Consider the following 248,768-nt stretch of genomic DNA (forward strand, 5'->3'; position numbering starts at 1 on the left):
GTCTCCCTAGGTCTGCCCCAGGGTTGGTTTGAAGAGGGCGCCTAGCAGTCCTGACGTTTGGCTATCATGTGAATACTCAGTTCCCATGGTTCAGTGTGTGCTCTTGCCCCACCCATTTCTCTGTGTCTCTCCCACTCAGTGCATTAATATATGTGTATACATAGATTATATGTATATAATCTATCTATACACATAACCATATACAGACAATATATCGGGAAGGTAATTGAGCCAAGCATGAGGAAAGTGAAATAATAGTTACAAAAATTGACCTAAAATCAAAACAATCTTGGGGAAGTCGGCTTTAGGGCTAGGGGCTGGAGCTTGGGGGGGGGGGGGGTGTTGGGCGGGGCGAGGGGAAGAGGTCTGCTTTGGAAGACCCTCCCTGGGACTGAATGTGGCTCAATGTGGAGTGTGTCCAGAAGCCCTAGGAAGAATCCAGAGCCTAAAAATGTGATGTGGAAAAAAAAAAAGAAGGGGCGGGGGAATCGGACAGAGAGAGGCCTTGAATTGGAAAAACCTCCATTAGAAGGAGGAAGAAGAAACCAGAGACAGGGAAGGGAAAAAATTCACACACACACACACACACGTACATAAACACGGAGGAGGAGGAGGAGGAGGAGGAGGAGGAAGGACCCCACCGCGCCCAGGATGGGGGGTGCGGGACTGAGAGGACGGGACAGCTACAATCCGGCCTGTGTCACCCCCCCACCCGCACCCCACCCCCGGTGGCCGTGTTTGCTCCATAGCCGGGTGGATTTGCTGAAGTTATCTGGGGGAGAGCTGCATTTTGCTTCTGGAAGCCCGGTGTCACTTCCATGTGTGCACACATACACACACACATACATGCATGTGTGTAGACATAGACATAGACATTTTTTCCGGGGGGTTGGGAATCTGTTCCTCTCCCCGCCCCGAGCAAAAAGGAAAGGAAGAGAAATTGCCACCGAAGAGGAAGCGGCGGCCCAGAGTTGGATGTGTGGATGACTCTAGGGGCAAAAGGAGATTGATTTAAAAACATTTTTTTCCGCCCACCCAACCCCCACCCGGACCCCCGCGAAGAGCCGCGGAGGGTGGGGGGAAGCTCCGCGGACCGGGGCGAGCGTGGGGGGGTGGGCTTCGGCCGCGTCCTGCCCAGAAGAGGGGTCGTCGAGAGCGGGCAGGCAGACACCCTCCCCGGGCGGTGGATTTTTTTCCGGGGGGGGGGCACCTTTTTTCCGCTTCTGCCGCCGCCGCCGCCGCCGCCGCCGCCGCCGCGGCCACGGGAGGGAGAGCGACTCCCCCTCGGGCGGCCCCGGGGATCGCGCTGGCCCTCGCCCTCGCCCTGCCGCGGCGCGGAGGGAAGCAGGGCTCAGCGAGGGCGCTCTGGGCGGCGGCGGGGCCCGCGGCGGAGCCGGGCAGCGGAGGCGGCGGCGGCGCGGGCAGCGGCGGCCCCGGCGGCAGCGGAGCAGCCGCCGCCGCGGCGCCATCGGCCCCCTCGGCTCGACAGGGCTTCCACAGAGACGGGGGGCGGGGAGGCGGCGGCCCCCGCTCCCCCGCGCCCGGGAGACGATCCACACGCGCGCCCTCACCCACACGCAGCGGCGCGCGCTCACACTCACACACACACACACTCTCACACTGATATTTTTGGGCAGGGGAGGCTGATTTTGTGAGGTAATTTTTATTTTTGCCTCCCCGCCCCCCCAGTTTCCTCGTCCTCCCCCTCCCCTTCCTTCTAATCCCCCCCCACCCCGGTGACATTTTTTTTTCACTTTCTTTGGGGTGGGGGCGACCGGGCCGGGCGGGTCTGACGGACCGAGGCCGCGGGGTGGGGGTGGGGTGGGGTGGGGGGGGCCGCCGCCGCCGCCGCCGCCGCCATGGGGTGCCTGGGGAACAGCAAGACGGAAGATCAGCGGAACGAGGAGAAGGCGCAGCGAGAGGCCAACAAGAAGATCGAGAAGCAGCTGCAGAAGGACAAGCAGGTCTACCGGGCCACCCACCGCCTCCTGCTGCTGGGTAAGGAGGGCGGAGGCAGGGGCACCTCGTCCGGCCGGCCCGGCCCGGCCCGGCGGGGGCCAGCGCGGGGCGCAGACGCTTCTGTCTCCCCTCCCCTCGCGCCGAGGGAAGGGCCGGGGCCCTGGGCTGCTGGGGGGGGGGGGCTGTTATTTCCTGGGGGGGGGAGTTGGACGATATTCTATTGGGGGTAGGGGAGGCAAAGACCTTGGGGAGGGGCTGAGGCTGAAGGAGGGGCCTAGGAAAGCGAAATTGGGGAAGGGGGGAAGACGAGAGGAAGGCGGAGGGAGTGAAGGAAAGGGACACCCCTCCAGGGCCCCCCACCTTCTGGATTGTTTTAGCGGCCTGGGTGCGACTGGGGAGGGCGAGCTTGAGGTATGATTCTTAAAAACCGCAATTTTTTTTTTGTTGGGGGGGGGAAGAAGAGAGGAGAGATGTGTGAGAGTGCGACGGGGCTTGGGGAACAGGAAATGGGGTGTCAAGGCGTGAGGGTGTGAGGGGGAACCCGCCATCGGAGAGAGATGATTGGCTAGGGAAGGGGGTGTCACTTCGGGGCGCCGTGGAAATGAGGGGGACTAGGAAAAAGAGGATTTGACAAGGGAAATGACTTTGTGAATGGGAGTGGAAGGGGGGAGGGAGTAAAGGTGGAAAGACTGACATAAGGGCCTAGAGAGGGATTGGGGTAATAAAGGTGTTGGTTTTTCCTGGTTGAGGGGTGAGCCGGCTGCTCTGGGCTGAAAAAGGGTGTTTATAACAACTTAGTGCATTTTATTGTAGTGTGCCTTATGTGTCCTGAAGGGGATATGCACTTGTATGTATGTGTGTGTGTGTGTATATGTACGTGTGTGTAAATATAACTAAAATATATGCATGTACACACATAGTTATATCGTTATTTCTAGACTAATAGGACAAAATTACAATTTTACTTACAACCTGTTTTCCCGCCTCAAAATGTGCAGTAATTTAAAACCAAATGCCAGCATTTGTTGTAGCAGCAGGTGAAGCCCCCCTCCTCTTCCTCCCAGCAAATCAAGTCTTTAAAAGCGGTAGGTTTTTGGGGTCCTTTATAAGTCAGAAGAAAGAAATAGCATATTTCAAATGTCTGGTTTATCTTGGTGATTATTTCCCTTGGGTGAAAGTGATTAGTTCTTGTTAACTATTAGGAGAATATCATCATTGTTACTTTTTTAATTTCTTTTGTGAAGAGAAGAGGTCTAAAATAAAGTATAGACATGATTAGGGGGATTATACTAGAATGCATTAGGATGGAAGTTTCTTATTTAATAGCATAACTTTTCATAAATACATTTATTCAACCGAGAACTGAAATGCCTTTTTGCTCCCTACTTCCCCAGGTAATTGACATTTCAAAAGAAAAAAATCAGATTGATGAAATAACATTTTAAAAAACTTTTTACTTATTTTCATGGCCTACCTGTTTTGCTATTTAAGTGCAGCTGTTTGTGAAAACCAAAAATTCTTAGCTTAGGTGAAGAGGTTTTACTATTATTTATGTGCAATTTTAAAAAAATCAGTATTTCATATTTTCAATAATACATTCTGTAATGTTGGGACTTTAGCTCAAGCTAATATACACATTAGCACCATTTATTAAAAGAATAAACCTTAACAACACTAGAATCTGCCACTGAACAATAGTAATTTGTTAAAGTGTAGAGATACTTTGTATATGGAATCATGATTCCGAGAAGCCCAAGCTCCCAACCCCCCCTTAATTTGTTAGAAACTTAAAAACATCTTGTATCATTATGGGCAGTAAGTTGTCCCTTAGGTGAATATTTTGAAGGTGGTGTATTCCATGACTATATTGTGATTTGACATGGCATATGATTCAAAATTTCATTCATTCTAGTTAAAATTATAGATTTTTTATGTGGTTTTTACCAAATAGCTAAAAAAATAGAAAACTAAAATGCCCTTTATTCTAAGTACTTCACTTAGTCCTAGCATAACAACTTAGAAATTTTATAAATAGCATTCTCCATTTTATTTTTAATCTAGATGATATATTTATGTTAATGTTCCTAAAACTTATGACCATAAACATTCCTAGTATTTTTTCCTTTCTAGTGCTGCTTCATCAATTTTTAAAAATATTTTGATATGTTGGCAGAAGTCCCTAAGGTACATGGTCTGCTTGAAAAACTTATTCATAGAGACTGTTTTTAACTCTTACAAATATTGATTAGTGGGTTGGTAGAAAGGAAAGAAGAGAAAGAGGCCTTGGGGGTCAGAGTAGTTAAAAGTTGAACAGGTTTGTGTGGGAGTGCAAAGATCTGTCAGGGCAGAAACTCTTTGATTGACATGTATATATTTACAAAAAGCAAAAAATAACAAAAAACCCATCATCTAGGTTAGTAGAGAATATTTCTTCAACAATTTGCCTTTTATAAGTTGAAAAAGATGTTCAAAATGGAAGTAGGTATCTGTAGGGTCTAGAATCCTTGAAATGCAATGATTTCCAGAAGTACTTTACTTTCTTATGATCAAAGTGCAGAATATATATTGGTACTAGGTACTAGGAGGGAACTTTGGGCAGGAAGACTATGAATGAGGGAAATAAGAAAGTAAATCTTTCATTTTTAACTGAAACTGAATTGTTTTCTTGTCCAGAAAGACCTAAACCTGAAGCAGTAGTTGTTTAATTTAATGGGACCCTGGTGGAAGCATGGGTAATTGGGTAGATGTTGAGGTGTTAGAAGAAGGTTCCTATTGTAGCCCAGAGATACGGAAAAAAGCAAAGTGAAAGACTGCTTCAAGGTACTAATAGTTAAAATGTGACATTTGACATGTGTCTGTGTGTGTGTGTGTGTGTGTGTGTGTGTGTGTGTGTGAAGAGAACTGCAGGTATTGGACTTTGTTTTTGGAGGAGCAACTCCTGGGTGTTTTGACTATTATATAGTTTTTTCCTACATATGCATGTGAGTTATTTCATAAATTAATATATTTCTTACACACTTATAAATTTTTATTTAATGATATACTTAAGAAGTAGTTTCAGTAATTAACTTTGAGTTTTCCCTAAATGACAGAATCATCCTATTATTTTCTTATGCCAATGAAATTTCCTTGAGGTTCCCCCCCACCCTATGACAAATTGATGGGGAGATACTTGAAGAGGACCCAAAGCTAATAATTACTTCAACTATGCACTTGTTTTAATTTACATTGCAACTGGTGTTTCAGGGATGATTACTTTTTACATATCCATTATTATTTTTTAATCATGTGTATGGAAAAAAACAGCCCTATGTGTCCTGAGTGCCTTTTCGAGCTTCCTTCATAAACTGATTTACTTTCATTTTCTAGGTGCTGGTGAATCTGGTAAAAGCACAATTGTAAAGCAGATGAGGATCTTGCACGTCAATGGATTTAATGCTGAGTAAGTGCCTTTATTTCTTAGTCCTATAGTATATTTAGTAACAGTTATATATTTTGTACTTTTACAGGATGTTCAAAAAATGTTTATGAGATTGAGTAGCAAGATAGAATTAAATTTACCAGCCTACCATTAAAAGAATTAGTCATCTTTTCCCCCTGCATCTTGTTCTTCTTCTTCTTCTTCCATTCCTTCTTTCCTTCCTTCCTCTCTCCCTCCCTCCCTCCCTTCCTTCCTTCTTTCCTTCCTTCCTTCCTTCCTTCCCTTCCTTCTTTCCTTCCTCCCTCCCTCCCTCTCTTCCTTTCTTCCTGAAACAAAAGCAAAACTACAAATGGTTTTGTAAAAATATTTTCAAGTTAAATATAATTTAGTTGGACGATAATTAACTCTAAAAAACATTTGGCCTCATCATAACCTTAGTCACCTCAAAATTCTATGTAATAAACTTGAACAAAAGTTTTGATTGCAATTTCTTTCACAACATAACTGACAATAATTTACTTCTTCTGTGGCACATTGATTCCTCAAGCTGTCTTATAGATTTCAATTTATAAAAAATATAGTTTTTAAATGTTAATAAGGAAACTGTTTCAATATCATTTTTATATAAAGCCTTTCTATTTTTAAGGTATGAGAGGGCTTGTTAAAAATTTTTCATTTGTAGCTGAAGTTATTTGGTTGAATATTTTCAGTTGAATCTTTTGATAGTTAAGTTGCAGAGTATTAAACCTGAAAATCAATTCTTACTGTCAGCGAATCTGTTTGTGGAATCTTTAGATTCCATAGTACCATGATTACATTATGTGACTTGCCCTTTACTTGTTCTCCTTGCTATTATTTGTTTAGTAAAGGACTAGAATATTTCACTTGGATCAGAAAACAATTCTTTACATAAAATCTTCATTTTTCAAAACACTGGGGAAAAATCTTTACTGTTTGCATGTAGTGTCTTTTATAAAATATCTTAATTTTCTGAAAATATTTTAATGAAGTGTTGAGAAAAACATTAAAATGCTAATGTAATTTTAAATAATTGTCATTTTTCAAAAGCTTTTGTTTATGTTGCTTCTTCCTCATCCCCTTGATGATTAGTGGATCTCATTTAATTGTGATTATACTTTGACTTGCAATAATGTTTAGGATCTCCATTTTTTAGATCTTGTTGTTTGGAACATATTTGAGAAGCTATTTACTACTTTATTAGTGTAGTATGGTTATATCAAAAAGTTTTGAAGGTCTTTGTAGTTAAAAAGCTTTTTTTCTTCAAAATATGAATTTACTGTAGTCTGTCCTTGGAAGAAGTATTGAATTCATAATTTTCTCAGAAGTCTAGCATAATACATCTTAACTTTTGTTTGTAAGGAAAGTTAAGGCTTTTACTTGAGAGACAGCATTTTCTTTTTAAAATTAGTACTAAGAATATTCAAAAAACTTGTAATAATTAAAATGAGATATTCTTTATAAATATGAATTTATCTAGTTTTCTCTGGCTATAATGGAAATAAATTGAGCATAACATGTGCAATGAAGGAAAATATGTAGAGTATTATCTGATTTTGTTATTTATGTTACCAAAACAAATAAAAGAGTGGATTATAGTAATGTAATATATACAATACCTTTCTCCCATGAATATAAAATATTTTCATATGTATAATTCTGTTATCACAAACAGGGTTACTCACCATTTTACAAACGAAAAAGAGGTTTTACAGTTGAAGGTTAAATGACTTTCCCCAAGTCATACAGGAAAATCAGTGACATTGTTAGCATAAGAAGTAATTTGCTGACTCATTAAACTACCTGTTTTTTCTTTAAACTGAGGCATAATTCATCTCTCCTTTAAAAATAATTACTTTCAAGCATAGAATTTTAAGCTGTGTAAGAATAATAAAGTAAGATATTTAATTGGTCATAGTTTAAAATTTATGATTATATTAGTGTTTTAATGATTCTTTAAATATTAGAAATTAACAAAATAGTTTTATTAATGCATGCAAAAATGCTGGCTTAAAAAAACAAAAAGCAGACATATTAGCAGTGGTTGTGTGACTTTGTGAGGTGAGCATGTGAATAGTATATGGTGAACTGAGTTAGTTTTGGCAGCTTCTGGAATCACTCCATAGCTGAAGTATGACTACATTGAACTTTTATATAAACAGAAATCATAATGTTTCTACTGATGAAATAGAAGAAATTCAATGTAGGTATTCTGTTTGTCAGATATTACTTTCATGACATAAATCACAATTATTTTTTGTATCCTTGATAACCACTTTAACGTCCTTTATTGATAGGTCACATCTGTGATAGTTTCATGTTAGAACTTACTCCACGTGTTGTATGCTGTTTTGTTTAAAAATAGTTTTAAGGTATCCAAAGTCCTCAGCTTTTTTCATCTGTAAAATGAAGGGATTGGTTGGATTAGGTGATCTTCAAAGTCTTTCCAACTTTAAGTCATCCTTTAATTTGTTCATAAATGTCTTTTGTAAGGCGACAGCGTTGTGTAATGTAAGAGGTTCTGCATTTGGAATCAGGAGGTCTGAGTCTGTGTAATGATTCTGACATCTCACTTGATGGATATGCAAATAAAACTCAATTTCTTCACATGTAAAATAAGAATAATAATACTTCATTGTCTACCTTCTAGAGTTACTATAAGGAAAGGGAATGTAGATCTAAAAATGCTATACATGTGTGAGTTGTTAGTATTTGTTCATATAAGTGTTAATATTTTAATCATTTATGTATTTAAGACCCAGGATTTTGTAAATGCAGTGCATATTTTTAGCAACATTAAATCAGGTGATCAAATTTATCATCTAATACTTTCCTAAATACATCTAACTTCATATTTGAAGTTATGATGCGTATCAAAAAATCACAGTGTATCTAGTTGCCTGTTTATGGTGCTTCCAAAACTATCATTACATTTGCTAAATTCTTTAAAATAGAAAAAGCCCTTTTAGGTTTAAAATGGTAGATTTGTCTTTCCCTTTTTGATGTAACTTGATTATTTGACTCATAAAAGTGAGAAAATAGGTTTATAAGTTAGTAATGAAACCTCAGAATGAAACTGTGTAACTACATGGCAACTTCAGAGTAATTTAAATTTTATATTCTATCATCCTTAAGACATGAACTTGAAACTTCTAGTAGTGCTTATAAAGAGTTGAACAAACAAAAAACAAATTATAACTTTCCCTCCTTCCAAAAAACCACACATGAGACTGTATACACTGTAATGAACTTTGAAAGGATATTGCATTTAACAGTATTCATGTATATTGCTTTTGGGTGATTTTAAATGATTCAACATTTTAGTTATTTTAAGGTCTGTACTTAGTGTGACTTAACAATTCATTGTAAAGTTGGCAAATTTTGTTAAATTTCAGAGGCTAAAAATAATACTGCATTCTCAAATCAAAATCTTTTATTGAAATTCTAGAATTTATTAATATATATGTATATAATCACAACAAGTTTAGAGTCTTCACCCCCCCCCCTTTACATAGTTATTTATTAGCTTTTACCTGTTTGGATATTTAATCTTAAAATCAGGAAGATTAGTCTATATGATTTGGTTGATCTTTTTCTATTTTATGAATGATTTGGAATGAGTCATACATATGTTTATGAACTAACTGCACATATGTTGTTCATGTTACCTACATTTGCCACAAAATGATTCTAAAATACTTAACTCTTGACACATTTATGAAAATTTTACAGATGTTATTATCAGTCAACAAGTAAATCATTTTAGAGTGTTACTTATTTTAAAATAATGCTGCTTCAGTTTGGTTTTTCTGGTCTATACATATGTTTCAAGGTTTGCTATATGGGAGGGATTAATCTTTGGAGTTGGTTCATTTTCATTACAATTTCTAGAAGTTGCAAAAAAATACTTTGGACTTTAGTCTTTAGAATATAAAAGAGGATAGTTATCATGTGAACATGACAGCTAAAAAAAGGCTTACTTTTGAGTTCTGTAAAGTACATTAGCCAGGATACTATTGAGAAAACTAATTTTAACCAAACTAAAATGGACTCTACATGTTTATGAACCTTCAAAATTATTTTATTTCTGTAGTTTATTCACTTTTGCTTCTTCCCTATTATTTAGGAATAAAAAAAAGACACACTTGATAGAATTGTACAGAATGTGAAAATTAATGTACTATCTTAACAAACACTAGGTCTGTCAGACTATCTTGTCAGGTTTTGTTTTGTTTTGTTTTGTTTTGTTTTATTTTGTTTTGTTTTGTTTTGCATTGCTTTGATTTGTTCTGCCAGAAATAGAAGTTGTAGAATCCATCTTCAGAGAAAAACTGAAAATAGTTCTTTCTGGTCATTGGGTAAAGTTGGGTCTTTTCTTTTTTTGAGACAATTTTAAATATAGGTCAATAATTATAAACTTTTTGAGACAAACTACATATTCCCCCAGAAATAATACTCATAATAATATTTTAAATCTTAGACATTTTATTTTTCATAAGATTCTGAAAGTTTCATTTGTTTCATAATTTATAGTATCTGTTAAAGTAATCTGCAATAAAAAGAGAAAAGTACTAAAATGGACTTTGGATGCTTTAGCCATGAAGGAAAGTTCATTTCTATTTTAACTTTTGCCCCAGCACTTAACAGAGCAATGTCTTTTTACAAGGTTAGTTAGGCAATAATAATCTACAGTGTACCCATTGGGTAAATATTATGCTTAAAACTGGGCACTGCATGAATTTTTAAAGGATGCAGCGATTGTGTATTAGAATTTTTTAATCTTAGTTTGGTAGATAATTACATATTTATTTTATTTATTAATTATATATTTGTTTTGTACACTGAATTAAAAAATTTTGTTTGGAGTTTTTTAATGAAAATATATTGATTTTTAATTTTTGGAGAATCAATATAGATGAGCTCATCTGTGGTACAGATAAGATATTTAAACCACAACTTCTCTTTTCTTCTATTTTTAAAAAGAGGAAATGAAATCCCCAGACTAGTTCCTTTGTGGAAGAAGCCATAGGTAATCTCAGAGATTTCTATATTTAGACTTTGAATGACATACAGGGGAATTCTTTATGTGGGTCATAGTGTCTTTTATTTTTATCTATTCCAGTCTTTTCATTTTCCATACCACAGTGGTATCAGAAACAATGATTCTTGAACTCAAGAGGAAATATTCATACAGTCTTAGATCTACAAGGGACCTTAGAGATCATTCAGGTCACTCATTTAACTGATGATAAAGTTGAGTCTTTGAATAGTTGAATTACTTGCCCAAGGTTACCCATGTGGTAAGTGTCAGAGCTAGTAGGATTTAAACTGAAGGTTTATAACCCCAATTCAGTACTCTAAATGATACCCTTCTTGGGGGTGTTTACAGACAGATGGGATAATTTATTAAGTTGGTAAATTTGGATGTTTTCTGGAGCTAGGTGAAACTATTAGTTTACACTAAACAAACTGGTAAACAGGTTATCTAATGTCATATTTCAAAATATTGTTAAAATTTTAACTTTCATCAAAGGGGAGGTTTGTTTTTACCTGAAAGCTAAACATCTAGATTTATTTCTTATGTTTTGAGTGCAGGAAAATACATTAACTTTGATTAAATTACTAAAGAGCAAAATAATTAAAAAAACACAGGAATTATTTCTTTTCCTAAATAAAGTTTTGTTAAGATAATTATTACTTTGTAAATATGCCCAAGGTAGTGTAGTCCTGTGGAGAGAAACCTGTATTTAGAGTCAAAGGTTCTAGACTTATGTTCCAATTCTAGTTCTACCTCTTGTCTTTTTTGCCTTTGAATAGATACTTAGTACCTCTGAATATCACTTCCCCTCTTCAACAATATGAAGAGGTTTAATGAGAAAATTTCCTCTTCCTATTCTAAATCATTTGATCCTTTGATTTTACTATCTTGTTTATCTTTCATGATTTGTCACTAAACTGTGAATAATACCAATAAAGATCTTGTTTAGTTACAAGAAGGCTGTTTTCATCCTATCTGAAAAATAATACCTGGTCAATTTTCACATAATTTAAAAGTTGTTTCTAGTACCTCTCTATGTATTTTTTCCTTGGGTTCTTGAAATTTCTAGATGTTGAATATACTAATTTAAAGTTAATGAAGATGATTACATATATAACTTAAACAGGCATAATTTAGTTGTTAATATCTTTTAATATCTTAAGTTTCTCTAGGGACAATTCTTTTTTTTTATTTGAGTATTAAACTTGTGTTAATAAACTGTTTTTGGCACTTAATAACTGTGGCCATAGGCAATCACTCATCCTTCTGAACTTGTTTCCTGATCTATAAATTGTGAATAATTTTCCTAACCCACAGAGCTATTGTAAAGTTTAACTTTTAAATGATATAATGTACATAAAATGCTTTGAAAACTTGAAAGCACCATCTATTTGTCATATGTCATATGTTATTTCTTCCTCATCTTCTTTCCCATATTTGTGGTGTGTATATATATATATATATATATATATATATATATATATATATATATATATATATATATGTATGTATATATAACTATGGAAAAGTTTATTTTTAGTTTATACTTTTGTCATACAGAAGACATAATGGCATATTGGTTCCAACTTAAAACCAGAATAATCTGGTCTCAGATTCTGCCTCTGATACATACTTCTAAGTATGAACCTTGACAAGTCACTTAACTTCATAGTGCTCTAAGCCAGAGATATCAAATATGCAAATGGGAGCCACAAGCAATCTATAACTCTTCTGATTGCAGAATAAGATTAGAAGGCAATTAGAAAAATTTAACAAAATAAATATGCAATAAAACATTATTTCAGTTAGAAATAAGTCCTTATTTATGGTTTATTGTCCTCATTTTCTATTTTATATTGATGCCACTGCTCTAAGCAACAATCTTAACAGAATATGGTAGAAAATGTGTTAATGTGCTTTTAGAGCAGGAGTTCCTTAAACCAAGGAAATTACAAGTCTATTCCCTTTTTCTTTTTTTATTATTACATGTATATAAATATATATGTATATGTATATAAAACTAAAGCTAGAAAAGACCAGTTTGCTCCTTTTGCTGAGGAGAGGAGGATATATCAATGTTCATTCCAAACATATATGAATGAATTTTACTGCACTTAGTTTTCCCCCAGCAACAACTAGTGGTTTCACACTCTTGATAGAAAATTATTTCAAGTCTATGCAGTTTTAGACAATAGAACAAAGTACTTAACTTTTAAGATCCCAGATATGTGTTACATTACCCTATAGGCTTTTTTAAAAAAAAATTTTTGCAAGGCAGTGGGGTTAAGTGACTTGCCCAAGGTCACACAGCTAGTTATTAAATGACTGAGGCCGGATTTGCAGAGCTGGTGCTCTATTCACTGCACCACCTAGCTGCCCCCCCCATAGGCTTCTTAAGATTCTATCTTACTCTATATTTTTCCCTCTCTCCCTCCTTTCTTCGCTTCCTTCCTTCCTCTTTCCTCTTTGTTTCTTACTTTTCTTGTTCTCCCATATATGTGTGTGTGTGTGTGTGTGTGTGTGTGTGTGTGTGTATACATAAATATTATGGTTATAATAGATGTAGAATGATATTCTGAAGTTTTTGTTCTACATTAAATTACCAGAGTGGCATATTTTCTTGAAAAGAAACATGCACAAATATTAAATTATTGTATCTATTTTTGGAATTATTTTGAGTTTCTTTTGTGATCAAATTCTTTTAAAATTGCTCCTTTTCAAACTTTTTTTTCAAAATTTATTTTCTGAAAATTAACAGAGTATAGTTTTAGCTTTAGAGGTATGTTTGCCAGATTCTAGTTGTCACACTCCTATTTCCCTCCTGGGCACACCCTAACTGCAGGAGTAGTGTTAGAGGAGGATTCTAACAGAAGGTATATATAGCTTCTGCTGAACCTGAAGGCATGTGAGGGGCATCACAGATTACCCCAAAGTAGTATTGACTATGCTGGGCCTCTGGCAAAGGTTCAACTTGGGAACACTTATTGTAGTGCTATGCATCTATTCACAGAATTATGAGGCCAGTCTCACATATATATCAGCAATAGTTTCTGATTAAATGCACTAACTTCCTATTGCACACTGTACTCCTGGAATAATTGCTACATTCCCTGTTTCCTGCTTTGGGGACTCAACTTTGTCATCTCCTTTGTAGTGCTAATACCAAACCCTACTTATAAGGTGGAATTTATATACTAATTTTTTTAGGGGAGAGATGAACATATGCTCCTTGAGAGAAGTATGTGGTGATAAAATTCATGGGTATTTGAGGCTGAAAGTGACTCTTCAAATATTATTATTATGGTGCCGGTTGGCCAGTATATTCCTAAAATTTGCCTATTTATCTTCTTTAGTATATTCAGGTAGTTTGAATTCTTCTGAGATTTCAAATGTTTTCATTTTTAATGATAGCTCTTTAAGTTTGGTTTTAGTTTTCTTGAGATTTCTTAATATCTGCTCATGTTATTGTTGTCCTTTATAAAACTTCTCGGATTGTGCTCCATTAGATAGATGTAGTATCTCACATTACACAATTAAAAAGGAAATAGAAGATACAGTATTTTGAGCTTTTAAGTAGTTTGTAATTTAGGAGGCAGAAATAATTTTTGGTGCAAATGTTGCTATTAAACCAGTATTTTTTCATCATTTTCTTCATTTGGAGTATGACAACATTTAAATAGGAATGATGTTTTATCATTTTTCCTCATAATATTTGCTATTTTCTTGTTGAAATCATATTAATCTTAGAGTTTTATTTATAATTCCTTTTTTCTCAATCTAAAATAACATTTTTATATTTGGATATGTTTGTTGAATAACTAGAAAATTTTTTTTAAAAATTATAATTGTTCTAAAGTGAAAAAGGTATATAAATATTTGCATTAGCTATTTATGACCTTTTGACTTTCACTCCAGATACTTTAAATAGAAAACTAATCATATTGAACTTATTTATTTTAAAATGTTGTTACAAGTATTTTTCTGATAGTCATAAAAGGAGAAAATATTTTTATACCAGGAAACTGTGGACAAAACTCATCTTCGTTTTCCCTTTTGTTTGTTATAAAGAGAGTTATCTGATGGGATTAGCCACCTATTCCTTTACCATATTCTCAATGGGACTGTGAAATAAATCACCATAGAATCTACCTGCTGATGTTCATTTAGTGTAGGTCCCAGAAAACAATTATCTGTCCCTGCTGTATCTCTCTAGACTCCCAAGAGCAATGAGCTAATTATTTAGACAGAAATGTGGAATTCTTTCTTCTAACTACAGATAATCTCGATAAATATTCCAATTTAGCCATAGAGTAGTAACCTTAGAACTAGTTGTATGATTTTCCCCTTAGGTATGTGAATTATAGCTTTTTCTTTTAACCATTTATTAAATGTAGAGGTAAAATAATACATATACAGATTATAACATGGATCTACTTTATTATTCTCATTTGTTTTATGTTGGAAAAACGATGATGTAATAAAAGGGATAAAAATAAGGAAACAACTCAAATATAGCCATTGACTTTAATTGTGTGACTGAACAAAATACTTACTTTTTATACTATAGGCAACTCCTTAGTATTTATCTACTAAGTCATAGCCAAGGTTTCAGTTTAACTATATTTGCAAAAAAGGATTTCTTAACCTTTTTTTGACATGAATATCTTTGGTGATTTGTTGAATCCTACAGATGTTTTCTCAGAATAACATTTTAAAATACATAGAACTTCGAAGGTAAGCAATTATATTGAAATGCCAACACAGTGGATAGAGTACTGGCCCTGGAGTCAGGAGGACTGGGTTCAAATCTGGCCTATTGATACTTGATAATTACCTAGCCGTGTGACCTTGGGCAAGACTTAACCCCATTGTTTTGCCAAAAAAAAAAAGAAATACTATTATCAAAATCTTTTTTTAAAAATTCATATGTCCCAGGTTAAGAACCACTTAGCTGCAGTGTAGTGAGAGCTCCTAATACTGGTGAAATTATAGATCCTTAATATCCATATTATTATATATGTGCACATATTTGTTTATATTCATATATAACTTACAATATGTTATGAATATAGATTGTAACATAGGAATTCATGCTTAAGAATCGCATGACATATTTAGAACATGTTTCAAGTTGGGAAGTTTATTTAATTGTAATTTTCAAAATAGATACATCTTCAGAAGTATTTAAAAGTAACCTAAAGAGTGGCCAATCTGAAAGAAGATGTAATTGGGCAGGATCATCAACATTCAAAGGACTAGATGACACAAATTTCATTATATCATTGTAAATTAGGGTAGTTTAGGGAGGAAATAGTTATGAAATATTTGAAAATTTGCTCCTAAAAGTAGCATTCTTGTATATATGACTGTAAATAACATACATGTATTAAAATAATCTTCTCAGTTTTATTATGACTTTGTTATTGTAAACTTCTTTTGAGAATGTAAGGGGATCGATGAATATCTTCTTAGTTCAATGCAGTATGGATATATTTAAATTCTGAAAATTTGTCTAATGTGATAACTAAATTTGGTTTGTTCAAAAAACTTACATTGTTTAATATTTAGTTATATGACATTTAAATTGAATTGTATGACAGTAAGTCATTAGCTCTATTCTAGGTTTGTTTCCTGAACTATGAAATCCCTCTCCCTAACATATTTCTATTCACTCCTGCTTTCCATACTGAGTCCAAAGGAATTATCTAATGTAAAAATGATAAAAACTTTCACCTATTTATACATTATAGATAAATTCAGTTGAGATTCATAATAGCTACCATAGCAAAAAATAGAATTTCCTTTAAAAATTTAACTTCTACTGAAGAAATGAATACATTTATACTACATAATTTCTAAAATATTCTTTTTGACCTCTTATGCTTAACCAATGCAGCTGTTCATTTTCCTTTTTAAAATTCATTTTAAACTGAATATAAAATGACAGAGAAGAATTTCATGTATACAGTTTGACATAAAAAAGATTCAGTATGAAGCTATGAATCTCCATTTCACACTGTTTCTTTAAAAAAAAACTTTGTAATAAATAACTACACATCATTTTCAAAGCTACTCTGCTTTTCTGTACTTCTGTCTAAATTTTTTTCTCTGCTTTGAATTTTTTCTTCCTCCATACTAGAAAAGTATCCATTAGAAACAGATGAGTATGCATGTGTGTATTTTATATACATACATATATATTTATGTATGTATATATTTATATATATTTATGTATGCACGTGCACATAGACATGTATATGTAAAACCATACTACGCATACTTCCATATATCAGTTACTTCTTTGGAGGTAGATAACATCTTTCTTCATAGGTCTTTTGTAGTTGATTTGAATATTTATAATACTCAAAATAACTCAATCATTCAATTGTTCTTCGAATGAGATTACTGTTACTACATGAAACATTTTCTTGATTCTACTCATTTTACTTTAGATTATTTCCTTCAACAATGCTATGTGTTTTCATATTCATCTTGAGAGGTTGGTGCTTTATTTGCTGTAATGCAATCCTTGTATTTGCAAGAGGAAGTTTAATTATTCTGTGGGTATTTATTTTGGTTAATGTTTGCTAAGTAGTTATTGTGGAAAAAACTTGAACTTAATAACTTCCCTAACTGCAAGAGCCACTCTGTTAACTATCGAAATTCATTTAAAAGATATTTTTAAAAGGAGAATTTATTAAATATTATTACTGAACTGATTACTTTTTTGAATATGGAATTTCACATGAGAAGGTGTTTAGATTCAAATCCTATTTCACTCTGATTTGTGATTGGGAAGTTCACCATCATCAAACATTTATTAGGAGTTTACTAATTTGTTGAGGGTTTGCTAGAAAATACAAAAATTAAATATATCTGTAAGGGGAGAGGATGTCACAGATACTTAACTAAGATTAATTTAGATGAAGCATAGTATCTTTTAAACTACTGGGTTTAAAATCTAATCTATTCACTTGGTGTCTGTGATTTGGGACAAGTCACTTGGTATCTCTGGACCTCACTTTTTGCTATCATATAGTAAAAGGGTGGAGCTAGATCATCATTAATATGGAGCTAAATCATCTTCAATATCCCTTTCATTGCCGAATCTTTAATCCTATGATGTATGCCTGCTATGGAAAGTCTGGGGCAAAGAAAATGTTTCAGATTGGGGGGCTTCATTGCGATGATATATTACCCTGGGCTTAAAGAATAGGTAAAATTTTGATGGGATTTCAATTCAAGAAAGTACATTCCAGCCATAGGGAAAAGCATGACATAAGATACAAAGGCAGTATGCCATGGAATAAGTACAGAGAGGCAGCAAGTAAACTCTTTGGGACAAAAGTGCATGTAGAAAATATTATTTGTGAGATTAGGTTGGAAAGTTACAGTAGTGCAAGATTATGGAAGACCTTGAATGCTAAACCTGAATGATTTGACTTTATTTGTTAGGCAACAGGGAGTCATTGAAAATTTTTATTAAAGGAGTATCATCAATTCAACATACATTTGTTGAAGTACTTATGTGTAAAGGCATTCAGAATTCAAAGAAAAACAATACATTCTGTTCAAAGGAAGTTCTGTTTTCCTTAGTGGTGAGAGGAATGAACAAATCAACATATACAGAAATAGCTATAGTACTGGGAAATGCCAAAACAGTATTAGTAATTGGGAAGGCTTCGTGGAGTATTAGGCTTGAAGAATCCTTCTTGAATCCTGTTTGCTCCTGATTTTTCTCCTGTTTGAGTAGTGCTCCTTTCCTTTGCTGGTTCATCTTTCTCCTTATTTCTGAACATACTCTCTCTTCCCCGCCCCTCTCTCTGTGTGTGTGTGTGTGTGTGTGTGTGTGTGTGTGTGTGTGTGTGTCTATATCTATCTGTCTTTCTGTTAGTTATACGGATGACTCCCAAATCTATATATGTGTCAAGACAGCTAAGTAACTCAGTGGATAAAGTTCCACGTCTGGATTCAGGAAGATCTTAGTTCATATTTGGCCCCAAATGCTTTATTAAAACTGGGTGACCCTGGGCAAGTCACTTAACTTTTGTTTGCCTCAATTTCTTCTGTTTAATGAGGGTAATAATAGCACTTAACTCCCAAGGTGATCATGAGGATCAAAGCACATGTAAAATGCTTAGCTCATGGACTGGCACATATTTGCTGCTATATAAAAGTTAGAATTTATTATTAATTGAATTCTAGTCTTCCATCTGTAAACTACACTTCTAATATTGTACTTTTAATGTTTTGTCAGTATTTCAAACTGAGTACATCCAAAACTGGTCTCATTTTTCCATTCTGTTTCTCTTCACATCTCTATTACAATTAGGGACAATATCATTCTCCCAGTTAACCAGAGTCAAAAATCTTTTGGTCATCGTTGGACTCTTCTTTCATATCTAGTTGGTTGTAAAAATCCTATATATGATTCTCTCCTTGTATCATTCCCATCTATTTTCTCTCCACATACCACTATTCCTCTATTTCTAGCCTTCCTCACACCCTGCTTTGATGATTGGAATAGACTCTAAACTAGTCTTCCCTACCACTCTTCTCTACTATGTAGCTTCCACATGGCTGCCAAAATAATCTTACTAATGTGCAGACTGGATCATGTCATTCCTCTATTCAAATTCCTCTATTTTATTGCATTGCCCCCTAAAATAGGATGAAACTTCTTTGCCAGGCACTTAGAAGCACTATATATATATATATATATACACATATATATATATATATATATACACATACACACACATATACATACACACATACATATATGTATATATATATATACTTTTTGTACTTTCAATATATTTTATTTTAAATCACTTCTTTTTTGCACGTTTCAGTCAAACTGCTACTTTCCTTGTTTTCCTACCTCACTTGACTTCTCCCAACTCTATGCATATATGTAACAGCTCCTTTTCCTAATCCTGGAACACTCCTTCCTATCTCTACTATACTCTATTATCAACTGCGCTTAGCACAGTTCCTGGTCTATAGTAGGTAATTAATAAATTTCTATGGATTTGACTGCCTAATTGAAATCCTTCTCTTTCAAGGTTCTCTCCATGGCAGTATTCTCTTCCTCAGATTTTCCTAGAAGACTTTAGATTATTTTACTTTATCATATCATATCATAATATGCTACTTACCAGTGCATATTAGGCCTGATAATAATGTAAGCTCCTTGAGAATAAAGATTAGACTTTTTTTTTCATTTTTCTATCTCAGTGTTTCCATAACTTCCTATACAAGTAGGTGTTTAGTAAATGTTAAATGTATGTGAGAATAAGAAAACAAAATTAATTTTATTATAAAATATTGAATTTCATTATATTGGTCACAAGATCAGACTGGATATTTAAAATATTTGGTAGAAAATAATCATGATGTTTTGCAATAACTTTTTTTCCCCTTAAAGGCTATTAATCAAATTTTAGACGACAAAGCCTTTTAAAAGGACAAAGTCATTGGAGAACCCCATTCACAGAAACAATAAAGCAGATTAGGAGCAGTATGCACTTTTTAAAAAATGCAAATAGAAACAATTTCTTAGGAAGATTTCCAGAGCAAATTAAGTGTCTAATATGTGATTTGTTTTTTTTTTTTTTGGCTATATTTGATCTGTAATTGGTTACAGCTGTAGAAAAAATGAATTTTAGATTTCAAGATTGGAAATATCAATTTTAGGATTATGAGAATAGGGACATTTTACATGTGATTTCAATTTTTTTTGTATTAGTTCTGATTTTGAATTGGTTCTTTATATTAAAATTTATCTGTTAAAATTTAGTTGATTGTAGTTACTCATAAGTAGTCCTAGTTTTCAATATGTAGATCTTTTTGAAAATACATTTCTTATTGACAGTTCTTAGTTGGATCAATGTAGAAGTTGGATCAATATACAACATGGAAATAAAGTAAAGATTGACAGATTGCTTTCTGTGGGGGGTGGAGGGAGGGAAGTAAGATTGGGGGGAAAATTGTAAAACTCAAAATCTTTAATAAGACAGTTCTTCCTTTTAAGAAATTCTAGGACTCTGGAGGATAAAATTTAAAAAAAAATTTTCCCTTCCACATCATGGAGGTTGGGAGCATGACATCCCATGGTTTGGAAAATCCATGTAAAATTTTTTGGTCTTCCCTTAATTCTGAAGAAGTCTGAATTGTTATGTGCAATAAAAATGAAATATGTTGATATTATACAAAATTATACACATATTTTATGTTTTTCTGAGTTTCTAAACTTTTGCTGTGTTCTGCAACCCCCCCCCCTCAAATTTCTACTTAATTTCTTCTACCACCAGTGATATATTAAAACTATGATAGGGAAAGTAATGAGGTAGAGCGATAACTTTAGTCTTAAAAAGGAAAAATGATTCTTCTGTCATCTTAAAAAACAAGAAAATTTTTGTAACTTTAATGGAAAAATATTTTTCTTTTGTTTAAAAAATTATATCTACTATAAAATTTTATTTAATTTAGGAGATTGTAAATTGGTGGAAGGAAATTAATGGAAGCATTGATCTTTTCTTATCACATTCCCTACACTTTCTGGTGTAACTATACTAAGTAATTTGCTTAAATTTGTTTATATTTGTGTAGCAGTGAAGTAGTTTGTGGAGATCATGGTTTTTCCAACCTCTCCTATTTGCCCCTCATCCTACCTATTTATCACCCAGATGGTATCAAAAGCTGTAATTTTCTTTATCTTTTTTTCCCCTCACTCCTCAATCCCCAAGCCAAAGAAAGCACTTTTGGCAAAAACACCTTAGTTTAATCTCTATGTCTATCTTTTTTTGAGGAGTGTTTCTCCCTGAGTTGCCTCCTCTCAACTTCATTTCCAGTAAGTTCACTCAAATTAGTAAAAGCCTGAGGTTAATACTGTTTATGAAGATAAACTATTGTATAAAACAAATAGAGGTAAATAGACTTTCCTTGCACTTAGAAAGAAAAGATTCAGTCTTCTGTAAGAGAGCCCTTGAGTAGAAAAGAGAGCTTTTACTTCCTTGAGGTCTTTAGTCCAGGGCTTTTAGCAACAAAGTATCCACCCAATATTCCTGATGCCCAATTAATTGTCTCAACCAATCTCACTTATAATGATCTTGCCTCTGCAGCAACTCCCTCTACTTGCTAGATGCTCTTCAGCTCCATCTGAATTATCATGCCTTTTCTTTTTTTCTGCGCCATGAGTCTTCTCTTCACCCTGTAGGAGCTGGATTCTTCTTTGAATTTGTCTCCTGAAATTAGTGAATTAATTTTTAAAACAGCCCATCACCCTGTCAGATTTGTCTCATTTTTGATTCATTCAAACTAATGTAACCCTTAGGCAAGGATCACTGGATGTGTCTGAGTCTGTTACAGTTAATTGGTGGTCTTATTGTTGGTACTGTTTCTGCAAAGGTCCTAGCCTTTAAAGTATCATTCCTAAGTATTTATACTTTAATAGCAAAATGGATTTGTGATCTCATTGACTTTGGTACTTCATTATATTTCAGATGAATTTTGCAAGAAGCTTGTAGTTGGATTTGGGATCAAGCTGGCAGCCCTTGCCTCTAGTCATCCCCTGAATGGTCTTAGTTGAGTGTCCTGTGGGTTCAGAAGCATTTATTTTGAAAAAAATTAAGAGTTTTCAAAGCATATCTGAGTCACCAGGATACCCCAGCTGGGGTTCTATTTGGTTGGATTTTCAGAACTGGGGTCATGATTAAGAAACCTGGCCAGGGACATTCATATTGTGCCACTAAAGCAGCTTAATCGGTGCAAGATGGACTGGAGCAAAAGCATTTGCCAAGGATGTTTTCGTTAATTAGGAATGAAAGTCAGAGGTTCGAAGATGATCAGATACCATCATAGTTCCTACCATGAATGATGCTGACTAGCCACCTAACAGAGTTATTCCCATGACCCACTAGGCACCTTCTGGGAAACCAAATTCTTTCATTTCAGAGGTAGTACAGAATAAACTGATCATCAGCTTATTGGCGACACATTTGGATGTCACCAATTTGTAGCCTGAAAAACCACATGCTGAAGCTTTGCCCAGCATTGCTAGGATGCCATGGTGACTGGCTAACATCGGAGGAAAACCATATCGACAAGGCCAACGATTCCCATAGCATCGAGACCTTCACCAGAAGTCCTGTTTTCTGTTAAATCAAGTCATGAGGTGAAATAGTTCTGGAAAAGGCAGTGAGAAGGATTTCATTGCAAAACACTCACCCTATTATAAGAAATGTATAATGTGCAAGTCATGGCATCATGTGTATGACAAACATGGTCCTTTTCAAATATTAAGATTTTTTTTATTATATGGTATTGCTATTACCATATACCATGTTCTCCTGATTCTATTCACCTCATATAACTCTTTCTAGGATTTTATGAAATCATCCTGTCTTCCATTTCTTATTGGCACAATAATATTCCATTACAATCATATATCAAATCTTGTTCAGCCATTCCCCAATTGATGGGCATCCCCTCAATTTCTAAATCTTAGCCACTACAAAAAGGGCTGCTATTAAATATTTTTTGTACAAATAGGTTTCCTTCCCTGCCACCTTTTTTTTGAATATGGACCAAGAAATAATAATACAATTATTTTAATTAAATAATTTATTATTGATTTTAAATTTTAATTATTTATTAATTAGATTAAGTAAGTAGTAATAATAGTTTAACAATTATTTTTAATTCTTTTAAGTTTCACAACATATGGTTTTCAGGCTACAAATTGGCGACATCCAAAATTCTTTCTCTCCCACTACTCTCCCCTTCTTGAAAAGACAACTACTTTGGTTTGACATGAGTTCATGTCAAACATGTTTCCATATTAGGCAAGTTAGAAAAGAAAACACAAACAAAACAAAAGAAAAAAATATGGAAAGTTTAAAATGTATGCTTCAATCTGTATTCAGAGTTCATCATTTGGAGTTGAATAGCATTTTCATCATGGATCCTTTGGAATTGTCTTGGACCATTATCTTGATCCAAGTAGCTAAGTTTTTCACAGTTGATTATCATTAAAATGTAGCTGTTGTTTTCCAGTTTTTAATGGCATGAGGAGGTATCCTCCAGGAAATCAAGGATATCTCCATTATCCATTTCCATTAAGGTAAAGAGGATATATTGTTCTGTGTTGATCACAGGGGTGTTTCTCTCTTAGTCATTGCTTGCAATATTTTTGCCAGAGTCCTCTTTAATAGACTGATCCTTCACATGAAAGTTGTGTCACCAGTGTGACAGAGTTGAGGAATCTGTTGTTTTCTGCCCAACAACTCCAGGAGAAATTCCAGGAGCAGAACAAAGTTCTGTATACAACATTTGTAGATCTGACCAAAGCCTTTGATACCGTCAGTCATGAACTTATGGAAAATCATGTCAGAATTTGGAACTCAGAGAAGTTCATCAGTATTGTATGTCAAATTCCATGACAACATGCTTGCCCAGGTTCTGGATAGTGGACAATGCTCTTGCAATTTCCTAGTCACCAATAGAGTGACTCCCATGCTTTTTAGCTTGATGTTTTCAACTGTTATCAAACACTTTCACCAAGCATCAGTGTGGCATCAAGGTCAGCTGCCATACTGCCAGTAAATTCTTCAGCTTGAAGAGGCTTCAAGTCAAAAGCAAAGTGAAGGAATTTTGGCACATAATTTCCCATTTGTAGATGATTGTACCATGAGATACAGCAAAGTATGTATCTGTTCCCCTGCTTCTTGTGCTAATTTTGACCTAACAGTTAACACCAAGAAAACATAGGTGCTCCATCAGCCAACACCACATCATCCATATGAGGAACCATTGGAGAAGTTTTGAATACTTGTTGATATGTTTACTTAGCTGGGCAATGTACTTTCCAGGAAGATACCCATTGATAAGAGGTTGACACATGCATTGCCAGAGCTAGCTCAGTATTTGGGAATAAAGTATTAGATAGAAGAGGTAATAGATTGACTATCAAACTGAAGCCATTGTGCTGACCTCATTGCTGTATGCCTATGAAACCTGTACAGTCTACCAGAGCCATGCCAGGAAACTGAATCGTTTCCCATTTAAATTGTATTAGGAAAATTCTGAAGATTATTTGGAAGCATAAGGTAACAGACAGTGAGGTTCTTCCTTAAGTTAAATTGCCACGCATTCATATGTAACTACAGAGAGTGCAATTCCAATAGACTTGCCTCCACTGTTCAAATGCCAAACATATGCTTGAAAAAGACTTTTATGGAGAATTCACATAGGGCAAGCACTCGCTGGGTGGGGGGGAGGGGGTGTTGTCAGAAAAAGCAATACAAGGACACTCTCAAGGTTTCTCTTATGAACTTTGGAATTAATTATGCAACATGGGAAGTACTGGCAGAGAACTGCCCAGCATGGCATGCCTTCATTAGAAATTGTGCTATGCTTTATGAGCAAGACAGAATTGATGTAGCTTAATGTAAAGGTGAAAACCACAAGCTTAGAGAAACTATCCTCCCCATATATTCATATGGACTATTTGTCCCTGACCTGTTGGTAGAGCATTCCAAGATTGAGTTAATGTGATCAGTCACAATGGATACACTGTAACTTGTTGCTAATATAGTGATGTCATTTTTGGTCTTTGATAAAGGACAAAAACCTACTAGCAACTATGTACAATATTCTGGTCCTGCTTATTACTCTTTGCAACAGTTCCTGTAAGTCTTCTCAGGTTTTTCCAAAATCATCTTGCTCATTATTTCTTATAGTACAATAGTATTCCATCACAATCATTCCTCAGCTTGTTAAGTCATTCCACAATTGATGGACATACCTTCTAGTTTCTAATCTTTACCACTACAAAAAAGAACAACTATATGTATTTTTGTACATAAAAATTATTTTTCATTTTTCTTTGCTCTCTTTGGGATACAAACTAAGAGTGTTATTGCAGGGTCAACCAGTATGCACAGGTTTGGGCATAATTCCAGATTGTTCTCCAGAATTTTTGACTCAGTTCACAATTCCATCAACAGTGTTTAGTGTCTCAGTTTTTCAGCATCCCCTCCAGCATTTCTCATTTTCCTTTTCTATCATGTTAGTCAATGAGATAGTTCTGAGATAGGGTCTCAGAGTTGTTTAGTTTGCATTTTTCTAATCAGTAGTACTGTAAGAAATTTTTTTTCATGTGATTCTTGATAGCTTTGATTTCTTCCTCTCAAAATTGCCTGGTCATATCCTTTGACCATTTATCAAGTGGGGAATGGCTCTTACTTTTATAAATTTGGCTCAGTTCCCTACATATTTTAAAAATTAACCTTCATTAGAACAACTTATTACAAAATCTCCTCCCCCTTGTTTCCCATTTTCCTTCTCATTTTGGCTGCATTATTTTTACTTGTGCAAAAGCCTTCTTCATTTCATGCATTGAAAATTATTTATTTTGATTCCTACTGTAATCTCTCTTTATTTTGTTTGGTCTCAAACGCTTCCCTTTACCATAGATCTGATAGATACATTTTCCAAGCTCTTCGATTGTGTCTAAATCATTTATCTATTTTAATCTTATTTTTGTAATGGTGAAAGATGTTGGTCTGTGTTTAGTTTCTGTCAAACTGCTTTCTATTTTCCCAGCAATTGTTGTTGAATGTTGAGTTTTTACCTCCCAAAACTTGGATCTCTGGGTTGGTTAATCAAACAATAGATTACTATGGAAATATACTACAGTATATTGTGCACCTAATCTATTCCACCTGTCTACAGAGCTATTTCTTAGCTAATATTTGGTTGTTTTGATGATTAGTACTTGTAATATAGTTAGTAATCTGGAACTGTTAGGCTGCCTTTGTTAACAATTTTTTTTAATCAAAACCCTTAATATTCTTGACCTTTTATTCTTCCTGCTTAATTTTTGTTACAATTTTTTCTAGCTCTGTAGAATTTGACCTTGATAATTTGATTGTTATGGCACTGAACAAGTAAATTTACTTAGGTAGAATTGCCATTTTAATTTTATTAACTTGGACTACCATGAGCAATTAATATTTCTTCATTTGTTTATATTTGAATATGTGTGAAAAGTGTAACTGTGTCTATGTAATCCTGGGGTAAATTCCCAAGCATTTTATTGTTTTAAATGGAATTTCTCTTTATCTCCTCCTTCTGGGTTTTGTTGTTAGTATGTGGAAATGTTGATGATTTGTGTGGGCTTATTTTATATACTGCCACTTTGCTGGAGTTAATTGTTTTGACAGGTTTTTTATTTGATTCTCTAGGCTTCTTTATGTATACCATCATATGCAAATAGTAATAGTTTTGTTTCCTCATCCCTATTTTTATTCCTTCAATTTCTTTTTCTTGTCTTATTGCTATACTTAGCATTTAGGACAGTATTAATAAATAGTGGTGATAAAGGATATCCTGGTGACACCCCTGATCTTATTGGAAAGGCGTCAGGTTTATTCCCATTACAGATAATGCTCGCCTTTGGTTTTAGATGGTTGCTGCTTGTCCTTTTAAGAGGTTCCATTAATTCCTGTGCTTCCTAGTATTTTTTTATTGGAAAGTGTGTTGTATTTTGTCATAGCTTTTGTTCTGCATCTATTGTCATAATCATATGTTTTTTTTAGGTTTTTACAAGGCAAATGGGGTTAAGTGGCTTGCCCAAGGCCACACAGCTAAGTAATTATTAAATGTCTTAGACCGGATTTGAACCCAGGTACTCCTGACTCCAGGGCTGGTGCTTTATCCACTACGACACCTAGCCACCCCCCCTTTTTTAATTTTTTAGTATTTTTTTATTTTTTAAATCATGATTTTTGATAGTTATTATATGATCAATTATGCTGATAGTTTTCCTAATATTGAACCAGTATCATATTCCTGATGTAAATATCACCTAGTCATAGGTGAGTCGAAAGTTTTTTTTTCTCTGTTAGGTCTCTAAACCATGTTTGTGTCATAAAAGGAATTTGGTAGGACTCTTCACCTGATTTTTTTAAAAAACTATCTTTATTAATTTTGTTAAATATTTCCCAATTACATGTAATTTTTTAGTATTCCTTTTTAAAATATTTTAAGTTCCAAATTTTCCCTCTCACCTGCCTTTCCCCCTCCTTGAAAAGACAAGCAGTTTAATTTTGATTATTCATGGGGTGTCATGCAAAGGTATGTTGCAAAGGAAAACCATGAAAGATAAAGTTTAAAAACCTATGCTTTAATCTCCTTTCAGAATCCATCAGTTCTCTCCCTGGAGATGGATAGTTTCCCCTACTTTTTCAAATACTTTGTATGGTATTGTTAAATGTTCATAAGAATTTACATATGAATCTGTCTGGTCCCAGAGAGTTTTTCTTCAGGAGCTCATTAATAATTTGCTCAATTTTTTTTCTAAGATAGGGTAATTTAGGTATTCTATTTTCTCCTTTGTTAATCTGAGTAGTTTATATTTTTATAAAAATTCATCTGTTTTACTTAAGAGAGTTTTACTGGCTTATAATTGAGTAGAATATCTCCTAATATTTCTTAATTTCAACTTCATTGGTAGTATATTATCCTTTTTTAATTTTGATATAAGTACTTTGGTTTTCTTCTATCTTTTTAAATCATTTAACTAACATTTTTCCTGTTATATTTTTCAATAGACTAGCTTCTGGTTTTATTAGTTAAATATTTTAAATTTTTAATTTTATTTATCTCTTTGATTTTCAAGATTTCCATTTTGGTGTTTAATTGGGCATTTTAAAATTTGTTTTTTCCGGTTTTTATTTGCATATTCAATTTATTGATCTTCTCTTTCTCTCTTTTATTGATATATGCTTAAGAGATTTCATTTGTCCTTTAAGTATTGCTTTGACTATATTCAGCAAATTTTGGAATATTGTCTCTGTGTTATAATTCTCTTTAATGAAATTATTATTTCTATAATGTGTTCTTTGATTCATTCATTTTTAGAATTAGATTATTTAATTTCCAACTAACTTTTAATCTATATTTTCACTACATTTCCTTAAATGTAATTTTATTACATTGTGATCTGAAAAGGGTGTGTTTATAGTTCTGCTTTTCTTCATTTGGTTGTGAGATTTTCCTGTTCTAAAACATGACCAATTTTCATGTAAGTACCATATAAAGCTGAGAAAAAGGTATATTCATTCCTTCCTTCTCCCATAAATTTTTCTCCAGAGCCCTATCACATAAAAATTTTCTAAGATTCTATTCATTTCATTGATTTTTTTCTTATTTATTTTATGGTTACATATATCTATCTCTTAGAGGAAAAATTTGAGGTCCTCCATTAGTATGGTTTTGCTGTATATTTCTTTCTTCCTATAACTTATTTAACTTTTCCTTTAAGAATTTGGATGCTCTCTATTTTGGTGTGTATGTGTACATATATATATTATATATATATATATATATATATATATATGTATGTATGTATATATATATACATATATATATAATGTTGATATTACTTTATTATGTATGATTCCTTAGCAAGATATAGTTTTTCTGCCCATCCCTTTTGATTAGATCTATTTTTGCTTTTTTCTTTTAAGTTCATGATTGCTATTCCATGCATTTTATATTTCAGCTAAAGCATAATAGGAGGTAGAGACATAGGGACATTTTGGTCGCTTTTTAGCATGATTCTAAATTGTTCTGTAAAAGTATTGGACCAATTCGTTTGCTTCACCATTACAGTACTTGTTTACCTTTCTTCCTACATATCCTCCAACACTGACTATATGTATTCTCATTGTTCGATGATTTTGTCCATTTGCCAGATGTAAACAAGCTAGAGACTTCTTCCTGTCCCTAGGTGGATATTAGAATTTCTTTAATTGTAACAATTGCCCATGCAACATATAGACCTTTCCACATTACATAACTGAAGGCAATCTAATAAAAGGGATTGTACTAGTTAAGTGAAACCTCAGAATTATTCTGACATCCATTTTCTTTATTATTAGTAGTATTAGGAAATTTCTTGGTTGATAATCTGTCTTCTTTTGGAAATTATTCTTCTTAGATCATCACTTAACCATTAGGGAAAGGCTTTGGTCTTGATATATTTGTGTTAGTTCCTTATATATGAGCTAATCAATCAACAAAATAGGACCTGCCCTTAAGGAGCATACATTCTGCATGGAAGACAACATGTAATAATTGGCTATATGCAAGATTTACATAGAATAAGTGTAAAGTAATCTGAGAGGGAAAAGCACTAATAGCTTGGAGAAGCCAAAAACTTTTGAAGGAGGTGAAGGTAAAGTGATGGAGCATTCCAGGCATGGTTATAACCAGTGAAAAGATATAGAAGATGGAATACTATTGTATAAGGAACTATACAAGCAGTCTCATGTAGTTGAACTTTTTATACTGGAAAGCTAAGACAAGGCCATGTTATGGAGAACTTTAAATGCCAAAAAGAAAAGTTTATATTTGATTCTTCATGTAATAAGAAGCCAGTAGAACTTACTGATAATGATATAATCTGATTTGATCAATTGTTCTCCTTTGTAATCAAAGAAGACCATGACATCAAATGAATGATGTCATGCCATGCATATTAGGTTGATTAAAGAATGGACAATGTTGTACAAATCACCCTTTCCAGAACCATCTTAACATAGTGATCTGATAGTTATAGGAAACAGGACTTCTGGTATTGGTCTAAATACAGTGACAAATCTTGATGTCTTTGATGTAGACCTTTCCCCATGTCATCAAGTCATCGCAGCATTATAGTAATGCCTGGCAGAGTGTCAGTATGGTATTTTTATGGTGACAAATAAATGACAGTATGGTAATACTAACGTGTCTCTTGATGGTCTAATAATCAGTGCTGTTATTTTATGGGGACAATCTTTCGACAATAGGGTAAAAGCTAACCTGTCTCACAATGAACTAATCTTCAGTTTGGTAATATTTGGTGACAAGTTTTCTACATGAATAAGAAGAAATTTGTATCAGGGAGATCAGCAAGAAGGCTCTTTCAGGAGTCCAGGTGAAAGACAATGAAAATCTGAACTGGAGTTGTGGTTGTGTTAGTGGAAAGGGATGTGAATGAGAGGTGGAAGTAGTAAAGATGAGACTTAATAGATTGGGATATGTGAGGAGAATAAGTATGAGGAATAGAAGATAATTGTGTTTTGAACCCTGGGTACCTGGGAAGTTGGTTATGGTCTTGACAGTAGTGAGGCAGTTGGAAAGAAGGATTGTGTTTGTCCTTTGTTCTCAAAGAGGAATATCAGGGAGGTGATGCCATGACTTGCTAGTGAATTGGATTTAAGTGAGGGAGGGCTGTGCAAAGTCACAAGTCTTACTTTCTCTGAAGATGGCCTCCTGGGAAGAAACAAAGATTTTGGATATATAAATTTTTATATGTGTGTGTATATGAAAAATATTTGGGGCAAGGAAATTTTTCCCCAGCTGACTACTACTGTTCTTCTTTGGATAATTTGTTTTTCTTGTATGAACTGATGCTGAGCAAGATGAGCAAAACCAGAAGAACATTATTAAACACCCTAACAGCAACTTGGGGTTGATGATCAACCTTAATGGACTTGCTCATTCCATCAGTGAACTAATCAGGGACAATTTTGGGGTATCTGTGGTGGAGAATACCATCTGTATTCAGAGAAAGAACTGTGGAGTTTAAACAAAGTCCAAAGACTATTACCTTCAATTTTTTTAAAGTTGTCTTATGTACTACATAATTTTGCTATCTCTAATATTTTACTTTTTTCCCCCAGGGTTATGTTTTTCTTTCAATACATTCAAATTTGATCATTGTGTAGCATGGAAACAATGCAAAGAATATCAGATTGCCTTCTGTAGGGAGGAGCGGGGGAGGGAAGGGAGGGTTGGGGGGAAAAGTGTAAAATTCAAAACCTTACCAAAAAAGATAGGATAATTTGTCTTTAACATACTTAAATGAATCTATGATTGCAGTAATTTCCATGCTCCTTCCAATGATGTGGAGAGCTAATCCCCCTGTGACTCTTCATTCTAAGCAATTCTTGTTCATGTCCTCCCCACAGATTTTTTTTTGGCAAGGCAATGGGATTAAGTGACTTGCCCAAGGTCACACAACTAGGTGACTATTAAGTGTCTGAAATCAGATTTGAATTCAGGTCCTCCTGACTCCAGGGCTGGGTGCTCATTGCACCACCTAACTGCCCCCTGTTCCCACAAATTCGCTAATGGAATGCTGGGCCCATTCCACACTTTCTCCTGACATTGCAAGGATACACTTGGAACATTGCTGCCTACTGGTTATCTCTGTCCCTTGCTTTAAAAATTCTAGACATGACTTCAGGTGAATGAGGAGCACTACTATTCTACTTGTTCAGGGAAAAAAATTTCCCCTTTTATTCCCTTCTCCCCAGATTATCCTTATAGTAGACCTTATGTCATTGCTGGGATGGTGGACAAATGCTGCTCATATCTTAAGACATACCCTTATAGTTTACAGAAGCCTTCAACTACACTCATATAAATCAGAACAGTATTATGAATATAGGGTAAAGCTATATGCATGGGTAGGCTCCTCATTCACTGCCTTTTGAGGAAAGAAAGGGATCAATGACCTCCTTTGAATACTATGGCAAAGACATATGGTCATATTTCAAAGGATTCTACTTTTAAAAAATATGTGAACTTTTTAAGAAGTGGAGCTGAATATGAAAATATGTCCTACAGTACATCCCCATCCCAAGGAACCAAGAATCTGTTGATTTTAATGATGAGCTACTTGTCTCGTGACCATTTAATATAGAATTTCATATATATATATATATATATATATATATATACATATATATATAATATTGGTATTTAAAATTTAGACTTTTGTTTCTGGAAAAGTTTGGTCTCATTAAAGGAGCTTTGCAGTTTTTGGATGATGATCTAGCCCAATTTCTTTATCTGTAATTTGGGACCGAACTTTTTGTCTATTTGTACTGCCCACAATAAGGTGACGGAAAAACTCTCTAGGTTATCAGTTTGTCATCCATTTTATTCTCCCTCTACACAATTTTACATAATATTAATATCAGTTTGTAATAGGTTTAGTTATCTTGAAAGATGATTCTGATATCTATGTAACTAGCTGTATTCTCTAAAGTTATAGTTACTACCTTTTGAACCTATCCAGTTGTATGTTCCACAGACTTCTCAAAGTCAACATTCCCTTCCCACTTCCTCTCCCAAATCATCTTTAAGAGCAGAGACTGTTTTTGCTTTTCTTTGTATCCCCAGTGCATATCACAGTGCCTGAAACATAGCACTTGTGTAATAAATGTTGATTAATTCAATGCCTGGATGTTTAGGCCAAACCCCTTTGATTAGTTTCAAATCTATTCCAGGGCTTGATAGAACCAATGTGATATCATTTGAAAATAACACCATCTGGAGGACCTCACTTTGGAGGAGAAGGGAAAATCTTTTTTTAATTTAGATTCTTTATTGAACTCCTCCATCAGAGCAATAGATACCTTTGACGCCTTTACCTCTCCATGTTTTATTCCTGGCATAAATTTTGTGATTAGAGGTTCTTTGAACAAGATTTTCTTTGTTATTATGCCTCTCAATGAATCTTGAATGATCTTGAGCTGGGAAATATTTTGTAGAAACATGTCATTTTGCTCTATCAAATTAGTTGCTTTTTTGGATGTTATATTTGGACATTACAGTCATAGTCCCTAAACCTTCATTCAATTGTGGTAGTAAAGTTATTTCTGTTGGGGAATATTGCTTGCAGAAGAAGCCTTCCTATTTCTAATCTCATCAAGGATGCCCTCAATGAATGTGCAGGTGATTTTCATTTAAATTTATATTGATATGAAGTCTCTACTGGATGATATGTTGGGCTTATTTTGATGTTAATAAGGTCTAAAATTTTTCCTCATCCTTTCATGTAGGAAAAGATGAGACTGAATATGAAGAATCAAGGACAACAATGGTTTGGACCCTGGATGATTGGGAATATGGTTGTAGTCTTGACATTCCTTCCATTACTTTGTAAATCAGTACTCTTATAATTTCCCTCTTGTACAGATTTCTTCAACTTGATCTAATTTTACTACTTTTCCTGTCTCTGTTCACTTTAATGCCATGATAATTTCCTCTTAATGGGCACCTAGAACTGTGATATTAAAATACATATATGTTCTTTCCCTTGTCCTTCACAGTGAGAAATTATGAAAATCTGAGTAGACTTTTTCCACTTTTTTCTTATTTAAGCTGTCTTCCAATTCTTGTCATTAAATAACTTGAAGACTTAGTTTGAGCTCTTGACAAGTTTACCTTATTTGGTTATACCTTCCACTGCTTCTTGCTGTTTTATGAGATGATCTTACTATTATTCTGCCATCATCCATTTTAAAAAAAAGTATAAAATTTAGCTAGTTGTTGCTTTTGGCTGCTGTTTTTCTCTGCTTCGTAATTAAGTCAAAGTGTTTGCTGACTAAAGCATTTTTTTGGATCTTTCAGTCTTTTAGATATAGCCTCAGTTATTTACATACTTATAGTTAGTTATTTATATCACTTGAACTTCTTTTTGAAAAATCATATCAGTACTCTTCTACTCATCCAATTTTCATTTATTAATAACTTGTATGTCTAGGTCAGGATTGAATTGTTTCAGTTTTATTTTTTGTATTTATTTTGATATTTACTAAATCAGTCATTGTGTGACTCTACCTAGTTAGTGGATTCAGAAATGACTCCCACACAAGCAACAGTTTGTTTCCTGACAGAAAAAATAATTTAATTTCTTTGGATATTTTTTGAAGGGGGAATATGCTTATTATATCCAGTGTATACAAATTCTTTTCTCTAAATAAAAGTATTGTTGATGTAGAAATATGAAGCTTCTTAGCAGTCTAAACATCTTTGCCCTCTCTCATTCCTTATTTCTGACCCGTGTTATCCAAAATATTTTTCACCATCTTTGCCTACTCTCACCTTTGACTGTCAAAGTCCCTGAGTTTCAAAGTTTATGTTGATTTCTTTTGGAAGATTTTATCATATATTTCCTAGAATTCTCTGAGGTGTTAGAAAACTATAATTATTTTGTGGTGGCTTTTTTGTAACTACTTATCATGAACCCTGCAGTAGGAGATGAACAAATTTTCCATGAAATAATGTTTCTTGTTGCATTCAGGAGGATGATATTAACTCATACAATTCCTTCATTTGTCTCTCCAGAGTACATGTGAGCCAATCTTTGGTTTAGTTATAACTTGTTTCTTTATTTTGATTTTATTTGTGATAAGAATGTCAAGATGAATATAATTTATTTCTTCCAATAATATGTTTACTTGTTGATCATTGAACAAAAATCTCATATTTAAAGTATCAATAGCCATATTAAACTTATAGGTGATGTATTTTGTAATTCTTACTCTTTTCTACTCGTGTTTCTACAACTCAGTCACCATCATTCAAGTGAAAGGGGGCCATAAAGGATTAGGAGAATTTTGAATTTTTTTCATGTCATAGGGTGTAATAGCCATAGAATGTATAAAGTTGCCATCTTACTGATAATGAGTTTTCTTTGTATAGCTAGGGTGATCCTTAGAATGCAGAGACTATATGCAAAGCCCTTTAGCATAGTGAGACCTGCCAAAGCTTGCATTCTAAATCACAATAAAACATTAGAATTTGTGCTTTTTTGTAATCTCAAAATGGGATTATTGTAAAGGGCAGGGTAAATATAATGGTTTGAAGACAATCCTGACAGTTCTTTGCATATGTAACAGTAATGAGATTTTTGAGTAAAATGTCAAGAAGTATATAGGAATAAGCCTGGAGTCCAGAAAGATCCAAATACATAATAGAAAGGATAAATTCAGTGAGATGAGAGAAGGCTTGGGAGCAGCTTTAGGCCAAATTCTTTAAGTATACTAGTTTAAAGATGAAGAAAAAAATAATCTTTAAAGGCAGTGCTTGTAGGATATCAGATAAGTTGATAGAGATTGCTTCTTAAAAAACAATCAGCATATTCTTGGGGCCTTGATAATAAAAAGCACCATAATCCACCAGAAGATAAAGATAGGCTAAAGGTAAGTGAAGTTAAGGGAGTGAAGAATTGAATAGTAATGTTAGATTGCATTAGCCTAAAGACTCTCCCTTGACCATTTGTCAAGATGTAAAACTAAGGGCCTTTGGAATAAAATTAATGGTTATGGGAATTGTCCAAGAAGGATCATATAGTGCCCTGGCTTATATCTGGCTTCCTCTCATGACCCCAGACTTCTTCCTCTCATCCTGTTGCAAAGTTTAATTGTATACTTGAACTTTTTGTTATTAATTTAAATGCAGTGGTCTAGGTGAAGAGATAGGAAAGGTATTGAAGAAAAAAGAGAATTGAGAGAAATACTAGGACTCAGAGTCACAGTTTTTGAAGGAAAAATCTCCTTGCTTTGTGTTTGATATTGAAAAATGACATCACTTCTCCCTCCCCCAATTCATTTTGGCAAGTCCCTACTTTGTCATTTAACTGTGACTTTCTGTAATTCACTTCCCCTGTTGGGCCCTCAGTTTTTCTTATCCTTATGATGACTAGATTATTTCTTCAGTCCCTTTTATTTATTACTTTATGTGAGAACTTCAGTTTAACTAAAGGGGTCAATTTGCTTCAGTATTGTGTCAAATAACAAATCAAAATAATTTCTCAGTCTATTCAATAATTGTAAGTACATTCTGAGCAATGTTTTGTTTTGATAGAGAGAATATTTATAAAACACTAAGCACAGTTTCTGGTACATCGTAGGGGCTTTGTCAAAGCTTATTTTCTTCCCTCTCTCCTCTAAACCCCCTACTTCCCTATCTCCCATGTTCTGTTCTCACCTTAAACCAGTTTAAGTAGTTTCTAGATGAGGGAAGAAAGTTGATGCTAACAGTATTTAATGACATTTGTCTGCTTACTTATTAAGACAGTTGTCAGTGAATTATTTTTTGAAATCCTTCACTGTCAGAAATTAGATATTTGAAAAGTGACAGGAAGACTTTAGAATACAAGGAGATAAATCCTGTTGAGGAGCCTTTAAAATATACATCTTTGATGGTCATATATTAGTGTTTCTCCTCCCCCTTTTCCCACAGGGTCTCTTTAAAAGACCGCTAGCTAGTAACTGTCAGGGAATTCTGCATCAGGTAAAGAATCCTGAATCATTTTTGCAAAGACTTAAACTTGGCTTTTCAGGGAACACAGGTGCTAAAAACCTAATCGGAAGACTATCATTTCACATTTCTAACAGTGATTATCCTTAAAAACCTAACAACTTGTATTTAACTTGTTTTTTACAATTATTTTATGTTTTTGTATTTTTATTCCTTGTATTTTTTAAATAACTTACTAAATGCACTAGAGCAAAAACTGAAAAATATAAATGTGCATTATTGCAACTGAGCCAAAATAAAAAAAAAGTTGTAATTCTATGATTTCAGTTAATCTTTTTGGTCTATGGTGTAGTCTTTTTTATTTGTCAATAGTAGAACTATTTATGTGCTTATAATGAGATTGGCTCCAGGAAGATATGAAAAAAAAAGACATTTCATTCCATGCAAAGGCAGGGGATCAACAGGGGTGGAACATTATCTCTAATGTCAGACTTGGTTGATATGTTAAGTTAATTTTGCTGAATTGATTTCCTAGTTTTTTGGTTTTTGAAATTCTTTTAATACAAGAGATGTCTTATCAGTATGGTAGCAGAGAGATATATATTTGGAAATGAAGATGATATAAAGTCAAAAGATATCAATAGCCTACTTCGTCTTCTGTGTCTTTTCTCCACTTTCTTTTGTGTTCTCAGTTGCTATAAGTGGTACTTATTATGAACTATAATTTTTCAAATTTTTATGTCAGGATTTGCAGTTAGTTTTGTAACTGTGTGCTCTATCTTTTAACATTTACATAGATTAGATCAAATAGAAACATTTTTATCTTATTAAATTCCTCAAATTTTTCATTTGAAAAAGTTGCTTATTTTTACTGACAAATTATTTTTAAATGAAGAAAGAAAGGACTTAAAATTACTTGTCATCCAATCTAATCAATTTCTTTGCTGGCAGAATTCAAAATATAAAATATAAATAATGGTTCATCTTTTTCAAAAAAAAAGCCAACTCATAAACTATTTTATAGGGAGTATTATTTTAAATTCTTATAGGAGAACCTTTGATGTTGCATGATTGCCTTTGGATACTCTCTTATAACTTTTATATTTACTTCCAAATTATGAAAAACTGCTTAATATCCAGGTTATACCCTTCATCTTCAGAGGAACCTAAGGTCACTAGGCTGTTGTATCTCATTTTCCATCTCTTTTTAATTTTAAAATTTTCTTTTTTCTTGTGAATTTAACAATCAGAAAGCATGATTATTTCAGTATATTTCTTTTTAAAAATGATAGTGAAGGGTAGCTAGGTGGCACAGTGGATAAAGCACTGGCCCTGGAGTCAGGAGTACCTGGGTTCAAATCCAGTCTCAGACACTTAATAATTACCTAGCTGTGTGGCCTTGGGCAAACTACTTAACCCCATTTGCCTTGCAAAAATCTAAAAAGAAATAAAAATGATAGTGACAAAATTATCCAATTTGTATTCCCTTCTAAATGTTTTTTCCCCTCTTCCTTGTGTATTTTCAAATTTTTTGCTTATCACTATCTTTCCTATCCATCAGCTCTTTTTTTTCCAAGTGCCAAAAATAGATTCTATCCTTGGTAACAAATAAGTATCAGACAAAATAATTCAACATATTGGACCTATAAAAATGTATTTCTCACTTTGTACTTCTAGTTCATAACCTCCCTGGCAACAAGTGGGTGATATCCTCAATTATCAGTTTTCCAAAATCATGTTTGTTATCTGTTGATTATAGTTCTGAATTATTCCTTTTGGGGGAATTAAGTTTTTTAATTTATTTTAAACTTAAATACAAAAAAAAAGAAAAAATTACCATATACTCAGTAGACATAAAAGAAGACTCAGTATAAAACAATAAAATTCCATTTCAAGTAAATGTATAGAATAAATTCTACACATGGTTTTCAAACATGCCCAACATTTTTTTGCTTCCTTGCAGGTTTTATTTGTTTTCTGTTGTGTACGTTTTACTTTATTTTTTTCTCCTCCTTCTCCTGCCTTCCAAAGAAAGCTACAATGAAGCATGTATATATTATCCAAAAGCATGTTTTTTTCTGCTTGTCATATCTTTCTTTGAAGTTATATAGCATCTTCCTTCTAAAGTCCAAGTCTTTCCATGTTTTTTCTGAATCAACCAGCTCATCATTTCCGATATTGCAGCAGTATTCCAACTCAATCATATTCTGAGAGATTGTGTGTAAAAGTCTTTTCCCAAATTTTTTTGCATTCCTTCTGGTTTTGGCTGCATAGGTTTTATTTATGCAAGCAAATATTAATTTAAAGTAATTAAAATTATCCATTTTACACTTCAGCAATGTTTTCACCTTATAATATAGCTTAATGTCTACTATTACTGAATGTGCTTCCTTTATATCTGTTTTCCTCTAATTTATTTTATGTTCCTGACCTTTTGTTCTTCCAAATTAAATTTATTATTTTTTCTAACTCAGAGTATTTCTTAGCAATTTAAGTGGGATGGCATTATATAAATAGATAAAATTGTCATTTTTTATTATATTAACTTTACCTACCCATGAACAATATTTATAACTTCAGTTATTTTAGATCTGACTTTATTTTATATAAAAAGTGTTTTATGTGTATGCTCATATAGTTTTGGCAGATATTCTCAGATATTTTATACTGCCTAGTTATTTTAAATGATCTAAAACAATATTGAATAATATGGCTGACATAATGTAGTTTCCCATTTTTTTCTTTTTAATTAACTCTATTTTATCTTTAATTTTGCCTGAGATTGTTTACTTACTACTACTTTTTTCATCATAAATTCTACTCCAGATCTTTATCTTTGTGTGTATCTCTCATTTTTATACCTTTTCCAGTAAGTAAATGAATTTATATTTTTAATTTGTTATATTTTATATTTATATATTTTATATTTCATATATAAACTTTGTAGTTTATATTTTATATGTAAATTCATCCTATTCACATTCAAAGCCATAATTACTTGTTATGTATTTTTTTCTTCTTCCTTTTTTCACTATCCTTTTCACCCTGTTCCTGTCCCTCCTTACTCCTCTACTTTATTTGTTTACTTGCTACCTTGACTTCCTATTCCTTAACCTACCATGCTTCTAAGGTCCTTCCCTTTACTTCTACCCCTACCCTATCCCTTACCCTCTTATTTATTTCTGAATTCAAAAGACTTTTATACTATTCTGGATAAATATGTTGTTCCCTCTTTAATCCATTCTTGATAAGAGTCAAGTTTTATCACTACCCACCTTCCCCCGCTCTAGCTTCTTCTGTATCAGTTTTTCCTTTTATGCTTCATTTGTATGAAATAATTGCTCCTTTTTATTTCTCCCTACGGTTTTATTTTTTTTAAATCACTCCATCGTATATATCTCACCTAACCCTTTGTTTCAAACCACCCCCCCCCAAACAATTTCAGTCTTAAATAACTGATATTTTCTCATATAAAATGTAAAGAGTTTGAACTTATCCAGCCTCTTATAATTGGTCTTTGATGTTTACCTTATATTTTTCCTGGTTGTTATATGTCGAATTTTCCCTTAAATGCAGCTGTTTTTGTCAAAATATCATAAAGTCTTTCAGTTCATTAAATACCCTTTTTTTAAATCATTTGGGATCATATTTAACTTTGCTGGGTAAATTACCCTTAATTTTAACCCCAATTCTTTGATTATATAAAGTATAGTATTCTAAGACCTACAATCCTTCAACAAAGTAGCTGCTAGATCTTGTGCAATCCTTATTGTAGCTCAGTGATATTTAAGTTGTTTTTTGTTGTTACTTCCAATATTTTCTCCTTCACCTGGGAGTTTGGCTATGATATTCCTGTAGTCCTTCCAGTATCTTTTTCAGGAGGTGATTGGTGATTTTTTTTTTCTATTTCTGCTATGCCTTCTTGTTCCAGAATTTCAGAGCGATTTTCCTTGTTAATTTCCTATAATATTTTATCAAGGTTCTTTATTATCATAATTTTCAAGTAATCTGACTATTCTTATTTTTTTCTCCTCAATTTCTTCTTCATCCATTTTTTCTGTTGAGATGATCATTCTCTTCTTTTTTTCATTATTTTGATTTTGTTTTGTTATTTCTTGTTGTCATCATCAGCTTCATTTTATTATATTATAATTTTCAAGGAATTATTTTATTTCTTAAGTTTTTGATTTTCTATTTCAAGTTGTTGACTTTCTTTTCATAATTTTCTTAGATTACTCTTATTTTTTTATTAAAGTTCTTTTGAAGTTCTTCTAATAACTCTTTTTGTACTTGGGATGATTTGACATTTCTCTTTGGAAAAAGTAGTGGCTTTTTTATCTCCATTTATCTCCACTTCTCCATTTCCTTCCTCTGAATATGAACTCAGATCTTTATAGTTATAGTAGCTGTCTGTGATTGAGTTTTCTCCTTTGCTTACTCATTTTTATTTTATTTTATTTTGGGCATCTATTAGTGTAATCAAGTTATAGTCCAAGGTATGGGGAATGATGCCCCAAGCCTCAGGTCCTTCTTACTAATTTTTTCTGAGGTCATGTCCCATGGCTCAACCTAAGACTTTTCTAAAGATCTCATCTTGCTGTCCAGCAAATGATCTTATTCCCTGCAATCCCTCCAGTGACTGCACACTACAGCTGTCCTTTCTGTCCTGGAAGGATTCTGCCCTCTTCCAAGTATCTACATCCAGCAGTGTCCTCATCTCTGCTGCTGCTCTGTTGATTTGTGTAAATATACTATTCAGACTGAGAAATATATGTTCTTCCTCTTATTATCATTCAGTAATTATATTTGACTTTACTAGCAATGATCATTTTGCTGTTTATTTCTACCTTTATTTCAGTAAGCTTTTCCTATAAATTTTTATATTGATACTACTTAATTTCCTTTTGGTCTTTCATTATAATGCAGGTTCATTTCTATTTTCACTCTCATCTGAAATCATGATTGCCACCCTTGCTTTTTTTGATTCACCAAAACAACCATAGATTCTATTCCAAGCTCACATCTTAAATGAATGAAACATTTTATGTTTCAGGTATATTTCTTATAAACAGCATATTGTTGGATTTTGTTTTCTAATCTAATGCTGCTACCCTTCTCCAGCTTATAAGTCAGTCCATCTTGTTCATATTCAGTAAGTATCAAGCCCCTATTACATTGCTAGATACTGTATTAAGTGCTGGATTATGAAGAAAGGGAAAAGGCAATCCCTGCCCTTGAGAAGTTCACAGTCTAATGAGAGAAACAACATGTAAGCAGCTGTGTACAAACAGCTATGTAATCAGGAAATAATCAACAAAGGGAAGGTGTTAGAATTAGGAGGGATTGAGAAGAACTTCTTAAAGAAAGTGGAATTTCAACTGAGCCATGAAGAAAGCCAAGGAAGCGAGGAAGAAGAGCATTCCTGAGAAACAATCAGTGAAAAAACCCCAGAGCTAAGAGATAGAGTGCCATTTTCAAAAATAGCAGGGAGGCCTCTGCCACTAGATCCAGTAGGCGATAGGGAATTAAAAGAGTACTGGAAAGATGTGGAGTGGGGCAGGGCAATAGGTTAAAAAGAACTTTGAATGTCAGAGGATTTTGTATTTGATCTTGGAAATGATAGGAAACTATTGAAGTTTTTTGAGAAAGGATAGTAACTTGGTTGGATATATGCTTTAGGGAAATCACTTTAATGGCTAAATAGAGGATATACTGGAGTGGGGAGACTTTTGTAATAGGCAAACCAACCAATAGTCTCGTGGAATAGTTTACATATGAGGAGGTAAGGCCCTGTACTAGGATGGTATCTGTGTCAGAGTAGAAAAATGGGGGCATTTGAGAGATGGTGAAATTGGCAAACCTTGGCAATGGATGCCATCTGAATCTCTGCTTGATTTGAACTCCTTGGAACATGATGCCATTGCACTATCATTGATGTCTACCTCCACCCCCCACTGCAGTTTTTCAGCTCCCTTTTGTGTGTTGTCTTCTGTCTTTAGATCATAAACTTTTTAAGAGCAGATACTTTTTTTACTTTATTTTTTGTATTACCCAGTGCTTGCTTTATAGTAGATATTTAATAAATGTTTATTAAATTGAATTGAAGATTAGATATGAGTGAGGTGAAAGAAATTGAGAATGACCCCAAGGTTGGAGAATGGTAATACCATTGGCAGAAATAAAGAAGTTTGAAAGAAACTGGTAGTGAGGGAGGAAGATATTTCAGTTTTGAATTTGGTGAGTTGAAGATGGCTACAGGATATCCTTTTTAAGGTGTCTAATAAGTAATTGGAGATAAGAGACTAGAGGTCAATAAATTTGTGGCTCAACAGCCTATATATAATAAATTAAATCCACAGGAGCTAATGTCACTAAGTACTATTGATGTATTGATGGAGGGAAAAAAAGGGGGTGAAATTCAGAAACCTCTGAGACTTTTAGTGTTAATGGAAATGACCTGTATGAAGATCCAACAAAAGAGGTTGAAAAGAAATGATCAGATACAAAGAGAACCTAGAGAATACAGTGTCTTGCAAATTGAGAAGAGAATTTCAAAGAAAGGTGGGTGATCAGCAGTGTCTAAGATGGCAAAATGTTTTTTTAAAAAAAGGATGAAGATTGAGAATAGGTTATTACATTTGTCAATTAAGAAACCATTTGGGGTAGCTAGGTGGCACAGTGGATAGAGCACGGATCCTGGAGTCAGGAGGACCTGAGTTCAAATCTGGACTCAGACACTTAATAATTACATAGCTGTGTGACCTTGGGCAACCCCACTGCCAAACAAAAACAAACAAAAAAAAGAGATCATTAGTAATTTTAGAGAGAGCAGTTTTTGAATGACTAGACTATAGAGAATTAAGAAAAGAATGAGAGGTAGATGGCCTTCTCAAGTAATACTTTAGCCACATTCATGATGATTGTTAGTTGTATTTTTCCTTTCATAATATCCTATTATGATGTTTCCTCAAATTTTCATTTAGCCTAATCCTTACACAGCTAAAGGAGCAGAAAGGGGACTGGGATGAATCTGTATTTGGAGATGTCTATAATTGAAGAAGTCCTACTCCTGACTTCCTTTCACCCAGGCCAATCTCAGATTGCTGCGTTTTGCCTCTTTTTTCCTCTCCTTTTAATCTTCCCAATTTTTCTGTCCTTCCTATTTTTCTTATTTTATTCCTAAGGATCAAGAGGCAGATTTTTTTAAAGCTTATAATCCCTTTTGTGTAAGAATTTCCTTTCCTCTTTCAAATTTTTTTTAAAAAAATTAAACTACCTGAAATTAAGGTTTGACAATAGAAATTACAAAGTATTTCAAAGTTAAGAGCAATTTCACTATTTTTTTGCAAGGCATTGGAGTTAAGTGACTTGCCCAAGATCACTCAGCTAGGTAATTATTAAGTGTCTGAGACCAAATTTAAACTCATGTCCTCTTGTACTTTATCCGCTGCATCACTTAGCTGCCCTGGAGCAGTTTAATTATTAAAGATTGGCTTCTCAGAGTTTAATATTGAGATAAAGGATTGATGGAATAAATAAAAGTCTGAGACAAAGAACTGATATAAATTTTAAAACTATATGTTATATTTTGAAAATTCTTGGTTCTTAATCAGTATTGGTCAAAATTGAGAGAGTAATTAGTAGAACAAAAAATAAGGTAATTGATATAAAAAATTGATAACCCCATATCATTTCCAAATAGGGAAAACAACTTGCTTTTATGAGAAGCAGCTCTTTGATTCATACAAAGTCATATGGAATCATAAAAGTACATCAGACACAATGTAATCCAACACTGAGCAAAATGCTACCCTATAAATATGTGAAGATCTAGCCTTTCCTTGAACATTATCAATGAGGAAAGAAAGGACACTATATTCAAACTTCCAATTTAAATACAGTTCCAGATGTTATATTAAGCCTTGATAGACTTATTTGTAACTTCCTCCTACTTCTCTTAGTTCCCCCATCTGGAGATGACCAGTACAAGTTTAATGCTTCTTTATCATCTTTTCAACAAATTTAGACCAAGGCAAGTGAAAGTTTGACTTCCTGTTTGAACTTTGCTGTCACAGAAAGACAATAAATATCACTCAAAAAGTCAGTAAGGGAGTAGATGAAAGAGGAATACATTTCCTATGAACAAATTAGAAGGACAATAATGCCTTTGGAATCTCCTAAAGAAAGTCACATAAATATAATAGCTGATCAATAAATTTTAAGTGCTTACTTGCTATGTACCAGGCATTGTTTCATGTACTGGGATAGAAAGACAAAAATGGAATAGTTTTTACCCTTTAGTGTCTTAAATTCTACAAGGGGAGAAAGTATATCTATAAACTTATTAGAATATATGCAAAATAAATAGAGGATGTTTGGGGAGAGGAGTGGCATTATCATTGGAGAAGATCAACAAAGCCTTCATGAAGAAAAATGATAGTGCTTGAAGGAATTAAGGGATTTGAAATGGAGATGATAGGAGATTCCCATTTAGACATCAGAGAGATGGGAATGAGAGAGGACTGAGTGTGAAGATCAGCTGAGAGACCAGTTGGCTGTGTGAAGGGGAGAAGCACCTATTAAGTACTACTTAGTGCCAGACACAAAAATTATCTCATTTAATTCTCATAATTCTGAAAAATAGGTGCTGTAATGATCTTCATTCTACAGTTGTGGAAATTGAGACAGACAATAGATTTGAGTGACTTGCTCAGGATCACAGAGTCAAGTGTCTGAGGCTAGATTTGAACTCATATTTTCTTGACTTCAGTCCTAGCGCTCTATCCACCAAATGCCAGATTATTGATTATGAAGAATTTTAAATGCCAGTGCAGTTTATATTTTCTTCTAGAGATCATTAGGAGTTGAAGGGATTTATTAAACAGAGTAATAAAATAGTTAGAACTACCCCAAGGACACTAATACATTGTTGGTGGAGCTGTGAACTCATCCAACCTTTCTGGAGAGAAATTTGGAATTATGCCCAAAGGGCAACAAAAATATGTATACCCTTTGACCCAGCAATACCACTCCTGGGTCTCTACCTTGAAGAGATTATGAAAAAGGGTAAAAACTTCACTTGTATAAAAATATTCATAGCACTCCTGTTTGTGGTGGCAAAGAATTGGAAATTTGGTAAATGTCCTTCAATTGGGGAATGGCTTAACAAACTGTGGTATATGTATGTTATGGAACACTATTGTTCTATTAGAAACCAGGAGGAATGGGAATTCAGGGAAACCTGGAGGGATTTGCATGAACTGATGAGATGAGCAGAACCAGAAAAACATTGTATTTACACCTTAACAGCAACATTGAAATGATTATCAACCTTGGTGGACTTGCTCATTCCATCAGTGCAACAATCAGGGACAATTTGGGGGTATCTGCGATAGAGAATACCGTCTGTATCCAGAGAAAGAATCGTGGAGTTTGAACAAAGACCAAAAACTATTACCTTTAATTTAGGAAAAAAAAAAACACAAAGCAAAAACCCGTTATCTTATTATGTAATTCTGCTGTCTCTTATGCTATATTTTTCTTCCTTAAGGATATGATTTCTCTCTCATCAGCTTAGATCAATGTATGTCATGAAATCATTGTAAAAACTAACAGACTGCCTTCTGTGGAGGTGGGGGGAAAGAAGATTGGGGGGACAATTGTAAAACTCAAAATAAATAAAATCTTAAAAAAAAGAAAAGAACTGCCCCAAGGTAGAGGACTTGAGCAACTAGATGGAGGATGAATTGGAGTTGGGAATGTCTTAGGTCATGGAAGACACTAGTTAAGAGTCTATTGCAAGATAAGATATGATGAGAGCCTGAATTAAGGTGATGATGGCTCAATGATTAGTGAGAATATGTTAAGTGCAAGAGATGTTGTGGAAGAGCCTTTCCACCTTTAATTGTACTATGCTACTTCAAGGATGAAATAATTTATAGCAAAATAAGGCTTTGGAGATGTTCGGCCAGTGCTCAGGCAAAGGCCCAGGATGAATATATAGTATCTGTAAATCATTTGCATAAAAAGTTAACTGATGAGGTCACTGAGTGAGATAGTATAGAGAGGGAGATAAAAGGGGTCTGGTCTGATCTTTGGATATGCCTGTAGTTAGGGAGCATGATATAATTCAGTGGTATCCAAACTTTTTTATAGCACACTCCTAATAATAAATTTTTAGTATAAGCTACTAATAATATTTGCTTATTCATAAATTATAGCTCTCCATATTGATAATTATGTATATTTTAAAACATATTCATTTCAATTTAAAAAGAATGAAAATACCATGAAGTACTGTTTCATCCTAGAGCAAATAAGGGAGCCTCTGAAGTTTACTGAGTTAAGAAGTCATAAGACCTGTGCTTTAGGAAAATCCCTTTGGTTATGCAGAGGGAAGAAACTTGAAGAAGGGAGGCTTATTAATAGACTGTTGTAATAATTGAGCTGAAAGGCCATGAGGGCCTTACTTTTAAAAGTTTTTTATTGAAACAATAGGCAATATATTTTGATTTGCCATTTTAGTGAGAGCTCTGCAATAGCTAGGCTTTGTTTACTAAAGCATTTATTAAATCCACAGAGGGCACATAAAATTGTGCTGCAGCTGTCTGGGCTTTATATTGGACATCCCTGACTTAGATAATGGCTATGTGTATAGATAAAAGCAGAGAGATTGAAGAGATGTTGTAGAGATAGAATTAGTATTTGACAAATGTTTGGATATGTAGAATAAGGGATAGTGAAGGGCCAAGGTTAATATTCAGGTTGTAAACCATTGGTACTAGAATGAATTAATGATCATTTATTAAGCACTTACTATGCACATAGCACTGTACTAAGCACTGGGGAAACAAATAGAAAAGTAAGTCAGTCTGCTTTCAAGGAGCTCCCTTTCTAAGATGGAAGACAATGCTTAATAGAGGATTTTAGTTAAAAATTGAATGGAGGGGCAGCTAGGTGGTGCAGTGGATAGAGCACTGGCCCTGGAGTCAGGAGTACCTGAGTTAAATCCGGCCTAAGACACTTAATAATTACCTAGCTGTGTGGCCTATTGCCTTGCAAAAAAAAGAACAAAAACAAAAACAAAACAAAAAAACCTAAAAAAATAGTTGAATGGAAAGGTCCCATGGTCTTTAGAGTACAGTGGCAGAGCAGATGGTAATATATTACCTTTCATGTCATTTCTAATGAAAAAAATCATATCTTCTTCAGGTGCTGAACCATTTAGCAGTACCAGCAGTTTTTATGGCAATAACTTTGTTTTTTGAATTTTCAGTTGCTGTGGTTGCAGCACCTGCAGGCCAGGCCACATCTTCATGGGCTTCTATCCTAGAATGATGGCCACAAGGGCTTGATTAGAAGCAGAGTTGGATGTCTGGATGTTGCTTCTTTTCCCAACACTCTTGGACCTGCCCATTAGTGGCATTTGGTCAGCAGTTGATATTGGTTGAAACAAGGAAAATTGACCCCTTCTTCAGTGATTTTCCCCTTCAGTGATAGCTGTGAGGCATAAGAAACAGAATTGATGCTCTTGTCAGTACTTTTATTCCCAAAGCTCTTGAGTTCAGCATCTTAGAGGAGGATAGAGTAGATGGTGGAGGTGACATGACTTGTCTGGCCTGAGTTGCCTCTTGCTTTTCCCTCAGGGTGCCTTGTTGTTTCAACAGTGATGGTAATGCCATGGTAGGAAAGTCTGGTAAAGGAAGTTTGCTAGTGAAATAATTACTTGTTGTGGATACATTGTTTGATATGCATATGAGATATCTGGTTTGGTGATGAGGGACTAAAGTTCAGAGAAGATGGAGATAGAGACTTAGAGATCTGTGAGTCATCTGCATTTAGATAATAATCAAAACCATGGGAACTGATAAAGTCATCAAGTGAGAAAGTATAGAAAGAGAAAAAGTATCTAAAACACATCAGAGTCTTGGGGAATAGGGGCCAGAATATAAATGAAAAATCTAGCCTAGGAAACTGAGGAAGTGGTCAGAAAGGAAGGTGAAAACTGACAGAACTGTTAGAACAACTCAAAGTTAAAATTAAGGATTCAAACACATTATGATGCAGACTTCTAGAAGCATAAATCTGATTAAGAATCTTGTAGCCAGGGGTCACTAGGTAGTGAAGTGGATAGAGCACTGGCCCTGGAGTCGGGAGGACCCAAGTTCAAATGTGGACTCAGACACTTAATTATTGCCTAGTTATGTGACCTTGGGCAAGCCACTTAGCCTATTGCCTTGCCAAAAAAAAAAGTCAAGAATTCTGTAGCCTATAGCTTGTTTTATATTGGTTCTGAGGACAGACATTTCTGATATTTCACTCCTCTTGAACTTGTTCCCATGGAATTTGGAACCAAATCAAATCACTGTTACCATCCTTAAAAATTTTTTTCTACAGAGAGCCCATGAAGGAGAAATATCCAGGAGGAGATGATTGTCAGCAATGTCAAATGCTGTAGCGAAGTCAAGAACGATGATGAGAAAAGGTGTTTATATTTGGCAATTAAGTAACTGTTACAGTGGAACATTTCAGCTTAATGAAGAATTAAAGATATAAAAGAGGTAGAGATCTTCAAACTAAACTTCTAGCAAGCAGAATAAGTAAAATGCATCAAAGGTTCTTAGTCATCATGTGTGATGAAAAATGCATGGACTTTTTGACTTGCTGAATTTGAGTATCAAATAGATTTATCCAAAGTCATAGATTAGATTGTCATTGACTATGACCTTAAGGTTCCAGATTGAAGAATTGACATTTTGTGATTATGTGAGCATTTGTTAAATGCCTATTACATTCCTATAGTCTTTTTTTATTTTATTTTTATTTTAGGGGTTTTTTTTGCAAGGCAGATGGGGTTAAGTGGCTTGCCCAAGGCCACACAGCTAGGTAATTATTAAGTGTCTGAGACTGGATTTGAACCCAGGTACTCCTGACTCCAAGGCCGGTGCTTTATCCACTACACTACCTAGCCACCCCTTACATGCCCATAGTCTTGTGAGATACTATGTATGTTACCCCAGAATAGTATACTATATAGTCTTTAACACTGAGGACTTAACAAACTAAATGAGAACATAAGATCAACAGAATAGAGAGTGTAATAAACCTGCAAAGAAATTAGTGTAGATTGCTGAAGGTACCTAAGCTTTCTGAGCATACATTTCTAGATAAGTACTAAAAGTATATTATACACTGTTATACTTTATATTTCCTTAAAGCCTTAACAATAAGCTCTGCTCATGACAACTTACAAATTGATACAGGCCTCTTACAGTACAAACTTTTCCTCTAGTGTTCTTGTCTATATTTCACAAATGAGTAAACTAAAATATCTATGAAATAATTTTCCCAAGGTCATACCAAAGAGTGCACAGTAGAAATTTGAGGAATTGGATTTGCTAGTTTTTAAAGTCCCTTCTGGGGGGGCATCTAGGTGGTACAGTAGATAGAGCACCAACCCTGGAATCATGAGGACCTGGGTTCAAATTCAGCATCAGATACTTAAAAAATTTTTTTATTTGTTATTTAAGGCAACAGGGTTAAGTTACTTGCCCAGGATCACACAGCTAGGCCATTATTAAGTGTCTGAGGTCAGATTTGAACTCAGGTACTCCTGATCCTAGCTGCTAATTGCCTTGTTGTGTGACCTTGGGAAAGTCACTTAACCCCATTGCTTTGCAAAAAACAATAACAAAAAAAAATCCCTTCTAGTTCTGAATCTGTGCTCCTTCCTTGATAGATAAATGAGCTTTGGGTCCAATTTAAACCCAAGCTTTATGTTCCCAAGCGCTCTTTCTTTCTGCTACGCAAATATAGTAGCAATGTAGTCTTATTGTGATTGGGGGCTGAGGAGAGCTTGGCCAGAGATTGAGATGTGATACTGCCAATGGCTATTACCAGAAGGAAATGGGAAAGACCAGCAAAATTTGCTCATCCCTTCCAAAGCCCTATAAAGATGGGTCAATAAATATGTCTAATTTTAAAAAAATATTTTTTATAGTTGTGGCTCTCTTTAATAAAATGTGCCTTAATTTTTTTTGTTTTTTCTTTAACTATTAAAATAGAGTATCAGTTACTTATATTAATTTCTAAACTCATCCTTTTACTCTCTTATAGCATACAATTGAGAAGTGTTTATTGTGCATCTGCCATGTTCCATTCCCTTCTGCAAAGGAGCATGTGTGAGAGCATTCTCATTTTCTTTCTTTTGGTCTGTGCTCATTCTTTGTAATTTTGCAACATTCATTGCTCTGTGATTTTTCTTTCTTTCCATTTACATTATTTTCTCAGCTCTGCTTACTTCATTTTGCATCAGTTCATATAAATCTTTCCCTTCTCTAATTTTATATGTATAGTTTCTTGCAACAGAGTTGTATTCCATTACCTTCATGTTTCTTATGTTTACTTATTCTTCAGTAAATAGGCATTATGTTTGTCTCCAGTTCTTTGTTACATTAAAAAGTGCAGTGCAGTTATAAATATTTTGGTGTTTATGGGATCTTTCTTTTTATTACTGATGTCTTAGGGTATATGTTTAGCACTTGAATCTTTGAGTCAAAGGACATGAACATCTGAGCCATTTTATTTTCATAATTCCAAATAGCTTCCAAAATGGTTGAACTTATTCACAATTCCATTAACAATGTACTAAAATGCCTATCTTTCCACCATTTAAGTGCAGTAGTCTTTTGTTACTTGGCTATTTTCCTGGGTGAAATCATAGCTAAAACCTCTTAAATCCAAGTCTTATAACTTGAAACATAAAAAGAAAAATTAAAAAGGTTATTATATTATGGTTAGTATATGAAACTACCCCAGTGACTTGCCTAAGGTCACACAGCTAGTTATTTACTTTCTTTTTGGTATCATATTCAAGTTCTTTGAATTTACTTAAATTCTTAATTTATTTTTCTTTCTTTCCTATTTTTCTATTTTTCCCCCATTTTAATTTACCTCTGACTCTACTGGTTCAAAATTATTCCTCCTCTCTGTCTAATCATTTATTTTAAGTAACACTTTCATTGTTTCTTTTACTTTTTCTCATTATTTCTCTTTTATAAATTTTATTTTCTGATTTATGGACAGTACCCTTTCTCATTCTCCTTTATTTTTTCCATGATGCTAAAACTTTTTTTTTGCAAGGCAAATGGGGTTAAGTGGCTCGCCCAAGGCCACACAGCTAGGTAATTATTAAGTGTCTGAGGCCGGATTTGAATTCTGGTACTCCTGACTCCAGGGCCAGTGCTCTGTCCACTGCGCTACCTAGCCACCCGGTAAAACTTCTAAAGAACTAGTACCCTTTTCTATTCCATTTCAATGTTGTTGTCTTTGTATGTCTTATACCATCCTCTCTATTTTCACCTATGCTTTAATTTTAGGCATTTTAATTCATGGGATCATATTAGATGGAAACAATGTTATATGACAGGAACCACTCAGTGTTCCATTATAAAGTTTGTACCCCTCTCCTCCACCTCCACTGCCCCCTACTGCTCTTTATATTATTATCAGTTTGCATTCCTGAGATAGTCTTATGCTGTTTTTGATTGTGTCCCTGTTACCATTCCAGATGCTGGCTGCCCTCAGGAACTTAGACTTTCATCATCTAGGTTGTATAAGGTGTTATAACTCTTTCTCATAGAAGGTGGTTTTCTAATGTGCAAACTCCTCCCAAATGAAACCTATTATATGGTAGCTATATATAGTTTTATATGTATTCCTCCTTTCCCATAGGAATGATCTTTATTGGGACATTTTCCTTTCACTCGTAGAATACAACTGTTCTATATTGCTTCTCTTCCAGTTCTTTCACACCTTTGTTTTTGTTCTATTCTCCCTCAGAAACCCCCACTTTGTTGAGAAACCAATGAAAAATATCCACTCACTGTTCATCTGTGGATTTGGTGGAATTTATTTTCTTTCTTCCCTTTTAATCTACCATTCTGTCATTCTCTCCACAAAAAAGATCAAGTCACTTTATATAGGGGATGAGGGAATTTGGTCCATGAAATATTAATTAAACTCAACTTTCCCTTCTGCAATTTTTTCAAATTTGGATGTGTAGTTCCTTAGGTCCATTTTCTCCTATGATGATATCTTTGTTGTTCCATTCCCTTTCCCCACCCCCAACCAGATCTTAAAAAAAATCAAGAGAATTTATTTCATTCCTTAGTAATGTTTGTCTTTCATTCTCAAAGAAGACCATTATATCAGGGGTGGGGAGTAGGGAGTAGGACTGTACTAGGTCACCAGCCTCATTTTCCCTTCCAGAGTAATCTGGATCCAGTGGCCAGATATGTATTTCCTTGATCATTGAACTTATTTTACAAATTTGTGTTTGTTGTTTGAAAAATTTGCAAGTCAGATTTTCTACAACACTCTCTGCATCTCTTTAGAGTTATCTTTCTCTTTTTCTCTCTCCTCCTGGAATGCTTTTAACTATCTTTATTTTGTTAAATATTCATCTTTTTTAAAATTTGATGATTAGCCTCAGGTTTATAGAACATTGTTTTGTGAAGCAGCTTGAGGGGTTTTTTTTGCTTTTTTTGGAATGTGTTATTCCATATCTCATCATTTTTAGTGAATGTGGAATAATCCTGTGGTATTTAAACTACATTTCCTTCATATTATGAGGTCTTTCTACTGACTGCTTACAAAATTTGTATTGCTCTATTTAATTGCTACATGCCTTAGAATCTGAGGTTTGAGATTTTTTTCCCTTGCAATGATTCTATAGTTTGATTCAATTAGTGCTTTATTGTCTATATACAGTGGTCTAAAGTCGTATTTTATTTTTCCTCTTGCATTGTAATATTCAGGTTTTTCATTTGTTATGCTTTTGTTTGGTCACTGAATAATCCCTGCAACATTCTGTCTTCAGGGTCAGTCACTTAGGAGGTGTTCTTTTAATACTTGTTATTTTTTGCTTCTCTTCTGCCTAATTTTCTTCCATATCAGTATTTTGGTGTTCCAATTTCTTTCTCTCTCTCTCTCTCTCTCTCTCTCTCTCTCTCTCTCTCTCTCTCTCTCTCTCACTTTTAGTCCTTTGGAGAGATTCTCTATCATATATTTTTCCAATCATTTTTTTGTTTTAATATGCATTGAAAGCTCAGATTTCTGATCTAAATTTATTCCAAGTTTCTTCTTTTAAAAAGTTTATTTCTCTTTTGAACCATTCTGAAGTTTTGTTGTTCTCTGATTTCTGGGGTGTTTGCAAAATAATACTGGTTTATTTTATTTTGTGTTGTTATAATACTTGTTTTATATGTTCTGGTTGTTTTTGAAGTTTCATGTATTCCTTTTTTCCCATTTTTATGAATATTTTTGTTGATTTATCTGCTTCTTCCATCTTTCATCTTAAATTTTTAGTTTTTCAACCTTTCTCTTCTATTTCCAATATCAGGCTTCCTCATAAGTTAACCCCTTCCTAGTGTACTATTGACCTCGTGGCTAGATTATTGAAGAACTTCAACCTCTTCATGCTCAGGATATGGAGCACAACTAAACCAGGTCCTTGTCTTAAAAAATTTTTTCCATGAAAAGGCCTGACCACAACTGGATTTGAAGTCTACTTTTTTTAGGTGTCTACATTTCCAACACATTCCGACAAATCTGTGGCCCTAACTCCCCCTCCCAGTTGCTTTTCCTTTCCCTTTTCCAATTGTTGTTGGGCAGAATTTGTGTCTCTAAACTTTTGTGGGTTGTAGAAAGGTTTGAAACTTAGTCACTACCATGGAAGATCTTTACAGCACAATACTGTACTAAATAAACTTGTTTTGTGTTTCTATACCTCAGGGACTGAATGGGATCTCTCTGCCTGTTCAAGTGATCTCATTCCATACTGTCTCCTTCAGTTGATTGTCCCCCCTCTGTCCTCCCTATTTTTCACTTAATTTTAACCTCTCTCCTCTACTGACTCATTTCCTAAAGTCTATGAACATATTCATATTTCACTATCCTGAGAAAAAAAACCCTCTTTATCCTTTCCTCTTCTCCTAACTATAGTCCTATATACTTTCTGCTCTTGAAAAGGCATTCTAAAGTAGGTACCTCCAGTTTTTTTCCTCACATTCATTTCTTTCTTTTTTTTTTTGATGGGACATCCAAGACAGCCTGTCAAGTTTTATTTTATGAGCCAAATAGAAAGGTACTATGTACAGAGGAGATAGGGGAGAATCATGTTTTAGTCTCCTCCTCCTTGGACAAAGTCTTGATAATCTCCTCTTTCTTAGCCTGCAAATGCTCTATCCCAACACTTCCATGCTTCTTTGGTCTTAGAATGGCAAGCTTCAGCCTGGTCAGCCAAGAGTTTCTTTCAGGCCCTGTATGCCTTCAGTTTATGAATGTGCTCCATGAGGATCTGCTTATTCTTGAACACATTTCCATTCACCTTCAAATAAAAACTGTGGTACATATGGCAGTTTATCTTTTTTGGATTCATGGTATCTTCAGAGTAGATGGCACAGAATCCTCATTCGCCACATTCAAGTCACCTTCTCAGGCATATGAGCATTGGCAGTACCCTTTCTCTTACTAATGCCCACGTGCCTGCCCTTCCTTTGAGCCAGAGTATTTTTTTTGAATCTGACTTGAAAATGCACAGTAACAGGCTTTCTGATGAACAGCCCTTCTTTAATTCGCCTCTGGATCTGCTGATGGGAATTGATGTTGGCAATTTCATTGGTCTCATTGGGGTCAAGCCATACCTTCTTCTTTCCACATCGAAGGACACTAAGTCTCTTCTGAAGCCTAAGCATACTCATGGCTTGCAGCTGCAGCATGGAAAAGGAAAGGAGAGAGCCTCACATTCATTTCTTAATGGCCTTCAAGTCTGACTTTTGATCTTTTCATTCCACTGAAACTAGATCTCTCCGAAGTTACTAATGCATTAGGCATTAATGCAATGTTTTTTGAGACACTACTTTCTCTTGGTTCTCCTCCTCCTACCTATCTGACCATTCCTTAGTTTCCTTTGCTAGATATCTTTATCTTCTAAAATTCTTAATTATCGAATAGCCTAAAATTGAAATTTGAATATCTAAAGCAAAGTTTTTATTTGAATTAAGGTATAAGATAGCTCAATATGGTAAAAAAAATTGGAGTAGAGATAATACTTCAAAAATGTTTGGATTAAGTTTTCACATATTTTTATCTTTTCTAACTTGAGTTTCATTGAAATCCACTCAGAGTGCTCTGCTGAATTTAATTTTGTCAATCTTTTAATTAACAACTACTTGTTTCCCTAAGTGAAAAGAATTCACTTTGTCTCATAGAGGCAGAAAGCAATGCATATATAAATTTTGCTGATGGATATCTTGAGTATTGAAAGCGACTATTCAATATATGCTTCAATTAAGTCGTAATGTATTTATTTAGGAAAACATCTATTTTGATTCTGTGATATCTCTTAAGTATAATAGTGTATGATATACTTTTAACATTTTGTAGTATAAATTCAGACTGCCTAAGCTGGTGAGACTTAAGCAGACTCTAAAGATATTAAAGAAGAATCAGCTTAGGCAGGAAAAAGATCAAGAGGAGCCTAAGTAGGAAAGAGTCTATAGAGACTTCCATTAGCAAACTGGAAAACTAAGATGAGTTCCAGAGCTAGGGCAGAAGCTATTTTTATTTTTTTCCTTTTGAATAAGGGTAGTCCTAGCATCACGAATACTAGTTTTAGTCAGGAGACCAATGGACCTCTCATTACGACAGAAGCAAAGATAGAGTCTTTGGGAGGATATTCTGGGATGGTAGAGACTCTCAGATGTCCCCAGGTTACATTTTAGTATATATTTTAATTGACTTCTCATATTAATAGTTCTGTATGTAATAAGCTTCTCTACTCTATAAAAATATTTTAATAGACATTAATCTAATTTGAAAATTATTATAAAATTTGATAGGAATAGATTATCAGATTAGAACTTGTAAGGAAAAGAATTTCAAATGCTTTATTAGAAGCTTAACATAAGAATACAGAATTTTTTCTAAAAATTTGCAAAGTATTTACTTAATTTAATGTTGACACAAAGTATCATGTCAGTTTTTAAAATTAATGTTTCAAAATCTTCAATACTATTCTTTGTTTATTCTTACTCACTTTTCTTCTTGCCTAGTTAATGTATAATTCTTCCAATTCTGCTTTTTTTCTCTTTCCATTATTTCTTAAAGATCTTTCTAGATTTTTTTTGGTAATCCCAGTACTTTTTGGTTTTAACTACAGTGTAAGTATTTTATCAAGTTAATGTACCAGAATTAGTTAGTCAAATTGTTGGCTCTTTTTGCTGTTTTTAGTTTATTTTCTGTGTGATTACATTTAATGCTACTTAGAAAAATGTTTGAAACCATGGTTCTTTTTTTAAACATCAAATTCAGAGTATAGTGAAAGTGTAATTTTTTTATAGAAAAATAATTTAATTCATTTTCTTTTAACCAATGAATTGTCTTTCTAAAACATCTACTAAGTGTTTGGAAATTCTAATGCTGAAGGAGAATAATAGGGGAATGAAGTATTTGGGAGAGATTAATATAAATATACTTACTATATAAATACATAAATCACTGATTTATCAATATACAAATCAAAATCAAAGCATTTAACTTTTGAGGTTTTATAAATTAATTCAGAGAGAATCAAGCAATTTTCCTCTTGGTTTCACAACTTAATCTTTATATTATTCAAACCATAGTAAAAAGAAGATAAAAAAATTCTGACAACCTGCTAACCTAATAGATTATCTACATTTACATGGTAATTACTTCAGAAGTCTTTCACATTTTTGGTATTACATTCTTGAATTAGAGTGTGGGTTTTGTTTTAGCAGTTCTATAGTCCCACACCTATTCACATATAAAGATAAATGAGGAACGTGCTCAAATTATCTATACTTAGACTGGAATTTTTCCAAATGTTCTAATACTACTTAGACTAAAAATAGCAAACTGAATTGGAAAACATGTAGTTTCGAGAAAAAATTTTTCATACCATTTATAGACTTGAGGATTTGATATGCTGGAATGCAGCATAATTTTTACATTGAGTCCCCTCTTTTTGACTTAAGAATGAGCTAGGTAGCGTAGTGGATAAAGCACCGGTCCCGGAGTCAATAGTACCTGGGTTCAAATCCGATCTCAGACACGTAATAATTATCTAGCTGTGTGGGCTTGGCCAAGCCACTTAACCCCGTTTGCCTTGCAAAAACCTAAGAAAGACAGAAAGGACGAAAGAGAAAGAAAGAAAGAAAGGAAGGAAGGAAGGAAGGAAGGAAGGAAGGAAGGAAGGAAGGAAGGAAGGAAGGAAGGAAGGAAGGAAGGAAGAAAGAGAAATATAGATTTTACTACCTATAAAGTTATGATTTTTTTGCATTTGTATTCATTGAAGGATATGTAAAAACCTTCCCTGGAGTTGAATCATTTTACAAATAACACTAGAGGTGTGGGGGCAACTAGGTGGCATAGTGGATAGAGCACCCAACCCCAACTGCAAAGACCTAAGTTCAAATTTCACCTTAGATACTAACAATATGATGCTGGATAAGTCACTTAACCCTCATTGTCTCCTCTCCCTCAAAAAAAGAGGCCAGAACTGTTAAATTTATAGCTGATCAGACCCAGCACAACATAGATAATAGATTAATAGATGATAGATAATAGATAATAGATAATAGATTAATTAATGGTTTTCATGCACAGCATGAAGTAATACCTTTCCATAGATCTAGCCCAAATTCATAATTTTACTGATGAGAAAACTGAGACCCAGGAATGGTAAGTGACTTTTCCCAAGGTCATACAAGTAGTAATAGAGCCAACTTCTCTAACTTCAAAATCAGTGCTGTATACATGGAAAGTATTTGTCTTGGTCATGGTGTCATAACTAGAATGTGTCAGGGATAAGGCATTCCCAAAGATATATATACAGTGAATATCAGACTATAAGTGAATAAGTGGAGTATGAATTGCTGCAAGACTTGAAAGATGCAAGATAGTTGGGAAAGATATTGTGAAGTGGATGATTTTGAGCTGGGCCATGAATAATGGAGATAGAATGTTACCAGGGGAATTTTTGGAGGTTGGGAAGCACTGCAAAGGAATAGCGATGATAAAGTGCAAGAAATGTTTTAGGGAAGAAGAAAAGTGGTTTTTAATCTTGGTTTCTTACAATATTAATTTGTTTTCTGTTATAACTTGTTGCTTTGCTATCTGTGAAACTTGCTAATTTTATTTTATAAGCATATTGATAATTAAGAATTGGAAGCAAATGAAAATCCTAATTCTAAAGTGGCTTTTTAGAGAAATCTCTTGTCAATTTTTTTAAAATTTTTTTTAGTTAGTTTTTTTTCCAAGGCAAATGGGGTTATGTGGCTTGCTCAAGGTCACACAGCTAGGTAATTATTAAGTGTCTGAGGCGGGATTTGAACTCAGGTACTCCTGACTCCGGGGTCAGTGCTCTATCCACTGCACCACCTAGCTGCCCCTCTTGTCAATTATTTTTGAAAAAAAATTATTCTAAGCTTAATCATCAAAAAGAACATTTCCATACATGCAAAAAAATTCCACATGAAATTTCAAATATTCATTTTATACTACTTGTTTTTATATTTTAAATTATATGATAAATTATTGACATGACTTTCAAAATCGTCATGTGTTTGTGTTCCTTCTGAACTTTCTTCTGATGTCTTCTGTGCTGATTTTAAAATATTTCATTGGCCTTCTTTTTTGGCATCCACATTGCTTTCTCCTCTCCTTTCCAAGTCTTAGTCTCTCCCCCCAGTTAAAAAAAATAGAAAAGAAAATGAAAAGAAAAATTCTTCTAACTTATGAACCTGATTAAATAAAACAAATTCATGTAGTTGTATGTCCAGAAATTTATTTTTCTTCACATCTTTCACCTTTTGTCAGGAAATAGTAACTTGCTTCTTCATAGATTCTCTGGAGATGTAGTTTATCTTTGCACTGAACAAAGTTTTTAAATCCTTCACAGTTGTTTCCCCATACAGTGTTGCAGCCCTTATGTAAGCTGTTTTACTGGCACTTTACTCTGTAGCAATTGGTCTACTACAGATTTTCTGAATTGAATTTTTAAGTGCTCAAAAACTATCCCTTTAATGATTTGTTCTAGAATTTTACCTGCAGTGAACCAAACTAGATTATGGATTTGAAAATTTTTGAGCTTTTGTTTATTTCTGGTTCTGACACATACTGGCTTTGTGACCCTGAATAAATTATTTAACCTCTCAGTGTCCTGGGTGACTAAAATAAATTTTAGAGGTGTTAATCTACATTCATAAAGAAAATTTCTTTATACCTAGGAATTCCCTGTACTAGTGAAAACTTGGGTCTAGTCCCCAGGTAGCATATTACTTTCTTTTTATAAAGTCCTGTAAGATTTTATAAAGTCAGGGAATATAAAAAGATATTTTACTGTATTCATGATCAAAATATATGTTACTGAATAGCATTACTGACAGTTCATACTAAATTTTCAAAGTCCTTGAATCTGTATTAAATTTCTTTTTGATAATTTTGACAAATGGACAGGAATTCTTTTCTTATTCAGTCAGTCAATAAGCATTTATTAATCTTTTTATTATCTTCCATTTACGAACCACTAATTACCCTCTAAAAATATGATCTTCTAAGTTATTCCAGATATATTTTCAGGATTCATTTAGCATTTTCTCTTCTAGAGTCATCTGGGTTCAGTGACCAGATTTGAATCAGGACAACTGGAGATGGCCTTGGATGAGAGGCAATCAGGGTTAAATGTGTCCATGGGTGTTTGTTCAGATACAAAGGAGAGTGTAATGATTTCAGATAAAAGGTCATAGCAAAATTCTATGAGAAACTTGAGAAGGGGGAAATCACTTCCCTTGTTGACAAGGGGAAGAGAAAATTTCATGGAAAAGGTGATGGCTGTGGTATGAGAGAAAGAAAGAATCATAAGTAGATGGTGATGGCAAGAAATCTGTTCCAAGTACCTAACACAGATCTGCTTAAGAGAATAAGAAGGGGCTGCTGTATAATTTTTGTTCCTAATAGATTTATACTTCTCAAGGATAAGGATTCTTTACTTTTTGTGTGTTTGCCTCTCTAACTAGTGTCTTGAAGATTTTGTCAATTGGTCACTTCAGTTGTGCCTGACGCTTTCTGAGCCAATTTGAGATTTTCTTGTCAAAGATGCTGGGGTGTTTGCCATTTCCTTCTACAACTCATTTTACAGATGAGAAAACTGAAGCAAATAGTGTTAATTGACTTGTCCAGAGTCACATAGGCTAGTAAGTATCTGAGGCTGAATTTGAACTCCAGTCTTCCTTGTTCTATGGCTAGGACTCTGGCCATTGTACACTTAATTGTCCCAGTATATGCTCATTAAATTGTATTGAAAATCCAGTTATTGACTTTGTAATTTGGTTGACATTCCATTCCCCCTTTATGTGCTCTGTCCAAGATTCAGATATCACCCAGCCCAGTGTATGACTTTTTTCTAGAAAGATACAAAGCACAGGAAAATACATACACAAACACATGGGGGAAACCTCCCGGATAAATAGACCCCCCCAGAAATTAATTGCTCCAACTTTTTGAAATCTCATGTTTATGTTTTACATCCCATCTTTCCAGTACAGTTAACTCTATAACCATAGAATAAGATTCAGTTTAAGGACATCAGTCAAGAGACCTAGACTTGACCATTTTATATGCTATCTAAAAATAACATCTGAGAGGAAGAGAAACACATACTCTTTTTTCACTGCCATGATCATAGAATCATAAAATTTTAAAGTTATAAAGGGCCTCAGAGGTCATCAAGGCCAACCTGTATGAACAGGAATTTCCTTTATAATATACCTAACAAGTGGTCATGGTACCTTTACTTAAAGACCTTCCCCAATTAATGGTGGTGAAGACAACACCTGTCAAAGCAAAATATATTATTATCTGCATTTTACAGATAAAGAAATTGAGAAAAATTAAATGACTTCTCTGTGGCCATAAATCTAACTTGAGAATTGAGATTAGAAGATAAATTTCTTCTGACTTCACATTCAGTGCTCTATCCACTTTATCACAGTGTCTAAAACTGAACTGGTTTTAAAGTCACAGAACTATTTCACCTTTTCATTTAATAGCAAATGATTGGATATGGATGGCAGCTAATAGAGAAGGAAGATGACTGGGAAGATAGTGAGAATCATCAGAAATAGAGAAGCTGAAGGTGGAAGGGTGGAGGGGGAAGATTTCAGTTTGGGACGTAATGAGTTTGAGGTGCCTAAGACATCCAAGTGGACATATACATAGGTAGTTGGTGCTATGATCCTAGAGCTCTGGAAAGAAGATGGAAATAAAAAGACTAGGAATTCATTTATATAGACCTGATGATTTAAACCTTGGAAGTAGTTGAGATCACCAAAAAAGAGAGTGCAGAAAGAAAAGTGGTTCATGTACAAAACCTTACAATCACCATGAAAGCTAGTAGAGCATAGTGAAAAGAGGATTGAATTTGAGCTCTGAGACCTTAGCCAGATCTTTTGACCTTTCTGGGTCTTTGCTTCTTCCTCTAAAATGAGCAATTTAGATGAAATGATCTTAAGCTCTCTTATAGTTTTAAATCATTTGAACCTATATTCATAAGATGAGTAACTATGAAAAGAGATGTCAGATATAGGAGGTAAATGAGACTGTAGTAACATGAAGGTAAGAGAGCTGATGCTCTCAAGGAGAGAGATCGAGTATGTATATGATCACTAGTGTCAAATATGTTAGTAGTCATATGAAAGATTAGAATAGAAACAGAATGATGCAGTGAAATTAGTGATATACTGTAACCTTAGAAATAGTTGTTTCAGTAAACTAGTGATCACAGAAACTAGAACACAAAGTTTGAGGAATGATTGAATAGTAATAAAATAGATTTAACAAATTTGGTGTTATTATTTTTTCTTAGAGATTTGATAGTCACAGGAAGGTGATAAGACTTAATATGATGGGATGGCAGGATCATAGGAAAGTGTCTTTTAAAGCAGGGATGTCCAAAATTCAGCCCCCCTGTGAGTTTACTAAATGCTTTAGTAAACAAAACTGAGCTACCACAGAGCTCTCACTAAAAATGGCAAATCAAACTATATCATCTATTGTTTACATAGAAACTTTAAAAAGTAAGGTTGAATAACCCTGTTTTAAAGGATAGGGGTGAGCAACTAAGTTTTCTTTTAGAAAAAAGATCCATAATCAAGGGAGAGACTGAAGATGCGTAAGAAAGTCTTGGTTCAGCTTTAAGAGAACATGCAGGGGGATTTTAATGAGGGTTCAGGTGGAAGGGTCAGGCTAAGCAAGAAAGAAGGACCATCTTTTCCTCTTTGAAGGAAAGAAGAGATGTGTCCTAGTGCTTTCAAAAGTTTAAGAATTGAGGGAGTTCCTTTTAAGTTAAATAATTCTTTAGTTAAAGCTCCTGAAATTCAAACATATTTTTCCCTTAAATTATCTTTTGTTTTAACATCAGTCATTTCTGGATAAATTTCTCCCTATCTTCCCCAAATTAAAAAAAAATTAAGTAGAAGCAATCTGACACGAACTGTCTGATAGCATGTTCATCATTCCTTGCTCATAGTTACCTATCCTCTCCAAAGAAAGGAATGAAATGAATTTTCTGATCTTTTAAACCATTCAATTTTGTTTTAGAGCTCTTTAAATTTGTATTTTTTGTTGTTGTTGTACATATATTTTTCCTGATTCTATTTACTTCACTTTGCATCAGTTCATAGAATTCCTATGTTTCTCTAAATCCTTATGGTACAATAATATTCCACCACATGTGTATCTATTTTGTTTTTAGTTTTTTGCTACCACAAAAAAGTGTTCCTATGAACAGTTTGTTATCTTTTGAGATGTTTGAATTTTAGCTCTTTAGATTCATTGGGCATGAATATATTAATGACTCTTCTTGAGTAATTCCAAATTGTTTTTCAGAATACAGACTAATTCACACATCTCTTAATACTATATTAGTATTAATGGGTGGCTAGGTGGTGCAGTGGATAGAGAACTGGCTCTGGAGTCAAGAGTACCTCAGTTCAAATCCGACCTCAGACACTTAATAATTACCTGACTGTGTGGCCTTGGGCAAGCCACTTAACCCCATTGCCTTGCAAAAACTAAAAAAAAATACCATATTAGTATGTTTGTCTTCTTGCCACACAGTTGTTAGTGATTTATATTGTATCATGTTTTCATATAATTTTGATAGTTTTCAATTCTTTTGAAAGCTATTCCTGTGTTTTCACACTTGGGAAATAACTCTTAACTTTAATCTGTTTCCTGATTCCCTGTATACCTTGGATGTCCAAATTTTATCAGCTATTTTATGAAAAGACTATTAATTTCTCAAGTGACAGCTTTCCCTAGTTAGCTGCATTGATTTTTGTTTGTAAAAACCTTTTAAATTTTACATAGTTGAAATAGTATATTTCTGTTTTATAAACTCAGTCCTTTAATTAAGAATTCTCCTCACTGGAGGTGATACTAGGAGAGATTGAGGCTGGTAAATCACTCAAGTCAATGGAATTCTAAACTACAGTGGGCTAAGACAGTTAAGTGCCCAAACTAAGTCCTGCTTCAGTTTGGTGAGCCTCTGAGGGGACTACCAGGCTTCCTAAGGAGGGGTAAATTAGCCCAGGGCAAAAGTGGAACATGTTGAAGCTTCTGTGCCATTCAGCAGTGGGTTGTGTAGATCAGGCATTCACTTGAAACCTTTGTGTTCTGTGATTTTACATATTAATTACACCTTATTTTCTGCTTAGCTGCTTTCCAATTTTTCTAGAATTTATTATTTTTATTTAGTTTTTTATTGCAAGTCAGTGGGTTTAAGTGGCTTGCCCAAGGCCAGACAGCTAGGTAATTATTAAGTGTCTGAGGCTGGATTTGAACTCAGGTACTCCTGACTCCAGGGCTAGTACTCTATCTACTGCACCACCTAGCTGCCCCCCCCCTAGAATTTATTATTAAATTGACAGTTCTTCAGTAGCTTATGCTCTCAGGATAAATATTTATTTTCATTATTTCACATCTATCACATTAAATTTAAGTATATTTATGTTCCATAAGAAGAATATTTTAGGTACTATTAAGTCTTAGATTCCTAGTTCCTAGACTATCATAATTATTTCTTATAAAATCTTACTTTCAAATTATTAATTTCCAGTGCATATAAAGACCTTACTTATTTTCAAATTTAATCCTTAAAAAACTTAATCCATAAAAAATTTCAGTATACTTGACTTAGACTATTCTTATAATACTTGATTTCTGTTTTGTTATAAAGACTTATTTAGGAGGGTTTGTGCTAATTAAATTTGAGAATATTATACTTCACTCAGTTTTGATATAATAAAACAATCAGCCCTCATAATGAAAGAGTGATCAAAATAACATTTGATCTTGAAATTTCCATTTTATAAGATGAGTAGATTTGACTGTGGCAATAGATTGCTTTCTCTTCCTCCTCTCCCCCCCCTTCCCCTGCCCACCAATCATTTGATACAGTTGGGTGTATCAGATTTAATAATAGAACTGAGACTTGAAATCCTGAAAGAAGTCAAAGAAAAGATGGAAAAAAAATTGGTTTTAGGTCAGAGGTATTATATATTAAAGGATTTTTTCCTATCTTCTTGTAATTTGCTCTTTCATTGTTTGATGTTGGAGAAAATAATGCTTTCAAGACATTCATTCATTTAGCATTCTATAATCCTGATGAAACATGGCTTGATCTAAGGAAAATAAAAGTAGTTTAAACTTGAATTTAATTTTAATCTGTTGTTGTTTTTACTTTTGTACTCCTCTAATGTCCATAGCTTTAAAAACAAATCTGAACTTTGAAAGCAAAAGATTTGAGGGATTTGGGTTGTTACTAATCTTAAAAAAAAACTTTTTTTTGGATATGCTACTTTTTCATTGGTTTCATACCACTAGGAAATGTAATGGAGTATTGCTTTTAGTGTAAATTAGAGGTAGGAACCTCAGTAATTTCACTGATATTGGAAACTCACAGATGAGGAAACTGCCTCTCTGAATGTACTTTCTGTGCAACTTACAGTCTAATTAGAAAGTTGCTTAAGTGTTGAGATGTTATATGACTTGCCTAGAATCTCACAGCTAGTAGTGCTGTATATGCTATGACTTGATGCCTTTCACTTTTAGTATATAGTTCACTGGAAAGTTCATTCTGAAATTCATTTATAGACATGATGGACCTTTTTTTTAAGGATGAGACAGATAAGCTAAAATGAGTGTACAGAATCAACAGGTTTATTTGATAGAGTTCTGATGGAGTTTATTTTCTCTTATGCTTATGTTTTTAGGGCTAGGTTCTTAGTGAATATATTGGTGTGCATCCTGCTTTAGATATATTAAGAATATTTTTGGTATAGTGGAAAGATTTTTGAAACTGGAACCACAGGACTTGAGTTTGAATTCCAGCTCTATTACTTCCTGTATAACTTTGGACAAGTAACTTAATTTCTCTGAACTCAAGTTTCCTCATTTATAAAGTTGGATTAGGTGACCCTCTAAGATCTTTTCCAGCTTTTACTCTAAGTTCTATTATGTATGTCAAATCTATTTTCCTTTTGCAAATTTCTGTCAATTTGAACTATCCAGGAAATAGTATGAAAAGAATTAGAATTAATGTGGTAATTGTTTCCATGAACATCATATGCTATAAACATGAAAATTGCTTAGGGAAAGGTCAATTATGAGCTGGTTAGTAGAATGAGAAATATTACCACCAATTTCTGTCAACTTTTCTTAAATTGCCTTTTCCTGATAAATATTGTTACATTTCTCATTTTAAAAGTTTTCTGATTTAGATGCAGAGTAAAATATACATATATATATATATATATTAATATGGCCAATGTGAAAGTCTGCTTTGACTGCATATGTATATTTGTTGCAAGGATTTTGTTCATTTATTTTTTTAAAGTTTGTAGGTAGGAAGTAGGGACAAAGTAGTCAAAACAAACCTCAAGAAATTAGAAAGGAAAGGAGAATGAAAAAGAGGGAAACTAGAGCATTTTAAAAAATTCACAGACAAAAACAGAAGTCCACAATTAAATTTAGTCAAGCAGAAAAAAATTTTATATATCTTTTTGTTTTTTGCAAGGCAGTTGGGTTAAGTGATTTGCCCAAGGTTACATAGTTAAGTAATTATTAAGTTTTTGAGGTCGAATTTGTACTCAGGTCCTCCTGACTGCAGGGCCAGTGCTCTATTCACTGTGCCGCCCAGCTGCCCCTGTAATATTTTTTTAAAAGAAAAGGAAGAAGTTGTAATCAGGTTTTGCAGTTGTATCCTCTTTTTCTATTATATTACCTCTATGAAAATGCTCGTTTTATTTGGTATTAAAAATAAAACATTTTTAAAACTGCTTTGACTTACATAATTGCATTATTCTTATTATCCCATCCCTCTTTTTACTAACTCTATCTTTTACTGATTCCCCTTATTCTTCCTGCTACTTATTTGAAATCAAATTGAGGCTTCCTTCCTTAGATAGTGTTTTGAGAATTTTATGTATTCCCAGAGCTTTCTCATCTTTGGAGATGATTTCCCAAATTCTTAGGACTTTACTAAGCTCTATATATTGATCATCATTCTTTTTTTTTGCATTTAGACTCATAGTTCTTTTTTATATTCTTTTTTTAATTTACTTTTTATTCTCATTTTCTACAAATGTTTTTTACATTAATAAAATATTCTTGTTCATGAGTAAACAAGATACCCCTCCCCCCATGAATATAGACTTGCTTGGGTGAAAAAAGTAAAGGGGAGAGAAAAAAAATTAAAATTAAAAAAAATAATGGTAATAATTGTAGGTATGGCCAGGTGGCGCAATGGACGAAGCACCTGCCCTGGAGCCATGAGCACTGGAGCCAACATCCAGCCTCGGAAACCCAACAATCACTCAGCCATGTGACATGCAAGCCACCTGATCCCCAATACCCTGCAAAAAACAAAAAGAAGAAAAAAAAGACCCAAAATAAAATAAAATAGTAATAATAGTAGGGGTGGCTGGGTGGCAGACAGAACATTGGCCCTTGAGCCAGGAGCACCCGGGTCCAAATCCGGCTTCAGACACCTAAAGATCACCCTGCTATGTGGCCCCAGGCAGGCCACCCAGCCCCATTTGCCCTGCACCCTCCCCCAAATAATAATAACGAAAAATGTGCTTCAGACTTTGTTCCAACACCAACAACTCTGTCATGGGTGGATCACATTCTTTATGATAAGTCCATTGCAAAAGTTACTTCCATATTTTTCCAAAGTTGCCATTGCTAATCGCAACTCCCTCCTTTCTTATTTCTCCACTACCATGTACTATATTTTCTCTTTCCTTTCACTCTGACCCTGCTGTAGGGTAGCTGAATGGCACAGCAGACAGATCCCTGGTCCTGGGGCCAAGAAGCCCTGAGCCCCCATACCACCCCTTAGGCCCAGAATCCACCTGGCCCTGTGGTCCTGGGCAGGCCTTCCAATCCCAGCCCCTTGCAAGTAGTAAAAAAAAAAAAGAAAATGTGTTATATCTGACCACTCTCCCCCCATGGTCTATCCTCTCCTCCTTTATTCACATCCTCACCCCTTCCCCCTGCTCCCCCCTCCTTCTTATTCCAGATGCCTATACCCCATTGAGTATATATGGTGTTTCCTCTCCTAGCCACCTCTGATGAGAGCAAAGGTTCCCTCATTCCCCCTTGCCTCCCCCTTCCATATCATTGCAATAGCTCATTGTAATAAAAAAAATCTTATTATGTGAAATATCTTGGCCTATGCCCCCTCTCCTTTTTCTTTCTCCCATTCCATTTCCCTTTTTTTCTATTGACTCCATTTTTACACCATATTTTATCTTCGAATTCAGCTTTCTCGTGTGCTTCAACTATAAAAGCTCCCTTTACCTGCTCTATTAACTGAGAAGGTTCATATGAGTATTATCAGTGTCATTTTTCTATACAGGAATACATGCAGTTCATCATCATTAAGTCCCTCATATTTTCCCCCTCTCCTCCAATCTCCATGCTTCACCTGAGTCCTGTATCTGAAGATCAAACCTTCTGTTCAGCTCTGGCCATTCCAAAAGGAACATTTGAAATTCCCCTGGTTCATTGAAAGTCCATCGTTTTCCCTGGAAGAGGACATTCAGCCTTGCTGGGTAGTTCATTCTTGGCTACATTCTAAGCTCTTTTGCCTTCCGGTATATTGTATTCCAAGCCCTACGAGTTTCCAATGTAGTTGCTGCTAAGTCCTGTGTGATCCTGACTGCAGCTCCACGATATTTGAACTGTGTCCTAGCTGTTTGTAATATTTTCTCTTTGACTTGGGAGTTCTGGAATTTGGCTATAATATTAGGAGTTGGTTTTTTGGGATCTCTTTCTTGGGGGGATCGGTGGATTCTCTCCATTTCTATTTTGCCCTCTGCTTCTAGAATATCAGGGCAGTTTTCCTGTAGTAATTCTTTGAAAATGATGTCAAGGCTCTTTTCCTGATCATGACTTTCATGTATTCTCCAATAATTTTAAAATTATCTTTCCTAAGTCTATTTTCCATATCAGTTGTTTTTTCAATGAGATATTTCACATTTTCTTCTAATTTTTCATTTTTTTGGTTTTGAAGTATTGATTCCTGATTTCTGGTAAATTCATCACTCTCCCTGAATTCTATTCTTTGTCTGAAGGATTTGTCCTCCTCAGAGAGTTTTCTTATCTCTTTTTCCATCTGGCCAATTTTGCTTTTTAAAGCATTCTTCTCCTCAATAACTTTTTGAACTGTTTTATCCATTTGACCTAAGCTGGTTTTTAGCATGCTATTTTCTTCAGCATTTTTTTGGATTTCCTTGACTAAGCTGCTGACTTCATTTTCATGTTTTTCCTGCATCTCTCTCCTTTCTTTTCCCAGTTTTTCTTCCAACTCCCTCATTTGATTTTCAAAGTCTTTTTTTGAGCTCTATCATAGCCTGAACCCAATTTCTGTTTTTCTTGGAGTCTTTAGATGCAGGAGCTTGTACTTCCTCATCTTCAGACTGAGTATTTTGATCCTTCTTGCACTTATTTGCAAAATATTTCTCAATGGTCTTCCTCTTGTTTCTCTGCTTGCTCATTTTCCCAGCCTGGGCCTGGTTTTGGGGTGCTTCCTGAACTTTTGGGACACTCCCACAAGGGTCTCAGTGAGGCTCTGTCCTCCCTCCTGATCTGTGAATGACCATAAGTGCCCCCTTTGGCCACGGGGCTGAGGTGGAGGGGGCCCATGCTGTTCTATGGGGGGGCCTAGACTGCGATCAAGATCTGAATGTGGTCAGAACCCCAGAGTCCTGTTCCAGAGGCAGAGGACAGAGCTCTGCAGTCTCTCTTCACTCCCCTCCCTCAGCTCTAGATCATCATTCTTTTCAGTTGGATGTTCTTTTATTGCTTCAAACTCAGTATATTTCAAATCAAATCATTTACCCTCCTTAATGATCTTTCCATTTCTAATAATTGTGCTATCTGTTTGAACAGAATGAGGTAGCCTAGCCTTGAAAGCTGAGTCAATTTTGATCATTTCTTTCCCTTATTCTCCACATCAGTATGACCATCAGTTAGTCCTTGTGATTCTTTGATATCTCTTATATCTCTCCCTTCCTTTCTGTCACCACTGACAACATTAGTTTAGGGATTTATTTCATCACTTCACTGAAAAAGTTTCCTCTGTGATCTCCCTTTCTTATTACATGTAGGTAAAAAAAAACTCTAAGAATCACAGTATGTGTTATAATTTTATTGCTGGCTGTGACTCAAAATTTAAAGCATTTAAATGGAGAGACTCTATTACACATATTTTGCCACAGCAGAATTAAGGAGAGTAAAAAAATCAAATTTGTTTTAATTGAATACACTATTGATGTCTAAATAATTTTTTTCTGGAGATGAGTGTCTCATATATTTTTGTTTAGTTGCTCTCAACTGTGTAAGATAAGATTGTCATTAAATTAAAGAAGCTATATCTTACACATTATAAAGCAGTCACACATGAAATTCTTTTTCTTTGTGAATCTAAGTAGATTTACAGAATTTCTGAGGCTGTACATGATGAAAGGCTCTTTAATGTACCCAAATGTTGTTTGAAGATCACTGTTGCAGAAAAAGTTACTATCAGCAGGGAGGAGTGAACATTGATCTTGTCCTTGTCATATAGATGGAAGATGATGGAAGTAGGGAGGGGGAAAGAAAGAGGGAGAGAGGATAAGGGAAAGAGAGAAAACTACTATCAGAATTCTAGGAAGAAGATGATTAAACTGATTATTTCAGTGATTGACAAGGAGGAATACAGAACTCCTTGATATTCATTCAAAAAAGACATTGAATCTCTGTGTTCCAGGCATTTTAACTGGTTGCCCCTCATGCCTCACATGATCTCTCTCCTCATCTTTATCTCTTGGCTTTCATATCTTCATTCAAATAACAGTTAAAATCCCACTATCTACAGGAAACCTTTCCTTTCTCTCCACTGATTACTTCCTATTCTGTTTATAGCTTGTTTGCACAAAATTTTGCATGTTGTATCCCTGATTAAATGCAATTCTAATGAATATCTCTAATTGTTAGGAAGTAATTTTCTTCTCTATTAATGCAAAATATGTCTCTCTTTTCTATTTCCACCCATTCTTCTGGTTCTACTAAATGAAATAAAGCAAGTAAACCCATTTTTTTTCATGTGATGGCTTTTCAAATATCTGAAAACATCTGTATCTCTCCCAACTTTTCTTAAACCTAAAATGTTCTCAGTTCCTTTATCTGAATCTCCATGGCATGATCTCTGTTTCCTTTACCTTACTAGTGACCCTTCTGTGATTACTGTTCAATATATCAATTTCTTTCTTATACAGTGGTCCCTAGAACTGAACATAGTTCTGTCTGACCAGAGCAGAAGATGGTCCCTAATACTGAATACTTTGTGCCTCTTCAGTTTATATTTCAAACTGAGTATCACATAGGAATCTCAAAATAAATATGATCAAGAGATTGATCATTGTAGGCTCATTCTAAACCCATTAACATAGTAATTCAATTGCCAAATCATTTATATCTCCACAACATTTCTCTCCTTTATACTAACACAGCCCACACCTAACTTCAGATCCACATCACCTTACTTCCTAAGCTGGTCTCCCAGGCTCAAGCATCTCCTCACTTCAATTCATCTGCTGATTAACTGCCAGTGATTTTTCTGTAGTACAGGACTATGTCGCCTCTTTGTCAATAAACTCCATTAACTATTCCTTACCTTTAAAATCAAATATACTCTTTTCCATTTGACATTTAAAATTAATCCTAATTTTCCAGCCTTCTTACACATTAATCTCTGCTCCACACCCTGTTTCAGCTATACTATTGTTATTTCACTGATTTGACACTACATCTCTCATCTTCCATCCCATTTTCTTCATATGTCAAATGTTCTCTTTCCTCACAGTTTCTTGGAATACCTAGTTTCTTTCATGACTCACCTCAAATGACCTTATTCATGAGACTTCTTTTTAGTCTCCCAACTAAGAATGCTTTATTGCTCTTCCTCACAAGTTTACCTATTATCTATTTTGTATGTGCAATATATATATATATGTATATATATATATATATATAATCTGTGTATATGTATATATATATATATATATATATATATATATATATAAAATGTATATACATGCTCATGTTGTCTCTCCCATTAGAATATCAGGTCCTTGAAAACAGAGATCATTTCTTTTCCTTCTGTTTGTTAGCACACTCCCTGTTACATAGTAGGCACTTATAAATGCCTAAATTTGCATTAGGTTTGTTGAGTACCATGTAACATTTTTTATTCTTTTTGATCTTTTAGTCTATTGGAATTTATTTTTTTAAATAAAATTCTATTAAGCCACATAAAATGTTCATATTTTTCTTTCTAATATTGACTTCTTTTGTAGATCAAGAAACCAAGGTTAATTGAAATTTAAAAAAGGTTAATTGAATTTTCCAGGGTCACATAGTTAGTGTCTGAAGCAGACTTCAAACTTAAGATTTCTTTACTCTAAGTCTCGAACTCTATCAAATGTGCCACCATGCTTTCTTCACAGTAGTCATTGGTGTTATCCAGGGCAGGAAGGTGGCATAGTGGAGTCAGTAGGACAGGAGTTTGAATCTGACACTTGACAGTTACTAGTTGTATGATCCTGGGCAAGTCACTTGACCCTGATTACCTCACATCCAAGGCTATCTCCAAGCAGTCCTGATTGATATCTGGCCAACTAGACCCAGATGACTCTGGAGAAGAAAGTGAGGCTGGTGACTTAGCACAGCACCCCTTCACTCAAATCCATAATGCTTGTCATGGCATCACTTCCCTGATGTCATGGTCTTCTTCGAGAATGAAGAACAAACGTTATTATTGTTATTGTTGTTGTTATTGTTGTTGTTGTTGTTGTTATTATTATTATTATTATTATTATTATTATTAGCACTGGTGTTATGTCTCAGACAAGCTGATGTGTTTTTGGCTTTCCTGAAGAAAAGCATAGCTTCTAGGAATAAGAGATGATAGTTTTACTTTTCTCTATTCTGATTAAATTACATATAGAGTATTGTGTTGGACTCTGAGTGGTGATTTTTTTTCATATATGGTTTGCTCAATGGTTACTGAGATTCAAACTAAAATTCTGTAATTCCGAGTGATTCATGGGAAAATGAAAAGCTAATTAAGGAGGAGAAAGTTGAGACTAGGAAGAAGAATGCTAAAAAGAAGAAGCTTATGATTTCTTTTTTCTTATTTTTAAAAGCAAAGTGAATGTCAAGATAGCAACAAACCATTAGGTACTTTAGTATTATTATAAAGTTTTCTCTTGTGAAAGACTATAAAATGTATTGGTATAGTCACAAAATTATGTCATGTGAGAACATTGTTAAAGTAAGACAGTAAAGACCAAGTTTATTTTTATTATAAAATAATTGCTAAGTGATTTGTTAATTAAAGGTTTCTCATTTTTCAAAGGAATCTGTCATAGAATTGGGTTCTATATGATGTCAGCATATAACATTCATTTGTCACCTAAAAATCTGTAGTACTTTTACTATACAGCATTGTTAAAATAATCATTGTTTATAGCTGAACTGATTTGGTAGCCTGAGGTAATTTAGAATAGCCTAAGTTTACTTTTTGGGTTTAGTCTTAAGAAAGATATGCATTTTATTTTGGTGTTGTGTGTAATTTTTCAGTTGGGTCCTTCTCCTCATGATCCCAATTGGGGTTTTCTTGGCAAAGATACTAGAATAATTTTTTTGTCTTTTCTTCTTCAGCTCATTTTACAGATGAGGAAACTGAGACTAGGAGGGCTGAGTGACTTGCCTAGATTCAAAAAGCTAGCTAGTCAAGTGTTTGAGTCCAGATTTGAAGATGAATCTTCTGACTCCAGAGCCAACACTCTTTTCACTGTGCCACCTAGCTAGTTTCCCCATATATACAAATTAGTTTAGTTTTTAAAAAGTTTGAAACTGGCTTATACAGTGTTTCTCTTTCCTACCTCCTCTCATTTATTCTAAAACCACTTTGTAATTCTTCACACTCTGTTCTTTCTGATAGAAAGATCCATGGATGGATGGATGGATGGATGGATAGATAGATACATAGATAGATTCATAGATAGATACATAGATAGATGAAAAGGATATTCTTCTTGATGGAAATACAGCAGACAAGCAATCATGCCTTGGATTAGTGGTATGATCTGGGTCGTCATGGTCTGATTTATTCTTGCCTATTAATCCATATTACATGGGAAATTCTTTGTTTTCTGCATCTATTTATAACTTAGTTCATCTACCTCAGATAATCTCTCAGGAGAGATTCATATAACCCTTTCTTCTCCTTAATTTAACACCCTAGCCAAAGAGTGCTTACTTGTCTTGCTTTTCTGGCCTTCTTCAATGGTAGTGCTTAGATTATTTTTCTCTTATTTTTTACAAACGTTTTCCCCTTGTTTAATTATTTCTCATTTAATATAGATGATAGCTTTGTGTGCTAATCTGAAAACATGCTTTTGTGTGCTAATCTGAAAAATCTAACTAGTAACTTTTCCCCCCCTGTGGAAATCTGTCTTCAGAATTTGAAAGAAAAACATGTTGACTTACAGATATACTTTTTCGACATAATCCATAAATCAGAACTCACTGTAAATATATTCTTATTTATCCATAATACCTAGGTGTCCACATTGGATCTGTGGTGGAATATTTAAGTTTTTAAGTTTAAGCTTTCATCCTTTATCTCTTTTTCTGCCTTCTTTTCATCTGCCTTTCAATGATGATATAGGACATTTAGTTCGGTAAACTCTTGAGTGTCCATGAATAGACTTGGCAAGATTTGTGTGTGTGTCTGTGTGTGTGTGTGTGTTTGTGTCTGTAAATACCTTCAAGGCAATGAAATGGGATTACCAAAGTTTCAAACCTACTATTTTTAAAGAGAAGGAAAATGTAAATAACAGTCCTGTTAATGGTTCTATCTTCCTCACACTCTGGTGTTAATACTTTTACTAACACACTCTCTATGTTGATTTCTTAGTCTTTCTCTTAAATTGGCATTTAGTAGGTTTGTAACTTTTAGAATAAAAGAAAAGAAACACAGTGTAGTAGAAAGAGTAGTAAATTGGGGTGTCAGGAATACTAGATTCTTGTTCCTATATCTGTTAGAGCAGTGACGTGTATACTTAAATTTCCTCTAACTAAAGGTTTCTTATAGTGTAAAAAAGAAATTTGGATTAGATAGCTTTAATAATATAATAATATAATGTTTACAGCACTTCAGAGTATTTCATGGATATTAATTTCATCTGATCATCCCAACAACTTGTGAGGTAGTGTTATTATCCCCATTTTACAGATGGGGAAATCAAACCTGAGATGTTAAGTGCTTAACAGGGTCATACAACTGAATGAGTGTCTGAAGCAGGATCATTCTATAATCTCTTATTTCTCTATAACACTGTGTCACAGTTTTTCAGTGAATGAGAGAAAAAAATCTCAAAGTTTAATAAAAGTAGAAAAAGATAAAGGTAGACTAGTCTGAAGGATTACTTGAATTCTTTTTTTCTGTCTTGAGTGAAAATACCAAAAAGAGAAGAAATATTATGAATTCATATCATGATCAATTTTTTCCTTTTTCCCTAGTTTTTAATTAATATTTTAATTCTTTTTTCTATCTTGAACTTTGAAGTTAAAATATCAATCATATTGGTTATAAAATGAACTCTATCTTCATTAAACTGTATGTGTTTTCTAAAAGATTCCTTTGCATTAATTTTTTAATGTCCATAATGTTTAGAGAATTAAAATAAATGGCATTTTAAATACCAGTTCTTGAAAGCTATTAGTGTTCAAGTTGAGAACAGTTTAAGTAGAGTTTAAATATACTCTGAGAGTTTTTAGCCCTGCAAAATTCTATATCCAGTAGGAGGATCTTTTAGGCTTAATAGCTAAGACTTCTGTTCATTAAGAACAGCAACCATATCTTATTAATCTTTGTTTATTACCTTTAATACTGGCTAATGAAAGACCAAGGAACTAGGAGATGCCTATTTGTTGACTAAATTAATTCCCTACAGCATTATGCATATGACAGGTGCTCGATAAATATTTGTTAAAAGAAGACATGAATGAAAGTAAAAATTTGAGAATGACTAAGAACAAATTCATTTTTTAATTCTTAAAGGGATATTTATCTTTTCATTTCTTGGGAAGAATGGGATCCAAAAAATCTCCAGCTTATTATCTATTTTCATTTGTGTGAAACAAGATTGATAAGGCAGAGGATATTTTATATGCAGTTATGTCTAGTGGTCATTCTAATAGTATCGTTTACCTTTGAGATACTTTCATAGCCCCAGAAAAAGGTTTCATGTAGAAAAATGAATCCATGTTTTAATGAGATTCACATATAACTTGAAAGAAAGTCATTTCTTTTTCCTATATAAACATAGATTTTCACTTTAAAGATCATTGTTATTGATATATTGTTTCTTTTCATCTAGAGGCTTCCCTATGTGTTTTGTGATTATATGTTTTCTGAATTAAATTAAATTAAATTAAGACCACAAATGGAGAAAAACTTTTTATAAAATGCAGAATTGTTGTTTCTTAGTGGCAAAGGAAACAATTACTTATCAGATTTATTCATTAAAGTCCAATCCCTCATCATAAGAACAGTTGAAAACTACTGTATGTAAACATGGAGGGTTTAAACAAGATAAAATGAAATTTTAATTTTGTGCTATAATCATTGTCAGTTTGTGATGTTATATGAATAATGTTTCATGTGATTTTATTTGTATCTTCTAATTTATAAAACCTTTGGTTTTGAAGCATACCTGTTTTCTCTCAAGTTTTGAAAAGCTAAATTCAAAAGGATTTTTTAAATCCCCCCAAAAAACTTCACCCTAGTTGTCTGTATTAGTTTAGAAATGCTAGCATAAGTTTTTATGATACAAAATAGAATTTTTAACAAAGTCACACTTATCAGAAAAAGGGAACAAAGTCCAACATGTGATGTTATAGCCTTGATTTTTATCTTTTTTTCTATTTAGCAATTTGTACTGGTTCTTCACAGTCTTAGGAATAATAGTAAAATTATATCAAAATCTCATTTTAGAAACATTTTTATTGGAAACAATATATGGGTTCATGTTGTACAATAGACTCTTCTCCATTTATTTTTGTTTTCATTTCTCTTTTTAGTTTACTTTATTAATATGTGATTTCCTTATTAATCTTTGACTTCTCCCCACAAAATTGCCCTTCCCTTTAGTCTTTTCTATCATGAAAATCCATGCTCTTGTCCTCTCAACTTTTTTGTGAGTTTATAAATAACCTGTACATATTAGACTTTTACACACAAAAACAAAAATCTCTTTTAATAATTAATAATAATAATAATAATAATAATAATAATATTTGCTGTTACCCCTACTACAAATTTCTCATTCAAGGTGAGTAATTTTTATATGATCATTTTATTTCATACATTATTAAAGAATACCATATATATATTGGAGTGGTTTGGTCTTATAGGTCAAGATAATTTTGCTTTAAGTTCTTAGTCAAACATGCAGATATTTATTGGCAAAAACAAAATGAAATAATTTGTATTATGTGCCTTTTCCTACTTCACAAAGAAAGCCTCCTATAACAAAGTATTGCAATTATTTTTATTATAGGGAGAAAAAAATGAAGATTCAAGATATTAAAAATAATATTAAAGAAGCTATAGAGGTAAGTACACAAACTATTCTTATTTATTTCAAGCAATGCTATTAAATGATTGTCTACTGAAATGTTTGTTTTGCCTATTTTCAGACAATAGTGACAGCAATGGGAAATTTGGCACCTCCAGTTGAGCTAGCCAATCCAGAGAATCAGTTTCGAATTGACTACATTTTAAACTTAGCTAACCAGATAGACTTTGACTTCCCACCAGTAAGTAAAGCTTTTATTTCATCTATTTCAGAACTTCCATTGGTTATATTACTTTTTTAAAAAATTTATTGTGCAGTTTTATAATATATTTTGTTAATTACTCGACCTATTATTTTATTTATACAGTGAACTTCCAAGAAAGAAAATTACTTCTGCCCATACAAATCAGCACCTTCTCTAAAACTTCTGGTCTCTTGGCTTACTGAGCTGTTAAATGATGTGCTCAGTGTGACATAGTCAGTATGTCTCCTAGGCTCAGTTTGAATCCAGGTCTTCCCATTCTAAGACAAACCTTCTAGTTACTTATTTCTCTGTGATGACATATCTGCTCAAATTATTGCAATCTGAACCCCTTGAGAAAATTTTTTAGAGAGAATTTGTTTAGTGTTTTAGAATTTGCATAATGATTTAACTGAGAAGTGGTTCATTTTAATGCTAGACACTGAAAAAAATCTTTGGATTTGGAATCTTGGGATTGAATTCTAGCTCTGTTATTTAATATCTCTGTAACCTTGGGCATGGCATTTATCCTTCTTAGGTCTTGTTTACCTCATTTATAAAATGAGGGGATTAGATTAGATGATCTTCAAGGCCTCTTCCAACTCTAATACTTACTAAGCTGTTCTATGACATTGATTTTTTATGATTTGAGTAATTTTCAGATCCTATGCTCTAATAATCATATGTATAAACAATTGAGTTGTTATCATTATGAATATAATTTATATGATATAAACATACATCTGGTGATCCATATTTTTATCATTGGTAGAGGGTATTTTTACTCTTAAACAGCCTCATAATAAACATAAGAGCTCTTGATCTCTTTCCACCCTTTTATCATCTGGTATAATTCATTTAGTTCCTCCAAATCCTAGCTTCAAGTTAGTAGCATTTTGATTTTAATTCAAGAAATATTGAGATTCTACTATGTAGAAAGTACTTGGAATTTATTTTTAAATATAGGTAAATTACCTGCTAATAATCACATTGTGGACACTGTCTCATATGGGAATGCCCAGGACTCAGCTAGAAACCAATTTGTCACAGTGTTTGAAGGTTATAAGCACTCATTTTGTTATGTTTATTGTTGTTATGTTTCTGGGGCAGCTATGTATCTTTCATATTCTTAAAACAATGCCAAGGATTCCTCTTTTTCTATTGAATCAGCTAAGGAGATAAAAGGAAAACAATTCGCTCATTTTCCTTTGGTTCCCCACCATTGATGCTAATTGATATCTCAGTCAACAAGTGACATTGGTGGAAAGATGGAAGTGGCACTTTATGTGCCACATAATTATTTATAGGGTTCCATTACTATCTCTGAATTGTAAACAACCAAAACAAATTAATATTATCCCACCAGTTTGAAACTTATATTAGACCCTAAAAGAAAGGGATCAGAATGTAAGAATTTTAATAAAAATTGGAAATACCAACTTCATCTAGGCTGAATGTTGGGAACCCTTCCTCCATTTCCCCTACCACATCCCTAGAGAATTTATGGGATGATATGAGTAAGAGTTACAAGAAATGAAATGGTCCAACCGAGTTATGTTCTGCTCTATTGTAGAAAATATCTGCATCACTAAAATCATAGAATCATTGAAATTGTGCCAGCCTTTACAATGAGACTCCTCATCAAAGATATCACTTGTTCAATGCTTCAGGGACCTATGATTTCATTGGCATGGACATTGCCTCTATTCACATAAATTGTAACCCTTTAATAATATAATAATCTTGGAGAGTTGTGCCAGGAGTATGCTGGAGCCAATTTATATCAGTTTTCAGTCAATTAAATTTTAGTGTGATCATTTATACCTCAGAAATAAGAAAATGCTAAAAATCAGACTTTGATTTTATATTTTGTTGTCTAAACTTACATATATAGAAAATAATAATTCAGATTAAACTAAAATATATTATGCATTCATTTTTGAGAGGCATTTGCTAAACATTTATCAGTACACCACTGGTTGTCAAGAAATTAATCACCCTGTGCTCTACTATCTCTTAGAATATAGCTAGATTAATCCTCAGATCACAGATAGACTCACATTCAGTGCTTGTTCATCACTGCCATTGCTGCCAGAATCCCAGAGTTGCCTCATGTCACATGAATTTTAGTAGCAGCATCAAGATTATCATCATTGTAAATTTGCTGTAATTGACAAATGCTCATGAGAAAAATTTCAGATTAATTACCTGAGAAAAAAAAAGATTGCAATACATTCTTCTCTTATCTAAAAAGTTTAATTTTTGATTCAAACCAGAAACAGATTAGGAGACAAACTCAATTTACTGGAGAATTTGCCTTTAGGATCTTGTTGCTATGAAATGGCAGGTCAAAACTTTTATTAGGGTGGGGCACACAACCTGACTGTTCGGTATGAGGGGATTTTTAGATTCCACAAATTATACAATATTCTATTAATCAGTAGGAACAGAAAAAAAGAAGCCTTATCAAAATATTTTCCCACAAAATCATTTATGTACATACCTGTGATTTTTGTTTTTAGCAAGAAATAATTATAATAATTATAATTTAATTGTTAGCACTCCTTTTTGTATATAGTTTGTAATATATGTAGCCAAACATGACTGCTTCCCAGATGTTTACTATAAATGCCAAATATAATGCAGTTTCATAATGACTTGATTTTTGTTAGTTTGCCTTAGTTTAATATCCACTATTATACCTATAGCAATGTCTAGGAAATATAAAATGATTAATAGTAAAGAATCCTTACTGTATACAGTTCACAATTTTAATGAATGAATTAAAGAACTTATTAAACCAATCATCATGCTACTGGAGTTATAGATAGGAAAATCAGTCCTTGTTCTCATAAGAGCTTACATTCTAAATAGAGGAGAGAGCATAGGGTTCAGCTATGAAGGACAGCTGGAAAGACTCAGTGGTCCTTAGGATGGTATTTGGGCAGATGATAGTGCATCTTATTTAGTATTAATTGATAAAAATTATATAGATTGTTTTTAAAAAATTGATACTTGCCTTCTGTGGGGGGGAAGGGAAGCAAGATTAGGAGGAAAATTGTAAAATTCAAAAATAAATAAAATCTTTCTTTAATTTAAAAAGAAATGACACTCCTAAGAACTTTGGTGGCAAAAAGTTTCTGAGTCTCAAACTGTACCACCAGTAGAAAAAGTTGCCAGGTTAGGTTTCATCTCAGGAGGGATTGCTCCCCTGGAGAATGACTATATTGGCCCACTGTAAATAGGATCTGTGGCTTGAGAACATTGCTATTCCTTGGGCTTTTGAGTACAATATCTTAGACTGTCTTGATAGGAGTACTAAAGGGAAAGTGATAGTCAAAATCTTGATAGTGTTTTGGTTCACCTGGTAAGTGCTGTCTCTTATTTCTTACTTGGAATAAAGTCTTTGTGCTGTTAGCTAGACTGGCTCTGTGTCAATTGGTGGTTAGTATTGTCAAGGAATACTGTCAAGATCATAATTTCTCTAGATTTTTGAGAGTTCTTGTGTCATAATAATTCACCACTATACAGCCAAACTGGTGATAAACCTCCTCAAACTTAGCTAGGCTGATCCTCCACTGATAGACAAATTGTCTATCACTAGCTCCATATAGAATAAAAAGCAAAACACTTTGATTAGAGATACCCAGTTAGAGGTAAATATGAAAATATCAAAAGAATATTGATATATTCTGTACATTTAGAGTTCCATAATGTATTTACAATTATTTTGTATACTTTTTAACATTTTTGTCTTGAGAAGTAGTCTGTGTCTGAAAATGTATTTTTTGAAAGATTTTCCCTTATTTAGCTGTTAAATTTCTACCTTCTCTTTCTAATGGAGAAGTGGGGTCTGGATGTCTCAATTTACTAAACTATTTCAGTTTAGTTGAACTGTAGTTGAACTGAACTGAACTAGTTGAACTGAAGTACATTCTGACCTATTTCAGTGTTTTGATATATTTTTCCTTGGTTCCTTTTAGAACATAATTCAAACAAGAACTCTTTTCCCTAATCGAGTACACATGTTTGTATTTTTGTGAATTTCATTCAAAGAGCATTATACCGTATACAATATGATATGGTTTAAAACCCAGTTTAAATATGAAAATATTTTTAATTTCACAGCTGATTGAAACTTAGATTAATTTGATTTATTTTCCCTTTTGAGTACAGATTATAATTCTTTCTATTATCAAGCATCTAGTTTTTTCTCCCTTTTACTTTGCCCTACATTGAAAATAAAAGCAAAAATTAAACTCTTGTGACAAATAAGCATAGTGGAGCAAAATGAATTATGTCTCATTCTTTTTATTACTCTATTACATATCAAGAAGTGGAGAACTTCATCATCAATTTGCTGGAATCATGGTTATTCGTTTCTATCACATTTTCACCTTAATTATAAATTAATAAATAAATTGAAAATATTTCTCTATCTAAACATAGTATTATTAACTGACTGCTTGCAGCCTAGATGTGAAATTCTTTGAAGCTTAAAAAATTCTGAGTGATGATAGAATTAAAAAGCCATAGCACAAAAATGATACTGTGTACTCTGATACGAATTTTGCCCATTTCATTAACAGTACAGTTTTGAGACTTCACCTTTTTTAATGTCTTTAAAGAAAGCTGTTCTTAAGTTACATGAACTTTTCTTAAAATATATTCCATTCAAGTAAATTTCATTTTGTAATCCTTGCTTTTAAATAGGGTCCTGATTTTAGTTCCTATTTTTAGCATATATACCCTAATATTCGCATAATTGCTAACATTTCTTTTAATTTAAACCTTTAAGAAACTATTTCTTTAAAATTTAGCTATCTATTTTGGGATACAGATGTTGAATTAATTCTAAACAAGGGAAGAGGTCAGAGTAATTTAGTTTCCTTCTAATTTATAGCCTAAAGTAGTTTCAGAGCTTAGAATGGATCAGTCACTATTTTTCAAATGAAATATGAAGTTAAAATGTACTTTCATTTTACTAAGTTGGAATTTTAGTTTATCAAGAGAATTCAGTTTTCTAATATGGTACCTTAATCTTTTTGTGGATTAAAGCATTTGATCTTAAGAGGACTTAATTTATTTTCTTAAACTGTAGTACAGTTTCCAGAAGTAGCAGTACCTATGTCTTAGCAATACATAGAAAAGTACCATCCCTTCCTCTTTCCCTTTTACTTGACTGTTTTGGCTGGCAGTTACTACTACCCCCAGGATCCCATGACCAACACACCCCTGTTCTGCTTCATGTCTTCTCATTGGAATGGCTTTTCCTCTGCTACTGCCTGACCTAGGTACCTAAAAGGATCATTAGAAAAGCAGTACATATGCTGTACCTACTTCCAAAACCTGTAACAAATAATACCCATTCCTTACCCTCCTTCACTCTTCCTTTTTTGCAATGTCCTCTGGAACCCACCTCTAGTGTTATACTCCTCCACCCTATATTTTTACAGAAGCTTAAGTTTTCTCTTGAAGATATCACATCTCTTAACATTCTCCTTAGGCTGGATATACCTTCACATCCCCTAAATAATATTGGGGGACAGCTAGATGGTGCAATGGATAGAGTACCCACCCTGGAGTCAAGAAGACTTGAATTCAAATCCAATCTCAGACACTTAATAATTACCTAGCTGTGTGACCTTGGGCAAGTCACTCAACCTCGTTGCCTTGTAAAAAAAACAAAAAAGTATACTGGATAATAGCAATGCCAGTGTATCTGGTTTCAGATTTTCTCTCTGATACTTATTGTCTATATAACTCAGTCAAGTCATTTAGCATCCCATTTACTTCATTTGTAAAAATGAGGGTTAGACTGGTTAAGTTCTGGGATCTCTTCCATCTCTAGATCTATGGTTCTATGAACCTTCATCAAACCTTAGGCTCCTTCCATCCCCCAAAATCATTGCCCAAGTGCCAGAGTTCCTAGCTACATCTGCTTGGTATCTATTCTTTGAAAGCCTAGGTTTCCATTCAGGAATATGCAGTTTACTGGGATGAGGCTATGGATACTATCTATTTGGTTAAGATCCCAGTTTCTCTATTCATTGTTAGTGTTGTTTTCTTTTAAACTGTGTTTCCAGGGGCAGCTAGGTGGTGCAGGGGATAGAGTTCCGGACGTGGCGTCAGGAGGACCTGAGTTCATTACCTAGTAGTGTGACCTTGGGCAAGACACTTAACAATATTGCCTTGCAAAACAAATTTAAGGAAAAAAGTAAACTGAGTTCCCTTCTATCTCTTCATGAATAGCTAAATCTCAGAAAATTCTATAAGGAATGAAGGAAATTATTGAGAATCCCCTCAAAGAGTTTTTGTGTAGTTTACAGCTATTGATATTTACTATTTTAGAAATTTAAAATCTTAGTATTATTATGAAAATAGTTTTGAACTTGCAGACTTCTGAAAGACCGTATTTTGAGAACTAATGATATAGAGTAAGGCATTAGGGGCAGCTAGGTGGTGCAGTGTATAGAGCAACAGCCCTGGATTCAGAAGGACCTGAGTTCAATTCTAGCCTCGGACACTCAATAATAACCTAGCTGTGTGGCCTTGGGCAAGCCGCTTAACTCCCATTGCCTTGCAAAAACCTTTTTAAAAAAGTGAATATATAGAGTAAGGCACTAGTAGAGAAGGAAAGATTATAAATTCAAGGAAGAGAGGTAATGGTTGCTGGAGCATAGTTACAATGCTTATAAATTTTAAGGAATTGAAGTAGTCAACTGGGAATTTTTCTAGATAATCTCAGCTATCTCAGTGAAATACTTTCTTTGATATTCTATCATTTCTTAATTTCTGTGACATTATCTCTGATATGCTTCTTTGCTTTATCTCCTTCTCATCCCTGATCCTCTCTTCTTCCCTCCTTGAACTCTTTCTTAATGAGTCCATTGACTCGCTGACTTTAATGATTGCCTCAAAGCAGACAACTTCTAAATTTATCCTATTTCTCAACCCTAGAGTTCTAAAACTGTGTCCACCTGTCTTTTGCATATTTTCCTCCAAATGCCCAGCTATTTCAATATTATTAACTGAAGAAATATCTAAATGTGAAATAACTGTAAAAATTATGTTCATTATTCTCACTTAAGGAGCCCACTTAAGTTTTATTCACTCTTTGATTAAACCACATCAGAAATACTGTGTTCAGTTTGGGACACCATGGTTTAAGGAGAGTTATAATGAAAGAATTGAATATATCTAATCTGAAGGAAAGACAAAAGAAATATAACAGTAGTCTTTGGGTCTTTGAAGGGCTGTCATATGGAGTCAGGTAGGGAAGACTGAATTCCATATGCTTGGATTCAGAAGGTAGGAGCAATTTGATGGAAGATATAAAAGCAAATTTAGTTTTGATGTCATGAAAAACTTCATAACATTTATAGTCATTCCAAAGTGGAAAAGGCTACCTCAAAATGTAGTGAGTTCTTTGCTCATTGAAGGTATCATGCAAAGGCTGAATATTGAAAATAGGGAATATTATAATAGGGATACTTAGGTATATGTAGGACTAGATGGACTCTGAGGTTCTTTTCCACACAACATTTTTGGAACCTGTAAATTTTAGTGTAAAAGAAAGGTTTATTTTAATGATTAGTAGAATAAGAAACTATTTTCATTCATCTTATGTGTTTTCTGTGCATAATTTACTTCTTTCTCTTAAAAATTTCTTTCTGGCTTGTTTTTTTTTTCCTTTCTCAAAATTAACTATTTGAATTGAGATAGTTAAAATAGGAGAAAAAGATTTTTTATTTTGTTGCTAAAACAACTACCTTGAGTAACTTAAAAGTATTTAAGACTAATAATGGCTCCTACTTATAAGATTTAATGATTTCCCAAGTACTTTAATCACAACTATGGACAGTACTTAAAATAGTTTAGTAAAAATAGCTATAAAAACAATAACATAAAGAAGTTATTGCAAATAATACTTAATATATCCTTTCATTTCAGTAGTTTTCCATTTCTTCATAGCTGCTGCTTCTTATCATCTTCATATCTAAAGGTGGCGTAAAAAATGACTGAGGAGTATGCTTTCTTAATTAGCACCAATGTTATCACATATTTTTTACCAATATTTTAATGCCATTTAATGTTCTCTCATTTACATAGTTGTATATATATTTATAAGTATATATTATCATAGTTGTGAATTCTTTACTCTTTATCACTTGATAGTCTTTACATTTTTAAAATTCTTCACATTTGTCTTTTATAAAAACAGTAATATTTAATTACATTACCATAATTTGATCATTCAATTTCTAGTATTTAGGAATCCAGTCCCAGTTTTTTTGCTATTACAAACAGTGTTTATCTAATAGTATATACTTTTGATAATTTACTTAATAATGTGATTTGAGCCCTTATAATAGCAAATTCCCTTAGTTGCTACTTTTTTCATTTTTTCCCCAGACTTTATTTAGTTAGTTTTTGTTGTTGCTGTTGTTGTTGTTTTTGGCAAGGCAATGGGGTTAAGTGCCTTGCCTAAGGTCACAGCCAGGTAATTAAGTGTCTGAGGCTGGATTTGAACTCAATTCCTCCTGATTCCAGGGCCAGTGCTTTATCCCCTGCGCCACCTAGCTGCCCCTCCCCAGACATTTTTTAACATTTTATTCTTCATGTAAATTATTTTCTAATCTTATAAAGTATCACCTTGGAAATTTTATTTGCCACAGCATTAAATATGAATTTTAATTTGGGGATATTGTTATTGTTATTCTTTTGGATCAACCTGTGAACACTGCAAATTGTTTGACTTAGTTTGGTTTGTTTCCCTGAAAACTGTCTCACAGTTGTACTGATAATTCACTATATGTCTTAACTAGATTACATCCCAGTGCATTTTGTTGTTAAAATAACTTATTTTAACTTAATGGTTTTATTGATAAAATATAGAATTACTAAGTATTTTTCATTTATTTTATATTGTTATTTCACTTTAAATGGTTTTAATTTTTTGTTTGATTCATCATGATTTTATAAGTAAATTATCACATATTGGTAAATAGAAATAATTTTCTCATTTCTTTCCCATTGTATGTAATTTCTTTATCTTATTTCTTATGGTTAGCATTTACAAGACTCATGGCTTTGCTTATGATCTACCTGTTTGCTACTACAAATATTATTTCTTGATTGTTGAGTGTATTTTTTATCATATTTTTAAAGAAGTTACAGCATTCCTACAATTTTGTGTTTTTATCTATCATAAATGAGGGCTTACTTTTTTCCGATGCTTTTTTTGTATCTATATAATCATATAGATTTTGTTGTTTTTGTTACTGTTATCTATTTTCATAATTGATTTCCTAATGTTGAACCTGAATTCCGAGTATAAATCTAACTTGCTAATGATAAATACTATGTTTTTGGAAGGCAATGGGGTTAAGTGATTTGCCCAAAGTAACACAACTAGGTAATTATTAAGTGTCTGAGGTTGGATTTGAACTCAGATCCTCCTGACTCCAGTACTGGTGCCATATCTACTGTGCCACCAAGCTACCCCCTTTTTGAGTTATATTGATTAAAATAATATGTTTGTCAATGTTTTATATCAGTGCTAATTTCTAATATTAATCTATAGTTCTCTGCTATATCTTTTTGGTTTTTAGAAACCAGAACTATGCTAATCTTATAGAATGAATTTGGTGTATAATACATATTACTCTCTTTTGTTTTCTTTCTTTTGTTTTTAGGTTTTTGCAGGGCAATAGGGTAAAGTGGCTTGCCCAGGGCCACCAAGCTAGGTAATTATTAAGTGTCTGAGGTTGGATTTGGACTCCAGGGCCGGTGCTCTAGCTACCCTATTACTTTCTTTTAAAAAAGGTATTTTTTCACTGTTTAATGTAATTTACTTAGGGAGCTAGGTGGTACAGTAGCTAGAGCATTGGTCTTAGAGTTAGGAACACAGAAGTTCAAATTCAACCTCAGACACTTGCCACTTACTAGCTGTGTGACCTTACACAAATCACTTCACCCTGATGGCCTTGCATCCAGGGCCATCTCCAGTCATCCTGATTCATATCTGGCCACTGGACCCAGATGGCTCTGGAGGAGAAAGTGAGGCTGGCAATTTAGTATGGCATCCCCCTCACCCAAATCCAGTTCATGTGCTTGTCATGACATCACTTCCCTGAATCATGGTCTTCTTTGAGAATGAAAGACAAGAATTATTATTAATTTACTTATCTAATCATTTAGATAGCTGTGAGTGAGGGAAGTTCTATAGGAAATGATTTATGATTTGCCTAACTTCATTTTCTGAGATCAAATTGTTTATAAACTTTATAAATTTATAAATTATTTATCTAATTTCGATTTTTTAAATTTTTGGCATTTTATATTTTTACAGATCCATTTTATCAAGTTATTTTTGTTACTATTTATTATAAATTCCCTTCCAATTTCTGCTTTTTCAGTTTGGTTTTTATTCTCTCTTTTTTCAGTTAAATTGGTTAAATTATGAGTTATTATTTCAGTGTTTAAAAACTTTATCATTTTATATTTTTATTTTTAATTCTGATTTTTCTCTCCTTTTATTTTATCATATCCTTCTTGCTTGTTTTAGAATTGTTTTCCTAATTTAATTTTTTAAAGTTTTTATTCAGTTCTTTAGTTCTTTTTTTATTAGTAATTATATTCAGAGATTAAAATTTTCTATTAGGAGTTCCTTAGCTAATCTTAAAAATATTTGTATACTATCTTATTAAAGTAATATTTTGTAATTGTTTCATTTCTACAATTTGGTCTTTGGGCCTATTCTTTATTTAGGACATCATTTTTTAAAGTTTCCCTTTAAATCTATATCTTTTGTTCACATTTTGTTTAGGTCTGTAAATTGTTTGACTACTAGAACAGTTTTTGTTGTCTTTGTATCCTCAGTATCTAGCAAAGTATGCTTTGCACAGTTGAAGTTTGAAGTTTATTACAATTAATTTGAAAATTTTCTTTATTTTTCATTAGTATGACCTGATGGCATTGTTTTATATAGTGGAAAGTATTCTGACTTTGAAGTCAGGGGAGTCAGTTAACCAAACTGGGCTTCAGTTTTCTCATTTTAAAATGATAGATTGAACCTAATTTATTATCCAAATTCCCTTATAAGTGCTAAATTTATGAACCTATGATTCTTGCACAGTCAATTAAAGGACCCTGAAGCCCAGTCTCTTGATAAGACCTAGAGTTTACAACCTACCTGCTGCTCCTTATTACTGACTTAATCTGGAAACAGGGATGAGAAGTCTGCTATAACGCCCAAGGAATGGGTCATAAGTATATTTGTTTGGTCATGATGTCTAAAAGTAATTCTCTTTAATAGCACTTAACCTTCTTGGTAGGGTAATGTAGGTATCATCTTAGTTTTACGTGTAACAAAGCCACAGCTTAATGAATAAGGTGACATTTCCATAATCTCAAAGATAATATGTTTAGCTCTTGTGTTAGAGTTTAGAATTTAAATCTAGATTTTCTGATTCTAAGTTGTTCTATTCTCTTTATTATTCCATCATGCTACCTTCTGGGTATGTGTATGGTGGAGGGAGTCTGGATGTGTTTGTCTGGGTGTCTTTCTGTTTCTCTCTGTCTATATATCTGTGTATGTGTGTATGTGTATGTCTGTGTCTTTCTGTGTCTTTGTGTGTCTATGTGTGTCTCTTAAGGTCATTTCCTAAATATGATAACCAAGATAAAACAGACAGGTTGTGTTCAAAACATAGTTACACATTATTGATTGATCAAGCTTTTTCCTCTCAGACTAATATGGCATCTTTTTCATCTTCTGTTTGCTTTTGGTTACCTTATTACTTTTTCTGTTGATTGGTAATTTTGCAAAACTAGATTTCTCAATTAGGCACTATTTTCTTGCCTCATAAGAGGCTGTGTGTGTGTGTGGTGTGTGTGTTTTACATAATAGGAGGGTGCTGACCCAGTTCCAGTGCTTTTTAGTTTATTGTGTCACAGCCTCTTCTTTAATTTCTTGTCCTCATTGAGTAGTCTTTAATATTTTTAATTAGTGCTTGATTATTTGCAAATGGGTTTTTCTTGGCTGCTTGTAAGAATTCAGTTTTTTTATTCTGAACCCTGAAATTTAGTTGACTTCATTTTTTATTGAATTAAACTTGTATTCTCTCTTTTTGCCCTGTGGATTTTATTAATTTGTAGTCTATTTCCTTTTCCTAATACCCTTAGATACTTTTCCATATCATTTCCTGGGATAGCGTTTCCTTGTATTTTTAGAAAGAGAACAAGTCTCAGATTATTTTAGTGGGCTTTTTGTCGAATTTTGTTACTTTGGTTTGGAGAGATCTGAAGTTGGTGTCCCAGTTTTTCCATTTAAAAATTACAATTTATTTTTTATTCTTTTGTCTCTGCATTTTTCCATCCTCTCTGAGTTATGTTACTACTTAAGTTATTGTTTCTTTGAAATTTTCTTCATTTTCTCTCATCCCCCCCTATCAAATCTATTAACCAAATTTGTTACAAACTCTTCTCAGTTCTTTACAATATGTGTTCCCTTCTCTAATGATAATATAATACTGAGCAGTAGAAATTATCAGGAGGGACCCAGAAAGATTTTAAATTTGTTTTAATTCACATGGAGTGATCAAAACAGTATTTATAAAGACCACAGTAATAGGAGGAGAAAATAGTACTAAAACCCACCATTTTTCAAATCAATACAATGACCAATCTTGACCACAAAGACCCTATGATAAAATAATGCTATTCTCTCATTGTAATAGAAAGGAGGTGGGAAAATTGTGACCTACATTTGTTTTATAATATTACTTTGTTGCAAAATAGGGTTTTGAGGGAGGAATACTGGGAAGTGATCCATGATGTAAAAATTCAAAACACCAAGAATTTATTGAGGACCTATTATGTGCCAGGCTTACTGAACACTGAATCTAGAGAGACAGAAACTGAACTAGTTCTTGCCTCAATGAGTTTACAGTCTTTTGAGAACCTACAACCTGAGCTCAAATGAATAAATATGAATTAAGTAGAAAATTTCCATGTAGGAGAGAGTAGAACACTAAAAACTAGAAGAATCATGGGATTCCTATTTAAGAGGTGGCATCTGAAGTGACCTAGCAATTTCTAGAGACAAAGGAAATGGAAGAGAATTCCAGGTCTGAAGGGGACAACCTATATAAAGAAATCAAGGTAAGACATAGAACATCATGTACAGGGAACAAGAAGTAGATCTGTTTTTCTGAAACACTGAATGAATGTGGTACAGAAAGTGAAATGATCCTGGAAACATTAGCAGGAACCAGATTGTATTGGGCCTAAATGCCAAACAGGAGTTTATATTCTAGTGTTATTAGGCAGCCATTTAAATTTCTTGGGCTGGATGCACTAAGTGATCAGACTTCTGCATTAATAGTATCACTTAACCAACTGAATGAAAGATGGATTAGGAAGGGATAAGTTTAAGGAAAAGAGAGATCAATTAGAAGAATATAGGAATATTTTAGGGAAGAAATAGTGAGAGCTTGTTCTTGACAAGCTGACATATGAGAGGAAGGTGCATACAGAATGTTGGTGATGTTTTAGAAACAGAGTAAACAAGACTTGGCAACCAATTTAATATGGGGACTAAGATGTACACCAAAAGTATTTACCCTTGTAGTAGAGAAGGTACATGCTATATCCAGATCTAGGAGGGATTTCTTCTGGATGGGAAGGACCTTTACAAATATTTTTGTTTGTATATGACATTATATTGATCACATTAATCCCCAAATTATTATAGAACCTCCTGGATGAGATCTATATTCACCCTTAAAAGTTTGGCTGTCGGGATGGCTAGGTGGCTAAGTGATTAGAGTACCAGCCCTGGAGTCAGAAGGATCTGAGTTCAAATGAGTACCAGCCCTGGAGTCAGAAGGATCTGAGTTCAAATCCGGCCTCAGACACTTAATAATTACCTAGCTGTGTGGCTTTGGGCAAGCCACTTAATCCCCATTGGCCTTGCAAAAAACCTAAAAAAAAGTTTAGCCATTCATCCACACAAGAAAGAACAAAAATAGATGAAGAATATGTATTGCCCAGATTTCAACCTATATCCATCCAAAAGAAGGCCCTATAAAGCATCAGAATGTATACATGGGAAAGTTGAGATACAAAATGAATTGGGGCTAAAGTTGAAATGAAGTAAAAGTAGACCATTGCTTTCAGGAAATTACAGAACTTTTTTACTGACTCAAAACTTAAAACACCAATGGCCCATTTTCTCCCCAATATTACCATTTAACAGAAATGGTATTGAAATTTGCAATTCCCCTGCCTCCAAAGAATTAAAGTTGAGTATCATGTACAGTACAAGTATATGAAATATATACATATATGTGTATATATATATATGTAAAATATATACAATAGACTAGATAATGTCTCATTTTTTTCTTACCTAGTCTTAATCACTAAATGTGAACTGCCTCAATCAAACTTAAGTTTAAAATGGTCACTGTATTCTGGGCCATCTCCAGTCATCCTGATCTTTATCTGTCCACTAGATTCAGCTGACTCCATAGGAGAAAGTGAGACTGGTGACTTAGCACAGCACATCCCCCCCCCTTACTCAAATCTAATTCATGTGCTTGTCATGGCATTGTCTCTCTAAGGTGGACAGACAACAAACATAGTGCACAATATAACAAGCAACTTCCAAAAATATGAGTAAAGGATATATGTCATCAAAGAATTGTGTGAAAAGAAGAGGACAGTCATAATAGCTTACACATGCATAACACTTAAGGATTTACAAAGTACTTGATAGAAATAATCTCATTTGATCCTCACACAACCCTGTCAGGGGAGGCCCAGTCAATCAGCTGTTATTAAGTGCTTACCATGTGCTAAGGTCTGGGCTACAAACGAAGGCAAAACAGGTCACTTCCCTCAAGGACCTAATGAAGGGGACAAGATGTAAACAAGTAGTTAAATAGGAGATAGAAAGAATAGGGAAGTCAAGCAGTGAGGATGACCTAAGGAGGACTTGAAGGAAGTTAGGGAAGCAAGAAATGGAGTTGATGGGCCAGAGCATTCCTGATCTGTGATATAACCTGTGCAAAAGCATAAAGACATGAGACAGAGTACTGTGTTCAAGAACTACGAATCTCCCAGTAGAGTTGGAATATAAAATGTGGGATGCAGAATCTCCCAGTAGAGTTGGAATATAAAATGTGGGATGCAGAGGCCAAATTAGAGCTTTAGTTGCATGAGGACACATATGAGAGATTAGATGCAAAGAGAAGTACAATTAAACAGTATATTGAATATGTGAGATGAGGCAATGAAGAATCAAGGGTGACAATGAATTTGCAAGTCAGAGTAACTGATAGGATGATAGTGTCTTCAATATAAATAACTGCCTTTAGGAATAGGCTGGCTAGGGAGTTGTGCTGAAAATATTGAGTTTGAGATGTTATTGTATATCCAGTTTTGATATGTCCAAGAAGTGATTGTGACTGTAGCTCTATATAGAGATTATTGTGATATGTTTAAGTCTGGGAATCATCTGTATAGAAATGATTAGTGTACCAAAGGAGTTGTGAGATCACCAAGTAGATAACATAGAAAATAAAAGGGGGTCCAGGTCAGAGACGTGGGTAAAATACAAATTTAGTGAATGTGGTGATTTATAAAATATGTGTCTATTCATTGAGTTGAAATGAACAAAATTTTTGTTGTTCAAATGTGCCCAACTCTACAAGACCCCATTTGGGGTTTTATGGCACAGATACTGGAGTGGTTTCCCCTAGTTGTCTGGGATTCCTTCTAATGCTTTACATCCAGTGAACATTGTGTGTGTGTGTGTGTGTGTGTGTGTGTGTGTGTGTGTGTGTGTGTGTGTGTTTTAAGTAAACTTTTGAATTTGGAATCATAGATTTGGAGAAGGAGCTACCTACCTTAATCTCCCATTGTAGATTGTCCTTTTCTCTTATCTTTGACTAATGGTTTTGGATGTTCATATCAAATAAGAAACTTACAAATCCTTGTTCCCCCTTCCAAAACATATCTCAGCAGTTTGGTCCACAGGTTAGTTTCTTGTTGCATGGTTTTATTTTAACCTTTTCACCAGATCTGGTGAAGTATTATAATGTTGAAATGGTTGATAAAATCTTGAGAAGAACAAACCTCACTTCTTCCTTTCCATGTTTCCACCACCAAAAGTAGTTTTTTAAAATTTTTGTCCAAATAATTAACTTCCCGGAAACATAGTATTTTTGAGAAATGGTGATTTATAAAATATCTGTCTATTCATTGAGTTGAGATGAACAAAATTTTTGTTGTTTTATTGTGCCCAACTCTACAAGACCCCATTTGGGGTTTTTTGGCAAAAATACTGGAGTGGTTTATCATTTCCTTCTCCAGCTCATTTTACAGATGAGGAAACTGAAGTAACTAGGATTAAGTGACTTGCGCAGAATCACATAGTTACTATGTGTCTGTGGTCACATTTGAACTCAGAAGCGGAGTCTTTCTGATTTCAGATCCCCTACCCTATCCACCAAGCCACCTAGCTTCCCCCTTGCCAAAAATACCTGTGGTAATTCAGCATCAGCTTCACCTTCCTATTGTGCCTGATCTAACAATAATAAAACCCAATGGAAATTAGTAGATACATTTAAGTCACTTAACTATATTCTAGCATTTATAACCAAAATTTGAGTTCTGTGTCTCTTAGCATCATTTCAGTATCTTGTGTCATAAAGATAAGCTATTGTTTTTTTCAGTCATTTCAGTCATATCCAATCTTTATGACCTCTTTTGGGATGTTCTTTACAAAGATACTGAAATGGTTTGCCATTTTTTTTCTCTAACTTATTTAACAGATGAGAAAACTGAAGCAAACAAGGTTAAGCTGATGCCAACGTTTATTATATAACATTCATATGTTTAGAATAGTTGCCTTCACTGTAGTAAGGATTTTACCTGCTTTTCCAAACCAAGTGGTTCATCTCTCTTTCTACTTCCCTCCCTGCTTCTGCCTCTTCACTTTAAAATCAAGTCTCTTTGGCTCTCTTATCTGGAACTTCACTCTTTCTCAGAGGCCTTCTCATCCTGAAACTTGCAACCAATTCTGCAGCCTTCTGTCTATGAATATATACTTTCTCAAGGTCTGCCCCCTACTCTTCTCATTCACAAGTTCTTTATGGGATCTCGCTGCTGTGTCTCCTGAGTAGAATGGATTTACCCCACCCAGGCCAGTGAGTGCAGGCCCACTAACCTTCATTCTCTTCCCAACTCTGCCCCTGAGCCCCTGCAAAACTAAGCTCTCCCTGATAGGCCAAATGCCCCACTTTTCAGATTCCTTTAGTATGTTATCCTTCCTGATTATAAAATAAGCTCTTTTCAGGCATGGCCTGTCTTTTTGCTTGTGTTTGTATCCCCAGAACTATGCAAAATACCTGACCTGGCCTATATAGCAAAGCATTTAATAAATACCCGTTTTCTTCTTATAGGTGGGTTTTGTCTTTTTTTTTTAAGTCTTGAAAGTCATATCAGACCTTGATAACCTTTTAAATATCATGTGTTAACTTTATGACTCCTTTCCTTCTGGGCCAATGGAATCAGAATTGGCTCAATATCCAGTTCCTCCTAGGAAGGATGGTCCAATTGCTTTGACAAATAGGCATAGCAGCAGTAGTCAGCTTGCATGCTAACTTTTTTCATATATATTATAGGCTGCTGATCTAAGCAACGATTTTTTTCTAACCAGAATGACCTTTTTTCTTCTGTCTTATTTCCTAGAAATATATAATTTTCATTGAGAAATCTTATCTTAATTGGTTTAATTTCTTTAGAATTAGCAATTGAATATTCATGTATGAAATTAAGGAGTTTAGATAAATTCTCTTCTAGTTGTAACTTTATATGCTTTATGATTTAACTCCATTATTTACATTTTCATAATAACTACATGTTATTAGATATGAATTATTCACAGTAATGTCCCATATTGAATAGTTCTTCATTTTAAAAATGATTTTTACTTTTTTATTATAATTTTTCTCATTGATGCCTTTTTTTTCCAATACCATTTTTATTCCTTAACCTTCCTCCTAGGAGTATGAACTTGTATAGGTTTAGCAATTAGCTTTCCTCCAAAAATGTACATATGATACTTTTATGTTGCATTTCTAACTCTATTACTAACATTTTTCATCACATAATATAAATAGCCCAACAAAAATATAAATCAAATCTGAAGCTATAGTTTTTACTGATTGTCCAAGGCAAAAATGTTCACATTGAATATTTAATAAGCACTGGCAGGAACCAGTAGAAGCTGCCCTCTACCCCATTAAATCTTTTCTTTTAAAAAAAATAAAAACAGCTAAGGAAAGTCATTTGGTGAAACAATTATATCTTGTATTTTATACAAAATACACCTGTATCTTCCACTCTCTCTTGAGAAAGAGATATTCATTCATTTCCAAAGCACTTATTTAATGCCTGCTATGTACAAGTTAGTGTGCTACAAAAGCAAAACCGAGTTTGTCCTTACTTTTAATTCTAGAAAAATCAGACATGTCAATTGATGCAAACATTTTTCATAATTTTTCTTATCTGTGCAAATACACTTTAGACACAAATAATTACAAGCAGCTATTACCATTTTTACTTTGAAATAAAAAATTTCTACTATCTTTTCTTTTGTAGATAAAAAGCATGCACTTACTCATTTAATATAGCTTAGTTTTTCTTAGATGGTCTCAAATTCTGGCCCAAGGAACTAATATTCAACTGGGGGGGGGGGGGGTAGGGAACAGTGCAATAAGTATTTGAGCTAAGTCTTCAAGAAAATCTGGTGTTCTAAAATTTTGGAGAGGCAGTGCATTCCAGACATGAAGAACAGAGTATGCAGAAGGATGGAGGTGGAAAATTTAACAAAGAACAGCATTTTAGGTTATTTTGGGTATGACATATATTGTATGATTGTAAGCAGAGAGGTTCAGTTGGACAGATAGTCCAGGTAAGAGGTGATAAGAATCTAACCTAAAGAGAAAAACTTGGAACAGTAAAAAGGGGATAGGTATGAGGATAAAGAGTCAAGGATAATTCCTAAATTGAGAACATCAATGACTACAAGATTGAATGGTAGTGCCCTGGGAAAGTCCTCCATTCTTTGGAACCAAGATAATTCATTGCAATTAATCTCTGTCCTACAATATTTTATTATTATTTTATTTACATAGTTGAAGTCATTTTGTATATTGTCCTTTTAACTACTGTTTGTTTGCTGTGAATCCCTCTATATGTCTCTAATTCTGTGACTTCCCATGTTTCTCTTAACTTCTCATATTCATAATTTCTCACTGTATAATAAAATTATATTGAGTGAGTTAATATGCTAGGATTTGTATACCTAAAATATGACATCCCTCCCTACCTCTATTCCCATTTTTTAGGTTCTATAAAGAACACCGCAACTTTTTTATTATATATATATATATATATATATATATGAGACTTTCCCTCTTTTTTAACTCCTTAAGTAACTATTTGCTGAATATGAAGTCTGTAGATTACTTCTGAACAGAGCAATGGAAAGATTTTAATATGGTTTCACAGAGACCCCAGACCCAGAGTAGCTCTTCCAATAAAAGTTTCCTTTGAGCCTCAAACCATGTATCATTTTGTATTCAACCTCAGTCAAAGACATTTTCTCTTTCCTCTTATCATGCATGTTCATTTCCATGAGTAGGTACCTTTTAGCTGATTCTAACAAAAGTCCCATGTCCTGTAATCTCCTTAGATAAATTGGGAAACCCATCAAACTTTTATCAGAATAATTGGATCAGTATTTTATCCCCTCCAGGCTCATATTCCAAATTCTTAATTTTTTTACTGTTCACATTATTCTATTCCATTGCTATATCTTATTTTTCAACTATTCCCTATATAAACATACATATACTTATCTATGTATGTATGTAATATGGTGGTGTTTAGTCATTTTTCATGTTCAACTCTGTAACCCCACTTGGGGTTTTTCTAGGCATTAACAGGAGTGATTTGCCATTTCCTTCTCTAACTCATTTTACAGATGAGAAACAGAGGTAAATTGGGTTAAGTGGCTTGCCCAAGGTTACACAGCTAGTACCTTATTTCCTGAAAATAAGCGCTGTTATGATTTTTTTTCTAAGATGTTCATCATATAAACCCTACCCCAAATTAAGCCCCAATTAAGATCATCAGCCAGAAATGAATGAATTTAGTATGTCCATTATAACACATGACAGACTATTGAATTATAAAATAAAGTTAATATATAATTAAATATAAATATATTATTGGCATTAAAACATAAACTAAATGATAATATAAATTAAAATTAAGTAGTTATAAATACTGAAGTGGGTGCCTTTGGAGTAGAGATCAATGCCTATATAAACAGATGAACTCAAAATTTATTGCAATATGATCAATCAGAGTATAGATACAATCATGAATAACAACATGCACTCTTGATAACATCTAGATGGAAAGAAAGCCCTACCTCTAATCATCACTAAGGGCAAGAAAGATGCTCTTGAAACTGAAAAAAGCCTAATGTCCACAAGTAGTTACACGGAAGTAATTGATTTAATGCTTGTGAAGTGGCCAGAGGTCTGCTAGTCTGGGATTCAACCAGTACTCACCACACTGAAGGCATGAAGAACTTCTTGCAGAGAGAAGAATAGGTCACATAATGATTCCTGCAGTAATGACTGCTGTCACAAGACTCTTGATATTGCATTAAACAAGCCATTTCAAGGACCATTTGTGCATGAAAATCAATGACTACATTAAAGATACAGTGGAGAAAAATCAGCATGGAAACTGTGAAACCAAGGCTGCAAGAGGTTGTGACTTGGGTAAAGAATTTATGGAATAAAATCACTGACAGCTGTACTGCTAATGCCCTAGAAGTGGGCTGCATCAATAAGAAGTGCTCATTTAAAGAGATTCTATTGCTGGACATGAGACTGGGGCCAGAGTTGTAAGAAATTCAGATGGAATTCAGGGTTTGGAAAGTTATGACAATGTTCCAGAAGATGATGGACATGACTGTATTTGAATAAAGGTAGTTTTTTTATATGAATAAATGCAGATGCACATGAAAATAAGACATTCCCTGAAAATAAGCTCCAATGGATCTTTTGGAGCAAAAATTAGTGTAAGATCCAGTCTTATTTGGGGTGAAATATGGTATCTATCTGAGGCCAGATAAGAACTCAGGAAGAAGAGTCTTCCTGACTCTAGTCCTGGCACTATCCACTGTGCCACATAGCTATTCTACATATGTATATATGTATAGGTTTATATATATAATATATAATGTATAAATATATATGCCTACATATATATGTATATATGCTTGGTTCTAACTTTGACTTTTTTAGAGACTGACCAGTAATGCATTCTCTGAATCAGAGTATATTAAATAGTTTAGTCACTTTTATTGTATATTCCAAATTATTTTTAGAATGGTTAGAGGAATTTATAGGTTTGCCCACAGTATTGTTAGTATGTCTCTTTTTCTATGTCCCCCTCTACCACTAAGTATTCTATCTTTTGTCATCTTTTCCAGTGTCTTGTATAGGAAGTAAAAAACTTAAATTTGTATTTATGTTTTTCTTATTAGTAGTAATTTGGAGCAATTTTCAGTTTTGGAGAAATTTTCAAATAATTCATGATAGTTTGCACTTCTTTTGAAAACCTTTTCCCCTACTTATCCCAATTTAAAACTGTCATACCCTTAACTTTATGCAAGAGATTGATCAGAGAACTTCTTGATAAATTTGATGAGCCTTCATGGTGGTGAGCCTTTCTTAAGGACTTTATATCTTTCTGTGGATGGTGTTCTAAACAGGAACATATTTAATGGGCCATGCAATATCCCCTTTCTATTTAGTTCTTGATTTGGTGAATTAGAGTACCTTTTGTGTTGGGCCTCTAAAATGGAAGAATCTCAGGTGCTTATTTGACCCTATTTTGTTTTGTTTCCCCCTTTTTGAAAATCTGTCTTTTGATAGAAGTAATCAGCCTATATTAGTAAAGAAGATAAAGAGTATATTTCACATATGAGAAAATGCTTTTCCAAATATATAAAAAAGAGGATTATATGAGCAGCAAGTTGTTGTATAGCAGGTATTGTGGGAAGTATTATTATTATACCCAGTTTACATTTGAAGAAACTGAGGCAGACAGAGGTTAATGCAGCTGATGTGTTTGAGGCTTCATTTAAACTCATGTTCCTGACTCAAGACCCAGAATTCTATCCATGGCCCTATCTATCTGTGCAATAATTAAAAAGTTATTATCTCTAAAAATTTTGGGAATATTAGATTAGTATCAGTAATATTAATGAGTAATAATTAGATTTTTATTAAAATGGGCAATATTTATAGATGTCTGTTAATTAATGAGGATAGGATAGTGAACAGAAGACTGAGTGCTAGATTGAGGAGTTTAGATTTACAGGAGAATTCCATATGAATTTTTTTTAAACTGAGGAATATGTGTGATAAAAAATTTTATCTGAAAAAAAGATTACTATGGTAGCTAATAATGCTTCAGGCTACACTAATATGCAGCCATGAAGAACATATAGAGCATATTCCAACACAGTTTACAAGTAGTTGTTTTTTTGCTTGTTTCATATTTTTTATAAATAGTAAATGAGAACTTTAGGGGGAAAATGCAGAGTAGATAGGAGTTTGTCTCTATAACTTATTAATTTTCTTCCAGAAAAAAATATCATTACTTCTCCTCATTCCTGTTTCTTATTTTCAATTTGTGTCCTGGTCACTCACCAGTTTGTCTATATAAGCAGGAAATAATTTGATATTGTAGATTTATATGTTAATGTTAATAAATTTAACTCCCCTAGGCTCATTTGTAGTTTAAGTCTTAAATTCTTAGGACGTATTTGGAGATTATCAGTCAAAGAACATTTATTAAGGGCCTACTATGTACAAATAAGGCCTGTGAAGATAAAAATGTTCTAGACCTCAAAGGGCTTGTATTCTAATGGGGAAAAAAACACATCATATATATATATATATATATATATATATATATATATATATATATGTAAATATATATAGATGATACGAAATGAATACAAAATAGTTTGGAGAGAGAGCATTATAAGATTGCACTAGAACTGAGGTTGGAAGGAAACCAGCTATTCTAATGAGTGGAAGAAAGACAGGAGAGCATCCCAGGCATGGGTTTAGTCAGCACAATTATATAGTTAGAAGTAAAGGAGGATGTGCACAAGGCACATCAAATAGACTAGTGTGATTAGATTGTAGATTGCATAGAAAGGTAAGGTTAATAAAAAAATACTTAAAATGCCAAATAAAGGACTTATATTTGATAATATAGGTAATAGAAAGACATTGGAGTTTAATGAGCAGATGACTCATTAAAGGGAAAGTTATATTAGTCCCAGATGTACATTTTAGTGACTGTTTAAAGGATGGGTTGTAGGGAGGAACTTGTGTAAGGGAGACTAAACAGGAAACTTTTTCAGTAGGTGAGAGATGATGAAGACCTGAACTTGAATGTGCCTCCTTGAGTGGACAGAAGTGTTGTGTATGAGAGATAGAAACATCAGGACCTGATAATCTTTTGGTTCTGTGAGATAAGAATAAGGAGTTGAGAATGACTACTAGATTGTGACCTGGAAGTCTTTTATGGTAAAAGGAAAGTTTAGAAGAGGAGAAAGTTTAGGGAGAAAGATAATGAGTTCTGTTTTTGACAGGTTGAGAGTTTTAGATGCCTATCAGTTGTAAAGTACTAATAATCTTGGATCTCTTCTACAGGTGAATTCAAGTTAGTGATCAATCTTTTGTTAAGCACTATTCTTGTCCCAAGCATTATTGTGAGCACTAAAGATACAAAGACAGGCAAAAATATTCACTGAAGGAATTCACATTCTAAAAGGGGATATAACATGCCAATAATCATAGACATACAAGATATATTCAAGGTAGTTAAAAGTCTCAGAAGGAAGACATCGCATCACCTCTCATTCTTAGACCATTAGACTTAATTATCTCCCTACCTCATTCTCATTTCTCCCTAATACATTTTTCATGCAAAATAATCCTCCTAGGGCATAGATATGACATTGTAATTGTGTTATTCTTAAATCTTTACTAACTCCTTAAATAAAATGCAAATTTCTCAACTTGATATTTAAATCCTTCCATAATCTGACTTCTGCCTATCTTTCCCAACTTAATTTCTTGTTATTCTCCTTCATATACTCTAACATTTCTGCCACTACCCTGTGCAGACTTTGTCACCTCATACCTTGACCATTGCAAAAAACTGCTAGTTGGCCTCCTAAGTAATTATTCACTCCAGTCCCAGTTAATTTGCACTCCATTATGTACATAAAATATGAAGATTTAGAGGAATGCCACTAGTACATTAGTTGGATACTTTTTGGTGCCCCTTTGGAAATAAGTACATGGGCAAGATTTGTTACAGGATAAGAATGAATATGTACCAAAATAAAAAATATTGGCATCTCTGGTTTTTATTTCATTATGTGGTCAGATTTAAAAACTCCTCCTTTCATGCCTCATCATAGCACGAAAGTAAATTTGGATTCTCAAAGGCTATGCTCATGAAACACAATCTATGTTAGGTATTACCAATTAGGAAAAGCTTTGAGTATGAACCTAGTGATGGATTGTAAGTGTATAGCTGTCATCAAGAAAGCCTTAAAGAGGGAGCTTTTCCCCAAGAAACTTTGAATGAAGCCTCTAAATAGCTCCTAAAGCAACAGAACCCAGAAAAAAAATTGAAACAACTTTTTCACAAGCTATCTTAGAGGAAGTTCAGGAGAAGGTCTGTAACATGGGTGTAGCCCAGTGTAGGCAGGAGAGTAGTGTAAACCAGAAAGAATCTTTTAGCCACAGCACAACTAAGGGCTTAGTGCAGCTTCACCAACCATGAAGGTCCAAATCCCAGCTCTCAGAGACCAAGATTTCTAGCCATGAGGAATTGGTGTAGTTTTGGGATACCCCAGCATAGGGAACAAACTAGGAACACCAGAAACACCAGAGCAAAAATTTAGAGACCTGAACCCTAGTTCTCAGGCAAAAATCTTGGAACGCTATACTTATACCACAACTGACAAAAAGACCAAACAATATCCCAAAAAAGCACTAACCATTGACAACTACTATTCTGATAAATGATTATTAAAAACACCAACTCAGAAGAGAAAAGCAGGGACAAAATGCTTACGTGTAAACCTCTAAAGGGTTGATGAACTGATCTCAGTTCCAAAAAGACTTCTTGGAAGAGTTCAAAAAAGATTTTAAAAACCAAGGAAGAGAGGAAGAAGAAAAATGGAGAAAAGAAATGAGAGTCATGCAGGACAATTATAAAAAATTAACTGAAGAAAACAATTTTAAAAATAAAAATGACCAGCTGGAAAATAAAATTAACCAACCAGAAAAGGAAACAAAGAAGTTAACTGAAGAAAATAAACCTTTAAAACTAGAATTGAACAAATGAAAATGAATGACTGTAACACCAAGATTCCATCAAACAAAACCAAAAGGCTGAAAAAATAGAAAATGTGTTTCTTAGAAAAATGACTGAACTGGAAAAATACATCCAGAAGAGATAATTTATGAATTAATGGTCTACCTGGAAGCCACAATCAGAAAAAGAACCTAGACAGTATTATGCAGGAAATTATTATGGAAACTGCACTAATATCATGAAATAAAAAAGATAAAATAGTCCTTAGAAGAATCCATCGATCATCCCCAGAAAGAGAACCCAAAATTAAAGAATTCTCAGCTAAAGAAAATACTGCAAACAGTCAAAAAGAAGTAATTTAGGGGGCGGCTAGGTGGTGCAGTGGTTAGAGCACCAGCCCTGGAGTCAGGAGTGCTTGAGTTCAAATCCAGCCTCAGACATTTAATAATTACCTAGTTTTATGGCCTTTGGCAAGCCAATTAACTCCCTTGCCTTGCGAAGAAGAAGAAGAAGAAGAAGAAGAAGAAGAAGAAGAAGAAGAAGAAGAAGAAGAAGAGGAAGAGGAAGAAGAGGAAGAGGAAGAGGAAGAGGAAGAGGAAGAAGAAGAAGAAGAGGAAGAAGAAGAAGAAGAAGAAGAGGAAGAGGAAGAGGAAGAAGAAGAAGAGGAAGAGGAAGAGGAAGAAGAAGAAGAAGAAGAGGAAGAAGAAGAAGAAGAAGAAGAAGAAGAAGAAGAAGAAGAAGAAGAAGAAGAAGAAGAAATTTAAATACCAGGGAGCCACTCAGGATTATGCAGGACTTTTTAGCTTCAACATTAAAGGATCAAAAGACCTGGAATATGCTATTCTAGAGGACAAAGAAGCTTGGATTACAATCAAGAATCAGCTATCATGCAAAATTCAGCATATTCTTTCAGAGGGGAAAAGTTGAATTTTAAATAAAGGACTTTCAAGCTTAGCTGATAAAGAGAAAATATGATCTTCAAATACAAGACTCAAGAGATGCATAAAGGGGTAAAATGGAATATATTTAGACAGGGTTATGGGTATAAATTGACTATAATGTGATCAAACTTTTAGCTCTTGAGGGTTATAGTTACTTTGGGACAATTGGAGGGATTGTTCTTGAAAAGGGTATGTGAGTTTAAACTGATTATGATTTAAGGATGCTTATGGCTCTTAAGAATTATACTTCTGTCAGGACAAATGAAAGAAGTATACTTTTTGTATGAGGAGCATGTGGAGTCCTAGGCTGGGAGTGTGGTGCAGATGGCACTGCAGAGGCCTGACCAAGCCAGGGCATGTATCCTGCAGCAGCTGGCTCCCGGGCCTAAGAGGACTGGGCTCTGCAGCCTCCCAGCCCAGGTGGGGCCACTGACTCTGGGAGCAGGGATGAGAGCTGTAGCTTCTTGGTCTTTGGTCTTTCTCAGTTCCAGGGCTTCAGAAGCCAGATTTCAAAAGTCAAAAAACAGAGTGTTTATCTGGTGAATTTGAGGAAAACAGGAGCACTGGTTGACAAAAATTTACTAGAATGAACCACTTATGAAAAACTTGCAGAAGAAACCTTGGACTCCTTAGCATATTTTTTTGAAGATCTCAGAGACAAGCCTTACCACCCAAGGATTATGATGTTTCATTTGGTGTTCTAACAGTACAACTGGGTGAAGATCTGGGAACCTATGTGATCAAGAAACAGACCCCCAACAGACAGATCTGGTTGTCTTCTTCATTGAGTGGTCCCAAGCACTACAACGGGACAGGGAAGAATTGGGTTCACACTCACGATGGAATGTCCCTTCATGAATTGCTGGAAAAATAGTTTTCTAAAGCCTTGAAAACTCAATTGGACATGTCTTCCCTGGTCTTTTCTGGAAAAAAACACTTGACAAAAATTAATTTTTTTAAAAAAATTAAATTTTAAAGACACTGAAAGCTCTTGATGAAGAGTTTCTCCTCATTTGAATATGGTTTTTGTTCCCCCCCCCAACTTAGCTTCATTTAATGTGGTAGTTATTTGAAAAGAATATGTATTTTTGACTTCAACTCTGGCTGTGAATTAATTGAAATTATTTAATTCTGTTTCTATAGTATATCTCACTTTCATAAACCTGCAATAAAGAACTATGAATGCTTTAAAAAAAAAGAAAGAAAGAAGTATACAAGAGGAAGTAGATACAAGACAGCTATAAAACAATTAGGACATGGGGAAAATATAAAGGATTATGCTGGGATAAGAAGATGGAGGCATTAGAGGAAAATTGTATTTCTAATGGGACAGTTGAGAGGAGGGTACTTGGACAAAGACTGTCAGTATGAAATGATTATAATGTGATGAGACTTCGAAATCAATCCATCATTTGACCCTTGAGAATTATACTTGTATCAGGACAGATAAAAAGAGTATACTTTGACAGAGGGTGTGGATACAAGGCAGGTATAAAACAATTAATGAAAAATAAGATGGGAGAAGGCATTAGAGAATAAATAGCACCACATGATGAAGCACAAAAAACCTATTATTATAGTAAAGGGAAAGAAGAGAGAGTGTGACCACTGAGTAAATATTACTCTCAACAGATTTTGCTCAAAAACAGAATAAGACATTCTTAGGTGGGTTTAGAAATTTATCCTCCTCGGGGGCAGGGGATGCAATGGATCAGGCAGCAGCCCTAAAGTCAGGAGGACCTGAGCTCAAATTCGACCTCAAACACTTGATACTTCCTAGCTGTGTGACCTTGAGCAAGTCACTTAAGCTCAATACACACACACATATACATGAAGAAATTTATCTACCCTACAGGGAAGTAGGGGGGATGGGGAAAGAAAGGAGAAGAAGAAGAAAAGGGAAGGGGTAAGTAAAAGTAAAATTAAAGTTAAAAGAAAAGTAAAAAAAGTAAAGTAAAAAGGGAAAAGGAGAAGAAAAGGGAAGAGGGTTAATAGAAAGGAGGGCAGATTAAGAGATGCAGCAGTTAGAAGCAGAGTGAGAGGGGGGGAAAGGGGAAAAGAAGAGAGAAGAGTACAAAGAGGGGGGAAGATAGGATGGAGGGAAATACAAAATTAGTCATCTTAACTCTGAATGTGAATTGGATGAAGTCTCCCATAAAACAAAGGTGGATAATAGAGTGGATTAAAAACCAGAATCCTGTAATATGATGATTACAGGAAACACATTTGAAGCAGAGAGATACACACAAGGTAAAAGTAGAAGACTGGAACAGAATGTATTATGCTTCAGCTGAAGTTAATAAAAAGCAGGGGTAGCAAACGTGATCTCAGACAAAGCAAAAGCAAAAATAGATCTAATTAAAAGGGATAAGGAAGGAGGAAGATATTGTAAAGCTAAAGCTAACTAATAGAAGTATTTATGAAATTTTGTGAAATACTCCTTATAATGCCCATTAACTTAGGAATGACTAAGCAAGCTATGGTATATGAATGTTATTGAGTACTGTTGTTGTAGAAGAAAACATATGTCCCCTGACTTCAGGAAAACCTGGAAAAAGACTTAATGAATTGATGCTGGGTGAAATGAGCATAACCAAGAGAACATTGTACACATTAACAGCAACATTGTGAGATGATCAGCTATAATGGAAGCAACTTCTTTCAGCAGTTCAATAATCAAGGACAATCCTGAGAGACCTGTTAAGGAAAGTGCCATTCACATCCAGAGAAGAAACTATGGATTATGAATGCAGAGAAAGCATACTATGTTCACTTTTTAAAACTTCATGGGTTATTTTTTCCTTTTCAGAATTTCCCCCATCCCCCTTAGTTTTAATTCAACATGGCTACTATGGAAATATATTAAAAACAATTGTACATGTGCAACCTATATCAAATTTCTTGCTGCCATGGGAGGGGGAGGGAAGGGAGGGTGATAGAAAATGTGACACTCAAAAGCTTGCAAAAGAATCAATGTTGAGGGGGCGGCTAGGTGGCGCAGTAGATAGACTACCAGCCCTGGAGTCAGGAGTCCCTGAGTTCAAATCTGGTCCCAGACACTTAATAATTACCTAGCTGTGTGGCCTTGGACAAGCCATTTAACCCCATTGCCTTGCAAAAAAAATCCTAAAAAAAATGAATGTTGAAAACTATCTTTGTATGTAATTGGAAAGTAAATAAAAATTAAATTATTTTTTTTAAAAAAAGAAAGCTTTAAATAGAAGCAGGGTAAATTTTTTTAGTCCTCAAAGTTTCTGTGTTTATATACCTTAACAAATTGCATAAGCTCCATTTTCTCCTCATCTAAATTCTTTTTAATATTTTATGGTACTTTGTTTATTCCTACAAGATGCAAATGAAGCTCACTTAGTTGTCACTTTCATAATATTAAAATGTTATAACCAAAATGTAAAAGAAAAGAGCATAGAAACAGTCTTTCAATCACACTAAGCTTTATTAGCTTCTTTATTGGGGATTCAATTATAGTTTTAGTCTTTACAGTAAAATGATAAAGAAAAACTAGATAAAATTCAAATAAAGTAGATTTTCTCCTTTTTAAAAAAAAATTTTATTATTTGACAGTGGGCTTAAGTGACTTGCCCAAGGTCACACAGTTAAGAAATTATTAAGTGTCTGAGGTCATATTTGAACTCAGGTCTTCCTGACTCCAGGGCCAGTGCTCTATTCACTGTGTCACGTAGCTTCCCTAAAGTAGGTTTTTTAATGGATTAAATAGGTTCTGGAAAGAAAGTTAAAGAAGTTGGGGTTTGTTTGGTTGATGAAGAGAAGGAAGTGGAAACTACCAAGAACATTTTGCAGCCAAGTGGAGCTCATAAGATTTTTTTCTCTTGCTATGGTCTTAGAAGGATGCACTAGAAAATTTATAATTTTCTAGTTTAAAACTGATTTTTTGAGTTAACAAAAACCCTCTAATATTTCTTTGATTCTCATATTGTTTTTTCTATGTAGATGCTTGAGAATTTCTTTTTTTGATCATTGAAATACTTTTTTCAGGCATAGAAGTTAGATTGATAGGTAATTTTGGTTTTTTCCAGGAAAAGTTTATATAGGAGAAATCTATATTAGTGTGTTAGTTTGTGCCAATAAATGAATCAGTGTAATGGAAACAAGAAATTTAATTTTGAGACATTCAAGGACCGTGCCTGTCTAATTCCTTCCAGGAAAATTTGAATACCACTAAAAAATAGTATGACTGATAATTTGGCAGTTTTTTCCATGTTACTGGGGTAGGTTTTTTTTAAGAAGAAATAAATAGAAAATAACTTAAAATAAATTACACTACTATAGATATTTTACAATATTAATTCTTTTGGTTAGTTGCATTGAGATTATTCTGTTGTTTCTCTGGAGAAAATGTTCTCCAATATAGCAAGTGAAAGGTGTGGTTGTGCCAATGAAAAATGAGAATTACCTTGGTAACTTGGTAACAATATAAACTTTCTCTGATTTCTGTTATATTTATGTATGATAAAGGATCCTGAAAGCATTTTTACTTTTGTCTACTAGGGAATACTGATAATTATAGTATGTTTATGCTTATTTTTACAGTGTTTTTTTATTCTTTTAATTTGTCAATTTCATAGAGGGTACAAAGAAAATGAAAATAATAATACATTTGGTGTGCATAATTTAGATTAGAATATGTAAGTACATGCATGGAAATAAGTACATAAACTTTTAAGTCTATTCAACAAACAGTGGTCACAGCCCTGCAGATTTTCATCAGAAAAAAATCTCAATAGAATAATTGAATTTTGACAGAGGAAAAGGCAAAGGAGATTGAGATGGATACATCTTGAATCAAGAAACAGCAAATATGAAGTAATGAAACTGAAAATAAGCAAGCCATTCCTTAGGTGAATTGAAGAAAAAACTTAAAAGTAGTTCAGAAAAATCAAACAAAACCTACAAAGCTATCAGAATTGAAATAAACTCTGTCCCACAATTATTTTAAAAATAACAAGGAAAAGCACCAATTGGAGTAGTGATGGGAAAAATTCAAGGTGAAAACACAGTGGGTCATTTTCCAATCTTATATCCACACAGGGAAGTAGCCTAGATATTTAAAAGGCGGTAGTGAAGGAAGGTTCTAGTCAATAACAGGTATTTATTTAATAGCATTAAGCACTGAAAATAGAAAGGAGTGGGGGAATGGGGGGGAAATGAATTTACAGAATTTACAGAATTTTTACAGAATTTACATTCCAATTGGGAAACAACATGTAATCAATTATATAGACAAGCTTTATATAAAGTATAAATATGAATGATGAGCTTTAGTGACTGAGAGGATTATGGTACCCATGACAGTAGTGAAGAAGTTATAAAGAGGAGAAAAAAGATAATGTATTCTGTTTTGGACATGTTGAGTTTGAAGTTTAAAAAAAAAATTTGGTGATCTAGGAGGTCATCTCCTTTGAAAGCATGGGAACTGATAATACCATCAATCAAGATAGTGTAGAATGAGAAAAGAAGAGGACCCAGGACAGAGCTATGGAGGATACCCATGGTTGATGGGCATGTCTAGTGGCTGTTTGTTGTGATAATGAATAGTGTGATACTGACTATGACCCCTTGATACTCTGGATTTTGACAGTGATGTTCCTGGGAGTTCTCATTTGAGGATTTCTTACAGAAAGTAACAGATTGAGTCTTTCTATTTCCCCTTTACCCTTTGATTTTAAGAGATCTGAGCAGTGCCTTTTTTAATATTTTTCAAGATATGTTGATCATACTTTTTAATGATAATGGCATTTAGTCTAGGTCACTAATTATTCAACTTTTTTCCTCTTCAATCTATTTTCTAGCTATGAAATATCTTATATTTTCTTCTTTATTCAGTCTTTTGATTTTGTTTTTTAATATTTCTTGTTGTTTTAAGAAGTTACTGGCTTCTGTTTGTTCCCAAAACCCTGGGCAAAGTTTTGTACTTCAGTGGCCAAGCCATTAATTCCCTTTCCAATTCTTTCTTCCATAGTTATCATTTCTTTCCCAATTTTTCACCAAGTGCTCTCATTCCATTTATCAAAACATTTAAACAATTCATTTTTTCTAGGAACTCTAGTTGGATTTGATCCCAACTTGCTTTTTCTCTGAAGCATCACTTGAAGATATTTTGAAAACATTTTCTTGCTCTGTTTTGTTATCTAATAGCTCATTACAGTGGAGTTCTTTGTTTACCATTCTTTCAGCCTACTTTTTTTTGACGTTTAACTTGATGTTAGAACTGAGTTCTGCCACATTTCTGGAGGAAAGGGCTGAGCTGGATCTGTTGCTACTTTCTTGGGGGTATTGAATGTTGTGTTATTCCAGGATCTAAGGATTGATTGGCTGGAAACCTGCAAGCTTTCAGTGCTCCTGATCTGATCTTGAGCAAAAATCTGATTGTTGCCTCCCTGGACCGAGTTTCTGACCAAGGTTTTTCTTAAAGCCTCAATATAATACTGCATATCTCAGATCTTATTAGCCAACTGGGAAGTTCTACTGGTTCAAAGTACAGAACTGCAAGTTCACCTTTGATCTGTGATTCCTGCCCTAGTTTTTCCTCTACAGACTGGCCTCTTTGCTGGAAATGAGATCCTTCTCTGTTCCTGGGGTCTGAATCAAGCCACTCCTGCATTCTTCTGAACCTCTCCCTTTCTTAGTACTCTGCCTAGGACCTATGGTCAAGTCCCCTTCACAATCTCCCCCAGATATGTAATCCAGAACTAGGTAATGAGTAGTAAATCTGCTGGTTTTAACCAGTTCTCACCACAGGACCGTGGACGAGCTAGTCTGACTTTGGGAGCTCCTTTTGTATTAGTACCTAGATTCTCTTTGGCACTGTAATACTTCAGTTCTGCAGAGTGAGAATGTACCATTTCACAAAATCAGGATGAAGAAGAAAAAAGACTCTTTACAAACGAAGAGGAAGAAGTGAGAGAACTAGTGTCACTTGATTCACATGATAGATCAGGAAGAGGGGTTTAAAAGGCAAGAAAAAATATAAGGACTATAATTGGGGTCTGGGTGAGAGGAAGCAAAATGGATCAAGAAAGTGGAAGCCATTCTAATCAAGCATAGAGCACTGGTGCTAGCAAAGCACACTGGTTCTCTTTCATTACCTATTTAAAAGTACGAAAGTATAAAAGAATATTTTAAAGGATCATAACTATGAAGGTAAATAGAATAAACTCACCCAGAAAATCTTAGAGAATAGCAGCATGGGTTAGAAAACAAAATCTAACAATATACAGTTTATAAGAAACCCTTAAAAGAGAATCACTTATAGTCAAATTAAGAGAATGAAGAAAACTGTTACACTTCAGCTGAACTCAGAAAAGCAAAACTAGCTATCATGACCTCTAGACTAGAAAGAGCAGGCTTGATTAAAAGAATAAATAGGAAAAAGCATTATTCTAAAAGTCCTAGGGATAATGAATTAATGTATACATAAATGTGTGTATGCATTTTACACACACACACACACACACACACATATATATATATATATATATATATGAATATACACATGCACCAAATAGAATAACATCTTAAATGCTTAAAATAAAAACTACAGTTATAGGGAGAAATATGCAGAAAATTTGTACTAAAGGAGCCCCCCCATATACTTCCTTAGGACCTAGACTAAGAAAAATGCAAAAGAGGGGCAGCTAGGTAGCCCAGTGGATTAGAGCACTAGCCCTGGAGTCAGGAGTGCCTGAGTTCAGATTTGGTCTTAGACACTTGATAATTGCCTAACTGTGTGATCTTGGACAGGTCACTTAACCTCATTGTCTTAAATAAATAAAAATTTTTAAAAATGCAAAAGAATGAATTTAAGGAACTAATTAGAAATCTAAAAAATAGATATTATAACATTATTATAATTGTTCTCTCACAGTTATTAAATAGAAATACCAAGGTATAAATGTATTTCTTAACACTGCAAGATACCTTTTTTCAGAAATTGAATATTAGGACATAAAAACCTAGTAAATAAATAGAAAAGAGTACAAATATTAAACATCCTTTATTGAGCACAGTGCAGTAAAAAAAGAATTAAAAATTATTTGGAGACTAAATAACTTAGTCCTGAAGAATTGGTGGGTCAAATAAAAAATCATAAAAATAACAGATAACTTCATGAAGGATAATGATTACAATGAGACAATATGTATTGCATATTAACCACAGCAGTCATTAAGTGATATAATATATCTTTAAGCATTTTTATCTCAAAAGAGAGAAATAATGAATCAAACAATTGGGCATTCAACTAAAAAATTCTTTAAAATTTTTTTAAACCCAAACATCCAAGTGCAGAAAGTCAAAGAAGAGATTAATAAAATTGAAAACAAAAAATTAAATTTTAAGTAAGATTAGGGGCTCTTTTCAGAGGAAGGGGGAACCAATAAATAGAAAAAAGTTGCTACCAGATTACTCATATCAATTATTTTAAAAAAAATTCATCAAAAAATAAAGAAAAAACCAATTATTAGAAACTATTTTGATTCACAGTGGCAGCTAGGCAATGCAATAGATAGAGTTACAGGCCTAGAATTATTCTTCCTGAGTTCAAATATGAACCTGGGCAAGTCACTTAACCCTGTTTGCCTCAGTTTTCTATATTTGCAAAATGAGCTGGAGAAGGAAATGGCAAACCAATACAAAAGCTTTGCAAAGAAAACCTCAAATGTGGTCACAAAACAACTGACCAACAACATTTTGCACCACTGTAAGTCAATAAAACTGGCAACTTAAATAATATGAGTAATTAATTACAAAATATAAAATATTCATTAACAAAATGAGAAAGGAAAATTCAAATAAAAAGAAATTGAATGGTTTGTAAATAAAAGTAAACTGGAGAGGGACTAAATAGATTAAAAAAGTAAAATCTGCTTTTTAAGAGAGGAAAATCATATCCTGCGTTTATCTTGTTTGTAAATAGTTATTGGCATGTTCTATCCTTCATTATAATGTGCTTTCTTTGATAGCAGTCAGGTACTGTTTTTGCCTTTGTTTGTATACCCAATGTGTTGACCAGTGTCTGGCACATAGTAGGCATTTAATAAATTGTTTCACTTGCAAAAAATAGGAAAATCAAATTTTATAAAAATTTAAAAGAAGTCTTTACATCAAATGAAATAAATCATCAGAAGTTATTTTGCCCAATAAATGTTAACAAATATTGTAAAGGCAACCAACTTTGAAAAATTTAACTATAAATAATGCAATGACTAAATGTGATTCTAAAACACTGACTGATGATGAAACACAATACCCATTTCCTGACAGAAGGGATAGACTGATGAGGCAGAATGAAACATGTTTTTGGACATAGCCAATTGGAAAATTTGTTTTGCTGGCCTATACATATTTGTTTTAAGGGTTATGTTTTACTTTTGGTTGGGAGAGGGGAGTTGAAAGGAGATCAAATAAATTCTTATTAATTGAGAAATAAAATAAAAGTTTAAACATTAATTTGGAAAATTGTGGTAGGATGAGGGTTCAGCAAGCACTTCAATCAGTAATCATTTAGTAAATGCCTTCTATGTGCGATGCACTGAGAATACAGGAAAGGCTTATAAATTATTCTGACCATTTTTGTATGGCTCATGAGCTAAGCATAGTTTTTATATTTTTAATGATTGAAAAACATTAGGGGAAGCTAGGTGGCATAGTGGCCCTGGAGTCAGGAGTACCTGGGTTCAAATCTGGTCTCAGACACTTAATAATTACCTAGCTGTGTGGCCTTGGGCAAGCCACTTAACCCCGTTTGCCTTGCAAAAAAAAAACTAAAAAAAAAAAGAAAAACATTGAAAAAAGAATATTTTCTGATGTGAAAATTATATGAAATTTAAATTTCAAAGGCCATTAATAAAGTTGTTTTGTAACATAGCCAAATTCATTCATTTATGGATTGTCTACCTATGGCTACTTTTGTGCTACAATGACAAGAGTTGCTTGGTTAGTTGCAATAGAGATCATACATGTTGTGCTCTCATCACTTCACGTTACTGTTCACACCACAAATTGCAAGAACAGTATTATAGCTTGACAATATTTCAAGTCCCATGCATTTATTTTTTTAATTAATGCATACTCATCATCGCAAAACAAAAAAAGAAGGAAAAAAGTTTCATTGTGATGTTTTAAGTTCAAGGCTGAGATTTTTCTAAAAGAGAACCTCCTTCAATCACTATTTTTGAATACTGAATGGCTTTGAAAATTAGCTCTTGCTATCAACTTGGTAGTGCTCTTAATGAATTAAACCTAAAATTACAAGGCAAAGCAGTACATAAGAGAAAACCTTTACTGTGGTAAAGTAAATTGTATAATTACCAATATTGTTTAAATCACATTCCATTTTATATACATGCCTAGCTGTCAAAAATTAAGACAAGAAGATATCGATTCCTATACAAATTTACAGTGGATATATTTCAGAGATCAAAGTTCTAGCAATATTTTTTGGACTTTAATGAAAGTGCAAAAGATATTTCCATTGTCCAGAATTCATTTAACTGTGCATTTCAGGAATCCTACCTTATCTTCAATTGCAAGTGATTACTCTACAATGACATTTGCTAAAAGGCAAATATTGAGAAAAGAATCTAAAAATTCTGTAAAAGCCTTCTATGTAAAGAACTTGGTTGGTTAAGCTCATATAGATTGATATCAGTATTTGGCAATGCCTATCTTTGTGAAAAGGTAAAATACATAAAATCTCATACAGATCAACATTAGCAGATAGACATTTGCAAATGATTTTGCTAGATAACACAAACTTTCAAAGTCAACTAAGCAAAATTTTCACACACACATATATTATATATGAGAATATTGGGAAAGATATTACGGGGAATCAGGACAAGACTTCATGTTGACACTGGTATTTTTGTGAGATTTGAAAGAAGCCATGGTTCTAAGACTTACAAGGGAGTAAAGAATGTATTCCAGGTATGGGAGACAAACAAGGTCCAGCAAAAGAAGATGAATTGTGGAACAGTAAGAAGAGTTCATGGTAGTGTTGATATAGAGAAATCATTTGTAGTAAAACTGAAAAAATGACATGCAGCCAACTTCAATGACTTTAAATAACAACATAGGAACTTATATTTAATCTTAGAGATAGAGAACCACTGCAGTTTATTAAAGGAACATAATGAGATAGTTTTCACTGTGCTTTAGGAGAATTATTTTGCCATCTCTATGGAGAATGGATTGTTATTTAGCAGACGAATGGAAATTTTTACTGGTAAACTTTGGAGAAACTTTAATCATGGAAATTAAATTTTGAAAATTTGTTACAGTGCATTTATTTAAGATGGATATTTAAGGGATGAGAGACTGGATCATTGCATCATGATAAAAGATTTGGGTTCAAATTCTGTCACTTACTATCCATGTGATTATGGGCAAGTTACTTCTCCACTCTTGTTTCCTCATTTATAAAGAAAGTGAAGTATTCTAGTGATAACTACTGTTAAATAACCATATGACCTTAGACAATTCACATAAATTTCCTTGACCCTAGTTTTCTCATCTAAAAATAAGAAAGGTACTAGATTACTAAGATTTTTTTCCTATTCTGATTGTGTAAATGAGCACATTTATTGAAGTATCTATAATATATAGGAACTAATAACCTTAGAGGAACATTAATTTCTATATTCCCTCACTTCAATATTTGTCTGCTAATGGTATTGTGTGATTCTATTGTCAAGTTCACATTTCTTGTTTTGCTATTACTTATTTCAAGGAAGTGAATTGACATGAGACAGAAAAGTTGGGAGAAATCAACATAATAGTATGAAAAAGAATAAATAAGAAGGGGGTGAAGGATAAAAAAAAAGCCTGTTGGAACAAAAGAAGTTTGAATACCAAATCCAATAGTAGATAATTTGTTCTTTTGTAGATTTAATAGGCTGCTGATGTTTTTTCTTCCTATAGAAATTACCATCATGTTTTATAAAGAAGTTTATTATTGCATTTCTTTATTTTTTTAAATTTCTCCTTGATTTTATACTTATTAAACTAGAATAGAGAGAAACTAAGGAAGACTACAAGGTTAGGTAGCTTCTTCTGAATATATTTTAGAAGAAATTTGTTACATACAACACACACACACACACACACACATACACATATTTAGCAAAATTTCCTTTTAGTCTTAACTGAAGTATTACCTCCAACAAAAGAATATTCATGATTCCCTCTTTGCCCTTTCAGTGCCCTCAAAAGAAATTTGTATTGACTTGTCTCTGTATTATTTTATTTCTCTTCTCTTCCCCATATATAAGCTTCTTAAGGGTAACAACTTTTTCGATTTGTATTTGTATCTCCAGTACCTATGATAGGGCCTTGCACATAATAGGCAATTAATGATAACTTCCTATACTTCTCAAAGATTTGATAGGTATTAGTTAATAGTGATGATAATATTAACATGTTCTTTTTACTGATAGTTACTGATAATACTCCTATCACCATCTCTTCTTTTTAATGTATTGACAATTGAATCCTAAATTCTTTCAAAATTGTATTGCCTCTAGCATATTTTATTAGTTTCCACCACTTTTCTAATGTTATTTTCTTAGTGCCATTTCCATTTTTTTAATACAGTACATTAGGGACAAATGATAGCATCCAATTAAAGTGACTTCATTGCTGTGATGAAAATAGTTATAGAAACAATAACAGATTTGTTACATTTTCATCTATTTGTTGTTCTCTTGGTTTCATCTGTAAAAATTTTGGGGATATGCTGGCATAATTGACTAGAATGACAAGTTTTCTGCAAATTTTTCATATCCACTGCTCTTTGTTATTTTTTGAGTTGATACCATTTAAAATGTTCCTCTAGCTTTCTCCACAATATTTTGCAAATAAATTTATATTATAAAGTAGAAGTGTCCTTTTGGATACTACTCCCTGATTATGAAACACGTTTTTCTATTGAGGTATTCCTGGACATTTTGGCATTCCTGTTGTGATAGTTGCTTTACCACCTAACTTTTGATAGGAAAGTAGAGGTGGACTTCTTTTTCCTCATTGCCTTTCCCCTTTGGGGGAAATTTGGATCTGTTGTAATTTCACACAGAATAAATTTTCCATTTTTTTATTCATTGAGTATTGATATTGACCATTGCTGTATCTAGTCAGTGGCCTGACCACATACAAAGATGTAATCCCATATGATAGATCCCATATAAATAATCAGTACATCTGCTACACCCCCCCCCCAGATAAATTATCAGTATATATCTGATTTTTCCCCATATAAGTAATCATTTCCTGTCAATTTTGCTTTGGGGGGAGGTGATATTTTTTGGAATATTTTTTAAAAAATTTAAATCCCATTCTTGTAACACTGGCAAACCTGTATCAAAGATGGGTTAAAAATCATAATATCTATAGAACCACAAGTGTCATCACAGATCAGAGTTCTCAATTTTATTTATTTATTCATTCATTCATTCATTCATTTATTTTGGTAAGGCAGTGGGGTTAAGTGGCTTGCCCAAGGCCACATGGCTAGGTAATTATTAAGTGTCTGAGGTCGGATTTGAACCCAGATGCTCCTGATTCCAAGGCCGCTGCTCTATCCACTGCGCCACCTGGCCGCCCCCAGAGTTCTCAATTTTAGCAGGTGTAGTGAGCTCAGTTATAACTGTGTGACTGATATAATTCCTTATTTGCTATCATTACCACTGGCTAGCAAATTCCAACAAATGTGAAACTATATTTCTTTTTTTCCACATACATTGTAATAGGGGTATTATCTTCCCTATTAGATTGAAAACTCTTTGGGAACAAGGACCATATCTTATTTGTTTGTTATTCCCACAACATCTAGTAAAATGTGCTATATGTAGTTAATATTCAATAAACATTGAATAAATAAACTGATTATTCTGGACAGAAGTCTAAATCACCTAGAAACAAACTTTTCTTTTGATATGAGATTTAATTCATTTAATTTCAATTTATGTGCAATATTTCCATTATATATATATATATATATATATATATATATATATATATATATAAATTAGAAAATCGATCCTCTGGTTTTCTGTTTTAACTGTAAATCAGGGAAGTTTTATTAGAAAAAAATAGAAGACAGAGTTCAAGGTGTTAAATTAAAGGATGAGCAAAAAGATAATTAAATGGCTAGTAGAATTTAAGTTAAGTTGTCAAGAAGATAGAAGGCATAATAAAACAATAAGAGAAAATTATGCTTGGACCCTTTGAGAACAGAGAGTAAACTTATTTGTCTAGTGCAAATAATTTTTGACAGGGGAAGAAGATGAAATTGGAAAGTTGGAGCCAAATTACAGAAGACTTTCAATTCTGTTCAAAGGATATTGGTCACTGTGTTGTAATAGGAAGTCATTGAAAATGACATAATTAAAACAATTAAAACTTAATTTACTGTGGTATTTTTAAACTCATTTTTTAAAAAATTTTTTCTTTTATTAAAGATTTTGAGTTTTACAATTTTCCCCCAATTTTACTTTCCTCCCCCCACCCACCCCCACGGAAAGCAATCTGTCAGTCTTTACTTTGCTTCCATGTTGTACATTGATCCAAATTGAATGTGATGAGAGAGAAATCATATCCTTAAGGAAGAAACAAAAAGTATAAGAGATGGCAAGATCAGACAATAAGATATCTGTTTTTTTTTTCCTAAATTAAAAGGGAATAGTCCTTGAACTTTGTTCAAACTCCACGGCTCTTTATCTGGATATGGATGGTATTCTCCATTGCAGACAACCCAAAACTGTCCCTGATTGTTTCACTGATGGAACGAACAAGTCCATCAAGGTTAATTATCACCCCCATGTTTCTGTTAGGGTGTACAGTGTTTTTCTGGTTCTCCTCATCTCACTCAGCATCAGTTCATGCAAATCCCTCCAGGCTTCCCTGAATTCCCATCCCTCTTGGTTTCTAATAGAACAGTAGTGTTCCACGACATACATATACCACAGTTTGCTAAGCCATTCCCCAATTGAAGGACATTTACTTGATTTCCAATTCTCTGCCACCACAAACACGGCTGCTATGAATATTTTTGGACAAGTGATTAAACTCATTTTTAAAAGCAAAAAGAATTAGTTATGCCTGACCGTAATCATTTAAAACACAGTTGAAATTATACTGGAATTACTTCAATAAAAGTACCCATTCTCTAATATGAAGTATTGGTTATTTAATCCTGACGTAAGGGTTGAAAAAAATATTATTCTACGATATTAGTGACTTTCTAGATATTACTATTCCAGTTTTTCTTTTACTCAAGTGTACATGTAAAATATTTGAGTTAATGTTGGGTAGATTTCAAAAAGGAATATATTTTTATGATGGTATAATTGGGATAATTCTTTTGGAAGAATTGGTCCCTTTCACTGAAAATTTTTTTGTTTTGTGTTTCTTTGCTTTTTTTTAATAATTCTGAAATATTTGGGCAAGCCACTTAACCCCATTTGCCTTGCAAAAAAAACATAAAAAAATAAAAAAAATAATTCTGAAACATGACCATAAAAAACGAGCCATGTAAGTTTATGAAGTTTTAAGGAAATAACCAATATGTATCAATAGATTAGCTGTTGTACAATCATTCTATCTATGCTTTAGTAATACATTGCATTTGAGTCAGAAATTACATTGAAAAGTTTTTGATAAAAAGTGCTACTACTTGGCAATATTTGAGAGCTTGAGGTGGTGCCAGAGTTTTCACTGGGCCAAAATTTAGTGTTATTGTTTCTAAAAGCCTACTTTCTCAGAAATTTTGCTTCCAGGGTAAAATTGGCAGAACACAAAGTCTTATTTCTGTGGAAGATCCTTATTATTAGTGATAATTTTTGTCTTTTCTAGTTCGGCTATTTTATTGGTCTTTTCTTGTACTTAAAATTCCTGTATTGAAATACTGTGTGTTGATTATTGTTATGGTTTAATTATTTAATTCTAAAGCAATTAGGGATGTGCTATAAATTATTTGGATTATGTAATCCTCTATAGCCCAAACCCTTTGTCAGTTTGGATTATTATTATTATTGCTGTCTCCCAACAGTAAGAGAGATTAAAATTTTCATGACAAGAAAATGTAGGCATGTTTTGGTTGAGAGTGGTGCAAATTTAGAAGGAACTATACTTTCTACTGGGAAAATAGCATTTTTAAGACTTCCCCTGTGTAAATAGGCTAATTAACAAATCACCTCTTTTGGGAACAAGATTACTATGTAGGTTCATTTTGATTAACTATGTGCATTTGTAATGAGGAAGAATTTGGTTTTGGGGTTTTTTGAGGGGGGTGCTGGAGATAAGGTTGAGAGTGAAGAGAAAGGAAAAGTGGTGATGTTCAGTAATTTTTCAGTCATGTCCGATTTTTAATGCAGTGGTGATACCTAAAATAGAAGAAGGAAAGAAAGGAGTGTAATTGCAACACTTTTTAAATTGCAGGAGTGAATCTTATAAAGCAGAGCTAAAATGTTCTTGCCTGTACTTTCCTACTTCAAATAACAGAGACAGAATGCTAGATGAAGTAAATGAACTGCCCAAAGTAACAAAATGGTAGAGCTAGGATTATGAATCAATTCTCCTGACTCATCATTCAGGAAACTTTGCATACTGATTCTTCCAGTACTTAGCCATCATTCACATTTACATTATTTTGGCATGAAGACAGACTCCTTTTTAAAGATTCTTTGAACTCACTAGACTGTAGACTGTCCTTCTTGCTGTGTACATTGAGATTTGGTTTCTTTAGCCTAACTTTGCTTTAGTTGAAAAGAAACTAGAAATTAAAGTTTCTAAAGCTCTACTCTACACCCTTTGATTTATGTGACCTATAACTTCTCCTAAGGGTACTGAATTATTTTTAGCATGCTAGCTTCATAATGTTGTGTGGAAAGCTGAAACCAAGAGTATGGGTATGCTTTAATCATTACTTTCAGAGAACAGGAGTTGCTTATAAGTTAGCTTTTTACATAATAATCATTTATAGCATGTCTTACACATAGATGTCATAGTGCTTTAATATTGGTTCATTAATTACACTGAATTCTCTGTAAAAGAACATTATTAGATTTCTTAAAAAGCTGGAAAAACTGAGGTATAAATTACTTGTTGCTAAAATGGACCTGTGTGGAAGCGAATGGCTTTAAGATAGCAGAATCTAGTAGTAGTTTTGCTTCTCTTTACTTTCAATTACTTTCAGTAATTGAAAACAGGTTCTTTGTTTAAATAATTCTCACTTTGGTAAAGTTAGGTGAAGTTTGTTTTTTTTTTTTTTTTTTTTTGCAAGGCAAACGGGGTTAAGTGGCTTGCCCAAGACCACACAGCTAGGTAATTAAGTGTCTGAGACTGGATTTGAACCCAGGTACTCCTGACTCCAGGGCTGGTGCTTTATCCACTACGCCACCTAGCTGTCCCTTTAGGTGAAGTTCTTGATGACTTATTTTCTAGTTAGAACTGTTTTCTAACTTAGAATACATTTTCCTTTAGGAAACAATATAGAATGTTTAGATTCCCAGACCTGAGCACAGGAACCTATTTAACTTAAATGTATCTGAACTGTGGAATTAATGATTACAATTCTATATAATTATAATAGATATGGCCTTAAAGTATAGTCAGAAATTATGACAATTTATAATAGTGTTTCTATAGGAGCAGTATGGAGATATCTTCAAAGTTCCATTTTATCAAATAAATATAGTTTATTGTCCTATGGCCTAACAGAAGGCTCTGAGACTCTCAATTTAAGACACTTCACCTCTGCACCCATCCTCACACATATACCTTCAGGCAACAAGAGCTTTCCTATCTTCAAGGAAATAATGCTAACTCAGTCCTAAGTCTTTCCCCAAATGGTCCTCATGCCTAGAATATATTCCCTCCTGTTGTCTACCTCTTAGAATCCTTTCAAACTAATCCCTTAGTTTCCTTCAAGGTTCAGTTGAGATACCACTTCCTCTACAAGACCCTAACCCTCAATTTTTTAAAACATTTTATTTGTTTTAATCATTTAAGATTTACCCATTTCCCCTCCTACCCCAAACCCTATTGAGAACAATTTTAAAAAACCATCACAAGTGTGTATAGTCATTTAAAGCAAATTTCCACATTGTTCATGTCCCCATTTTGCATCGAGTCACCTCTCTTTTAGGAAGTAAATAGCTTGATTGGTAATTATGTTAAGAAATATTCAGCACAATAATATTCCATTATGTTTATATACTGTGCTTTGTTTATCCATTCCGCAGTTTGTGGGTAGCCCCTCAGGTTCCCATTCTTTGCTACATCAGAAAGAGCTGTTTTTTAATCCTTAGAGTTTGTTTTATTTAGAACTAATTTCCTTAGTCTACCCTCCCTTCAATTTCCCTCTGCCCTTCTCTTCCTTCTCTCCTATTTTCTTTGAATGAAATTTATTTCTCTACCCAACTCTGTGTATATATTTTTCCTTCTAATTCATAAGAGAGTAAGACTCAAGGATCAGCTCCTCTTCCCATCCCTTTCTTGTTTATATAGCTATATACTTGTATACTCTGATTACATGAAATTACTTTCCCTAATCATTCTTTCCTTCTCAACTCCTTCCCCCCCCCCCCCAGCATGTCCTCTCTTTCCACTGCTTTCTTAAGATCATCAAGATGTAACAGAATTATTTCCAGGCCTTATCTAGTTAGACTCCCTCTATGATCCCTGATAATGTTAAGACTCAGAGGAGACAGATATATCATCTCCCAATATTAGAATGTAACCAATTTATCCTTGTCTTCTCAATTATCATTCGTTCATGTTTATCACTTCGTGTTTCTCTTTACTCCTGTGTGTGAACTTCAAAATTTCTCCAAAGCTTTAGTCTTTTCATTAGGAACTTGGATGTATTTTATTTCAGTAAAAGTTCTCCTTTCACTGTACGTAGCCCAATGCTTCCTTATGTGAGAAATCACTTCCCTGAGCAAGTTCCCTTTTCATTTTTTTATTTTGCTCTAGACCTGTGACTTTGGTACCTGTCCTTCTCATGGTGCCCCAGTATGGTCTCAGATTTCCCCTTGAAGTGGTATATAGTCTCTTTTAGGGAACTGCGGTGCTCCTGATCCCCAATAATAAAAGATAGGGGTAATTAGGTGGCGCAGTGGATAGAGCACCGGTCCTGGAGTCAGTAGTACCTGAGTTCAAATCTGGCCTCAGACACTTCATAATTGCCTAGCTGTGTGGCCTTGGACAAGCCACTTAACCCCATTGCCTTGCAAAAAAACAAAACTAAAAAAAAAAGGAACCAATAATCAAAGACCTCTGTTTCCATATGCTAAGCTGAGCTGGACAATTATCTATTTGTGACTTCAATCCATTGCATTTTCTAGATCTCTTTAGATTCTCTTTTGGAGGGAAGCTTACCTGACTGATACTTCCTACCCTGCTGTCTTGGCTCCAGTTCCAGGAACTCCTCAGTTGTCAATTATTAATATTGTATATTTTGTTAACTTAATTTGTATATGCTTTACAATAATTTGTCTATGTCCTTGCTGTATCTCCTTCCCCCTACTTCTTCTTCTCTCAGAATGCATTCTTCCTAAGGGCAAAGATGATTCTTTTTTTGTTTCTTATAACCCATACATTAAAGAGCTGCTTAAAATATTTTTTATTAAAATGAATTTATCTAGCACATGTTCTAATGGGGTGAGAGGATTGTTAATGGTAATAATAACATTTATATAGTGTCTTAGGCTTTATAAAGTACTCTCCCATTTAGAGTATAAAGTAGTTGTTCCAACAACTCAGAAGGTGAAGAACTATAGGGACTCAGGGTCCTTTTACATAGTATGCCTCCACTAGGACTTTTGAGTTCCAGGTGACTCCTCAATCATCCCCTTCCTTGTCTTTCTTATGGTTTGCTTCTCATTCTCTGCCATGACCTATTACTTCCAACCATGATTTCTCCTTGGCCTTCTGCTAAAAAGAATGTAGTCTCAAAGTTTTTTTCTTCTATAGTCTCTCTGACCCTGAAGCACCACACAGCTATTATTACAATTTTAAGGGATTTGTTATTAGTAATTACCTCTAAGAAACAAAACATAAATGAAAAAGGTGCAAGCTTCAAGTCTTAAAAATTTCCTAATAAGAATTCTAGCTATTTATTCTTTAAAATGTGACTGGCAGGTTGATCCCTGCCTTTGCACTAACATTCCATTTAACAAATGCACAAAGATGCAAAGATGGAAAATGGCAGGGGTGGGGAATATTGCATATATACAAATAAGCCCATTTCAAGATTGAATTGCAAAAGACAGCAAACTTTGGGAAATTCTTATGAAAGAGATCATATTTGAGCTAATCCATGAAGATGAAAATGATTTTAACAAGTATAGTTGAAGAAAGAATACATTCTAGACACGTTGACAGACTGCACAAATGGAGGAAGAGATAGAGACAGAAAAGGTAATGGAAAGTAATATCAGGTGGAAAGACAAATGGAGGGAGGGAATGGGCAAATGCTGTCTATACAGAAAATCAATTTTGGAAGAAATAACTGAAGCTAGATTGTTGGAATTGTAGAGCTTGGAAGAGAAGGGAGATCACACTGGGTGAAAGTTTGTCTTTGTTCTTGAAAGACCTATTCAACCTCTCTGTATCACATTTAAACCTGAGGTTAGTACCCCAACTTTCCTTCCTTGCTAATAGGCTCCTTTCTCCCTTCTTCTCCTTTCTGATCCCTCTAGTTATTAAACTCTGTAGTAAAAATTGAATATTCAAATTAGACAGGCTATTCAACATTTCAAAGGAAAATCTAAACTCCTTCTTGGGTTATCCTTGGCCTTTTTAAATTTTTTTTAAAACTTTTATTTAAGGCAATGGGATTAAGAGTGACTTGCCCAAGATCTCACAGCTAGACAGTTTGTCTGAGGTCAGATTTGAACTCAAGTCCTCCTGAGTCCAGGACTTGTGCTCTATCCACTGCACCACCCAGCTGCCCCACTTGAGTTATCCTCTAGACATTTTTGTCAGTGGAGTTAGGCTAGCACTCTGTAGTAAAGATAAAGCTAGAGCTTCCCAGGGCAGGGCAGAAGGGATGGTAAGGAGATGAGATAGAGGCTATTACCAGTAAGGAAACTATTGGGAGAGTATTTCCTTAACCTCTTTACAGTTTCTTATTCTCTTCCTTTCTCTAGCCATTCATTCACTTCTTATGTTATCATTCTACATACCACCCTATGTAACATAGGACTGAAAATGAAGTGAGATTTGTCCTTAGCTGTTTTAGGGTTTGCAGCATCAAAAGGGAGAAAAGAAGCAAGATGAGGCTACCTGGTATAATGGAAAGAATGTTGAATAGGAAATTAAGACATCTGAATTTGAGGCTTGATTGCTTGACTCTACTCTTAACTTGACCTTAGCCAAGGTGGTTCATCTCTCTGATCTTCAGTTTCCTCAACTGTAAAAATAAGGTGATTAGATAGTCGCCATGGTTCCTTCTAACTCTAAAATGTTATTAGTTTATGAGAATGAAATCCCAAGGATAGCAGTTGGAAATAAAGAGGATACTCCTAGGTTATATTTTCATTTGTAAGGAATTTACATAAAATAAGTCACAGGCTCTTTGCAATAAAAACTGGCAATTACTCATGATTATGTATTTATTAAATACCAATTATATAGGAAACACTATTGATACAACTCATTTGAAATTTATTATTAATAGTATTACAATTTATTTTATAGTATCACTTTATTTTATGTGTTATTTCTAAATTACAAACTCGTGATAATACAGAATTCTTTTTTCTTCCCATAATACCTAGAACATTGGTATACAGAGTATGTGTTGAATCAAAGTACTAATCAGTGAAAACAGCTCTTCTAAATTAAAAATGAAATAGTTTGATATTTGGGACAGATTTGTGAAAATGGTGACATTTTTATTCTATCTCACATCTTTATTTAATATCTTTCTTATGTTTACTTTTAGGAATTTTATGAACATACTAAAACACTTTGGCAAGATGAAGGTGTGAAAGCCTGCTACGAGAGATCAAATGAATATCAGTTGATTGATTGTGCTCAGTAGTAAGTAATTTTTCCCTTATGACAGATTTTTCTGTGCTTATTTTCTATTTCTAATGCTAAAATAGATATTTGTTTTTACCAAGACAAAAGTGTTCAGAGCCCCTTTTTTGTTATAAAGTATTTTTAAATAAGCACAGAGCATAAATTTAAAATTAACCACTTAAGAGTGAAGTATATTTTTAGGGGGTTTTTTTTGCAAGGCAATGAGGTCAAGTGCTTTGCCCAAGGTCACAGCTAGGTAATTAGTAAGTGTCTGAGGTTGGATTTGAACTCAGGACCTCCTGACTCCAGGGCTGATGTTCTATTCACTGCACCATCTAGCTACCCCTTGAAGTGCATTTTTAATAATTTAATTTAATAACTTGAAATATTTAAGTAGGAAAAGTGACCTTTGAGTCTCATTTATAACATTCATTTATTCCTATTATAGTAAATGTCGCTTTACAAAACTAGGTTTTTTTTAAAAAACACATTATCTCCTTGTAATTTTTATTGCCTTCTTTCTACCATCATTATATGCCATGAGTACAGTATTCTAGAATATGGTAATGTTTCAGGTTAATTGATTTCATCAGATTACTATCACCTAGTTGTGTTAAAAACAAATCTGTAATTTTTGCTTAGTCAGACTTTTTTTATATAAATTTTTGTAAAGATCTTTCTAATAGATGATTTATTATCATACTTGATTTATAGTGAAATATTAATTTTAGCAAGGAAATATAGCAAAATTCTACATTAACTAAGTTTTGAAGAGTCTTGGCAGACCAGTAGCTTTTTTTTAAATCCTTGATATGTTTGGAACTACAAATAAAAGAGAAAATTGATGTTTGTATTTTATTGGTTTTTAAAACTATATTTTAAACCTTTAATTGTTCACCAACATATGATTAATCAAGGAAAATAAAAGGTTGATCTTTCCATGAGCTTTTCCAACATCACTTAGAATTAGTGTGAATTTTGGGACCTGAATTGTATATGGCATTTCCATTTGAAAGAAGTTCTTAAATGACAGTCACTTTATAGTTGAGTCTTTATTTAGTATTAATTCTTGTACCTATTTGAAAGCAGATACTTCATTTTAGTTTGGGGTAATAAACAGTGAAGTTAATTTCATTAATCTCTTTAAAGAATGTAATATTGATTTGGATACTTAATTGTCTATCACATACCAGGTTAAGTTTTCTACAAAAGTAAACTTGTTTATAGACTTTATGTGTATAAGTTACCAGAATGTAATATAAGTGTTTATGTGTATAAGTTACCAGAATGAAGAATATTGACAGGAAGTTAAAGGACATAGTCCACCTTTCTATTAATAAACTTTTTTCAGGGAATATATTTTAAAGTATAGTAAGGTTTTTGGGTGTTTGCTGGAAAGCATCTTGTGTCAAAATAAAATAATTTTTAAAATGAAAATCACAAAGGGTTTGCAGGTGCTTTGTTATTGTTGTTTTGGACCTGAAGTGATGCTTGGCAGGTGATAAAGAAAGGAGAATGTTAGCAAAACATTCTTGTGAGTTTTTTGTTTTTTAAAATGAACATTACCATAAATGCAACATTTACAAAGATCATTAAACAAATTTTTTATTATTGTTATAGTTGATGCCATTTATATGCACAGACTGATTCTAGTTCTCAATTATTTTCTGGTGTTCAGGGGTTATGGGGGTTAAGCAGACATAGGATATATTCTATGTTGTAAAGCACTGTCTAAAGACATCATAAAGAAATCTGTTCTTGTCAATTCAGTTCTACGTGAATTTTTTTAACATCTGCTATCTGCTTAAAGCACTGTGAGGCATACAAAATGTCTCAACATTAGAAGCAATCTTCCATTTTACAATCCAGCTAAAAAGATGAGGCATAAACAATGAAAATATTAAGTAATAAGTAGTACAGGCAGTTTATGATTGTGTACCATAACAGGGAAGTAGTACAAATAATATATTAGGAGTGCTCAGAAGGGGAAAGAACTCAATGTGTTTTGGAGATAGTGGCATTTTTCTTGAAGGATAAGCAATATTAGAGATGGTTGGCATTTCCTACTGGGAAGACAACATAAACAAAGGAACAGAAGTGAGGATGACCAATACAGTGAGTCTAAGTGAAAATAAGTTCACATGGGTAGGATGGGGTAAAAATATAGAGTGCTCTATATCTATAATCCTGAGCTAGTCTAAAGTGGTTGGACTCTAAACTGAAAATAATAAAAGTCAACAGTATGTTTTTGAAGAAGAAAGTAAAATGATTTAAATGATAGATATTTTATGAAAATAATTAGAATTTCAAATCAAGACAGACATGTATCATGTAATTATGAAAAGCATCCAGGTTGCCATAATCAATGGAATAATAAGAATTTGTACTATTATAATAATAGCTCAAATGAAAGGATTACAGTACATATTGAAGCTGTAAATAACAGCACTTTAATGAATAGGGCAGTTACATAGTTTTGAATTTGAGATTAAGGGATTTTTGAAAATTGCTTCTTCAGAATTCCTGGGAAGAGCCAGTGATCTTTTCTTAGTATATGTTATTTGAGCATTAGATTTTTGCATAAGCATTTTTGATAGAAAACTAACCTGGCCTATCATGTCTCCTGCCCTCCTATCTCAGAGGAAAAGGTAGTCATAAGATAAATTCTATCTGTTCCCTGTCATCCTACATTTTCTTTTTTTTTTAATTCTTTATTTAAGACAGTGGGATTAAGTGACTTGCCCAGGGTCACACAGCTAGGCAGTTATTAAGTGTCTGAGGCTGGATTTGAACTCAGGTCCTCCTGACTCCAGGGTTGGTGCTCTATCTACTGCACTACCTCACTGCCCCTCATCCTACATTTTCAATATCTGTCTATTGACCTCTTCTTTCTGTTTCAATAAATTCACAGTTGGCTGTTCTTAAAAGAAAGAAAAAAATTCCCCGAAACTTCTGCTATCTAGCTGCTATCCTATCTCTCAGGGTCAGCAAGGTTGTGCAGTGAATAGAGCACTGACCTTCAAGTCAGGAGGACCAGAGTTTGAATTCAGTCTCAGATACTTGATACTTACTAGTTTGTGTAACCCTAGACAAGTCACCTAACCCTGATAGCTTCTTATCTGATATAGGACAATCTCCAATCATTCTAATTCATATCTGGCCACTGATGGCTCTGGAGGAGACAGTGAGGCTAGTGACTTAACACATCACCCTCCCTCCCCCTCACTCAAATCCAATTCATGTGCTTGTCATGGCATCACCTCCCTGTTGTCATGGTCTTCTTCAAGAATGAAGGACAAGGGACAGCTAAGTGGTGGAGTGAATAGAGCACCAGCCCTGGAGTCAGGCCTCAGAGGCTTAATAATTACTTAGCTATGTGACCTTAGGCAAATCACTTAACTCCATTGCCTTGCAAAAAAAAACCCTTAAAAAAATAAAAGAATGAAAGACAAACATCCTCCTATCTCTCTCCCATTCCCTTTCCTTCCAGTTTTGGAAAGAAGACAGACTTGAGGTAGTTATTGTTGTTATCATCTAAAATTTGTGTCTTTCTTAGTAAAGTCCTTTGCATATAATAGATACTGAATAAATTTGTTGAAAATAAATTGTTTAATATCTAAGGTATGTTTGCTAACTTTGAAGGGAACCAGTCTCCAGAAGTACAATTTGTTCTATTCCACCCTAAATCAAATTATTATCATATAAATTTAATAAAAGTTATATGAAAATTTAAAATGATGTTCAGATCATTGAAAGATTTAAGGAATAAGCCATCATTTGACCTTTTCTCTACATGAGTTATTGGTTGTATCTTTGTCTCTTTCTTTACCCAAATTGTTGAAAGTGATATAAATTTGATGCTTCCCTTCTTTACTGCTCCTCACTCCTCAAATATTTCTACTATAATTTATACAATCAATATTCTGAAAGCTGTTTTCTCAATATGTTTTTGTTGGTTTTGGAAGTCAATAGGGTTAAGTGACTGACTTGCCCATGGTCACACAGCTAGGTAATTTTTTTTAAGTGTCTGAGTTCGGTTTTGAACTCAGATCCTCCTGACTTCAGGGCCAGTGCTCCATCCACTGCGTCACCTAGCTGCCCCATCAAAGCTGTTTGATCGGTGCCTATCTAGCTATCTGATTGCCTTGTCCAGCATCTTCTCTAATTCTTCATTTTCCTTGTCCTCCTTGTAACTGTGGTTGACCATTTCATTCTTGATACTGTTTCAGTCCTGGATTTTTACCTTTTTTTTTTACTCTACCTACTCTTCTTTTGGCATCTAGGTAGCCTCAGGCACTTATTAACTGTGTGACCCCGGGCAAGCCACACAACCCTATCTCAGTTTCCTCATCTATAAAATAAGCTGGAGGAGGAAATGGCAAAAGAGTTGAACACAACTGGAGTAGACTCAAAAACACTTTTCTCTTCACCTCCCAGATATAGGATCCTGGATTAAGAGTTATAATGGATCTCAAAAATCATGCTAAACTTTCCTTCATTTCATAGATGATGAAACTAAATGCAAAAAGAAAAATTAAGCTATACAACAAAGAGATGATATAAACATCACTGGCCCTAAGGCAAACATTTACCTCATAGAGTTTTTTCTGGTTTGGAAACTTCAAAGTCTAATGAAAATATGAGATATTACATTAAATACTGGAGTTTATAGAAAGGAAAAGATAGTATAGAATGGGAGGGAAACTGTCGAACTCTAGTTCAAACAAACTTGATAGTTGTCAGAGTTCTTCTGTTGTGCATGCACATGCACTGAAAGTTTATATGTTTAGAGGAATTGTCTTCCTGATCACTTGCAAAGTAAATGGAGAGAAATCTCTTGTCATCAATAGTTGCTTTATAAAGCCTCCCCAAAAAAAGATAACATACATAGCAAAGAGCAGAGTATTGTCCTAATAAGTAACAGTTAAAGAACATTACTTGCATGTCCCATTTTTTTCCTATTTTTTAAGGACTTTTGTTGGTCCATTCTCTGAATCATTTTTAAGGTTAAAAAAAAATTTTAAACAGAATCTGTATATCCTGATATTGCAAGCCTCAGTTAGACTGACAGAGAAAATATCCTATTAGGTCCATAGAGAAAATTACTCTGACTCTCCAATAACTCTAAGAAAAGGCTTCAAAAGAAAAAAAGAATATATTCTGACTACCATGTAAATTATGAGAAATTCTAACGTATACCAAACAATCTAGATAGTCTATAAAATAAGATTTTTTTGATAAGACGAGTCTTTCTCTAAAACTTAGGATCCAGTAATTCTAAGCAATTGTTATTGGATTTCATCTGTGTCTGTACTAATTATTTTCAAAAATAAGTTCTACAGGCAGCTAGGTGGTGCAGTGGATAGAGCACCAGCCCTGAAGTCAGGAGTTCAAATCCCACCGCAGATACTTATTAATTACCTGGCTGTATGGTCTTGGGCAGGTCACTTAATCCTACTACCTTATCTGAAAAAAAATAGTTTTACTTAATGTTAATTGTCCTTTATATGCCTAAAAGGGGGCAGAGCGGAGGTGGGGAGGCTCTTAGATAGGCACAGTTGCTTTATTTACTGCATTTATTTTTGCACAGTGAAGAAAAAATGTTGGACCTCAAAATGTATCTGATTTTTATGTAAATAAAATAATGGGAATAATCTTACTATTTTAAAGTCACCTTTATAAGTTCAGTGTTCAGAGAAAAAATTCTAATGGCATGATATGAAATGCATAAAGTGAAACATCACTTTAAATGTTAAAAATACTCTGTATATGTCAAGTATTAGAATGAGATATACTTTCACAAGCATTGGACATTCCAAGTTGCTTTAGGTATGTTATTAACTGCCTTGAAATTTATATTATAAACATTTTTCATATTTCATTTACATTCTGTCTTCCCTACTATAATGTGTTACTTTCCTGGTAACATCTGAAATGAATTTTTTTCATGTGATATTTTTTTTCAGGGCACATTTTAACAGAAAGAAAGTACATCAATCAGATGGGGTGTTTAGGGGGAAATAATAAAAACTTAGAATTGTATGAAGCTTTATATTTGATCAACCTCTTTTGAGTAATTATTTCCATTGAAGGGATTTTGTAATGTTCTTGGGCTTGATGCATTTAGTACCTATTATCCCCAATCAGATGTATTTGGAGGATCTTCACCACTTTTTAAAAATCTCTTATATTTAAGATCTTGTATAGTATGTATTCCATGATAATGTTGAGCAACTCTGGCATAAAACTTGGTTTTTTCCCTCCTTTACCTCAGAGGTCCCTAACTATTATTTCTTATAGCTGTTGTATTCATCAACAAAATTTCTAAGTTCTTAATATACATGAGAGATTACATTATGAGTTAAATAATTATTTACAGTAATGAAATCTTGTATTCTCTATATTTTTAGTTACTTGTGATCTTAAAGATTCAGTTTTTTGTAGAGAATATTTTCTGGAAACTTGTCTATTCCCTTCTGTATTTTTCATTAAGCATATTCTTGATACATATATGGTTCATTCTTATAAAAATATTATTAAGGTTAGAAATTGAGCATAAACACCTGTGTTTATAGATTTTCTTGTCACTTGTTTTTTATTTCTAATATTATTGGGGGGGGGTTCCATTTCATTCCTATTTAGTTCCATTTTACTAACTAACCAAAAAAAAACTTTTTTAGAATTTATTCTAAACATTTGATAGCAAACTATAAATTCCAGGCCTAATCCAACAAAAATTCTAGAAGGAAGGTTAGATTATACATTGGTTCTCAGTTATACTGGATGATGTTTTGAAGTGAACTCTGAGAAAATGCCCTTTCTGTAAAGGTTTAAAGAACAATATGGTGAAGTGCAAAGAACACTGAGTTTGGATTTTGAAGACTTCATGTCAAATCCTAGTTATGTGACAGTGAAACAAAAAAAATCATTTAATCTTTCCTAAGTTTGTTTGGTTATTGTAAATTTGAGTTCAGTAATCTTTTGACTATTCATATGGGACTAATGTGGAGTAAGCTTTGAAAATCAAAAGGTGAAACATAAATAGGAGAAGGAATTGTTTTTACAAATGAATTGGAGGAGGCAAAGACAGGATAGAGGTACAGAAGCTGTCAAACAAAAGTAATTGTGGAGGCTATAGAACATATGAAGACTGTTTTAGGTGATGGATATGTGAAGATATAAAATAAATTCTACTTTGGTGCTGTCCTGTGTCCCCCCACCCACCCCCTTTCCTGAACTTGTGAACGAAATTTGTACAATTAAGAGAGTTGCCTGGGGTCTTGAGAGTCACACAGCATGCTAGAAGAAGAACTTAAAACTAGATATTCTTGACTCTAACACCCAAAACGTCCTATCTCCTGTGCCATGCTGTCTCTCTCTCTCTATGTTTCTTTATATATATATATATATATATATATATATATATATATATATATATATATATATATATATATACTTTATGTTTTAAGTAGCGTTATCATTGATAAGGGACCGTTTCCTCACTAGGAGATCTTTGTCTATAGCATTGAAATCATGTGTCTGGACCCTCCTCTGCAAAAAAATAAAGATCTTTTTTTTTCCTGTTTTTAAAGACCAAAGAAATAGTTGTGATCTGCAGATAGTTCTTCTAACCCCCAAATACTTTGCTAATGTTCCTAGTTTTCTCCAAAGTTTAAACTAAAAGCTGGAAGTACTAATTATAGTAATTCAAAACAAATGGAAATCCTGGAATTGTTTGTATTTTGTGTTCTGGATCATAGTCAGAAGTACAGGTAACAAGATTAACAAACTTAAAGTATTCACTTTGAAAGATTTGGGGCTTAGAACTTTCATGCTAGTTTTGATGTAATTTTCATTTTTTAACAGTATATTTATTTCTAGGCCAAGAAATTATATGTCTGATTCTTAGCTAGGTTAATATTTTAACATAGATGTATTCTTTCATTTTTGTGTCTTGTTTTAGATTTAAAATTTTCTTTAAGATAAGTATGCAAGTTCAGTTTGCTTTTAGTACTTCATCCTCCTATTGCAATGTCAGCCAACTAAAAAATAAAAGCAGTTGTAATTTAATCATAGGATAGGGATTTGTGATTTAATTTATACAGAGAACCTGTGGATGAAGAAATTTCTTCTGTCAAAGCAGATTAGAACCTTTCCCACAACTTTAGTCTTAGGGGAATGCTAAAACATAGAGAGGTTAAATGACTTGGGTGAGTATATATTAATCATTAGACTTAAATCCAGGTTTTATTGTAATGAGACCAGCTCACTGTAAAAATCTCAAAATTTATTTTGTCATTTATCAGCTTCCATTTATTTTTTTTACAGTACTTTTTTATTTCAGTTGGAAAATACTGTTTTCTTCTAATTTGCTTATCACAAATTTGGGGGTCCCAGCCTAGAATTAGCCTAAGAATATTTCTTTAAAGAAGGGTACTCTTTAAATCTCAAATAATACTAAATGTAAGAATATTTTTCACTTCAATTGGTTCTTAAATTGGAGCTTTAGTAGCTAACCTGTAAAAAATTCACTTCCATGTTTAAAAAAACTAAAATATAGAAATTCTTTTTATTAAAATATTTTAGGCTCTAATTATAAAAGGTATGGTTAAAAGATAATAATAATAATAAATAGTTAATTTGTGTTCTAGTTGCATTTTTTTACATTGATATATACATAATTTGCTTCTCTTCCTGACCTCTATTACCATGTCCATGAGGAAATGAAATAGCTTCAGAAAAGTAAAGTTTCCTCTAGCCTGGCTTTGTAAAGTGATTTTCCTTTTCTGTAAACTCACAGCATAAATGATAATAATTATTTTCTTAATTTTAGGAATTATTTTATTAGAAAATACTGATTACAGAATCAAAGATTTACAGTAGAAGAAGGGATCCCCCAAAGTTATCAAATCTGATCTCTTTATTTTAAAGATGAAGAAACAGATGTAGAATGATCAAACAAACTTAACCAGTGTGACATCTGTAAGAAGATGTAGGTATCCTCTCCCAAAATCCATAAAGACTTTGAATACTTTAGGAAATCACTAATATGAAGAACATCTTGAAATAAAAGTATTATCCATTAAATACTTGATCAAAATGGAAACATTATTAAAAGTATTTCTAAATAACCATCATAGGAAAAATTTCATTCAATTTAGCTTGTTTTATAATCATAGTTTATATTTAAATGGGGCTTTATGGTGCTTAGAACTTTCCTTACAGCAATCCTATGGGTAAATAATATGGTTTATTATTATCATCTCTATTTTTCTGAATAAGAGATTTAGAGAGGTTAAGTGACTTTTCTTCAGTCACAATCAATTGAGACTGGACCACTATTTGAACCCAAGTATTCTGACTCTTAAGTCCATCACTCTTTTCCACTCTATCTCACTACCTCTTAAAATGGGAAGAACCATCAGAAAAGCAATAATACTATGAGCTCTCTACTAGGTTTAGAGATAGGCAAATTGATCTCTGATTTCATACATTGGATGTTTCCTTTGATAATGCAGGTTGCGAACTACCCATCCCTCCCAAAAGAATATTATTCTTGTTTGAATCTCCCTGTGTTTTCTGTTGTCCATAGAAGGTCTATACAACATATCAAAAGCCTTTCTCCCTTTCTTATGACATCATGAGGATAGCAGTGGGGGATTCAGATTGTTCACCTATTATGCTCATATTCACCATGTGAATCTGTCTCTTCTTATCATACATTTCCCTAATCATATCTTTTATTTTTCTTTAAAAAAAAATCTGTATTGGTTATATTTTGCAATCTACTCATGTCCACCATGTACCTCTCACTTGCCTTCTACTATTCATTTTCAATTACTTGATGACAGCCCATGATACTAATCTCATTAAAATGAAATGGATAGCTAATATTCATTAAAACTCATTAAAAAATTCTTTAGGGTGGCTAGATGGCACAGTGGATAGAGCACTGGCCCTGGAGTCAGTAGTACCTGAGTTTAAATCTGGACTCAGATACTTCATAATTACCTAGCTGTGTGGCCTTGGGCAAGCTACTTAACCCCATTGCCTTGCAAAAAAAAACTAAAAAAAATTCTTTAAAAGAACAATAAGGAACAGCTAGGTGGTGCAGTGGATAGAACACTGGCCTTGGAGCCAAAAGGATCTGAGTTCAGATTTGACTTAGACACTTAATAATTACCTAACTGTGTGACCTTGGGCAAGTCACTTAACCTCACTGCCTTGCAAAAACCAACAAAAAAAATCCAATAAATATAACAATAAAAATGTTTTCATTTGGCACCTTTGTGTTAAAATACAATAGAAAAGTTGTTTCTATACCACATAATTATAGATATAGGACCTATTTTGTCCTAACCTTATTAGGTGAAAAGATACTTATTTATCTCAGGGGTAATGCCATGACAAGCTAGTGAGTGTTGGTTGTCTAAGACTGGATTTGAATTCCAATCTTCCTCACTCTAAGGCCAATGCTCTATCCACTGCTTCACCTAGCTGTCCCTGCTCAGTAGATAAAGCACTAGCTGTGTGACCCTGGGCAAAGTCACTTAACCCTGATTGCCTCTCCTCCAGGGTCATCTCCAGACATGCCGATTCATATCTGGCCACTGGACCCAGATGGCTCTGGAGGGGAGACTGGAGACTTAGTACAGCATTCCCCTCACTCAAATCCAATTCATGTTGTAATGGCATCACCTCCCTGATGTCATTATCTTCAAGAATGAAGAACAAATATCATCATCATCATCATCCCTGCATAGTATTTTTCTCATCCAGACCTGTTATTAGTAGAGGAAATTCCAAGGAAGGATATTCCCTCTATACATGAAGATCTGCAGCTTCTCTGTAATATATATTATTAGAGAATTGTCTCATAATCATCATCATCAAGATTATAGTGATAAGGAGGTGAACAAATATTTGTACAAGGACTAGGAAGAACTAGCATTTTTGTAGAGCTATAAGCGTGTGTGTGTGTGTGTGTGTGTGTGTGTGTGTGTGTGTGTGAGAGAGAGAGAGAGAGAGAGAGAGAGAGAGAGAGAGAGAGAGAGAGAGAGAGAGAGATCTCATTTAGGGGGATTAAGATACTTGTCTAGGGTCACATAATCAGTATGTATCAGAGGCAAACCTGAACCTAAGTTTTCCAATTCCAAGGTCTATCATCTAGCCAACATGCAATACTTTTTCCTCAATCCCTTTGTTAAGATGTTCTTATTTTCTCTACCAATTCTAAGTAATCATTATAGGATTATGGATCTTGAGTTGGAAGGAATTTCAGAGTTCATCTTGTGGAAACCCCTAATTTTAGTTATTATTTCTCCAAAAATACATTTAATCATATAGATACCAGGGTAAAGTTAATCCTACAATATTGTTCAGTGGGATAGAGAACTATCCTTTTGAGTGCATATCAATAACTCAAATTTAAACTAGATTTACAAAGTACTGGGAGCTCTCTCTTTTTTTATTTTTAATTTAATATTTTAATTCTGAATTTAAACAGCTTTGACCCATTAACTTTTCCATATACAAAATGGAATGCAAAAAAAATTGTATTTGAAAACTTAAATTTCTCCCACACTAATTTTTTTAGTATGTAAAAATTGTGTTGCTTCCCAAATTGTCCTGCTTGTCTGTGCTTCCTTCCAGATTTTCTTCTGTTTTCCTCAGTTCACTTTTTAAAATGTTCCAGTAGACATCTTTTTTCTTTTATTTGGCATTACTGCCATTATCCTTCTAACCACTGTCTTCCCCCAAATAAAAACATAAGAGGGAGGGAGAGGAAGAACCTTTTTAACAAAACAGCATAATGAGGTAAAAAATCCATACATAGCCATTTTGAAAAATGTTATATCTCCCTTCTTTCAGTCACGAGATAGGTAATATGCATCATTGGTCCTCTGGAAACATATTTCATCACTGCATTGATCAGATTTACTTTTTCAAACTGATTTTTCTTTGCAATGTTATTGTCATTATATGGATTGTTCTCCAGATTCCACTTATTTTACTGTGCATTATTTTCTTTTTTTTTAATTTATTTTTATTAAAGATATTATTTGAGTTTTACAATTCCCCCCAGTCTTGCTTCTCCCCCCCCCATGGAAAGCACTCTGTCAGTCTTTACTTTGTTTCCATGTTGTACCTTGATCCAAATTGGGTGTGATGAGAGAGAAATCATATCCTTAAAGAAGAGAAGTCTAAGAGGTAACAAGATCAGACAATAAGATATCTGGTTTTTTTCTAAATTAAAGGGAATAGTCCTTGCATTTTGTTCAAACTCCACAACTCCTTATCTGGATATAGATGGCACTCTCCTTTGCAGACAGCCCAAAATTGTTCCCAATTGTTGCACTGATGGAATGAGTAAGTCCTTCAAAGTTGAACATCACCCCCATGTTGCTGTTAGGGTGTACAGTGTTTTTCTGGTTCTGCTCATCTCACTCAGCATCAGTTCATGCAAATCCCTCCAGGCTTCCCTGAAATCCCATCCCTCCTGGTTTCTAATAGAACAGTAGTGTTCCATGACATACATATTCCATAGTTTGCTAAGCCATTCCCCAATTGAAGGACATTTACTTGATTTTCAGTTCTTTGCCACCACAAACAGGGCTGCTATAAATATTTTTGTACAAGTAATGTTTTTGCCCTTTTTCCTCATCTCTTCAGGTTATATATGCAGTAGTGGTATTGCTGGGTCAAAGGGTATGCACATTTTTGTTGCCCTTTGGGCATAGTTCCAAATAGCTCTCCAGAAGGGTTAGATGAGTTCACAATTCCACCAACTGTGTAATAGTGTCCCAGATTTCCCACAACCCTTCCAACAATGATCATTATCCTTCCTGGTCATATTGGCCAATCTGAGAGGTGTGAGGTGATACCTCAGAGAAGCTTTAATTTGCATTTCTCTAATAATTAATGATTTAAAGAATTTTTCATATGACTATGGATTGCTTTGATCTCATCTGTAAATTGCCTTTGCATATCCTTTGACCATTTGTCAATTGGGGAATGGCTTTTTGTTTTAAAAATATGACTCAGTTCTCTGTATATTTTAGAAATGAGTCCTTTGTCAGAATCATTAGTTGTAAAGATTGTTTCCCAGTTTGCTACATTTCTTTTGATCTTGGTTACATTGATTTTATCTGTGCAAAAGCTTTTTAATTAAATGTAATCGAAATCATCTAATTGGTTTTTAGTGATGTTCTCCAACTCTTCCTTAGTCATAAACTGCTCCCCTTTCCATAGATCTGACAGGTAGACTAGTCCTTGATCTTCTAATTTGCTTATAGTATTGTTTTATGTCTGTGTCCTATAACCATTTGGATCTTATCTTGATAAAGAGTGTGAGGTGCTGGTCTAATCTAAGTTTCTTCTATACTAACTTCCAATTATCCTACTGTGCATTATTTTCAAGGGGCGTCTGAAATTATCTATTTCATAATTTCTTAAAACACAGTATTGTATTATATCCATATTCCACAATTTTTTCAGTCATTTGCCATGGATGAGCATTTGCTTTATTTCAAGAATTTTTCTTTTTTCCTTTTAATCTTCCCTTAGTGATTAAAGAAGTTTGTTTAGCCTGCAACTTTCCCCTTCTTAGTATTGTCTTCCATCTTAATCCCACCTTGATTTCTATCTCTATCAGTTTTTCTTATTGAATTTGGTTTATTTCTACCTCTAACACTGTATTTAATATGTATTTGTTTTCATCCTTTGTCTATTAAGAATGAGACTCACCTGAAACCTGTTCCCCCACCCCCACTCCCTTATTCATTGTCTTTATAATCTTCTTATATACTTTAATTGTGAAATAAGTAAGTTTTGCCTCCTAATAAAATAGCAAAATTACTTCTACACTTCTCCCCCCACTGCTTTCCACATTAGTATATTCCTGTTCCTTCCTTCCCCCACCTTAAAATATTTAAAGTGAGTCAATTCGTCCCCTCTTAAATTCCTCAAAACTTTTTGAAGACATTAAGATTCTAAAACAGACTCTTGATTCTTCTTCATGAGCATTTTATTATCATTTAGCTCTTTGTTCAAGTAAATTAACCTCTTTAGATATATTTTGATTCTTAGATTCCCCTTTCAAAGTTCCTGCTCAGCTCTGATCCTTTCATCAGGACTGTTTGAAAGTGTATATTTTTCCCCCTGTAGGACTATATTCATTTTAGCAAAGGCAAATTATTCTTGGTGGTAAAACTCTCTTTTGTCTTTTGGAATACTATTTTCCAAGATCTTTTATTTATAAAATATGCTGTAGGTCTTGTGGGTTCATGGCTTCTTTCTAGTGTTTTCTTTCTAGATGCTTTCAATTTTTTTTTCTTTGACATAGATGTCCTGGGTTTGGGCTGTTACATTTTGGGGGGAGTTTCCTTTTGAGGTTTCTTTCAGAAGTTTCTTAAAGGAGTCTTCTTATTTTCATTTTGTCCTCTGGTTCTAATAGATCAGGGTAGTTTTATTTATTTGTTATTGCTTGAAATACAGAATTTAGACTATTCTAACAATTTTAAAGTATCTCTCTGACTTTTAAAATATCAGATGCATTAATCTTCTATTTTTTCAGTCTTTTTATTTTGATGTAATATTTCTTGCTATGATATGTATTTTTTGCATTGATATGTATTTTTTGTATTTTAATTTGTAGGAAGTTCATGACTTACCTAAATCATTTAACATTTCTAAGCCAGCGCTGTCCAAAATACAGCCCTCAGATTGCAGCCCACCTGTGGGTTTTAACTTTCAGGAGAGGAAAAAGTAAAATAATAATTTGCATGGAGTGTGTATTAGATTTTTTTTAATTCTATCCCTAATAAATAATGTTGATGATGTTAATTTTCTGTGGTGTTTTTAAGCAGTATTATGGACTGAACATATCACACAGAATTTTCAATTGGTCTATGGGATGTGTTCTGTCTGTACAATGCACACTGGTCAGTATGTACCTACCTTACTTATACTGCTGTGTTATCCCTTTGTTTTTTGTTTTGCTTTTGCTCTTTGTGCCTTCACCTGTCATATTGATAATGCATGTTCCCCCACTTTCTAAGAAGTAAAAAGTACCATGACTTTTCATTGTGCTTGTTAAACCAACTAAGGTAAGACTACAAATTAACTATTATATGTGTACTGTATTTTTTTATTCTGGGTGTGGCTCTCAAATGATTATTTTATTTTAATGCAGCCCTAAGATTACCTAAGGTTGGACAGCCCTGCTCTAAGCTATTTATTCTCCTCCCAAATCTTCTACACTTTATTTTTTTTAATTTATTTGATTCATTTCTTCTAGGTATAAAATGTAAGCATTGTTGAAAATACAAATAGTTTATTAGAGTTCTTTTCATTTTCTTGATAGAACTTTTGGGTATTTATTACATAATTCTTTATAATGGTCTGTAATTTCTTTGTTTACTTCTCTCTGTGGCCTTAGATCCTGGATTGTGACTTTGTGCCCCAGTCAAACTCTGCTCCCACAGCACTCTGCTGTGCTTTTATATAGGACTTTTGCCCTAGTTTGGTCTCCATTTATGTCACTTAGGTTCCTGTACTCACTTGAACATTTTCCTCACTCCCTAAGCCTGATTTTTGAGGTTTAGAGATCTGAATTTTCAGAGCCCTCTCTTTGTGTTGCAGAATATAAAATGCTAAAGACTTCAAAGTTCATGGGCCTGGGATATTCAATTCTGACCTCTGCTAAGGTGGTCCCCTTTTCTATTTGTCATAGTCTTAGGGCTAATTTGGGGGAGTTTGTTTTTCAATTGAAAGAAAGTACTTAATATACTTACTCATTGGATTTCTTAGATATTATTCAACGTAGTTCCAAATTTAGGTTTTTGATATAGTGAAGGGTGTTGGAGTGGGGCTGCCTGCCTCTTTTCAGAAAACCATCTTGGCTGGAAATCTAACCCCTCATATTTTAGATGAAGAAAAACTAAGGCCAAGAAAAATTAATGAGTCAGCCAAGATCATACAGGCAGGATTTGAATTTGGACTCAGATTCAGCATTCTTTCCTATTCCACATCATCTTCCTGTCTTTGCTTACTCCATGTTTAGTTGTTATAGTTGTTTGGTTAAGGAGGGGAGGGTATTCTATCTCTGAAGCTTATATCATAAACATTCATAGAACTTTGATGCAGAAGGATATCCTTTAGTGAATAGAATACTGGACTTGGAGTCAGGAAGACCTAGTCTCAGGCACTTAATATGTGACCTTAACATAACTTAACATAACTATTATCTACCTTGGTTTCCTAAAAGATGGGGACTATAATAGGACATATCTCACAGGGTTGTTTTGAGGATCAAGTAAGATTCAATGAGAAAGTATTTATAAATGCTTCACATAGTGTCTCACCCATAAATCTTGTTTTCTTTTCCTCTTCCCATCATTAGAGTTCATCTTTATTTGGTTTTTTTTTACTATCCCACAGTGGTACAGACTTTGTATAATTATTTGGACATTTAAGTCTTCTTTGTCCTGAATTAAATAAGTGCCTTAATTTACTATCTACCATAGTATATATAACTATAATTTTGTAAAAAAAATCTACTTGCACAGGAATCTATAATTTTACTTTATAATTATTACATGTCTGCATTTTAAAACATGCAAAAAATGATTAATTTAAATTATACTAAATTAGGTGTTAGACATGGTGGTACACACCTGTAATCCTTGCCATGGAAGGCTTGTGCTCTGGGATTCTGAACTGTAATAGGGCTAAGCCAAACAGGTGTCCAAACTAAAACCTGCATTAATATAGTGAGCCTCTGGGAATAAGAAATGACCAGGCTGCCAGAGGAGGAGTAAATCAGTCCTGGTCAGAAACCAAGCAAAGTCAGACGCTTCCATGCCATTCAGCAGTGGAATCAGACGACTGCAATCTCCACTTCCAGCATGAAAAAGATAGGAGACAGATTTGAGTCTTTGCTCTACCATTTACTGGTTTCTGTGCATGTCACCTAAAAACTATCTGATCTTCAGTTTCCTGCCTCACAGGAAGTATCAAATTGTGCTTTTAAAATAATGTATTTTGAACTTCTTTGTAAACTTTGAAATGATACTAAACTTAAATTGATATTATATATATATATATATATATATATATATATATATATATATATATATATATATATATACATATGACTTTTAGTGGATAGGAAAATATCCTTGAAGTTAGAAAGACCTGAGTCTGAATCTTGTTCCCTGATACATACTGGCTGTATAATCCTAGCAAAAAAATCATTTAACATTTCAGTATCACAATCAAGTCCTTATGTCTAGAAGTTCCAGAGAAAGTGATGACCTTAGGAAAATAAGTTCCAGAGAAAGTGACAGGAGTCACAAGTTCCTTCCTCTGTTGCAATTTCAGATCCATGGAAAAAAAATAATCTATGGATGAATAAATAAATAAATAACCCACAGAGAGTAAGCAGAACTTTTTGTGAAGGATATTTCTGAGGACCAAAAGAACTAGATGTAAAGAACCTTAATGAAAACAGTAAAATTACATCTCATTAGATTTGCATATTGTAATTTTCATGAAAAATGGAACATGGAAAAGAAAATATCAATAAATTGAAAGTATATCATAAGGGCAGCTAGGTGCTGCAGTGGATAGAACACAAGCAGAGAAAGTGGATAGACTCAAGAGGACCTGAGTTCAAATTCTGCATCAGATAGTTAATAATTGCCTAGCTGTGTGACCTTGGGCAAGTCATTTCACCCCCATTGCCTTAAGAATTTTTTTTTTAAAAAGAAAGTATATCATAGTATAAATTCTCATTTGTTTCCTTTGGTCTGTGATATCATTGGTATGATAAACTCTAAGCAATTTAGAAACTATTCTACTTATGCAAATTAGAACTTATTTTTCAATTTATACTCAGAGACTTGCCTAGATTCCTGAGGTAGTTAAATGATTTGCCAAGGTTTATCATCACTATGTACCAAAGAGAACTGAATCCAAATTCTTCCTGACTCTAAGTCCATCTTTTTATATACTATGTTATATCACTTTCATTAAATATTTTAGTAGGCATAACTCATTTAACTAAATATTTTTAATGATGAAATTGGATTCTTTCAAGCAAATAAATAAGTCAAGCCCAAAATAAGAAAATTTAGTTGTATGTATATTTTCTCATTTGGTCAATTCTATCTAAAGCAGTAGTTTTTCTGATTTTTTAATTGTTCTGTAGAACTGGTATCACATAATCTTAAAATAACATAGAAGAAATCTCTAGTCCAAATTGCTATTTTTAACTGCCAGATCTAAGTGTATTAATTGTCATTCTTAGAATAAGTCATTCCTTAAAAAAGAAAGAAAGAAAGAAGGAAATAACCATGAATCCTTTTAATATTTTAATATTCTACTGGCAACTTATCATAAAGTAGTATCATATATTATGAAGGTAGAGATAGTCTTCTCTAATTAATGCTGCCCGATGTCAACACCCATTTAATCTGTATTCTCTTTAAAGCATTTACCCAATGTAATAGACTGTGGAACCAGTATGAACTAGTCATTAGAGTGCTAGGCTTGAAATCAGAAAGTCTATTTAATATCACCTGTTGATTATAGACAAGTTATTTAAGACATTTTTTAGGAGTAGGATTTATCTGCACTCCACCATCTGGTGAAGTCTCTCCCATGCCAATGAAATTAAAAATCTTTCATGCCTTTTTAGCTTAGTTTGTGTCTGTTAATATGAGACAGGTTTTTATTTGTTTATATGTTATCCTCAAATTTGTAGTCTTGATATTTGTAATTCCTTGATATTAAGTATCATGTCTCCTACCATTTATTTTGTAGCTTCAAACAAGATGAATAATAAGTATCTATTATTTGACAGTTTCTCATTATAAATTTTAAATAAATTTAGATGTTATAAAAGTAATTCTAAATATTAGTCCAAGAGTTCAATGGCATCTACCTTTAAATATAAATTAAAATTAGAAGTCAGTTGAGATGAATTTCTTTTTAGCACAATTTAATATTTAAATAATAATTATTATTATACCCTTATTCTTACGTTTGAAAATATACTTGTGCTCATTAAAAACTTTGTAGCATTTTACTCCTATTTCAGTTTATGAGATTACTTTCCATTTACTCTGTTCATATCTTGTATGTAATTAGTTTTTTGTTTGTATATTGTGTCCTCCACTAAAATGTGAAGACTTTGTATTTTATTTGCCTTTCTTTGTATCCCAAGCACTTAGATTTAGTACCTGGCACAGGATGTGTTTAGTAAATACTTGTTAACTAGCTGACTGAAACAAAAGCTTGTGAATATATATTTAAAGTCATTTTACTTAATGATTCACTCATATTTCAATGAAGCATATTAATTTTACAGTAGAAATTTTTTCTGTCTCCATATATGATAGATATATTACACATATATATATATATATATATAAAATACTCTAGAACTTTCATATTTCATCTTTACTTGTCTTGATATTCTTTTCCTGTATGGGTTTTTTTCATCATAAGTTAATTTATTTGATTTACAGGCATATAACCAGATTTTGAAGATAAACCTAAGAAAATTCCCTGATTTCCACTTTAAAGGAATATTTTAATTCAGTTCAAGAATCATTTGCCAAACTTTTGCATTGTGTAGGCCACAATGCTAGGCTTCAGGGATATACAAGGATAGAAATGATGCTGTCAAGAAATTTACAATCTAAAAGGGGTAGTAAGAGATGACAATTTTACCAAAAAAATTCTGTAGAGAAAAGGCCATAACCACAAAGGATAAATTTTTATACTTTCAAAAATTAAAAGCTCATCTGTTTAATAAAATGTGAGACAATAAACTTTTCTGAAAAGATGTGTCAGTTTAATAGAAATAGTACCTTTTAAGATACATCTTTGTCTTCTTTTTGTATATTCCTAATTTTCTTCTCTTGCAACTCTCAGGAGAATGGAACTGAATATTGCTTACCATTCATTATATAATCCTTAGTCTTGATCTAGGATAAAGTTTTGACAGATAATCCCCTTTTTGTAGTTTTAATATTATTTATCTTTGGCTTAAGCATTAATATATAAACATGTGAATTTAAAATTTAATTGAAATATACACACTCAACCTGAAAAATGAGTTCCTGTCATACAGTGCTTAAGTTCACAGATGTTTTAAGTCTCTCACTATCTTCTGATATAAAACATATGTGATTATGTATAAATATCTAAAATACATATAATTACATAAAGCACAATTTAGGAAAATAGTTCAGTACTACATGGTTGAAATTATTTATTAAAATATGTAAAATGGAAATATCAGAAAAATGCAACATTTTTGAAGGCAGAAAACAAAAGTTAGCATATAATTAAGGGGAGAAAGGCTAATTTATGGTAAATGAATACTTAAACTGATTGAGACCTTTCAGATACTAACCATAATTTCTGATATTTGAGGTGTTTTTCTAGTTGCAGAAGCAAGAAAATAGTATTTACTTGCACTGTTCAAAATGATAAATGTATTTTCCTAATTTTACAAAATTCCTTTTTAGAGTTAAAAAAGCATATAAATATAAATTAAGAAATGTAAATGTCAATATGTTGAGGCCTGAAGGCATCCTTTAGATTGATAGAATACTATTTTTTCTTTAAGGCATTATCTTAATGACAATAGGCCTTAGACAATAATTAACAATCTTATGATCATTTTTATAGCTGTACATGATCATGTTTACAATCCTCTTTGGACCTTTGCCATTCACTCTATTTTTGTACACTTTCACTTCCCACAGTTATGCAGTCTATAACAGCAACTTCAAATTTCATATCCTTTCAAATTATTTCTTTTATTTCATTTGAGGGAGAATTGTAAATAAGTTCAAAAAGAAGGATCATATGAGTTTGATCTAAAATGCTTTTTAAATTATAAAGGAATTGCAAGTTTGCTTGAGCTCTGTAATGGATGAATTTTTTTCATTTTTCATTTTATCATTTGATATCAGACAGTTTAGGATGAGACTGACTTTAGTGATCTGAATGTTTCAGGTTGTTAATGCATATTGACATTAAGGAATCATGTTTTTATTAAGAAAATGTCTGCTGTGGAATAATATTGGTAAATGTAGTGAATAATATTTTTGACATAACTGCCTTGCCTACACAGATAATTGTGGTGGTAATTGAATGAGTCAATCAAAGGCATGATCCAAGAATAGAACATTCTCTCATCCACTAAAGTGAAAGAAAGGTATTGTCTAAAAAGTAGTTCAGTGATGGAGGAAGGGAAGCAAGGTTATGTAATGACTTAATAGAGTTTCAGTTTACCTATGAAAATGAGTTCAGATATGGTTTGAATCATGAGTGAGATTAATTTTTGTCTTCATTCTCAGATGGCTTTTTCATAAGACGTTTGATAAGGGTTTATTAAATAAATCAGTTGGCTTTTGAGATAAGATCTTTTCCTGCTGAAGCAGACAACTCATTTTTAAGCCACATTAGCCATCCAGCTTTCAGCATATTGGTCAAGTAATCTGAACCATTTATACTTCCAAAGCTACCAAAACTATACTTTTGTGAGTATCAGAAGCTGTATTTCTCTTACCAGTTAAAAACAGAAAAACATCAGTTTTATATTATTTCAGCAGCAGTTTTATGTCATTTTAAAATGTTAGTATTTGCATAGCTTATGAAAAGTGACCCCTAAACCCCCTTCCAAAACTCTAGGGGCCTTTTTTGTTAATAATGTAGCTTTTAAAATGTTTCATCATTTTAAAATGTTTCATTAGTTGTTTCTTTAAATCAACCTTTTATTAAAATGCAAACAACTTGTTTCTGTGTAATTTTGTTACTCTTTGTATTAGAGATACATTATACCTTTCCCATTTCTAAATTTGCCTGTGCCTATTTTTATTTGTCAAGCTGAGGTTTGACTGGCCGGATTCCAGATGTCTCTCTCACAAGATTTGGTGCTGATGGTCTATTTATAGAACTGTGGTTTCATTGTCATGACAACCATGCTAGAGGCCAAGGCGGCTGGGAGCTATTTCTGGACTGGTGCTGTAATGTAAAACTGATTGGGCAAGTTAGTATATTCTCTAAACCAGACTAACTTTAGAGGAGTAAAAAGAAGAGAAAAAAGAATTATAGAATTACTTTCAAACGACATTTTTCTCTCCTCTTGGTGTTTATTCTTTTTTGATGACTCCATTTTTTAAAATGTTATTTATTTCACATTGAAGTTTTCCATTGTGTAAGAAGTTTGTAAATCTAATCTCTTAAATATTATGTTTTCAAATGTGGGACTAGATAAGCCGAATGTTTTTCATTTGAGAACAATATGAGAAAATATGAGAAAAATATGAGAAAAAATTATAGTAGTGATAGAAATTCTTTTTGACCTGTAATTTTAATATTTTAGGCCTTTAGATATCTTGTTATCTCTTCCATTTAAGGAATTGTAACCTTGTCAAAACAAGTTGATTCCACATCTGTAAAGTCATATTTTTTAGCTTTTACATTATTTGGTTAAAAAATTGCCTAGTGGTGCCCCTCTGCCTCCAAGTGGTAAAAGTGTTTTAAGTTTATCCTGTACTTGAAATAAAATATAGTCCCCTCATGAAACCATTTTATACAATAATTTTAAAAATTTCATTTACATTCTTGTTCTGAATAATGGTTGTATATTTATAGCATAATGGTTAAGAAGGTTAAAAGCAAAAAGCCTTTTTTACCATGAGATCCTTTTACCTTATTAAGATAAAAGAATCTTTAGTTTCTCTCCATTGCTGTTTAAACCAAAGTAATCAGAACATTGTTAGCATTTCCATTATAAATTTCTGTCTGACATTTGGCTATGTGTATTTCCTTTATTGTGTAACATTAGTTCCAAAATATAATTTAAAATGCATTTCAAAATGATCACCTTAAGCTATTTAGTAAGTTAGGTTTTCAGACCATTTTTATAATTATGATCCCAAAATAATATTATTATTTTATTTTAATAATTTTATCTAAATTGTTTCTAACATAAATTACTTAAATGATTTTTTTGATTAAATAACTTTTATTTCTGGGGTACTTACCATGTAATCTTTTGCTTTTTTCTTCAAAAACTTTATTTTAGTAAATTTAAATTCTTAAGAATCAAAATAGCATGAAAGCAAAATTAAAAATTAAGTGTTGTCTTTGAACAGATTTTTGTATATCGAAGTAAATATTCAAATATCTTTGTCATGACATATACAGTAATATATCCTCCTTAGAAAAAGAAACAGTAATATTACTATAAAATTTAAATTGATTTATATGTCAATTGTATATATATATATATATATATATATACACATATATATCACACAATATTTAAAGATTTCCTTCCTAAAGGAATTGATGGTAAATTCTTAAAGAGATATTTAGTAATATGAATTTTTGATTTGTTTTCAACATTTTGATTTTTTGTAATTTTTAAAATTGTTTTTCTTTAAAAATAAGGTATACCTCTGTTATTAGACTGAAGATGATAAAATAGCAATTCACAATTATATAGATTCTTAAGGTACACAAGATATTGTCCTCAAATCCTATGATTGTTAAACCTCAGCTTGATAACCTAATTTTGTTTACATTTACTTTTTTCTGTTACCATATTTGCCTTTCCTCTTATAATTGGTATCTGATTGTTATTTAGTTAGTCATCGATTTATAAATTGATATTACAGTTGTTTATCTAAACAAGTCAAGAATTCCTGTCTACTTTTTAAAATAGTAGTTAAATAGAATAAGAGGGAAAGGGGGCCTAAATGTTATCTATAATAGTAAGTAGTACTATCTACTTGGATAATATTATTTTCTTTTCCCCAGATTGGTAAGTATTTACATCTCCAAGAAAATGATATTTTATGACACTTTTATAAATTTTAAAGTATTCATATAATTGTGCCTATCAATATTTATAGGCAAAATAATATTATAAAGCTAAAGATAACAAATTTAAGTAGCACATGGTTATTGTAGAAAATTAAAAATTTAGAACTTTAGAATATCCAGTTTGCTCATTTAGTGGAAAAAAGTGTTAGAAAACTATGTTTATAAGTATTAGCCTTCAATTGAAAATTATTTACTCAGAAATTGATAAATTTATTGTAATATTTATATTCAGATACAAAAGCAATCAAAATTAAGAATTTTCAAGAGTATTTGATGCTCTCCTGGGACCAAAAAATGCATCCAACACTTCTCTTGAATTAAGAAAGGTTAAAATTGTTTCTTCAATTTAGGTGTTTCCAGCTGTTGTGTTTAACTAGTAATTATATTAAGAGTATAAAATTTGCCTTATCTCTTATAAGCTATAAAGGTAACATCCTCCAAATTGATGTTTCTTTACTTAGAAACAAAATTTTATTATTGATATTTTACTTAGGATAGTGGTTTTATTTAATTGAAATATATGTAGATAGATATGCATTATATATACAGAGACATTGAAATTTCACATTAACATTTCTGCTGGGTTTTTTGAGAACTAATTATTTTACAAATTCTGTTTTGTCACTGACCAATGAGAACATTGAATTAATAAGCCAGGATTTTTAATATATGTATATTTGCTCTGTTTTGAAATGCCACTCCAATGTATATCTTAATAAGAATTCATTATTTAAAAGAATAAAATTTTCACTAGGAGTATGTTGTCTACTAAGATGAGAAAAAAATCCCTTTTAGATTCCTATCTCATCTCATTTGTAGATTATTTTATCTAATAACATTAACTATATTTTAGACACAAAGGCATCTGAGAAAAAGAGCCTCTTTTCTTCTTTCCTTTAGAAGTCTATAATTTCAGAAAGTTGCTTCTTTGTTTTGGTCATGTTTTCTTTTCTTCAGACTCTTCTCTTGCCTTCCTTTATGAATCTTTTCTTTTCTTTTTTTTTCCTTTTTCTAATAGATATGACCTGATCTTTTTTGTAAGATCAAGTTATGTTCCTTTAATGCATCACTGATTGAATATGGTTTTTTCCCCAAATGTTAGACAAGATAATTATCATCCTAGAAAAGATCTGTCTTTTAACTGTTAAATACCAGTGCCATTGATGAGAGAATGAAAATGTCATTAATTTGTAGTTTGGAAATTAATTTTTATGTTATTAAAATTTCATATCTAGACTGTTTTATTTCATAGACTTAATTTAGAACAAAGAAAAAAATTGTGTTTGTTTCCTGTTAAATATAGTCAATACAAGAAAGAACCTTTCTGCTAAAGCGTTTTATTTATTAACTGAAATTTTAAAAGTGGAAGGAAATGACAATGACTCCTAGTGACTATTTAACCAACCCACATTTTGCTGGTTCCAGTTTTCATCAGACCCTTGAAAAATGAATCTTCATGTGTGTCATTTATCCCTCAAATTAGTGCACACCAATTTTAAAATACCCATTTAAATTAGTGAATAGTTTGAATTGCAGAAGAAATTAATTTGTTACTTTGAAGTGCACACAATAATGCAAATTAATTGCTAACTTTTTAAAGAAAAGATTTATCTGGACTTGCTTTAATAAAGGTATATGGTTTGTTATTATCAGGCAGCATTTCTTTAATTTCAGACATACACACACTTTTTTTTAAAAAGTTTGTTCTTCTAAGATTTAATACTCTGCTTTCACTGCAGCTGAAGATTGTCCCTGACAATCCCCCCCCTCCTCAAATTTCTCATTAATTGTTATTTTGTTGACTTTCATAATACATTCATTCTTCATAATACTGAGCTTCAATTTCAGTCCAGGTGAGATTGAATTAATCCATATTAAGTCAGAGTATGTATAAGAAAATTAAAGCTTAATGAAATTAATTAAATTATAAAACTCATTCCAAAGGATAGGCAACCATGGAGGCAACAATGTAACTATTCCTTAATATTTTGCCTGTTTCAAAAAAAATTTTCAGTTCTACGCATGACTATATATTTTCATAACCATGCTTATGATACAAGGAGAGTTGCAGACTATCCCTATTGTATAGAGGAGGAAAATGAGGGTCCCCAGATGTCAAATGACCTGACCAAAATCACAGAAAAGAGTAAAAATTGGGAGTTAAATCTGTGAACTGAACTGGAACACGTCAAAAAACATGAATTCACAATTATAGTCTCATGTATATAATACTTTTTATTAAAAAAAATACTTTCTTCACAATATCCCAGTGAGATAAGTAATACAAGAATTATCTTTCTCCATTTCACATATGAGAAAACTGAGGATTGGGTGAAGAATTTGTTCAAATTCATATAAATTTTAACAACATCCATGATGTTGCTTCTTAAGTGATGGTATATTTGAATCGATCCTTTAGTTGTTTACATTGTTCATTAACATGGGCAAAAATAGTATATATTATTCTCCTTTTTTGTACATAACTGTGGAACCTAGATTCTGAATCTGGTCTTGGCTTTTCTTTTTTAATTACAGTTGGTTTCCTTTGTAATTCTATGCATTTTAAGCATTTAATTTTTTTTCTGAGTAGAGGAACAGAGCTTTCTTTCTTTATATTCACCCTGTGAGATAAGTAATCCGAGAATTATCTTATTTCCATTTCACAGATGAGGAAACCTAATAGTTGGGCGAAGTGTTTTGTTCAAATTCACGTAACTATTAACAGATCCAGGGACTTTTTCCACCATATAATGCTCTCTTGATTAAGGGGATACACGAAAGGTGTCTATGACATACACACACACAAATATTAGGATCCCCTGCTCTAGGCTAATTACTATTTTTCAATTCTAAGTTTTCTAAAGTTTCTAGAAGTTGGTAGCTATTATTCTAGAGATCCAATATATGTACTCTTTGTGTGTAAAGACAACATGCTAAATTATTTGAATTTTGAGACAATGGTACTGGGCTATCATATTACAGAATCAATAAGTATAAATAAAAATTGCTAATTAAATTTAGCTTTCAAACTAAAGGACAGTTTTCCCCCTGTACTAAAAAGAGGACAAAGTTATTTTTGGCATACTTTTTTCCTTTGTATCCTTTGTATTTAATTGAAAATTATCTAACTACTATTACTTGACAGCAAATTTATGTAGATAGTAATCTGATATTTAAAACACAAAGACACAGTTCTCTATCAAAATTGATGATTTCTATAGGTTTAAATATCTAAATAAGTAGTTGAAGCAATATATTTTTGAAACCCTGGATCCTGGATTCATTGAAACCCACAGAGGACATTGATCTTTACTTTACGTATTAACTAAAGACTTTGTTTTAGAAGTATATCACTTTGGTAACTAGGCAAGTGAACAAATTAGTAAATAGGAATTTATCTCCACTACTAAAAGGAAAAAAAGAAACACATAACACCTCAGAGCACATGTTATACTGATACTTCAATTGAAAGGCCACAATATGAAAGACAAAACTAGGGAAAACAGAAAAGACAATTATGACAAAGAGACAGAAAGAAGCAAATATCTAAAAAGTCCCTTGCAGGTCTACTTGTCTCTGTTTCTTTTGTAGTAACCACTTTTACCCTTTAAAAAATCACAATGGAAAGTAGTCAAGCAGCTAATAGGGTGATAGATTCTTACTTTAAAATGAAAAATGTATTTCAAAAATTGAATTTAACTTTTTTGCAATTTTTTTTATATATTCCTAGGATTGATATGTTAAAGAGAAATATGAGAATAAGAAATCAAATATTTTAAGAGCCAGTCATTTCTTTTTCTCAAAATAACTAAGGGATACCACTCAATTTTTCTGATAATTGTTATTATATTATGATGATGAAGTTTGAATTTAGGGAGACCATCTGTTGGAAGATAACAAAATCATCTAAGACATATAGACTCATTTCTGAATAGGATTTTGTCTTTGGAATATTTCAGTACAATATTATTGTTCCTCCAATGGTGTGTATCATTGCTGTTTTTCAAGGAAATCATGGACCTAAAAATAGACTGTATAAACACCAAGAGGTCTGTACTTTCAGTTTGAGGTTATAGAAATCTCTTGTTAGCTTTACTTCACAGAGTTTCCAAAGCCCACTGTGATTGTTATTAAGATGAAATTAGTATTTGAGTAAATATACTATAAAATATTACAGATAAATGAATCAATTTAGTGTTCTATATCTGGGATGTTGGGAGTTAATGTATTACTTAACATGATGATGTTTTTGTTCATTCTTGAAGAAGACCATGACATCAGGGATAGATGTCATGATATACGTGTGAATTGGATTTGAGTGAGGGGTGTGTTGTGCTAAGTCATCAGCCACACTTTCTCATCCAGAGCTATTTGGGTCCAGTGATCAGATATGAATCAGAGACTGGAGATGGTCCTGGATGGGAGGCAATCTGGGTTAAGTGATTTGCTCAAGGTCACACAGGTAGTGTCTGAGGACAGATTTGAACTCAGGTCCTCCTGACTTTCAGGGCCAGCCCTGCCATCAAGCTACCACTAACTTACTAACATATCTCATAATATAATAACTAACATTTCTCTAGTGCTCCCTTTTAATGTGTGTGAAGCATTTTACATTTTATCTTGATTGATTTATACCACAAACCCTCTGATGTAGATGCTGTTATTATAATATACCTTGTTTCATAGGTGAGGAAACTGAAGCTTATAAAAATGATAAAAAGGATCACACAGCTAGCAAGAATCCAAGACAGGATTTGAATTCAGGTGCCAAAATCTATGTTTAGGTCTGTCTACTCATTTAGCTCCCTCAATCCTATGAAATGTATATTTTAAAAAAACAGAAAGAAGTCTTTTAAGTCCCAGCATTCTGAATTCTTTTTTTCTTCACCACTCTAGTGTAGGTCCTCATCATCTCATACCAGTTCTATTGCAAAAGGCTGCTTGGTGGACCTGCCTGTCTAAGTTTCTCTCCACTTAAATCTATCTTTTAATCAGCCACTAGAGTGATTTTTTCCAAAGCCCTATTCAGTAAGCTCCAGTGGTTTCTTATTTGCCACCAGGAGTAAACACAAAATGCTGTTTGGCAATTGAAGCTCTTCATAACCAATCCCTACCGTCTTTCCAGTCTTCTTACACTTTCCTCCCTAACACTTACTCATTTTTCCAATGACACTGGCCTTCCACTTTAAGAAATTGTGAAGGTTTTGTAACACTAGGAAAAAAGTAAAAGACTATAACTTGAAATTTCAGGTGAAATAGAATGGAATTCATGAAAACCTGGAATATTTTCAAAGTGCTTTGTCCAAAACCCTGATGAACATAGTTAAAGATGAAGAAAAAAATTACTTAGATTGCACATTAAGTGCAGCTATTAAGGTGACTTGTTATTACCTCCAGGGCCACTTCCCCAAGCTACATTCTTTTTCACCAGTAGGTTTCACCAAAGAATGAGTTGACTACTGCTTAGGGAGACATCCTAAAAGATGGGATTTTTGTCTGTTGCTCATAAACCTTCACTTGTGAGTTTCCTTTCAAATATCAATCAGTTTGGTTTAATTGGTTTTTGGACAAGTTATTTACTAAACAAGTATAATTTTAAAAAAAATGAAAGATAACTAGGAATATACTCTCCTCCTGCACAAACAAGATCCCTAATCTGGGTTCCAATTTAAAGTACAATGTCAGAGAAGCACATGTGTAGAATTTACATGTGGCAAAGGCACATCCTACTGCTCTTGCTTTTAAGTTATTTTCTTGATTCTTAAAGTTCCCCAGAGGTTCCAATTAGCTGTAGCTCTCTGCTAGACTCCAAAAAAGATAGAACCCTGTTAAATTCATGGTTAGTTCTTTGCGATAAAAGTTCTTATTCCTTGTCACTTTTCTTAGGTGACAGTGCAATTTTTTGATGGAACCTTTGGATTTCTGAAACTCACCAAGTTATTTGGACACTCCCATCTTGGAGTACTGATTTGCCTAAGATAAGGAAAGAATAAATATATAAAAAACAGAGCTGCCATATGCTTCTACATGTAGTTCATAGTAGCAAGACAGGGAAGATGCAGGAAGCTGCCCTTTACCTTCAGCTAGAAGGGACTTGTAATTAGAATCCTAGATCTGGAGTTGGGAAGACATGGGTTTCAATCTAGCTTAAGACATGTACTGGTTGTGTTATTCTTCGCAAGGTATTTAACCTTGGTCTATTTCAGTTTCCTCATCTGTAAAATGGGGGTAATAATAACACCTATTACCCAAGATTATTGTAAGGATTAAATAAGGTATTTGTAAAGTACTTTGGCAAATATAAAGCAATATATAAATACTAGCTGCTGTTACTGTTGTTGCTGATACTACTACTACTACTACTACTACTACTACTAATACTACTACTAATACTATTGTTTTTATTACCACATATCAGATAAGAAGTAGAAGAAAAGGATAGTATTCTCTTTTTCTCAACTACCTTCTTTTTTCTTATATTTTTCGCTCTATTCCTAATGATGGGGTTTCTTTTCTCCTACTGACCCAATTTCTCCCATCACTCCAGTGGGAACAAGGGGAGGGGAAATGAGGGAAGGAGAGGGGGGGGAGAGAGAGACACATACACACACAGAAGGAGACAGAGAGAGAATAAAAACTACAGGGAGAGATTGTTGTAGTCTTGATCTTGTCAACACGTAATAAATGTACTACTTTTGTGTTCTTGAACCCTGAGAATCACGTATTTTATTATACTGTCTTGTCATTCCACTTTTCCCTTTGCCCTGTAGCTTCATATTCTGCTTTTTACCCTCTCCATCATCTCCAGTCCCTTCACTTGTTGATTTTCCCCCCAAGACATCACCCATGCATTGACTATCCTATCCTGACCTCTCAGTGAACCAGTTTACATTGTCCTCTTCTTTCAAGTCCCTTGCTTTCTTAATCTTTTCATCAATTTTCCCTGGAGAGATCAATGCCACCATCTGCTTCTTTCAGTCATACTCTATGAACTTTTGAATGAAGATGAAGAAAATTATGAAAATGTGCTGACTAGATCCAAAACAATTTAGTATCACATTATTTCAAATGACCCCTCACAGAAGTAAGGCAGTTCATTTACACTTATTTAATTGACTCATCTCACTCATCACAGCAACTTTTCTAAAATTTTTCATCCTTTTCATCCACTAAAAGTATTTAGAAAATTCACTGAGTTCCATCTTCTCTCCTCATTTCATAGTACTCCAATACCACTATTTCCTTCACCCCAGTCTCACATGAAGAAGTGACCTTTCTCTTTACAAAGGCAAACTACTCCACATATACATTATCCCATTCTAAAGTCTTCTCCAACATATGGCCCCCTCTATCTTCCTCCTCATTTATTTTCTTTATTTTCCTTTTTTTATGTTTTTGCAAGGCAAATGGGGTTAACTGGCTTGCCCAAGGCCACACAGCTAGGTAGTTATTAAGTGTCTGAGGCCAGATTTGAACTCAGGTACTCCCGACTCCAGGGCCGGTGCTCTATCCACTGTGCCACCTAGCCGCCCCCTTCTCATTAATTTTCAGTCTCTCCCAGATCTACTGGCAGCTTCCCTTCTGCTTACAAACATACCTATGTCTTCTCATCAAAAAAACAAAAAGAAATCTTCATTGACCCTTCAATTCCCACTAGCCATTTATCCTTTATTTCCCTTCCCTAGTGTGGCTAAAATTCTTGATGACTATCTAAAGCAGATGCCTCCCCTTCTGTTTTTTCCAGTTTCTTAACTATCCATGGTCTGACTAAACATTCTCAATCAACTGAAACTATTCTTTCCAAATATGATGCTTTAACTGATGAATCTAATGGCCTTTTTTTGCCATCCTAATCCTTCCTGACCTTTCTGAAACCTTTGACACTGTTGATCAACCTCTCATTCTGGATAATATCTTCTCTAAGTTTTTCTGACACTGTATAATCCTGGTTCTCCTCTTACCTATTTAACTACTCCATCTTATCTCTTTTCCCTTATCCCAGTTATACCTACTAATGCTAAATGTCCCCTAAAATTTTGCCCTGGATCCTCTTTTCTTTCTCATCTATCCTGTTTAGCTTATTGATCTGATCAGTTCCCTAGGATTCCACTATCATCTATCCATCAGTCAGTAAACATCTATTAAGTGTTTGTTATGTTTGAGGCATTTCACTAAAAATTGGGGATATTACCTCACATTTAGCAAATTGGCTAATATGACATAAAAGAAAATTGATAAATATTGGAGAGGACTTGGGAAAATCAGAACACAAATGCTTTTTTGGTGGAATTGTGAACTGATCTAACCATTCTGGAGAGCAATTTGAAACTGTGCCCAAAAGGCAATAAAACTGTGCACACCTTTTGATCCAGCAATACCACTACTAGGTCTGCTTCCAAAAAACCTTGCAAAGCCACTCTTTTTGTGGTAGCAAAATAACTGAAAAATGAGTGGAATAAGTTCTGTTATTGTAATGGAATACTATTGTGCCATAAGATTTTCAGATTTCAGAAAAACATGGAAATACTTATAAGAACTAATACAAAGTGAAATTATCAGAACCAGGAAAACATTGTGCACAATAATAGTAATATTGTGCAATGATCAACTGTAAAAGACTTAGCTATTCCTAACAATACAATTATCCAAGACAATTTCAAAGAACTCATAATGAAAAATGCTGTCCTTCATCAGGGAGAGAACTTATGGCATCTAAATGTAGATCAAAGCATATTTTTACTTTGTGTATATGTATGTGCTTGCATGCTTCTTTTGATCAATATCTTTCTTCACAACATGACTAGGAAGGAAATGTGTTTTATAGAATTAAACATATACAAACTATATCAGATTGTTTACCTCCTCAGAGAGAGGAGGGGATAGACAGGAGAGGGACCAAAAATTTGAAACTTAAAAATAAAAATAATGCTGAAAATTTTCTTTATATATATATATGTATATTATATATATGTGTGTGTGTGTATGCATATATATATAAATTGGGAAAATAAAATATTATTTAAAAATGAAGTTGGGATACAGAAAGAAGCAAAAATTCTTGGCCACAAAGAGCTCACAATCTAATGGGGAAGACAACAAGAAAATATGTTTATATTAAGCCGTATACAGGACACATGGGAAATAATTGAGAGGGAAGGCACTAGAATTAAGAAATGGGAAATCTTCCTGTAGAAGACAGAATTTTAGCCAGAACTTAAAAGAAACCAGGGAAACCAGGATATAAAGAGGAAGGAGAGCATTCCAGTCATGGAGGGTAATGGAGAAAAAACCAAGACCTAAGAGATGGGCTATCTTATTTCTGGAACAGCCAGGATGTCAGAGTAACAAGATCAGAGAATATATGACTGGGAGTAAGATATAAGAAGACTAGCAGGGAAGGGGTGAAACAGGTAATAAAGGACTTTTAATGCCAAACAAAAGGTTTTATATTTGATCCTGGAAGCAACAGAGGAAGCCACTGGAATTTATTGAGTAGGAGAAGTGATGTGGTCAGACTACACATTGAGAAAAATCACTGAATGACTGAATGGAGATGAAATGGAGTGGAGAGATACTTGAGGCAGACTGACCCACAAACAGGCTACTATAATAATTTATGCATGAAATGGAGAGGCCTCCATCAGAGTATTGGCAGTGTTAGAAGAGAGAAGGGTACATATTTGAGAGATGTGAACTTTACCTAGTAGCTGATTGTATATGTGGGTGATAGTGAGGAGTACAGGATGATACCCAAGTTGTGAACCTGAGGGACTGAGAGGATGATGTTGTTGCCCTCTTCAAATAAAAGGGAAGGTAGGGAGGGTTTAGGTTTAGAAGGAAAGTTAATGAGTTCTATTTTGTACATGTGGTTTTCCAGTTTGAGATGTCGGAAGGCAGCTGGAGATGAAAGATTGGAGGTCAACAGCAAGATTAGGGTAGAATAGGTAGATCTAAGAATCATCAGCATAAATATAGAAATTAAATCCATAGGAACTGGTAAGATCAACAGGTGAAGTAGTATAGAAAGAAATTAGAGGGAGGCCCAGGCTAGAACCCTATAAGACAGTTCAATTTAGAAGGTGATCTGCAGACATATGTTGATGATTCTCAGATCTATTTATTGTTGTTGAGTCATTTCAGTTATGCCTGACTCTTCATGACCCACTTCATGACCACTGGAGTGGTTTGCCATTTCCTTTTCCAGCTTATTTTACAGATGAGAAACTGAGATAATCAGGGTTAAGTGACTTGCTCAGGATCACACAACTAGTAAGTGTCTGAGGCTGTATTTTACATATGTGTATATGTATGTAAAACCCCTTCTCTCATCTTACACTTCCAACACCTTATCACCAAATACCAATCCTATTGAAATGGCCTTGTGCTTCACTGCCCTGCCCAAAATTTTTTGTTCATCTGTATCAAATTGATCTTCCTAAAGCATAGTGGTGACCATGTTACTTCCACGATCAGTATGGTCTAGGTGTTCCCTTTCGCCTCCAGGATTAAATAAATATAAGATCCTCTGACATGTAAAACTATAAGTTGACCCCTCTACCTTTCCAGTCTTTTGCATTTTATATACTCCAATATGCTTTTTAATCCCATATGACTTCTTAATCATCTTTGAGCACATCACTAATTTCCCATTTCCAAGCATTGTCACTGCCTTAGAACTTTTCCTCCTCACCTGTGGCTTTGGTCCCCCTGGTTTCCTTCAAGTTCCAGCTAAAAGCCTTCCTTCTAAGAGAAGTTTTCCCAGTCTTTTTTCCCAGTGTTCATGCTTATGCCTCCCCTCTAAGATTATCTCCAATTTATCAAGATATAGTTTGTACATGGTTTGTGTTGTCTCCCCCACTATACTGTGGGCTCCTTGATAGCTTGGAATATCTTTTGCTTTTTTTTTTTTTGATCCCTAGTGCTTAGCACACTGCCTGACACATATATGGTAAGTACTTAATAAATGTTTATTGATTGATTTGACAGTTGTATACAGGAAGGGGAGTAATGCCTAATAAAACTGAAGAACTAGTTTGAGGCCATACTATTAAGAGTGTCTAGTGCCAAATAAAGGAGTTTATATTTGGTTCCAAACTAATTAGAGACAAACTGGAATTTATTGAGGAAGGAATGATATGGTTGGGACTATGCTTTAAGAAAACTTTAGCCACCATTTGTAGATTAGGAGAAAGGAGAAACTTGAAACAGAGAGACCAATAAAGAAGCCATTGGAATAGTCCAGGTTAGAGGTCATAAAAAGGACCAACCTAGAAAGCTAAGAAGAGTCTGTCCAAGATAGAGATAGAAGAGAAAAGTGGCTGAGATTTGGTAATTTTAGGGATATGCCGGAGGAATGAAAATAAGGAAAGATCACACTAAAGTTGAAGATCTTATCTAAAGATAAAGAAGTTTCAAGTGGGGGGAAGAGATATAATGAAAATATAAGGACCTCCTTTTGCCTGCTTATTCTTTGTGGCATACTCCATCTCACTGAAAAAGAAAATGAGAGAGGCGATATGGCACTGTTATAGAGGTCTTTATTTCTTTAAAAAAATTTTTTAAATTTATTTTAGGTAATGGGGTTAAGTGGCTTGCCCAGGGTCATACAGCTAGTCAAATAAGTGTCTGCGGCCGTATTTGAACTCAAGCCCTCCTGACTCCAGAGCCAGTGCTCTATCCACTGCACCACCTAGCTCCCCCTAGAGGACTCTATTCTGCAAGGTGGTCTAGGGTATACTAAGGATGAAGAAATATAAATTTTCCCAGTGGTAATTGTGCAAACTACTGTTGTGGGTGCTCTTGCCATGGTTAAGTTATAATTGCCCTAAAGATAGAGAACTTTGGGGTTTGCATAGCTTCTAAAAGTAAAGAGTTGAGAAGTATGGGGCAATTATGAGTGGATATTAGAAGGGAATAGGTCTAAATAGGTTAGAGATAAACCCCAAAATATTCTGTTATGGCAAGTATGGAATGCAACCAGAAGTGTACTTGGGAAATGTTTAACAACCAGTTCTCCAAGGCAGGGAATGTACACTTGATACTTTTAAGTTTAAACAACATTACTAACATTTTCTTCATCATTTTCTTAAGTCTGGAAAGTCATATAAAACAGTTTAACAATCAATAAATCAAGCCCTGGTTAGTAGCATGTGCCAATTTCCAAAATATAAGTGCTTACATTGAAAATTTAACATAAGTTCTTGGGAACCAGTTTGAAATGGTCTCAGTACAATCCTTTGAATATAGTAACCCATCTTCCCACCATCCAGCTAGCTCAGCACTCACCATTTAGGATCATTTGTGATGCAGTAGATTGAGCACTGGCCTTGGAGTCAGGAGGACTAGAGTTCTAATCCAGTCTTGTACACTTAGTACACTTAGTAGTGTGTGACACTTAACCTTGCATCCAGGACCATCTCCAATCATCCTGATTCATATCTGGTCTCTGAAACTCGGATGACTCTGGAGGAAAAAGTAAGGCTGGTGACTTAGCACAGCACTCAAATCCAACTCATATTCTTGTCATGGCATCACCTCCCTGATGTCATGGTCTTCTTCGAAAACAAAGGACAAACATTATCATTACCTTCTTGATGCCTTCTGAAGGGGGCCAGCCACCACCCCTACTTTAGATATGATTAGCCTAAAAAAATGGCTAGTGTTTGAGATAGCAGGAGCATCCAAGTTTAAGTAGTAAGTAGTTGTCTTCAAACTTAATAGTCACTTCTTTTGAATGGCAAAAGACAAGTATATTTGTAGAAATGTAGGATTTCATTTTCATTTGAAATGCAAGTTGTCAGGAAGGTTTTTGGAATATGAAATGACTATTGATGTAGAAATGCAACCAGAGGCAAATTATCATAATAAAAAATTGTCTACTTATCATTTGGTAGCATTTGTTAAAACTTAAGAATTAAATTTGCATATATTTATATGCAAATATATTGCATATATTTCATGTAAAACTTAACATGACCTCTATTCAGACTACTTGAAAGCTAACTTTTCTATATGGATTATGTGCCATGCAGTATAATAGAAAAATTCCTAGCATCTTTTGCTTAAGTGATGGGGGGTGGGGAATCACTTAAAATCACTTAACTGATCATCCTAATAAACATTTTAACCACTCTCCTATACTGAACCTTGTTTCCAGATTTAGTAAGTAGGAGTTATTGCTTTTAGTCAAAAGATGGATGCATAAGGATGCCACCATAGATTGGTGATTTAAAACTTATTTCCCTTTTTTCCCTTCGAAAATGATACATTGAAAAATAACATTGAAGTGGTACTTTTCGCCCCCTGCTGGACAATAATGGCAAATTCTGCCTTGTATTTTTAAAGTCACACATGCCACACAACTCTCACCAACAATGGTTATAGACATATGATGCTCTGAAATTTTTTATGGTGTACTTTATAGTAGCATTTTTAATTTCTAAAACATATGTAAATTTCAGAGTTCTGCTTTCCTTTATTTCAGAATATGAATTTCAGTCTTTATGAATTGCCAAAGGGGGATTTCAAAGGATTCTATAAAATATGTGAATTGAGTTATAAAATTAATCAAACATTGATTTAGTATAAGATAAATATGTTATATATAAATATATGTTATAATCATGATGATAAAAGATATAATTTTATAATACATCCAATTTACAGACATATAACATTTAAATAATTTTCTTTTTCTTTCAGCTTTCTAGACAAGATTGATGTAGTCAAACAAAATGAATATACACCATCTGACCAAGTGAGTGAAACTCTTCTTACAATCAGGGTGCTTGAAAAAATACTTGAAAAAATTATTTGAAGTTGACTTAATTATGTTCATAAATATCCTCCCTCAAGTGGAAATAGACAATGTTATAAAAAATTTTTGGTGGATGGTGAACATTATGTGAAATATTGTGATCTTTTGAAAATAATAACTAGTTTCACTTTTGCCTTTATATCCCCAGAGCCTAGTTAGTAGGCAACTATCAAATATTTGCTGAATTGATAATGATTTAATGAAATACAGTACATATCAAACATCTTTTTGTTACTTGATCTTGTCACATGGGCAATATCATAGACTTTGTGGGAACTGTTCTTGGTCAAATCTGTATCCCTTTGATGAACTAACATAGCTATTTTATTTTTATTCAAGTAACTTATTTGTTTGGAGGTATGTTGATAAGAGACCTGATAACATAAAGTTAATTCATAAGATGAAAAATCCTTCTAATAAGCATTTCAAAACATTTTGCTTATATTTTATTGTTTTTTAAGCATGTGAAAATCTATATCACTCTATTCTGAAAGATTTCCACTTGGTCCTGAAATTAATATTCTGAACCTACCCTTTTTATGCTTTATTGAAAATTCACTAAAAGTTTCCAATACTTGATTAATTTACTGATTTGATAATCTTGATGGATTAAGCATTTGAGGAAACAGAAGGCAAGTTGGGCATCTCCCCATCAATATCTTGGTCCCAGCAGTTCAATACCAAGTGATAAAATATAATATGGTGTAACGAAAAGTGCATTATATCCTAGTTCTAGTTTTAGTCACAGTCAAGTGACTTTAGGGAATTACATTTTTACATCCACATAATGAGAGAATTTGACCGAGTGATATCTGAGATCCATTCCAGCTCTAATATCTGTTGCGTTCATAAATTGTGTGAGATATTGAACAAGTTATTACATCCATTAGTCTTTCTTCATTCTTTCTTTCCTTCCTTCCTTTTTTCCCTGCCTTTTTTCTCTTCTTCACTCCCTTTATTCCTTCTTTTCTCATTTCCTTTTTCCTTACTACTGAAAGAATCAGATGAGATAATGTATACAAAAGTTTTATGTAAACTTTAAAGAACTATACAAGTATTAGAAGGTTTTGTTAAGGATAACTTTTTGTTTTGACTTATTCAAGATAATTTGAAGTCATTTAATCCCCTTAAGATAACTGGTTTTAAATTATTTATGAATTAAAATATTAGTCTAAACAGAACTGGCAAATGTCAGCTATCTACAGCAGTGGACAAAACCAATAACATAATTATGTCTATACAATATATAATCCAAAAATTATTTCTATTTAATTTCAAAGCTTATTGAATGATTTTACCAACATGTGAGTATGTTGATATCTAGATTTTTCTAATTTTCCTTAGCCCAGTATTAAAATTACTTGTATATTTCCTGAATATTTTAAAAGTAAAATCTGATGGGCAATAAGAAGGAAGTCTGTTTGGGTTTATACCTTTGTTATGGATAATCAGGAGGCATCCATAAAAAATCATTCTTTCTCATATTGTTATCATGAAAAGACCTAGGAAACTTCATTAGAAGTTGAAGATCATTTTTTTCATAGCCTCACATTACTGATGATAATCTTAGTCAAAGTTCCAGCTTTTCTATAGATAATATTTTTTATCTTTTTAATCCTTTCCTTGCTATCAAAATCAATATTTTGGATTTTAAACATTTCATTTTGCAACTGCATTTTGATAATTTTATTTTACATAACTCATTTTATATTATTATTTATTGAAGGTTCTGATTTGGAAAGCACATTTAAAAAAATTCTGAGATATAATTTGCATCTTGCTTCAAAAAGCATTTAAAACTATAATCTCCACACAGTTATTTTAAATATTAATTAAAAATTTATGGGGCGGCTAGGTGGCGTAGTGGATAAAGCACCGGCCTTGGAGTCAGGAGTACCTGGGTTCAAATCCGGTCTCAGACACTTAATAATTACCTAGCTGTGTGGCCTTGGGCAAGCCACTTAACCCCATTTGCCTTGCAAAAAAAAATTAGAGACAGTACAGTTTAGTGAATAGAGAGCTGACTCTAGAACCAGAAAGTCCTAGGTTCAAATGTTGCTTCTAACACATTTTGGCTGTGTGATATTGGGCAAATCATCTAACTTCTCAGTAGCCCTGGAAACTCTTTAAGACTATAATCCCAATGGCTAAGTAGAGCACTGGATAGAGCACTGGACAGAGCACTGGCCCTGGAGTCAGGAGTACCTGAGTTCAAATCTGGCCTCAGACACTTAATATTTACCTAGCTGTTTGGCCTTGGGCAAACCACTTAACCCCATTTGGCTTGCTAAAACCTAAAATTAAAAAAAAAAAACGAATATAATCCCAAGAATATTTGTCAGTCTTCATTGATTGAGAGAGTTTCCTTTCTTTGAGTCTCCTATATCAATAAAATCATCATCTGGTTCAAAAAAAAGCAGCTTATCATTATGATTCATTAATATGGGAAAATAAAACTTGGAGCAGTAATCTATCTAAATATCCCATATAGCTAACCTGTAGAAGATAGAAAATGTGAGCTTTAAGGAAAAGTTCTAAGATGCTAGTACTATATGCACAAGAGTAATTTAATGTTTTTGACCTTGAAGAAAAGACAAAAATAATGTTAATTTTTTATCTCTGTATCAGACATAAGATAACCGTTAAACATATTACCATATCTAATTAATTGAATATTATTGTTTTTATCCTAAAATTAATAATTTTAATGTCACAAACTATGAAGCCATTTCTATCATTTCTAACTTCATTATTTGCCCTGAACTCAACTAATAATTTAGATCAAACTACTAAGGGATAGGGGGCTCAATTTTGCTATTTACTCATCAATGTTTATTACTATGATACCTCTACCACAATTTAGTACTTTTTTCTGGTTCTGTCTTTGTAATTTTATTGCATAAATATAAACAAGTTGTTTATTCTTTATATAAGCAGTATTTTCCTTTGTAATCAGATATGAAATAATCATGGTATTTATTTTTCTGACTTAACTGACTTTTGTTTTTGTTTCTAGGATCTCCTCAGATGCAGAGTTTTGACATCAGGAATTTTTGAAACCAAATTTCAAGTGGATAAAGTAAATTTTCAGTAAGTAAAGTTTCATAGTTTTCTCCTTCATATTCTTTATGCTTTCCTGCCTTTCCAGTATTTTACTGACAAGAACTAATAAAAGAAAGTTATGGGAGTTGCTTTTGGTTTTTTGTGCAACAACCTGTTTCACAGCTTTGTAGACTTTGAAGAACTACATGAGTGTGATTATCAATATGAGTAATAGCAATAATTTTTCCCTTTTTCTCCTCCTTTTTTACACGTAAGCTGAAAAATGACTGCTTATATCTCACAAAAGTTTCTACCTAAGCTAAAATATGTGATTTTTTTTTAAACAGTGCTTCCATACATAAAAAGGAAAATATACCTATTAGTCATTGTGCTGGTATCATGGGGTTTGAAGTTTCTTTTTCTCACTTTGTTGTGAAAAGGGTAAAACTATATAAAAATTGTAAATTTAGTCAGTCATATACTTTCAGATGTCCTACTTAAAAGTAATCTTTAATATTGTCTTTATTTAACAAATTCATTAATTCAAGAAATATTTATTAAATAATCCTACTCCTTTATAAAGCAGTCGTGTCACACTAATGCATCTTGGTTTCCTTGTGAGAACCATAACTTCATTCAACTTACAATGGCATGAAACATATTTGAGGGATGGGACCATTTTCATATTTGCCTTTGTATTTCCAGCACCTAGTACCATATAGGTGTGTAGATTCCTTTAACATTTGCTTATTAGTTGAATTGCTTCATAGTAGTTACCTCCTTTCACTTTTAACTCTGTCAAAAGATGTTTGTGTGTGTATGTGTGTTATCTTTGCCCAGAAGATGTCTCATACTTCGTGTCCAAATCATTCCTATTGTTTCTCTTTTTATTTTTGTAAGTAACCTTCACTGTTTGTAAACTTAACAATACTGCTTTAAAAATTCTAAGCAGAGGATCATAGACCTAGTGTTGGAAGAAACCTCAGAGGCCATCTTATCCAACCTCATTTTAAAGATGAAGAAACAGGTGCCCAAGGAGCTTATATGACTTGCCTAAGGTCACATAGGTGTTAAATGTCAAAGGAAAATTGTAAACATAACTCCTCTCACTCTATAATAAGGGCTCTTTCTACTCTATCTTACTGTTTCCATTCATTTTCAGTGCAGCAAAGCTGAAAATTATTCTGATTTTGATATATTCAGAATTATGCATGTTTGCTTAAGTAAATAACATTGTAAATGATTGTATTTCTTTTATTATTAACCAAAAAGCATGTAGTAAATACCTAATATAGCACTGTGCTAGGTATACAAAGACAAAAATGAAATAGTCTTTGTCCATAGGGAGCTTATATTATCTTGGAATTCTGCTACTAGAACACTTGTAGTACTACAGACTAGTACTACTTCTAACTTAGAGAAAGTAGAACACTGATCAGTCATTGAAAGTATTCATCTTGAGTTACATAAATTGTGATTGATAAAAATTTTATAAAAATTAATTGGATTTGGTAATATGTTTCACACAATTATACATGTTTTATAACCAATTTCAGCCTACTTGCTATCCTAGGATAGGGGAAGAAGGATGAGAAGAAGAAAACTTTGCAAAAATGAATGATGTAAATTATCTTTACATATAGTCTGAAAAATAAATAAGAAAAATATTATAAACTTTTATATGCAAACATATTAATTTTTATTTTAGAAATAATCATTTGAAGTGTCTTCCTGGTTTTAGGATAAATAAGAATATAATATGATATGACTGGAAATTTCAAGAACTATTAAGTAGATGAGCTATTGTTTAATATAAATAAGTCCACTATTTGTTTAACTTTGTGATAAGAATTATTCTAAATTATACTAGCTTATTATTTAAGAACTAAAATTTCTTTAGCTTTGGAAGGAAAAAAAAGACAAGCTCATGCTTAAACTGAAAAATATTACTTTTCTAAACACTTTGAATCAGGTATACAAACTTTACCTCTCTTGTTGCTTTAGTGAAATTTCATATTTTAGCCTCTGTAAGTGACTAGATATTTCTCTTCACCAGCATGTTTGATGTCGGAGGACAGCGAGATGAACGTAGAAAATGGATCCAGTGTTTTAATGGTATGAATTGAAATTGATTGTCTTTAGATTTAATTCCAAATGACCAAAGAAATAAGCTTTTACTTTGATTTTTAATAGCTTTTCTTTTGAAATAGACTTCTTTGTTATTTTTCCCCTGGCATGTAACCTTTTATACTTGTAATGTCTTATTTATGAAGATCCAATTTTTGTTAAAAAGAAAAGTATATTTGGTAATTGGTCAGATCTTGGATTGAGCATCATGTATAATTAATATTCTCATTTCAGTTGCTAAATTCATTAATTTCACTAAAAAATATATTAAAGTTATGTAACAGTTTGGAGGACTTACCTGACTTAACACTGTTTTAGATAAGCAGAAGCTGGAGGATTTTAGGGAAAGAATTGGTAACACAACTATAATTACATTTTAACCAAATCAGATTAACTCAACATTTGTCTAGGTACACACTGAAAAAAGGGTTGAATTCATGTGTATTTAATAATCTCATATTAAGGTGAGGTTTCAAGGAACTGCATTCTAATGAAGACATTGGGCATTGTGTAGTAGAAGTTAACTATTACCCCCCACAAAAAGTCATTTACAGAGATATTACTATGCTGATTTAATGTTCCAGAAAGGCAACTATTCTAGGGTTTAAGAGTTTGTTTTTTAAACTAAAGAAAACTTCATCAGCTGAGATAATAAAAATAATATTTTTAATCATTCAAGAATAGTATGTAGATTATTTGAGGAAAGTAGAAGAGACTAAAGAGGTCATCTAGTATAACCCCTAATTGAATAGGAATCTTCTTTACAACATACCCAAGAAAATGTTCAGCCTCTTCTTCATAAAGACTCCAACATTAATTACCTCCCTGGGCATCACATTCCACTTTGAAACAATTTTAATTAAGTGACTTTTGGCTCAAGGACAAATTTCTCTGCAATTTCTACCCATTTTTCCTAATTTTACCCTATACTTCCAAGGAAAATAAATACTTCTTCCAGCACTTAGCACCATGTATTACACAAGATAAATGCATAATGAATGTATGAATTAAATTCCATGTTTTATGGACATTTGAATATTTAACCTCCTTTTCGCTAAACTAAAAACCCTAAATGCCTTCAGTTAGTTCTCTTATGGCATAGTTTCAAAGTCTTTACTATCCTATTTGCCTTCTTTGAGATTCATTGTAGCTTATCAATGTCCTTCCTAAAAATGTAAAATCCAGAACTGAATTTAGTATTCTAGATTACTTTCTGATGCACAGTAGATGGGAGATGGGTAGGATTCTATTCTCACTTGTCATGAATGCTACATGTATGTTAATACAGCCTAAGACCACATTTGTTTGTTTGTTCTTTTGGCTGCCCTATCACATGGTAAGACATCTAGTTGGGCAGTAGATAGAGTGCCAGGATTGGAGTTAGGAAGATCTGAGTTCAAATTCAACCTCAGACAATTACTAATTGGGTGACTCTGGACAAGTTACTTAATTAACCTTGTTTGCCTCAGTTTCCTCATCTGTAAAATGAACTAGGGAAGGAAATTATAAACCATTCCAGTACCTTTGCCAAAAAGAAAAAAAATCATCCTAAATGGGGTCACAAAGAGTTAGACATGACTCAACAGCAGTATACAAATCACACTGTAAACTTAGAGTGAACTTGCATTTCACTAAAATTTCCAGGTCTGTTTCCATACTAAATGTTGTCAGGCTATGTTCTTCCCTATCCTATATCTGTTTGTTTTGGGGGTTTTTTGTATTTAGATGTAGAAATTTATGTTTTTCTTCTAGCAGATTTAGGCTACTGTTGTTTCTAGCTTAACAAAATTTTTTTCTGGATCCATCCTACCCTACAATGTGTGGACTGTTCCATTATTATTTTTGTCATCTATAAATCTGATAAGTTTTCCATCTGTAATTTAATCTGAGTCACTGATAAAAATCTTGAACAGTGCAAGACCACATACAAATTCCTAAAGCACTTCCAGGTCCCTTATAGATCTTCCACATTCATACTGAAATAAATAACTACTCCATGTGTCTTGGCATTCAAAGATTTCTTAATCCACTATATTATAGCTGACTAGTACATATATCTGACAAGGATATCCTAAGAGCCTTTGTCAAATGCCTTGGTACAGTATTTCTCTAATTTATCTGACTAGTTATCTAGTCACAAAATGAAAGTAGGTCAGTCTCTTCATGAGGAACCCATGCTAGCTTTCAATGATCACCATTTCCTTTAAATGCCTGTATCCCAACTTTTTAATAATACTGAGCTCTAGACTTTTGCCAGGAATTGAAATCAAGGTCACTTATGTATAGCTTGAAGAATCTGCTTCCCGTTCATGAAAATTTGTCTACCTCAACTCATACCACATCCCCTATTCTCCACAATTTTTCAATGATTACTGATACCAGGTCAGTCAAATTATCAGCAAATTATTTCAGCACTTTAGGACAGGGGCGATAAACATGCAACCCATAACATGTAACCTACAGTATTCCTGATTGTAGCCTGAATGAGAATAAAACATAATTTTAAAATATTTAATAAAATAAGTAAAAATAAAACAATATTGACATAAAATTTTCTACATCAACATTCAGCTCACAAGAATACTTATGTACAGTTTAATGGCCACTGTTTTTCTATTTGAATTTGACACTACCATTCTAGGATATTATTTATCCAAAGCTTGGAGTGTTGAATTATTTAATGGCAATTAATTTAATTAATTTAATCTTTAATTTTCTTGGGTGTCAACATTTCACTTCTTACTTTCCTACACTATAGATCATTCTCCTTGGAAGAAAAAATCAAAACAAAGTAAAACTGTGTAGGCCTGTTTTCTCATTATCATCATTCCATATACCCTGGACCATAATCTTATTTCTTATTTTAGCTCCCTCTTGTCTTGCCTTGTCTTGTTTTCCTTGTTTTTCATTACTGAACCTCAGTTTTTTCCCAAATCTAGTGGACCTGAAATTATTCTTATAGGATAGCTGCACTCTTTTGTTATTAATTATTAACTAAATTTAGCTGTCCTTATTTCCATTTTGAGAACATATCCTTTTAGAATTTAAGTTGTTTTCTGTTTCTTTTCCCTTTGTTATATCTTCCCCATCTCATTCTCTTAGACAACATCACATCCTCTTTTATTCATATTCACTTATGTTTAGTATCATCAGAATTTCTTTTTGAGAGTGTAGTGACTCTAAGATCTCCATCTATAATTTTTCTGAACACTGAAATGTTTTCTCATAGTTTCATAGTACATAATACACTCTCTCTCACAAACTATACAATAGTGGGTTCACTTACTGTGACAGATATCTGAAATAACTGGTGTCCCATCAATATTATGACTTTTGCCACACTTATTATCTTTTTCTGGAACTCATCTTCTGTTTTTGGTCATGTAGATCATATTGTCTCCCACAATAGTACTTACATTTCTCCTTCCACTGAACCTTACCTAAATACTTCTATCATCTTTCCCTCTTCAGGTTTATGAATTTTTTCACATATTATCTCTTTTGCTCTTTAATTCTATTTCACTATGATTTCATTATTGTTTAAAAGTACTTCCAAAAGGATGATTCTCTTTGATGAGATGTCTTATAAAAGAATAGCATGAACTCCAGTGAAATTTCAAGTTTTGTCTACTCTTGTTAAGTATATTCTGTTCACTCCCCTCCCCCTTGATGCTGTATAAGTCTCCTGATCTCTCTCTGGGTGCTGTGTTCATAATGGACTCCACCTAGAGATAAATCCTAGAGAATAAATTTTTATGTCTAAAAAAATAAATTTACTTCTATAACACAACCAATCTCAAGACATTATTCTTTGTTTCCTGCCTGATCTACATTGTCATTTAATCTTTTTGTTTGGAGGCAGCTGTTAAAGCATTTGCTCCATTCTATTTTTCATATTCCGTATTTCAGGAAGACAGAATATTGATGTTTATAGAAATGATATAATCAGTTTTTGGTAAAATGGAAATAATTTTAAACTGCTTTTTTAGAAGGATAAGTATATTTAAAGGCCTAACTTGAGTGTAAAAGTACTCAGTAACATTTCTTGTCTAGCATTATTAAAGATGAAAGAAGATTATGAAAGGGTCTGAAATTTTACTCTGCTCAACAAAATCTCATCTTTCATACATGTCCAACCCCAATAAAATTAGATATTCAGTGAACTCTACTCACAACAAAAGATTTTCCATTTCTTATATGTTTAGTCAAGACACCATGCTGGACCCAAACAAGGATATCTTCAAAGAGTATATTCCATTAGGAGAGATTTGATATGAGTGCAACAACATAAGTAATGTGTGATAAATCTCATAAGGGGAGATAAAATAAAGTTATGAGAGTTGAGAGAAAGGAAAGATTGCTTCAAACCATGGGAACATTATCAAGGAATTCATAGAGGAGATAACATTTTGACTTGATCTTTTAAACATGGTTAGGATCTCAAATGACAAAGATAATGGAAGGACTTCAATGCAGAGGTGGCAATAAGCCATAGCATAGAAATGAGAGAAATGATTGAGATAATGTCATGTTTAATTTGGCTAGAATGTAGGGCATATGTTATAAGAATAGTATGAAATAAAATTGGAAAGGTAAACTGAAGTCATATCATAGGATTCTTATTAAATGCCATGATAAAGAATTTGAAAAAATTGGGGGGGGGGGGAGGGTATTCAGGAAATTTTGGTAATCAATGGAAAGTCTGTGAAGATTTTTAAAATTTTGAATTCCACAAATAGTCCTCCAAATAAAGATTTATAGGAGGTAGAACAGAAAAAAAGGATTATACATGAAACTGTGTATCTTAATCATATAAAACTTACATTTGAAGATTTTTACAAAGCATCTACAAGAGAAATTCTTCCTGGAAAGACACAATGGTCCCTTTACAGATATAGTAATGAGTAGGAGTAGCTAAAGATTACTCCTGTGTTAGTCATGTTCAATGATGAATGCATTTACCCTCCCATTATTTTTCTTCCATTTGAATTGTTTCATGATATTTCTTGTGAGACGCTGTATATATTAACATTGAAAAAACATTCTAGTGATTATTGTACAGAATGCAGCTTCTGTGGTCATAAATATGTCTTTGAACAAATCACTGGTATTGCCCTTCACACTCACCCCTCTTCCATGCATCCAATGCAAAACACCACATGATTCACCTCAAAGTTGGGTTTTTTCCCCTAAATAATGATTTTAAATAATAATTTTGTTCTATTTGCTTTTTTCCCTTGAAAAACTCCTTTTTGTTCTTTATATTCTTTTTCTTCTTTCATGCTTTTAGTCAGTTATTCCAGCTTTCTTTGTAGTTCCCTTCCATTTATGTTCCATTCTTCCATCACTTTCTATTTCCATGTTTTTTAATTCTCTTTTTCTTATCTATTAGTGACTATGAAGTATTTTCATATTTAGCCCAAATTCCTCTTGATTGGCAATCAAAATTTAAGCTTTCCTGAGAATTTGTATATGGAATAATGATAATTCTTGTATTTTCCTTACCTAGATGTGACTGCCATAATATTTGTGGTGGCCAGCAGTAGCTACAACATGGTTATACGAGAGGACAATCAGACCAATCGGCTCCAAGAAGCACTAAACCTCTTCAAGAGTATCTGGAACAACAGGTCCATGAACTGAACTATACTCATATCACCCAATGTCTCACTGAAACATTTAGATAAGTAAATTCTGTAAAGTATGGTACTTTTGGTCTTGATAAATAGTTTGCTTAGCCCTCATTTTGTAGTAGTAATTTCATTTAAATATCAAATATCCCAGAGCAGGGGTTTTTAACCTTTTTGTGTGTGTCATGAATCCCTTTGACAATTTGTTGACATCTATGGATCCCTTCCCAGAAGAATATTTTTAAGGTGCATAAAAGAAAATGCATAATATTACAAAGGAAACCAATTATATTGAAATATAGTTCCGCAGATATTTTCTTAAAAACACTGACCTGGAGGAAAATAGATTATAAATCTGACAAAATTTAACTAGTAGCTTAAAAAAAAGATAAATACAATGTCCCTTGCAATGAGATTGAGGATACATATTATAAAACATTTCAGCTTGTTAAATGAGTATGTAATTTGAATAAATACATTTTATTATTTTGTTAAAACCTGCTAGCTATCTTAACAATTTTTTGGGCTTCAATTTTTGGTAGGTGGCTACGGACCATTTCAGTAATTCTATTCCTGAATAAACAGGATTTATTAGCAGAGAAAGTTTTGGCAGGGAAATCTAAAATTGAGGACTACTTTCCAGAATTTGCTCGCTACACTACACCAGATGATGGTAAGGTTTCCTTCCTGAAGTTGCTATTAGTTATTAGAAGGCTATCAGTTTGGCCTAAAATTATATGGTTTTTTGTTGTGCGTCTGATTTTTAAATAGTAATATTGAAAATCTTAAATTATTTGATTTGTTTGTGAAATTATTTGATTTGTTTGTAAAATTTCACCAAACACTATTCATTTAGACATAGAATATCATGTAACCATCTTGCTGTTGCAGCATACAGATTATTGCCACATTTAGTTGGACTTCTGAAGACACCTTTAATTTTTCAAATGGTAACAGTATAAATCAACTAATTACAGCAAGTAGGGAAAGAGGGAGTATAGACTTGTGACTTTTCAGTATAGGAAACTCAGTATTCAGTTTCCCTTTGCCAATACAGATTGTAATATGTCTTTCATTTAGAGTTATAAATTGTTTCTGGGTTAACCTGGAGGTTAAGTGATTTCTTTATTAATGGTCACACATATATTAGATGTAAAACTGGAATCTAGGTCTTCATATCTGTAAGGACAGTTTTCTATCCACAGCACCATGCTGTCTCCAGCCAGTTACAAACCTGAAACACAATATTTCACATACATGTTGTAAATAAAATAATAAAGATGTTAAGAAAATAAATAGGTAACTCCCATTAGAAAGAAAAGGGTAATCATAACTTGGTCATATTAAATTATTGAAAAGTTACCTATGGTCATGCCTAAACGTTTTATTTTCTGTTAAATGTTTTCTCCACTGTAGAAGGAATGACATATAATTTGTGGTCTTTGATAGATTTATGGACTGCATTGAAACTGTTGCCTTGTTATGATTTGACAAGATTTTTTTTTTCCTTTTCAATTAGCAACACCAGAGCCTGGTGAGGATCCCAGAGTTACAAGGGCCAAGTATTTTATTAGGGATGAATTTCTTGTAAGTATTGTGTCTTTTTATCTATGTAATTTAAATTTCATTTAAAAAATGTCTTTGGGACATCACTACCCCACTCTTCAGTTTTATTTTGTTAATATATAATATAATCTTAGTAGGCCATGGTTTTATTAACAGTTGTATAGAGTAGATAAAGCTAAGTGACCATGATAATGAATAATTTTTTTGAACTTCTACTAAAGAAAATGTTTTTCTTACAGATTATTTAATTTTTTGTTTCTTTGGGCAATTGCTATTGAATTTGAATGAGTTTAGTTGGGGTAGAGAGGTTTTTTGTTTACAAAGAATGCAATACAATTTTTGTTTACAAAGAATACGATACAATTTTTAATGAAATGTTTTCATGATTTTTACAGTGAGAATTACGATAACAGATTTTATAAGTAGCATGATTTCTATTTAGAAACAATATCTGAGGTAAAAAAGTTTTATAAAGGCCCTTGGATATTTGCATTATCTAATAAGAGGACAATGGAAGATAAAAACTGTATAAAGTAAATTCAGTTCTCAATTATTAGTAATTGCCAATGAAAGAAATTGCCAAAGATATTACCTCCAGCAGATTTGCCTATCAGATTCAGTTTCTTATAGGCTATTATTAAAGTTAATTTGTATTTCTTGTTTGTGTACTAACTAAACTTAGGAACAGATAGCCCAAAAAGCATGATAGACTACATAAGAAGCCATTGTGTGTGTGTGTGTGTGTGTGTGTGTTGTGTGTGTGTGTGTGTAACCAAAAGTGGACTGTATTTGAAAGTTGGTTATATATGTGCCAATGCTATCATGTAATATCATTCACTGATTTTTCTCTTGATTTATTCTTAGAAGTTAGAATTCACTGTCTGTTGTTTGAGTTGTTCCCAGTGGAAGCTTTCAGAAATATTAAAGGTTTTATTGCTCAAACATATTCATAGCGGCATAAAGCCATGGGAGTTTACCATATTTCTTTATCCTGATATAATCTTGTTTACTCCTCCAGAGAATCAGCACAGCAAGTGGAGATGGAAGGCACTACTGCTACCCCCACTTTACATGTGCAGTGGATACAGAAAACATCAGAAGGGTTTTCAATGACTGTCGGGACATTATTCAACGGATGCACCTTCGTCAATATGAGTTATTGTGATGGAGAGCACTTTTCCCTGTGTTTTGGACTCCTTAATGCTCATGTTAAAACAAAGCAAAACACAAAAAAAAATTTGCCCACATAGGGTAGAAGAGAATTGATGCAGTCACCCTCCAATTTGCACCCTCGCCTTTTTTCCTTGCTGGACAATAGCAGACTTTTAGCTTGCTTCTGTCTCCCTTGGACAGTTTTTAAATGGCCAGCCAAATAGGCTAATTCCACCTGGGTTCCCTAACATTATTACCGGCAACAGAATCAAATAACAAATAAAACCCTGAATGTGTGAAGCACCATAAAGGATTGAGGAATAATAAAAGTTAAAACACACACACATACATACATACACATGTGCACACACATGGAGAGAGAGAAATATTTGGTAATGTAACACCATTATGGGAAAATTCATATTACCCATGATTTCAACTTTTTAACCATTCACTGCATCAGATGAGAGAAGGTGCCAAGTTACAGACCCAAGTTTGAAGAAAGACACCCAAGTTTGGTTCTCTTTGACTGTAATGTGGCTTTGAACGGAAATACTGACAATTCTACAGCAGACCTAGTGCAAAAACTTACTGCTACCTTTCAAAAGGGTATTTTTAAATCCAGCTTTGGTGGTCTTAGGACAACCTTGGACATTATTATTTGAACTGCATACAGCCTATGATTGCAGAGAGCTCACCACACACTGTTTTCAGTTTGTCCACTGATGATCCTGTCTGCTATATATAAAAATCATTAATTGGACAGTTGTCCTCACAGGTTTTTTTTTTCCTTCCCTTCTTCTTTCTCCTCCTCTCCCCTACCTTCATTTTTTTATTTTACTGCTGGATTATTATTCTTGTACAGACTGTAAAATGTATTATTTTGTACAACTTTACTGAAAAAAAATAACTTGTAGAAGATCTTTGTGCCTTGATTATGGCTGTACCTGTAAAATGAGCTAAGATGTAAGTATGTTTGATTGCGCTGTACAGCTTTGTCAACCCTATCTGCAGCATTAGCTCATGGTAGGGAAATTTATCTATAGTTTAGTTTTTTCTGGTTTATAAAAGAAGGAAAAAAATACTGTTTAGTTTTAAAAAAAAAAAAGTACAAATTGTGCAAACTTAACCACTTTAAAAGTGAGGTCTTCAACAAGTGACCAGATGTCGCAGCATCATGCTTTTTAATTTTAGCTTTAACTCATTTAAATCTCTATCCAAATGCAAAACATGGCTTGTTTCTACATAAACCAAATTTTGCTACAAATTATAAATGTTAGTCTTTGGTCATTCATAGTCCTTTTTGCAAAAACAAAAAAAAAAGAAAAAAAGAAACACATAGGCATTGTGCAGGTATGGTGACCCTCAGTAGACTGGGCAGAATCCCCACCAACCTCCACTAGACTGAGTGGGCAAAATACCATAAAAATGACAAGGTGTAGACAACCCTTGTATTTGGCCACTGAATTCCAGTTGCAAATGACATTTTTATTTCTCTTTTAATAAAGAGATACCTTAGAAATGTTTGTTTTTATATTAACTATATAAGTAGCTTAAAAGTGAAAAGATGTGTGGATTTTTCTTAAACTTGAATAATTTATGCAAATTATATGCTTAGAACAACATGTGGTACAGTAAAAAGAAAAAAAGAGCAAAAATCACTGTAGCAATAAGAAAGCATGTAATTTTAGTAACTACTACACTGCTTTATATTTTATACCTAGGTGTTTTATGTCTCTGTGAGTGTTACTTTTTCATGTGTCTAAAACTTCGTGTACAATCTGTACAGTCAAGAATTACAGTTGTAATATCAGATTTAGAACAGTGTTAGCCTATATTAGTTAAAAAAAACCCCAACAAACCCAAACCAATCTGAATTTTAATGAAGTGAATTTAAACCTTGCCTCTTTAGTGACACTAGCTTTTTCATCAATAGTTGTTTTGGGGGAGAAATTCAGGTTATATGAAAATTTGGTTGCAATCAATGTTTATATGAATAGATTTGCAACAGGTGCCAAATACTGGTTTTCAGAAGCCTGTTGTTTAAGAATTGTCACCATTTAAAGTGGTATGGTTTTTGTTGCTTTTGTTTCTAAACTTCTGTCCCTGTCCAGTTTCTTGATTGTGGAGATTCTGGATCTGGTAGTATTTGTCTTGATATCTTTTAAAACCCAAGTAACAAGTCTTGGAAATCTTCAGGGCAAAGATAAATACTTTTGGAAAATTGCCCCCAATCTATGCGTGTGATAGCTGATGTGCTTTGAAAAGTTATTTGTGTAGTTTATAAGTTCAAGGAAAAGCTGCTGCATGAACCTCTAAAGTGACAGAAGATCTTGATGTACAGTATTGCTGTGCACTAAAGAATGTATCCAGTGCCTGTAGTTTTTAAGAATTAGGGAAACTTAATAGGCAGAAATGGGACCTTAGAGGAAAATTTTAAAATAAGCCTTAATTTTTGTTACCACAGCCAAAAACCTTGAATCATAGTGCCAAACTTTTTAAAACTTTATTTAAGTGTTAAGAGTATACAAAGTGTTAAGGGTATATTCAGACTTCTGAAAAAGGCAACAAAGTTAATCATATCTGTGGCTAATCATGAAATATGAGGAAAGACAAATTGAAAGATTTCATGAATCATCATTTCCCAAATGGTTAAGAAGGAGAGTACCTATCATAAAAAAAATTCCCACAATATTTGAGATTGAATGCAAAAAAAGAAGCCTTTGTAAAGCAAATCTTAATGCTAAATAATATGTTTAATTTACAGAATGCTTTCCCCACTCCATTTTTGTGCGAAGGCATATTTACAAAAAAAAATATGGAATGGATGATTGTATACTGTTAGGGTTTTTTTTATTAATCAGTCATGCAGTTTGATGGCCTAGGAACACAAGCCTTTTAAAAGTAACTCTTCTTTCTTTTGTATTGCCCCCCCCCCAAAAAAAAGATAAATCTTTAAAGCTTATCCTTTAGCAACTTGGTGGGGGATTTCTGTCACAAATTTTGTGACCATCGATTTGCTATTACCACATTTGAACCATTCCAGTCTAACACTTTTCCCATATTTTCTTAGTTCTAGCCTTGTTTTCTTTTCTATTTATTTATTTTTAATTTCTTATTTTCATAATCAAGGACCTTTACCTTTCTATCTCAGTCCCCCATTTGGGAATCTTTGACCTTACAAACCAGAGTTTACTCATTCTATTCAGTGTTCTTGATGCACAAGTGTAAGATATCTGCAAATGTAAACACTACCACTTTTAATAATAATAAAAAATACAGTGTTTATAGGGACACATTTGCATTGCTATAGTTTAAGGTTGTCAGCATTTCTATGATAAATCCTTAGGTGGTCTGTCAATATCTTGGCACTTAATATTTTTCCCCAAGCCAAATCTTAGTGTTAATACAAAACCTTGGCTCAGGAGTCATTTGTTTTTGTTTTGTATTTTGGAATAGGGAATGAATACCAATTTTCAACCAAAACTATTGGTTCGATTTTAAGTTATACAACTGTTTTGTTTAGGGGTTGGTTTAAAAAATAATAACCATAATAATAATAATTATAATAATAATTACTGGTTCCAAGTTGCTTTTTGACACTTGTATAACTCAAAAACGGTTTTGTTTTTAGGGGGAAAAATGACACTTGGCAAACAATTACCTATAAATATGATCTGATCACTTTTGGGTATTTTGTGAAATAATAATAAATGGTAGAGATGTTGTGGTTTCAAAATCAGCTACTGTCATTTGCAGTAACTTATTTCAGCCAAAATTTTTAAGGGTCTTTTACCAATATGATTTTTAGATGTGTATTGGAAATCATGTGTGATAGAAATCATAGTGCTTTGTCAGAGAAATGGTTGTCTCTTCATACATTCAATAAGAGAGAAAAAGAATTCATGGCCTTCTAAGAAGAAGCATTTCCATTGTTGACCCAGGGAGCTCAAACTCAACTTTTCAAAATGTAGTTATTGGCTCTCTCGACTTGAAAAAAAACAGGAATTATTGCTAAACTGTTATTTAAACAAAGTTGCATATATTTTCAAAAATATATTGGTAAGAAACTTATAGCTGATGTGATCTGCCCAGAATAAAAATTTAGAAACCTTAAGTTTGTTTACTAAAACACAGATAATTACTCTTTTCATCATAATGGAATGATAATTATAGGTTAAAAAAATTTTAGTGACTAAGTTGAACACCTTTTATATTCTCACTTAAAAAATATAGACCCACATATTAAAATCACTAGAAAATGAGTTTTGGAATAAATACATAGTATTTGCATTTTATAATTTCATGATGTTTGGCTGAAAAGTGAAAATGCTTATGTGTGTATACAGTTTAACAATTTAAGCTCTTGCACATTGTGCTTTATTCTTAATTTAATCTTCAAAACAGTTCATGTTTCTATAAGAATTTAAAGTCACAAAAATCATTTCATAAATTAAGGATCGTGATATTAGATTTAACATTTTCTTTTGGATTCAAATCACAAAGAAAATTCTCAAGTTGTACAGTCAAAGATTCATAGACCAGTGTCAATATTTTGAGGGGGACCATTAAACTGTAAATGTCTGAGACAACATTTCAGAGAAAAAATTGGCTCTTCCGATATATTACATATTTAAAAAAAAAAAACCTAAGCATGGTATATAACCCATTAAATACTGGCTTAAAATTTTTGGTACTGGACTCTGCACCTTGATGGTGTTATCAAACACAATAAGTTCTTAATAAAATAATTCAATGATTATATGGTCAGAAAATATACTGTTAGATGTAATACTTTCAAAGACATTTTCTGGATAACACTAAAAATAGCTTTTTATGACTGTTAATCATTATGGGTATATTATAGGGTTGGTACACTATTGCAAAAAACAGTGGACTGGAATTCCACTTATATGTGTCTTTGATTGCACTCCATTCTCCTTCATTTGGAAAGTAGCATTTTGTGATTTGAGGAATGGAGGAAGAAGCAAGAAACACATAAGTGGTTTTACAGTACAGTTGGGCTTTGATTATTTTTAAATGTTATGGATCTATGATACAGCCTTAAGATCATTTATATGATATATCCTACATAGTTTCTGTGGGAATTCTAACCTCAATTTTTTTTAATTGTTTCCACTTGAGAACTGCCTCCATATTTACTGATTAATTTAACTGTTATAATAAATTTCCTGTTGGGAATCTGTGGGGCTTTTGCTATAGATACTGAAGAGCCAAATTTGTCTGAGCTAATTCTTAAGGTCATTTCATCACTCCCATTTTTCCTCGATTATTTTATTTTAAATGTCTAGATTTCTATGAATAATAGATTTTGTACAAAAATCTAATGCAATGGTTCTTAACTTTTTTTGCATCATGAACCTCTGGCAGTTTGGTAAAGCCTGTGAACTACTCACAATAATGTTTTTAAATGCCTAAAATAAAATATGTAGATTTAAAAAATCAATTACATTGAAATACAGGTATGAAATTTTTTTTAAATTGGTTCACAGATGCCAGATTAAGAATCTCTGATTTAAAGTTAGTAGTCATTGATAAGCTTTCATAGAAGACATCCTGATAAAAGTCGTTTTGCTTTTCTTTTAAGGGGAAAAAATAAGTTGACATGAATGAAAATTTATCAACAAACATTTAGTATAGATTTTTAGAATGTCATAAAAATAAAATTGTTCCTACTCTAGAGGTCCACAGAAATTGGTCTTTGAGACATTGGGGAATCAATTTTTTTCCTAGCTTTATTAGTGCTCTATTTACTAACATGTAAATTGCCACTATGTTCCAATTTTATTAGAGAATTGATGATGCTCCTTGCCTACTTTCCTGTCTTTGTCAAATGATCTGTAAAACAACAGATCAAGTATTATAAAAACAAGACAAGAAGATCTGTGGAAGAACAAAGGAAAATTGAAAACTGCAAGTAAAATGGATGAGGAAATAATTGGAGGGAAGGGGGCAATTCTCCCCAAGGTTAGTTGTCCCTAATTTGAATCACTAAGGAAAATGCCCAAAGAAAAATGAGAATAATATATTAAAATTTGAATTTCTATAATGTGACTACAAAAAAATGTATACTGCTGAAGTTAGAAAACACTGCAGTAAAGATTGAGTATTCTTTTGTGTTATTCTGCCTTCATTTATTCTCTGATCATTTGATACTTAATTTTGCATTTCATTAAGGAAAAGGAATTTCTATGATGAAGCTACTGGAAATTAGAGCAATCTGCCAGTAAAAGCTTGTAAGTTATGTTCTTTAGTGTTCTTCTGTTTATAAATATAATTTAATAATGCTTAGCAAACATTTTGAAGAGCCATTAAAGTAACATTAAGTTTTAGAATCAGTAGCTACTCAAGCTTTTCCCTTTATTTTGTCTTTACTTGTCATTAGTAATGCAGAGTCCAAAAGGACAAAATTCTGTATTTGTCACAACTATCAAGGTCAAAAGGCTATGTTCTGGAGCTTTGGGAATCTACAACCAAATCTCATATTATGACTTTTTTTCTTTACTTGCAGATTAAATTTCTTAGAGCCAGAACACTTTTAAGAGATCAAGAAAATAGTGTTGATCTAAACAAAACTGATGAAATGAAAATGGAAAATTGGACCAAAAAGTAGAGTGAATTTTGAGGAAATAATAGAATAGCCTTTCCTTCTCAGATCAGAAAATTATTTTCAGTAGGAACATTCAGAGATTTTTGTTTGTCATATGAAACATGTCATATTCAAAACTATTGAATTCCTCTCAAAAAGAATACTTTTGTTGTTGGAAGCTTTAAAATCAGATAATATACCCTAGATTCAGATAAGCAGCATTAATACCTACATTCTAACAAGAAAGAGTTAAACCTTTATATCATAAAGTGATGGGTCATAGAAGAATCTTATTGGGAAATTATCCTATTTATATTTCTACATTGCTTCAATTTGAAATAGTAAGCATTTTCCATAGAAGTTAACCTTTTTATGATAGGTTCACATACTTTTATACCAGTTTGAGCAATAAAGTAAAGCTGCATTGTTATTTTAACCTTTGCCTTAAAACATTTAAAAATTATTGATGTCTAGAAAAACTTACAAACTGCCTTTTTTGGTATAAAGATGAAGATTCATTCAACTAAGTTTAGATTATGTCATGGAATCCTTTTTCCCAGCTTTCTTCCAGGATATTATTTATGAAATAAAAGCTTTTAGTGTTGTTTATTTCCTATAAGAAAGTAAAAGTATTTTATGTTGCCATAAGAATTGGAATAAAGAAACTAATATATGCAAAATTACAAGTAAATATTTTTTGGGTTTGGAATAGTCTCAAGTTTAGAGTTCTTTTGTTAACTCTTATTTATATACAAGGTTAAATCAACCTTGAGGGTTTTCCTGATGTACATATAAATTTCGTTTGAGCAGAAGAGGTCAAAAAATAATTCTGACAATTTCTCAATCTGAGCTGTGATAGTTAATCATTTAAATGTCAGTACTTCTCAAATTGAGATATTTAAATGAGTTTATTTTTATCTTTGATGGGTTTTGTTTTGGTTGGTTCAGCATCTTGGGAAAATTATATGTATCATGCTAGACTTCGTTTTCTCACATGGTTAGTTTTCTCTGTGAAACTATGAATGATTTTTCACTTTGATAGATAAGAGACATTTCAAAATAGCATTGCATTTACAGTATATCTTTCTATCCTTGGTTAAAGAGAAAAATATGAAAATAGTCATTGTATTTTCAGAGCCAGATCTCACCCCTCTCCTAATGTCTTAAAAGTTTGGTTTTCATCTTGAGCAGAATGAAATTGACACACATTTAAAAGTTATGTTATTTTAATATGCTTAATATATTTTAATAATATATTCTGAACTGCTTAAGTTAAAATAGCAGAATGAAAAAATAATATAGACTTTCTGAATTCATATGTGTCATTATATAAGGACTTATCAAATCCATTAGATTTATTTGAATGAATTTGGAGATTAAAGAGTTGTAAAATTCAATATATTTAAGTAGGATTTTGGTATTATTGTGAATTAGTCTGGATGACTGACAAAAAATAGGATCCTCTGTATGATTCTTTAGATATTGGTTCTTTCATGGATCTGGATACCACTATGCATTAGTGACTGAAATTTTATTTAGGATACTGCCTTCTCTTTATTGCTACATGGTAATAGAGCTATTTCTTTACCTGTGTTATTGATGCTAAATAAGTACTTTGACTTTAGTTTGTTCTTTGCTGTCCTGACTCCTAAAAGATATTAATTGTATCCAAAAATATAATCCTTAAAATCAGAGGTCTGAGCCAGATCTAGAGTCTAAAAATCTGAAAATATCATCCCAAAATTTGGTTTGCAAGCAAGTTATCAAATATTCTTAGAAGTGTCACAAAAGGGCAGGTAGGTAGTACAGTGGATAGAGCACCAGCCCTGTAGTCAGGAGGACCTGAGTTCAGATTTGCCCTCAGACCCTTAATATTTACTTAGCTGTCTGACCTTGGACAAGTTACTTAACCCTGTTGTCTTGAAACAAAAGTTTTCTCATAGAATACATTTACTCATTTATTTTTAGTGTATACACTGTAAGCACTATGCTGAGACAAATTATTTGCATAATGAGGCAGATCTAGTTAGATTTTTTTAACCTTAAATCTGCTTTTATTTAATATTTCTCTCTTAAAATAAATGAAACATGTAATGTTTAGGCAACCAGCCAGAAGAATTTGAATTTCATGTTTCAGTTTAAAATGTTGTTTGTCTAATTTTGGCTACTAGTTTGTGCCCCAGAAGCCTTTAAACTTATAGCAGAATTTCAGGTCTGATACGGTACCACAAGATAGGTCTGCTTATGTTCTGTCATCACATCTTTAGATGGACAACAATTTCAGCATAACTCATAACTCTTGGTATCCGTTGAAAGTTGGTAAGTCTAAAAACTGTTGTCAGCAACACTGATTGGAGAAATGATATAGATAAGTATGGTCAGCATAAATATGACTTCTGTGTTTTAAGTTTTTTGGTAATCTGCATCATTGGATGGAGTATACTGATGATTAAAAAGAAAGATCACCATTTTGAAGTTTTAGAGTAATAACTCTGAAAAGTTAATTTTTCATGGAAATTATTGATCAGTTAGAATTTTTCTTACAGAAGAAATTTTTTTCAAAGTTTATGTTATGCATTACAAATTATACAAGTTAATTTAGGCTCTCTATGTAATTCTCAATATGAATTTAGCGATCTTGTGATGACTATAATTTTCTATCATAATAGCCTCAGCAACTGTTCCAAGCCTTTTCTTTAAGCCTATGACACCTAACATTTTCTCTCTTTCAAAGGACTCATCTTCTTCTTTAAAGAAAATCGGGGCCATCCTTCATCCCCCGGATTCCCCCCCAAAAAAAAATCCCTTAATACCTTCACTATCTTTACTATTCTCTCATTTATTTTTGTCTCTAAAAAAAAGATAGCCTTTGTCAAGTCCAACTCCAGCCTTGCCCTTGTGCTTCTGACCTCATCCCATTCAGTCTTTTCCAGATTACCCCTTCAGGCATCCCCTTTGTATGATTTTAAATCTCTTCTATTAACTGGTTCCTTTTTCTGTGCCTACAAACCTACCCAAGTCGTCTTCCTCATCCTTAGAAATCCTTCATTTAACACTATGTCCTCAACCTGTCAGTCTATTTTTCACCTCCCTTGCACAACCAAACTCCTAGAAAATAACAATCTACTGTTTTTGCTTGTTTCTCTTGTTTCCCTCTTTATTCAACTTAAATTGTTTTCTATTAGCAACTGAAAGGGTATCATCTTAGCTATTAAATGTAAAGGTCTTTCTTTGTGCTCATACTTGTTAACTTTGATCACCCTTGCCTGGATATTGTCTCTTTCAGTTCTTGACACATCTCTTCGGATTCTCTTACTTGCCTGACCACATTTCAGGTCACTTTGGAGGCTTACCCCCAGTTTTCTATCCATACCCATGCATGGGTGTCCTTAAGGCTTTGCCCTGGGTGTTCATAACTTCTCTCAGTAAACTCATTTGTTCCTAGATTTCAAGATTATCATCTTTATTATTATGACACCTAACCCTATTTATTCTTTCTCTTGAGGTCCAGACCTGCATCACCAAATGCCTGCTAAATCTAGACATACTATCTGCATCTCAAAATAAAAATGTCTTCATTAGAACTCATCTTCCTCTTCTTATCCCCCTCAAATTTTTTTTTTTTTTGTATTTCTGTTGGAGGCATTCTTCCAGTCAAATAAGTTCACAATCTCAGTCATCTTCAATTCTTCCCTTTCATTCATCTTCCATCAGTTGCCAAGTCTGGCCTTCTATCTCCAACTCATATTCTTTATCTATTCTTTTTTTCTCTATATATAAATGGTCACCATGCTAATTTAGACCCTTTGTTAACTCCCCTTTGATATATTCAATAGCTTAAATGAATATCAATAGCTTAAATGAATTCACTGGTTTCAACCTCTCCTCTCTCTAATCTACTATGTACACAGATGCCAAAATAATATTCCTAAAGTGTATATCTTAGATCACTCCCTTGCTCAAGAATTTTCAGTGGTTACCTGTTGCTTCAAGTATAAATTATAATATTCTTACCTTGACATTCAAAAGTTTATGTGGAAAATATAGGGAGGAAATTTTTAAAAACAATATTTTAAGATATACAATCTGATTCCAATTTATCTTTCCAGGCTTGTTTCACTATACTCTTCACCTAATTTAATTTTAGCAGTCTCCCAAACTTGCAACTGTCTCCCACCTTCTTTCCTTTGCAAAGGTTGTTCCCCTTCTTACAGGCATTCTTCACCTCCCCTAGGGCCTCTAAGCTTCATTCAAGGATTAGCTCATTTCTTACTTTTTTTGTGGGAAATCTCTCATTTCCTCTAAAAGACAGTGTTTCACTTGCCCAAGTTATCTCGTATTTACATACTGCATCCCCCCAGCAAAAATGTAAGCTCCTTTTCATGTGTAATTGTATCCTTAGCACCAACCAAAAGAGTTACCTGGTAAGTTTTTGTTGAGTATTAGATGATATCCAAACTTGCTAAAACACTGAAATCCCACTTTAAAAGACTAGGAATTTTATTATTCGCTGCAAAATGTGAGTCAAACCGTACCTTGGCAAATGTAATTAGGTCATATCTACAACTGCATAGTCACAACCACCAAAAGGGAAGACAGCAGATAGACTCGTGAAACAGAGCATCACCTGGACCTTGATCACAAAAGATATATGTAGTAAGGAAAAAGCCTGGGAAAAAGCCCTATGCCATTTAGGTAAGGCAGACACATCCTCCCACCCAACAATCACAGCGCTGTGCTTATACCCCCGAGGAAATCAGTATATAGTGTGTCCCAAAGGTTTAGCAGTTTACATTATCAAGGATTGGGAAAAGATGGAGCACCTTGTATGTTGAAATGTTCATAGTCCCGTTATTTGTGGTAGCGAAAACCCTAAAACTAGAAGGTACCCGTTGACCAGCAGGGGAAAGAGCCTATGGTAGACGACCGTGGGCTCTGGCTGCGCGGCCAGGTGAACCCTGACCTTGTGGCGGGAGGGGGCGCGCCGGGGTCCTGCCTCGCAGGCCCGTGGCCAGGGCCGCGGGGGGAGGCCGCCGGGGCCCCCTGCTGCGCGGGCTTCCCGGACAGATTTCCACACGGGATTTTCCACAGGCCTTTTCCAACACGGAGAGTGAAGTAACGAGAGGGAGGGGGCGCCTCCCCCGTAAAAGAGAGGGCATGCACGCGCGAGGGGGAGCTCCCGCCTGCACCCGGTCCCCCGCAAAAGCGCCCGAAAGCTGCCGGGGGCAATCATCTCCCGCTACTGACTACGTGAGGCTTAGGTCGCGGGCCCTCGGCTGTTTAAATAGGATAAGGGCGCTAGAGAGGAAAAGGGACGGAAGCCCGCCGGAGACATTCCCTGGCAGCTTTAAGAGCGTGGCCGCCGTTCTACAGGGGGCGCACCTCCCCCGAGAAGATCCACCGCCTGGGAGCCATGGCGCAGGCGCGCGCGCAGGCGCAAGTCGGCCCTGAGGCGTGACGCGCCGGAGCCACTTCCGCCCGGCGAGCTCACTTCCGCCTGGTCGCGGCGCTGGGGCGCGCTGCCGGGGACCCTCCGCCCGCCGTGGCCTCCGTCATGGACGAAGACTATTTCGGGAGTGCGGCTGAGTGGGGAGAAGATGCCGACGGCGCCCAGGTAAGAGGACGCCGAGGCGCGGCCGGGGGCGGCTCGCCGTTGCCTCGTCTCCGTCCTCCCGGGTCGGGGGTGGGCAGGGGGCGGCCCGCGGGCTCCGTCTTCCAATCACGTTAACTCTAGTGACCCGCCGTGGGGTCACCTTCCGCCGCCCGGCCAAGCCTCCCTCGAGCCCCCGGGCCCTCCTGCCCTGCGCCGGACGGGATGCCCCGCGCTCGGGGCGCTCGCAGCTGGCACTGGGCTGGCGCCTTGGTGACCTCCCCGCCTCGGCTAGGAGCAGCTGAGCGGGGCCAGCGTCGGGCCTGGAGCCCCCCAGCTCCCAGCCAGCCTCCCACACCAACTGGCGCTGAGGGCACGGCCCCCGACTGCTTTTTGCCCTAATCCACCGGAAAGACAAGAAAACCCCATGGTCAGGATGGTGTAGGGGACCATGAAGAGCTAAACAGCACTGAACAGCTAATAGGCAGTTTTTTGGAGATGATTTAACCCCCCATAAAAACAGGACTTGTGTCATAAGACTTATTAACTAACCCCCTCAGTGCTCTTCACAGTAGGTGCCGTGTAATAAATATTTCTGTTGAATTCAGCAGATATTTATTAAGCACCTTTATTGCCAAGCATTGTGCTAAACCTTGGGAAACAGGCGCAAAAATTGTTAGATTTGTTGAAACGCTTCTTCTGCAGTAGGACAAGTCTCTTCCCTGGTGCAGGCCATCTTTAAAATTACTCCCAGGGGAAAAGAGTGGATTAAAGATGGTTTGGGGTTTTTGCCTACATTTAAGAAGAAAGTTTGTTTTACTCCTCAGGTCAATCATAGAATCTTAAATAGAGTAGACAATGTTTGATTTGAAAACAATAAAGATGTAGTGGGGGGGGCTGCTTCAGATTTAATGGTCTGATCTTTTCTTTCATTGACTGTCATTAATCTTTGAACTAATTTATAATTCTCAAACCAATGGGTCCTCTCTTCCACTAAAGTTCTACTCTAATGTCTCTGGTATGGTTCTTGAAAGCTGTACAAGCTAGAGCCTGATTGGGTCCATCTAGCATGATGGGCAGGTGATGGATAATTTGTTAGATTCCTCACTAGAAGGTAAGGTTTTGGTTGATGAATTACTTGAGATAAGCAATTTCTGAAGACCATGGGTGTGCTGCTGAGGAAGAAGTACCTACATAGATTTAAAAAAAAAAATCATATCTTTTGAAGTCACTTATAGGAAGTATGAAGGAAGATTATTCCCCCAAACTTTTGGCAATAAATCCTTTTCCCAGAGCATTATGATAGACTTCAAACATATTCTTGTCAAGGGTGTCAGTGTGCAACCCTTCTATGCCTGAGAATGTTTCTTTTTTTTTTTTAAGGTTTTTGCAAGACAAACAGGGTTAACTGGCTTGCCCACTGACCACACAGCTAGGTAATTAGTGTCTGAGGTCGGATTTGAACTCAGGTCCTCCTGACTCCAGGGCCAGTGCTCTATCCACTGCCCCACCTAGCCACCCCCACCCTTAGAATGTTTCTTTAAAAACTTTTAATTCCCAGAGAATATTTTAGGAAGAAAATTTATACTGTTATCCTAAGCACTATCTCTTAAGATCAGTAAGTAAAACTTGTATTCAAGTAATTTTATATGGAATTTTTTCTATTGTTACTGACTCTGGATTGTGTTAAAGTTTGATTTTTTTTCTTTATTCATTCAGAATGTACATTCTAACTTCTACCTGCCTACCCAAGGAATTTGAGCAGTCTCTAGCATACTTCCTCTAAAATAGCAGTTTTCACTTTGTCCATGTTTGAAAATCTTATTATATGCTGTTTTTCTATTTTTACCTTAGTGCTGCAAAAGCCATGTTCCTAACTGCAAAATTCTGAGAATTGTGACTTTAATAAGAAATGTGATGGGGACGGCTAGGTGGCACAGGGGATAGAGCACTGGCCCTGGAATCAGAAGGACCTGAGTTCAGATGTGTCTTCAGACACTTAATACTTATTGGCTGTGTGACCTTGAGCAAGTCACTTAACCCCATTGTCTTGTAAAAATAAAAACAAACAAAAAAAGAAATGTAATAGGGGAGGCCTGAAGGGTGGGCTTTAAAATAAGATGGATTAAACAATTCTATTCAATAAATATTTACTGAGCATCTATATCTACAAGGTATTGTGCTAGACTCTAAAAATACAGATATAATAAATTCTCCAGAAGTGTAATTTCCAAGAAGGCAATAAAACAATATAGAAATGACTAACGGTTTTTAAGTTTGGAAATGATTAATGGAATAGAAGAGGTTAGGGTAGAGAAATTTAAGAAGAAATCAATTTCTTTGGGGTGGGAATAGGAAGTCTAAGCAGAAGTCATGAATGATGTGGCAAATAAACTGGACCTTGAAGGAAAAGTATTTCAATAAATAGGGGGAAAGGATAGGACTCTTGTAAGAGAATCAAGAAATACCTCACCTCGCTTTAGGATTTTAGGGATAGTCTTCCACTCTACCAAAATATTTGACTTTATGGTTAATATTTAATGAAAAATTATGATGATGATGATGGTGATGATGTGGTAGAACTATGCTAATGAGGAGCTAGCTGGAGGATGTGACTGATCACTCTTGTTCTCAGACAACCCAGCCTCAGACAATGTGAATTCTAGACCAAAGATCCCCCCACTCAAGCCTGAGTAGATCACAGTGAGCTTCCCCACTTGGGTGAGGTCCAAATTAGATTGGGGAGAAAGTTAAATCCAAGTATATTACTACTCCAACTGTCCTACCTTTACATATCTTATTTTTGTTTCTTTTAAAATTAAGTATGCTATTCCAGAGCCTCATCCTCCCAAGTTTCAGTGTTGTCAGTAAGGTTAAATTGTATTTTTCTATTAAGGCCCTCTAGTTCATTTTGCTTATTGCTTAAACTTTAGGAACATGGGTTTTATAGCTGCTTTTTTTTAAGGTTTTTGCAAGGCAAACAGGGTTAAGTGGCTTGCCCACAGCCACATAGCTAGGTAATTAGTATCTGAGCTCACATTTGAACTCAGGTCCTCCTGACTCCAGGGCCAGTGCTTTATCCACTGCACCACCTAGCCGCCCCTATAGCTGCTTTTTTTGTTGGGTTTTATTTCCTGTGAGTTCAGACAATGTTTCCCTCCCCACAGTGTTTTTAGTTTAAAACTTTATTTTGTAATTGTGTGTACATGTAAATATGTGTGTGTGTGTGTGTGTGTGTGTGTGTGTGTGTGTGTGAAACATTATTTTAATTCTCATAACAAATTTGCACAGCTCAGCAAAAGAGATTCCTTCACATATCCAAAAATGGATGTTTCATTTTTCATTTAAAGTGCATCACTTCTCTAGAGGGAAGTGGATGACATGTTACTTTTTTAGTTCTCAAGTTTATCATTGCATCAGTCAGGGTTCTAAGGTCTTTCAAAGTACATTTTCTTTATGGTATTGTCATTGTATACATTGTTCTAGTTCTATTGACTTGATTCTACATTTCTTATTAGTTATTAGATAATAGTTCCAAATTGCTTTCCAAATAGCTGGATCATTTCACAGCTTCACTAATAATGGATTAGATATAGAGCATTTATTAATTGCTCACACTTAAAATCATCTTTCAGAATTTTAATTCATTCAGTAGTCATTTATTAAAGAAATGGTCCTCATCTGTCAAGAAAGGCATTGGGGGAAAGGAGAGGGCAGAACCATGAGAATATTTTTTTCAGGGACTACAGCATTGAATAGAAAAACAACTTATACTTAACTTTGATCAACACAGTGACCACACAAGGACAGCAGAGAGCCAGGTATACTTCCCACCTCTTGACAGAAAAATGATAGTCTTCAGTCACAAAATGAGACCCATTTTTGAACATGACTGATGTGAGTCACATTTATTTGGTTACAGGGAACAGGCAGTAATGAAAGTAGTGATACAGGAAAGAAAAGTACATTGATGAATTAATGTGCAGAATAAAACAAAAGGCAGTTCAGGAAAAAAAAACAGACAAGCAAAACGGCTTTGCAAATTATGAGCCAAATTTGTTATGTAGTTTTGTTTTTTTAAAAAGCTGTACTAGTGGAGATTCACCATTTCTCTGCAGTCCTCTTTTTCTGTTCAATATGTGAAAATGCTTGTTGCTATTTGTTAAAGTTCAGAATAATAAAAATTTAAAGTTAAAAAAGATAAAAGAAAGATGAGCAAAATAGTGTGTAGGGAGTAAAAAAAGAGCCATGAGCAAAATATGTGTGTAGGGAGTAAAAAAAGAGCCATTAGATAGATTGTAAATTAAATGGAGCATGATTACTGAGGCAGGCTGCCAGAGGATTAGGATAGTAGAGGGATTGACCTTGACAATCTGCCACCTTTATCAAATACTGGAAAAAAGAGGAAGGGTTGGGGAAATATCAAGAGATTTTGACATGTAAAAGAGGAAACTTATGGTAGATGAGCTCCATTCTCTCAATAAAGAACCAGGAAAGGAATAGTTTTTGTGAAATTTTAGGAGGCAAAAACATCTGACATCAACTGTTGAAAGATAAAGATTCACTTAGGGAAGAGAAAATGGATTACTATGCTATGTGAAGGCCCATTGAGTTTAAATAACAAAAGTGGTCCCCACAGTTGTATGGCTTCAATACTGTTTAGCAACAAGTAAGATCAGAGAAATTGAGTAATAAGGATAATCTAAGTCTGGGGTTTGACAAAGTATATTTATGAGTACTAGAAGGACAGGAAGATAAAAGCATATAGGAAAAAGATGCTGTGTTGTTAAGTCTTTAGGATCATGATTGAGAAAGAAAGAAAGCCAGAATAGTTATGATGCCCTGAAAAAGTTCCTCGAGATTGGGGGATTGGAGGTTACATTAAAAACAATCAATTTTATGGGGCAGCTAGGTGGCGTAGTGGATAAAGTACCCGCCCTGGAGTCAGGAGTACCTGGGTTCAAATCTGGTCTCAGACACTTAATAATTACCTAGCTGTGTGGCCTTGGGCAAGCCACTTAACTCCCATTGCCTTGCAAAAACCTCAAAAAAAATAAAAACACTCAATTTTAAAGGAGGAATCAATGAGAGAGTTGGAAAGAATAAATGGTTTCAGTAAAAGAATTTAAGAGTTCTTGGTCACAGAAATGAAATACTTTATAAATATATGAGAAATGATTACTAAATAATTATTGCGGAGAACTAAGGATTTCTCCTTTCCTTATGAGGTACAATATCAGTATTTGTGTAATCCCTGTAGAGAAGGGGTCCTTGACATCTTTCTGGGCCCCAAGAAACTCCTCAGAAATATAACTTGGGCTAGGCGCCTTTGGGTCTGAAAATAATTGGACAGGACCCAAATGCTTGACTTTGGGGGTCACAGATATACCATAAATTTGTCTAAGATTCACAAAGCACCCTTGTTAGTCTAATTATCTTGCTGTATCTGTAAAATTCCTGCTTCATCCCAGGACTGTCACCCCTTCCCCAGATGTGACTGGAACTATAAGATAGTAAATTTCACTCCCTCAAACCTGTGGGAAGCCCTGGAATACGTGACTCCCTCCATCTCAGGAAACATGTTCAGACATAACACAAAGACCCTGACCCTTTCCCACTCTTGTCTAAGCCCATATCTATACTGAACCATATGTTTACATATGTTTGTAGTAGTATGACAAGACAACATATCTAACTGCTGTCTTTGCTTCTGTATCCTGCTTACTCTCAGTACCCCCCCCCAAAAAAAACACTATAAAAACCCTATTCCCTGAACACTCAGGTACTGTCTGATTTGGGTACTCTTCATCCCCAGGCAGTCCCCGGGAAATTAAAGATCTCCAAACTTATCAAATTTTGGTCTCTGTCTCACTCTTTGGGTTCAGCATTTATCTCCTCAATATTTACTGCATTAAGAATATTGCTGATAGGGGTGGCTAGGTGGTGCAGTGGATAAAGCACCCGGCCCTGGAGTCAGGAGTACCTGGGTTCAAATCCGGTCTCAGACACTTAATAATTACCTAGCTGTGTGGCCTTAGGCAAGCCACTTAACCCCATTTGCCTTGCAAAAAAAAAAAAAAGACCCTGAAAAAAAAAAGAATATTGTTGATAATGAGATTGAATTAACTTTCTCCTCAATCTAGTTCAAACTACATCCAAATTGGGGAAGCCTATTCCTCTTCAGGTTGAGGAACTGTGGAGCAGGAGGGATCTTTTGTCTAGAATATATTATCTGAGGCTAGGGGTAGTCTGGAAACAAGAATGATCAGAGTCATATCCCCCAACCCCTCATGAGGCTTTCTACCTCTCATAATATTCAGGTTCTCATTAATTGTTAACCAATTGAAGTTGATTGCTGCCTTTAGGAATACTCATTCTTCCAAGGCCATTTAATCACTGAGTGGGTTCCATGAGGGGTCTTCTGCATTTTTAAAAACTAACATTGTCCTTTTTTATTATATGCTAGCATAATCATAAAAAAAGGATTAATTACCTAGAAATTAAATTACAAGAACTTTTTATATATCACAGATAATCGTGAGATCAAGAGTGTAACCATCCCTGTTTGTAGTTAAGGGGTAAGAGAAGGTATATAGTTAAGAGAACATAGGAGGTTGATGAATTACTAGGTAATATCAGCATGTATATTGAAGTCCAAGCAAAAGGGTAGATATTTTGGTGAAGAGGAAGACAATCCCTGAAGTCCTGGACCTGATTCCTTGATCCTCTTTATAAGAGCCTTATCCTTTTTTTTTCTGTTTTTTGAATTCATATGCCACATCATTCATAACTTCTGCTTAGAATTCCTATTCCCATACCAAAAGGTAGTTTCTTAATTTTCTCTTCACTTTTTAAAAATTTTGTTTGTTTTCCCCCTTCATTTCTAATATGTAACTAATAATTTTTGAGCTTTAAAATTTCTGTTATTTGCCTTTATTCCCTTAATAAATTATAAGCTTCTGAAGAACTGGAGTTATTATTTAATTACATCTAGGATAGTACCTTGTAGATATAGTGGATGTTAAATATTTATTTAAAAATTAATTGGTGGGCAGCTAGGTGGCACAGTGGATAGAGCACTGGAGTCATGAGTACCTGAGTTCAAATCCAGCCTCAGACACTTAATAATTACCTAGCTATGTGGCCTTGGACAAGCTACTTAACCCCATTTGCCTTGCAAAAAAAAAAAAAACCTAAAAGAAAAATTAATTGGTCATCTCATCTTATTTTAAGGCTACCCTTTAAGCTTTCCTTATTATTTTTCTTGTAGAAAATGGTATATAATTAGATTTGTCAACATGAATAATTTATCTCTCCAATCAAATTGCAAGCCTGTGGATGGCATATCCTTTTCTTAAACCAAGCATAAGAACCAACAGAGTTCTGTATGTATGTTGGGTAATCACTGAAGAATTTTTATTTGATTGACTTTTCACTTTCTAAGTCTTATATTGCTTGTAATTGGAAAGAGCTAAATCATAAGTCTGATTTAATAAATGTTTTAATAGTAGGAAAAGAAATATTTACTATCTAAAAAGCTTAAATACTATCTGACTATGGATTTAATAATAGCAGGATGATGATTATGGAGAAGGAGAAGATGATGCAGAAGTCCAGCAAGAATGTTTGCACAAATTTTCTACCCGTGATTATATAATGGAACCTTCCATATTCAACACACTCAAAAGGTAAAAGGAAAAGATTCTTATTTGTTCTGGGAAGCAGAAAGGGGGGGGGGGAATAACTTAGAAATACAATCCACTTGAATAATGGGATTGTAGGATTTAGAACAAAATGGAACTCTAGAAGTTATCTACCCTAATTTCTTCTTCACATTTGATTCTTTGTTACTTCAATTGGGATTTTCCTTGCAAAAGATCCTGGAGTGGTTTGTCATTTCCTTCTTCAGTTTATTTTATAGAAGAGGAAACTGAGGCAGAGTTAAAGAATTTGCCCAGGAGTCATAGCTAGTAAGTGTCTGAGGCCAGATTTGAATTCAGAAAAAAAGTGAGTCTTCCAGATTCAGGGCTAGTGCTCTATTCACTGTACCATTTAGGAGTTGCCTAACTGCAACTTCTTTCTGATCTTCGAGGTTTTTTTTGCATTGCTTACAATGTCATTGAACATTTTTTCATCTCTTTCAGGTATTTTCAGGCAGGAGGATCTCCAGAGAATGTAATCCAACTTTTATCAGAGAACTATACTGCTGTGGCCCAGACTGTAAACCTTTTGGCTGAGTGGCTCATTCAGACAGGTACCTAAGGGAATGGAATGCTAAGTCTAAACTGACATGACTTGTTTGTTGTTTTTCTTTAGAAAACAGAATTGTGGGTTGATATATTCCTGATAATTACTGAACTGTATTCCTTTTAACTTTGGAGTTTTTGAGATTTGTGTTAATAAGAACTGAATTTCTTATTTTTCTCAGCTTGATGTTTATCTTAGATTTAATAGTTGAGGTTATCTGATAGCCTATAAACCCGACTATTATTGAATTTTATCTTGTGTAATTTTTCTATCTCTTATATATTTTTTCCTTAAGGATATGATTTCTCTCTGAACACATTCAATTTTTATCAATGTATAGCATGGAAACAATGTAAAGACTATCAAACTGCCTTCTGTGGGGGATGGGGGAAAGGAAGTGAGAATGGGGGGGAATTGTAAAATTCAAAAACAATTTTAGGGGTGGCTAGGTGGCGCAGTGGATAGAGCACTGGCCTTGGAGTCAAGAGTATCTGAGTTCAAATCCAGCCTCATTCTCAAAACTCATGTACCCACAGGATACAGTCCCTACACCTGTAGTGATTTATAACCAAATTATTTCCTTAATCTCTCTAACTTCATGACATGAAGGAAGAGAGAACAGAGCCATTTAGAAATCACAGGCCCAGTTGTGTTGTGTTCTCTGGTACTTGGAATTTCTTTTTCCTTTTTTTTTTTTTTTTTTTTTTTTTTTTTGGCCAGGCAGTGGAGTTAAGTGACTTGTCCGGGGTCACACAGCTAGGTAAGTATTATGAGTCTGAGACCAGATTTGAACTCAGGTCCTCCTGACTCCAGGACCAGTGCTCTATCCACTGCACCACCTAGGTGTCCCCTGGAATTTCTTTACTGAGATTTGTGTCTCAAATCCAATATAATAAATCCTACCAGTCACCAGTTCAAATCATCAGCCATTTCCTGGTGCACTTTGAGTAGTGGATAAGAAGAGATTGAAAATGAGAGAATGATCATAGGATGAGCTTCTCAGCAGAGAAGGTGAAGAAGAGATTCAAGAGGACAACTGGAAGGTTGGGTCTTAGGAAGGAGAAGTGGAGAGTCTTCTCCCAAGAGAGGAGCAAGTAACAAGAGAAAAGAGGAGTTTTAAGGTATGAATTAGGAAAGCAGAGACCCATAACATGGTGTAGAAAGTAAGGAAGATCCTCTACAGAGCAGAAGAGGGTGACAGCAGAGCTATTTTAAGGAAAGAACAGAAAGAGCTGCTGATTCTATATAGTCAGTCTGCAAATGGATGCATGACCTTCTTCAGCAGGGTTTGGCAGCATCTAATTAGGAACAGAGAAGAAAACTGGTAGAAGTAATCTAGAGTTGGAATTTGGAAAAGTGTGACTGGTACTAAGCAGAAAAAAGGAGGGTGAGGAATTCAAAGAGGGTTAAAGCTGAGTGAGACCAGAGCAGAGGTGATGAACATGGAAAATAACTATGTTAGGATATGGATACTCAAGATCACGTTGAGGATGGAGAATAGGTTTGGAAGATGTAAGGCAAAGGGAGAGTGTGACAAATAGGAGTTTGTGGTCATGAAGAGGAATTTCAAAGCTTTGGATCATGAAGGAGGAATAGATATGAACAAGGCTATCTGTGGCTAAGATAGAATGAAGGGGGAGGTCATTAGAGTAGAAGAGACTAATGAACTAAGAAAGGTAAAGTGTTTTGAGGGGAGCATCAGTACATTATTTAGGTCCCTGAGAACATGAACCATAGTTGGGACAGAAAGACAATTCTCCCTTTTAGGAGGAGGATGACCAGTAAATGACTGATAAGGTTTTGCACTGTGACTAAAAAAAAAAGGTTAAATCAATCTTCAAAGGAGAAGTTGCTGAGAATTGACAGTGAAAGGAAATTTTGAAGATAGAAATGGTAGCAAAATGTGCTTACTTGTTCTCTTGGTTGTTGGACATGGGCAGAAGGGAAAGAGCAGCCAATACTAGAGGTGATGGCTAGGTTTCTTTGAATGTGAAATAACCTAGGATAAAATAAGTTTAATGATAGAGTAGAGACTGCAAATCCTTAGCAAAGAAAGTCACCAGAGTTCACAGAAGAATAATTTTGCCCCAGTAGTTACTGCCTTTGCATCACAGGAATAAAACGAGAAGGAAACTGGGCACTTGCCCAGCAACCTTCTGATAAATGACTAATTGATAGGGGTCCCTCCTGTATAGTGTACATTGCTCTAAAGTCAGAGCACCTGGGTAATGGATGCCCTTATTGCCTCAGACTCCTGTAAACTGAAGATTTCTTAAAGTTCTGAGACCTACATAGAGGAGAAAGAATAAGAATGAAGACTTTTGGGGACTGGATTGAACCCCTGCTTCAGACTCATCCTGCAGTTATATTCCAAGGGGGATTAAAGTCCCCCTTGGAATAGACTTTCTACCTTATTACCCTGGCACTAGAGAATGAAGACAATGATGGTGGGAAAGCCCTTTGGAGTTAACCTTCAAACTGTCCTCTCAACTTACAGAAGAGAAAAGGGACCCTACATTCTTTTTGTCCTTCCCTTTTTTGTGTATAAATCAAACCTGTAACTAAATATTAATAATTATACTGATATTTGTATTGTTCTTTAATGCTCGCAAGTGCTTTACAAAACACTTGTAGTGAGGTAAGTTAGTGCAAATATTATATTCCTTTTACAGTTGAAGAAACAGGTTTTGACTTGCTTACTGTCTCACTTTGAGCTAGTGAGGCAGGATTTAAACCCAGGGATCTTGACTTCCAGGTGCAACACTATATGCTATATCTAAATGACCCATTAATTGAAATGAAAATGTGTTTATGAACTAATCTATAGATAATAGATATATATGTTCTCTGAAGGTTCTATTTTCTGCCTGATTATTTTTTAATTCTTTTTTAGGTGTTGAACCAGTTCAGGTTCAGGAAACTGTGGAAAATCATTTGAAGAGTTTATTGATAAAACATTTTGATCCTCGGAAAGCAGATTCTATCTTTACTGAAGAAGGAGAGGTAAGAAAGATCTTCGCCACTGGAACTTCTCACATTGCTTTGCCTGACCTTTTTTCTGTCACATGCATGTATATGTACATTCTGATCATATAGTTCCCACATTCCTTCCTGTAAAACTTGTTACATAATGATTCTGTTGAGTTGAACCTTCCACAGTGTAGTATAATAAAAAAGTCAAGAAACTGGCTTCTGGTACCAGATCTGGTCTTAAATATAAGTCTCTGGACCTTAGTTTTCTCACCCATAAAAAGAGGGATTTTTATGGAACCTGGGAAAGAACCTTAGTATGTGATTTACATCCTTTTTTCTTTATTTCTTTTTTTGTTTTGATAGACCCCAGCATGGTTAGAACAAATGATTGCACACACTACCTGGAGGGATTTGTTTTACAAATTAGCTGAAGCACATCCAGACTGTCTTATGCTTAATTTTACTGTTAAGGTAAGTTGAGGGGGAGTGAAGTGAGTTGGGGACACCTACTATTTATGTACCAAGCATTGTGCTAAGTGCTTCCTACAAATATTATCTCATCTGATCGTCACAACACCACTTTGAGAAAAGTGATATTATTACCCCTATTTTACCATTAAGGAAACTGAAGCTAACAGAATTTAAAGTAACTTGCTGAGATCACAAAGCTCTTAAGGGTCTGAAATTTAACTCAAGGCTCAGTGCTTTATCCATTACTCTTACCAGTTGCCTCTAGTGTTCTAAAGAGACACTGAAATGAAGAGAAAATTTGAATATTTTCCCCTATTTTTATTTTTATTAAATTTCCAATCAATATCATACTTGATTTCTTACACAGACTAAACTCTGGGCTGGGAAGGGTGAAGCATGAATAATATATTCATAAGGTTTTTTTTTAATCCATGTTTTCAAGGGTATCTCTATTTCCCTTACCTATAAAAATTGCAATACTATCACTTTGTGAGATAAGTAAAAGGTCTTTGAACATTGTAAAATGCCACAGGATATTTTGTTAAATGTGTTTTATTTTTTCTATCCATTTAATATATTAGGAAATTAATCAGATTGACCAAAGATCCCCTGATTTTTTTTATTTTTATTTTTTTTAGATTTTTGAAAAGCAAATAGGGTTAAGTGGCTTGCCCAAGGCCACACAGCTAGGTAATTTTTAAGTGTCTGAGACCGGATTTGAACCCAGGTACTCCTGACTCCAGGGCCAGTGTTTTATCCACTGCGCCACCTAGCTGCCCCAATCCCCTCATTTCTAAGAACCTTCTTAGCCCTAAAATTCTATTAAGTCTCTCTCACCTTGTAGCATTCCTTGTCTTGTTTTATTGAACTATTTTTTTGTGTTTGTATGTCCTACCTAGGCTAGACTGTGTTTCTTAAGTACAGGAACAGTGTCATACTTTTTTACCATCCCCTTTAATCTTATGATTCCTCATTCAGGTCCTATTTATTTCATGACTCAGAATTTTAGAGGTAGAAGTAATCTTAGAGGTCATCTAGTCAGAGTTCCACATTGTCTAGAATAGGAAACTTAGGGAGGTCTAGTGTGGTAGTCTCACTTTGACTAGGGCCACAGCAACAAGAACCAGATTAGAACCCAAGTGTACTCCTTCTATTATACCACATTTCCCAAGGGGCAATTTTCTATAAAATGACAAAATGTCTTGAAAATTTTGACTTTTTTTTTTTTTCATTTTTTTCATTGTAGCTTATTTCTGATGCAGGATATCAAGGAGAGATAACTAGTGTATCCACAGCTTGCCAGCAATTAGAAGTCTTTTCTCGAGTGCTTCGTACTTCACTGGCTACAATTTTAGATGGAGGAGAAGAAAATCTTGAAAAAAATCTTCCTGAGTTTGCTGTAAGTTCTGGCTCAAGGAGGGGCAAAAACTGAAATATTTTGGCCCTTGTGTCTTAAAACTTTCAAAATAATCCATTGCAAAACTGCAGATCAAAAAAATTGTGGAAAATACTATCTCATCTTTTTTGTTTATATTATTGGAGCCTTATAAATGTTTTTATTGTAAACATTTTCATATACAGAGAGCAAAAAAGGGATCATACTTGATTTCTTCTATTCTTTTCAGTAGACTAAATTCCATGAGAGTAAGGGACTGTCTTTATCCTTTTTTTGTATCCCCAGTGTTTAACACAGTGCCTAGTTTAGCAAAATCAACTAATACACTGAGCAGATCCATATTTGTAGATAGTTCTGTACCTCTTGATTGATAGGAGAGAGAGAGAGATGCATTTTTTTAGCTTCTCTCTAGGGCTTTAGCTTGGTCATTATAATTATATGCATTTAGTTTCTGTTTTTTCTATTGTTGTAGTATTATGTTTTTCCCTAGTACTGCTTACTTCCTTCTCTATTAGTTTAAATAAGTTTTCCCGTGTTTCTAATTTGTCACTTTTTATAGCATCATAATTTTCCTTTACATTTATGTACCACAGTTTGTTGGCCATTTTCCAATGAATGGACAACAAATTATTTCTAATTCCTTACTTTTGCAAAAAAGCACTACTATCAACATTTTGGTGCATATATGACCTTTCTCTCTAACAGTGAGGTATGTGTATTAGAGGATATGGATATTTTGCCTAGTTTAATTTCTCATTGCAGCTATTACTAAATCATCCTTTTAGAATGGGAACTCAATGTTTTATCTTTTCTACTTGAAATATTTCAGAAGATGCTGTGCCATGGAGAGCATACTTATCTCTTTGCTCAATCAATGATGTCTATATTGGCCCAAGAAGAACAGGGAGGGTCTGCTGTGCGTAGAATTGCTCAAGAAGTTCAGCGGTTTGCTCATGAAAAGTAAGATCAAGTATATCTTTCATATTTACTAATCATGTCTCATACCAAAATTCTGCCTTTTAAGACTTATATAGTTCTCTGTGGAGCAGTGGATAGAACACTAGCCCTGGAGTTAGGTGTTCAAATCCAGCCTCAGATACTTAATAATTACCTAACTGTGTGACCTTGGGCAAATCACCTAAATCACTTTTAAAAGAAAAAGAAAGAAAAAAGTAAAATCGCACCTCTAATGATTATAGTTCCCAGTGGTCCCATGAGTGGAGAAAGAGGGTTAAATGCAAGATGTGTTGTGAAGGTAGGAACAGAGAGATTTGGCAGGCAACTGGTTATGTGGGATGAAAGTGAACAAGTTAAAGATGGTGTTTAAGGTTACAAACCTAGAAACCTGGTGGAACAATTGTGTCTTCAATTGAAACAAATTTGGAAGAGAAGAGGGGTTGGGAAGAAAGATGAATTCTTTTGAACGTATGAATTTAGGATGTTTTGTGTCATCTGCATAAAGATAATAAACTCATAGGAGAAAAATAGGTTATTCAGAGAGTATAGAGGGAGAAGTTGGGCCTTCTGCACTCTTCTGCCTCCAAACCAGATGTTGTTAACAAATAGCAGACATCAGTGCAACCCATTTGCAGATAAATTAAGTAGAAAAAAAGATCATACTTAACAATGAACTTGAAATATTTTTCTTTTTCTAAATCAAGAGGCCATGATGCAAGTCAGATCACACTTGCATTAGGCACAGCTGCTTCATATCCCAGGGCTTGTCAGGCTCTTGGTGCTATGTTATCAAAAGGAGCTCTGAATCCAGCTGACATCACAGTCCTGTTTAAGATGTTTACAAGCATGGACCCACCTCCTGTTGAACTGGTAAGTTTCTATTCCATTTTTGCATTATGAAGAATAACACCACAAACTTTCCCCATTTGCTTATAATGGTGAGTGAATTAAGTAAAAATGATTTACTCATTTATGGCAAATTATTCACTAATAATTCATTATTGCGAAAGATAATATAAGTGTGATTTATTTTGTCATTATCAAATGGAGGGGGTTCTTCTCTGGGTACAGTATTAAGCCTTGGATATTAATGACATTGATTATACTTGTCCTTTTAGATACGTGTGCCAGCATTCTTGGACTTATTTATGCAGTCACTCTTTAAACCAGGTGCAAAGATCAATCAAGACCATAAACACAAGTACATCCATATATTGGCCTATGCAGCTAGTGTTGTAGAAACCTGGAAAAAGGTAACTTTGGAATTTTGAGACTGAAATTCAATTATTTGAATCTATTGGTTGGTGAGCATTTAAAACTAGTGAGCTCAGGCCTAATGAAATATTTCTGTGATACCAAAAAAAGTATCCTTTCTTCCAAAACTGCTTAGGTATTTAATAACTTAGTAAAATCCTCTTTAAAATGTGACCCTTTGGGGCAGCTAGGTGGGGCAGTGCTAGAACACTGACTGTGGAGTCAGGAGGACCTGAGTTCAAATGTGAACTCAGATACTTAATAATTGCCTAGCTGTGTGAACTTGGTAAAGTCACTTAAAAAAAATAATGAAATGTGGCCCTTCCATACTTCTTATACTTTGCCACCCTTCAGATATTCAAATATCCAGACTTGCTGTTCTTCCCTGCCCAAAAGGGTGTCGTCTTTGTTGGGAATGTTCCTCCTCTTCCTTTCTGCTTCTTGGCTTCCTTCAAACCTTAGCTCAAATCCTATTTCCAATAAGAGGCTTTTCCTTAATTTCTCTCAATTCACACCTCCCCCCCTTCCCTCTGAGATCATCTCTTATTTATCCTGTATGTAGTTTACCCTCTCCATTAAAATGTGAGCTCCGTAGTGTAAATAGTCATTTATGAAAACTATTGTTCAAACTTTGTTATATTTTTAGAACAAGAGAGTGAGTATCAATAAAGATGAACTGAAGTCTACATCTAAAGCTGTTGAAACTGTTCACAATTTATGTTGCAATGAGAACAAAGGTGCCTCTGAATTAGTGGCTGAGTTAAGTACACTTTATCAATGCATCAGGTAAGCAAAAGCCAAGTTTTCCCCTCTTTAATCTTCATGGCTAGCACCTTGTCATTTTTCTAGCCTTTTAATTAAATAAAGCAGTCTTCAAATGAATCATACTCATTTCATGTTGGGATGGGTCTTTTGAAGGTGGTTTATTAATTTTGCAGGTTTCCAGTGGTGGCAATGGGTGTACTAAAGTGGGTAGATTGGACAGTGTCAGAACCACGCTATTTTCAACTCCAGACAGATCATACACCAGTACATTTGGCCTTACTTGATGAGGTGAGCTTAACAGCACATTGCAGGGTTGTTTGTGTATTATACATATAATTTAAAGACATCATTCATCAAATAGTGTTAATTACAACCATCCTCTCAATGTGAAGAAATTCAGGTGTTGCTGGGACCTAAAAAACAACTATTCTTGACCTGATTCAGCTGCTATTAACCAAGGACAATTACAGTAGATGTTTTAAATAAACCCAATTGTGAAATGTTATTTTGGCCATAGATTAGCACCTGTCACCAACTCCTCCATCCCCAAGTCTTGCAATTGTTGGTTAAACTGTTCGAGACAGAGCATTCCCAGCTGGATGTAATGGAACAGGTAAGAGGCCTTTAAAAAATTTTAAAGGTAAAGGTATTTTGAATGTAATAGTTTTAAAATAGCTTGTTTTTCTTTAACCTCCATCTTTTTTCACCAAGCTTGAACTGAAGAAAACCCTGTTGGACAGAATGGTTCATCTGCTGAGCCGAGGATATGTACTGCCTGTCGTCAGTTATATCCGAAAGTGTTTGGAAAAGTTGGACACCGACATATCCCTCATTCGCTATTTTGTTACTGAGGTCAGAGAATGCCTCCCTTTTGGTAGAACACACTGACACTAAGGCTAAATTCACTAAGTTCACTTTGTAGCTAAATTCTGAATGTATTGTTTGGGACTTCAGGTGAGGGCCAAGGGACCAGGAGCAACAATGCTCAGGTTCTCTCCCTTTACAGGTCTTGGATGTGATTGCTCCTCCTTATACTTCCGACTTTGTGCAGCTCTTTCTTCCCATTCTAGAAAATGACAGCATTGCAGGTACCATTAAAACAGAAGGAGAACATGATCCTGTGACAGAGTTCATAGGTAAGAGTAAAACATTGTGGGAGATTGAAATATGGCAACAAGAAATGGCTATTCCAGAAGTCATGCCCCAATCCCTATGCCAGTCATACTGAGTCTGCTGGGGGCTGGACCCAAGAGGGCGACTTCTGTCACAGTGGAAGTTCTTCTCTACTATTTCTGGGACAAGAGACTGGGGCGTAAAGTCAGTTGTAGACCTGGGAATAGACAGGAAGAGTGAGGCTCTGGATAATCCCCAGGACACAGTGGGAGTGAGGGGACCCCATTATGTCAAAAAAGAAATGAGATTTTTTTTAACTCCCTGCTCCCTATAGGGAGACCAGGTGCATTTTTTAGGTACAGCAGCCTCGAGCTGCCCCCCCCCCCCAAAAAAAAATTTAAAAATGGGCAAATCTGGGTGTGGCCTTTAGCCACTCCATGGGACCACCTATGGATGATTTTCTATGGACGGACTGTTGGTTTGTGTTTTTTTTTTTTAAACAACTGGTCTTGGGGCGGCTAGGTGGAGAGAGAGCACCTGCCCTGGAGTCAGGAGTATCAGACCTCAGACATATAATAATTACCTAGCTGTGTGGCCTTGGGCAAGCCACTTAACCCCATTGCCTTGCAAAAACGTTAAAAAAAAAAAAAAACTGGTCTCATTTTAAATCCATCCTGTAATTTTTCTTTTTTGAAGCCCACTGCAAGTCTAACTTCATTATGGTAAACTGATTCAGAGTCTGCTACTAAGGTTTCAAGAAGACATTTCCAGATGAAATCATCCTTTTAAGAAGTTATGAAATTAGTCTCAGGAAGAACCATGAACTTGGAACGCTGGTGGTGTGAAGACTTTACTGACCCTATGGGTTATTTTAAGTGTGTGGAAGATCCATTTAAAAAGTTATCAAAATAAAATTTCTAAGGACTTTACAATATTAGATTGTTATTAAAAACCCCAATAAAAGATAAGCTCTCCAACCCACAATAGAAATACTTGCTGACTGGTAATTGTCTTCAACGGGTAGTCCCAGTATAAGACACTTCTATTTCCTTTTTACTCAAGATTGACTTCTTTGATAAACAAGATAAATGACAAAATAGGAAAGTAATAACTTTCTACTTTTCTAAAGTAGTTTATTATAACAAATAGTCTTTTATAGATTTTGGTAAGCCATTCCTTTACAGATCAATTTCCTGAGGACCAGACAAAAACAGTGATTTGTATACTTCCACTTTGGAAGTATATACTAAGGATTTAAGGATATGATCTAAGGGGTTGCAATGTGAGGTAAGTCAGTTAGAAGCTATTATATTTTAATAAAACTTAAACTATGGGATCCCCAAATGAACAAGACTCTTCAACAGCAAGATTGTATTTACTCCCTTGTCCATCTTTAAATGTGCTGGTTACAATCCTCATCCAGCCTTTTTCGCCCTGTGAGGGGAGAAAATGATATTGGTAAATATTATTTATCCATTTAAGTTATTCAGTATTTCTTGCCTTTTAAGGCCTCTTTGTGTCATGTGCCAGTTCCACTGCTAAAAGAATCCACCCCCAGAAAGAAGACTCTTATTTAAACTCCCTTTTAAATCCCTCATTTATATGCATAAGATACTTGAACCCCAGCAAACTTAGATGGCTTGCTGAAGGCACAATTAAGTCCCTCAAATCAGCCCAATATTTCAATTGCCCCCATGAGCTTTTCTATAGACTCTTTGCAAAAGACTGGATTACATAAGAAGGGACGTGATGGTCTCTCACCCCATGGCACATAGTTTCTAAGAAATCTACTTGGTGCATCATATGCACTAAAATAAAGCCCGAGTCATCTAAAACGTCAAATTCCTTTATGAAGTGACTTGGTTAATATTTGGCAAGGGAAATAAACTTACCCAAGGTTCACCCCATGAATTCCGAACAATCCAGTATTCTGTTCCATCATTACTAACACCCCACCCAGCCACAGAAATAACATGGTTTATCATTGGTTGAGGATTGTATTCAAAATAGATCCCTCCAGTGTAGTTATCCATGCTTTCTGTTGCCATTATGCCACAACTAAAATGGAGAGAGGAAAAAAGCATATACTAATACTTAGAATCATTTTTTTCTCCAAAGAATTAGCTAAAAGAAGAAACATTACATCTTCTGGGTAATTCAGTTCAAAGGTATCCTCTGCCAAACAATAAATGTTTGACATAGTCAACAATGGCTCATATCCCCAAACCCTGGACTTTTCCAACTCCTACCATCTTCAGAAACAAAAGGAGGAAAAGGAGGTACCTGATAGGACCATTTGCGTATATTTCTGCCATCATTTTTTCTCTGCCAGAAAGGGTACCGTAGTCACCAACTTTCCAGAGGGTATAGTTCTTGATGAAATAGCAATGTTGGAATTCATTGCATGTACCACATTGGTTAAACTTATCACATTCTGCAGGCAAAGTTAGATAAATCGTGAGATAGGAATTAACTTTCTAAGGAATTTTTAAAGCAAAAAAGAAAATACTCTTTTTAAGGGTGATACAAAGAGAAATAAGTTAATCACAACATCTGTTTTTTTTAATGGGATCACTAAGGGCAAGCTTCTTAGAATGCAATGGCAATCTTAAAATTATATGGACTGTATATGTTCTTAACTGTGAAAAATATCCCACCTTCCACATGATAGGAAAATAAAGAAGCTAGGCTGACTAGTATCTTGCCCCAAATAGGACAAAGAATTATCAAGGGGGAAGGTGGTAAGAAAGAAAAGGAATGAGAAAATTGAGATAAGCAGAATAGGAAATAAGCAGACCACTGTGTCCCTCAGGCAGAAATGCTGCCTGATGTTTAGTAAATTAAAATGCAAATAAATAATTAAAAGTGGGCTCTTAAAAGGCCACCTGCTTAAGCTAATTATATTTGTGATGAATTTCAAAGCCAGTCTTTGCCTACCCTGGTCTTTGGCCTGGTAATTGTTGCAGGTCTCATCAGGAATGCCATGTTGGTTGGCGTATTCCCAAACAGACAGATCATTTCCCCCTTCACAGGATCCAGCATTGCCACAGTCGATCACATGTTGCACAGACAGGAGTGTTGATGGCCATGCTCCTTTCCTCTTGATGTTGATTCGATCTGTGAGGAAAGTCCCAGAATCATAACCTTTCAAAAACTAATCCTTCAGTGCTAAGCCAGAAAAAATTGTTTTCAAAATATATAGTAAAGAAGTTGGCAAATAGACATGTACTTAATCTGGGTCACTTGGATTTGCTTCATTCCGCAACCACTGACCAAACTGGTCATAAAGAGAAGAGGGCAATATGGATATAATTCTCTCAAAACATATTTTTCCACTAAAAGCTTTTTTTAAATGTCCTAGCATTTTTTTTACCAGAATGAGTGTTTTGCCAAATTTTAGTTTATTAGCATTTTCTTTTATAAACCAAAAAAATTTACTTAGATCATACACATTATCTCATCTGAAACTCAACAATCTTGTAAGGAGTCAGGCAGGTTTTTGACTCACAAGGGTAAAGCACTTTGCAAATCCTTAAAGCATTATATAAATGCCAGTTAGTTATTTTTATTATTAATTAGCTTAGAATCATCAGGCAGAAGCCTGGTGATGATTTCAGTTTCTTAATCTACACCACTGAAGCTCAAGCAATTTCTGTTGTTTTTGTGAGGCAATGGGGTTAAATGACTTGCCCAAGGTCACACAGCTAGTACATGAAGCCAGATTTGAGTTCTGGATCTCCTGACCCCAGAGCTGGTACTCTATGGATACACTATGCTACCTAGCTACTCCCAAGCAATATTTATGAAGAAATACTGGGGCGGCTAGGTGGTGCAGTGGATAAATCACCGGCCCTGGAGTTCAAATCTGGTCTCAGACACTTAATAGCTGTGTGGCCTTGGGCAAGCCACTTAACCCTACTGCCTTGCAAAAAAAAATTCTAAAAAAGCATGTTAATAAATACTTAACAATGGAGGGGAATAGAAGATGTATATATGCATTATGTCTAATTTTCGTAGGTCTGCAATAAACAATAGGAAGCAGTAGACCTAGAGTCAGGAAGACCCCAGCCAGGGACATGTGATCCTGGTCAAGTCATTGGATCCCCTGTCTCAGATTCCTTACCTTTAAAATGAGGATAATAGACCCTACCTCCAAGGATTGTGGTGAGAAACAAATGAGGTAATAATTTTAAACAGCTTAGAATAGTACCTTATAGGGACACTACTATATAAATGTTAGTTATTAAAATAAATAAAGCCCTAGTTTGTAGCAGATCAATTTCTGAGGCATAAATGCTCATACTGGAAATGTAATGATCCACTCAAAGAATTTAGAGGATATCCCTGTTTGGGATATTATTAATATTCCTATCTGATAGTTGAGAGGGGCAGCCTTGGCAAGGTTCACTTTTAACTATGGTAGAGTGTTGATTTCCAAATTATTAGGCAAAATTAGTTTTACATTGATCAATGGCTGCTTTTCTTTTTTCTGTCTTCCCCCCCATAGAAAAATGAAATTAACATAAAAGGAAGTCCAATCTAGATACAATAATTACAAACATGTGGAACTGTGAACTGATACTTTGTCCCTCCTCTTGACTTCTAAGGAGAGGGACCTCAAAGGCCATTTTAATGGTTAAATAGGGAAATGGGCAGAGTGCAAAAATTCGTAGAAAAAAATTCAAAGATTTGACTACCAACGATAAATAGGATGTTTGATTTACAGAACAATTATTTATGATGGGGGGACAGGGTGGGAAACTGCCATGAACTAGGATTAAATCTAATATGCAAAATTACATCAATGTAAGGACAAAAAACATAGAATCTGAACATTGTGAAATTATACCCTTTGGCTCCAAGAAGAATTGGGAAAAAAATGCCATTTTCTCCATTGTAGAGAAAATGAAATAAATATTGCATATACTGTCAGACTAGACTTGATTTTTTTTATTTGATAAACTAATTTTCCCCTCATATTTTGAAAATCTTTGCGAGAAGTGGTGATATCCTGGATAGTGGAAGGTTGGAAACTACTAGGGATAATGACTGAACTTGTGACTTCATGATTTTGAGAACTCCAGAATGAATGATGCCCCTTAAACAATCCAGATTGGCATTTGTGTGTGGCAATATATCACTTAGGGCACTTACAGGTATGTCAGAGACAGGACTTGACTCCTGGTTTTTTGAGCTTGGAATTCAGCTTTCTATTAATCGTATCACATTGCTTCTTTTTGTCAAAGTAAAACAAGAAAAGTCTACGGGGCAGCTGTGGTAAGATTAAGGAGGGGGCAAATAAAATTCCTGCTGACTTGTCTTTTCCCCTCCAAGACAGAAAATAGAAGCTGAAAATGGCAACTTCCTCCCCAACACTTAGACCCACACCCTGGGAACTTCCATCCGATCTCTTCCCAGTAAAACTGGAGAAGCAGGAATAAGTCATGACATAGTGAGTGACCTTAGTGCTTGCCATGTGAAATCAAAACTTCTAGGAGGTCGCCTCCCCCCCTTCTCCACTAAAAGATAAGCATCACCTTGCATCACAAGTCCGGGCTTTGGGGCAATGCCTACGTGATAAAGTCCGAGCCCTCAAGTGCCCTTTGTCCCCTTCGCTCCCCAGGGACCCGAGCCTTGAACTTGTGCGCTGCGCCCCCCACTTTCGTCCCTCAGCTCCCCGCGCCCCCTGCCCCTTGCCCCGAACACACCGGGGTCCTGACGGGGGTCCCCAGCTCTCCCGCTGCCCGGGCCGCTCAAGCCCGGCTGACGGCCTCGAGAAGCCGCGCGGGGCCGCGGAGGCGCCGTCCTTCCCGGCCGGGCGCTCGGGGGCTCCGGGGCTCCGGGGCCCGCGGGCCGGGCCGCAGGCGCTGCCACCTCGCGGCACCTGGCCCAGCGGACGGGCCCCAGGCGCCCCGCGAGGCCGAGCCGTCGCTTCTCCCCGCGGCCCGGCCGCAGCCCAGGCCCCCCGCGCCGAGAGCGTCGCGTCCCTGGCCCCCACCCACCTGCCATGGCGCTGGTGCTGCCGTGGGCCCAGCAGGAGCCGCAGTACTGGGGGATGTGCTGGTTCCGCGTGATGCTGGCGTAGTTGACCCCCTTCGCGTCGCGCCAGTCCCAGGCCTTGGGCAGCTCGGAGGGAGGCAGGTACTCGTGCGGCCGGGGGTAGGTCCTGCGGCGGGGCGGGGGTCAGGCGGGCCCCCTCCTCGCCCCAGGGCCGCCCCCACCCCGAGGGCAGGCACGTGCTCGGGCCCGGCCCGGCCGCGGGAGCCTGGAGCCGGAGGCGCGAGCGCGCCCGGGGCGCCCCCCGCCACTGGCCCCGCTCGGGCCGCCCCCCCCCGCGCCACTGCCCCGCCACTGCCCGGGCACGGCCCCCCCCCCACTCGCCCCCCCCCCGCCACTTCCCGGGCACGGCCCCCCCCCCCACTCGCCCCCTCGGGGCCCCCCCCCCGCCACTGCCCGGACACTCGGCCCCCCTCGGGGCCGCCCCCCCCCGCCACTCGCCCCCTCGGGGCCGCCCCGGCTGCCGCAGGGCAGCTGCGGGCGCCATGTCCGGGGGCCGCGCCACGGCCGGGGCCGCACCTGCGCTCCTGGGGCCGGCCCCCCCCGCCGCGGCCGGTAGCAGCTCTGGCCCTCCCGGTAGTAGATGCCCGCCGAGGCCGGGCCCCAGAGCAGCGGCAGCAGCAGCAGCAGCGCCGCGGGCGGCGCCATCCCAGCTCCCTCCGGGCCGGCCCTGCCCGCCGCCTCCCTTCCCGGGCCTGGGCTGGGGCCCCGGGGCCAGCCTTTATAGCGCGGGCCGCCGCTCGGACCACCCCCGGGGCGGGCCTCCCTCCCCTCCCCCTGGCCCCGGGCGCGGGGGGCCTCCTCCCCCGGCCCCGCCCACGCTTCTGAGAAGCTGGGGGCCCGGGGAGGCCCCCTGTGGACCCCGCGTCCGCCTTGAGCCCGACCCAGACCTCGACCTTGACCTTGGGTTTGAACTTGCCCCGGCCCGGTTCTCACCCGGTGCTTCCTGCCGAAAGCAGCTGCCCCGAGCCAACGAGGGTCTAGACCCAGGAGAGCTCAAGAGACAGACCGTGCCCGGACCGGGAGATGGAGGGTGAGGGGATGCCATCACCCGGGAGGGCTGGACAAGCCGCGGCGCCCAAATGCTACGGAATGCTGCTGTTCTAGAAGAAGCCATGAATGGCCAGACTCCAGAGAAGCGGGGAAAGGCCCCCGGGAACTGACCCCGAGCGAAGGCAACGTTGGACGCCTGAGAAATCCCGCCAGATGGTCAGCCTCGAGGGAAGCGGCTCCTCTGGCAATCCCGAGAGCTAGGACAACCTTAGGAGACCGGCTGTGGACACTGCTGAGCCCATCCAGGGGAAGAAAAACAAAACAAACCCCCCTACAGAATCTGAATGAACATTACATTCACTTTTTAAAAAGTTCTCTTATATATTTCTTTCTTACATCATGGTTTTCTTTTTTCCCCCCTAATCCTAGTTCCTCATACCAAAAATGGCTCATCTGTAAACATGTTAAACACATGTATGTGCAAACAAACGGGTATGTACATTATATACCAGACTGACACTGAGGGGAGGGTGTTCCGTGGGAAAGCGGGTGGAAGGAAATTAAAAAGATGCATAATGCATGTGGATAAATGTTGAAAAATTTTCATAACATCTAATTGGAAAAATAAAATATCAATCGCAGGGGTCCCAAACACCTAAAAGGCACTGTCAGAGATACATCTCCAATCATCCTGATCCATATCCTTCCTTCTTCCTTCCTTCTCCTTTCCTTCCTTTCTCTTTTTCTTCCTTCCTTCCTTCCTTCCATCTCTCTTTCTTCTTTTCTTCTCCTACTCATGGGTATTCTGCCCAAAGGCCTAGTAAAATTACTTGGGTTTTACAGACCCCAAAACACTCTGGCTCTCCCTGCTTGGCCAATAGTCAGTCTCAGGCTAAGACCATTTGCCATCATTTGGGCCCTGATTGGTCAATTCAAACCAAATTGATTCAGTTTTGGTCAGAAATCTTCCCTTTCCCTTCCAGATCGTTATTTTTGGGGGCCATGCAAAAGAGGCTCCTTGCTTCTTTTCTTTATCACCTATATCAATCACTGATTACAATTACAATCACATTTTTTCTTCTTTTTTTGGAAATAATCATTCTGGATCTCTTTGCCTCATCTCTCTTACCTAATCATAAAGTGTTGCCTCAGTCAAACTGTGACCTGGGAAAGACCCAGTTTTAAAAAGTCAAGGTTTCCCACTGCATCCAGTACCATCTCCAGTTGTTCTGGGTTGCATCTGGCCACTGGACCCAAATGGTTCACAAGGAGAAAAGTGGTTTTGCACAACTCTCCCTCACTTAAGTCCAACTCACTTGTATGTCATTGATGGTGTCCCAATTAATGAGTCCCCCTCCCTAACATTCAGATCTGCTCTGAGTATCTTTTCTGGGTCCTGGTTAAAATCAGTTATTCTAACTAAGCCTGGTCCTACAACCCCTATCTCCTAACTCTTGATCTCTGGTATCTTTGCTATCAGAATAGCTAAATATGTTATACAAAGATCAGTCAAATGCTTCCAGTACCTGGAGTATTCTTTGATATGCAAAACCCCTTTTTACAAGCATGTTATAACATGTTATATAAGCATATGGCACCAGCTTCTGATCCACAGACCCACAACCATGTATCTGAGATGATTTCTTCTTTCTTCCTTCCTCTTCTTTCTCTATATACAGAGAGGTACATCAGATAACTCTCAGCCCACTGTAACGGCACAATGCCCAATAACTTGCCTGGAAGAAAGAGTCCATGTCCCAAAAATTCTTTCTCAGATCAGCACCAACTCCAATTTATGATGGTGCAAACCCCAACATCATGACATTACCTCCCTGATGTCCTGGTTTTCTTCAAGAACCAACAACAATAGCAACTAATAAACTTATATTTATGTCATAAGGGGATTTCTCTTCTGGATTTCCTCAAGGGTCTCTTTCTGAGATATTCATCAATACACTTGGCTTCCATACAAACTTCTAAGTAAGATTTCCAAATTTTTCTCTCCAGTATCAACTCCTCTTCTGACTTCTAAAGTTGCATCTCCAATTGTCTTTTAAGTAAGTAAAGCACATCACTCAAAATTGGAGAGGAATAATCAGATGGGGAAATGTGAAATAGCACAATGGGGAAAATAAAATCAAGAGGATCCTTGATCAAAGTCAAGGTAGTCCCTAAAACTTTTCCCAGACCACAACATGCACCATTAGCGGCTCCCAGACTTTATTATGAGCTATTTTCTACTATTGACTTCATAACATTTCAAGCAACCATCCCCTATAACCAACTCAAAACAATAATAAATTATAGTCCCCAAAATTTTACCTCAAATGGCAAAATTTCACTAACTTGGGGCTTGTCTATCTTTACTTAGATTACCTTAACAGCTAACATTATCCTTTACTCATGAATTAAAACACCACATTCTGAGTTTTCCTAATAGCTGACTTATATTAATATGTTTAAGGCATATCTTTAAACCACCCTATACAGTTTCATAATTTTTATAAGTGATGGCTAAAATTCATGTGTTAGGCTTCAGGCAATCTCCCATGATTTCCCTCCTTGGATAAACCCATGTCATAAGTAATCAAGGGACAAAAAAAGACAACAGAAAGATTTTCTGTGTCAGCTTGTCCACTATCAAGACTTTGTTTATATGACCCTCTTGAACTGCTTCACAAAGTGGTTTTAAGGAAAATGTTGAGAAACAATTATCCTACAAGTTGTTTCCTCCAAAAATAAGTTTTAGTAACTTTACTGAAATCAAGAAGTTTATTGGATCATAGATAAAAAGCCTGAAGAAAACTCAAAGGTCAACTAGTTCACCTCTCTCATTTCACCTGAGACCCAAAGAGGGGAAACCATCTGTCCGAGAATTGAAGTAGAAATATTTGTCTAGCCTTTTTAATATTATGGAAATATTATTTGTGCCTGTCTGAAATTTTCTAGGGCTTCAATGTAAACTCCAACTTGTTTAGCATAAGCCCCTTCTCACAAGTAAATTCCGAATTCCTTTACCTTATTCTCCATTGTTAAATGTAAATTTGCCAATATAAAAGAAAGCAACTTCAGCCCATTCTTCTACTCCTTCCTGGCTCCCAGTCTCCCAGGGTAAATATTTGACCCCAGCCTCATAAAGGGGAGGGGGAGTGGTCACTCTCTGACCCCCTTTCCTTTGGCTATAAAAGTTTGACCTCCATACTGATCCAAGCAGTTTCACTGGGGTCTAAGCCCAATCACTTCTCAAAGGTTCCCTTTCCTTTCTCTCGTTCCCTCTGCTATTCTAGCTTTGACCTTTGTTATCAGCCTGTCTTTAAGTAGCATTAAGCCTCTCCAGTTGAGTTTAATTTGTGAACTGTTTACTGTCACCTGTGAATTAAAATCTGAGCTTTTCCCAAAACTCGGGTCTGTTAGTGAGTTTTTCCACTTAAACTTTGATCTTTAAGTTCTTTCACTGAGGGCACTGCCCACTTTCCCCATCATTACTCAGACCTGTAAATAATAGGCAAATTCAGATTTGAACCCAAGTGCTCAGAAATAATACCCTAAAGAAAAATAATTTGATTTATATGTGATATTAAAAAAGAAAAGAAAAAAAGCAATTCTCCTTAAACTGAAGTGTGGAACTGAAAACAAGTTATGAGAGTGGTTGATTTCATTATGCCTCTCTTGAGCAAGGCCCTCCATGCTATCTGTTCACAGCTCATTTATGGTTAAGTAATATTCCTTTTAGCCAGTCACATAAAATCTAAACATGAATTTGTTAAGAACAGTACTATGTAGAACCTAAGGTAAATTTTGATCCCATAAATACTATTAAGAGTCTGGAGAGAAAAGAGCCCTGGCTTAGAGAGTACAAGGGACAAACTTGCAGTTCCCAGCTCCTGGAAATCCTTTACTAGAATCCTCAAGATAGGCCACTTAGATTTGGGGTAGCTTTTTTCCTTAGTTTTTTGGAAAGCCTGAAATCTTTTCTTCCTCTCATTCAGTCAGTTCTTAGATCCCAGTGTAGAAATTGCCATTAGCTAGTTATTCTGAAGACTGTTAGAATGCCTAATAGGAATATGGAAAGATCAAAATTTTCCAGTCCTCCCAAGTTCTGTAGGTCTATCTTGGGCCATGGGGGCCCAAGGCACTCTACCCCTCCCACCTCTACTCTGGAGTTTATCTGGAACACTTTCTCTCCTCTACCTGTTAAGGTGAAGCTAGGTGGCAAAGTGGATAGAGCTCTAGACCTGGACTCAGAAAGACTAAGACTGTGTGTGTGTGTGTGTGTGTGTGTGTGTGTGTGTGTGTGTGTGTGTGTGTGTGACCTTGAGAAAATCACTTCTGTTTGCCTCACTTTCCTCAGCTGCGAAATGGGGATAAGCTGTACTTAGCACCCATGGCTGGATCAAAGGAGATAATATTTGTAAAGGACCTAGCAAAGTGCCTGGCTCTTAATAGACCTTTAAAAGATGCTGTAAGGTGACATTCCCCCTCCCTTTACCTAACATACTGACCTTCCCATACTAAAAACTTAAATATTAATTGCTAAGAAAAACAACTTTGAAAGACTTAAGAATTCTGAATAACACAAAGATCAAACACTTATTTGAGAAGAAACTTGAAAATCCCGCAGAAGCACAGTTTCAAGGCAACCCAAACTTAGCCAAGGTTACATACACTCTTTCCTTATCTCATAAGTTGCCCTTCCCCACCCCCAAGAAACTTATAAAAGTCCCAGGAATACTTTATAAGTTTAAGTGCCTCTTTTGTTTAATCTTTCCTAGTAGTCATCTAGTTTCAATGTTAAAGTGAGCTAATCATTAGGAAATGAGACAATACCATCTAACTGTAGAAAATGAAGAACCTAGAGAAGGGAAGTTAAACCAACATGGTCTTAGAGTTTTTCATAATTCAGCTTTGATACTGTCTTTGCACAATTAGCTCCTTAGAGATAAGATTTCTCTACAACTATTCTACAAATACATAGGAAGAACCTGTGGAGAGGAAGGGGAACATAGAATAAGTGTGTAGATGTTGGGGAAGCTAGACAGTGCAGGGGATAGAGCACTGGCCCTAGATTCAGGAGGACCTGAAGTTCAAGTCCAGACTTGGACACTTCATAATTGCTTTGGCAAGTCACTTAAACCCCACTGCCTTAAATAAATAAAAATTAAAAATAAAATAAGCATATAGACATTAAGAGATTGGGTTGGTTTCACTAAGCTCCTCCTCCCTTTTTTTTAAACAAAGGATGGTTCACTGGTCTGGGGAGGAAACGAAGAGAATGGGAAAGATATACTCAGATGTGAAGGTATATAAAAACAATATAGGGGCAGCTAGGTGGCTCAGTGGATAGAGCACAGGCCCTGGAGTCAGGAGTACCTGAGTTCAAATCCGGACTCAGATACTTAATAATTACCTAGCTGTGTGGCTTTGGGCAAGCCACTTAACCCTGTTGCCTCGCAAAAAATGAAAAATAAAAAAAATAATAAAAAAATGAAGTTCAAGACAAGCTTTCAAGGAGGCAAATAAGAACAGAAGGTTGTGAACACACATTTAGGGATTTGAGAAATACATGAGCCTAGTCCTGCTTAGTCCAGGGATGAGGGTTGGGTTTGAATCTAAGTATCACTTCACATTTTTGACTAGTTAGTGTTGGGGGTGGGGGTGGGGAGAAGAGGATCTTTAGTAACTGGGGTTTCTCCTAGAGTCCACAAAGAGTGTCAAGTGGACTATTGTCATTGCAGACTATGGAACAATCTATCTGTTAGGCCAAAGAACAAAAAAGTCACTTGACTTAAGTGACTGGGTCCCAAGACTAACTTAACTTCTCTTTGTGATATCTATTAAATGAGGATTTTGGACTAGTTCTCCAAGACCAATCCTGATAAGTTTTAAGATAATGAGATAATGTAAATTTAGATAGGTGACCTTCCTCTGAGAGAGAGAGAGAGAGAGAGAGAGAGAGAGAGCCCTTTTAAGCAGTCTTTTAGTCCCCTCTTCTCTTCCTGGCAGAAAATGGTGAAGATTATTATAAATACAAACTATTAATTCAATTCAACAAATGCTTATTAAACAACTATTAAGCGTGAGGTTCTCTGTTAGACAAAAAAAAAAGTCTGTAGGAACCTCCAGGAGTTTATATTCTGCTTGAGGAGATATAACAAGTACACAAATAAGAATAACAAGGAAGGATCCCTTTGCTGAGAGGATTACAGAAGGTTTCAGGGAGAAGGTAGGTGAGCCTAGAGAAGCCAGGGATTTGGTTAGTCCAGATGCCAGAGAGCATTCCAGACATAAGAAGAAATACATGGAAGTAGTAACAACCAGGGTTGGGAGGTGCTGCCACAGATAAAGTGCTCTGTCGGGAATCAGGAAGATTCTTCATCTTTGTGTGTTCAAATCTGGCCTCAGTCACTTACTAGCTGTGTCCTGGGCAAGTCACTTGACCCAGTTTGCCTCAATTTCCTCATCTGAACTGGATAAGGAAATGTCAAACCTCTTCAGTATCTTTGCCAAGAAAACCTCAAATGGGATCACAAAGAGTCAGACATGACTAAGAAAATGATTAAATAACAAATTGGCTATAAACTAGTATATGTCTAGGGGTCAGTCACTCAGTTAATAAGCACTAATTAAGTGCCTACTGTGTATCTTCCAGGCACTGTGTTGTGCTCTGAGGATACAAAGAAATGCAAAAGAAAGTCCCTACAGTCTCAGTCAGTTTACTTTGAAGACAGCATACAAACAAGCAAGATATAAAAATAAAATGGGAATAGACTCAGAGGGAAGATTAAAAAGATCTGGGAAAGACTTTTTGCAGAATGTGGACCCTAAATTGGGTGGATGGAATTGTAAAGGTAGAAGGAAGTTAGATAAACGGGATTAAATGGCAATTTGAAGCTTTCTGGAAGCACAGAAGAAGCTGAGCAAGGGAGTGGCATGTTTGGTTTTGTACCATAGAAAGACCATATTCCCAGATTGAATAGGATGTGCTGAAGAGGGAAGATCAATTTGGAGGCTCTATCCACTATGCCCCAAGGGGCAAAAATGGTCAAAGGATATGAATAAGCAATTTTCAGAGGAAGAAATCCAAACTATAAGTATCCATGTGAAGAAAAATGCTCTAAATATAAAGAAATGAAAATTAAAACAATTCTGAGGTACCCCTTCACATCCATCAGCTTGTCAAAGCTGACCAAAAACATGGAAAAAGACAGATGATAAAGAGACTTAGGGGGAAAGAATAAGGAAATAAGCAAGTTTGCATCCACTGTGTATTAAGAAATATGCTAAACATTTTACAAATAGAGTTCTAATCCAGCCTCAGATAATTACAAACTGTGTGCCTCTAGGCAAGTCACTTAGCCTCTGTTTGCCTCAGTTTCTTTGATTGTAAAATGGAAATAATTACAGCCTTTGCTTTTCAGAGTTGTTAGGAGGAACAAATGAGATATTTGTTAAATGGTTAATCACAGTGTCTGGTATGTGATTAATTGCTTATTTCCTATACCCCAAAGAGATCAAAGAAAGAGAAAAATGAATCATATATGCAAAAATATTTATAGCAGCTTTTGTGATGGTAAAGAATTGGAAATTGACAGAGAGCCCATCACTCAGGAAATGGTTTTAGAGAAACCTAGGAAGATTATGAACTAATGAAAAGTAAGATAAGCAGAATGAGAAGAACAATTTATACAGTAACAAGATGTAGTGGAGACTTTGAAAAATTAAAAACTCTAAATAGTATAACAACCAACCACAATTTCAGAGAACTTAAGATGAAAATATATTGCCATAAATATATGTGTATACACACATACACACATATGTGTACACACAAATATATATTGAGAGAAAGAGAGAGAGAGGTGGTAATCTCTCCAAAAATATCCAATGCAAGGATTTATTTTGTTTGACTACATGTTTTTAATAGAATTTGTTTTTCTTGCTTTCTCAATGTGGGAAGAATTGGGGAAGAAGGAGGTGGGAGGAATAAAATGGGAATCTGAATATAAAATAAATTTGAATTTTTAAGAAGTTGATGGTATTGGGGAAATATAGAAACCAAAATTATTTTGTGATAACTTCATGGACAAATAGTGTAGAAATTCCTCAACCACTTAGCAGCCCATTAGTTAAAAAGTTTCTGAGGCCTATGCAAGGATATAGGAAAGCAGATGGTCTCATGCAATAACTACTTGATGTCCTTGGATTAAAGATCCTGTAGTTTGTCTTTTAAAAGCATTTGGTCTCTCCCCTTATCTCCTGGCCTTGAACAGGGAATGTTTCCTTATTCTGATATTAAATCCTGTCATTTTCACTCAAAATACTCTCCATTTCTCCCTAGGATGATTCCCTTCTACCTCCCTCCTTCCTTTTCCTATGAAATGTTTCTTTTTTTGTCCTGAGTAGCCACAAAATACTGCTGATTGGCAGTATACTTTCAGAAGGCATGAAAGAATATAAAAATCAAATCTGTACCTCAGGAATCATTGCTATTAGTAACAGCAGATTCCTTAGCATGACAATAAATCTCTTTACTTTCAGTGTGGTCTCTTCTCTTGACCCATAGTCACCAGATCTTTTCAGATGGATATGCCTCTCCCAAGAGGGTGAGAAATTCAAGAGAACTATTCAACAGAGACTGTCAAAAATCCAGAGAATAAGTGAGAGACTTGACCTAGCATAATATCTATAAGTGAAGAGTAGAAGAGAAAAGAGAGAATTGTTGTGGAAGCAGAATGGACAAGGATCAGCAGCTCAATGGATATGAAGGAGGGGTGGGGAGGAAAGAGTCAAGGATGGTTTGGAAGCTTCAGATTTGGATGACTGGAAGGGCAATGGTACATTCCATAGAAACAGGTAGGTTTTAAGGGGATACTCCCCCCCCCCCCCAGGAAGTGAGGAAGAAGATAAAGACTTTTATTTTGAACTTTGAAGAGTTAGTGGGACTGGAAATAGTAAGTGATAAAAAAAAATTAAAGATGGAGAGATTAGGACTGATGCTCAGATTTGGACATTCCCTGTGGAGAAATGATACTGGAACCCATGAGAGTATGTGAATTCTCCAAGAGAGTTAGAGAAGAGGTCACCGACAGAACCTTAGAGAACACCCAAGTTCAATGCACTAGAATGGATAATGATTCACCAAAGGAAATTAAGGAGAGATCAGACAGGTAGGAGGAGAACCTGAAGAGGAGTATCACTGAAGACCTGGGAGAAGAGAGAATCCAGAAGTAAGAGTACACAACAGCATCAAAAATTGTGAATAGATCAAGAGGGCTGAGAACTGACAAAAGGCCACAGGAGTTAGCAGATCATTGTGTAGCCTTGGAAAGAACTTTTCCATTGGAGGGGTGGGGTCAGAAGTCAGATGGTTAAGGTGAGTGAGTTGATGGTAAAAACTATAGGTAACTTTTCTTTTAGATGTTTGTGAAAGGCAGAGCTATATAGGATGGTATCTTGCTATAGCACAGGATCGAGTAAAGGTTTTTTTTTAAGGGTGGAGAGGATCTGGGCATACTTGTAGGCAACTAGGAGCCAGTGAATAGGGAAGTATTGGGGAAGAGGGGAAGATGGAAAGAGGATGAAGCAAAGGCAAGAGAAGAGAAGATAGAGGTTGGATCAAGGGCGCAAGTAGAGATCTTGGCTTTGGTCAGGAGAAGAGTTATCTCTTCCTCAGATTGCAGCAAAAAAGGAGGAGGAAAAACATGATGCAAAAGGGTTTTGAGGCATGGGAAAACAGAGAAGAGGGCAGACTGCCTCAGTGGTCTCAGTGTGGAAGGAGTGAGATCTCAGTTTGCATGGAAGGACACAGGAAAAAAAATGAAAGAATTTGTTTGCAGGAGGAAGGGTTTAGTTGCAATTACATAACAAAATTCAGAGTATCTTAATCTAGAGTCCTTGGATAGATTTCAGGAGATCCATGAATTTGGATAGGAAAAAAATTACATCTCTTCTCAGTAACATTTAACTGAATATTAGCTTTTCTTCAATTATGAACAGAGGCAACAAATGGCAATAGTATTCGCAGTACTGGAGACTTTGTCATTAATAAAAATTACAGATATTTTCATAACAGAGTGGTTACAGCTATCTCAAATTACTTTGAAATTACTATATTACCCTCACTGCTAGATTTATTACTAGGTTATACTTCAATAAACATTTTGATAATTATGTTTCAATATTATTGGCTTCCTTTATAATTTTATTGATGATGGGAGGAAATGGACTTCGGGAAAGAGGCTTAAAGGTAGGATCTATGGGGGCAGCTAGGTGGTGCAGTGGATAGAGCACAGGACCTGGAGTCAGGAGGACCAGAGTTCAAATGTGATCTCAGACAGTTAATAATTACCTAGCTGTGTGACCTTGGGCAAGTCACTTAACCCCATTGCCTTAAATTTTTAAAAAAAATTTTAAAAAGATAAGATCTATGGTGGTTCATTTGGAGTGAAGAATTCACCAATCTCTGATTCAGGCAGATAAGAAAGGCCTAAATTTTAACCTAATTGCAGCTTACTGTAAAAGTTCATAGGTTATTACAAAAAGTTCATAGGTTACTACAAAAAATTCACAGATTGAATTCTTTAGAGAAGCAAGAAGATAATGAGTTGAGATTAAAAAGGCTAAAGTGAAAAAGGAAAAAAAGGAAAGAAAAGAAACTTAGGTTGACATATATCTAGCTGCATGGAGTTGGGGCTTTCTATACTATTACATGCTAAGTCATCTCCTGCCCCAAAGGGCATGAACAAAAAGTAATGGAGAGTAGTTCTGTGTCCAGAGTTCCACTGCTATATTATGGGGTTTTTTTGTTTGTTTGTTTTTTTAGTTTTTGCAAGGCAATGGGGTTAAGTGGCTTGCCCAAGGCCACACAGCTAGGTCATTATGAAGTGTCTGAGGCCGGATTTGAACTCAGGTACTCCTGACTCCAAGGCCAGTGCTCTATCCACTGCGCCACCTAGCTGCCTCTATATTATGTTTTCATTTATGCATTTAAAAGTATTATTCTAAGGAGTCTTTATGTAGACTTCACCAGACAATTTGAGAGTTCCATGACCCCCAAAAAGATTAAGAATCCCTTTGCTAGATAAAGCAAGTTATAGATTCCTGGTCCTCCCAAAGAAGCATAAATGGTGGAACCAAAGCTGGAAGGGAACCACAGAGGTCCTCTAATCCAATTGCCTTATTTTACAGATGAGAAAATGAGGGCTTCAGACATTAAGTAACTTACCCAAGGTCACACAGAATTTGAACTCCTGTGTCCTGACCTAAAGTCCAGGATTGGGGTTTAGCAAAGTGTAAGCAGTGACAAAATGAGAAGCAAGAACACTAAGGGCAGGGCAGTATAAATTGAATTGAGTTGAATTGAGCAGCTTTAGGTAATTATATATGCAAATACTTAATTACTTATCACTCCTTCCTAGTCTGAGTCCCTCACCAAGGCTAGTCTAGTTAACAGAGTTTAACAATCAAGGCTTATTATCTAAGTAACAATACATGTTCCCAACCCCTACTTATTTCCTTTATTTCAATATTTCAAAGATCTTTAGTTTTGATATTTTGGGTACTCACCCAACTAAGAGTTGTTCAAGTTAAAAAAAAATCATCCTTTCCTGACCTTAGGCTAATTGTGAGACAAGAGACAGTTTCTTATCAGTCTTCCTACCTGGTTTCAACTTGCCAAGGCGTGTGTTCTGGTGTATTTTGCCAGTACAGCCTCCTAGTAGAACCCAGGGTAACCTCCTCAGCTGGATGAGTTAAGTAAAACCTAAAAAAAAAATTTCCCCGATTTGATCTTGAGAGATAAATAATTTAATTAGTGCCATTCAAGGAACTGGCTCCAAAATTTGCCCTAGAGTTGTAGAAGGCTAAAAGTAGAAGAGACTGTAGAAATAAGCTGCTGATTATGCAACAAAGTTTGGAAAAATCCTTATCCATTCCCCAGAAATAGAGAAGTCACTTTTGTTTTGGATGAAGATTGCCTTCCTTGGAAAATTCTAGACCTTGGAGTCTAGATTCCACAAACTAGTCTGGATTCCACAAATTTAATCAGAGATGGGACATAAGGGTGTGGCTAGTTTAGAAGGAAGTCTGAGGCCTGACAGAACCAAAGCTGCAAAATAGTTAGAATCATATCTGTTTACATTGAAGGAAGCATCACATTACCCAGATGCTGAGATCTAAGAAACACTAACCAAAATACAGGACTCAGGACTCTAGAAGGGGGAAGAGAGCCCAAAGTGACTCACTGTGGTGTCCTTGTGACTGATCAAGGGTAACAAAGCAAAATGCTTTATTTAGGTCTTTGGCTGGTGGTTCCAGAGACTGTAATTTGAACCTAAAGTTGTTTCTTCAGAATAGCAAATGCCTAATTAAAGTGTTTTGGACTTTACAAAGACCCCACAATATAGAATCATTAAGTTACTGAACTGATTTTATTTACCTTTGTATACTCAAATGGAAAATTGGGTCATTTAAAACTCCAATAGCTAACATTTATATGCCTTAAGGTTTGTAACGGGCCAACTCATTTGATCCTTACCAAAATCCAGTGAGGTTATTCTTACCCCAATTTTGTACATGAGAAAACTGAAACTGGAAGAGAGTGACTAGTAAGAATAAGGGGAAGTGGGGGCAGCTAGGTGGTGTAGTGAATAAAGCACCAGCCTTGGAGTCAGCTGTACCTGGGTTCAAATCCAGTCTCAGACACTTAATAATTACCTAGCTGTGTGGCCTTGGGCAAGCCACTTAACCCCATTTGCCTTGCAAAAAAACTTAAAAAAAAAAAGAATAAGGGGAAGAAATCAAGTTTAAATCTTCCTGACTCTAAGATTCATTCAGTCATTCATTTAGGTAATGAATATTTATTTATTAAGCCCCTACTACAGCATGGGCACTTAGGCTCTGGGGAGTGATAGGAAGGTAGACTACTCATTTGTCCTATGGAGTTCACAGTCTACTGGGAAAAAAGACAACAATATAAATGACTATAACAAAAAAAAATCACAAAATGAAGTGTTATGTAAGATGAGGAGTGAGAAGAGAGGTGGGAAAGATGCAGGGCTTTAAAGAATGTATAGGGATACTTACTAGCTGTGTAGGTCACGTAACTCTGTCTCAAAAATAAAAAGAATATATAGAAATTTAATAGGGGAAGAGGAGAAAGGAGTGTGTTCCAGGCTTAGCAAACAATATGAGAGAGTCAGGAAAGGCAGTCTATGCTCTGGGTGCAAAGGAAGTAGACCAATCTACTAGACTATAGAATGTTTAGTGGGGAGTCATATGAAAAAAGGCTGGAAAAACTGGTGAATTGTGGAAGGCCTTATGCTAGGCAAACAGATTTGGACATTAGTCCCTATACAGAAGAAATCTACTAAATTTCTGAGCAGAGGAACATTATGTACATGGAATTTTTGGGGGATGCTGAATGAAAGACAAAACACAGAAAAGCAAGGAAAAGTAGAGGCTGGAATAATTCCAACATGGGTTGCACAGACAGAAATAATCAAGTACAAAGGAGAAGTAGGTTTTATAGGAAATAGTTCCTGTTACATAGTAAGCACTTGAATGACTGTTCATGATTTATAGGAAAAATGAGCTTAGTTTTGGATATTCTGAGCTTGAGGCACCAGTGGGATAGGTAGTAAAGAAACAGGTCCTGAATTTGGGAGAGAGAGAAAGATCAGGTTAGAGATACATACATACATACATACATATACATATATATTATATATATATGTATATTGGTGTATCATCTGCATAGAGATTTTAGCATCATAAAACTAAAGCTGGAAGTCTCTTAAAGATTGCTCATTTTATAGATGAGGAAACTGAGGCTCAGAAAGATTGTGACTTTCTCTAAGTTACAAAACTAGTATCACCTGAGGCAGGATTTGAACCCAGGTATACTTAGCTCCAAGACCAGTGCTCTATGAATTGTACTACTCAGAGACCTGGAATAATATGTCATAAGGATAAACAACAGATTCAGTGTGATAGAGAAAGGTGAGAGATCTGTGAATAGAGCTTCAGGACTGAAAGGTCAAATGTAAGATCAGAAAGCTCTGAGTTATAAGGACAGCAACAAGAGATAAAGGGAGGAAAGAGTAAAGCTGTTTATTTGAAGGAATCAGATCAGATCAGACTCCAGAATCAGCTAGTTGGTAGAGCATACCTTTTGGAGTGAGTGCTATAGGAAAACTGGGTGTTGTGGTTTCCATGGTTTGAGAATTGTTTGGAGTTCCCACAGAGGTGGTAGATTGCTTGGGGTCTCCATGGTGGCTGATAGTCATCTAGGGAGGTTAAGATTCATTTTCTCAGGAAATGATACTCAATTGGGTCTGAATCCAGCATCCCAAACCTTTTGCTTTAATTTTTTACAAAGGATACATATTATGTCATTTTGTTATCGCTAATGTTTTCTTTCTTCATTTCGGATCTGACTCTTCTCTCATAACACATTCAGTATCGATCTATGCTTAGCCTAGCATGGTTTTACAAATATAAAACCTATTTCAGATTTCTTTCTGTCAGGGGAGGGGGGAGGGAAGGAGGGGAGGGAGAAAAACTGTAAAATTCAAGACAGTGGGGAAAAAAATGATTGGTAAAAACTACCATTGTATGTAGTTAGAAAAACAAATAAAACATTTCTACAATAAAAAATATTTTTACAAGGAGGAGTTGGGGGTAGAAGGTAGGTTCTTCTGTAATGAAGGGTGAAACATAACTTGGTTAGGTAGGAGAGCAACTGAACTTGTGCTGGTCATTTAATTAGACTGTCATAACTACACATCATGTTTGAAGGGTTTCTGGCTATTGTTTCTTACATATGATGGGGAGGGGTTTCAAGTTGCAAAAGGGATGGGGGTATAAAGGATGGAGGGATACTTCATGGGGCTTCATTGACTGCTTCCTGCTGAAGAGAGACAATGTAGGGTGGGCAGGAAGGTCAGTGTTGGCAGGAAGGAGATGGCAGCTTGAACTAGGAAAACAGGGTGAGGAACAGTAGTTAGAATTTTGATATGAGACAGTCATTTTGCAATAATAATGTGGGGAAGGGTCTAGAGACTCTTTGGATAGGAGGATGATGGGTCTAAAAATACAGGTATGGGAGGGCTGACTATTGATAGGTCTAAGGAGGAAGAGACAAGTGCAGAGAGAAGTGGTAAGGATTCCAATGTCAGTACCCATGGAAGAAGAGACCTGGAAATAGAAAGGGTACTGACCATGCTGATGTGGACGATGGGAAGAGGATATCTGAGGAAGGTGGTGAGGATCAACTATGAAATGTGACTCCCACTTTAGCTAATTCCAGAGGGATCTTTGTTTATAGGTTTGCAAGGAATTTGCTAGGAAGATATCCCATTACTGTGATCTTGAGTCCTAATTTGTCACCATGGGGGTTATATGAACAGAAATAGGGTCCCCAGGGCACAGCCAGAAGGAGGTCAGTCTAAGAAAATTAATAGTTTCATAGTGACCAGAAAAAGAGGTTGCAAAAAGGAGGTAGAGTAAGGAGTAACTAGGAGGACATGACCAAGGGATATCCGCGATGATTTTGGAGAATGAAGGAAATAACAAGAAGACAAACAAAAACAAAAGCACAAGGGGGCACTTAGTGAAGGTCATCAAAGGCAGGCATTTTCCTCTTGAAGAGAAAGTAAAGGTCTTCAACATGTGGTCTTTTCCTTGATTCACTCAATTCAGTGTCCAACCTATTGGGAATTGGTAGTATGCATACAGCCATAGCAAAAAGGAAGAACAACAATAACAATACAGAAAGGTATGGATAGTATTCCATGACTTAAGCAGTTAATAGCTGAATCAAAATATCTAGAATATATTATGTGATAGTTCCTCAAACAAGGCAGCATTGATCTTACCAGTATGTAAGGGAACACTGTGTCTTTTGTGCATGCACCCATGTTGGCCACTTGCTCTAATTGTGGAAATCTGCTTAAGAGAGAAAAAACTAGGACACGATTAAAACAATATCAAATTAGTCCATGGTGCAGCAGGATCAAACATCCTCAGCTCTGTTTGACTTTAGTTAAGAGTTACAGTCAGCCATGAAGTCACAGTTCAGAAATAACCAGATGGGAAACACTCTTTTTCAAAGAACAAAAGGAAACTGTCCTGGATTGAGACAAAAGATTATTCTTTCAGTCTGTTTCTAGACACCTGTGATAGTTTAGCTGCACACATTTCCTCTGAGTAGCTTATGACCTTAGTCTGTAGAAATACTTCCAAATGGTAGATTACTAATTTAATAATCCACAAAACAACAATGCCTAAAGTCAAACAGTAGAAAAAAATTTATCATAGTCTCAAAGTCTTTTACCCCAAATGGCAAACTCCACTAGTTACAACTTAAGGATAAGCAATAAATGTTTACTAGTTCAAACATACATAAAAAATTTCACTTAAAATTCATCACTTGTTTTTAATTTTCTCCTTTTGTAGCTTAAATTTGTCCTGGTGTAAAGACAAATTAACTATAAATCATTTCTGTATTAGACAGGAACCTGTAGTTCTGCAACAAGCCAGGTTCATTGTTTAGAAATTGCAAGAGTAAAGTTGACTTTTTTCCCAGGGCTAGCTGACCTTGCCTTGACTGAATCATCAAGGACCTCAGAGAAGGAAGTTGGGTTTGTTGTCCCTGCCTGCCTACCCATCTATCCTGTGGTGGGCTATAATCTTTAATTTTTAACTTTCAATTATTATAAAACAAATAGATGTTGATATAAATTCCTCTTAACTTTATGCAAAGGTGGGAAAAATCCAGGCAGTTACAGAACAAAGACTGATAAATAGCATAGCTGATTCAAAAATATTTCTCCACCCATTAAATGATGACCTAAGTCTGGACCCAATAAGGACAGTAGCCCTAGAATTACAGGTGCATCAATTTTGGACCTCAAAGATCAACTAGTCCAACATAAATGGAAGCATATCAAAATCAAAAAGTTGGAAGTGGGGTGGCTAGGTGGCGCAGTGGATAGTGCATGGCTCTGGAGTCAAGAGTACCTGAGTTCAAATCCAACCTCAGACACTTAATAATTACCTAGCTGTGTGGCCTTGGGCAAGCCACTTAACCCCATTTGCCTTACAAAAACCTAAAAAAAAAAAAAAAGTTGGAAGTGACCTAAGAAGTATGCCTTTCCATTTGTACCTGAACAAACCAGTCTCCCCAACATCCCCAACAGGCTGATATTCCTTTCCACTCAAAGGGAAAAAACCCATCATCATGATGTTAATGAATATCAATCCTTTCAGCTTCTCAAAGAGAAGAACTCTGGACTTGGAGTCAGAAGTCTTTAAGGTAAAAAGTAATTAACAAATACATGCTACATGCCAGCCTGTGCTAAGGGGGTACAAGGAAAGGCAAAAAAAGGAAAATAATAAAGCAAGGCAAAGTTCCTGCCCTCAAGGAGCTTAGAGGGAAGACACCAGAATGGGAAAGGCTTCTTAGAGAAGATGCAATTTTAGTTACAACCTGAAGGAAGCAGGGAAGTCAGGAGGAGAAGATGAGGAGAGAGAATTCCAGGAATTTGGGATAGCTAGTAAAAATATGAAGAATTGGGGGGGGGGGGGTGGAGCCAAGATGGCAACAAGAAGGGATCGAGTCTTAGGAGCTCTCTGATAAAATTCATCAGCTAAGGACTCTAACTAAACTTTCGAGAGATAGAACCCATAAAGGGTCCCAGTGAGGCAGTTCTCCTACTCAAGGTAACCTGGACAAGAGCAGAAAGGCTCTGCTCCCCAGGATTGGAGAGGCGGCCTGCCAGAGGGGTGGCCCACCAGAGCCAAAGAACCTCAGCCTCCCAGAGGCAGCCCCAGGGCGCTGGGAGTCTCAGCTCACAGCAGCGGGGGAGTCCCCTGAGCTGCACCCTGAGGAGCACCGGCACAAAGTGGGGGAACAGCGGGGGACCTCTGCCAGAGTGAGCACATGGAGCCCAGCCCTCAGGGCACACAGCAAGCAGCATGGTCTTTCCCCAGCCCTGATCCAGGAAACGGAAGCAGGTGGAGCTGGTAAGCAGGAGCCCCCAGGGCATGAGTCCATTGAGCTGAGGGAGGGGAGTGAAGAGAGACTGCAGAGCTCTGTCCTCTGCTTCTGGAACAGGACTCTGGGGCTCTGACCACATTCAGATCCTGATAGCAGTCTAGACTCCCCCATAGAACAGCAGCCCCCCCCCCCACCTCAGCCCCGTGGCAGAGGGAGGTGCTTATGGTCATTCACAGACCAGGAGGGAGGACAGAGCCTCACACACTGAGACCCTTGTGGGCGTGTCCCAAAAGCTCAAGAAACACCCCAAACCAAGCCCAGGGAAAAGAAATGAGAGAGATGCAGGAAAAACATGAAAATGAAGTCAGCAGCTTAGTCAAGCTTAGTCAAGGAAATCCAAAAAAATGCTGAAGAAAATAGCATGCTAAAAACCAGCTTAGGTCAAATGGATAAAACAGTTCAAAAAGTTATTGAAGAGAAGAATGCTTTAAAAAGCAAAATTGGCCAGATGGAAAAAGAGATAAGAAAACTCTCTGAGGAGAACAAATCCTTCAGATAAAGAATAGAATTCAGGGAGATTGATGAATTTAACAGAAATCAGGAATCAATACTTCAAAACAAAAAAAAATGAAAAATTAGAAGAAAATGTGAAATATCTCATTGAAAAAACAACTGATATGGAAAACAGACTTAGGAAAGATAATTTAAAAATTATTGCAATACCTGAAAGTCATGATCAGGAAAAGAGCCTTGACATCATTTTCAAAGAATTACTACAGGAAAATTGCCCTGATATTCTAGAAGCAGAGGGCAAAATAGAAATGGAGAGAATCCACCAATCCCCGCAAGAAAGAGATCCCAAAAAACCAATCCCTAGGAATATTATAGCCAAGTTCCAGAACTCCCAAGTCAAAGAGAAAATATTACAAGCAGCCAGAAGGACACAGTTCAAATATCGTGGAGCTGCAGTCAGGATCACACAGGACTTAGCAGCAGCTACATTGGAAGCTCATAGGGCTTGGAATACAATATACCAGAAGGCAAGAGAGCTTAGAATGCAGCCAAGAATGAACTACCCAGCAAGGCTGAATGTCCTCTTCCAGGGAAAAACATGGACTTTCAATGAACCAGGGGAATTTCAAATGTTCCTTTTGGAATGGCCAGAGCTGAACAGAAGGTTTGATCTTCAGATACAGGAATCAGGTGAAGCATGGAGATTGGAGGAGAGGGGGGAAATATGAGGGACTTAATAAGGATGAACTGCATGTATTCCTGCATAGAAAAATGACACTGATAATACTCATATGAACCTTCTCAGTTAATAGAGCAGGTAGAGAGAGCTTTTATAGTTGAAGCACAGGAGAAAGCTGAATTTGAAGATAAAATATGGTGTAAAAATGGAGTCAATAGGAAAAAAGGGAAATGGAATGGGAGAAAGAAAAAGGAGAGGGGCTATAGTCCAAGATATTTCACATAAGATTTTTTTTTATTACAATGAGCTATTTCAATGATATGGAAGGGGGGAGGCAAAGGGGAATGAGGGAAACTTTGATCTCATCAGAGATGGCTAGGAGAGGAAACAGCAAATATACTCAATGGGGTATAGACATCTGGAGTAAGAAGGAGGGGGGAGCAGGGGGAAGGGGTGGGGATGTGAATAAAGGAGGAGAGGATGGACCATGGGGGGAGAGTGGCCAGATATAACACATTTTCTTTCTTACTTCTTGCAAGGGGCTGGGAATGGAAGGCCTGCCCAGGACCACAGGGCCAGGTGGATTCTGGGCCTAAGGGGTGGTATGGGGGCTCAGGGCTTCTTGGCCCCAGGACCAGAGATCTGTCTGCTGCACCACTTAGTGACCCTACAGCAAAGTCATAGTGAAAGGAGAGAGAAAATATAGTACATGGTAGTGGAGAAATAAGAAAGGAGGGAGTTGCAATCAGCAATGGCAATGTTGGAAAAATATGGAAATAACTTTTGTGATGGACTTATCATAAAGAATGAGATCCACCCACGACAGAGTTGTTGGTGTTGGAAGAAAGACTCAAGCACATTTTTTGTTATTATTATTTGGGGGAGGGTACAGGGCAAGTGGGGGTTGGATGGCCTGCCTGGGGCCACATAGCAGTGTGATCTTTGGGTGTCTGGGGCCGGATTTGGACCCAGGTGCTCCTGGCTCAAGGGCCAATGCTCTGTCTGCCACCCAGCCACCCTACTATTATTACTATTTTATTTTATTTTGGGTCTTTTTTTTTCCTTTCTTTTTTTTGGTTTTTGCAGGGCAGTGGGGATCGGGTGGCTTGCATGTCACACGGCTGGGTGATTGTTGGGTTTACAAGGCTGGATATGAACTCGGGTGCTCGTGGCTCCAGGGCTGGTGCTTCGTCCATTGCGCCACCTGGCCATACCTACAATTATTACTATTATTATTTTTTTATTTTAATTTTTTCTCTCCCCTTTACTTTTTTCACCCAAACAAGTCTATCTATATTCATGGGGGAGGAGGGTTATTTTGTTTACTTGTAAACAAGAATATTTTATTAATATAAACAAACATTTGTACAAAATGAGAATAAAAATAAATTTAAAAGAAAAAATATGAAGAATTGGGAGATGTCTTTGTGGGGAGGGGAGGAGAGCAAGGAAGCTAGGATTACTTTATCACAGAGAATGTAAGATATGAGAAGACTGGAAAAATAGGAAGAGGTCTCGTTATGAAAGGCTTTGAAAGTCAAACAGGATTTTATATTTGATCTTGGAGTAATCAGGAGTCACTGGTGCTTATTGAATTGGGAGATGAGGGTGGGGTTTAAAATGATGAAATCTGAGATTTAGGAATGTCAGTTTGACAGCTGAGGAAAGAATAGACTGGGATAGGTAGGGAAAGACTGGAAACTGAGAGGTCAACCAGAAGACAATAGATCAGGTGAGTCAGAAAACCAGTGGATCAACATCCTGCTCTGCCATTCATAAGAAGGATGATCATGGGCATGTCATTTCAGGTAACTGAATCTGAATTGAATCTCCTTTATAAAATGAGAAGGTTGGACTTAATCACCTCTAAGGTCATTGTTAGATCTACTTCTATGAATCTAAGTTTGCACATATACAGTTTCTGAAAAAGGGTGGTTAATGTATAAGAAAATGAAATTTTCTAACAGTGTCCAGGAGTCATTTGGGTACCTATGTTCATTCTAAGGAATAGATAGACAAAAAGATAAGGCATTTATTGAGTATATACATACTATGCTAAGTGCTAGGGACACAATTGATAATGGGTATTTGATTTGTTCACAGACCATCTAACCCCAGGGGTAAGAAACATTTAATTCAAAGGTTGTACAGTTTACAATTTACCACAAAGCATCCACAAACTAATACAAAAAGTTCACGGGTGACTAAAAAAAGCTCATGAGTTATTACAAAAGCTTCATAGATTACATTCTTTGGAAAAAGAGCAAGATAATGAGTTTCAATAGAAGCAGGAAGAGGGTGGGAGAGGTTGGAGAATTTTGTTCCCCCAAGCAGGGCTGGCTTCCCATAAGACAAGCAATCAGGGGATAAGTAGTACAGAAGAGCAAAGGGGAGGGGGATCCACACTCCCCAAGAGTGGATTGCTTTCAAGGAAGATAATAAGCAAAAATAATAGACAAGATAAGTAGTAAAGAAGGGCAGAGGAGTAGGAGAGTTTGGGCAACCTTTCCCCCCTCCAACCCAGAGTGGACTGCACTCCAAGGCCAGAGGAGCAGCTCAATTGAGGAGTGAGCTGAGCAGAGATGAGGTAAGGAAAAGTTTGTAGATGTTGGGTGCTTGGCCAAAGACTTTATCATTTCAGGTTAAGGCAGAAATCCATTGTTTTGTTGATAGAGGCTAGTCTTTGGCTTCGGAGAGGCAAGGTACTTTACTAAAAGTTCACTGACCTCTCTCATAGTTTGGACAGTGGGATGGGGGTGGGGGGGGAGTAGAGGAAAGATACATGATACAGAGGGTACAGATTAATAACTATAAAACATTTCTGTCCAATATTTCCCCTACTTCACAATGACTAGTCAAGACAGTCCTTGTCTTCAAGGGATTTACATTCTAAGGGAGGATGACAATACATAAAGGGATTTTGGAAGGAGGTGAGGTATCAAGGAAAAGGAGATGGAGCCTGGAGAGAGTCCCCAGAGAGGGAGATGAAGCATGGCTAGAGTACTCAAAATGCTTTTTCCTTAGATGGGTGTCTGCAAAGGAGAGAAGAAGGCTCTAGGTTGGAGGTTTACCAGGGTGGCAATATGACCTTCAAGATGAGAGGTGGGGAGAAAGATGACATACAGTTGTCAAAAAGTAAAAACAAAAATTTTAACCTGTCTACAATCTTTCCTCTACAGATTCCCTTATTTCCTCATAATTATCCAAATGGAGAGTATTTATGATAGGAGTTGGAGGGGAGGGTAAATTAGGAAAAAGAATCCTATCTTCCCCCAATCCAGGCAGTGTGTATTCCCAGAAGGCAAACTCATTTCAAAAGCAGCCAGCACAAAAATATGATTATCATGGCAAATCTCTTGCCAAAAGTAATGCAATTCCCAAGCCAAATGTAAAAAGCTTTTGAGTCATTCTCTCCATTAGTATTTTTTTTTGGTAATTGAACTCCTCACAAGATGACACCAATGCATTCAACCTAAGGACATATTTCAAGCCCTGTAGACTCTTCTGTAGGAAGCAAAATTCCTATTTCAGCCTCAGCAGGGGATTTCCTGGGGATTTACTTGGTTGACAGAAGGGTTGAGAAGGAAACTGATTTCTATTTGATCAGACCGGAAGTGATATCTATATTTTCTTACCTATTAGGATACAACTAATTTCCTCCTTAGGGTTAAATCTAAATTATTGTACTCAAGTAGTAATACTATAATGTTCTTTCTTCTGTCCGGATTTATAAGGAGCCCATTTTGTACATAATTCATATTCATGAATTCAAATCTGACCTCAAACAATTACTAGCAATGTAACTCTCAGCATTGACTTTAGAGTGGCCTCAGTTTCTCATCTGCAGAATGATCTGTAGAAGAAAATGGTAGTATCTCTGCCAAAAAAAAATCCCAAATGGGATCATGAAGAGCTGGATCCCACTAAAACAACTCAACCACAGCACAGGTACCAAGAATAGAGCAACTGGTTCACCTAGAATGGATGATGTATGTACTTATTAGCTCTATTCTATAGATTCATTAAGACCATAGAATTACATTATATGCATAAACATGTGTGGGTGGGTGTGTAACAAATCAATCCAGAAAGAACAATACTTTCAAATTTGTGCTCTGGAGCCTGACATTTTTCTCCAGGTAGAAGTATTCTTTACTTACCCTAAATTTTTTAGGATTCATTATGTGTTTCTTTACTACACATAGTCTTGTTTTATAGCTATTTTTTATAATTATCCTCTCTCTTCCTTTTTTTGACTGAAAATTTCTAGAGGACAGAGGTAATGCTTTATACTTTTTTATTTCCCACCTCATAGGAAATTAATTTTTAAAAATTTTAATTCTAAAACTGTATATTTTATTTTTCTAATTACATACATAGTTTTCAACTTTGATTTTTTTTGGTAAAATTTCTCCCCTCTCTCCTTCCTCCCTAAGAAAACAAATAATCTGATATAGATTATATATGGATAATCATGTTCTTTTTTTTTAGGTTTTTTTTTGCAAGGCAAATGGGGTGAAGTGGTTTGCCCAAGGCCACACAGCTAGGTAATTATTAAGTGTCTGAGACTAGATTTGAACCCAGGTACTCCTGAGTCCAGGGCCGGTGCTTTATCCGCTATGCCACCTAGCTGCCTCCAATAATCATGTTCTTGAAAAAGAAATAACTATCTTGCTTTTTAATATTAAAAATATTACTTGTGCCTGTCTGATATTTTCTGAGGGCTTCCTCTGCAGTATAAGCCCCCAATGATGCAAATTCCCTCTAAATTGTTCATTGTAAATTCATTGTTAAATGTAAATTTGCCAAGGAACAATCTCAGTCTATCTCTCTACCCTCCTCAAGCTTCCTGCTTCTCAGTCTTCCAAAGTGAATATCTGAATCCAGGCACAGAGAGGGACTGGGGCCCTTCTTTAACTCACTTTTCCCAGACTTTTTCCTGAACAGAAAGTGGGCAAGACTATAAAAGTTTGGGCCACATTCTCCTCGCAGTGGGACTCACTCACTCCAGGCTAAGCCCAGTCACTTATGGCTGTTTTCCTTTCTCTCTTTCTCTCAGAAAAATTTTAATCTATGAAACTACTTGGACTTTGCAGACCTGTGATGAACTTTGCAAGTTTGTGAGATAAAGAATCTGAGTTTTTGCACCTCCAAGGTCAGTTGTGAGTTCTTCACATAAGTATCCTTATCTTTGAGCTCTTTGAGGTGCCACCACCCAAATTCCCCCCATCATCAATGTTTTATTTTTTTAATTTTTTTTTTCATTTCAGGTGTTTTTTTGCTAGGCAATGGGGTTAAGTGTCTTGCCCAAGGCCACACAGCTAGGTAATTATTAAGTGTCTGAGGCTGTATTTGAACTCAGTTACTCCTGACTCCAGGGCTGGTGCTCTATCCACTGTACCACCTAGCTGCCCCCCACCCCCATCATCAATCTTAAACATATTCCTGTAAAAGAAGAATCAGAACAAATGGGAAAAATCATTAGCAAGAAAAAAAACAACCCCCCCCCCCAAAATACAGTAAAAAGGGAAAACAGTATGCTTTGATCTGCATTCAGATTCTATGGGAAGATCAAAAATTTAAAGGTGGAAGACATCTTACCAGTCATTTGAGTTGAATACCCTCATTTTAGAGATAAAAACAATTTAGAAAGGTCAAGCAAGACAGATGTATGTGTGTGTTCACTAAATGAATCGAAGTATTTTTACAAAGTAGGAGAGAAGGCAGCCAGGTGGTAAAGAACATAGAGTACTAGGCCTGAAGGCAGGAAGACAAATTTTCCTGAGTTCAAATCTGGTCTCAGTCAATTCCTAGGTGTGTGACCCTGGGTAAATCATTTAACTCTCTGGGTCTCAGTTTCCTCATCTGAAGAGGGAAATGGCAAATCACTCCTGTATCTTTGCCAAGAAAATGTGATTACAAAGAATCAAACATGATTGAAAAAGAGAAGGTGCTCTTTACTTGGTCCAGGAATCACAGAATATCAGCATCAGAGGAAGTTTTAAAAGTCTTCTAGTTGAAGTCATATCTAAACAGGAATTCTCTTGACATCATATTGAGCAAGTGATCATGATGCTGTATTTGCTTAAAGACCTCGGGATGACTTTAATTGTTAGGGAGGATTTTTGTAAAATAAACCTAAATTTGCTTGTTTGCAGTTTCCATTCATTGTAGCTAATTCTTAACAAGAATAATCTCTTCTCCATACCATGCCTCTTCTAATATTTAAAGGCCACTGTCATGTTATCCTCAACCTCCTCTTCTCCAAAGAAAATGTACTTGGTTCCTTCAGAAAATACCTGTGGCATGAGTTCACAACCCTTACTATCTTGTTTCTTTTCTTCAGGAGCATTCTAACTTGTGAATGTCTGGACAAAAATTTGAAGGAAGTCATAGGCTGTGGGTGACAGTCTATCACCAGATACCATCTCTCAGTATATAATAACCCAAGGAAGAGAGACTAACCATTGCCTGAAGTCCACTAACAGCTCTAGGGAAAGTCTTTTAATAAGATTGAAATTCTTACACAATTTCAAGTTAATTGGTTGGTTGATGATGATTTAAGGGAAGATACATTATTTTGAAAATTGAAGATTTTACAACAGGGCATAATCAGTCATTAATTTTGCTTAATGAAACAGGAATGCATTTTAACTACACACTTGGAATTTCATCAACTCCCATGATTTAATTATCATCTCTCTGCTGATGATTCTCAAATTTACCTATCCTATCTTCCCAAACTCTCTACCAACCTTTAATCTGGCATCTCTAACTGCTTTTCAGATATCTTCACGGGAATGTCCTAAGCATCTTGAACCCAACAAGTCCAAATTCATTGTTTTCCCCCCTCTTCTACTTTCCCTATTACTATAGAGGGCAACATCATTCTCCCAGTCCTCAGGCTCATAACCTTGGAGTCATCCTTGACTCCCTATCAAATCTGTTATCAATATGTTATCTGTTGTCAATTTCATCTTTTCAAGTCTCTTGAATTCATCCCTGTCTCTCCTCTGATATCACTACTATTCTGGAACAACCCTCATCACCTCATTCCTGGATTATTGCAATAGCTTAGTGGTGCGTCTGTTTTCTTAAAGTCTCTCCTCACTCCAATCCATGCTCCACTAAACTGATTTTTCTAAGGTACAGGTTCAATCTTGAAACTCCCCTGCTCCATAGGGAGCTCCAGTGGCTCCCTATTGTCTCCAGAATCAAATACAAATTCCTGTTTGGCATTTAAAGGTCTTCATTCATTCCTTTCCAATCTTCTTATATCTTACACTTCCCTGTCTCCACCATATCCTCTTCAATTCAGTGATAATGACCTCCTGACTGTTCTACCAAGAAGAAATTTGATCTCAACTCCAGGCATTCTCTCTGGCTATTTCCCATGAGCTGAATGTTATATTCCTTCTCATTTCTATCTATTGGTTTCCCTGACTTCTTTTAAGACTCATCTAGGGTCAGCTAGGTGGTGCAGTGGATGGAGCATTGACCCTGGAATCAAGAGGACCTGAATTCAAATTTGACCTCAGACACTTAAAACTTAGCTGTGTGGCCTTGAGTGAGTCAGCTCACCCCACTGCCTTGCAAAAACAACAAAAAAAAGATAACCAAAATCCTATCTTCTATAGCAGGTTGCCCAATCCAGGACCAGTGGATCACATGTGCCCCTCAAAGCCCATTCATACTAGCTTATCCTTTGCCACATGGCTTGACTTTTCCACCTATCATTGTGCCATCTCACAGATAATAGTAGTTTGTTTTTTTTACAGAAGATATGCATAAGGAATTAGGATCTTTGAAATAGTCTTAGTGTTCATATTAAACATAGCATGTTCTTATTTTTTGTTTAAAAAGTAAATGTTTTATTATTGTGCTCATTTTATTATTGTATTTTATTATATTTTATTACATTATTACATTTTATTATTATACTCTTCAGTAATATAGGTTTATATTGTTGTTATAAATCAATATTAAATTTTATTTATGGCCCTTGACAAGTATTTTTTAGACAATGCAGCCTAGAAAAGCTAAAAGTTGGATATCCATGTTCTACAGGAAGCCTATTCATTCTTAACTCTAGTGCTTATCTTTTGTTAATTATTTCCTATTATCCTGTGCATAGCTTGCTTTGTATATATTTGATGATTAGGTCCTCCATTAGATTATAAGATCCTTGAAGACATGGATTGTTTTTTTGCCTTTCTTTGAATCCCTAGGACTTAGCAGAATAACTGACTTGGAGTAGATGTTTAATAAGTGTTTACTTCTTGATTATATTTTTCACCTTGTAGTTGTTTATTCTTCCAAAAAATAAGCAAGACCATACTTAAGATTTTTCCTTACAGCTAGACTGGGAATCAGGAAATTGCAAGATAATTCAATGGAAAGAACCCTTGATTGGACATAGAGGATTTGGGTTTGAATCCTGACTTTGACACCAATGACTTGGGTTACTGTGGTCACTTACACAACTTCATTAGACCTCAGTTTTCTAATCTATAAAATGAAGTCTAGACCATCTCTAAGATTTTTTCCAGGTCTTATATTCCTGGTTCTGTCAATAAATTATTGTGTTGCATTAACTTTGGCAAGTTGATGAATCTCTTTAGTTATGGCCCACTTAATACTGGAGTCAAGAGGACCAGATAAAATTTGACATCAGACATTAGCTGTGTGACCCTGGGCAAGTCATTTAACCCTGTTTGCCTCAGTTTCCTCATCTGTAAAATGAGCTGGAGAAAGAAATGACAAACCACTCCAGTATAATTGTCAAGAAACCCCCAAATGGGATCATGAAGAGCTGGTCAGGATTAAATGACTAGAAAATAAGCTAGGCATTATGCTAAGTCCTGGAGATACATAGAATGACAAAAGACAGCTCCTGCCATGAATGAGCTCACAATCTAAGGAAGGAGACAACATGCAAATAAATATGTACAAACAAGTTATGTATAAGATAAATAGGAAAAAGTGAATAGAGGGAAGGCTCTAGAATTTTGGAGGAATTGGGAAGTTATTTCATCTGTAAAATGAAAGGGTTAGAACCTTTCAACTCTGAGGTTTGAAGATTACATAGCCTAACCAACACAGTGGACTAAGGTAGTTAATAATGGGGCTCAGCTAACTCTACCCAACTGACTCAGGTTCAACAAATTATTTGTGAGATTTTTAAGGACTTCAACTTCTAAATCACAAGGAACAATCTTCCCAGAGTTATTAACACCTTCAATGCTCTCAAAGGTAGAGTGGGAGCAAAGAAAATTAATGAATTTCCTGCACACTGTGTCCTTCCAATTTCTTTATCAACTAGACAAGGATTTGGGTGCATTGGTCTTGGAAGGATGCTATGAGAATTTACAAGGAGCTGGTTGGATTTGCTGTGTGCTGATCTATTTTTTCTTTTCTCTGATCCCCATTTCCCAAAAGTGTCAGCTAGGAGGAGACTGAATATTGCACTAGACTCCAGGATTGTATTATTCTGCTTGTGAATATGGGCTTTGCCTGTGAATTAAGAGGAGATCCATAATAAATAGCCTTCCTAATTGGAAGAGTTGAAAAGGAAACCTTCTGTGAAGTGTTCTCTTGCATAATGTTTGGTGAAACTCTTCCTTGATGGTTCAGTGCTTAAACTGCCCTTCTTAGGCTTGTACCTTCACAACGACATTCATTCCATGAGGCCCCTTTTTAATCATTTGTCACAGTTCAATGTTATGGAGTCACCTTTACCACTGTGATTGCAGCAAGATTAGGGTAATTGCTGTTTTCTCTGGCTGAAGAGACTTTCTTGTGAATTTCCGCTTTTCTATTGGCCTAAGGGGGAAAATAAAATTATATTTATTTATTCAATAAATATTAATCACATATTTTGTTTTATAAACATTTATTAAATTTATTTGTTAAACCCATGCAAGGCACATGTATGTACATGGGGAGGGGGAAAGGGGAGATTGAATGCAAGTCCTTTATGGTTGCAAGTAGGCCTCATGGGAGGGTAGAAACAACACTCAACTTGAATTCAAATCTCAAAGGTTGGGTTGAGTGGCCTCTGCCTTCTCTTCTAGCTCATTTATCCTAGATAAATGAGATAATGTCTATAAAGTTCTTAGCACATGACTGGCTCATAGAGGAACTTATTCCCTTTCCCTACAAGTTTAAGATAAAATTTATTTTTTCCATTTCTTAATTTCTATCACTAATCTTTACATCAGGAGCTTTTCTTTTGTATGTTTGAGCAAATAGAGTTAAATGACTTGTCCAGTGTCACACAGTTGTATCTGAAGTCACATTTGAACTCAGGTCCACCTGACTCCAGAGTTTGTGCTCTATTCACAGTGCCACTCAGCTGCCCCAAACATCAGGAGCCTTTAACTATTTTTTCTTTTGTTAATGGCTACTTATGGATCCCTTCTTAGAATAGTATTTTAAATATTTAATATTCTTAACAAGTAAAATAAAATAGAATAATAAAGGAAGCTTATTATATTTAAAAGTTATTAAAAAAGCAAATTCACAGATCCCCTGGGTAAGAACCCCTGTTCTAAACAGATATTATGCAGTATTATGTATACTTGAAATTTAAAATTTTCCTTTTTGGTTCATCTGAAAATATTAAGAAATAAATATTTTCAATGACAAATATCTTATGTCATTTACCAAAATAAGGTCAAAATGGATACATGTAGACATAGAGGGAGATGACAATGACATTTGTCCTTTGTTCTCAAAGAAGACCATGACATCAGAGAGGTGAATGTCATGTTAAGCAAGTGAATTGGATTTGAGTGAGGGGGTGTTATGTTAAGTCATCAACTCCATTTTCTCCTCCAGAGCCATCTGGGTCCAGCAACCAGATACAAATCAGGACACTGGAGATGGTCCTGGATATGAGACATTCAGAATTAAATGATTTGTCCAGGATCACACAGCTAGCAAGAGGCAAACATCAGAGGTTGGATTCAAACTCCTGTCCTCCTGACACCAAAGTCAGTACTCTACCCACTGCACCACCTAGCAGCTTTATAGGGAAATATCATAAGTAAATTAGAAGAACAAGGTGCAGACTTCTGTAATGGCAAAGAATTTATGAATAAATAAGAAACAGAGATCACTGTGAGATATAAACTGGATAATTTTGATTATAATAATTTTTAAAAAAATATATATATATACAAATAAAACTAATGTAGTGATTAGAAGGAAAACAGAATATTGGGGGAAAATTTATAGACAGTTTCTCAAAGGTCTCATATTTCAAATATATAGAGAATGGTTTGTAAGAATGTAAGTCATTCTCCAGTTGATAAATGGTCAAAGAATATGAAAAGGCAGTTTTAAAAGGGAAAAAATCAAAGCTATATGTAGTCATTTGAAAAAATGCTCTATATCATTATACATTAGAGAAATGTAAATTAAAACAACTTTCAGGTACCATTTAACACAGGTTGGCTAAAAATGAAAAAAGGGGGGAAATAACAAGAGAGGATGTGGAAAAATTCGGACATATATACTCTGTTGGCAGAACTTTTTTAATCTATACAACCATTTTTTGAAGAACAATCTGAGATTATGCCCAAACTGTTATAAAACTATATATACCCTTTGTCTCAATAATACCATTATTAAGTTTATTTCCTAAGATGATCAGGGAAAAAGGAAAAGAACCCATATGTTCTGAAAGCAGTTTTTTTTTTGTAGTAGCAAATTGAGGGGATGCCTATCAATTGGAGAATGAGTGAATAAATTGTGGTATAGGCTTGTGATGGAATACTACTGTGCTGTAAGAAATGATGAGCAGGTTGATTTTAGCAAAACATGAAAAAAACTTGTATGAAATAATTCAGTGTAGAACAGAAGAACCAAAGGAACATTGCATATAATACTATCAATATTGTTCAATGAGTAAATATGAATGATTAAGCTATTCGATGTTATATGATCATTGAAATAAACCTATGAGGGAAGAAATGATCCACCTCTAGAGAAAGAAGATACGTATTGTACAGTTTTGCTTATATGTTGATCTTCAGAGTGTGGGGTTGAGAAGGAGGGAGGGAAACAACTTGGAACTCAAATGTAACAACAAAAATTTGTTAATGTTAAAAAAAATCTTTCTCTAATCTAACATTCTTTCCAGTGCTTTCCCTTTAGCAAAACATGTAAATAATGGAGGAGAAATGCTAGGTCCAGAGGAAATAGATTATTTGGATCAAGAAATACTTCTTGTATAGTTAAGATTATTTATTGCCTTTCCCATTCCCTGACATGAAGAGTGTTATGATCCAAACTTCTTTCTCCTTTCTGAAGGAAGTCCCATTGTACCCCTGAGGGGAGTGGGCAAATAGGGAATACTTTTAGGAGATTTAGTGACATGATCTCTTTTAGGTGGAGCAGAATGTTAACTTCAAATTATATTTTAATGTATTACCTTTGCCTTAAGATCTTTATAAAAGTTACCTTCAAATATCTTGTGTTACAGAAAAATCCAAGGGCATGGAGGGACTATGTGAGTTTAGACTCTTCTCCTTCCAAATCGGAAATGCTTAGATTTGGAATAATGTTGAGAAAATTAAAAAAGACTTATTTAAGCAGACTTTAAGTTAAAATATAGAATATGGTATTCATGTATTTTTCTTTGATTCTATGACCCTATAGCCTCTTTTTCAGTCAGCATAGCATAGCATAGCATAGCATAGCATAGCATAGCATAGCATAGCATAGCATAACATAGCATCTAGGGCTCTGTATGCAGGAAAAGCTAAATAAATGTTGCAGAGGGTAACAGACTAAGTGCATTTGCACTGCCTCCCCTTACACCTCTTTATGGTTTACTTCAGTTTCACTTGCCTAGTTAATCAGTTTGAGCAAAATTGGGGAAGTGAAATGATGCAGAGAACATTGATGTCTTGCCATCTCAGTTATGGTAGTTACAAAATGTGGTCTTCTGGGCAAATCACCTTGCTTCTCTGAACCTCAGTTTCCCCATCTTTAAAATAAGCAAAATGGTACTTGCCCTCTTGACATCATATTGGTATTGGGAGGAAAAATGATTTGTAAAACAAAGTGATGCAGATAGATGGGCTATCATTATTAATAACACCTTTAAGTCTTTTGAGCAGGATAAATTGTGGGGGTGGGAGGGAAGAGGATGAGACTATAACTATATTTCATAGGAATGGAGAAATGATGTTGAGAATTGTGCTTTTCTAGAGCTCTGACACAGTAACACCCCCTAGAGTGTCAAGGCAGAATGTCGAACCTTCAGAGATGTCCTTTGTTATCAGAACCATAGTTTATCCTGAGACTACAAGAAACAATTTATGGGAAAATCTTATTTTCCATTAGGAAAACTTGGGGTTGACCTCCCCACAACATCCCAATGTAACACCTGAGACTTCACAAAATGCTCTCAGCTACTTTTTTTCATTTCATCCTCAATGACCACCCTAAGGTAGAGGGAAGAAAGCTAGCAACACCATCCTCATTTTATAGACAGGGATACAGACTCAAAGCCATCTTAGAGAGTTGAAGGGACTATAGAGCAGGGACTCAGATTCAACAGAAATTTATTAAGTTACCCATTAAGGGCATGACCCTGTGCAAGGTACTAGATGAAGAAGCTGAGCAACCAAAGTTCTTGCATTTCAGCTAGATTATCATCTAATGTGGGGGATAGGATATCTACAGAGACAAGTATGGGAGAAAAGGAAAGATCCCAGATAAAGGTTTCTCAGGGGATATTTGAGAAGGGTGGCATCTTCTTCAGCTGAGGAGGACAGGGAAGAACCTTTTAAGAGGGAGGGGCCCACAAGCTAGATCTGAAATTCCCAGCCAGGTGGCAAAGGTGATGAATGTAGGACCTGGAGTCAGGAAGACCTGAGCGCAAATTTAACCTCAGACACTTACTTAGCTATGTGATCATGGTCAAATCACTTAACCTTTTCCTGTCTATTTTCTCCTCTGTAAAATGGGGTTAATAATAGCCTCTATTCCATAGTAGTGAGAACAAAAAAATCATATTTGTAAAGTGTTTTGCAAATCTTTGAATGTTATATGATTCTAGCTTTACTGTTATTAATTATTAATAACAATAAATCAAGAGGAGAAGAGAAGAGTTCAGGAAATAGATGGAACCTGGCCCAGTAAAGGTGAAGGAAAAACTCCAATGATGCATATCTTTTAGAGTTTTTTCCTTGACAAGAACAAAGATGCTAATAAATTCTTGGCTTACCTTAATAATAATATCATACTTGAAAAGGAATGGAAAAAGAGATGAGTTTTTTAGACTTGACTCTGACCAACAAAAGGAACTGATTATTGAAGTAGAAATAACAGGAACCTTGGAGGGGGTTGGGGGGGTAAGGGATGTCAAACCACTGAGCACTTATTAAAAACCTACAGTTCACAGCCTACTGACCTAGGAAGGCACTAGAGATAACAAGACAAAAGGAAAAATAAGCCAAGGTCCACAGGGAGCTCACTTTCTACTGGGAGGATACAGATGTAAACAGAGGAGAGGACATGTGATGATTTAAAAAGAGGATACAGTGGACTATTAAGGGAATCAGGGAGGGAATGTCCCATAGGGGATGGTGCATGGCCTGGCCTTGAAGGAAGCTAAGGAGTTAGAGGGGCAGAAGAAAGGAGAAAGGGCATTGCCAGCTACGGGAAGGTGCAAAGTCATAAAAAAGGGAAGACCAAGAGGATTATTTGAGTTAGAACACAGAGCACATGAAGAAAAGAAAACAACATGAAACAGAACTGAAAAGGGAAGTTGGATTAGATTGTGAAATGTTTTAAATGCCAACCTGAAGAGATAGTATCTTATTCTAGAAACAATAGGGCAATGATATGGTTAGACTTTTGCTTTCAGAAGATCATTTTGGCTTGTGAAGGGTATGCCTGGGAGTGGAGAGCAACTGGAAATCTAATTAGTAAGTTGTTGCTAAGGTACAGGTGAGAGGGAATGAGAGCCTGGAATTGGGTGGCAACTTCCACTTAGAGAGAAGGAATGTAAGGGAGATATTGTGGGTATAGAATTGACCATACTTGGCTACTGATTCAATGTGGGTAAAGGGAGGAAGGGAGAATTACAAATTCTCTCTTGGATTGACAAAGGAGAGGAAAATTGGGCCCAACCCTTAATGAACACTAAATCTTGGGAGAGCTGATTTCAAAGGGTTCAGAGAAATTGGTGGGATCCAGTACCATTGGTGGGATCAATGGCCAAAAATCCTATGGAAGAAATCTTCCTAGGAGGGATGGAAAGTTTTTCAAGAATGAAATTCTGAAGTCATGAAGGGAAATGATAGTGATAA

The 248,768-nt window shown here is 34.9% G+C and overlaps 3 protein-coding genes and 2 pseudogenes across 6 annotated transcripts; 3 read left to right on the forward strand and 2 right to left on the reverse strand.

The window, feature by feature from the left end:
- Positions 1-1,840: 1,840 nt before the first annotated feature.
- GNAS (GNAS complex locus) lies at positions 1,841-181,568 on the forward strand. 3 transcript variants are annotated; one of them, XM_074210358.1, is made up of 12 exons: positions 1,841-1,998; positions 5,329-5,401; positions 77,807-77,861; positions 77,946-78,065; positions 126,501-126,598; positions 164,195-164,249; positions 167,326-167,399; positions 169,408-169,466; positions 174,988-175,108; positions 175,651-175,781; positions 176,628-176,695; positions 177,693-181,568. In XM_074210358.1, exons 1-12 carry the CDS (start codon positions 1,860-1,862, stop codon positions 177,837-177,839), a joined length of 1,140 nt encoding a protein of 379 aa, XP_074066459.1. In that variant the 5' UTR covers positions 1,841-1,859; the 3' UTR covers positions 177,840-181,568. The 3 variants fall into 3 exon arrangements, with proteins under 3 accessions (XP_074066459.1, XP_074066460.1, XP_074066461.1); XM_074210359.1 differs by lacking the exon at positions 1,841-1,998 and adding an exon at positions 2,623-3,044; XM_074210360.1 differs by lacking the exons at positions 1,841-1,998; positions 5,329-5,401; positions 77,807-77,861; positions 77,946-78,065; positions 126,501-126,598 and adding an exon at positions 146,027-148,649.
- LOC141504945 (large ribosomal subunit protein eL19-like) lies at positions 54,655-55,306 on the reverse strand (annotated as a pseudogene).
- Positions 102,830-106,548, forward strand: LOC141504943 (frataxin, mitochondrial-like; annotated as a pseudogene).
- An 8,354-nt stretch (positions 181,569-189,922) lies between the features above and the next one.
- On the forward strand, positions 189,923-208,244 carry NELFCD (negative elongation factor complex member C/D). Of its 2 annotated transcripts, none has more exons than XM_074210362.1 (15): positions 189,923-190,050; positions 197,602-197,714; positions 198,171-198,280; positions 201,167-201,276; positions 201,610-201,717; positions 202,964-203,116; positions 203,943-204,073; positions 204,775-204,940; positions 205,189-205,323; positions 205,971-206,110; positions 206,263-206,377; positions 206,607-206,702; positions 206,801-206,941; positions 207,096-207,225; positions 207,899-208,244. In XM_074210362.1, the coding sequence occupies exons 1-15, from the start codon at positions 189,991-189,993 to the stop codon at positions 207,931-207,933; spliced, it is 1,743 nt and encodes a 580-aa protein (XP_074066463.1). In that variant the 5' UTR covers positions 189,923-189,990; the 3' UTR covers positions 207,934-208,244. The 2 variants fall into 2 exon arrangements, with proteins under 2 accessions (XP_074066463.1, XP_074066462.1); XM_074210361.1 differs by having other exon boundaries at positions 197,599-197,714; positions 207,899-208,242.
- A 66-nt stretch (positions 208,245-208,310) lies between these two features.
- Positions 208,311-213,947, reverse strand: CTSZ (cathepsin Z). The gene is made up of 6 exons (XM_074210363.1): positions 213,765-213,947; positions 213,205-213,368; positions 210,140-210,319; positions 209,486-209,636; positions 209,095-209,260; positions 208,311-208,636 (listed from the first exon to the last, which is right to left on the reverse strand). Exons 1-6 carry the CDS (start codon positions 213,905-213,907, stop codon positions 208,526-208,528), a joined length of 915 nt encoding a protein of 304 aa, XP_074066464.1. The 5' UTR covers positions 213,908-213,947; the 3' UTR covers positions 208,311-208,525.
- Between the last annotated feature and the right edge of the window lie 34,821 nt (positions 213,948-248,768).

This window comes from Macrotis lagotis, chromosome 1 (assembly GCF_037893015.1).
Source record: "Macrotis lagotis isolate mMagLag1 chromosome 1, bilby.v1.9.chrom.fasta, whole genome shotgun sequence".
Taxonomy (NCBI): Eukaryota; Metazoa; Chordata; class Mammalia; order Peramelemorphia; family Peramelidae; genus Macrotis; species Macrotis lagotis.

Excerpts from the sequence above, each read along its gene's own strand:
- NELFCD (XM_074210361.1), top strand. The coding sequence starts at position 189,991 with ATGGACGAAGACTATTTCGGGAGTGCGGCTGAGTGGGGAGAAGATGCC. Across the intron at positions 190,051-197,598 it reads AAGATGCCGACGGCGCCCAG|CAGGATGATGATTATGGAGA; the intron begins GTAAGAGGACGC and ends ATTTAATAATAG. Across the intron at positions 198,281-201,166 it reads TGAGTGGCTCATTCAGACAG|GTGTTGAACCAGTTCAGGTT; the intron begins GTACCTAAGGGA and ends ATTCTTTTTTAG.
- GNAS (XM_074210358.1), top strand. The coding sequence starts at position 1,860 with ATGGGGTGCCTGGGGAACAGCAAGACGGAAGATCAGCGGAACGAGGAG. Across the intron at positions 1,999-5,328 it reads CCACCGCCTCCTGCTGCTGG|GTGCTGGTGAATCTGGTAAA; the intron begins GTAAGGAGGGCG and ends TTCATTTTCTAG. Across the intron at positions 78,066-126,500 it reads TAGACTTTGACTTCCCACCA|GAATTTTATGAACATACTAA; the intron begins GTAAGTAAAGCT and ends GTTTACTTTTAG.
- CTSZ (XM_074210363.1), bottom strand. The coding sequence starts at position 213,907 with ATGGCGCCGCCCGCGGCGCTGCTGCTGCTGCTGCCGCTGCTCTGGGGC. Across the intron at positions 209,637-210,139 it reads TTACCAGGCCAAAGACCAGG|AATGTGATAAGTTTAACCAA; the intron begins GTAGGCAAAGAC and ends CTTTGCCTGCAG. Across the intron at positions 209,261-209,485 it reads TACGCAAATGGTCCTATCAG|TTGTGGCATAATGGCAACAG; the intron begins GTACCTCCTTTT and ends TCTCCATTTTAG.